A 247,951-nucleotide genomic window follows, 5' to 3' on the forward strand; every position below is an offset into this window, starting at 1 on the left:
ACTCCTCTGAACAGCCAAACAAATTAATAATAAATAATAAAATAATAATTCATTACATTTATATAGCGCTTTTCTCAGTACTCAAAGCGCTATCCACACAGGGAGGAACTGGGAAGCGAACCCACAATCTTCCACAGTCTCCTTACTGCAAAGCAGCAGCACTACCATTGCGCCACCTGTGAGGATTGCACATTCATGTCACGCAAATTTACACGTTGAAAACTCTGAGAAAGGTCTGGCTGTGGCCTGCAGCACTACATGACAGTGGTGCTACCCTTAATCTTAGATGATGAACGAAATGCAAAGTATATCTTGAAATGGGTGTGTTGAGAAAGACACAAATAATGGAGTCTATCATGTAACGACACTGACATAAAATGCAAGCGCATTGAAATGTCACTGAATGTGTGCAATTTGATTGATCCCGTAAAGGAGTGGAGCTCTGGAGGTCTGCAGCTACTCTCTACTTTGTAAAAGGAGCTTCAGTGATCCTTGTGCTGAAACAGTGTGCTTGGTGGCAGAGAGTTACGATGTGAAAAAGAGTAGAAAGAGGGACCATGATGCACTTGGAGTAGTTCAGAAACTAAATAACCGATTAGCAGCATGTAGATTCCAAACAAACGTAATTGATCATGGTAAGCAAGGGCCAGTCATGTTGAAATGAAGGAGATTTTCAGTTGTCCTAAGTAATCTGGGAGGAATGTCACTCAGATGAAGCACAACATTTGCTATAATCACCTATTGTGAGTTTTACTGTGCAAATTATAATCAGAGTATGTTGGAAAGCTACAGTGAATTACATGGTTATATATTGGTGAATAAAATATAATCTAATTATTCCACACTTTTCTCAGCCGGCATATGTTCAGGGAATTATACTTTTAAGTGATTTAAAGGTCATCAGCAAATACTGAGGAAATCAAAATCAATTATACAATCAACATCTTCCTCAGGATTGGTGCCCACCTTGTGCCCGTTGCTGCCATCATAACCATCGGCTCCTTATAGTGGGTAAGGAGGGGCTAGAAAATTGTTGGGCAGACAAATACTGTAACTGTTAATGATTATTTCACAGTATGATAACACTGGACACTTTTGTTTTGAATGTGCTGCTTCCTAAAAAATATTTGGTTATTATGATAGAAAACCTCAAACTAAACACAAATATTATTTCAGATCAGCCGTGTCATTAGCAACTTGGAAAAGCAAGAAATGAACTGTTATTGATATTAGTGTGTTTAGTCGCTTATTGATGTTGACACTACCATGTTTTTTTTCCTGACTTGTACTAATTTTCAACTTTATTGTTTTTGTTTATATTTGAGTTATTTTTTTGTCTGCACTGTGTTATTTCTGTTTGCTTTGTTAATTGTTATCAAATTACATACTGGTACTTTCCCTAGTGTTCGTTGGGTGGTACCCTAAGAGGCGGGGCCACCCTGAACTCACAACTCCTAACAGCACCCTCTGGCTCAGTCAGTGGTGCACTGAGTTTAGTGGGGTCTTCATAAGTATTGTGTTTTATTTCAGTTTGATCCTCTTTCGACTCTTTCTGCTTTAGTTATTGGATTATTCTATTGGATTCAGTTTTAGGATTTAGGATTGGCTTTGAGGCAATGCCTTTTGTGCTCCTTTTGTGATATTTTTTACCCTTTTTGAATATCTATTTATAAAATTTCCTTGTTTGAATGATCTTTATACAAGCTGAGGTTTTCATCATTTCTCCCACCTTTAAAGTTATTGGGGTATCATGAGACATTTTAAAAGGCAGTTTCCTCCTTTTTCAGCCTAGCTTAGGACGAAGCCTTAGCTACCAGTTGGGAAGGATGAGCTTCTTCTGGGCTGGCCACTGAAGGCCATGGCCTGCTTGTTGTGGCACTTTTGGAGGCTTTACACCCCTTTTGTCATGTTCCTGACCCCCAATTATAAAATCATTGCATTAGTTAAATTGAGGTAAAATAATTAACTGCTGATTTCGTTTTGTACTTGGTATCTGATGCTTCTTGTTTCAGTGTCCAACAATATCAGACCAGCATTGATGGATACCACTTTTTGTTCATTGCAGCACCCTGGTGATACCTTTCACCATGTTCGTCACCGACTGCAAAAAGATTAGCAGAGGAGAAGTCTAAGTGTGAATGTAGAAAATGAATCTTTAGTGACATGTTGCACCTCATGGTTTTGCATGTTTGAAGCATGTTGTTAAGCAGCTGGAGATAGCTTTGTGTGTTTTGTAATTGCCAAGAAAATTCTCAACAACATCCTTCAATGCTTTCCACACAATTTCCTCCGGCCTCACTAGCAGATCTTCAAACCGCTTCTCACTGATGACATATCTGATTTGTGGACCAACAAAAATGCCTTTCTTAATTTTGGTTTCAGTTATCCGGGGAAACATCTATCTCAAAATATTAAATATCAAAATTCTTTGTTGTTCATTGCATTCACAAATTTTTCATTAGTGAGGGTTTTATATGAAGAAGAGGCAAAAATGTCTTTGTTGGGTCGAAAACTGGTTTATGTATCACGGGGATGGAACCAAATGCTTATGGGGCAGCCAGTTCTTTTTAACATAATGAGACTCTTTAGCACAGCTGACCCATTTGCAGTACTTGGTATATCTGAGCAGCATTCATGGCAGCAGTGCTACTACTTCTACATCACCAGAGACGTTCCAGTTGTGGTTGTTGTGCTGTATATGTATTCTTATGAGAGAAAAAACAAACAATGAGTGATTGCAACGAAACAGTTCATGCTAGAAAAATGTAAAGCGTGTTTTTATGTGATCAAAACACCATCAAAAATCCATAAGATACACCCAAAAGTGTTCAGAAAGCAAAATTTTTGTTGTCCAGCGTAACTGCTAACTATTTAAGATAATTTATGTAATACTGGAGATGGACTAACCAGGTTGAGTATAGTTTGTAGTTGATTGTTCACATCTTGACAAAGAATTCTAGTAGTATTCCCTCATTTCTGGATGTCATATCTCAGGTTAGCCCTTTCAAATAATGATTTACATGTCAGCCAAGGACAGTGGCAACATTCAAGTGGCAGCTCTGAAGTGCTAGCTTTCAATGATAAAACATGTCCCTTTGTCTCCTGGGCCCCTCGTCTTTATATTTATAAAATTTGTGTGTGTTGTTTGTTCATTGAGATACTCTACAGTAGGCCTCAACTCCCATTTTATCGTTCAACTGAAACACCCTGTAAGCACTGATACCTTTAGACTAAAAAAAAACTAAAAAGGGGACAATATTAACTCTCATGATCCGTATCACAATAGAAGCTATTTTAACTGTGGGTTCTAACTGGAGATAAAGACGCAACATTCTGTGGACACCCAAATCAGGGAAGAGTAAGGCACAATTTGTCAAAGAGTCACAAATGGTTGCGTGTTGGTTTACATGTTTTGAAGGAAATGCTCCAAAGAAAAGAAGGCTGCATGCTATCTGTTATTTATACTAATAGTCCACATCCTTGCAGTTTTATCTTTGGAAGTGCTGATCTGCTTCTGTGTCACATAAGGTTTTGCAATATGCTCTTAATTTTCCTACGAGAGGCACTAATAGTCGACAGACAGATGTCAGATAACATATGCTTGAAACTCTTTTGAGTGTTATTAAGTAAAACTGTGGATACCACCAAGCAAAGATCCATCCTTATAAAAAAAACTCTTTAGAAAGATACAAAAAGGACTGGTAATTCCAGATACCTTCTTTGGTTTATTTGGAACTTTTCAGAAGTAATCAGGAGATAATTTGTATGTTTGCTATAGTGAAATATTTTAGATATATTCAGAAATTTTACACATTCCATAAACAAATAACTAACGATGTTTCAGGTTTTTAAACCTATTAACCAAATGAAGTGAACTTACTTCAGTCTTGAATGATACACCATTCATTATGGAGTGGCCTGACTTTGTTAGCAGAACACATTCAACCGGGGCAGAAGGCAAAGGTGAGGCGGGTAGCGAGTGTCATATAAAAGGTGCTGTCTATCTTCAGAGCTGCATTCTTCTCAAACAAGCCCACCTATTGAGATTCAGGTACAACACAAGGTCTGAAACACAACAAGAAGCCAAACAAAATCGAGAAATCTAGGAGTACTGACCCTAACAGCAAGTTGAACATCAAAATAACAAAAACTGCTTGAATATGGTAGTAAATCAATACACTGATGACATACATGTGTACTGACTAAGGAACTCCAAACAGTTTGCAGAGATATGACAGTACAAACCCTTCAAAGAAGGTACATCCATTTAAATAGGTAAAGAAACTCTGGCAGGTCAGAAACCAAGTATACAGGAGGGTAGAAATCCATCTTAGACAATCTTACTGTCACTGCAACAAGAGACAATGCAGATGAAACATGAATTGCCCATAAATGCATTTATAATTGCATAAAAAAGGTTATTTTAGATTTGTCCTTTTTAAGGAGATCCACTTATATAGCTCTTACTGAATGTTAAGCTAAAATGTCACTTTTTCAATAAGATACAGAAAGTATGGGTTCAGAAGAGGGAGGTTGTGTTTTACCAGCATGCTGTAATTCTATGAAGAAGCAAATAAAGGGTATGATCAAAATGGAGCTTATGATATTAGTTATTCTGATTTTCAGAAAGCATTTAATAAGGTGCCAAATGAGAGGTTGGGCATCAAACTAAAAGACGTTTGGGGTTTAAGGTGCTATCTGTAGATGGATGCAGAATTGGCTCAGAAGCAAGAAGCAGAGAGTTACTGTGCAAGGAATACATTGAACACACAATGGGAGGTCTGAAAATTAAAACTACAATTTCTGAGAAAGACTAAGGAGTCGTTGTGTATTCTACGCTATCAACTGCCAGGCAGGGTTCTGAAGCCATTAAGTAGGTTAACAGAATGTTAGACTATATAGCACCCTGATGTGTGCAGTACAAGTCCAAGGAGGTTATGCTCAAGCTGTGTGTAGTTTTGGTCTCCATGCTACAAAAAGGACATAGCAGAGTCCAGAGAAGAGCGACTAAGCTCATTCCAGGGCTGAAAGAATACTGGAGTTTGTATAGGGGAACCTCATAAACATGGGTAGATCATTCAAACTCCACAAAGATGAAGTGCCAGCTGAGAAATGAAAGTGTGGTACAAGCATGGCGAGGTAGCACAACCACATTCTGTTCCTTTATGCACTTTCTACTTCATTTGAAACATTTAGAACTTTTTTTTAAATATCCTGCTTATTCGCTCTGCTAAATTTCTCAGTGACATCTACTATGAAAGACACTTTTCAATTACTGGCAGCTCAGTGCAAGAGCTTCAATTTTCCTGTGTGTCAATCTACCTTAAAGTTATGCCTCAATGATGGAGAGGTGGTTATACCCACTTCTCTGTGCCGCATGGCAACTGCTCCCTGTGCCAAATGACATGTCCATAACAGTCTACGTACACCACACGTGGCTGTCATATCCATGATGCCCAAGTATTGCCAAAAATGGAAGTCAGCAACAAATCCTTTTTTTGTAAAAACAGCATTAGGTCTTTCATGTTTACAAAAGCTGGCCTGGGCCTGGGTTAATCAAACTGTAACTTTGCTTGGTCTAATCGATGGTGGTCCATCCAAAGAATAATTTCCTCCCTTTCACTGTCAACTAGCCAACTCTTCTGTTAACCTGACTGTGATTATAGTTTAACCAATGTAACTAGTGTGGTGGATGGCCGGGATGCCTCGACAGTGGAAGGACCAGGGGAGTGAGCTTATTTGGGGCATTACCTCCTTCGGAGTGCTAGGTGCAGGCCCCCTGGGTTGCAGCGGTGCCTTGGACTCCCGCAGGACTCCTTGGTTGTTGGAGTTTGGAGCAGCCCTGCTAGGTTCAATGGTCGCCGCCTCGAGGCACTGCAGGAACTGTGGAGCCCTGTGTAGCAGCCAGGCCTGGTCTTAGGTATTATGGGGCCCTGGGCGAAAGGGGGGTCCAGGGGCCCCCTGAGGGGGGCAGAGCCCCCCTGGAAGCTCTGTGAAATGCGTGAAAATTAGACCAAGGAGTCGATCCGGGGCCCCCCGGACGCCGGGGCCCTAGGCGGTCGCCTACTTCGCCTATGCCTAAGGCCGGGCCTGATTGGGACAAATAATGCTGTAGTATATTTAAGTATATATGACAATTGCTCACTCGGACAATTTGTTTTGGGGGCCCCCAAGAAGGCAGGGGCCCTAAGCTATAGCTTGTGTAGCTTATACGTAAATCCTGCACTGGAAGCAGCACATCCATCATACCCGGAAATGGTGCCAGAAGACAGTCATTGGACACCTGGAGCACTTCTGGGTGCCCTATAATGAGAGCCTGCCACCACTACTTGGGGAGCTAGAGTTTGAGGACAAAGTTTGCTGGAGGATGAGTGGTGGAGAACAGAAAGGAGAAAACAAAGAAAGAAACAAGTGTGTTTAGTGTTGTAACTGTGCTGTGCTAATGGACAATGGTGGAAAAAGGAAAAAAATAAAAATAAAGGATGTGTACTGAACTTGTGTTCAGCATCTGTTTGTGTCGGGTTTGGGCTGCAGGAGCGCCCTTTGCAGGTCACACTAGCAATAATGTTTCTACAGATAACCAGGTGAAATGTTCTGCTGTGAAATATCATATGGCAGCAGGAACAGAATATTCCTCCCAGCATGCAAAGGGCAGTTACTCCTATCTGATGGCACTGAATGTTCTGACATTTAAGATGAAGTTGAGTGGGAAGAATTATAACAGGATTACAGGTAGATAAGCCTGCTTCTAGTCACCAGTGGGTGTTACTTGATGAATATAAGGCCTTACAAGGCTCAGAACTGAATAGTAGCAGTTAGTCAAGAATTCCTATTTATATATCTGCAAATTCCTAGGTACTAGAGGGCAGTATGTTTGGGTTTTGCCCAGTAGTAGTGGCAGGTAACGTATCTGGGCTCCATGATTCTCCTAAATGTGGATGTTTTGGGAAACAGGAATTGATTCCTAGGATTTGTTTGGAAGTAGCTTCTGGATGAGGACCCTTCCAGTTACCAGACTAGTGATAATGTATTTGGGAGACATGCAGATGGAAGACAAGCCTGAGTTTGGCAAAGATGTTTGGTATGCTGGGTACAGGATGGTAAGTCGGGAGTGTTTAGAGGAGTATATGCGGGTACATGGACCAGCCACCCCATGAGGTAGTAAAGAATTGTCATCTGTGTAGTTAGGAACTGATGACACTGGATATTTTAATGTTTTCCTTTTATTGTTGGTTTTGTGTTCTTGCAGTTTTCTTAATCTACTGAAAAAATAACAGTTTCTATTTCACTGTTTTGGTCTCCTTGGTCATTATTTGCTAAAGGGATGTACAGTGTCCCCTTGCAATCTACACCAAAAATGATGGATTTTCCTGTTTTTTAACTAGATGTCTGTACTTATGTAGGGAAATGTTGTGTGGCTACGGGCTTTTGTTTTAGTCTGTTATATCTGTAAAAATGTGCAAGAACTGAGAGCTTGTCTCAGGGAAGAGCATTATACAAGAGTAAACTGAATTGATCGTCTGTCTTTTGTCACCTACACCTTTACTTCTAATGATTGTCACTAATATTTTAGTAATAAGTTTTTTTTCTGAGAGTGTCATAAGGACAGCTATCAGTTGGAAGATGAAACCAGATACAGCAGACACTTCAACAGCTGGGGTGTAACCCTCTTGTTAAGCTGCTTATCATTCTGGAGATGAGACAGTAGCAAATTCACTCCTGATACCCTTAGAGAATTGGGCAAGATGGAATTGCTTTTATTTAGGAATATCACAAGGGGGCACTAAATACAGAAAAAAAAAACCTGGTATGATCAATAGAAGGACTGTAGTAGCAGTCAATATCTTTATAACACAAATTCTTATCATTTAAAAATCAAATCCTTGACGAATGTGGATGCGTCAAAGCACAGTTAGGTAAACATTCTGTGCTCTTTAACTGAGAATTGAATTTAAGTTATCATGCATAGCACTTTTTACCAAGTATAGGCTTTCAAGTCTGGTCTAAACCATACATCATTTGCATACAGGAACACACACATTATTTTAAACGCTGCACTCTGACCTCCAAAGGTCGCGCAAAAAAACAATTTCTTCTTGGGGATTAATAAAGTGTACCACAAACACATGGTAAAACAGAGTAAAGTACTACCTGATTAACACAGAATTATGACAACAAAAGACAATTAATGTTATAAATGAGCTATTGCTAGTTGAGAAAGGTGCAGAGGAAAACACAAACTCCAGTCAATGGCATTCCTAAAGAAAATAAACCTCTGGGGAGCCACAGTTCATTTTAAGTCACAATTTTGGTGACCTAAGTCAAATGACTACCCACTTACTCTCACACTTTGTGCAATATAGATATGTCAATAACTTACAAAATGAGCTAGAGTGAGTGTATAAGAGCTAATAGTGATTTTGGATTGACTTTTTCAACATTTCTGAAGAAAAGTCTATAAAAAAGACAAGAATATAATTGTACAGAAAAGGCTCCTACATACTGTGTCACAAGGCTAACAATTCAATCTGAACTACCAAAAGTCAGAACTAACTACAGATATGGTGTAAGGAATAGGTGGGGGGCATGATGACTAATATCAAAAATACTCCGAAAAATTAAAAAAAAAAAATCAAAACAACATTATACAAGAACATCCATCCATCCATTATCCAACCTGCTGAATCCGAACACAGGGTCACAGGGGTCTGCTGGAGCCAATCCCAGCCAACACAGGGCACAAGGCAGGAACCAATCCCGGGCAGGGTGCCAACCCACCGCAGGACACAAACAAACAGCACACACTAGGGCCAATTTAGAATCACCAATCCACCTAACCTGCATGTCTTTGGACTGTGGGAGGAAACCGGAGCACCTGGAGGAAACCCACGCAGATACGGGGAGAACATGCAAACTCCATGCAGGGAGGACCCGGGAAGCGAACCCAGGTCCCCAGGTCTCCAAATTGCGAGGCAGCAGCGCTACCCACTGCGCCACCGTGCCGCCCAATACAAGAACATACAATAAGAATTTGAAGAAAAGCAAAATAGTAACAGAGAAGGCAGATGCACTCCCAGTATATCATATATGTGAAAGATATCTTCATAATGCAGAGAAACAGCCCACACTTTTAACTGTTTCTGCAGAGACACTGTGCTGAAGTATAGTTGAGGGTTCAATGTAGATGTACAGAACTTTTTACAGTTATTTCTTCAGAGACAAACTCTGTTCTGATCTTCTCCTTAGGCAAACCAATGGTCTGTGAAAAACGTTCATTAGCATAGACACACATTCTGACCAAATATCCCTTAAGTTAGACCCAATCTATCAAATAACCTTCCCTGCAGCTGTTCCACCATACATGTGCTTCAGATGATAAAAACTGGACACCCACAGAAAATCTCCATACTGGCTCTGTGCACCCTAAATTTTGCAAAGTCAGGACGACAATCATCTCCTTATATGGGGATCACAGCCATCCTACGCAAGCTTGATCCACACTGGCAGTACTGCCAATGAAAAAAAAAATCACAACGGCTTAGGTTCAGCGTGAAAAGAAGAAAAGACACCAAGACTGCCTCTTATCAGTCAAGACAGTCAGGAAGGAAAACATGTAACATCTGTAATGGTGGTAGGATCTGAGGTGTGTGGATCTGCTGGAATTACGATTGACTAGAAAAAAAGAAGAAAAGGCTCAACCTTTAATTCACTCACCAGCATGCATACTTTGTATAGATACTCTCCCAAGGTAGTTAGCAAGTCTGAAACAATTACCCATAGAGGACATTGAATTTGTCTGGATATTGACATAAACAAATATCTAGTTCCTTACAATTTCCATAAAATTGAAGGTAGGCATTCTTTCTAGGTTTAGTGCATATACTTCAAGGACAGATGTCAGCTGATAAACTTTAGTGGAGAAGTTTTTCGTAATAAAATACTACATGTAATCACTGTACAGATATAATATCAGGGCAGAACTTAACTTTATATGCTGATACACCTTAGACAGATACTGTTCTTGCCTTTACAAACATACTGTATATAGCATAACAGGTGGAATATCCATTCATCTGTCTATCCATTCATTTGAGAGATGCTGGTGTCCATGTCAGTAGCATTAGGCACCAACTGGGGACCAACCTTAGGTAAGGCACAAGCCCACTGCAGGGCACACATGCACACTTACAAAGTAACTTGCACATTTCTGGAATGTGGGAGGAAAATCAGAATACATAAGAAATACCCACGCAGTCACAGACGTGAGTAGAATATCAGCTTATTTGTGCCTGCTATCACAGTAGAATTTCCCTTTAATAATAAACAAAATGATGATTTGTGGTATGGTTACATATAAAGCAACCAGGTTAGTACTGACATGAGTGTACAGATGCCAGTTCAATGCAGACATACTGTTGCTTCAAATGTTTGCACTAGTCAGACATCAATCCAGCACAGTTTTTATTTTGTACAGGTAGCATACACACATATTACCTAAAATATAGGTCCAAAGATTATTAAAAATGTTAAAACAGACACCTGGATAAGTAAGCTTTTTATTTAATTCTATTTCATTTTCACATTTACGGAACTCATTTTCCATATCTTAAGAGTTTTTGTTAAAAAAATAAATGTTGCTTAGTTGTAACTGCAGCGAGTAAGGTATTTAGTGCAGACATAAAGTACAGCCATTGCTGTTTCACTGAGTTTTTTTAATGTATTTATCTAATGCAGATGATGACCATATTTCCTGAAATGTATACTTAAAATTATTCCTTGACTGTTCCATAGATTGTGCCATTCTTAAAGTGCCAAGAAACTAAACATGAACTTAATGTATTTATCTAATGCAGATGATGACCATATTTCCTGAAATGTATACTTAAAATTATTCCTTGACTGTTCCATAGATTGTGCCATTCTTAAAGTGCCAAGAAACTAAACATGAACTGAAGTAAGCCAAAGTGCTTTTCTTGTTCTGACATGATCTATCTGCATGTCTTCTTGTCAGAACTAGTTTAACATGAACACCAGGAGGTCCCTGAAGGTGTGAGTGTTCCCTCCAAGGTAAGCGTAAAGCTGAAATGTAGGCTGGTGGGGTGCTGTCTCTTTGCTGTGGCAACTGCTATGAATGTTATTAGTGTGGTTATATACCGAAGTATCTTGCATTCTTAGCTTTCCAAATGTTGTATTTAAAGCATTATTGTGGTTATTAAAAATGTGAGTACTGAGTAAAGTCAGACAGACTCTACTGTGTATTGTTAAACTAGCACCTTTATAATAAGTGGTTTAGCACAGGAGTGTTTTATATTGATTAGTTCCTAAGGACTCCAAGAGATCTGAAAGGCTGTGACCAGTAAGACCATCTGTTGCACTTCATTACAGACCCTTGTTGTAAACAACTGTTCTGCCAGTGGTTGCCATTGCAATCTCAGGTTCCAGTTTTGATACTTCAACCTGTTAAGACAAAAAAAAATTGTGTTAGCAAAGACAGATATAGATATATCCATCCGTTCATATCTGAACCCACTTTAAGCCATACTGTACAATTTTAAAGCTTGGGAAACAACACATAAACCGATCTAGGTGCTAGGTCATTACAAGCCACATTCACATACTGTATATACATAATCACTCACACCCGGACAATTAAACTTTTAATGAACTTAACAGTAAATTACTAGAAGGAACTTAGATACAGTAGATATAAAAAGGCTACACATTCCTGCCAAAATTGCAAATTTTGTGCAATAAAAAAATTAAGCTAAGTGTAATACGGCGCTGTATAGCGCCTGACCTGGCACAGACTTACGCAGAGGCACGTGTAAAATAAACAGTCTTTTTATTTTTTCTTCAGCTGGAGGGCACGTCTTCCCCATAATCCCACCAGCCACAACACAGTCCCACAAGCACTAATACAACACAAAACAACACTTCTTCTCTCCACCTTGGCACCACCACTCCTCCCAGGCAACCTCGTCCTCTTCCTCCCGATTCTGGCTCCCGAGTGGTGGATGCTGGCCCTTTTTATAGCCCACCCGGAAGTGCTCCAGGTGCTTGATCACCTGCGACTAATTGCACTTCCGGGTGGGGCTGCACAGATGTCCAGGTGGGTTCCTGGCTCCATGCAGCACCCCCTGGCGGCCACCCCAGCCGCCCACATGGTTGTGGAGAACTCCATCTCCCAGGAAACCCTGCGGGAAACTGAGGCACCATCGTCAGCCAGGGAGGCTGCCACCAAGCGTCCCGGGGGAGGTAGTGAGATGTCCATAGCTGCTCCCCTGGAACATATACAGAAGGGGCGTCCCGGCTGGGCATGGGACCCGGCCACCTGTCACATAAGATAAATCCTGTGAGAACTTATTCCACCTTTATTGCAAAATTACAATCTATACAAAGAAGGTAAAAACAAATAAGAAACTGTTTAGAGAAAAACGGGAAAAAATCCTGTGAAAACCTAGTTGCATTAGTGTATACATCCCTTAAACTAACACTTAGTTGAAGCATCTTTAGATTTTATTACAGCACTCAGTCTTTTTGGGTAAGAGTCTATCAGTTTGGCCTATCTAGACTTGGCAATTTTTGCTCACTCCTTCTTGCAAAAAATTTCCAGATCTGTCAAATTATGAGGTGATCTCCTGTGCACAGCTCTTTACAGATTTTCAGTTGGATTAAGGTTTGAACTCTGGCTAAGGCCATTCCAGAACACTGATCCTCCTTTGATGAAGCCATTGCTTCGTTGATTTTGATGTATGCTTTAGGTCGTTGTCATGATGAAATGTGAAGTTACTCTTCATCTTCAGCTTCACCTTCACCTAGCAGATGCTTGAAGGTTTTATGTTAAAATACCCTGATGTTTGGAGCTATTCGTGATTCCATCCACCTTGACTAAAGCCCCAGTTCCAGCTGAAGAAAAACAGCCCCAAAGCATGATGCTAGCTCTACCATGCTTCATTGTGGGAATGCAAGTTCTTTTAATGATATGCTGTGTTATGTTTGTGCCAAACATACCTTTTGGAATTATGGCCAAATAGTTCAACCTTGGTCTCACCAGACCATAATACATTTTACCACATGGTTGTGGGAGAGTAAGTAAACCTTTTTGTAAAGTTTAGCCGAGCTTGGATGTTTTTGTTTGTGAGAAAAGGCTTTCGTCTTGCTACCCTAGCCCACAACCCAGACATATGAGGAACACGACTGATTGTTGTCATATGCACAGAAAAAAACAGTACTTGCCAGGAAATACTGCAACTCCTTTAATGTTGCCATAGGCCTCTTGGTGGCATCTTTGACCAGTCTTCTTCTTGTCTTCTCATCAATCTTGGAACGAAGTCCTGATCTTGGTAGAGTCACTGTTGAGACATATTTTCTTCACTTGTTGAAGACTGTCTTCACCATGCTCCATGGGCTCTTTAATGCTTTGGATACTCTTTTGTATCCCTGTCCTGAGTGATATCTTTCAATGATGGGATCCTGTTCATGTTTTAAAAGCTCTTTGCAGACCAAAGCTTTAGGAGTATGTTGCCAACAAAAGTATATCAGAATAATCCTACAGAAACTGCCAAACTTTATATGAGCTCAATCAGAGCCACTTTAATTGATGTTATGTATATACTAACTACTATTTGAGATAAGACTTATTGTGATTGGTTGATTCTGAATGCAGCCACATCCTTGATTGTTAAAAGGTATGTACACTAATGCAACCAGGGTTTTGTATAATTTTTATTTTTCCCTTTTTCACCAAACAGTTTATGATTTTGTTTTCAATTTCTTTGTATAGATTGCAATTTTGCAATAAAGGTGAAAAAAGTTCTGACAGGATTTACCATAGTTTAATTTCTAATTACACAAAATCTGCACTTTTTTATATCCATTGTACCTTGTAGGAAAGCTACATGCAGCAGAAGAGAATATGAACACAAGACATAGAAAGCACACAAAATGAGAATCAAACCAGGGCCTAAGCGCTGTGAATCGTCAACACTTCTTATTCTGAAGAGCAACATTATGCCCATTATTCTCAGGAAACTGTGCTGCAAACCATGCATTTAATTTCTTGCCAACAGTATATTATAAATCTGTAGGATAAAGATTGATAGATACTTCTTTTTCCCAACATTATAATGACGAATCACAACTTAGGCCACAGTTAGACAGTGAGTGTTCAGGTATTACTGTTTACCATAATGATGAGAAAATCCCTGTCTTTTTCACCCCAAAATGTTTATGAAGGAGAGCCAATATATATACATAAAAAGAAACAAGAAATTAATTGATTGCTATTAATTGTGTTAATTTTTTCAGGAAGAGGAAAAGAAACATGCTCTTCTGATTTAATATGTGTATTCAATATAAGTTTAAAGTGAATGCTATTATTGGTGGAATAGATCAGAGGCTAATAAAAGCTGAAAAAGCAAAAGCAAACAAGAGTTTGCTAAATGGAACTTATCAGTGAGTAAATAGTCTGTGTTAAAATTTGAAATATACATTAGAACTCAAGGTTTAAGCTACTGACCAAAGCTGGAATTCAAAAGCATTAATTTCCATATTTAGAAACAGTTCATTAGAGAAACTCCAAGATGAAGTGACCTGTTATAAGTTAGACATTGATTTAAATAGCCTTATTCACACTGCTGATTTGCCTGGAAACCAGCTGGAACAGCGGCACGAGTAGTCAAAGGCACGGACCTTTAAAGGTAGATCACCTATTACATCTGCAGCTGCAGGTTAAAATAAGCAAATGAAGAAACAGGAAAAACACTTTAAAAATGACAAAAGGGTCTTATGAAAAAGTGGACATTGCAGAAGGTAGTATCCAAGCACAATTAAATGGAAAAACAATTTTGACAAAGAGAACTCTTTTGTCTCACATTGTGAATCTAGAATGGCTCATCAGAGCTGCACATAATTGGATGAAATATTACTTAAAGAGCAACTTTAAATGGCAGATGCAGAAAAGTGTTTGAAACTAATTGTGGTGTAACATAATGAGCAATGGTGAGTCAATAACAGTAGACACACTTGATAGGAAGTCCATTGTTTCATGTTTTCTTGAACGGTGTCACACACATGCACATGGGAGGCAGCAGGGGGTCTAGCTACTACTGACACACAGGCACAGGGGAGTAATCAGATGTACTAATGCCTCTTCTTCCTTCCCTACAGGAGCAGTAAGACCTAGTCTCCTCCCTCCTTCGATTTTAGACCATACCTTCGGATGACCATTTCCCACTAGATGACCTGCCTCTTCCTCTTCCACAGCAATAAAAAGCTAACAGCCTTGCTCTGCAGTCAGTCTACTTCAGGACTCAGTCGTTTATGACTACTTGTTTACTTACTTGCATACTTGCTTGCTTTCAGCGAACCCTATACTATATGGGGCAGATTACCAACCCTTTTTCTTGTGTTCTGTCTCTTTTTACAATGGCTAACAAATAAGGCTGAAAAATCTGCATGAAGAATTTTTAATTTTCTCACTGACATACTGTAATTTTAAATTTCCCCTCATTTTGAAAGTAAGGCCCTAAAATAAAATGGATTAAAGGGTTATATAGCTACAGCCACAGGGGATGCACAAACCAGTGTGTTTCTTCGTGCCAGTCCCAAGCCTGGATAAATGGGGAGGGTTACGTCAGAAAGGGCATCCGGTGTAAAATTTTGCCAAATCAATATGCGGACAACAATACAAATTTCCATACATCAGGGATCGGCTCTGAGCCCTTTCTTATTTGCAATGGTGATGGACAGGTTGACAGACGAGATTAGACAGGAGTCCCCGTGGACTATGATGTTTGCTGATGACATTCAGATCTGTAGCGAGAGTAGGGAGCAGGTTGAGGAGACTCTGGAGAGGTGGAGATATGCTCTAGAGAGGAGAGGAATGAAGGTCAGTAGTGTAAATGAGAGGGAGGTCAGTGGAATGGTGAGGATGCAGGGAGTACAGTTGGCGAAGGTGGATGAGTTTAAATACTTGGGATCAACAGTACAGAGTAATGGGGATTGTGGAAGAGAGGTGAAAAAGAGAGTGCAGGCAGGGTGGAATGGGTGGAGAAGAGTGTCAGGAGTAAATTGTGACAGACGAGTATCAGCAAGAGTGAAAGGGAAGGTCTACAGGATGGTAGTGAGACCAGCTCATATGGGATGGAGATGGTGGCACTGACCAGAAAACAGGAGACAGAGCTGGAGGTAACAGAGTTATTAAAGATGCTAAGATTTGCAATGGGTGTGACGAGGATGGATAGGATTAGACATGAGGACATTAGAAGGTCAGCTCAAGTTGGACGGTTGGGAGACAAAGTCAGAGAGGCGAGATTGCGTTGGTTTGGACATGTGCAGAGGAGAGATGCTGAGTATATTGGGAGAAGGATGCTGAGAATAGAGCTGCCAGGGAGGAGGAAAAGAGGAAGGCCTAAGCAAAGGTTTATGGATGTGGTGAGAGAGGGCATGCAGGTGATGGGTGTAACAGAACAAGATGCAGAGGACAGAAAGATATGGAAGAGGATGATCCGCTGTGGCAACCCCTAACGGGAGCAACCGAAAGAAGAAGAAGAAAGGGTTATATAGCTACAGGTGCTTACCATAAAAGGAAATTTTTATGAAAGGTCCAGTTTACCTCTATAGCAGTGCTCCGCAACCTTTTCTCACCTACGACACACCAAAGTTCTTCGTAGAATTCCGCGGCACGTCAAAAGCTAAAATATATAGCAGTGGCGTTGCTAGAGCGGTGGGGGGGTTGTCCGCTCCGAGCGCCAGCTATTTAGGGGCGTCCAAACTACGGTACTTTCTTTTTTTTTTGTTCCTTGAGGAGGCGCAAAAAAAAAATTTTCTTTCAGCTTTGGGGCGTCAAATTTTTCACCGCCCCGGGCAACATGATCTCCAGCTACGCCACTGATATATAGATATTAATTTAATACACAAATTTTACAATAAATTTTCATTTTTTATTATAAGTATACATACATAAAAACTATACTATATTAACTTTTATGCAATCTTAATAATTATTATAACATAATGACTGATTAATGTGATACCGGCGCTTGTTTCAATGAACACAAAAGTTTTATATTCGGCTCAATATTTGACAGCGCAACCCAAAGTTCTTGGTCAAGATCTTTTAAGCATGACCGCTTATCATTTTTAATTAACACAAGAGTTGTTTGTCTTTTTTGGCGTAACTGGGATGGTTTGAATTTAGATGGCGATTTAGTTTACTGGGTGCCATTGCCTCGTTTGATAGCTGATCGCCGCAAATGATGCATTGTGGCTTTGGAGCCGTTTCGTCACCACACCACGAGAATCCATATCGAATGTAGTCTTCATTGTACTTCCTTTTCACAATCTTCTTTGTTTTTTTTTTTTGCAACACTTGTGCTGGGTTCTTCAACATCTGTACGTGAAGACGAATCTTTTCCACGTAAAAATTTATCCATATTTAAAGGGGTATAAAACTAAATATGAATCACACGAAGAACGTAAACCATACACAATTCAGCAACACAACTACAGTAATAGTAATGAATGATAACTACTGTCACAAGACGAGTGAATGCGACGTAGCACGACTAATACGTCGGCTTGAATTGAATCTAGGTGAGGGCACGGAGCGATCTGCCTATCAAAGCATACTACGGAGTTGTCTGGCGACTACGTAGGGCCTAAGTCGTAGGCGACAGGCGATGGGATTTATTATTTCAGAGAAATGACACATAAAATTATGAAACCTTTTAAAAGGCTATTTACGCGAACATTTCATTGCACGTATTCTCGTTATTGTGTTTCTAAGGAGGACCGTTGAAATATTATTTAGTTAGAAAATTGTCTTATTTGACCGCGTCAGACCTGTATCGGCTCAAGGCACACCAGTGTGCCGCGGCACACCGGTTGCGGAGCACTGCTCTATAGTACATTAAATTTACCTATTAATTCCAGTATGATCCCCAGACAATAGTTTTGTGAACAAGACAACATGTTACAAGAACTGACCAATTTGATTACTGATTTCTTTTCTTTATCCTTTTAAAGGTTTTTCTTTCACTAAGCTCCAGCCATATAGAAGCCTTATGTTCTATACTAAAGTGGTATTTCTATACTTAAAGTACAAACCACAGATGTTAGTAAGAAAATAAAATTCTGAAAGCTTTTGTTTAGTGACAATAAAAAATACTAAAATAAATGTAATACCCTTAAAACATACTTTTTTAAAACTTCTAAAATATATACAAAAATATTTATCCATAATGTATATGCCATAAAAGTAAAAAAAAAATGGTCATAATTACAAGCTACAATTCTAATAAAATGTCCATGCTTATTAAGTAGACACACGGCTAACATGTTTAACAAGTAAACACATAAAATCGACACATTTGTCCCTTAAGCTAAAAAAAATGCCATATTTTTACTAAGCAGCGAGGCCAAATTTTTCTTTATCTGTTCTTTTTCTAATTAAAAATGTACTAAACACCGACCACACTCAGACAAAGAGTTTCTGTTTTATTTACAGGATAAAATGAAAAGGTCTCAAATCATTCTTTCCTAAATTTTGCAAAAAGCATGCCTCTTCTTTTCTGCATTCTGCTACTTCTCTACATGCACAGTACAACTTGTCAGATTCCCTTTTGTAGAACCCAATATTCCTGTGTTCACCCCTCCAAAAGCCTTACTGTTGCTCTCTGTTTACATGTAGTTCGGCAGCAAAATGACATGTGCAATTCCTTAACTGCTGTAACACTTCACATAAAGGAACACTGCAAGTAAATTATTGTAATAAAGCAGGTTCTGAAAAAAGTCATTTTTTTAAAAAATCAGCTAATTTAATGATCACCAATTGAGTCATTTGGAGTGGAAACTGGCTGATCCTGATCAATAGCTGCTGTATCAGAGCATCGATCATGAGAAAACACAAAGTACCCTTTACCTGTAATTATTCAATTTACAGAAAAAGAAAGTCCCCAATAATTATATGCAGTCTATTGGAATATGCAAATAACTCTACAAATACAGATGAAGTTCACATTGTCACTGAGTATTCTGAATACTCTGTTACTGAGCTATGGATCTGCTAATACTCTTGCTTTCATTAATTTATCAGCAAATTATCCAGGAATTTACTTTACTCATTTTTGATATTAATTTCTTTTTTAAAAGTACTTTATTTAATGAGGGAAAAAAAGAAAACTGTTTTGAGGGTGTTATTGAAGTGTAAAGAAAATGGGGTAAATGATGGATATATAACTCTAATGTAATTCTGTAATTCCTCAAGACAGGTTAGTTAAGGAAATGAGCAAAATAGAAGTAGCTCTGAACTGGCCAGTGTGGTCTTCTGGGAAAACAGGTTCAAGTTTTCACTGCAGTTTTTATTATGATTAACAGTTATGATATTGTCTGAAGTGTCCATATTTTGTCTATATAGTTTTTGGATTATTACTGACATTTTTGTCATTTCAGATTGTTATTCCTTTTCATGAATGCTGCTGTATTGTTGATAGCAACTGCACTATTGTTAAACCACCACACACTAACAATTGCATTTGGTGTTTGAAACCAAAAAAGGTTACATTCACACTGCAGTTCAAATCCCATTTTATGTGGTACAGATTAGATTAGATTAGATCAAATCAGATCTGAGTTTTTTGGAGAAATGTAATTAGCAGAAAAATTATGGAATCAAACCTTTTCAGAAAGGTTTTAAGCTGCTCTCATATCATCTGTTTTGTATTCAAGCCTATCCTTTCTTGCTCTCCCCAGTCCTTTGAGCTACTTGTTTCTATGTATAAAACACCATCTGTAAGAAATGCACACAAGCGCCTCTACTCTTTTGTTTCCCATTTCTCTTCATTGCTATCATGAGCTCACAAATTCACAGACATTCTGCATTGAAACAATGTGAAGCAGAGCAGCAACCTGCATCTGTCTGACAAAATTCTTTTATTAATTTTGTGCATGTGGGACATGTACAAAACAGATATCTATACTCATATCAGATGCAAAATTTATATGAGCATTCTAAAAAAAAAACAGATATAAGGCAAAAATCAATTAATGGTCACCTTTGGCTACAATGTGAACATAGCCTTAAATGACTATCTTCAAACAATGGATAATTAATGTTCAACATCAGCATCCGAAAAATGTTAAATGTGTGAAAACACTAAATATAGGAACATTAAATAGGGGTCTCATTATAAATGCTTTTCTTCAGGGAGAGGTTCCTACCTTTGCCATTGTTGGGGATAACATGAATTCTATGCTATGCCATTGCCTGAACTACTAGATACAGTCGGTCTAGGAGACCCTAACTTGCCATCATGTTCCTAAAAATAAGGCAGCACTCAACTTATTCTGCTTTGCGCCCTCCTCCACCATAACCTATTGTCTATGGAGGAGGAGCGAAAGCTTTAGATTCATCAAAAATTTCGATCTCCGGTTTTTGACAGATATCGATGTTTTTTGGGTCCCCTGATACCGAAAACATCGATATCTCGATGATGGGTGTGTGTGTGTCTGTGTGTCACAGCTCCTTCAGGACACTCTAGACCTACAGTAAAACGGCTGCATGGAAAAATACCAAACTAGAAACTCAAGTCTGTTATGAGATGACAATGTGCTGACTAGTCTTTGAACCAAATTGTGGAAGAGAAAGGGGCACTCTAGAGGAACCCTCAAATTCCGCAATTCTGCAATTAATTATGAATTCTTCTTGTCAATTGCTATCATAATGAGTTATTTTATGATCAGAAAGATCAGCATCAGAGAGGTAAATAATTACTGAAATGTTACAGAGGGCGCAAAGCCTATTGATGCTCATGTCCAAATTTTTTCTACTTCAAACTGTTCACAAAAACTTTTAAAAACATATAGTGTTGCTACTGGGTGCAGATCTTTGAACAATAAAATATATTTGAGCAGTTCATTGAATATCAGAGGCAGCTGTACATAAAGATTGACTTTCTGAAAGCCTTTGACAGCATCCACAGATGCAGCTTCTGACACATTCTAAGAGCATATGGCATACCACAAGAGATCAAACTATCCATCAAAAGCTTTTATACCAACTTCACTTGTAGAGTGGGAAGCAGTGACATTTGCTTTGAAATAAAGACCGGAGTCTTTTAGAGGCAGTGTGTAATGTCTGCCTTACTCTTCAGTCACGTCACTGACAGCATATGGATGAAGACCAACCAAGAGGCAAATGGACACTCTTCTCCAAACTTGAAGACCTTGATTTTGTTGATAACATTGCTTTGCACATGCAAGAGAAAACAAACCACCTCAACACATTTTCACAGAAGGTGGGATTACAGATCAGGTAGTCTAAGATGGAGGTTATGACACTCAAAGCAGACAGATCATATAAAACCTGTTACGATAAAAAGAGAAGACCTATCCATGACTAACACACCAGGACACACTATACTTCACTTATTTAGGTAGCATAGTGTCCCCAAATGGAAGAATAGGCAGTGAAATCTAGAGTAGACTATGCACAGCAAAGACTGCCTTCTGGACACTCAATAATGTGTGGAAACTCTAACAGTACAGTATCCACAAGAAGCTAAGGCTGTACAAGAGTTGTGTCCTATCAAACCTTTTATATGGATCCCAGTGTGTGAGGATGACAGAGAGCAACTTGAATAAGCTGGCTACATTAAACACAAAATTCTGCAACTAATTCTGGCCAGATTCTGATTATTCTGATCTCTAATAAAGATCTACTTGGCCAGTGCCTTCTAGAGAATATGGCCAATAGTGTCATAAAATGACAGTGGAGATAGACTGGCCATGTCATAAGAAGTGGAAAAAGTTCTATCATTAAAGTTGCCCTGTATTAGACTCCTGAAGAGAAATGCAAAAGAGGCCAGCTCAGGAACTCATGGCAAATTACGGTTGATAAAAAACTACAGTCACTGAACTATACAGTATCTGGGACACCATTGTGAAAGGTCATACAGCAGTGGAAGGCATTTGTTGCCAGAAGAAGGCATAACAGACAGTAAGTAAATAAATACTGGGTGCACTTTTTCCATTCTTTTCTTATATGTTGTAAACCCATTGATGGATGGATGGATGGATGGATTGATAGATTCTACTTTTAAATTTAAATGCTATGCTGGGATATTTAGTTTAAAATCAGTTTAATATTTGATTAAACAAAAAGTGGAAATTATGAGATCATAGATACTTGTTAATTACTGAAGAACAAAAACTATTGGCCTACAAAGCCAAAAAAAAAAAGTGTGTACATATTAGGATAATATCATGATGTTGTGTTGATACCTGCCTTTACTAGGGATTTTAAAATCATAGAAGAAAAATAATATTTGTAAACATTTTTTTAATATATATATGTACGGAAAATATAATGATAACTTTAAAATATCTACCGTTTATATTCTTCACTGATGCCTTTGGATTAAAAGTCAAGATAGAGGTAAAGAATTTGGGGGTAACTATTGACTCTGACCTGAATTTTAAATCACATATTAATCAGATAACTAGGACAGCATTTTTTCACTTAAGAAATATAGCAAAAGTTAGTTCACTCTTTTGTTTTCAGTCGGCTAGATTACTGTAACGCACTCCTCTCAGGACTACCAAAAGAAGACATCAATCGATTGCAGCTCTTGAAGAATGCAGCTGCTAGAATCTTAACTAGGAAAAGAAAATTAGAGCACATCTCTCCTGTTTTGATGTCACTACATTGGTTACCTGTGTCATTTAGAGCTGACTTTAAAATAATGCTTATGATTTACAAAGCCTTAAATAATCTCACTCCATCTTATATTTCAGAATGTCTTTCACCTTACACTTCAAATCGTAACCTTAGATCTTCAAATGAGTGTCTACTTAGAATTCCAAGAGCTAAACTTAAAAGAAGTGGTGAGGTGGCCTTCTGCTGTTATGCACCTAAAATCTGGAATAGCCTGGCAATAGGAATTCACCAGGCTAATACAGTGGAGCACTTTAAAAAACTGCTAAAAACTCTTCATTTTAAAATGGCTTTCTCATAGCTTCATTTTAGTTTGGTGGCTCTGTAATCCATACTAACCCCTACTTTCTCTTCTGTTCTTTTTCCGTTTTTCTGTAGTGGTGATTTGCACCACCACCTCCTGATCAAAAATCGTGATGTCCCTCCATTGATGGTTTGTGACCGTCGTCATCAAGTTCTTCCAAGTGAACCCTGAATACAATGAGGACTGATTGTGAGGTAATTTCTGTTAGGTTGAATGCCTAGAGGGGGCTGGGTGGTCTCGTGGCCTCAGAACCCCTGCAGATTTTATTTTTTTCTCCAGTTGTCTGGAGTTTTTTTTGTTTTTTCTGTCCTCCCTGGCCATCGGACCTTACTTTTACTCTATGTTAATTTGTGTTCCCTAATTCTATTTTCTTATTTATTTTGTCTTTTTTCTCTTTCTTCATCATGTAAAGCACTTTGAGCTACATCATTTGTATGAAAATGTGCTATATAAATAAATGTTGTTGTTGTTCACATTACCAAAATAAAAATAATAAAAAACAAACAAATAAATAAAAATACAATAAAACGTTCTGGGACAACTGCAAGAGAAGGCAACACAAAAACCCAAATCTATAGTACAAAATGTAATGTTCCTTTGTGTCTAGTGGTAAAAACAAATTGCTGATAACACATCAGTCCATGTGGGGATTCCCTGTCCACCCTGTCCCTACTATCCCCCCACCCGCTTAAATTTCACCAAATCACAGTGTGCATACTTTCACAGGGGACTGCTCTTTGATTGAATGTCACAGAATCAAGCAGCACCACGCCATGCTGCTGCTCACAGTTTCACATGGGGAACCACCTCTTCCTAAAAATTAATTTAATGTCATTGTTCCACTGCACTGCTTTTGAATGTGGCACTTTTTGACTTTAATGCTAAAAATTATTTCAGTTGATTACACATACTGTGAATGGTTTAGGTGTATTTTTGTGCCTTGTCCAATGCTGTTTCCTGCCTTGCGTCCAGGGCTGACAGGAAAGACATTGCCTCAGCACTGGAAGAACCTTGAATGAAAATGTATGTACAGTGGGTACGGAAAGTATTCAGACCCCCTTCAATTTTTCACTCTTTGTCATATTGCAGCCATTTGCTAAAATCATTTAAATTAATTTTTTCCCTCATTAATGTACACACAGCACCCCATATTGACAGACAAAAAAAAGAATTTTTGAAATTGTTGCAGATTTATTAAAAAAGAAAAACTGAAATATAACATGGTCCTAAGTATTCAGACCCTTTGCTCAGTATTTAGTAGAAGCACCCTTTTGAGCTAATACAGCCATGAGTCTTCTTCCACAAAGAACTACAAAGTACTAGTTCACTTCAAATACTTATCTACATTCACATGAGTAACTGTATGCATCTCACTTGTGCTAAGTTCTGCTGCCTCTTTTTATAGACAGTTTTTTGCTGATTTACATAACCAATATTAAGTAATTCACTCTTTTCTGTTTAGATGCAGATATATTATTCCTGAACAATGCTTAATTTTAGGAGTCATAAATGATCTTTTTCTGTCCATTCACTTCCATTCTTGTCCACACCTCGCGAGTGCTGCTGATCACACCTGCCCAACTGAGACGCACCCTTTTCAGCTCAACTAATGCTGGCTAGCTCTAAGCTTCCCTGACTAGACTGGTATCAGTCATTAAGGCCAACTCCCGCATGGAGTTTGCTAAAAGACACCTGAAGGACTCTGAGATGGTGAGAAATAATATTCTTTGGTCTGATGAGACCAAGATAGAACTTTTTGGCCTTAATTCTAAGTGGTATGTGTGGAGACAACCAGGCACTGCTCATCACTTGTCCAATACAGTCCCCACAGTGAAGCATGGCGGTGGCAGCATCATGCTGTGGGGGTGTTTTTCAGCTGCAGGGACAGGACGACTGGTTGCAATCGAGGGAAAGATGAATGCGGCCAAGTACAGGGATATCCTGGACAAAAACCTTCTCCAGAGTGCTAAGGACCTCAGACTGGGCCGAAGGTTTACCTTCCAACAAGACAATGACCCTAAGTACACAGCTAAAATAACGAAGGAGTGGCTTCACAACAACTCTGTGACTGTTCTTGAATGGCCCAGCCAGAGCCCTGACTTAAACCCAATTGAGCATCTCTGGAGAGACCTAAAAATGGCTGTCCACCAACATTTACCATCCAACCTGACAGAACTGGAGAGGATCTGCAAGGAGGAATGGCAGAGGATCCCCAAATCCAGGTGTGAAAAACTTGTTGCATCTTTCCCAAGAAGACTCATGGCTGTATTAGCTCAAAAGGGTGCTTCTACTAAATACGGAGCAAAGGGTCTAAATACTTAGGACCATGTGATATTTCAGTTTTTCTTTTTTAATAAATCTGCAACAATTTCAAAAATTCTTTTTTTTGTCTGTCAATATGGGGTGTTGTGTGTACATTAAATGAGGGAAAAAATTAATTTAAATGATTTTAGCAAATGGCAGCAATATGACAAAGAGTGAAAAATTGAAGGGGGTCTGAATACTTTCTGTACCCACTGAATGTACATAGTTTATTCCATATGTGAAATGCAAGGGAAAAATCAACAACAAGCGTATAGAACCAAACAAATAAATAAATAAATAAAAACACACAAAAAGTTTGTGGGGCAACTGCAAGAGAAGGTGGGAAAAGATGTATGAATTGCACCACAAAAACTTCAATCTACTACACAAAATTTTATATTTCTATGCGTTTCTCTTAGTGGTAAACATAAATAATTTATAACACATCAATCAATTAATTTTCGCAATTTTTCAGTACAGGGTGGCAAGCACTGAATTCAAAACATAAACCGACAGTGGGTGGGGATGCCACTCTACTACAGGGCACATGCAAAAAATGTGTGTCAAACACTGCAGCCCGCCTAACACATACTGTATTGAATTTACTATTGCAAGAGAAATTAAAACCAAGTCTAAAGTTATGTTAATAATGGTACCTATTATATAACAATATTTAATCCTTCCTAAAATAGTAACAAATTCAGACAGATACAACTGCTAATTTTCCTCATCAGTTAAGATTCTTCAGTCTAGAGAGTGGACAATATCTGTTTTAATTCTACAATGGATTCTCTTCTAGAGAAAATATCCCCACATCAGATGGGGGTTCAACAAAAAAAACCTCAAAGAGACCTTGTCATCAGTAGGCCCAGCTGTCTTGACTTGTTCCTACTCAGTGACACAGTTCTAACACTTTTCATCACAAAGGCTTGAGGTGACGAGATTTTGTGACGAGGATACCTGATGAGCAGTTGGCTGCAGCACAGGATATTAAATATTATGTAAGAATATCCTTAGAAGCTGAATCATATCTGAATGTTTTCAATAAACAAACACAGTATGCCACGTTTCATAGGCACTGATGTGGAGGCCAGTGAAGGAGGCCAAATTCCTACGCACTGATCTACTGCTGGATCCTTCCTCTGCCAGTAAACTACATTCTGACATTGTCAGATGAGAACTAACAATATGACTGATACCAGTCTAGTCAGGGAAGCTTAGAGCTAGCCAGCATTAGTTGAGCTGAAAAGGGTGCGTCTCAGTTGGGCAGGTGTGATCAGCAGCACTCGCGAGGTGTGGACAAGAATGGAAGTGAATGGACAGAAAAAGATCATTTATGACTCCTAAAATTAAGCATTGTTCAGGAATAATATATCTGCATCTAAACAGAAAAGAGTGAATTACTTAATATTGGTTATGTAAATCAGCAAAAAACTGTCTATAAAAAGAGGCAGCAGAACTTAGCACAAGTGAGATGCATACAGTTACTCATGTGAATGTAGATAAGTATTTGAAGTGAACTAGTACTTTGTAGTTCTTTGTGGAAGGGTGGGGAACAGAGTGGAGTAGTGGTTACTGGGGGAGGAGGAAATCTAAAAAGGTTCTACAGAGGATCTTAGCAGGAATGTTCAGGGTGACAGGCATGGATTTAACATGAAGTGGACTAGACAGTAGGGTGCTAAAGGATTTGGAAATTTGAGGGCTTGATTACAGGTATGTAGGGTAGTTAGATTTAAGGGAACATGAAGAGAGGAGCCTCATTATTTTCCAGCAAAAACATGGACAAATAGGGGGCCATTGCTTTGGGAACAATCTGGTTTCACAGTGTGAGAATTCGACCTGTGGTCAGTACCCAGCATTAAACAGCATTTGAAAATGTAGTAATGGTAAATGTGTGGAATCCAATTCAAAACTTACCTGAGTTCAAGTATTATCTGCAATGATCTTATACAATTTCAGTTGAATCAAAAACTGCAAATATTTTTGATTAAAAAATTGTGAAAATATATTTTCTGTAATCATGACTGGGATGTTTAAATCTATTAAATAAAATAGAGCTGTATTGTTTTGTCTTAATTAGACTCAAAATTAAAACAAAATGGTTAAACATTCCCATAATTACAAGAAAATCACAAGAATGGGAAACCTGGGATATTTTTTAAGCTTATAGGATAATTTTTGCATTCATTTTGATTTGATAAATCGTGTAAACTACGAATGACACCAGTGTAGGGGGGTTGAGTGTCTGATATTAAGAAACAAATATAACCCTAAAAGAACGTAGAGATAGATAGATAGATAGATAGATAGATAGATAGATAGATAGATACCCTCCCCCTCTGCCTTAAAACCGCAAAGCATGTTGGGTGATGTTACCCTGAATGGTTTTAAGCACCACATATGTCCTATTTTGTCACCATATGGCACCCAGAGTTATTTACAGTAATAATTAAATCTTAATCACCATCGCTTCTTTCTAAAAGCTATTCTAGCTCTGACAGCAATTTTGTAAACCTCTGTATCACAGAGACAAGCTGCATATAAAGCGCAAGGTGTTTTAGCCAGGCATATTGAAAAAAGGAAATGAACATGAACGGCTGCTGAAGTTAAGAAGCTGACGTGTAAGAACCTAATTTTATGGTGCTATCTTAAAACAGATGTGATACATATGCTCATCTATCATTTCAGGTTCTATTCTGTTCTTGGCTGAAGACTTTGGCATCCATTTGTTGGCATGAGTGATAGGTTTCAGATCCAGTGGCCCCTCATAGTATCATTGATCACACTATCATTTACATACAGTAGTTATTAGGTAGTTTTTACACTTTTCCAGATTGAAAACATGTAAATAATTACAGTACAAATATTACACCAAGCCCTGGGGGGGGGGGGGCAGGTCAGTTGCAGTGTGCCATATTAGCAGTGGATCAAGACCAGACGTATGTAGAATTGTATCAAGAGGCGATGATCCTAAGGTCTTAGTGCTGTTCCGCTGAACAGCAGAACAAGGGCAGTACAAAGTTTAACTAATCCACAGCTAGTCTTGTTCTGGCTTTGTTTTTCTCATGTGTTTGCTCAGCAGGCCATCTGATTGCCAGTAAACAGCAGCACAGCAAAAATTACTGTCTCACTTTTTTTTAATTAATGACGTGCAGCTATACATTCCTCTTGATTTAAAGGGATACAGCACTGGGAAAATATGTATATATTTAAGTAAACATGCTCTAAAATAACTGCAATCATTAAGCTGCATTAGATTGGCTGTCATTATTACAAACGTTATTCACTGCAAGCATATGAAATAGTCCAGAAATTCCTACACAGGTATTTGTAATGATGACGTGAGGTACATGTTTATCTGAAGCATAAATTGTCTCTTTGTAATACCTGGGTGGATCTACCATTAAGGTGATATGGTGCACACCTTCGGCATGGGTATTTTTCTTTTTCAGTGGTACCTTGCTCTCTTCCATGCAAAACATGTTACTCATACACTATATCCAGGGTTGCCAAGTATACTGCAATGACTGCTTAAAAATAGCAAATATGCCCAAAAAATAGCCTAATACTTGACGTAGACAAAATTACACACCAGAAAGAGGGGCGGTGGTCCCTTTTGAGATATTTCAGAGTGATAGAATGGGTATATACCATCACACAACAGGAGGAGGGGGGTTTTAGAATGGTAAAGTACATAATACAAGTGTGAATAGCAGGTGAAGGGGTGCCAGTTGGATGAAAAATATAGTAAAAATTTGTTCGAGACATGGTTGGAAAATAGCCTAAAATACTGCTTTGTTTTTTAAAAAGTAGCCCAAAAAACTGCAACCCTGTGGATGACAAGAAAAAACACCCCAACTGGGTGAGAAATCCGCGAACCTGGCAACACTGAGTCTATATCGCCACTCTCTCGATTTAATGTAGGCATGACTGTACACTCAAATCTCAATGGGGCACCACACTCTGTTTATTCATATACAGTAATGATTATAGAAAGTAAATACAGTATATGCGTGCAATACCCTGAAGCCTGAGGGGTCCTTAATCTTGTTGTAACTCAAAGTGGAAACTTATCATTCATTATGCACTGAGCTTTTTGTAATGTCCGAATTAACCAACAGTCACCAAAGTGTATAAACATATAGTCAAAGGCATGACAGTATTAATGAAGAGTGTCTCAAGACAGCACATACTTCATAGTACAGCACATGCACTACCTATATATTGTTAGGTACATAAGTATTTGGGCAGTGACACAATTTTCATAATTTTGGCTCTGTGCACCACAACAATGGATTAAAAAAAAAAACAATCATTATGTTACTGAACTGTAGACTTTCAGCTTTAATTTAAGGGGTTTACCAAAAATATCACATGACCCATTTAGAAATGACAGCCATTTTTATACACTGTCCCCCTATTTTTAGGGGCCCAAAAGTATTTGGATAACATAATTATAAATATAATGATCATTTTCAATATTTGGTTGAAAATCCTTTACAGTCAATGACTGCTTGAAGTCTGGAACCCATTGCCATCTCCAAGTGCTGGGTTTCCACTCTAGTGATGCTTTGCCAGGCCTTTATTGCAGCTCTCTTTGGTTGCTGCTTGTTTGTTAGACTTTCTGCCATCAGTTTTGTCTTCAGCGAGTGAAAGGCATGTCCAATTGGGTTGCAGTCAATTGATCGACTTGGCCATTGAAAAATATTCCACTTCCTTGCATTGAAAAGCACTTGGTTTGCTTTCACAGTATGTTTTGTCTCATTGTTCATCTGTATTGTGAAGCACCATCCTATTAGTATTGCAGCATTTAGATGAATCTGAGCAGCCAGTATCGCTTTATACACTTCAGAATTCAACCTGCTACTTCTGCCAGCAGCCATATCATTAATAAACACTAGTGAATGACTTTCATACGTAGCCATGCACGTTCATGTCATAGAACTGCCTCCACCATGTTTCAAAAATGATGTGGTATTCATCGGATCATGAGCCATTTTTTCTCTTCTCCATACTCATCTCTTTCTAACATTCTGGTATATATTGATCTTTGTTTCCTTTCTTCAAAAAACACTTCCAGAACTGGACAAATGTTTTCTGGCAATGTCTTTCCTACCTATGCTTGAGGTTTACCAGTGGTTTGCACAATGAAGTCTTGTTTTGATTGTAGATTTTGGCAATGATAGATCTACCTCCCGGAGAGTGTTCTTGCTTCAGCTACATGTTGTGAAGGGATTCTTCGTCACCAAGGACAGAATTCTGCAATCATCCAGCACAGCTGTTTTCTGTGGTTTTTCAGACCTTCTGGTGCTGCTGAGTTCACCAGTATGTTCCTTCTTTTTAAGAACATACTAAATGGTTGCTTTTCTACTCCTTGTATTTCTGCTATCTCTCCAAAGGGTTTGTTTTGTTTTCTCAGTTTAATGATGGACTGTTTTTACTTCCATGGACAGTTCTTTGGACCTGTGACGATGCGGGTTCTGCTCCATGCTCCCATCCGCTGTTCGGGAGCCCTTGAACCCTAAACCGTCGATAGTTATAACCGAGATGAGCTAAGCAGTGAGGCAACATAGCAAAGGGGATGGTGGAAAAGTGCTTTTATTTTAAACAAACAACAAAACAAAGTCCACAAAGTGCAGTGCATTCTCAAAAGTCTTCATTAAATAAATAAATAATCCATCATAAAACAAATGTTATTGTGGAGGTTAAAATTACAAAAACTATCCTTTAAAACCGAAGTTAAAACGTTGCTGGAAGCAGTCCTTTAAAACAATGAAAAGCCCAGTGCTTCATTTACACTAGCGTCTCACCTGCTTCTCCCGTTTGGGCCCTGCAGCAGGCGAGATGCTCTCTCTGCAGCTGACCTTCTTTCCTTTCTAAACACAGGTCTGGAGGCCTCCCGATCCTGGCTTCGGTTGCGCTCTCATCCCAGGCCTGAGACTTGGAGTCCTTGATGACCAGGACGCTCACACCAAGGACTTCACCACCAAGCCTCCCAACTCTCGCTGCCGCCCCGGCCTTATGTGGCCAGTCGCTCTGCTTCATTGGTCACTCCCGCTACATGCTCACTCAGCGGGAGCGACCATTATTACAACTCCCGGGTGTTGGCCTAACACCCAGGCTTCCCATACAGCTGCCTGCGAGCATTCACTCGCTCACTCGCACCGGTGCTCTCTCTCTCTCTCTCTCTCGCATCCTGCTTTCTCCAGCAACCTCCCTCTTTCGTTCTCTTTCTTCTCTATTTTTTTGTTCTTCTCTTAACCACCTCGGGCTTCTCTTTATAATGGACGTGGCAGCTGTGGCAATCAACAGTTCCTGGGAACAATTATGGAGTGGACCGTCCCTCACCTGTGCACTTAGGTGAGAAACGTCCGCAGCACGAATCCACCCAGGAACCACTTCAGCCACACTACCACGCCCTCTTGCTAAGCCGCGAGTGCGGTGATCATTTATTTAAAAGTGGCTTTTGCTAAGAGAGCTGTGGACCCACAACACCACAGGACCTCATATTAAGACTTCACTGTAACAGCTTCCAAATGCAAATTCTACACTTGGAATGAATTCCAGACCTTTTACCTGCTTAATAGTTAATGAAATAATGAGGGAACTGCTCCCACCTGGTTATGGATCAGCTTTTCAGTCAAATGTCTAAATACTTTTGAGCCCCTGGAAATGGGGGGCAGAAAAACGACTATCATTCCTAAACGGCTCATATTATAATTTTGGTAAACCCCTGTAACACACATGCTGATGGGGGACAGTTTACAGGCTCAAATTGTGTTATTCGTCAGCCAGACCTGTGGTTGGTGCTCTCACCTGATCCTCTCTCCTCTTGTTCCTCTGCAGTTCAGCCAAAGACCCTGCCTCTCAATGACATCACCACAGGTCTACCCACCCCTGATGACGTTATTTCCGACAACCAGAATCCATCTTACCACCATATCAGTTCCTGTTCTGGCCACCCTGACTCCACCTCTTCCTTTGTTCTACCATATTTTGCAACATTTCAATCAGAATGAATCAGTATTTAGCAAGAAATTAATATTCCCTACACACAGTAGGAATATGCTCTGATCACTTTTTTTTAGGGTCGGTAACAATTATCGATTCTGTGTTACCAGAACTGGTTGATTCCCAAACCAATTCCTTTTTTTTACCCTTTTAAAAAAGATTTATACTAAGCTCCTTCATAACCAGATGTGTATTCTACATTAGAGTATTAACCTTGATTTTTTTTTTTATTACGTTGCAGGTCACAGGTTTTACCCTTTTGATTTTTTTAATAATTAATGTAATTTTTGCAGTCTTATTGTCCACTGACCATAAAATATACTAAAATAAACAACCATGCTTTAAAACGTACTTTAAACTAATAAAACATAATACACAAAACAATACATATGGAATAAAATAAATTAAAATGCTTATTATAATTACAAGCCATAATTCTAATAACATTTTCATAATATGTTTATCAAGAAGATACAGGCTAAGATACATGTGGCTAATAATGTCCCCCTGCTTAATAAACTAACACATAAAAAACTAAATTGGCTCCTAAGCTAACTAGCCTATTATTTACTAAGTAACAAGGGCAAGTTCTTCTTTATGTATTCTTTTACTAATTAAAAATGTGACCTGCTGCACTAAATATGAGCTTGCTCGCTGTCTACACCCAGACAAGGAGTGTCCATTTTAATTAAAAGGCAAAATAAAAAATTCAGAACTTTTTAAAGCAGCTTCTTTTAACTTCTGCCAAAGACGTTTCTCTTGTTTTTTCCACTCAGCTGGAAGACATATACATCTTGTAATAGACAACAAGGGTTGGCTAGCATCCTAACCGGGGTGGATGATACCTTTCCGAATCTGGAAGCCATTATAATGGATGGACAAAAGGAGACTGCTGCCCAGGGCTATGTGCTTCCCCAGTATACTGACTGGTAACATCCCTCTGGCGAGTATCCTGTTTGGACACCCACAGGGATGCATGGGAGTTGTAGTTTTGGTGGATAACCCTGTTGGGGTCCTCGGGGGAGCTGCTGGACACAGCTTCTCCTGTCAGGGGAGGTTCGGCCTGACCCTAAAATGCTTCCTGGATGCAATGTGATAACACCGGAAGTACTCCCAGGTCCGGTATAAAGGAAGCTGCTCCACTTCATCCAGGGAGACAGTGTTAACAGAATTGTGGGACAAAGTTCACCTGGGTGTAATGGAGAAGGGGAGAGTCATATTGTTGGAGCTGCAGAGTGTCCTTGTTTTTCCTTGTCTTCTTAGAGAGTCAAGGCTGGGGAGCTGTCAAGAGGCAGGACCTGTTAAAGCCCATTTCGGCACTTCTTGTGTGATTTTGGGCTATACAAAAATAAATTGTATTGTATTGTATTAAGGTACTTGTGGCAATAAATCTATTTATTGGCATCTGGAACTGTCTCTGTGATGTTGTGTCTGGGATTTTGGAGTGTTGTAACACCCCTAGTATTTCCTAATCTGCTGTTTCTCTTCATGTACAGGATGACTCCACCATTCTTTTGTCTCAGTTTGTAACTCCACTTTCTTTGCAGTAAAAGCCAATATTCTGGTTTTCTCTCTCTTCTAAACCTGCCCGCTCTCTACTTGTAAAGGAGCACTACAACTATATTAATGAAAATGGACAATTTACCCATCACTGAACAAAATCAGTCTAAGCAAGGAAATGGCTCCTCTTGCTGGGCAGAAAACAAAAAAGCTTACAGCATTTTGACATTCCCCTGTGGTCTCCCATCCTAGTACTAAAATAACCTAATTCTGCATAGCCACTAATGCATGAGGTGTCAACATCATATTTCAAAGTTGTTTGTGTATGTTGCAATAAACACCTTAAGTCAATCAAAAGCAATACTGTAAAGGTAATTTTAGTGCAATTGTATCTTCTTTTCAAACAAATCATAAGTTTCAATGTTGTCTACTCTTTTTCTTTAGTAAAATATGAGATTTGCAAAGTATATGCTGAAGCAAGAAGCGCATCACAGCTGCCTGAATCTGCGTTTATCAAATATCTAACTTATGTCAAGCAGCATACAGTGAAAGGCTTATTATCATTGGATAGCTGAGTTTCAGACCTTTCCAATGATGAAAAGTTGTCTATGATTGGTCATCTGTACTACATGTCATAGATGTGAATAAAAGGCAAGCAATATATTGCATATAAAACAGTTAATCTTTTTCCACAAACTTCTGTGAGACTGCATGCGGATTGTTTGATTGATGTGCAATAAGACTTAAAGTTGCATCAGGGAAATGTCTTCTTATTAAAAAAGAAAGAGTCATATAGTTGAGGAACCCCTAAAAAAGTTGCAGAATGCTAGTAAGGTGGAATATGAAGACCATGAGTCATAGTTTTGACTGTATTGAGGAAGACGCATTTCCTGAATGACTTGATGCTATGCTTGATTTGTACTGCTTAGTATAACTTTGAAGCGTCAGGGGTTCAATTACCATTTCTGGATGCTGACTGCAGCATGCTTTCCTAATGTTAGTTTTCTGAGCAATGCTCTTGCAGTTTTAACTTCTTAGTGTAACAGTGAAGTACCATTATATTGTACCAACTCAAAACTTCATGTGAGGACCCCCACTTTGATCGATATAAAAAAAGTACCAAATAAGAGAAAAACTACTATATAAATAAAATTAAATAAGGACACTAATGGAGTATATAAACTAACATATCAGTATAAGTGAGGAAAAAACAATTAAACAAAATCAAAATACATAACAAAATCAAAGCTAGAAGCAATCCAAAGGCGAAACTATAATAATGTGTCTTATTAACATAACAAAACACCTTAAAATAGATAGTCAATCACAAATATTTGCACTATTCCAGAGATTCCTAAACTAAATATTACATAACTGAAGCTGCAGATACACAGAAAAACGAGCAAAATAAATTGTAACTTAATAAAAGCCAATATCACTCCCTGCCCCTTACTATCATGATCAAGTGACGGAGAATAAAATAAAAATAACGATATGTAGAACTGAAGTTACTGTTTCATATGGCCAACAAAAACATTTTTTACTATAAATATATTGCTTACATTTTCAAAGAGTTTCAAATATAAAGCAAGTTTATGACTTAACCTGAAAAGATAGATAGATACTTTATTAATCCCAAGGGGAAATTCACATGGAAAAGGACAGCAATGCTACTATATTTTTTTATTAAATCTATAGTAGAATGGGTTCAAGGAAAATTCCACACAAAAATGATATTTTTTATATGTTACTTACTACCCCTTCTGCTTTGCAGGGATGACTGAGATTTTTTTAAATCTCATGTTTTCACATACAGAATGGAGAGAAAAAAGTTTATGATATAATAGAAGCCATTTGTAAGCAATTCTGTACAATGGCAAACAATCTGAAAAATGTCCATGAAATAAGATAAAAACATGCAATTGTATACTCAAAATGTGCAAAATGAATGAGTTTTCACTAAAATATTGTTAACAAGATACTTATGGATTAATCAGAACACATTATACAAAGGAAACTAAAGCCTTACGGAACTGACTTTTTGAATTGAAAACAGAGCCCTTGACAAAAAAATGAAGGGGAGAGGGAGATCTTTGCCCCTTTTTAATCACATTTCTCACCAGATCATGCTGATGGCAGTACATGATTCCATGAATCCATCCTTCTAGTGTCATTACCGAATACTAGTGGTGCTAGGTGTATAATGGTGCGGAATGTATTTCCACGGTCTACTTGGGTCTGAAAAGGTTAATATTTAAATATCATATGATATCGAAATTGCATTTTTGAAATCATTTTGTGCTGAAAAAGGTATATATCTATAAAATTACCTTTTTTAGAAAGGTAATGCTCCAGAAGAGATATTATAACATTGGGAGGAATAGATCAAGAAACTGTACGGAGACCAACGCAAAGAGCCAGCAATAATGTGGAAAGTCATGGAAGGCCCAGACATAATGAAAGAAGAATTTAGACATGTTATGAAGAGAATGAAAAGAGGAATCAAGTTGCACTGGAAATGACAGAGGCTTTGTAAAAATATGACATTAGTAAGCTGACACAATTAGCAAATAACATATATAACACTGGGTATATCTCAGATGAGGTAAGGAGATACATTTTTGTGGCACTGGACTGGAGCAGTGAATGTGAAATGCACAAGGTGATTAACTTATTAAGCAATGTGACAAAAAAAGATTTTATGTGTGTTATCATTGAGAATAACAAAAAAACTGAGGGCAGAGTTGTCAGAGGAGCATTGTGGTCTTGTGGAAAGGTAGGGCATGCAAAATGCTATATTTGTATTGAGGGTGCTGAGTGAATGTTTTATTGAGGCACAGATGGACTTGCTTGTCTGCTTTTGACATTGTCAAACATAAGAAGCATTTTGAAATGCTAAATGACCTGGATGATGATAGAGAGGATTTGTGACTCTCTAGGCAATAAAATGGATGAACTGTTATTCCACAACACAACTCACAAGGACTTTTCATTTTCTTCTGCTATGTGTTTCACGGAAACCTGGTTAAATGAATCCATCTTGGACATGGCATTACACCTGCCCGGCTTTCAACTTTATAGAGCGGACCGCACTAGAGCAGAGACATCAGGGAAAAGAAAAGGAGGTGGAATCTGCTTTTCTATAAATGAAGGTTGGTGTACTGATGTCACGGTGTTAAGTAAACTTCACTTCACTGTCCTGACTTAGAAACGCTTTTTGTTAACTGCAGGCCTTTTTATTCACCGCAGGAGTTTTCCTCATTTATATTAGTTAGTGTCTACATTCCACCTCACACCTGTGTGTTACTGTCTCTGGTAGGGTGCTTTTTGTGCTGTATAATTTTGGGAAGTTCCTGGCTAAGATTTTCCTCATTAAAATCCCCTAGAATAATCAGAAGGGAGTTTGGATAATTTTGCTCCGTGCTCATTATCAGCCAGTTTTTGTAGTGCTGCACTCTTGAACATGATTATCTTACTATATGTGATCCTTTCTCTAATAGTTGTCATCAACAATATGCATGTTGCTCTAGACACCACATTACATGAGAAATCATCCAACTCCAAAGCCAGCTTTGACATGAAAATAATGTTATTTTGATATCATGCTTCCTTGGCTATGTATAGGTGTGTTTTGCTCACCTGGATGTTTTTGCTGAATTAACATGGAGCAAGTCATCTAAAAGACTGTCATAGCAACCGATGATGCTAATCTCTCAAAATACAGGCACCCAATAATAAACAAAATGACATCAGGTAAAATTATCAGGAATCCTTCTGGATGAAAACAAAGACATGAATTGAAATCTTCAGGTAATAAAACCCCAGAAATAGGTGAATACTTTGTACATAATACTGATATAATTACCTGGTATGTATGGAGAGTCTTTTTATTTTTTCTGCTTTCCTATTTTTTTAACATTTTTTCTAACGGTTTTTGTTGTGGTCTATTTCATGGGTTGTGTTGTTCATTTCCGTGAGAATTTACCATGAAGCACTGTATCCCCTGTCACATCATTGATGCACTGGTTTAAAAAAAATCACCCCAACATATTCACGATTGTCCATGACTAGACCAAACTTACAATACTACTTACTCTGAATATTGACTACTGATATTTTGAAACAAAGCATGCTCCCTAACTACAATTTCTGTTTTACAATTTGACTTTTGGTTTTGATGCTGTAATGCACCTGCCAAGCATTACAAGTTTAAAGAAATAAAGTTTTTAGAGTAGTGTAAAATGACTTACACTTGGCAAAGTAAAAGTGCTAACTTTGGAGAAAATTTTAATTTTGTGGCTGCAGGACTGTGCTATGTGATGCCGACAATGTGGATTTGGGAAAGGCCTACTAGACTTCACAGCCATGTTCACAACACAACCGCTGCACAGTAAGAAGTGTGGAGTGTTACTGCAATGTATGAATTATTTCAGAAAAAGGGATCCCAAGATAGAGTTACAAAAAAACAACTTACTATAGTAAGTCAGGAGAACAGATTGGCTTGACCAGATGAAACACGTCATGGGTGCGCTTGTGAAGCCACCATGTAATTTAATACAGGCCTTGAGGGGAGGGGTGTAGCATGCAAATGGAATGTTACAGTACCCTGTGGAAAGGGCACTTACTGCCTGCAGGGGTCATCTTTTGACTCAGTCGTGGTGGTGAGCAAGAGTGTGGTGTAGTTATTCCTAAAAGTACCAAGCATAGAGGCTTGTGCCTTATTTTGATGTATATTTTCTTTTTATACAGAGATATAAATATTTCCTAGTTATAGTATACAGTAGTCTTGGTGGAGGTATTTATATAAATTGGGTTTGTGGTGCACTTTTTGGTCTCTTTATATATACACTGATTTTTCTATTTTGTGAATGATTTTCTGGATTATATTATTGGAAGAACTGTGCGTTTTGTGTAGAATCTTCCTGACTAAAGAATACCAATATTTTTGTTTATATATAATTATTGTTTTTGTTTCTTTTTCACACGGGTGACTTGCTACTCATTGTAAATATCATACAGTTTCACTATTTTTAGGGTACATTGCTTCTGTGTTTTGTGTGTCAGTTGCTGGGAGGACTTTGTAAAAAAGCACACCTGATACTGCTTTCCATGTATCTGTAAATAAAACCCACTTTTTTGTTTTTACAATACCATTTTTTAGCATCTGAGTCTCCCTGTCTAACGCCACTCAGTTCTCATTCTGATCGGCCCTGACATACAAGATGCCCAGTGTGTAGCATGGTGCCATCCTTCCCACTATGGAATGTCACATTTGACCATTGCTTTGCCCTTTGACTTGGTTCTTTCTCCTGATTCTCTCACTTTAATTATTTGGACTGATTATTCTTTTTGCGGTCAGTACAAATACTCCATTTAATCTCATAAAGAATTCATGAAAAAATACCAATAAAATAAAACAAAATATATCATTTTACTAAAAGTAAAAAAAAAATGTAAAAATGTTAATTTTTCTTTACTGTTTAAAAAAAAAAGAACAAAAAGCATATAATATTGATCATTTGTTAAATTTTATTAGCTGGAATGTTAAAGGACTCAATTATAAGCTCAAGAAGAAAAAAGTGCCTTTACATCTTAGGTCTTTGAAGTCAAGAGACACTAGGAAAGGGATAGAGGGATGCTGATATTGACTGAAACTGATACAGAATTTATACAGAAAATGAAAGCATGTGACGCAGTATTGATTTAATTTTTGTTTGTCCAACGTCTCATTCTTTGTTATGTGATTCATAAAATAAGTTAAAACTCTAGTACAAACCTTGCACTATGTGCTTTATGTTTAGAGTCGTGCTGGCAATGTGATGAGGCAGTGTGAGGCTGAGGCATTGAGCCATAAAATACCAAAAGAATGCCAGTTCAATTACCACCTGCAAGTTACTATGTGACTTAACACTTTTATTGCAAAATACGAGATAACTTTCAGTAGGCAATTTACAGATGGATGTCACATAAAACCTATCTTGCAAACCTTTTTGGGGCTGTAGTGCTAAATCTGAACATTTTTGTGGGTAGCAGATATAAAAGGGATAGTGGGCATCTGAAATAAGAATGAAAAATAAGCATGGTTTCATAGAAAAGAATATTTCACTTTTAGTTTTTTCTTAGTAGCCATACTTTGGATAACATTTGATTTTCACAAATAAAATTTATATATGTAGACCCACAACCACCTGATAACCTCTGAACGATTAATGTTTCACCGCTTTGAAATTGAAATGGAAACTGTGATATCTGATTATAAAAAATTATGCAACTTCTAACTTTTTATTGTGCATCTGGCATGCACAAAGCTTTAATTGCATAGCTGCCATACACAAAGCGGTTATCTTGCTGTTAATGTGCACAAAGAATTTTCTATTCCATACGACAGGTAATTCAAATATATTTTTTTCAGAGAAAATAATTTTTTTACTGTGAGTTTTGCCAAATTAGAAAATGCATTTAATTAGTATATAAAAATAACAGCCTGATTTTACATCAGGAACAAAAATATATCAATTCTTTCACTGTGGTAGTCAACTTGTTAACCTGTCTGTGCTGCAACTGCAAAAAGGTACATAAATATTTTATGGTGTCTTGATCGCTTAAGTTATCATATATATAGGGTACAGTCAAATAAACCTGTAATAATCCATCCACCCATCCATTTTCCAACCCGCTGAATCCGAACACAGGGTCACGGGGGTCTGCTGGAGCCAATCCCAGCCAACACAGGGCACAAGGCAGGGAACCAATCCTGGGCAGGGTGCCAACCCACCGCAGAACCTGTAATAATAATAATCTAAAATAAAAATAATAACAATAAAATAGCAAAAGTAAATACAGAATGATATTTGTGGAAGTTTGGTCTCAAGGCTGAAATAAGGGAAGCCTTTAACGGCTGCATATGGGCATGGCTTTTGTGGCAGACAGCCAACACTCTTACCCAGCCTCTGTAGTGGAAGGACTGGGGAGAGAGTGTGCATAGTGCATTATCTCCCCTGGAGCGCTAGATGGCAACACCCCGGGTTGGAGCATTACCCCAGATTCCCACAGGGCACCATGGGACATGGAGTTCTGCAACACAGCCCTGTTGGGCTTGTGGAAGAAACTCCCCAAGGAAGACAAGAAAAGTTCAATCAATTAAATTTTTATTCATTCACAGATGAGTACCTGGATTCTATGTTGCAAGGCAGGACAGCAAAGTTCCATTTTTCAATTGGCTTTTTATAATTTCTTCTTCCTCCATCTTCCCCTTACTTAATCAAAAAGCATAATATTGTTTACTTAAGCATTTTATTTTATTACGCAAATGGGCCATCTGTTGTTTTTTCTTTTTTACTTGTCAGATAGTCCCTAAAGAAAGAAAGGTCATCTTTCCTGTGCCAAACAGAAGCATTCCTAAAGAAACTGGAAATTGTCCTAGGTCAGCTTACTGCACCCTGTCTTATGACAGACGCTTGTATGAATAACCTGCCTTTATAGCAAAACAGCTTGCAAGCAGTTAATTTTTCTTTCACAGGCTTCGTGGGTGCAACCAGGGGGTGCTGAGGGAATTATAGAGCCCTACTTTGTCGGGCTTCCGCCTCACCTGTAAGTGCTTCTGAACCATTTGGAGGCAGACAACGAGAGGGGAATAGAGAAGGAAAACAATGACAGAGAGTGCAGTGTGCTGTACTGTACTTGTGCTTAGGTACTGTGTTGTAATATGCTGTGGGAAACAATTTGGAAAGTGTTACCCACTGAATAAAATCTTATGTCTGTGCTGGACTTGTGCCTTGGGTTTGGGGAAGAAGCCACACTTTATATATCCCTTGAAAGGAGTGAAGCCAAACAACCTTGAATGTATGTTGCATGTTTTTCTGTTGAGGAAAATTTAACTGAGATGAACATTAACAACTGTTTTTTTTTCTTCACTATTGGGTGTAATTGGTAACATTTATTTTTATGTACCAATTAATTAAATAATGGTAGATGTTAATGATGGACAAAAGTATTAAAAATATAAATGACAACATCTGCAGGGCACAGTTCATATAAAATCAATGGATATATAAAGTCCACTGCATTATGAACTGTACCAGAATTAAGCACCTATGAAAATGGCTGGATGGGCCTTAAGATCAGGAAGCAAGAGTAAACAAAGCTCAGCCATTATAGGCTAACCATAAAAGTCCTCCTGCTATGCAAAAAAAATTGGCATCCTTTACAATACTCATTTACAAAATGGCTTTAAGTCTCTAAGGAGGGGATTTCATTAACATTCTCTAATAACAAAATTCATTTGAAAACCTGATGAAAACAAAAGTCACTTACTGACAGACTACTGATGGAAGGAAAGTTAATTAAGTTAGGTACAGATATAGCAACATTAAACCAAAACAATACTGCCCACTACCCAGAATGACAAAACAAAAACATAAAAGAGTTCTCGCATGGCGTCAAAAAATGATGAAACGCCGTGGGGAATGTTCTTTTTACTCACTATTCTTTCATTGCATTTCTGTTGTTTCTGTTGTCATTCTGGGTCTGGGGCACTGTGTTTACAGTGCTGGAGTTCAAAAATGTAAACTATCCCATGAGTCAGAGCTCTAATGGCTGCAGGTGCTGTTACTGATGACCCTTAGAAGAGGTAGAGAAAAGTAGCAACATCCCCCAAACAGCTGTATGATCTATCTCTCTCTCTCTCTTCCTCTCTCACACTGTCTCTTTTTTAACACTCTCACAATGATTGATCTTCCACCTTCTCATTTAGAGGAACGTGGACCTTGAGAGATGCATATGCTCATTTTATTTGTGTCATGCAATGTTGCATGTTGGTCCTCACCAACAGTAGATCAGTCTTCTAACTGTGGCACAGAACTTTCACTAAAAATATTTATATGCTGATATTCACACTGATAGTTAATTTGACATTTTGTTATTTTCTGGACCTAGGAAGAATTTTATTTTTGCTAAAAGTACAGTGTTTTTCTAAATTTTACATAAACTAAGACAAAAAAGTAAAATTTACCAGTATGTGGTAATCATTCATTATAGATTGATAGAATTATTTTATAAAAGCTGCACTATATGACCTTTTTACTTAAATGAGTGTTAAGGACAGTGCTTTTTTCTGCAGCCCTGAAATAAATCAAATTAATTTGTCTGAGGGAGGGTACAATTTAAGAAACACCATTTACAGATGTTAGATAGTTCTACCTTAAAATTACTTACCTAGGCAATTCTAGGTGAGGCTGCTTGTATAACAGAAGAAGCCAATCTCAGAGGACCACATGCAGAGCCTCTGATCTTCATATCTACCATCCCTTAGGCTTTCATCTCCACACTTTCCTCCACAAAGGTTCTCATCTGTTGGCTTTCTTGCCTCTAACTTCTCCATCCCATGGGCCCCATCTCCACACTCTCTTGACACAACACCTCCATATATCCTAGGATCTCATCTCCATACACTCTTTCCTCTACAACCGTCACAGACTAGGGCTCTCATCTCCAAACTATTTTGCTCCTCCATCCTACATGTCCTCATCTGTTTACCCTCTTGCCCCTACATCCTACACTCTCATGTTTACAGCCACTTTCCCCTTATCCTAGGCTGTCATCTCCACACTCTTTCCTTGCTAAACTATTTTGTCTTCTCACAACAACAACAACATTTATTTATATAGCACATTTTCATACAAATGATGTAGCTAAAAGTGCTTTACAAGATTTAGAAAGAAAAAAAAGAAAAAATCTAAAAATAAAATTAAGCAATACTAATTAACATAGAATAAAAGTAAGTTCTGATTGCCAGGGAGGACAGAAAAAACAAACAAACAAAAAAAAAAAACTCCAGACGGCTGGAGAAAAAAAAACAAAATCTGCAAGGCTTCCAGGCCATGAGACCACCCAGCTCCTTCTAGGCATTCTACACCACATAAATGATCTCAATCAGTCCTCATGGTTTTCAGGCTCAACATAGAGGAATTAGATGATGATGGCCATGTGTACCTTTGACCTTCAATCCATCAATGTACGGATTGCATGGTGCTTTGATTGGGTGATCAATAATAAAAAAAAAAAGTTAATGCCCTCCCTACTTAGCAGCTAGACTCAGAATGGCAGACAGTAGCACTGCTGAATCTGTGCCTGAGGTCCACACATGAACAAATTCTGCTTTTATGTAGATAAACATTTGGGAATCTTTTTAAGCTGTTATTTCTACTACAGTATATTTTGTAACAGTATCTACTCTGAAGTCCTTGTTCTGATGAAAGAGGCGGGATAGGTTTGAACTGTTTCCATAAAAGGCTGCAGGATCCATCTAGTTTAATTTCCATATAGTGTTCCTTTATACAGAATAGATAATGTGGGTTCTCTTCTCCTTTAACCACCACTTTTCTAACTTGAAAGAACTTTGGTGAAGCTGACTCCAGCACCAAGTGATATACACACACACAGAAGGGGAAGAATTTTACCACAGCCTGCTTCAGTCATGTTGCTTAAGTGGATAAAGTTTTGCCTTGTAGGAAATCACTTTAGTTATGAAGAGCTGAAATATGAAAAGCACATCATGACTCAATGGCAGCCCCTAAGGACATTTCTGCCATCTTATTTTTAGGTTTTGCAAACTATTTAAACAACATATATTTTCCAACTGTTCTTTTACCTGCAGCATTGTGCCGCTGGTGTAAATTAATCTTCATGTGATGTGTGAATTATTTTACCGTCTTTTGTTTCAGCGACTCCTGACAACTTGAGTGTGTGAAGGTGCCTTAAACAACACAATGCCATCTGAACAGCTATGCTGCCCTAGCAGTCCCCAGGTGTCAGGCTGTTTTGGGAATTTTCTGTTACTCAATGTTTTATTTTTAAAAAGTTGAAGTATTTGCTTCTACAAATTATATGTATTTTGAGAAACACGTAGGGTAGGTCAGAATATGCACGTTTGTCTTGAGTGTATTGTGTTTTTAACCTGAAGGAGTTATTACTGCATAAGAACTTTTATAAGTGGAACATGTGCATGCATTTCTGCAAACATTTATTATATGAGGCTAGATAATACCTTGAGCCATTTGTTGTTGCTATAGATTGTAGCTCTCAATGACTGTTTTGGAAAAGCAGACCACAAAATTGCTTGTTGAAAAAAGTATTTTTAAGCATACAACCTCACATAAATACATTACAACAACAACAACAACATTTATTTCTATAGCACATTTTCATACAAATAATGTAGCTCAAAGTGCTTTAAATGATGAAGAAAGAGAAAAAAGACAAAATATAAATTAAAATAAGAGAACACTAATTAACATAGAATAAAGGTAAGGTCCGATGGCCACGGACATTAATATTCATAAACAGCAATAGTGATTTTTCTAACATAGTGTAAATTGATATAATAGAAACATTTTGTCTGCAGGCAATGCTTTTCAAATTTAAAAGTTCAGTATACGGTCATTACGGATATTTATTCTATTTCTTACTCCACTATGGATATTTATACAGTGTTTTATTCCTATCTGATACAATAAATAAAATAAATATTTTAATTTAATTTGACTCTGTTGGTATTTTTTAATTACTATTATTATTTTTTTTTGGCAGGCATTGCTATGTGGGTGTTTTCAGAATGTTGTGACCATACTGTTGTCGACATCAACTTCTTAATGTTACTAAGTGACAGTTAGAAGCATGATATATGATATTGTATATTAGATGACAAAACACTTTTCCTTATTGTCCATGATTCTGGATTCAACATATAAAATTTGTGTGTGTTAATAAAGTTTATATGTTTTTAGAAAGATGAATTTTGATGTCACCTTATGGGGTTTTGGTATCTTTTGTTTATTATTTTCCCAGCTTAAGACCTTGCCTTAAATCCCTCAGTCCTTTTCTTTCTCAAATTGTCATTTTTGCTTGCCAATTTTCCACCTGCAAGATCACTAAAATGTCTCCCCACAAAAAAAAGAAAAAGATCATACACTGTTCTTTAAAGTGGCTGAAATATGTAACTCCATTGTCTTCTCAAAAAAGAAATGTGTCTAAGTATCCCAGTGCCAAATTCCAAATCTTCCTACCATAAAATGAATGCAAATATAATTTTATAATATAATTTATTGAAACATATTATTTTACTCTTATAAGCATCATGCATGCAGTAATTTTTGATCACATAATATCCCTGCAATGCAGAAACTGTTAGTGACACTCATAGAGAATGTCTATAATGGATGACATTTTTCAGATTTTAGAACAGTATAAGCTAATGGGTAAAACAATATGGATATATTAGTATATGTTTGTTTCAAATCATTATGGGGTCATACCCTTTAAACGAATATATAATATGCTTATCCATGATTTTACCCACAAGTCATTATTCACAACAATTTGTTTTAAGTTTTGCTTAATCATGTGCACACTACAGTGGTTCCAAAATGCAACTAAAAGAAGTGGCACACATTGCAAACACAGGACATGGGAGTGCTGCATTAGGGTCAATTCATACCTTTGGTGTACGCAGATCTACACTCATACACACAAACAAAATGATCTCAGTTTTACTTCAATCCATAAAAATGTACATTCAGTTTTCTGTGTCCATGATGACTTATCTGCATTGAAGGCCCATTTTCTTCAATTGATATAAACACACACCCAAACTAACATGGACATTTTAGAGGAGTTAGTAGTCAAATATTAGTAACTGTATTTTTTGCGATGACTTTTTTTTTAAGTCAATGTCAGTTGGGGATCATAACTTCAGTACCAACCATTATAATTTACATCACTATACTTGTATTTTTGTAATATACATGTGCATTTTCTGCTTTAAAGACAGAAGAAATGTAAGGTAATATTCTCTATCCAGGCAGAGTCATGTATGTATATTTGTAAGTCACTATTTTCTCATCATGTTGACGTCCCTTTAATCTTTTCATCATTTATAAAAGGTAAAGCTATGTAGTTCTAAAACTATTCAGACATTTCTAAAAAAATGACCTAAAAAGTGTGCCATTTTGCTAAATACTTCCTAAATTGTGTTCACACACATTTTGTTGCTAGAGAGAGACAGAAAATGGAGGATGAGGAATAGGAGGAGTTGTCTCTTTCTCTTACCAAGGTAATTCTTAATCACATTCTCTTCAGTGTGGGGTTTGCAACTTTCAAAAATATAATTCCAATTGGTGTATGACAGTTCATAGGATTTCAGGAATTGCTATAATTGAAAAATAATCAAAGGAAGAACTATAAATAAACAACAGCTTTCATTTTACTATTGGTGAATTACTTAGTTTTCACAAGACATCTGTGGGTTGCTTGAGCTCTCCACAAGTTGCTGGTTGCTGAAAAACCTTCTTCAAAAAATGCAGTCAATGTTGCCACTATCTCATTAGTTCGTCCCATAGTTCTCTGCAGGAAGTATACAGATTTGACTTTCTAACATGCATAAAGTTTCAAAACTTGCACTATATTTGTTCAGCATCTGACATCACTGGCATTACTTAACATCTGATGCCAAAAAAAATACAGAAAAACAAATAAGAAACTGTGGACCGTTATTTGCAAGTGGTGTATTTCTTATGTAACATGTTTCAGGAAAAACGATGATACCTATGAGTTCTATACAATAATAAAAATAATTTTTATGGAAGACACAGGTGAAGCCCTCTGTTTTACAGCGTAACTGCACACCTAAGATAGGCACAAAAACAGTCAAGACCAATATCCATATTAGTGGAGAAGATCATAAGATTTTGACAAAATAATTGACCTAATTGATACACATGGGCATTAAATTTAATTTGATTACATTTATTTATAAAGCACACCTTTGATTTTGGTTGTCCTACAGAGTTACATAAAAATTAAAAATACATTCATTCATTCATTCTAAAACCTGCTTAATCCAACTCAGAGTCGCAATGGGATTCAGAACACCAGGAACAAGGCAGGGAACAACCTTTGAGAGGGCACTAGTTCACTGCGGAGTCGACAAATGCACACTAATATACCTGATCTTAACATGGGGCCAATTTACAGTTTGCAGTTAACATAACCTGCAAACCTTTGGGGGGTATAAAGTGAAGATTGGAGTACCCAGTAGAAAACCCATACCGACTGCACTAACTGTCCAACTACAAATACAGAATAATCAAAATAACATTCAAACACATTGTCTGCAGACTTTTGTTTTGATCAATACTAACTCTTTAATCTTGATTCACCTAGAACCAATTAAAGCACCACAATACAGGTAAAAGCCAGTGTTTCTAGAGGAATGCCTGATACTGGGTCAGTCACTGCAATTGTATATCCACTCAAAGTCTCTTTGAATATTAATATGAATTAAATACACGTCACCCATTACAGTAATGTAATTTGCCACTAATGTGGTGTTTTTTATTTAATATGTAACTAGTTAAGATCCATGTTTTATTTAAATTGACATCATGGATAAGAGGCATACTGTTTGGTACAGCAATAAGTAGTCTTACAAGTTCAATAAATAATATAATACAATAACATTTACTATATATATTAATGAAAACCATTGAAAAAAGAAAAATCACATTGATGTGTTAGTGCTGTTAAATTTAAACAAAAAAATGCAAAGACTAGCTGGAACACCTGATGTTACTTTAGCACCTTTGAAACTGCATCTTTAATAATTTTTTAAATCATGGAAAGACATATACTTAAAAAATTAGAAAGCAAATTTTGTAATTCATTAAGAAAACATTTACTTATTGCATTAAATGGCACTTCTGTTGTAAAGTATAAATATAAAAGCTTGTTTGTTGTTTTTTTATATTTTCCACTATGTAGCAACCCAAATGTACTTTAGTTGAGATAGAATTGGGCACCTCTTCAATAATTGTGGGCTTTTAAAGTTAGTTATTCTGGGTTTTACTACAGCACATTACATTAGGCTTTTAACACTAGAATCCTTGAAGCTTACAAAAAAACTCGTAATCCCGAACCACCTTAAATCCCTTTGCACCTCTACCATCAGCGTATTTTGTTTTGTAAATATGTTGATCAGCACAAGCAGGAAGCAGCCTGCTGTCCTTTCCCCCGCCTTGACAGAGCTCAGCTCGGGCAAAAAGTTCTCCCAGCTCAAGCAAAGGCTCCTTATCTGTGTGTGAGACAAGGTAAATAATACAGTATATTGTTATTTGGAGCACATACATTTCATGTGTGTTCCGTGTCTAGAATGATCTGGGAAGTGTAGGATGAAAGGAAATGCGAGGCAAGAAATGCTGAACACATACCTAAAGAAGAAACGTTTTTCATGTTATACTAGTAATGACTTAAAGTGTATAATGTGTGAAGACTTTAGTCCTAATATCAAATAAACATGTGTGCTTTCATTCAAGAATATAACCAAAGAAAAAAATAACATTTGATTTAAATGTTGCTGGCAATGAGTTAAAACTCCAAGCTCAAATGTCAATCAACAGGGCTTTTATACATGTTCTTGAATGGTGTAGAGGTAAGAATCGCTGCCTTATAAACCATAGGTCCCAGGTTCGAGACTGGGCGAACCGTGTTTTGAGTAGTGAGCTGCAATTATTATTACTATAATATAATAAAAATATATATATGATTTGAGTCTGTAACACCCAATGTAAATTTTGGCTACTTGAAAAGTTAGCGCTTGTTTTTTATTATTCAGTTGTATTCTCTCAGTGACGTTCACATGGTACAACGAACTTGCCTCTCCCTCTCTGAGATGAGGGCATTTATCTGCATTCTTTTCACAAAAGCAGTGATGACCACAGTGGGTGCTCTGGTTGATACCTGCTCAGAACTATTTGTTGTACCGGCAATCAAATATATGACATCCTGTGACTGCTATCAGACTGGACAAAGGTAGGACAGTAGTAACAGACAGCTTCTTCACAGCGCTTTTGCTCGCTAATAGACTGCTACACCGCAATGCAGGCCATTTGAACATGAGTTGTCATTTGAACATGTTTTATTTTCGATCTTGCCTGTACTCCATGGCATAGCATTTTCAAATAGTGACATTTTCATGTATGAATGTGTATGTGCATGAGAGAGACAGAGATTGATTCGATCTAATTCAAGTGGTTACTGGAATATAAAATAAAGACTTTCGCAAAGGTATAATGAAACAAGTGTGCTTCTTATTCAAGAATAAAACTGAACAAAAAATTCAAGTGAATTCAAAATTCAGGGGAGAACACTCAAACTCCATGCAGGAAGGACCCAGGATATGTACCCTGGTATCCTTGTTGTGAAGCAGCTGCACTACTACTGCACCACCGTGCCACCCTCTTTTAAATATCAACACTGTAAACATGAAAACATCTAGGACAGAGACAAGCTGCTAAGATTTATACAGGATTGAACTAGTTAATGTTACATTTGAAAAAAATACTGCAGCAGGACCTTGCAGCTATATTTGAGATGACCTTCTAGTTAATCTTAAATCCAACATGGCAATTTTTCATGTCTGTGACCCATTTGTATTTCTCTGTGCTAAAGATTTGACAAAGCTAGTAAAGTGGATGAAGGACCCACTTTATTTGAAAACACCAATGCATTAATCTCTTCATGCTCATTGTTAGTCCTTGTTCAATGTGGCACATAAGAATCACTAGATGTTCTATGTGCTTCCTTAGACCATCCTAAGAATATACATCCATTTCTAAGTGAACATTTAAAAATAATCTATGACATCAACAAAATAACTAGATAGTTTTGACAAAAATCTTACTGTATTAAGGGGCTGCATCTTTAGGCCTGGCTATATAATAAAGGGTTTCCAAGGAAATACCGTTCATCAAGTCCAAGGTTATACAGGACAATGATATGATCTTACAATGACCAATGAGAGCAAAAAGAACACGAGTTGTCAGAGTGCATCTCAGTACACTATCATTAACAAACAACAACAGACAGGCGCAAAAGAGCCTGTAAGTGTTTTTACAGATCTGAAAGTCATTTCAACAATAGCACCAGTGGAGGAGAGAGAGATTCTAGTGAGTTGCCATGGTACACTACACTATAACTCCTCTCAGAAAATAGGAAAAAGAACATACTTTCAGAAGGGGTGAGTTGAGGCCATGCTAATATGATAACAAGGACAGACAATATTTATAGTTCTGGACAATTTGTGATGTGCAGTGGTATCTTGGTTATCAGGGTGCAACCTGGCATTGTTGCCCCAAGATGTTACTGACAGGCAACTACAATGATTTCTGCACAGGTCCCAAGAGTAATCCCACTGGCCGCCCTTTACCAGTGCACAAATTACTCTGTCTAGACTAAGGAGATAAGCTGGGTCTAAAGCATATTATGGGGAAAGAAAATTAAGTGGGAAATTTGAGAAGATTCAGGAGTCACCAGTACAACCACATATGAGCCAACATCCCCAGTAATGATTCTAGATTTCACTGTTAAACCTAACCTCATCTATGGGGTATGTATAATTCATATTTATCAGTATTCATTTATAGTAAAAATGGATAACTGAAAGAACAATGGTGTATCTAGTGTTGTACATTTAGAGAATGTTTAGAGGGAAAGGGTTTTTGATGCAGGAATGGGGACCAACTATCTCAAAAAATAGATAGGTACAGTGTGTATATATAACACTACAAAATATTCTCACATCTCTCTACTTCCTGCGTTACTGCATATGTTTCACAATAAAAATTTTCTGTTTATTTAAATAATACACTGAGTGAGAAAAAAGACATACTCTTGGGGCATTTTAACCCTGTTTGGCATGAAGGGAATTAAACATACAATCTTTGCAAGGTATAAGTTACACCAGAGAGCACAAATGAACTAATAGGATAATTTAGAACAGCCATTTAAAAGTTCTGGCTAATAACCAGGCTTGATAAGGATAGTTATGTCTAATTTAATCACTTGAAGTTCTAGAAGCACATCGTGCAAACACTTCTTCATGGCACAGCATGTACATCATGTTTATTATGATTATACCTTACATTTCATTGGGTAAAAATATGTGTTATTTTCTTAGATTTTTTTCAGGCATGTTTACTTCATTTGGCTACTCTGTTGGAGGTGGGTGTTTATTTTTGGTATTTGGTACACTGTATTAATAATCACCTGTATGTGAAAGTGTGTGCATGTATGTGTTCCATTACATATGTCATTCAGTAGTATGCAAATGTCTGTAATACTGCAACATATTTTTCTTGCTGCTAGTTTCTTTGCACTTAAACTTTCTTCTCAGCATTCAATAGCAATTTAACAAAAGTGACAGAAATTAAAAAAAAAGAACACAGGTTGAAAACTGATGATTTGAAAACACATATCTGAGTGTTTGCTCTTTACAGATTTTCACTGACCAACAATTTTACAATTAAAGAAGAAACAATATGCAAGGTTTAACTATAAGAAGCTGTGAATATCTGCCTCATTTATTCTCTCCATACTCTGACACTACCATTAAGCAACAATGAATCCTAAAAGAAAGAAATTATGATTTTCAACGGGTCAGGGAAGGGTTAAAAAAAGACGATGTGAAAGGAGTTTGCACATCAGGTGAAAAACAGCTGCGTGAAACTCTACTGATTGGCCTATTTAAAAATCACAGCTGCTCATTCGAAATTTGCAAAATGTTTATTTACATAGTAATGCAGCAAAAAAAAATTACAAATAACACTGCACAGGTCAGCTGTGTGACTGAGTCACAAAACTGAAGACGATGTGAAGATATTAATGATGACGAGTAATCTTATTATTTTATGACTTGCTCTCATTCATTCGTTTTGGTAATTACAGTGTATGATGGCTTACCTAACAACCACAAACAAGGAAAGAAAAAAATTAATAACAGAGAGAAGCAACTGAAAAGATACAGTCAGCCAAACTATTTCTATGCAAAATTTTATCCAGTCAGAAGAATTCCCTACAAACTCCAGTCAAAGTTTTAAGCATATTGGCCACCTTTCAATGCAGTGTTCACCAAATCACCTCATTATTAAATCTTGTAATACAAGAAAAGTTAGGAACATAACAATATATTTTCATAGGTATATGTTTAAAGGTATACATTATGACCAAGAATGATTACAAAAAAAATCTATTCATCAAGAAATTCATAGCTTTGTTTTATACATTTGAATTACCTTTTTCCCCATAGGTGCACAAAATACTTATACATCAGAAGAAATTTTCTTTCATTTACCTGTAACTGCACTCTTAAAAAAATAAAAAGTGCCAAAGTGGACCTTCAGAGTGACATCATAGGGGAACTATTTTTGGTTCCCAAAGAATCATCCATGTGAAGGTTGCAGAAAAAACATTTATAGTGCCTATTACAAATCTAATTAAGAAATTCACAATGACTAGATAACAAGAGATATGTGAAATAGCAATGAGCTCCTGATTTGTAAAAGGACTATCTTTGGTTCCCAAAACAACCATCCACATGAAGGTTCCTGGAAGAGCTTTTATTTATTTAGATCCTTAACAGGTTCCAGGAATAGATGATAACAGAATTGTAAAATACCAATGGGTTGATTTTAAAAGGCTGTATACAATAACTCAGCCTAAGATTAGGTTTTCATAATCAGTAATTATTTTGATATTTTGTAGGCTAGAGTACAGTACTACATTAAGGATTTCTGTTTTGTCCAGATATTAGGAAACGTTTCAAAGCACAAAGAACCAATTCATATGGAAAAAACCCTTACTGGAATTAAATAGTTCTTTCTCAAACAAAGTTCCATTATGTTTAATGATGTACTGCAAAAATATTTACAGATATTTTATGTTATAGTTGTACTGAAAAATATGAAATGACAAAAATATGCAGAAAAAAAGTATTGGTATCTAGTTTCACTTTCTCAAATCGATTTTAATAGGATATAACACAGTATTGCAATCTATACAAACATTAGAACTAGCAAAACTACTAACATATAAGGTGCATTGATTTTATTGGAACAATTGAGCTTACGTGGTTAATGGTCTTCTATAAAGTGACAATAATCTTTGCAACTGCAGCTAACATATTTTAGGAATAATTGAGATTAACTTGTAGATCATTTAATTAATTGTGATGAGGCTGACAGACACTGTTTTAACATAAACTGCTCATCTAAAAACAGATCATACACGTGGTGTTGTGCTTCACATCAGTCAAAATCACCTTCTATACCGCAAGTGTGTTATGAGTTACTACCATTGAAAACTAAAAGATACAGAAGGTTTTCCTTAAATTTTTTACATGGGAATATATATATATATATATATATATATATACATATGTATATATATATAAATATATTTTGTGTTTCACAGAACAGTTCTTACTGAATACATGTATTATTTTGTGCTCAAGTAAGAAGTATACATTTTATTTTTTGTTCCACTTATGTTCTTCATCTCCATTTTTATTCATTATTGGGTGCCAGTAGTTTGTGAGTTTTGTTGCAAGAATGTTGCTTCCAGTTTTTTTTTTCCATCTAAATACTGGTGCAGCACTCAGTTTACTATTTGTGACTGGGATAACGATCAACAAAATAACCTAAGTGCGTGTCTTTCTTAGTGTTTCTGATTATAAACCCTTGCCATCCTTTTTGACTTTGATACATCGTTAACACTCTGGTTTTGGTAAAAGTACTTTTTAGGTTTCAGGTAAGACTCTTTTTTTGAACCGTGTGTTCATATTTTTCTTGCTGTTCAGTTCACTGACAGTACAATATGGATGGAACATTCTTAGACTAAGATAATTGTTATTAAACTTTCTTCTGATATATTTGATGCATGCACTTCACTTGAAATGGACTGTGGTTAGTGATGGAGTGGTACCCCACTTGGAGAGTTCAGAAAGAGCTTGGGCATAATAGTTTCATTTTGCATTTAATCAAAAACTAAGAAGAGGTTCAAATACATACTTTACAGACAGCATAACATTTTTTTTATTTGAACGAATATCTCAAAACTATCCTCAAAACACAGGTCTAGATGTTCCACTTATTATTATAAACATGTCCAGACTTTTCATGGTCCAAACAAGCCATACGTTGCATACAGTATTCTGGCACAGAAGGCAATTAAGATAAGCATGTGTTTTGTGTTTAGACAATAAAAGAACAAGGAACAGTATTAGAATTAGTAAATTACACAGATCATTACATTTACACTCTGTAATAATGCTATGAAAAATTAACATAGCATGTAAAATACAGTATAAAGTGAATTAGAAAGAAAGAAAGAAAGAAAGAAAGAAAGAAAGAAAGAAAGAAAGAAAGAAAGAAAGAAAGAAAGAAAGAAAGAAAGAACAGGAGGTGTATTTTGGACGTGTTAAAAGCAGATGAGAGGTGCCTCATTTTCCAACAGCTGGCACAGGTACAAGCACTGTCAGAAGAGGAAGTGGGGTAACGCAGAGAGAGAGAAGCAGTTAATTGTCTGCTTGCTGAATTTGTTTTGCAGCTTTGTTTCCCCCAATCTGTTAGGCGCTGCGTGAGGTTGAATGTTGACAGTTAGAAACAGCAGTGTTCAAGACTACCTCTGCAGTTACAAAGACTGTGTTTGTCACATTAACCAGGAAATGTAGCGGCATGCTGAAAATGTATTTAAAGGCATGATCAAGACTTGGAAGTACGATAGAGCCTTCTGGAAAAAAAAGTATATAAAAAAAGAAATTACAATAGTCCTTTTTAGTCCCAGAGGCTGTCTTCAAGCTACTGATAACAACCAGGGGATTTTCTCTTAGTAAAGTCATATGGCCTACTGTTTCTTGTTGATCTGCTGTTCCACAGGCAAAGACACATAAGGAAACAGTACTTCTATTCTCTGAATATTTCTTATAAATTTACCTTTTCAAAATACTGAATACAATGCTTCAGTTTCCAATATTTCAAACTGAAATCTGTTATGTGGACAACTCTATAATGAGTTACCACCATGTTAGCACAGACATTTCTATAGTATTTTTTTAATTTTAAATGGACACAATTAATTATCAACCATTAAACTGAAATCCATCACTTATTATTATGTGCATCATAGCTGGCATATTATGAAATATACAAAAAAGTTAGGTGTAAACCATAAGAATCATTCACACACCTAGTGCCTTATTTACATACTATATTTAAAAATTGTGAGAAACGTTTTCATTTTAACAGTTTCAAATTTTGAATAAAGCAATTGGCAATGCCTTGCCATACAGGGAGCATCTAAGAATCAAAACAATATATGTGCATTTTGATGCCACATGTGAGTCCATGGTATTGGCATTCACTTTCCTGATTTTTACATATCTAAGTACAAGTAGGTGCCATTATTTCTGGGTAGGTGCCGTCATTTGGGAAATCCTGAGACAATGATAGAGAAAAGTCACAATAGTAATAATGACTTGAGAAACCCAAACTGGCTGTGTCTCACTTTAAATGTTGCTAGAGCACACTGAGGCTACATTCAGACTGCAGTTAAAAGTGTCTCGGTTCTGTTTATTGATTTATATGTGATTTTTTCTTTTGACTGTACTGTTTAAATTAATTTTACAAGTGAGTGTACTGATACCACTCCTGAATCTGCAAAATTAATTAAAATGCATTCATCAGACAGATGCAACCTAATTAATGAGCACCAATACCAGCTACATGCCAACTTAAAGCTGTTCCAAGTGCAGAACATCTGCAAATTGCTAGGTTCACAATGGCCAGTGGTCAAAGATGCTCTAAATGGAACCACCACTGCTGAATCTGTCTGCAAGACTCTATTCGGAAAAAACACATCTTTGAACATTTCGGCATGACATTGCAGAAAACATGTTGCAATTGGGCTATACTGGCCGGCCTACCTTTTATTTTTTTTTTTGTATTTTACACTGGCTTAATAAGATCAAATCTATGTCACATATACATTACACCTTTAAACAACAGAATAAACAAGTAGAAATTTATATGACTGTTTCTTTACCCCACTTATCTATTAGGTAGCTTACAGTGATGGTGACAGCATTTTTTTTTTAAACTATGCAGCCCAATAAACAATAACAATATAAATGACATTTAGGCCCTCCAAATAAACTGGCTAGCCTAACATAATCACAGAATGCAAAGAAATCCACATACTGTATACTGATGCCTCTTTGAGGGCTAAATATTTTTGTGGGCCGGTAGGAATGCACAGCAGAGCAGCTCCTGGCCACCAGAGCTATCTTCACGCAGTTTCCGGCTACTGGAGCTAAAGGTGGATCTGATAAGAGAGTGAAGCAAATGCGCAAAGCAAAATATTCCATAGACATTTTGTGCATTACTGCTGAATAGGACTTATTGCACTCCGATTTTCATGCAAGTGATTTGGAGATCGAAAACGAATATGATGTATCAGCATCAGCTGATCGGACCTCAGCTGATCGTAGTGCTGAATGCATTTGTGTAGCGGCTGGCAGAAACTACTATATGCTGTTATATGTCGACACCCACCTCAAAATTACGCATGATTCTGGGTTACTGTATTCTCACTAACATATGCAAAGAATATCAATGCACAGCGTTAGTTTTTCCAAAAAATCTCTGGCTATGGAGAAATTTGTTTAGTGTGCCAGGAGAGAATGTAAAGAGTATAATTATCAAACAATTAATTGTGGTGAACAACACAGGATAATTTTCACAGAGGTTAAATGCAAGTTTAATGTAAGCCCACTTGAGAGATGGTTGTATTGGAATATAATTTGCCTTTGGCTAGTAAAAATCTACAGTTGCAGTCCTGTTGCTGTGTTTATCATTTAATTTTTATTTGCCGCATGTATCTTATATTACTCCAGTTTGAGTATTATAATTATTTATTTTTACTGTTGTTGTTACTGGATTGTTATCTTTGTTGTAGCCAATATTTTTTTGGCCCCTTCTTGCAGTGTGTTTGATAAGTTATTGCCCACAGATATCGCATTGAAATGTGTATGTATTATGGCACTTCCTGAAATTTGTAAATTTCTGCAATCTGTTTGAGGTGTCAGTTACAATTTTTGTTAAAAGTCTCTTAATGTTTGCACCAAATATGTTTAGTTAAAAAGGGCAAGCGCCTTTTAGCTTGCAGAACAAGGTTTAAAACAGCCAGAATTTATAGAGGTATGCAGGAGGAGCGATACAGCTTAATTTCATTTCGCATTCAGTTTTCTATAATACATTTGTATTGTTTTTAAAGCCTATTTTGTGTTATATTGTTTAAGTTTCACATTTTTTCCTAAAATAATATATATTTATTTATTGCCCAATGTTCAGAGAATGTACTGTATCATGAAGCCTGTATAGAAACACATACAGTCATATGAAAAAGTTTGGGAACCCCTCTCAGCCTGCATAATAATTTACTCTACTTTCAACAAAAAAGATAACAGTGGTATGTCTTTCATTTCCTAGGAACATCTGAGTACTGGGGTGTTTTCCAAACAAAGATTTCACTGCAGAACAAAGTTTTTGCTTCTTGAACACTGTTGGGTGTTTCTTATAGATTTTTGGGTGCTGATCACGAATATCACATCAAAATTTACCCATCACATACCGTTCAGAAATCTTCAGTTTTGTCATGATTTTTTCTTATATTTGTATCCAAACATTTTCGCTCCCGTAAGTGACTTATCAACAACGATTTGTGCAGCCTGGGCATGTCCAGGCATGGAACCAGGCCAGGTTGGAAGCTGTTCTGTGGAAGTTGACATCCTGGGCAGGTTTGAACGAGCTTGACGCTGTCTCAGCATGCTATTAAGGTGGCTTGCATACACCGATCCTGCTCATTTGGTTAATATAGATAGTCAGTGTGTATGTATAGTATTAGTATAGTAAAGTATATTATCTGTAGCAATATAACAGTAAGTAAGCTTGATGCTATAGAAGTTTTGGTGTCGGGTGATATGTCTCATTAATGTCGTAACAGCTGTGATACATTCTGCTATATCTGTGGCGAATATACACTTGTGCCTCAGAGACGCTGGATGACTGCTCTTGTGAAGAAAGCTTATTTGTATTTCGGCTGCAAAATTGGTGGTCAAGACAAGGAATGGGCGCCTCATATTTGCTGTGCGACATGTTCTGTCAGTCTGAGAGCCTGGCTCAGAGGCACTCGAAAGACAATGCTGTTTGTTGTTCCGATGATATGGCGAGAACAGAATGACCATGTGACAGACTGTTACTTCTGTTTGACTAATGTGTCTGGTTTCTCTGCCAAAAACAACAAGTCAATTGAATACCCTAATGTGCCTTCAGCAATGAGACCCGTGCCACATGACGACAGTCTTCCAATTCCGAAACCACCAGAGGATTGGACCTTAGATGAACCAGATGAAGAAACTGCAATGCAAGGTACTGACAGTGACATTGACCTGGATTTTGAACCGTGCTCATCAGGCAATCCACATCTGATAACACAGTCTGAATTGAACGATTTGGTCAGAGATTTGGGTCTGTCAAAAGCAAAAGCTGAGGTGCTGGGTTTGAGACTGCAGAAATGGTGTTTGCTGTCACCAGGTACGAAAATTTCTGTGTTTCAAGGCTGACATCATGATATAACCAAATTTTTTGCACAAGTCGGCAGTCTCTGTTTCTGTTGTGACATTGAAGGATTGTTCTCAGCCTTGGGTTGAGATCACAACCCAGAAGAGTGGCGTCTCTTCATTGATTCGTCAATGTTAAGCCTGAAAGCTGTTCTGCTACACAATGGCAACGTTTATCCTTCAGTACCTGTTGGCTAAGCAGCACACATGAAAGAAACGTATGAGAATATGGAACTGTTGCTGAAGCACGTCCAGTTTAGCAGGTACAACTGGAATATCTGTGGAGATCTTAAAGTCGTTGCTCTGTTACTAGGACTACAGCTCGGCTATATAAAGTACTGTTGTTTCATCTGTGAATGGGACAGCCATGCCAAACAGTCGCACTATTCTCGTCAGAACTGACCACTCCGTAAAAAGTTAGTTCCAGGACTGAAAAATGTGGCACATGAATCGCTTGTCGACCCGGCAAAGATACAGTATTTTTGCCTCCTCTTCACATAAAACTTAGACTCATGAAGAATTTCGTGAAAGTACTTAAGAAGGAAGGTGAAGGTTTTCGTTATTTAAGACAGATGTTCCCAAGAATAACTGACGCCAAGATCCAAGAGGGCATTTTTGTTGGCCCCCAGATCAGACATGTTATGAGTGACAAGCGGTTTGAAGATCTGTTAGTTGGGCCGGAAAAAATTGCCTGGAAAGCCTTCAAAGACGTTGTTGACAATTTTCTGGGCAATTACAGAGCCCCAAACTACATTCAGCTGGTAGACAACCTTCTCAAAGCATAACAAGACAATGAAGTGCAACATGTCACTCAAGATTCATTTCCTCCACTCACACTTGGACTTCTTCCCAGCAAATCTTGGTGCCGTCAGTGACGAACACGGTGAAAGGTTTCACCAGGACATTGCTACGATGGAGAAACGATACCAGGGCAACAGGAATCCATCAATGCTTGCTGACTACTGTTGAACACTGCAATGTGATGCACCAGACATTGAATACAAAAGAAAATCAGGAGCAAAACACTTTTAATTCTGTTGAATTTAATAGCTTATGCGAAACATAAACATGACTAAATATGTTATTGTCAATAAACATATAAATGTCTACTTCTACGTGATGCAGTAAAACCAAAACTACCCAGTAGATACCTGTCACAATCAGCAAAAACTTTTCAGGAAGCAAGACTTTTCAAAAAAATTGTTGTGCAGTGTTTTTAGTGAAGCAGTATTTAGTTGTAGGATTAAGTAGTTAAGGATAACCTGTTGGGTGGCAGGGTTTGGTGAAATGGATATGGGTGGCAAAAATGTATCGGTACTTTTCTGTTATCGTGATGCTTTTATAGGAACATTGTGCCTTCCTCACTTCCGAGCTCAGTATTTGAAACAGGAAAAAGAAAAACAACAAAATAGTGAGGGGAATAGACTTTTATTTCAGCAAAAATACTAAAGACAGAAAACTTACTCCATTTCCCTTGTGACAATTGTGCGGCAAGTTTTCCTGGAGCACCTCCACTTTACCCGGTCAGAGAAATATAATTTCAAAGGGTGGTTTCAGGGACACTGCCATTCTATAGGAAGAATACCTGTGTCCTGAAGAAAGGACACGGATGTCTCCTTGCTGGTTGTTAGTTCCCAAATTTTCATTGTTCTGGGGTACACTGCACTATCAAAGAGATAATGTGAAAAGATCAGTGGCAAGGAATTAACTGTCAACATGGCGTGCTTCACATGCGTGACTCGCAGTGGAAGACAGTGGGGGTGGTGGCCCCACCGATTTGCGTCACAATAATATGAGTTGCATCACGATAATAGAAAAGTACCAATGTATCTTGCCTCAAGTGGTATTATTTATTGCACTGGCCCTGATGAATGTCGTTTTAATGCAATTGTTATATAAGAATTCCACTACAGCTTAACAGAACCATTTCAGTAATAATGAAATTATGAGAAGTTCCTTTTAGATACTGACTACTCTCTTGGCATAATGTGATGGGAACACAGAAAGAGCTATTAGTTGGGAGAATGAGAAATGTAGATGTCTCAGAACTTGTTCTTTTTAATATACAGGAATGGACAAGAAGCAATTCAGCCAGAAAGTACATACCCTAGAAGGAAGACCTGGATGGTACAGGAAGAAAGAATAGTCCAAGATGGTTATGAAAAAGACAAGAAACCTGTCTCCATTGGTCATAATGCCCCCCTGAAAATTCTAAAAGGATGCCTAAGAAAAATAACAGCAGCTTGAGAGGTTGTTCCACACAATATGATTTTAAAAAAGGACTCATTATCCAAGAATAGACTAATTATGAGAGACAACATAAAACAGTAATTATAAAAATTTCTATAGCATGGCTGGACTTAAACATCTATTCGATACTCTCATGTCCTGATCTGACATGTGTCCACTACTGATCACTGTATGACCACCACTCCACACATGAATAACAGTCATCTAGTTATTATTCTGAAGAACAACTTTCAAACAACAACAACTGATAGGTATTATTATTTGTGTTAATATTATCAAAAAACAGAGGATTCAGTTTCTCAAAGTGAGAACTATCACATTGACCTCAAAGTAGGCATGAACCTTTCAACAGTTCCAACTTAACTTTATTTTTTAGCATTTTAAATCTATTTAGCTATAACTTTTGGAACAGAATCTTTCTGGTGTACTCATTATGTAACTAAAAAATACAATTGTGAAAAATTTTCATCTTGACCCTGTAGGGAATTCATTAGAACAGAATTTAAATTAAAAAAAGCTACAGCAGATGGACATTCTATACCAAATATTCTTATTTTACTTAGTTTTGTAATTTTGAAAAATATGAAAATGAATGAGTAATGTTTTATAATCACTAAACATGAGACAATACTATTACTACTGCTACTAGTAACCTAATGTTCATGCTACATGCACACAAGTATGTGCTTAATTATGATAAAAATCCTTGACTTTGGAATACATAGTTAGATAAGCACCAACTGTTATTATTAATAGCTTAATACGGATATCCTACAAACTAATATGTATAATAGATAAAACATTCCAGTCTGTCACCTTGCTATAATCATACTATAACACTTCAATAGATTTAGTTCTATTTCAGAATGGCAAAGTATAAGGGGATACAATTTTCTGACCTAAAAGGGTAATATAATTGACACCTAGTAATGCAGCGCACAGTTAAAACTATGTAATATGCATGTAGACTCCAAAAACTGTGAAGTTATACACAGGTGAAACATGTTTTTATAAAAGTTTAATAAGAAGAAAGTTACTGTGATGGAATTTCTTGCGTTATGCATCACTTAATGCATACATTTTTGCCATTTTGTTTTTAAAATAATTTCTCTGATACCACATACAAGCCAGTGTCAACATTAAAGCAAGGATTCAGAGAAGAACTGCTAAAAGTGTCCAAAAAGCTAATTGATTAAAGTACTGAATGCTTCAGGTCACTTTCAAAGGCATGCCCAATATAAAAAAAGAGAAAAAGTACCAAGTTTAAAAAGAAACATCTCACCACAAATTTCCACCTCAGTATACTGAAGTACTTGGATTACTAGGATTCAGGAAATTGATTGACATAATGCGAAACTCAGAGCTACCTTTGTAGTTGATTTATAATTTTCTAAAACTCATTAACAAGCCATATCATCACTTTAGAGGGAGTTTAAATACATTCAAATACATAGAGAGAGGGCAGCTTATAGCAAATAAGCCTATTCTTATATAGTATATGGCCAAATACACACATTAAGCACTATATAAAACAATAAAATACAAAATGACATTAAAAAATGTATAAACAACATGCACATACAATATGTAAATAGAAATATAAGCAGAGATAGATTTTACAAATAGTTTATTTATGATTGTATATATTAATAAGTACCGGTAAATAGTAAAGTATTAATATATTAAATTCTGGACAGCTGGCACCTGGGATCAGAACAAAAGACTTTCATTCTACACAGATTCCAAAAATAAATAAATAAACCCATGGGCTTCACTGTTATTAGGAAAAAAGACAACAAAATCTATTTGTGTTTGAACCAGGGACGTTTCTGACCTATTTGATACCATAGGCAAGAAAATCTGTCTAACTCCATTCATGGACACACACACATAATATGTTACTAACACAGGTTAAACCCTTATTTAATTAAAATTAAGTAAATGAAAATAGTATAATAAAATAATAATAGTACCCTTTTGCATTTAAATTGTGTATGATTCAAAACATACAAAACTTATATAGAACAAAATAAAACAGAACCACTTTGTATGTAATAAACTTATTTAACAGACTTTACAAACTCTATATAGGAAAAGGAAGTACAACAAATAAACAATATTAAAAACATGTTGCTGGTAAATGGAGGGACTTAACACTGCAAATAAAAGTCTTTTTAAAACTGGACATGCCTTGACTTTCTTGCAGCAAAATAATTTAAAACATCATCACATGATATATTTCTAGAAACATCTCTGTTAATGCTCATCATTGCAAGATCATTAAGGTGGTGTTGTGATATTGTAAACCCCAAGTCATTTTTTATGAGGTTCACTTTTGAGAAGTTATGGGAGTAGTGGATGCAATTCTGAGGGCTATCCAAATATTTGGATGTATTTCATTTAAATTAGTTTTTTACATAAAAGATAACAGTTCCGGTGTGGTCGTGTTAGCTTTAGGAAAATCTTCAATTTTTTGTCCCATTTCTTTGTTATCAAGGTCTTATTGGTCACTACGGCGTCACCACCAGGGAAGCAGGATGGGTGTGATGTGCTCACTGTTGGTGGTTTGAGTAAGGACTCTTACTGCAGAGATCTGAATCAACTGGAGCTGTGATATGAGATTGGAAGGGGCACCTGCCAGCAGCGAGTTACAGTAATCGATGTGTGATGTGATAAAAGCATGGACAAGTTTTTCAGCATTAGAAAACGAGAGGAATGAGCGAACATGGGATATGTTACGGAGGTGAAAGTAAGAAAGCTTCTTAATGTGGTTTATGTGGGCAGAATAAGAAAGGGAGGAATCAAAAATGACACAAAAATTCCTTGCATCAGAAGAAGGTCTGATGAGATCACCGTCAAGAGTGACTGAAAAGGAGCTCATTTTCTTAAGTAGCGCTTTAGTGCCAATTTGCAGGAGTTCAGTTTTGTTGCAATTTAATTTCAAAGAGTTCTGCTCCATCCAGGTTTTAATTTCACTGAGGCAAGTTGTGAGCTGATGAAGTTCCACCTTTAACATTGAAATAGAGTTGAGTGTCATCTGCATAAAAATGATAGCCCAGTCCATAGCTACGAATAATATGACCAAGGGGAAGCATATAAATACAGAAGAGAAGAGGGCCGAGGACAGAGCTCTGAGGAACTCCTTGTGTGACTGGCGCTGAGCTGGATCTGCTGTTGCCAAGACTAAGAAACTCTTGCCTATCAGTCAGATAGGACTTGAACCACTGGAGGGCAGTGCCAGAGATATGCAGCATGTTTTCCATTCTGGACAGTAGAATGTCATGTCTGATAGTGTCAAATGCTGCACTGACGTCTAACAGAATTAATATGCTTGTTTGTCCAGAATCTGCTGCCATAAGCAAATCATTGGTTACCCGAAGAAGTTTCACAGCTGTGCTGTACCCTGAAACCAGACTGAAAGGGTTCCATTAAATTATTAGAGGTTAAGTAGTTGGTGAGCTAGGAGGCTACAACACGCTCAAGAACTTTTGACAGAAAAGGTAAGTGGGAAATAGGTCGAAAATTGTTAAGATCATCACCATCAAGACCAGACTTTTTTAACATGGGGGTTAAAGAAGCAATTTTAAAAGTGGCTGGCACAAACCCAGTATCGAGAGATGAGTTTATTATTGTTGTAATAGTCGGGATTATGGCATGAAGGCAGGATTAAGAAGTGTGGTGGAGATGGGGTCCAGTACACAAGTAGTTGGCCTCATCTTACAAAGCAGGTCATTAACAAATGCCGATGTGACTGGTGAAAATTTAGAAAAGGAGATAGATGGAGTGGGAAGACAGGGAAGTATATAAATGGATGATGGATTTATGTTAGTTGAAGTATTTAGATCTTTAACTTTATTGCGGAAAAAGTGGAGGAATTTTTCACAGACTTCAGTAGAGGAGGTAATTGGGCCAGATGGAGGTTGAAGTAATTTATTAACTACAGAGAACAAAACCCTTGGGTTATCATGGCCACTTTCTATTATTCTGCCATAATGGGTGTTCTTGGCTGCAGTTAGTGCATCCCTATAAGCCCTCTGATGGTCAGAGAAAGCCTGGATGTGAACAGTGTGGTCAGTCTTACGTGACATTCTCTCAAGGCGTCGGCCAGTTGCTTTCATAGATTGTAGCTCTGAATTATACCATGGAGCTGAATGCTTAAAGGAAACCTCCTTATGTTTTAAAGGAGCTGTTTTATTGAGTGCTGAATGAAGGGCTGAGTTATAGTGGTCAACAAGACTATCTAGTGTTGATGGAATAGGTGAAGACAGAAAAAGATAAGAAATGGATCCAGCAAGAACAGAGGGACAGATAATTTTAAGGTTAAGGAAAGAAATTTGACATTTACAGGTAAGAGGAGGGAGAAGTAATGAGACAGTGAAAAGCACTGCTTTATAGTCAGAGAGTCCCAAATCACTGCTATAAGTGTTACCGACAGATAATCCAGATGTGCAGATCAGGTCCAGTATATGACCACCAGAGTGAGTGGGAAAATCAACATGCTGCACCAAGTCAAAACAGTCCAGTAAGAATAGGAATTAATTTCTCAGTTTACATGTAGCAATGTTAATATGGATGTTGAAATTGCCAATGAACTTAATTATGTTAATAATTCAGTCAGATCAGATAAAAAAGACGCATTGTATTTCGGGTGACAATAGACAACAATAAGTAAGACAGGACCAGATTTTGTTATTAGCTTAAGAGCCAGACACTCGAAAGACAATGGACCGTCAATGGGGATTCTTTTGATGTTTAACTTCGATTTAGCAATTACTGCAACTCCTACGCCATGTCTTGAGCTGCGAGGCTCTGTGAAGTAAATGTATCCGGGTGGGGTCACTTTCGTGATAGATGTAAAATCATTTGGTTTTTGCCAAGTTTCTGTTAAGCATAGCAAGTCAAGATTTGAGTCTGTAATAAAATCTTCCATAAAAGTGCACAATATAAATACTGTAATAACCAATCTCAATGCACGTAGAAAATCTAGGCAATACGGCATAAACACCAATAATTTAATTAAAGTTATTACTTTAGATGAACAATGTATTAAAACTATAAAAACAGATTATAGATTAAACAAAAAATACACACAGAGCGGCACTAATAAAAATAACTTAGTTCCTGTTCCAAATATCAATAACGCACATAGTATTCATCTCTGCCCCTCCGAAACATTAAATATGGCACTATTAAATGTTAGAGCTTTAACAAACGACGTTTTTTATGAATGATCTTATTAGTGATAAAAAAATAGACTTTATTGCACTAAGTGAAACGTGGCTTAGCTCAGATGATGCAGCTGTTTTAATCGAATCTGTGCCTACACATTACAGATTTACTCGTGCAGATCGCCAAGGAAAGAGAGGTGGCGGACTAGCAAACATTTACTCAAGCTGGTTAAAATGTAAAGATGTCAGTTTTGGTAAATTCAAGTCCTTTGAGTATCTCGCCGTTGTTATTCATGGAGATTCTCACGTTCTAGTATTATCCGTGTACAGACCTCCTAAATTCAATGCGTCTTTCTTTGAGGAATTCTCTGAATAATGTCAATTTTAATTATGAACTATGACACACTCTTAATAGTCGGCGACTTTAATTTTCATATAGATAATCAATGTGACCAAAAAGTAAAAGAATTTATGAACCTCCTGGACTCTTTTGATTTGAGACAGCTCGTTAATCAGCCTACACATAAAGCAGGTCATACGCTAGACTTAGTAATTACTAAAGGACTAAAAGTTGATATAAAGCAGGTCATTGATACGGGTCTATCAGACCATTTTCTTCTACTTTTTAATATAGAAATAATGATAGAAAACACTCATGAGAAGCATATTGTTAAAAAACGCTTCTTTGACTCATCAGCAGCTTTAAAACTTATAAACATTCTAAGCAATCAGTCCGTTTATTGTGCCAACTATAATAGTGAGGATAATGTAAATAGTAAGGTGGAAAAATTTAATACTAAGGTGAGAGCTGCTGTTGACACAGTTGCACCTGAAAAGACAGTTAAAAAATTTTCTAGCATTGTTATACCATGGAAGAGTGTCTGATTTAAAGAGAACATGACGTAGAGCTGAGCATAAAATGGAGGAAGACTAAACTAACTGTCCACTATGAAATATTAAAAGTTAAAATAACAGAATACAATAACACAGTCCGTCTTGAGAGGCGCTGCTATTTCTCTAAGATTATAAATAACAATGCTAGTAATCCCAGAGTCTTATTTTCGACGATTAATCGTCTGTTAAACCCAGGTAACTCAAAGGAATGCCTCCTAAGTACTTCCAGTAAAACCTGTGAGGCTATCGCTGTATTTTTCAATCAAAAAATTAATGACATTAGAAATAACATAGTATATCTCCCCAACACTAAGGATCCTCCTAAACCTCAGTATTCCGTTATAAACAAACTAAACTCTTTCACTAGGATAGATTTACCTGATTTACATAAAATAATTTCTCAAATGAAACCCTCCACCTGCGTCCTTGACCCAATACCAACAAATTTTTTCAAGGAAGTATCGGACGTGCTAATTGATAATGTTCTTGACATAGTAAATTCGTCATTAGATACGGGGGTCTTCCCAGACTGTCTTAAGACTGCTGTAGTTAAACCCCTACTTAAGAAAAATAATCTCGACCCCTATGCTCTTGAAAATTATAGACACATCTCTAACCTGCCTTTCTTAAGTAAAATTCTAGAGAAGGCAGTCATTATGCAGCTAAATGTGCACCTCAATAAACATGCTATTCTTGATAAATTTCAGTCAGGTTTTAGAACAAATCACAGCACAGAAACTGCACTCGTTAAAGTAGTAAATGACTTGCGGGTAAATGCAGACAGAGGCCATTTATCTGTTCTCATCCTCTTAGATCTGAGTGCCGCATTTGACACCATTGATCATAATATTCTTAGAAATCACCTTACTCAATGGGTGGGCCTCTCTGGCAGCGTCTTAAATTGGTTTGAATCCTACCTGGCAGGGAGAAAATTCTTTGTTAGTTGTGGTAATTATAATTCAAAGACACATGATATCCTATATGGTGTTCCACAAGGCTCTATCCTGGGTCCGCTGCTCTTCTCAATCTACATGCTTCCATTAGGTCAGATTATCTCAGGACACAACGTGAGCTATCACAGCTATGCTGATGACACACAGCTGTATTTATCAATTGCACCTGATGACCCCGAATCTCTTGATTCACTAACACAATGTCTAACTTGTATCTCAGAATGGATGAATAGTAACTTTCTCAAATTAAATAAAGAGAAAACCGAAATCTTAGTGATTGGCAATAATGGATACAATGAGGCTATTAGAAATAAACTGGATGCATTAGGATTAAAAGTCAAGATGGAGATAAAAAGCTTAGGGGTAACTGTTGACTGTAATCAGATCACTAGGACAGCATTTTTTCACATAAGAAACATAGCAAAAGTTAGACCTCTTATATCATTGAAAGATGCGGAGAAATTAGTTCACGCGTTTGTTTTCAGTCGACTAGATTACTGTAACGCACTCCTCTCAGGACTACCCAAAAAAGACATAAATCGTTTGCAACTAGTGCAGAATGCAGCTGTTAGAATCCTTACCAGGAAAATAAAATCCGAGCACATTTCTCCAGTTTTAGATAGATAGATAGATAGATAGATACTTTATTAATCCCGATTTTGATGTCACTACACTGGTTACCTGTGTCATTCAGAATTGACTTTAAAATTCTGCTTATGGTTTATAAAGCCTTAAATAATCTCGCCCCATCTTATATATTGGAATGTCTGACACCTTATATTCCAAATCGCAACCTCAGATCCTCAACTGAGTGTCTCCTTAGAATTCCAAGAGCAAAACTTAAAAGAAATGGTGAGGCGGCCTTCTGCTGTTATGCACCTAAAATCTGGAATAGCCTGCCAATAGGAATTCGCCAGGCTAATACAGTGGAGCACTTCAAAAAAAACTGCTGAAAACACATTACTTTAACATGGCCCTCTCATAACTTCACTGTAATTTAAATCCTGATACTCTGTATATCCAATTCATTATAATAACTATTCATTCAAAATCTGTACTAACCCCTACTCTCTCTTCTGTTTCCTTTTCCGGTGTACTTTTGGTGGTGGCTTGCGCCACCATCATCTACCCAAAGCACCATGATGTTCCAACAATGATGGATGGATTAAAAGCCACAAGTCTGTATGACCATCAGCATCAAGTGACTCCATGAGAACTGTAACTACAAAGAGGACTATTTCATTTATGTTAGGTAGAATGCTCAGAGGGGACTGGGCGGTCTCGTGGCCTGGAGCCCCTACAGATTTTTTTTTTTTCTCCAGCTTTCTGGAGTTTTTTTTTTGTTTTTTCTGTCCACCCTGGCCATCGGACCTTACTCCTTTTCTATGTTAACTAATGTTGTCTTATTTTAATTTCTTATTTTGTCTTTTATTTTTCTTTTCTTCATTATGTAAAGCACATTGAGCTACTTTTTGTATGAAAATGTGCTATATAAATAAATGTTGTTGTTGTAATGAATTTTGATAGCACCAGTGCTTTGCCATTAAGAGATCTTGAGTTAAACAATGAAATATTAGCTGGTGTGGGTTCATTGTGCATAGATTCATGACCAGAGTTTACTTTAACATATTTCAGATTTGGCACACTGACACTCCTATTTCCAAAGCCATAAGTAGGATGGCATATTCCTGAGCAAATGCTGCCGGTGAACTTTTCATTCGCAGCCTCACTCTGGCGGCAACATGACCCGCGATGTAAATATTTTGGGCGCCACACAATACCATTGTCTTTTAGGACATTCCAGTCTGACCATTTGCTTTGGACAAACTGTTTAATTTGAAGGCATTTGTCACAAGAGTATTTTAGCATAGTAGAGAGCAATACTTATCTGATAGTAGCAGAGAAGGAGCACAGCACAGCGGAGAAGGTGAGATGGGAGGATGGGGAGGCGCAGATGAGCGGCAAGCAGCAGAAAAAGCATAGTAGGAAATATTACAAAATGCACATGAAGATACCAAAATTCGGAGGTTCCAACATACAGCCACATACATTCAGTGCATCCGGAAAGTATTCACAGCGCATCACTTTTTCCACATTTTGTTATGTTACAGCCTTATTCCAAAATGGATTAAATTCATTTTTTTCCTCAGAATTCTACACACAACACCCCATAATGACAACGTGAAAAAAGTTTACTTGAGGTTTTTGCAAATTTATTAAAAATAAAAAAACTGAGAAATCACATGTACATAAATATTTACAGCCTTTGCTCAATACTTTGTCGATGTACCTTTGGCAGCAATTACAGCCTCAAGTCTTTTAGAATATGATGCCACAAGCTTGGCACACATATCCTTGGCCAGTTTCGCCCATTCCTCTTTGCAGCACCTCTCAAGCTCCATCAGGTTGGATGGGAAGCGTCGGTGCAGAGCCATTTTAAGATCTCTCCAGAGATGTTCAATGGGATTCAAGTCTGGGCTCTGGCTGGGCCACTCAAGGACATTCACAGAGTTGTCCTGAAGCCACTCCTTTGATATCTTGACTGTGTGCTTAGGGTCGTTGTCCTGCTGAAAGATGAACCGTCGCCCCAGTCTGAGGTTAAGAGCGCTCTGGAGCAGGTTTTCATCCAGGATGTGTCTGTACATTGCTGCAGTCATCTTTCCCTTTATCCTGACTAGTCTCCCAGTCCCTGCCGCTGAAAAACATCCCCACAGCATGATGCTGCCACCACCATGCTTCACTGTAGGGATGGTATTGGCCTGGTGATGAGCGGTGCCTGGTTTCCTCCAAACATGACGCCTGGCATTCACACCAAAGAGTTCAATCTTTGTCTCATCAGACCAGAGAATTTTCTTTCTCATGGTCTGAGAGTCCTTCAGGTGCCTTTTGGCAAACTCAGGGCAGGCTGCCATTTGCCTTTTACTAAGGAGTGGCTTCCGTCTGGCCACTCTACCATACAGGCCTGATTGGTGGATTGCTGCAGAGATGGTTGTCCTTCTGGAAGGACCAGAGAATTTTCTTTCTCATGGTCTGAGAGTCCTTCAGGTGCCTTTTGGCAAACTCAGGGCAGGCTGCCATTTGCCTTTTACTAAGGAGTGGCTTCCGTCTGGCCACTCTACCATACAGGCCTGATTGGTGGATTGCTGCAGAGATGGTTGTCCTTCTGCAAGGTTCTCCTCTCTCCACAGAGGACCTCTGGAGCTCTGACAGAGTGACCATCAGGTTCTTGGTCACCTCCCTGACTAAGCACCTTCTCCCCCGATCGCTCAGTTTAGATGGCTGGCCAGCTCTAGGAAGAGTCCTGGTGGTTTCGAACTTCTTCCACTTACGGATGATGGAGGCCACTGTGCTCACTGGGACCTTCAAAGCAGCAGAAATTTTTCTGTAACCTTCCCCAGATTTGTGCCTTGAGACAATCCTGTCTCAGAGGTCTACAGACAATTCCTTTGACTTCATGATTGGTTTGTGCTCTGACATGAACTGTCAACTGTGGGACCTTATATAGACAGGTGTGTGCCTTTCCAAATCATGTCCAACCAACTGAATTTACCACAGGTGGACTCCAATTAAGCTGCAGAAACATCTCAAGGATGATCAGGGAAAACAGGATGCACCTGAGCTCAATTTTGAGCTTCATGGCAAAGGCTGTGAATACTTATGTACATGTGCTTTCTCAATTTTTTTATTTTTAATAAATTTGCAAAAATGTCAAGTAAACTTTTTTCATGTTGTCATTATGGGGTGTTGTGAGTAGAATTCTGAGGAAAAAAATGAATTTAATCCATTTTGGAATAAGACTGTAACATAACAAAACGTGGAAAAAGTGATTAGCTGTGAATACTTTCCGGATGCACTGTACAGGCAGTCCCTGGGTTACGTACGAGATAGGGAATGTAGGTTTGTACTTAAGTTGAATTTGTATGTAAGTCGGAACAGGTACATTATTTTAATAAATGCTATTGTTGACCGACTGTAACCAAGTGCTCTGCCAATGACTGATGGAGGTTTCACTTCTCTCTGACCTTTTTATTCTTTCTACTTTATTTTCAATGGTGATGGTTTTTCTCTTCTTTACTGTATCACCAGCACTTGCATCAGATTTGTGTTTCAGAGACATTCTTGAAGGGTGAATACAAAAGGTTAAGATGAGCTCTTCTGCACAGTACTGTACACGTTATCACAGCAGGAAGGCACCAGTCATCAACACGTCTGATGTACTGACAAGAGACAACTTCCTGCTATGTGCGTAACAGTACAAGCAGGCTTGCTATTGAGAATGAATCGAGGCGGCGAGGGGCGGTTCATCACCAGCCCACCTCATACTCACCTCCATTACAGTATGCTGTAGAACGAACACGGTGCGGCCAAAGGCGAGTAGTGAATCGCCCAACCCCAGTTCAACAGGCAGCCATCCGAGGCACACTACAATGCTACCCTCGCTGCCCCGTTCAGCCACAACCGAGTCACCACTTGCAGCATTACCAGCCGTGTGTGCTGGGCAGGCAGTGAAATGCCTCCTCCACTCCATCCAGCCTGCGTCTAGGCAGGAGCAGTAGGTGCGGCGGCATAGTGGGCGGGCAGCGAACCATCGTCCTACACACGAGCGATACCTGTGGCCTCGGTGACTATGGACCACGGGTCACTGCTTGCTGCCAGGAGCCGCCCGAGGGATACTACACTGTGCGAGCAGCAAAATCGCCCCCCTCCAGCCACCGCTTGCAGCATCCCCAGGCCAATGATGACGGGGCAGCAGTTACTGCGTCGCAGCTGCGTCCTCGTTCGTAAGTCATAGGTCGGATGTCTGTAACCTGGGGACTACCTGTATAATGCTGGGTATTACAGACGGGATCGCCCAGAGCCGTATCCAGCTGGGTGTAAACCTCAGATCATTTCTTAGTTATTAAGCACGTATAGAAGGAATCAAGAGCAATCCAGTGTATAAATTATAATGAAGAAGACAGACCATCCCCGGCTCATAGATCATCACGGTGCAAAGAAATGTCCATAGGGCACGTCCAGTGTGCCACAGAAAGATTTGGTTGTCCCCGAGGCTGCAAACCCAGTCAAGGCAAAGTCCATAAAAGTAAATCCAAATCAATACAGTTCGGGTCAATTGCATCCATGAACTATACATACAATAAAAGAAGGTGAACAATTGCAAAAGGTTTAAGTTTAACGTGAATTTTAACCAAAAGTGTTGATAACAGGGAGGAGCGGCAGCAACATGCGTGCGCCAGTGTCCCCTCCACTGTCCACATCTCATCTCTCATTAGAAATACAGAGTAACCAAAGGTCAACAACTTTGACTAAATATGACCATCAATGGCTACTGAGAATAAACAGAATCTGCAGCATACATTTTACTTATACAGCACCTTCCTTATACTAAAAAGCACTAAAAATATGCACCACAAATATAAATGTAATATAATTGTAGGCAGCAGTGAAGATTAATGACTTTCAGTAAGTTGCTGTGTTCTGTATTTAATAAGTTTTGCACTCATATAAATAGTCTGCTTATATATTTCTTGTTTCTGATTATCACTATTGTCACCATGTTACAGTAATCACCTTCATTTTTTATCATTATAGTGCTGCATTAATTCATGAGAAAACATATTTTGGGTTTTACCGGGAGAAAGATACAGAAAAATGTTTTTGTTTTACAGGCACTTCTAAAAAAAGAGACACAAAATTCCCAATTAGACCCTGATTGGATTATTATATCAAAACAATATTATCCTAAAGTTACAGAAAGTGTTACGATACCGTGGCATGTTGAGACCCCACAACTGCTAGACTCTGGGTACACTGGAATGCACTCCTGCATTTCTGCACAGTCCTACAACATCTGAAGAAGACAACAGAAGGAGCACCAAGAGCAGCTGAGCTGAATGCTGCTTTCATTTCTGTAGCCTTTTATCTCAGGTCTCCTAACAGAGACAGTTCAGAATTTGCCAAACTGCATTGCTTTTAAGTACAAGCTCAGTATAAACTTATTATTTGTGGTGGTGTTGTTGTGGTTTTTTTTTTTTTTACTATTATGGCTTTGACATGGCACTTTAAGTGAACAAGCTTTCTACAGCACAATTCCCAGCAATGAACCTGGTCCATTCGAGAACTTACTGCTCCCTGTTGGACAATAATTGAATCAAGTACAAAATATAATGTTAATAGTACACAACTCATTATCACATTAACAAAGACACACATTTTTTTTTTATTTTGTTGCAATTCTTTCGTGTGCTTGAGGGGGATTGTTATTTTTTGTTATATTTCTACATTTCTGATTTTGAAATCAGAATATAATCATATCTGATCTTCACCAAGTTCCAAATTTAACCCAAGGTTACTTTATTTACAAAACAGAAAAATATCCCAACATGACAGATAAAATCTAGATGAAATTTCATCATGCAACAGGACAATGATCCTAAGCACAATAGTAATAACTGACTGAATAAATTAAAACAAAGGGATCAATGTTTTCGAAAGGTATCACATCCTAGTGAGCTGAATGACTTCCAGCCTGTTGCTCTGACATCACATGTGATGAAGACCATGGAGAGGCTGCTGCTTCACCACCTGAGACCACAGGTTCAACACGCCCTCGACCCTCTGCAGTTTGCATATCAGGAGAAGGTGGGAGCGGAGGATGCCATCATCTATATGCTACACCGATCCCTCTCCCACTTGGACAGAGGCAGTGGTGCTGTAAGAATTATGTTTCTAGACTTCTCTAGCGCCTTCAACACAATCCAACTGCTCCTTAGGGACAAGCTGACAGAGATGGGAGTAGATTCATACCTAGTGGCATGGATCATGGACTATCTTAAAGACAGACCTCAGTATGTGCGCCTTGGGAACTGCACGTCTGACATTGTGGTCAGCAACACAGGAGCGCCACAAGGGACTGTACTTTCTCCGGTCCTGTTCAGCCTATATACATCGGACTTCCAATACAACTTGGAGTCCTGCCACGTGCAAAAGTTTGCTGATGACACTGCTATCGTGGGCTGCATCAGGAGTGGGCAGGAGGAGGAGTATAGGAACCTAATGAATGAGTTTGTTAAATGGTGCGACTCAAACCACCTATACCTGAACACCAGCAAAACCAAGGAACTGGTCGTGGATTTTAGGAGGCCCAGACCCCTCATGGACCCTGTGATCATCAGAGGTGACTGTGTACAGATGGCGCAGACCTATAAATACCTGGGAGTGCAGCTGGATGATAAATTAGAGTGGACTGCCAATACTGATGCTCTGTGTAAGAAAGGACAGAGCCGGTTATACTTCCTTAGAAGGCTGGCGTCCTTCAACATCTGCAATAAGATGCTGCAGATGTTCTATCAGACAGTTGTGGCGAGTGCCCTCTTCTACGAAGTGGTGTGCTGGGGAGGCAGCATCAAGAAGAAAGACGCCTCATGCCTGGACAAACTGGTGAGGAAGGCAGGCTCTATTGTAGGCATGGAGCTGGACAGTTTGACATCTGTGGCAGAGCGACGAGCGCTCAGCAGGCTCCTATCAATTATGGAAAATCCACTGCATCCACTAAACAGTATCATCTCCAGACAGAAGAGCAGCTTCAGCGACAGACTGCTGTCACTGTCCTGCTCCACTGATAGACTGAGAAGATTGTTTCTCCCCCAAACTATGTGACTCTTCAATTCCACCCGGGGGGGTAAACATTAACATACAAAGATATTGTCTGTTTTTTACCTGCATTATTATCAATCTTTAATATTGTTTTTTGTATCAGTAAGGTGCTGCTGGAGTATGTAACTTTCCCCTTGGGATTAATAAAGTATGTATGTATGTATGTATGTATGTATGTATGTATGTATGTATGTATGTATGTATGTATGTATGTATGTATCTATCTATCTATCTATCTATCTAATTTGCTAGTATGCTCCTAAAAGAGAGTACCGGCTAGCTTAAGGTAATGTCCAGGTACTGAGTGTGAGAGGCCAACAGTGCATGTAAGCTATGGAAATCACTGACTTCTGTCATTCACAAGATAATAGAGAGGGGTCTGTAAAGGCTAGTGAGAGTGGACAGCAGAAGGAAAAAAGTTAGAAGAAAGAAATGACATAAAATCACACTTATTTAACTGTTACATAGCTCTGAAGTTTACATCAGCAATAAAGAAGCATAATGAAGCTCTTGAACACTGTGCTATAAACAGCATGCCTTATTTAACTTATATACTGTATACTCTTAGTGTACCTAGGAGTGACTGCCAGTAGAATTATGAACACATTAAAGTGCAAAGTATGTATCCTCTTTTGCAGGTTACTTGAAGTTTTGTTTGAAGACTTAGTGTATACCACTAACAAAAATCCCTTACTAATAATAAAGTTCCTCACAAGAGGAAATGCTTGCATTTTATGAGAGCAGGTTATATGTGATATGTTAGGGAATGTAACATGAGGAGGAAGACAATGAAAAGCAGATTCTAATGCAAAAGTGACCATTACATAGTCTACTTCCATACCTCTGACATCTGAGGGAAGAGGCTGATGGCAAGAGGCAGAGCAAGTCCAAAGGCTGCAAGGCATACAAGGCTGTGGACAGGGAGGACCAGACTCCTTTGGGTCTGAAGCAGCGGCAGCCTAAAGAAAAAGTACAAGAATGTGAGAACCTTAAATTCCATTAGGCATTTTTCCATTTTCATCATCCATGTTAAAGTATCACACAAGCAAAAATCACGTATAGAACATACTGTGACCTGGGTTCAGTTTTTTTGTAATGCTGGGTGGTGATTTTAGAAATTTTAGCTTGCAGTTAATTAATCATGAATCAATTTCTTTGATATATGAAATGAATAATTTTTGCAGTCAGGAGATATAGAAAGCAATGGCCACCCTTTTACTGTACAAATACACTCAACTGAGCAAATTATCAGAAACACTAAACAAATGCTGGGCAGAACCTACTTTTGCTTTCAATACAGCCTCAATTCTTCATCACAGGAATGCCACAAGATGTTGGAAACATTCTTTTGAGATTCTAGTCCATGTTGACATTATTGCATCATGCCATTCCTGCAGATCTTTCAGTTGCACATTCATGATGCAAATGTCCCTTCGTACTACATCCCAAAGCTGTTCTGTTAGATTCAGAAACGTTGACTGGGAATGCCACTGAATAACACTTAACTCACTGTCATGTTCATTAAACCAGTTTGAGATGGCTTTTGCTTTGTGACATGGTGTAATATCATGCTGGAAGTAGCCATTAGAAAAAGGGTAAATTGTGGCCACGATGGAATGTACATAGTCAGCAACAATACCAAAATAGGATGTGGCATTCAAGTGATGATTGATTGGCATTAGCAGGCCCAAAGTGTGTCAAAAAATATACCCCACAAAATTACACCACCACTAGTCTGGACTGTTGACACAAGGCTCGATGGGTGCATGGATTCATGCTGTTGAAGCCAAATTCTGAACTTACAATGTATACACCTCAGCTAAAAATCAAGATTCAGCAGACCAGTCTATGTTTTCCCAGTCTTTAACTGTCCAGTTTTGATGAGACTGTGGCCATTAGAGCCTCAGTTTTCTGTTCTTGGCTGACTGACGTGGTCTTCTCCTGCTGTAACCCATCATACTCACTGTAACCCATCATACTCAAGGTTTCATGTGTTGAGCATTCTGATATGCAGTTATACAGAGTTATCTGAGTTACCGTAATCTTTCTGTCAGCTTGAACCAGTCTGGCTGTTCTACTCTGAACATTCTCATCAACAATGCATTTCCATCTGCAAAACTGTTGCCCGTTGGACACCTTTTGTTTTTCACACTATTCTGAGTAACCTCTAGAGACTGCTGTGTGTAAAAATCGCAGGAGATCACGTTTAACGTTTTTTTCCCTCTCACATTCTGGTGTTTGATTTTAATATCAACTGAAGATGTTAACCTATATTTGCATACTTCTATGCATTACGCTTGTGCCACAAGATTGACTGATTAGAGACCGTTATTGTACACATAAACCAGGGTACAGGTGCTTGTAATAACTTTGTCAGTGAGAGCATATGAATGAAGAAACTTTACCTTCTATTCTTTTTTGTAAAATCCAGCAGTTCTCAACCATTTTACAAAATGTTCACATTTCAGCCTCAGGAATAGCAGCAGCCCTTAAATTGTTCCCACTGACAAACATTACTGCAAGCCCCTGCTCTAGGTTATGGGATGGGATGAAGTAAAGCCTTAGAAAGGAGACTGATCTACAGTAAATTGTATGTACTTGATGATAATCATTTTGGTAAAATCCAGTATTTTGATTAATTAAAGCATGAAGAGAAGAATAAAAGCAAGAATGCATGATTCAAAACTAAAGAAAAAACAAACAAAAAAAAAGTACAAGTGCTTTTTAAATCCAAGGACAACAACAAACATTTTTGACTAGGCAATTTCTTTATTAGCATGCTCTTCAATATATACTGCAAACTCTTAACAAGGTTTTCTGAAAATGAAATACTGACAAATCTATACTAAACAGGAAAGAAAAACAAACACTAAAGAGCCTACTTAAACAGACATGGAAAACTGACAAAACTAGACAAATATCTGTAAAATGCTATTTACTATAGGAAAGTGCAAAGTGCTACATGAAAGAATAAGAAACGTTAATTATAAATATAAAATGGGTGATGCTGACCTAAAGGAAATAACTTGTTTGTGGAATCTTAAACCAGCTTTATGCAAATCTTAAAGCGAAAAGTGAAAATTGATCCAGTAAAATTCCTATGGGTGGAAAATAAGGGGAAGTACATTTAACATAGAGGCCAATAAGCACAAAAACTGCTGTGTGAATCTGCAACCAACTACTTGGTCATTTAGTGAATACAGAAACCTTGGCAGTATTTATAAATTATCTGGATGAAATATATAGCACTTTGCCTATGTTGCTTATAGGAGGGATGAGTGCTGCTGACCTCACCTGGGGATATACTATAGTCAGCAGTGGAAGGAACATTTCGAGGACCTCCAAAATCCTACTGAAATATATTCCTTTGACGAAGCAGAGTCAGGGGACTTGGAAGAGGACTCACCCATCACTGCAGCGGAGGTTGCTGAGTAGTTAAAAAATACTCCTCAGTAGAGGGGCTCCGGTGGCGGGTGATATTCACTCTCAGTTTGTTAAGGCTCTGGATGTTGTTGGGCTGTCTTGGCTTACATGCAATGACGCTTTGTGTGGAGGTTAGGAACAAAGTGCCTCTGGACTGGCCAACTGGGCTAGTGGTTCCCATCTTTAAGAAAGTGGACCAGAGGGTATGTTCCAACTTAACTGGATCAGATTCCTCAGCCTTACAAGGATTCTGAATAGTTCATGAAAGTATGCCTAACCCGTGTACATGTGTTTTGTGGACTTGGAACAGTCACATAACTGCACACGTCGCAGGTGTTTTATGGGGAGTGCTTCAGTAGTATTGGGTACTGGGTCTCGTGTTATGGGCTATTCGGTCTCTTTAGAACTAGAGTGAAAGCTTGATTCATATTGTTGGCAGTGAGTCAGACTTGTTCCTGGTGAATGTGGGACTCCACTAGGTCTGCACTTTTTCACCAATTCTGTTCATAATTTTTATGGACAGAACGTCTAGGCATTCAAGGAGTGAGGGTGTACAGTTCAGCATTGGGACAATCTAAGTATTAAGTAAGCAAACAAGTTTGGCAGAATAAATGATCTTTTATTAAATTATGCTTTAATAATCTCATTTTCAGAAAACCTGACATATAAAAGCATTATTTGATGTATATACAAAAATAAAGAACATACTTAATTTTGTAAAATATAGATTATATTAAAAGACACTGCTTCTACCTATGTAAGGAATTTAAGCAGTTAACATCCCATCATGCTTAAGGGCATGCATAAAAATCCTGGGCAGACACAGCTGATCATTATGTAGCGTTTCATAGCCTGAAAACAAGATCTCAGTGGTTGGCTGATAGCTAAGCTGACAAACGCTGCACAATTTACAAGTTTCACTATGAACAGAGGATAAGGTGATATTGTCATGGAAATTGTAGGGAAAGATATTGGCATTTCTAACTAACTGTAGATGAAAGTGCAAATTGTTTGACCATGATGTCTATAAACTGGAAAGAAGCTCCAAATCATCTGACTGCAAATGCCAATCTGAAGTAGGAGCAGGAAATTTCTCTAAGAACAATCCACCAAGACCTTCAAATCAAACACAATATGATCAAGTTGCAGATTATATGTCCTATCAAACAATTAAAAAAATTCCTTTGATCAGACAAAACATCTTTAACTCACTCTAAACAAGTGCATGAGTACGTGAAGTGTCTCCCATCAAAGTATACAGACTCAAATGCTTGCTTCCTAAAATAAAGTGTTCTGATTGTACTGCTATTCCCACATCAAGTAACAAATTCTAAGCTGTTGTCACTGATCAGGTTGATCCTATAACAATGGATACTAGAATGGACCGAAGAAGATAACAATGGTTTAATCAAAATACTATAGCTACAGTATCTCACTCAGTAGAATTCAACCCAACTAAATGCTAAAAGGATTTTTTCCAAAAAAAACCCGTGACAACTCTCTTCACCACCATTAAAAAACAACTGATGAAATATCCCATGGAAGAATGGTAACACATCTATCCAAAACTGTTAAAGTCTTTAGAATCTTTACCAAGATGTGGAGAAGCTATTTTGGTAGCTTGTAGAAGTCCAAAGCTCAATGAAGACAATTGATATAGGTGCCTATATAATTTTGCCCATAACCTCTATTTCTCTATAAATTTTGCTATATTTTCCTAAACTTATTTGTGCAAATTGAACTACTTCTTATAGATTAATTTAATATTCATAGAGGAACAAGCATGAATGTCCCATAATTTTCCCTGCATAAAAGGAGCCATTATTTGATCTGTCTTTTCTGCAGTGAACATCATTAGTGTATATCTTCTGCAATTATTATTTTTCACCTATATATTCACACTAAAAATAGGTAAAACCAGGAGAAGTGAGGACAGGCACCTAAAGCATTACCAAAGTGTATAAAATATATAGGCAGAGGAGCAACAGTATTAATGAAGAGTGTCTCAAGACAGCACAATCTTCACAGTACAGCACATGCACTACCTATATGCAGTTAAGTCCATTTTAAGTATTTGGACAGTGACACAATTTTCATAATTTTGGCTCTGTACACCACCACAATGAATTTGAAATAAAGCAATCATTATGTGATTCAAGTATAGACTTTCAGCTTTAAGGGGTTTACCAATAATATGGCATGAACCATTTAGGCCATTTTTCTGCAAAGCTCCACCCCCCTGTACTTTTGAGCACCTAATAATGGGAGGCTAGGCAGAAGAATGGCTGTCATTCCTAAACTACTCATATGATATTTTTGATAAATCAATTAAAGCTGAAAGTCTGTACTTCAACCACATAATCCACCCATCCATTATCCAACCCGCTATATCCAAACTACAGGGTCACGGGGGTCTGCTGGAGCCAATCCCAGCCAACACAGGGTGCAAGGCAGGACACAAACCCTGGGCAGGGCGCCAGCCCACCTTGGTCAATCACATAATAACTGCTGTATTTCAAATCCATTCTGGTGGCATACAGAGCCAAAATTGTGTCACCGTCCAAATGGACCTAACTTTAATAAGCAATCCACTATTATAATATATACTCATTTTTCACATCTGAGATATAATGTGGGTATTTTATACATATGCTGTTTATGACAACACAGGAATCTCCAAGGAGAACATGAATGCAATTGTCCAGTGAGTCATGATTGATTGTTGTTTTGCACTGATTTAACCATTTTTAATTAATATATATTTCCTTTTTGTTTTGTTGGGTAGCCACTTGCTACTATAGAGGTGGCAATGTGAGTTGGCAGGTGATGTCATGGTGGCCATTTTTACCACCTATAAAAATGCCTGAAACAAAAGAGTGTAACTTTATCTATAAACTTAACAGAAACACAGTCCTGCATGCAAAGTGAATTGATTTCTTTTTATTTTTCTGTGCAGCTGAGTGGTGACAACAATGCAATCATATTGTGGAATTTTTAAGAAAAAGTAATACAGTCATAGAAAAAGGGCTGTGATGCCTCTATTGTAAAAACCTCCACAAGTAGGCCCAGACCTTCAAAAACCTGCCCAGAAATGGCCTTACGTCAGGCTGCCATCACCCAACTACTACTTGCAGACTTTGGCCTGTCTGGGTCCAGAATGAGAAGCTGGCTATAGAAGTTCAAAAGGATTCTAAACATTCAAAACATAAACAAACAGAATATTCCTAAAAAGGCCACCCAAGGCAAACAAATCCAAATTTATAAAGCAAGAGCAAAACTGAAGAATAAATCAAAGCAATAATCAGAAACCACTCCTATAATTTTCAATGAAACTCCACTGAATCATTTTTGTTTACCTGAATATAACGGTGAAGGGTGGTCTCAGCAGAAGTGATGACAAGATGGCCTGATCTCCTGGGGTTTCACTCACATAACACAAGGAACATATTTTTAACATAGAGAAAATGCACAGTAGCACTATTCCAAGTCCAGAAAACATTTCATACAAACATCATATTACTTTTTGGAGTACATACTACATATGTTTATACATTGCTGAATGTTGTATTGCTAATCCACTGTTTGACTGGAACCTTGTGGGACTACAGTCTACCTTTAATTTTATATTGTAGAATTATTTCTTGTAATATTTTAAGAATGTTTAGAGAACATATTGAATTATTCAGAAATAACCAGTTTTGTTTTTTCTCTCCCCCATTCTTTATAGTGGCCATATCTTCTGGTAGCTGAATTTTTCCAATATTTAAAAATTTAATTTATGTTCATGAATTACACTTTTGGGAGAACACAGTACAAAATATACTGATATTATTTAGAATATATTCCTATACATTTAAATGATTTAATAGATATATGTTTCTTTATTTAAAAGCAGAAGGAGCTCCATGACTGTCTCACTGTGTAACCCTGAGCAAGTCACTTAACATTTCTGGGCATTATGTTAGCTGACCAATCTGACCATGTCCTAAATATGTAAAAGTCCATCTAGAACACTTTGTTTGTAAAGTCTAGTTAGATTGCTCTGATAGTACAGCTGTAATTATATAAAACACATTTAAAAAATTTTAAAATTATGTCTGAACTTGAAATGCATTTTGGATTGGATGTTTTGTGTAATCTATTTTAATATTGCATGCTGAATTTTGCAATTGAGACAAATACACTTACATTTTATTTTCAATAGTTACCTTAAAAATGGCAAAATGTGTCTTACTTGGAATTGCATCATTTTTCTCACCACACCTACAGTATCTATTTTTGCATTTTTAGCTTGTATAGCAACAATTATTAAGTAACTCATTTTAATTATTAACAACTCTAGCAGGTCAGGATTTATGTTCTAAGCCATCTACTAAGTACATCAGGTAACTGGATTTGCTGTTAAATGAAACACAGTTCTCTATTTTAATACATTTTTGTTTACCATGGTGTAGGAGAGTGGTGATGTGGTAGAATTTCACTTACTCTCCACACATGAAAATATTGCTTCTACTGATTTCAGCTTACTTTCAATACTTGGTAAAGCAAGAGTTTACAGAGTTCAGAATGATACTCATGAGTCCATGGTATGGGGCATATAGAAACACCGAAAGCCAGTCTGCTACTGAACAGTATCCCATTCAAAATGCAAAACCAACAGGGAGCACCAGGCTGGATTTCAGTGGCTTATAATACGCTAAATAAGAGAACAAAATGTGAAAATGACCCCCTCTCTTTCTTTGTTTTTATAATTGTATTCCCAAAATGGTGGCCTTCATGAGCTGACCAGGCAGCTGCCCAATTTAAGTTAAAAACTGGCACAGCTTGTAGGTGAGAGCACTCAGTGTGACTTGAACCAGACTTTGTTCTAAATGCCGCTGCTCTCACCACCTAATTAGAAGGACTTATGCCGTGATTAAGAAGCTAATTAACACTCTGGGTGTAACATGTTAATTGGAAGCCACTTTTGAAAAAACAAAAGTTAAGCTTAGCCTGGCTCATTATACTTATGAGAAGGGATATCATTGTCAATTTTAGGGGTTCTGTTGGATTTTAAAGCAGGCATTAAACTGTCTTTTTAGCTTTGCTGCAAAAAGGTTGGAATTGTGACCTTTCAAAAGGGACTCTGTGAGCTCAAGTTCCCTTTGTGTATCCCTATCCCCACAGCTAAAATGTCACACAGTTCAGAGTTATCATTCAGCTCTACAATATATTAGCACAATGAAGACAATACAGCCATGAACATCTTATTGTTCATGTATTATCAAACTCCATAAAACCATTTCCACCAGCTCTCATTTTTAAACTATTTGAAGGGGGATATCAAGATATACAACACCAATTCTGAAAAAGTTGGGACGCTGCATAAAATGCAAATAAGAACAGAATGTAATGATTAGCAAATCTCTTAAACCCATATTTTATTCACAATAGAACGAATATATCAATTGTTTAAACTGAGAAAACGTACCATTTTAAGAAAAGAACAAGGTAATTTTGAATTTGATGGCAGCAACACGTCTCAAAAAAGTTTCTGACGGTGTTTCTGGATCAAGTTTATATGTGGCTTCTTCTTTGCATGATAGATCTTTAACCTGCATTTGTAGATGGCACTGAGGACTGTGTTCACAGACAGTGATTCTGGGAGTGTTCTTGAGCCCATGCAGTGATTTCCATAATAGAATCTTGCCTGTTTGTAATGTTAGTGCCGACTTAGGGCCTGAAGATCACGATCACCCAATATTGATTTTCAGGCTTGTGCACAGCGATTTCTCCAGATTCTTGAATTTTTTTGATGATATTATGTCCTGTAGAAGATGACATATTGAAAGTCTTCACAATTTTTTGTTGAGGATCATTATTCTGAAATTGTTCCACAATTTGTAGATGCAGTATTTTGCAGATTGGTAAAACTCTACCCAACTTTACTTCTGAGAGACTCTGTGCTCATTTTATACCCAATCATGTTACTGACTTGTTGCAAATTCACCAAATTAGTTGTAAAATGTTCCTCCAGTGGTTTCTTTTTAGTACCACTTATTATTCCAGCCTTTTGTTGCCCCTGTCCCTGCTTATTGAGATGCGTTGCTACCATCAAATTCAAAATGGACTTGATATTTTTCATGAAAAAGTAAAATGTCTCACTGTTTTCTGTGTTCTACTATGAATAAAATATGGGTTTTTAAAAATTGCAAATCATTGCAGTCTGTTTTTATTTACAGTTTACACAGCATCCCAACATTTTTGGAATTGGGTTGTACATAAATCACAGAAATGACATAGTGTTGCTTTTAAAAACCTAGAGACCTGAGGTGGTGAAGACTCAAAACCTCAGAAAGATTCACAGAAATGGACTTTTCCAGTTCTGATTTTACTGTTTTGCTATGTGTTCAGGATGTTTTCCTGGTTTTACGTTACCAAAATGAACATGCAAGAGTTTCTATTTGATTTGAAATACCTTGTGATAGAAAGGGGCACTTGTGGCAGCCCTCTACATCCAAAACATAAGCCAGAAGTTAAAAGGTAAAAAAAAGAGAAAATCATTGAGTCTTTATTAACAATTTTTTCTTACCCATCCATTTAAAATTTAGAAAGCAGGTTAAATTACTTAAACTTTTGAATTCTTTGAACTTAAAGTACTTTTTTTCCTTTTCATTCAAAATCTAAATGTGAAACTGCATTTCTGCTCTTACTGCTATAAAAACAAAACATCGAATCAATTTGCAGGTAGAACCAACTTCTACAAAACCTAATATTGAAAGCACCAAGGCTCACATTGAATATTTTGCGATTCTAACCATTGAAATGTAGGAATATAAAGTATTTCACCAAACACCTTGTAATCATTATGCATATAACCAACAAACAGTGTGTATAATTTATTTTCATTACTATTGCCTTAGAATGTCCTTATCATCTGGCAACTAATTAACTTGTGTTATTGAATATAGGCTTATTAATCTATTAAATATAAACTATTCAGGGTTCATGACATTGCAATGTTACATAAAAGTTGGTGATCTGTAATTTATATGTAGTTGGAAAAGTGGTCCTTGGATGTAAAAAGGTTGGGAGCCACTGCTGTAGTCTCCTGGACCATACTATAGATGGCAGCCAAGAGAGGTTACCATCTTTACTCCTTCTTGGCTTCACTGTATTTAAAAGGAGATGTTCAGGAGCCTCCTAGTGTCCTGCCAAGGTGTTACCATCTAGGCTGCTTCTTTCTTTTACTACCTACAGTCTAAGCACATGTACATGCACACCTGCTCACATGCGCACACACATGACTTACTGCCCTCTAGTGGCACCTGTATTCCCACAGGTGCATACACAGGACCTTTCCTGAGTCCATTGTGGCTCGCTCTCTCTCTTGCTCTCTTTCAACTGGAAGCCATCTGTGCAACTTGACTCTACCCTGATGGTGCCCTTAGCAGCCTCTTGCCAGCCAGGCACCCTCTACAACTAACCTATATCTTTTTTCTTTATGACAGATTAATTTTCTTTCTAAATGTCTTAGAAATTTTATATTGCCTTTCATATGTGACAATATGACCTTAAATACTTTCTTTTTGTTCGTCATGCTCTATTAAAACAAAACATCCAACTGTATTTAAATATCATTTTCAAGTGCACTTACAAGCACAACCACCATTTTTTATTCATTTTTTAAAATGATGATGACTGAAATGAAAGATGTTAAGGAATAATTTGATTATGAGGTGAACTACTAATGGATGTCAAGCCAAGGTGTGACATTCATCCATAAAATCAGCCAGTTTTTAATCTGCTTATCCATTAACAAACGAGGCAAAAAAATTAGCAGACTGTTGACTGAGCCCATCCTTGAGAATGCAACATAATAGCTGTGTGTTTATATTTAGCAAGTGCAGGACAAAGCTTTGCCTTTCAATGAAGAAAAGCATAGAGGATCAGGGTGTCTAACAGATAGGTAGAAAGGCTCAGGTTAGAAGGTTGCAGGCCTACCTAATGGAGTAGACAGATAAAGACTTACCCATACGACAGCATCCACACAAACATACACACACATAAACACACTTTGTTGAAATTTAAGCTCACACAAGAGGCCCATTGCTCAGCATGGTTTAGAATTAACAGGCTTACTCAGTCAGGCCACAGAAGTGATAATGAGAATCACAAGCATGGGGCTCAGCATTGAACATGAATTTAAATTCCTCTAAACCTTGGGGTGTCATATTGTTTCTTTCTAATAGCCATCTCTGCTCTGCTGCCTTACTGTATATAGCTGTTATTGTGGATATGGGGTAATTAATTTATTCCCATTACTCATTTTTCATTTACTGTTACTATTAAAGCCATGAGAAATTACTTTTGTGAGAATATGTGTTCAGAATATGATTTGGAATGGCAAAGCATGACTTTGCTTGGCTGTTCTTATGAAAGTGAGGAAAGTAGATCTTATCTGGAGATAATGTCAAAAGATAGATGGATGAACCAAATGGCTTTAAAATGGTGAAAAAATAGGATATACTTGGTTCACAGTTGGTTGCTGTGGATAGGGTGGTCTGGTACTTCCAGCTCTGTTCATGTATTGCTACCTAAAACATCAGCAGAATAAGAAGATGGAAAGTGAAAGAAATTGTTCAGTAAGTTGTTCTACATACAAACCTTTCTGAGGAACTTCTAACTCTAGTTGATGTGCCATCCTCTTGACATGGCAGCACTGAAGGTATTGGTTGGGATTGGACCTGATTTTGTGACTGAGGACAATGTGCTGATTACATAGCTGTATAGTGGAAAAAGCCATAGATGTGGAAAAGACTTGGCTTGAAATGCTGAAATCACTGGATATCATAAGGATATCTTGTTAGCACAACTCTTCAATGCTGTAATGGAAGGTCAAGAAGGCATCTTGAGACTGGTAGGCTGGGTTAGTGAAAATGTAGTAACAGGGTGTTTTTCACTTACAGAAGGATCAAACTGCTCAGCATCTAATGAAAAACCTTTGACGCATTTGCAAAATGGAAACCTATTTTGCCAAATTCACACACTAAAATTCAGGAGGTATTGTAGATCATGTTTTGGACACTGACTAATGTACTGAACAGATATTTGTGTGGGATATAAGAGTTTGCCAATTCCATTTGCAAGTTACTATATGATTTGATAACAGTTTGTGGCAGCTTACACTTGATGTATCCTGTGGAAAGTGTTAAAAGTGCACTGTAGGGGATACTAAAGCCACTTATGCCTGCCTTGGCTACGGCTTATGAAAGACATGGCTTATGAAGTACCTCAAATGCAGGAATTTAAGTTCTATAGGGTCTTGATCTGTATGAGGGTAGATGTAATAATGAGATTGGACAATGAATACTGTATGTGTAGATACTACCATTCAAGTTTATGTTTAAATCCTTACCTGTAATCACAAGCTTTAAACAGTGACAAAAAAGCATATTTTAGAAGAATTCAAAATGTGTTCCTGCACAGGATTGCTCTCTATGTCAGGCTGTAGAGCTCAACTTAACAAGATGACCTTGGAGCAGAACATAAAAACTTAAGAAATTTGACAAATGAGAGGAGACCATTCATTCCTTCAAGCTCATTTGTTTAGCTAATAGCTAATCTGTCCCAGTATCTCATCCAGATTCTTCTTAAAGGTTGCCAAGGTATCTGCTTCAACAACATGTCTTGGTAGTTTTTTCTAAAGTCCCAAAATTCTTTGCGTAAAGAAGTGCTTCCTGGCTTCAGTTTTAAATGTACTTCCCCTTAATTTTGACTGATCTCTTGAACTGCTGTTTTTTAAGTTTGGAAGGAGCCAGTTGAACTGGTTTTAGCATTGGATGTCAGAAAGTGTAACAGGTGCCATCCACTATGAAAAGGCTTAGAGGCAGGCATAAAACACACAGGTGGGATTCACAGACTGTTGCTGTGGATAGGCTGGCCTGGTTTATCTAGCTTAGAGATAGATAGATAGATAGATAGATAGATAGATAGATAGATAGATAGATAGATAGATAGATAGATAGATAGATAGATAGATAGATAGATAGATAGATAGATAGATAGATAGATAGATAGATAGATAGATAGATAGATAGATAGATAGATAGATAGATAGATAGATAGATAGATAGATAGATAGATAGATAGATAGATAGATAGATAGATAGATAGATAGATAGATAGATAGATAGATAGATAGATAGATAGATAGATAGATAGATAGATAGATAGATAGATAGATACTTTATTAATCCCTAGGGGAAATTCACTTACTCCAGCAGCACCTTACTGATACAAAAAAACAATATTAAATTAAAGAATGATAATAATGCAGGTAAAAAACAGACAATAACTTTGTATAATGTTAAATGTTAACGTTTACACCCCCGGGTGGAATTGAAGAGTCGCATAGTTTGGGGGAGGAATGATCTCCTCAGTCTGTCAGTGGAGCAGGACAGTGACAGCAGTCTGTCGCTGCATCTGCTCCTCTGTCTAGAGATGACACTGTTTAGTGGATGCAGTGGATTTTCCATAATTGATAGGAGCCTGCTGAGCGCCCGTCGCTCTGCCACAGATGTTAAACTGTCCAGCTCCATGCCAACAATAGAGTCTGCCTTCCTCACCAGTTTGTCCAGGCTTGAGGCGTCTTTCTTCTTAATGCTGCCTCCCCAGCACACCACTGCGTAGAAGAGGGCGCTCGCCACAACTGTTTGATAGAACTTCTGCAGCATCTTATTGCAGATGTTGAAGGATGCCAGCCTTCTAAGGAAGTATAACTGGCTCTGTCCTTTCTTACACAGAGCATCAGTATTGGCAGTCCACTCTAATTTATCATCCAGCTGCACTCCCAGGTATGTATAGGTCTGCACCATCTGCACACAGTCACCTCTGATGATCACGGGGTCCATGAGGGGTCTGGGCCTCCTAAAATCCACAACCAGCTCCTTGGTTTTGCTGGTGTTCAGGTGTAGGTGGTTTGAGTCGCACCATTTAACAAACTCATTGATTAGGTCCCTATACTCCTCCTCCTGCCCACTCCTGATGCAGCCCACGATAGCAGTGTCACCAGCGAACTTTTGCATGTGGCAGGACTCCGAGTTGTGTTGGAAGTCCGATGTATATAGGCTGAACAGGACCGGAGAAAGTACAGTCCCTTGTGGCGCTCCTGTGTTGCTGACCACAATGTCAGACGTGCAGTTCCCAAGACGCACATACTGAGGTCTGTCTTTAAGATAGTCCACTATCCATGCCACCAGGTATGAACCTACTCCCATCTCTGTCAGCTTGTCCCTAAGGAGCAGAGGTTGGATTGTGTTGAAGGCGCTAGAGAAGTCTAGAAACATAATTCTTACAGCACCACTGCCTCTGTCCAAGTGAGAGAGGGATCGATGTAGCATATAGATGACGGCATCCTCCGCTCCCACCTTCTCCTGATATACAAACTGCAGAGGGTCGAGGGCGTGTTGAACCTGTGGCCTCAGGTGGTGAAGCAGCAGCCTCTCCATGGTCTTCATCACATGTGATGTCAGAGCAACAGGCCGGAAGTCATTCAGATGACTAGGACGTGATACCTTTGGGACTGGGGTGATGCAAGATGTTTTCCAAAGCCTCGGGACTCTCCCTTGTTCCAGGCTCAGGTTGAAGATTTGTAGATTTCAAGATGAGTAGATGGAAAGTGAATGGCTAAAGATTTAGTGATATATGGGGAAAGATATCATTAACCAGCTGTTATTTCTGCCATCATTTGGTCCTAATGAAGACTGTTTTATGGTAACAGTTTACATTCACCATTCTAATTCTAATTCCCCCCTATACATTTAAACACTTCAATCAGGTCTCTTCTTATCACCATTTTGAAAAATTTAATTAAACTAAACCTTTCCATGAACCTCATACCTGAAGTTCTGGAATACATTTAGTAGGTCTCATTTGGACTTGCATATTGTATTCCAGATGTAATCACACATTTTTCAATAAAATCCAGGACTATGTGAATCATTTTAAATTGTTTCTGTCCAATATATGGTAGCACATACACAGGAGTCCACTGGGAGTTCAAAGTCTTTCACATAAGCAGCACTTTCAAGATTCATATCCTTCACTGTGTAATTATACTAAATATTTTGACATTCTACATGTAAAACTATATATGCTATGCTTTGCTGTGAACACATTGAGGCAGAGTAATTACAAAGACCAAGAAATAAAAAGAGATAGAATTGAAATCTAAAGCAGGCTGAGGTCAAATTCAGGAAATCAATCAACCAAAACACCAAAGCCCAAAATACAATTCTAAAAGGTTCCATTAAAAATAGGAAGAATTCACAGCCCTAAATCGCAGAAAATAAAATTTTAGCATAAAAAAACTAAGTTTAGCATTATCTGGAAACAACTGATAGTATCATTGTGATGATCCAGTGATATCACAAAAATAATGCTATTAAATAACAACAATGTTAAAACTAAAGAAGTATGCAAATTCAAAAAAATGCACTCTGTATTACTCAAAATCCCAGAACGACAACAATACATTCATAATAAATATTAAATGTCACATAACCAATGGATAGTGATAACCATAGAATAAAAATCACTGTAACCCCTAACAGTTTGCTGTGTTCATAAATCATTTATGTATCTGAAAAAGTTTGGCCTTGCCTTACTGCCACCTACAACCTATTACTTGCAGAAGCAGCTATCAGTTATCCAAGCCAGGAGTTCATGTGTGCCTTTGGCTTTGTATAATATATACTGTATGTATATTATATAAATATATATATATACAGTACTGTGCAAAAGTTTAGGCAGGTGTGAAAAAATGCTGTAAACAAAGAATGCTTTCAAAAATGGAAGTGTTAATCATTTATTTTCATCAATCAACAAAATGCAGTGAATGAACAAAAGAGAAATCTAAATCAAATCAATATTTGGTGTGACCGCCCTTTGCTTTCAAAACAGCATCAATTCTTCTAGGTACACTTGCACACAGTTTTTGAAGGAACTCGGCTGGTGGGTTGTTCCAAACATCTTGGAGAACTCATCACAGATCTTCTGTGGATGTAGGCTTCCTCACATCCTTCTGTCTATTCATGTAATCCCAGACACACTCGATGATGTTGAGATCAGGGCTCTGTGGGGGCCACGCCATCACTTCCAGGACTTCTTGTTCTTCTTTACGCTGAAGATAGTTCTTAATGACTTTGGCTGTATGTTTGGGGTCATTGTCCTGCTGCAGAATAAATTTGGGGCCAATCATACGCCGTCCTGATGGTTTTGCATGATGGATAAGTTTCTGCCTGTATTTCTCAGCATTGAGAACACCATGAATCCTGACCAAATCTCCAACTCCATTTGCAGAAATGCTGCCCCAAACGTTCAAGGAACCTCCACCATGCTTCACTGTTGCCTGCAGACACTCATTACTATACCGCTCTCCAGCCCTTTGACAAACAAACTGTCTACTGCTACAGCCAAATATTTCAAATTTTGACTCATCAGTCCAGAGCACCTGCTGCCATTTTTCTGCACCCCAGTTCCTATGTTTTTGTGCATACTTGAGTCGCTTGGCCTTGTTTCCACATCAGAGGTATGGCTTTTTGGCTGCAACTCTTCCATGAAGACCACTTCTGGCCAGACGTCTCCGGACAGTAGATGGGTGTACCTAGGTCCCACTGGTTTCTGCCAGTTCTGAGCTGATGGCATTTCTGGACATCTTCCGATTTCGAAGGGTAATAAGCTTGATATGTCTTTCATCTGCTGCATTAAGTTTCCTTGGCTGACCACTGCGTCCACGATCCTCAACGTTGCCCGTTTCTTTGTGCTTCTTCAAAAGAGTTTGAACAGCACATCTTGAAACCCCAGTCTGCTTTGAAATCTTTGTCTGGGAGAGACCTTGCTGATGCAGTATAACTACCTTGTGTCATGTTGCTGTGCTCTTCCACAACCTCACCTTGGTAGCAGAGTTTGGCTGTTCCTCACCCAGTTTTAAGCCTCCTACACAGCTGTTTCTGTTTCAGTTAATGACTGTGTTTCAATCTATGTGCCCCGAATTCCAGCAGGGCCTCATGGACTATGTAGTTTTTATACACAGCCCTTCTGGATACCTTGTGGACCACTGGGTGTCGCTGTCGGGAGGCCCGTGGACTCATATGTGCCCTATAACCTGGAAGTACGTCCTGGTCACGTGAACAGGGGAGATAACGTACTTCCAGGTTGAAGAAAAGGACTTCAACCCTGACCCGGAAGGAATAAGGACTTGTGGGTAATGGAACAGGAACACCTCCGGGTCAGGGAGTATAAAGGACTCTGGGAAAGCCCAGGACACTGAGCTGAACTGGGAGGTAGGGTGGCTAAGTGTCTGGCAGTGGAGGATTTGTGATTATTGTAGTGATTAGTAGTTATATGAGTAGTGTGGAGTGGAGGGTGCTTGGTGCACTGTACTATAAGAAAATAAAGAAGTCTTGTACTTTTACCTGGGGTTTGGAGTGGTACCTGAGGGTTCAAGAGGTGGATCGATACCTCTACAATATATATATATATATATATATATATATATATATATATATATATATATATATATATATATACACACACACACATACATACACACACACACACACGAATATATATATATACACAGTATATATATATATATATATATATATATATATTATGAGCACGGGTCCGAACACCATCAGACAGACACCAACACTTTATAAAACACACGGATTTATTAAACCAAAAGTCCCACACAGCACACAGTGCTCCCGCACCAAACACCCTTAACACAGGGCCTTCCTCTCAGTCTCCATGGGCCGCCTTTCCTCTCCTCACGGGAGCTTCGTCCTGCTTCTGCTCCCGAGTGAGGCGGCCCCTTTTATTTCTACCCGGATGTGCTCCAGGTGCCTGATGACACTCTTCCGGCAGCACTTCCTGGAGAGGCGGAAGTGCTGCCCTTGGACACGGAAGCACTCCGGGCGTCCCTGGAAGGTCCTTCCTCCACCTTCCCAGGTGTGGCAAAAGTGTCGATCTCCCAGGCTCCACGACGCTCGGGGCGCCCCCTGGCAGTGGCCACGGGCCCCAGTGGGCTTGAGCCTCCTTGCTCCTTCCCCGTGGTCCCCTCAACATCCAGGGCGGTTGCCCCCTCGTGGCCCGGGGGACGTCCAGACCACCTCCCAGTTCTTCCAGGCGTCGCGGCTGGGTCTGACCCTCAGCCTTCTGTGACAATATATATTATATATATACGTATAATATATATATATATATATATATATATATATATATATAGTCTCAGATACAAGTTCTCCAATAAACGAAGGGCTTTTATTTTGTGAATTTATTTTGTGAAATTCTTTAAAGGAAGAGTTTCCCACACCACAGTCACAATTACTCTAATGCACAGCAACGCTTTGACTTCTCTTCCTTCAGTCCCCTCTCATGCTTTGTCCTCCTCGTCCTGCGGACTCTGGCTCCATGATTGAATCAGGGCTGCTCCTTTAATGTAATACCCAGAAGCACTTCAGGTGTCTTGATGCTATGGTGTGGAAGCACTTCCAGGTGAGGTTGGAGCACAACAAAGTAGGGATTGCTAGCCCCCTCAGCACCCCATGACAGCTCTCCCAGAACCCAACAGGGCTTTAGCCGATGAACTCCAATTCCCAACGTGCTCTGTAGTAATCCATGGTGATACTGTAACCTATGATGCAGCCATCTAGTGTTTCAGTGGAGACAATGTCCTGCACAAGCTGTCCTTAAACGCTGTGGGCATTACAGTCAGGCAAGGTTCTCAGTACAGATCTGGCCAGGTTGCCAGTCCCCGTGTTGCGTCCCTCACAATATGTATTTTTCTTTTCAGCTTCTGAAAAATTTAAACTTCCCCTTCAGGATATATAAAGTATAATCTAATCTAATCTCACCTATTCTCTAAAATTGTACTGTTACCTCTCTGTCATGCAAAAACACATGAAACAAAACCCATGATTTTGCAGAATAGGGGAAGCTGGTACAGATGCGGCAGAGTGGCCATTTATATCCTGTCAGGCCAGGTGCTACTTGCCAAATAGCTAACATGACAAGTGTGGCCAACTGATCACATTGCTGGTGTGACATGACCACAACTCATGACTTCAAGTGTGGCCCACAACAGCTGCAATTTAAGGCCTTGAAACAACATGCACGACCCTACACAGCACTCACAGACAAGGCCATTGGTGCGTACTGTGCTACATTGGTGCCACATCCACTGTGGCTGTGCAATCATGCTGCAGGTTTGACACAAAAAGATCTTTACCAACTGAAGACCCTTACAATTTCGGCAGTATGACCAGGCGTGCTTGTGTTTGTGAGAGGTGCATTTACCATCTGCTCTGATGTGTGTTCATGCAACATACTGGGTGGGATAAGAAATGCACCAACAGGTGCTGATGTTGACCTGTATTACATAGGCAGGCTGATCTTTTTCATTGCTCATGCAAGTGAGTCAATTCTAAAACAGTAGTGAACAGGCCTAGCAGATTAATGACTGGAGGAAGACCATTGCTATGTACTGACCATCAACTACACAACACTTCATCACAAAAGAAAGGCACATACCACACAATGCCATGAAGAAAACCAAGAGCAGTCAACAATGTGTGCCATCAAATCAAATGCAAGGAAATGTTTCACTGTTGCCCAATGACAGGCTATAAGAGAAAAAGTCACTGCTGCACATGCCAAAGAAAAAAGTAGATCAGACTATACAGCCATGGTCACATGTCTCTCTGAATACAAACAGATCTTCCACCAATGACCGCTTAAACCCACAAATTAATTTGCTTTTATAGCCCCATATTAATATCTGCACTACTTGAGAAAGTTGGATTGGTTATCTCCTCACTATGGGGCACTATTTTTCAGGGGGAAAACAAAAGACCATGTTGCCAAAATGGAAACATATTGTTTGCTATATGTGAGCCACCACATATACTGAAAGATAATATCACTTCCACAAAGAGTATAAGAAAAATCTATTTGAAATGCATAGCGCACTGGATCAAGCGTGCACTTCACTGTAGTATGTACACCACACATGACAAGTTTGAAATGAAAGTAAGAAGGAAACACTGTTGTCCACCTGCATATCACCATAAACTTCTCAATACAAATCAACAACCAATGTTGATCAGTTTTGAAGAGAACAAAAATACAGATTGAAATAAAAAAAAAAAAAAAAACGCAAATTAAGAGATGGACTGAAGCTTTGATGGAACAGGTAAAAGCTAAACAAAAAACTCAATGTAATTTCTAACATTTATTGGTAGACATTTACTCAAACCCAATACTAATAAATTAATGTTAATCAACTTATTTTTTGGAAGTAATCAGTGATTGTTTGTTAAAGCACTAACACGGGGTGAAGCCTGTCTGGATTTAGTATTTTGTAATAATCAAGATAGAATTGAGGGCATAGAAGTGATTGAACCACTAGGGTCAAGTGACCATAATATAATACAATTTTCAATATTTTGTATGAGTGCAGATGCAAAGACTAAAATTGTTAAGTTGAACTTTGGTAGGGCAAATTTTGTGCAGATGCAAAGTCTAAGGAGTACAGACTGGGATAAGCTGTTAAGTGTGGAGACAGTCGAGGAGCAGTGGAACAGGTTTAAAAATGTTTTACATGTAATGCGGGACAGACACATACTTAAAATTGTAATTATAGGAAATTAAAAAAACTCCACAGTGGATTAATAAAGATTTAAAAAACAAGCTGCAAAAGAAAAAACAGCTTTATAAGGCATATAAGGCTAATGACTGCAAAGTGAATCGTAGAGTGTATGAGAGCATGAGAGCAACCATTAAGAAGGATAACAGGGAGGCTAAAAGACAGTTGGAGAGGAATATAGCAGATAAGGCAAAATAAGACCCTAAGAGATTCTTTCAGTATTTTAGTAGTAAAATAACAGTCAAGGAGGAGGTGAAGTGCATCAGAAAAAGTAAAGGGGAATTAAAAGATACAGAGAATGAAATAGCGGATGCCCTAAACTTACATTTTTCTGAGATGTTTACAAGTGAGCAAGTGGATAACTTCCCAGAGGTAACTGGGACTACTAAGGTCGGTAATGAGGGTTATGGAAATTGTAGAGGGAGAAGTGCTGCTCAGATTAAAAAGGCTGAAATCAAACAAATCACCAGGACCGGATAACATTTACCCTCGAGTTCTTAAGGAGGCTAGAGAGTACATATATAAACCCTTGACACATATTTTTAGGAAGTTACTGCGCACTGGAGAGATTCTGAAAGACTGGAAAATGGCAAATATCATCCCATTATATAAAAAAGGGTGACAGGGCAGATCCAAGCAACTATAGGCCAGTAAACTTAACATGCATCACAGGAAAATTAATGGAAGGAATTATTAAGGATAAGACTGAGAAACACCTGGCAAGGACAGGAGTTATTCTGAACAGTCAGCATGGGTTCAGAAGAGGGAGGTCGTGTTTTACTAACATGCTGGAATTCTATGAGGAGGCAACAAAAGGATACAATCAAAGTGGAGCATATGATATTATTTATCTGGACTTTCAGAAAGCATTTGATAAGGTGCTACATGAGAGGTTGGGCATCAAACTAAAAGAAGTGGGAGTTCAGGGTGATGTTTTTAGATGGGTGCAGAATTGGCTCAGACACAGGAAGCAGAGGGTGATGGTGCAAGGAACCTTACCAGAATTGTCCAATTTTAAGAGTGGTGTTCCACAGGGTCAGTGCTAGTAGCCGCTGCTATTTTTAAAATATATTATATATATAAATGATTTAGAAAGGAATATAAGTAACAAGCTGGTTAAGTTTGCAGATGATAACAAGATAGGTGGATTAGCAGATAATTTGGAATCCATTATATCATTACAGAAGGACTTGGATAGCATACAGGCTTGGGCAGATTTGTGGCAGATGCTATTTAATGTCAGTAAATGTAAAATATTACACATAGGAAGTAAAAATGTTAGGTTTGAATACACAATGGGTGGTTGGAAAATCGAGAGTACACCTTATGAGAAGGATTTAGGAGTCATAGTGGACTCTAAGCTATCGACTTCCCGACAGTGCTCAGAAGTCATTAAGAAGGCTAACAGAATGTTAGGTTATATAGCACGGTGTGTGGCGTACAAGTCCAAGGAGGTTATGCTCAAGCTTTATACTGCACTGGTGTGGCCTCATCTGGAGTACTGTGTGCAGTTTTGGTCTCCAGGCTACAAAAAGGACAAAGCAGCACTAGAAAAGGTCCAGAGAAGAGCAACTAGGCTGATTCCAGGGCTATAGGGGTTTAATTATGAGGAAAGATTAAAAGAGCTGAGGCTATGCAGTTTAAGCAAAAGAAGATTAACAGTGGCATGATTGAAGTGTTTAAAATTATGAAGGGAATTAGTACAGTAGATCGAGACTGTTATTTTAAAATGAGTTCATCAAGAACACATGGAAATAGTTGGAAACTTGTTAAGGGTAAAAGAACGACAGACACTTGGAATAAGCTACCAAGTAGTGCGGTAGACAGTAGGACTTTACGGACTTTCAAAACTCTACTTGATGTTTTTTTGGAAGAAATAAGTGGATAGGACTGGTGAGCTTTGTTGGGCTGAATGACCTGTTCTCGTCTTGATTGTTCTAATGTTCTAATATAAGTTGCAAGGATGGACAGACGTAACACAGCTTCCACAAGTTCAAAAGTAATTCCTTACTTCTTTTACTCAAGACCAATACTCTTACAACACACAAATTTTTTGTTTAATGTTTCATCACATTTCTCCATTGCTTCACCTTTGTTTTTTCCATGATCTTTTGTTTTTTCAATGACACATTTGTTTTGATTGCAACTTTCACATTACAATGCCTAACTACATTTTTGATTCCCTTTAATTCTAGGACTGAATGCACACATACAGTATGTAGTATTCTCAATTTCTTATCTTTCACATCCATTGGAGCTTCTATTGATAATGCCCAAGGACATAGTGTCTAAATACTAACAATTCATATTCAAGTTTATCATTATATTGGTGGACGTCATCCCCCTTAATTCCTTTATATTTAAATGGAAGGCTCAAGGACCAATTAGGCCTCAAACAGGAATAAAGTTAAAAAAGAAAAAAAAGCAAATCTCTTGAAAATGTCTCATCAGGGGGAGAACTGTGTAACTACAACTGGAGCAGAGACAAGTCCTACAAGGAATCTCTACAAAACTAAAATTTATTACCAAAAAGTAAAAAAACAGTAAAATGCTTAAAACAGCAACAACAAAAGAGAATTGCCTCAAAAAGGCAATCCATGGTAACCAAGTCCCAAAACATAAATCACAAGTCAAAATCCTAAAACGGAACAAAAAATGTCAAAAAGCCAATGAACATAAAGAATAGCAATAACAAAACCTTTGGGGGCAGGATGCAGGGGTGTCTCTCCAAAAGCATATACTGTACACAATATACTGCAAAGGGACAGCAAATTCCATAAGCCTTTACAGGGATAGAAGTAGTGCATCAATAGTGATTGACACATAAATAATTTTAAACATAACAAAAACAATAATACATTAAACATACTGAATAAATGACAAATGAATAGAACAGCATTAATAGAAATAATAATAAATAATTAAAAAATAAAGGACAAGGATAAAGACCATAAACATAAGCCACGGAAGGAACCCTGGGCTAAAACATTCACATATGAAATCATTTATGAGAATATGCTACAGAACAGGATCAAGATTAACTAGCAAAAAATAAAACTTACTTTTCTAAAAAGGACATGATAAGTGGAGGTAATACAAGGATGGGCATTGGTAAAACGACACGGGTCAATGCTGTTTCCATCAATGCCTGCAGAAATCAGAGAAAAAGTTATAAGCTTATTGATATTCAGGTTAATTTATACTGTAAATTCAACTCAATATTGGTAACCCTTCATGAAAAACTGTAAAAATTAATATATAAAAGGGACTACACTACAATTAGTGATACTTTGTGCTTAAACAATTGGGTAAGCATTTTGCTTTTATTGTCAAACAGACTTTTGGAACAAAAAAAAGCCTTCCTTTAGTAACACAAATTTTCATAATAAGGCAGATTCCAAAAATATTGGCACACCAAATGTCAGTATTTGGTGGAACCTCCCCTGGCAAGAATGACAGAACTTGGCCTCTTTCTGTAGTGTTTAAGGAAGCTGGAGAACACTTGTGGTGGGATCTTGTACCATTCTTCCATGCAGGACATTTCCAACTCATGGAGATTTTGGGTTTTCTCTTGTGAACTGCCTGCGGTGGGTTGGCACCCTGCCCGGGATTGGTTCCTGCCTTGTACCCTGTGTTGGCTGGGATTGGCTCCAGCAGACCCCCGTGACCCTGTGTTCAGATTCAGCGGGTTGGACAATGGATGGATCTTGTGAACTGCTCTCTTCTTTTGAGTCCACAGATTTTCAATTGGGTTCAAATCTGCAGACTGAGAGGGCCATTGCATAACCTTGGTTCTGTGCTTCTGCAACAAATTGTTTGTTGATTTTGATGTGTGCTTCAGATCATTCTCTTACTGGAAGACCCAACCAAGGCCCTGTTTCAGCCTTCATGCATAGGCAACCAGATTTTCATTTAAAATGTTCTGGTATTTAAAGGAATTCATTATGCCACTGACCTTAGCAACACCCCCTGGACCACTGGAAGCAAAACAGCCCCAAAACCTCAAAGATATACCACCATATTTTAACGTGGGTATTAGGTGCCCTTTTTTTGTATGCAGTTCCATTTTTTCACCAAATATGCCAATGGTGTGCATTGCCCAATAGCTCAATTTTTGTCTCATCTACCCACAACACATGATTCCAGTTGAATCTCTAATGTTACTTGGAAAAGTATAGATGCTGGGATTTGTGTCTTGGACTCAGTAGAGGCTTCTTTCATGCCACTCATCCATTAAGTTTCTGGTCATGGAGGTGTTTTCTCACAGTTGACTTTGAAACTGTGAATCCCCAAGATTCAACTAACCTTTGCAGTTGTGAAACTGTGATCTTTGGCTCTCTTAGCATCATTCTCACTGTGCAATGGGGGCAATATGCAGATGTTTCCTCTTACTAGCAAATTTTCAACAGTCACATGCTTTTCAAACTTTTCAAACTCATGGATATATTATTAATTAAGAAAAAAAACAACATACTGCTAGACAAAGAGATCATTAGAGATCATTAATACTCTGACAACTGATCGATGAATTAAATATTACACAGATTAGGAATCCTCAGTAAAAGTTATTAGAGACCATTCCAAATCTGATGTTGTGAGGCATGTTCAAATGGAATGAAGTGTTTGAATTAAAGACCTGCTTCTCCCATTGATAACTTGCCTGAATGTGCTCTGATTCCCTAAGTATTTATTTAACGCTATTGTAGCAAAAACTCAACGTAGTCTGGACATTGTGATCATACAAATGTATAGCTAACATGTGGATCATAAGTAGCTAACATAAGTTAAGTATAAGTAACTTTGAGATTTTTTTCATAGATGTTTTAATAATGTTAACTGTTTTTCAGTATTGGCCCCCACAGAAGCCTGTTTTATTGTGATCTCCATTCCCTATGAAAACATAACATAACAGACAGAGATGAATAAAAGATAAAACAATACCCATTTTGAGTGCAGGATTCCTTTAAATGCAGCTTTTGACGTGATTGAAAACACTATGGTATTACACTATTTTAAAAATTATAATGGACAGTAAGGAACTTTCCAAAAGCAGTTTGTTTCTCAATCATTACAGTATTTGAATATGCTATATAAGTATAATTCATGCCTGAATATAAATACAGAGTCCTTCCAAGACTCAGTGTTGTTACTAATTTTTATCACACACAATATCGTAGTGTATTTCTCTCAGGATTCTTCTGTTTTTATTCTACAGTTACTTCAAATTTAAGCAGTGGATACTAATTAGAAAAGTAATAAGCATGAACACCAACTTTGTGAACATAGGTTCAGATGTCTTCTCATTGGTTTTCACATACATTAACAGCTGATATATTTATGACTTATAAAGAAGTGAAAGTTTTTTTCCCCTTAATCTTATAGTCTTAATGATTATAACACAAGAGCGCTCACTGCAGTCATAGGATACCTTATTATAATTTGTAAACTACAACAAAATGTACATAACATACTATAGTTATAGAGTTCACAATATTTGAAAAAATCCACTAACTAACGTAAAAGGTACCTCACTGGTTTCCTGCATTTCAGTCAAGATGAAATAGCCATTATTTTAACACAACAAAGTATTACTGTTATTTATTATTACGGTTTCATTTAATGTTAAGTATGATTGGGGTTATCATTTAAAACAACAACATTTATTTCAATAGCACATTTTCATAAACAGGTTGTAGCTCAAGGTGCTTTACAGGTTGTCAAAGAAATTTACTAATTACTAATTCAGTACCTTTTTGATTATGGTTTTAACTAAGTAACTTGCTAACTCCTCATTTTTTTGAGACACAATAGATGTCAGAAGTAGCACTACCAATGATGGATCCAAGAGCCATACCGTAGACATATTAGAATTCCTAGGACACTGCTAGATACCCCGGTCACCTACATACTGTATGAATTTTACCACATACCATTTTCTCCTAACAGGCTAATCAAAATTATACACTTGGCCAACTATAAAACACAAGCCACTTTTTCCTTCAAAAAAAAGTTTTTAATTAAGTCTGTAGTCTGAATTTAACAATTTCTCCTGCACTTTGAAACTGTCTATTGAAAAGGGTGTTATATAAAAAAAACTTGAATAATTACTATACTCAAAGAAAAGCTCAAAAAAACAGGTGAATGCAACATTCCAAGTGTAGGATAAACACTGGAATATGTCTTAACCTGCTTAAATTTAGACAGTTGACACCTATTTCAGAAACAATGACTAAATGGCAGAAATGACCCTAGGATGTTCTGTTCGTCTGTTGCGAGGATTGCTTGTGTATGAATTCACATTCACTCTTGTGGAGCCAATTTAAAATCACCAATGTGTAGCACACATTTTGAGGAAACTATCAGAAACCCAAATGCATTCAAATAAAACATGTCTGCTTCATTTAAATGGCACTACAGCCTGGAATTGAACCAGGTTATAATCTCCCTACTACACCAAAACATCATGGTTGCTCAGAATGCAAATATTTAAATACCTTACACCTACACGTTTGGCAGCAATCTTTGAGGACCCCACAGCATTTCCATTGACATCCAAAACATCAATTCCCTCTGCCAATTCGCTGTGCCGCATCAGAACCACATTGCAGATATTGGCGCTAGCTGTGAAGAAAAAGTAAAGCATATGGATTGGGTGCAACAAAAATAATACAAATGATATTACTGGTCAGAAGAACTGGAGGTGGAGGCAGATTCAAATTGGAGGCAAAGCATTGAATACAGAAATGAACAACATTCTGATTCTAAAAAAGAAGCAAATAGCAGACCTGAGCTCCATTTCAGATAATGAAATAAGACCACCTAATTTCATTCAAAATGCCCATGTAGCTTTTCTATTTAAGCTACTTCAATCTGTCACTTTCAAAACATGGGTTGGACAAAGTGTGACAGGATGCAAAAGAAACAACTCTGGTATTCTCATTGGTATTAAGATCATTCCAATAAAGCATATAAAAATGATGATAATTAAAATATGGTTAACCAGTCCTCCTATTTATGTACATTTCTGTTCCATTTTCTGAGATTTTACTGATTGAGCTCTAGCATGTAATTTTGACCCAGTTTTTCTTTACAGTTGTTTAACATGTATTTATTACAGCTGCTCCATTCATAGTTGCAAATATTTAATTAATAAAAGACAGATAATTTAGTGCAAATGTTATATGTACAGTACTTAAATCTATGATAAATGGCATAACATGGACAGAAATTGCTCAAGAAATTAAATGTGATTTGCAAAGTCTTATCAAAGTTTATATGATGTGAATAATTTAGATTTTCTACAGCCTTCACTTACAATATCTAATCATACTGTTTGAGAAAAAAAAAATAGACAATACTAAGATCTCCTCCATTGATATGTGTATTCTTGTGCACTCTGCAAGCCTGATGCATAGGCAGCTATTTCTGTTTCTAAACTTTGTATAAATAGGATTCAGGAAGATGTGTCTTTTAGATGAATGATTAAAAGGCTGGAAATTTTATCGAATCCCTGCACCAGTTTGTTGATAGCATGATTTCATTCCAAAGATCTGTCATTACCTCATAAAACAGGAAAGATCCAGGTGCTATAATGGTGACAGTCCCTGGTAAGCAGCAGAGTTCACAGTCTTTGATACACATTTTAATTTCCTTTGTATCTCGGAGAATATGAACAAAACAGTGCACATCATATTGGTTAAACTGGCCTCCTGCTGGATGATGTGGTCATGCACATTGACCGCAGCATCACACCCCCCTGATGACAACAATTAACGACTAATACCGACTGTGGTTCTTACGTCCGCAGGACTCATTTAAGCTGCACACTCAATTTCACCTTCCTGTGGCCCATCATTTGTAAGACACTCATGTGGAGGACTTGCACTATAATGACCCTTTCAAAACACCTAGTTTGACTAGATCACTTGTACTGTGAAGCTGTTCCTCACATTTCATTTTCATGTCTTTGTTTCCACTATAATTGCCAATTAAAATGGTTATTAACATCAGAGATCAACTCGAACAGATTAAAAAAAAATCAGGAACAGTTCAAAAGAGTGAATAATTTTCCAAAGATTAACATGTTCTGCATTCACAAAAAAGATTAAATCCTCGTTTATTTTGGAAATATTTTAGTTGTGGGATCTCCAAGAAAAATGTCCTTCCTCTTTCTCTGAAAATAACCACCCATTTATCCATTTTGTGAATTTTTTGGCCTACACGATGATTATGGAAATTCTGAATGTAATACAGAAAATAAGTATAGCTCTTGTCAGACAATATGTTAACACATCTACTTTAGAAAAAGCCATTTGTTTCTAAACATTTCTTTTTTAAGCACTGGGACATGAAAGATTCTACTTCTCCAAATACTGATCTCTTCTTAGAACAACACAAAAATAAGAAATGTCAACAACATCCTTCTGGCCTCCTAGATATGCTGAATACGAGTATTTAAAATTGAATTAGCTTGTCCCAGACTTTTTACAAACTTTACTTGACTTCATAGGTTATCTTTTCCACTAGATCAACTAACCAAGGTAAAATTTTCTGAAGTAATGAGTGAATCAGTATGTATGGTATTTTAGTAGGGCTTTCTCAAATTCCTCTTCTCCTGATGGTGAGAAAAACTCTCCCAATTATCGACTTGGACCAGGAAAATGCAGGGAAGCACACTGAATAAATTGGATTAATGGATCTACTTCTCAAACCTTTTTAAAGTTTAAGTTTAACGTTAGTAAATTCTGTTATAAATCATGGCATTTTTTACTTCACTGATTAATACTGTAAAATGAATGTTTGTCCATTATTAAATCCAAATAATTCAGTTTAGGCTGGCACAAGTCAAAGACTACCCTTGCAGCACTAGGCAAGACAGGAACGTACTCTGGACAGGGAGCTGTAAATTGTAGAGAATACTCAATTGCATTGGGACAACTAAAGACAACATTTAATACATACTTCTTCAGGATTCAATCAAGAGTACCAAGGAAGAAAAGTCCACATACACATTAAGAACATAAAAATTCTACACAAATGCTAAATTGTTGTCAAAGTCTTATTTTTTATTGCAAAAAGGGATAATGCTCTTCTTTAGGATCTTAAAAATGTACCTCTTCAGCATTCTTAACCAAAGTGCATGAACAAAATCTGTCATGTTACATGGTATCATTTTTACTATACAACAAGCGGTGTTTCTATAAGTGTTAAGCAGTATAAGCAGATGGTTTTGGAGATGGCCATTCAACATTTGCATGTGATATTCATAGAGATGTAAATTAAATGTATGGATATACAGTGGATTCAGAGAGTATTCAGACCCCTTGCTAAGACAATGCCAGAGTGGTTTCAGGATAAGTCCCAATGGCCCACTCAAAGCCTAGAATTAAACTCCATATCAGTGGTTCCCAAACTTAAGGGGACCCACTGTGGCTGTAGGTTTCTGTTCCAACCAACTTCTGTCTTTATTTGGAATCCGAGCATAAAAGAGCTGTTACTTCCCAGTTTCTGTGTTTGGGGGTCAATGTGGAAATTGCAAAACTGTTTGTTAACTTTTTAATAAAATGTGCTAACCAGTTAAAAGGAGGTAAAGTAGTTTTGTTTGAATATTTTTATCTAGTTATTCATTTTGCTTTTCTAGGTATTCTGGTTATTTAATCAATTATTTACAACTTTGTGAGTCTGACACTGCGGTAGTTGCAACTCTGCTATACTTGTTTTTAATTGTCATTATTAGGATACGATGAAGGAAGCAAACTACACAGAGAAAGAGCAAAATAAAACAAGTAAAGACATTTAAGCATTTGAAGCTATAGCAACAACATAACCATTTCTAAATGTCTTAAAAATATAAAACTCATACTGCTGTACTTTTCTGAAAGCAGAAAAACAGAAAAGAAAAAAAGAGCATTTGGGTCATTAGGACCAAGTCTGGGAGCTACTGCTCCATACAATATCTGTGGAAAGACCTGAAGATGGAAGTTTACAGGTGTTTCCAATCCAGTCTAATAGCTGGGGAAGATCTTCCACGAAGAATAACCATGTGTTTGTTTTTAATTTGATTCATGCATTTTTCTGTCCTTCAAAGTTATAAACCACCACAAAGCAATTGTGATTGAACTATAATAAATAAAGCATTAACCTTAAGACTAATGGGCAATTTAAAGCGCCAGGCAGAAATACACCACCACTTTAATATATGCTCGAAGGCTGGCTTTAGAGAGGGGATCCACTGGGGTGAAGGCAAACATCATAAACATGATCAGACCCACGCTTAAAATATTATCAGGTAAAATGCATTCAAATAGTATTTGAATTTACATCAAGCACATAAAAAAATATTGACAACATCATTTTGCAATAATAAAAATGAATTTATTCAATTAAGATAATTTATTTTATTAATATCTACTGACAGAAAGTTGGACTGATCATTGCCTTTTTTTAAATAATAACACATATGTAATGGTTGAATATAGTCTGCTGTCATGTTTTGAGGAAGACACTGCTTGGATTTACTGCAATAACGTGAATCAATGTTACAAAAAATATTTAATAAACAAAAGTGTCATAACTGACTCTTTTGTGAAGTAACAAAAAACATGCAAAATTAGGAATCCAGGGATACCTTAACATAATGCAAAGTGTGAAGAATTCAATAGCAAAATGAAAAAAATGATTCTACATATAGGGCAATATATTGGTAATAATATGAGAAATATATTCCATGAAACCCTTCCTAGAAGTCTCATTTTATATTTGAGTGGATCTTTTTTACCAACCAAATAAATGGTCTAAGCCAGAGCTATCAAAGTTTTCAGCCCATTTTGAACCAGCTATGGCTGAGATTTCAAATTGATTGTTTATTTGCACCAAGAATGAACTTCAAGCTACCGTTTTTTTCGCATCATAAGACACGCTTTTTTTTCCCCAAAAGAAGGTTGGAAATGTCTGTGCATCTTATGAAGCGAATATTGCGTCACAGACCATTATGTGTATTACCTGACAAAAGTCGACATCCTGGGGTAGAGGGCGGCAAAACTCACTGTTATGGTACAGGCATTCCCTCTGTGCTTGGAGGAATGTTAGACTCATTGACTCGGCATGTAATCCTTGCGTGTGCGTGAGTTGTGAGATAGATAGATAGATAGATAGATAGATAGATAGATAGATAGATAGATAGATAGATAGATAGATAGATAGATAGATAGATAGATAGATAGATAGATAGATAGATAGATAGATAGATAGATAGATAGATACTTTATTAATCCCAATGTAAACAATGGCAAGATGGCATCGACATCTCACGAGGGAGCGAAGCGAGTGCAGAAAACAAATGTTTTGCGCATTATCACTGAGTCGGACTTTTGTTGAGAGCGATCAGGAGATCGAACATGAGTGTGAGGAACTGGCATCAGAGTGCTTGAACCTTAAAGTCTCTCCTTATTTGTTAATGACAGTGATGATGTTTCTTAATACCGCTGTTGAATTTACATGGTTGAAATATTATTCTGCTATATTTTATTAAATATATTAGTACACCATTTGGTTCAGAATATTTTTTTTCTTGTTTTCCTCCTCTAAACCTAGGTGTGTCTAATGGTCAGGTGCGTCTTATGGAGCAAAAAATACGGTAAGTAGAAACTATACAGATCATTTCCACAAACCCCCGGTACGTATGCGCAGTCCTTTCATATCTCTGATTAAGTTAGACTAAATAAGTGCCCTGATTTCCCCCAAAGTAATGACCCCTGAAGTCTACTTCTCTCCTCTGAGGTTATCTTAGTGAAATCCTCATTAACAATTCAAGGCTTTTTTAGGGGCTTTCTGAACTTTCAAAGCCAATTCCATAATCCTCATACATTTACAGGAAGAATTTAGAATGCTACAAAACATGATTTTTCTTAAATTTAATTCTGAATTAACCTGAAATGTCTCAAGGCTAGACATTTTCAGGTACTGCCTGGCAGGAAAAAAATGGAAAGAAACTAGTGTTTAGAACCACGAGATGAGAGAGGTTGTAGCCAAAAAATCTTTTTATTTAATTAGTGTGAGTTTTTTTTTTTTTTACAGTACTCAGAAACTTCAACACAGTTAGTAGTCCGCTGCCATAACAAACAATGGTGGTACAATGGCATCACGTACATAAAGTTCAGGTCACCACGTGGTAGCAACAGTACACTGTAACAAACAATATTCCAGCTGTGGTTGCATTAAAAAAGACAAAGCAATAGTGTAATAATGTTATGCGTAATAAGTCCATCAAGCTTGTTTGTTTAACTAATAGCTATTCTTTCCCATTATCTCATCCAAATACTTCCTTAAGTTTGTCAAGGTTGTATGATAATTAGATATGCCAGCAAGAACTTGTGACAATACTACAGCAACTACTACTTCTAACCTTACATTTTTTGTTCACATGCTACGTAACACTTTATTGTTTGATCATTGACCAAGACGCTCTGCTTCAATTACATTTAATAATTTATTTCCTTGTAGTAAAAACCCATAAATGTTATGTCCCATCACTATTTTCAATATACAGGTAAAATTCCGTTACAATGAACTTCCAAGGACCTAAAAAATATTTAGTTGTAATGAAAATTTCATTGTAATGAGACTCTGTATTTGTCACTATAGTGCTTTCTTTAACCTGCGTCCAGGCGGCTGCAATCATTTCAATAGCTTCTTTCGTGTTAATTTTAATCTTCTCCTGTCTACATACAAGTTATGCTGACAAGAATTTTTCTCAGCATTTCCTTGCGATAATACACTTTCAGGGTGTGAATGATTCCCAAATCCAATGGCCGAAGCACTGCTGTGCAATTGGGTGGGAGGAATTCAACGCAAACATTATCTAAATGTGGAAGCATGTTGTGGGCAGCACAATTATCAATCAGAAGCCGAATCATCCTTTTCTTCTTCTTCATATTGTGAGGTTTCTGAACCATTTTGGGGTCCCCCCTACCCAAATGGAACATCACGCTGAAGTGCGTCCCGAAGCGTGATTGCCGCGTCTGTGTAAGATTGTTTGTCCGTTGCCAGAGCAGGGCGACAGCAGGCTCACAGCGCTGCAGTGAGGCGCTACAGAAGTGAATCTTAAAAGATCGGGGTCGCACTATAAGTCCCTGTCTTACACCCCAAAACATGAGGCTGAGTCTCAGTACTTTAGTAAAACCAGCTTTATTCAGCTTGAAACAGGAACAGCATGGTTATTTATTGTAGTGGAATCTGCCACTCTCCTATAAACAGACACAGCAGTCAGACTGGGTTGTGTCTAGGTTAGTGGCCAAGTAATGCTGTTCCCTGTATTTACATTGTTCCTTGCATCACCCATTGAGTTTGCTTTGGCAGAGAGACGCATGTAGATATGTCAGTTAGAAAACAAAAATGGGTCTAACAAGGTCACAGAATCCTCTTCTCCATTTATTTCAGGCGAGTAAGCAAAACGACCAAGTTCACCCAGTGTAATGAGTCAATGAGATATTAGAAAGATTTGGATAACCATCTTATGCAAAACTCAACATGAAAAAAGCACATTACTAAATACCCTTGAAAGAGACAACTGAGAAAAACTGTCCTTTTCACCTCTGACAGGTTATTCACTTTTACTCTCAGTACCCTAAGTTCTTGTCTATAAGCCGCGGCTTATCTAAGGAAAAAAGTTGTGAAAATGAAAAAATAGAATATCGGCTTATACATAAGTCCGGCTTATACATCCATCGCGGGGGTTGCGTTCCAGAGCCACCCGCGAAATAAGAAAATCCGCGAAGTAGAAACCATATGTTTATATGGTTATTTTTATATTGTCATGCTTGGGTCACAGATTTGCGCAGAAACACAGGAGGTTGTAGAGAGACAGGAACGTTATTCAAACACTGCAAACAAACATTTGTCTCTTTTTCAAAAGTTTAAACTGTGCTCCATGACAAGACAGAGATGACAGTTCCGTCTCACAATTAAAAGAATGCAAACATATCTTCCTCTTCAAAGGAGTGAAGCAAACAAATCAATATGTCTGTTTGGCTTTTAAGTATGCGAAGCACCGCGGCACAAAGCTGTTGAAGGCGGCAGCTCACACCCCCTCCGTCAGGAGTAGGAAGAGAGAGAGAGACAGAGTTTGTTTTTCAGTCAAAAATCAATACGTGCCCTTCGAGCTTTTAAGTATGCGAAGCACTGTGCAGCATGTCTTTTCAGGAATCAGCTTTACAAAAGATAGCAACGTGAAGATAATCTTTCAGCATTTTTAGACGAGCGTCCGTATCGTCTAGGTGTGCAAACAGCCCCCCTGCTCAATCCCCATACGTCAGGATCACAGATAGTCAGCGCAAGAGAGACAGAGAAAAGTAAGTTGGGTAGCTTCTCAGCCATCTGCCAATAGCGTCCCTTGTATGAAATCAACTGGGCAAACCAACTGAGGAAGCATGTGCCAGAAATTAAAAGACCCATTGTCCGCAGAAATCCGCGAACCAGCAAAAAATCCGCGATATATATTTAAATATGCTTACATATAAAATCACAATTTAAATGACCGCTACGCGTGCCTGTTGATTCGGCGACACCCAGAGCAGAAAGAACGCGCTCCGGCCGCTCCAACCGCGCCATGCGGGGAGTGAGAGAGACGCCAATATCTCACACTCTCTCCCCCCTTAAAGAAATTAAATGGGTGCGAGTGAGACCACTGACCTCCCTCCCTTATATTAGTTATAGGTTATAGTACGTTCGGCTTATCCATGAGTCCGGCTTATCTATGATACGATTTTATTTTAAAAATTCGTATGATTTTTGGTCTCCGGCTTATACATGAGTCCGGCTTATAGACAAGAACCTAGGGTAATATTTGTTTCACATCAACTCTCTATAACCTCCAAATAGTCCAGAATGACCTGAACATACCCTAAACCTACTGACATGTTAACTGAATAATTTACAAGAGTTTAAGAAAAATACAAAATTAAGCGTATCCACATTTTCCCTTTTAACTGCTGTGATTTTTCAAAAGACGTTAAAAAGCTATATACTCTTTGTTAATTTCCTTATTCATCAACTGTGAATATCAATTTTTTATTGGATCTATTTGTAGTTCTTAATATAAATTCTCTTGCACTATATGTAGTACTCTTAAATTCACCCAGAGTATCCTCAGTTATCCAGGTTAATTTGTTCAAAGCTCTACTGGATGAATTTAAAGTATGCATATTTTTAAATAAACTTTAATAGTTATAACTAATGCTGGGCAGTATTACCAAAATTCTACATCACGGTATTTTTCAAAGTTATACCGGTTTCACGGTATTGGACGGTATTTTTTTTCCACGCATGAGTGGATGTTAACCACATTTTCCACTGCAATTACTGGCTAAGAATAACCTATTCCACTGACATGAGAATTGTACATTGTACAAAAAAACATTTTAATGTGCACACAAGTATTAATACAGGTTTGCATGGCCCCATAAAGTGGTACTTTTCAAGGGGGTAGCACTAATGAAGAGAAGGAATTACATTGCATGACAGATGCTGTCAAAATATAGAGCCTTTTTATTGAACAATGTTTGCAAACAACTTAAACTAAAATTTTGACAACATATTTTCAACCATCCAAAGAGGAATTTAAACTTAGTAAAATATCCAGAGGTGCTTGTCAAACGTTGTATTGCACTGAACATGCCTTAGAAAAGGAATAAATAGTAAATATTTTTTGCAAACCAACTACACTTTGTCAATGTTAACAATCTCTGTCCACGGACATGTTAACGTGACTTTTTAAACAACTTTACCATCATTAAACTGCATAATATTTAAACTAATAAATAACAATAATAAAATAAATAATAGTGCAACTTCCAGTAATAATACTATTACTTCCAAGACTTCAAGCCCAGGTGCATTACACAGTATTCACCAAATTAAAATAAAATAAAACAAGTGCAACTTGGTGGTGACATCTTTACCAACTGAACCATCATTAACACTAGAATTATCAGAGCCTATGAAAAAACTCGTAGATCCGTCCCATCTTAAATCACTTCTTAAATCCGTTCGCACCTCTCCGCCATCGTCTTTTGTCTTCTAAATGTGCAGATAAAGACAAGCTGCAAACAGCCAACTATTCCATTCCCCCACCGACTTAGAACGTGCACGAACTTCTCCCAGCTCATGCCTTGATTGATTATCTGGGAGTGAAGTGGAGTTTTAGAGTGGAAATAATAGATCATTATTTGGAACACAAGCATTTCATGTGTGTTCCGTTTCTACAGTAATCTGTGTAAACACATTTTTAAAACAGAAACGTTTTTCATATTCTAGTAGTAAATGACAAAATGTAAGCATAAACTATATAATGTATGAAGCCTGAAGTCCAAATATCAAAGAAACACTTTCACGAAAGGTACAAATATAACAGAACAAGTGCACTTTTATTCAAAAATATAACTGCAGAAAGAAAAATCCGCCTTAGTGTGCAACATTGACACTCATTTACTATGACGGCCCCATGGCGCAACAGTATCAGTTGCTGATTGGGAATCAAAAGGTCACGAGTTCGATCCTGCACGACTCCCTTTTGAGAAGTGAACTGCTCTTATTTTTACTATTTTAGAATAAAAAGATACATTTGATTTCAGTCTGTAACAGCCGGTGTAATTTATGATATTTGTAAAGATTAGCTTTGTTTTTGTTTTTTTTTATTTACTTTCCATTCTCTCAGTCGTGTTCAGGATCCTTCCCTACCCCATCTGACACTGTTGTTTTCACATAAAGACGCGCTATAGCTCTGCAGTGTATCATGATACATACGAACGCGTGTTTTTTTTCCCCCAATCTTGCCAGTCCCCACATGTTGCTGTATGCTATTTCTTTTGTACTCGAGGACATGCAGAGGAAACATAGTAAAGAGCAGTAACTTCAGTGCTATATGCAATCATCAGACACACCCCATCTGACACTGCTGTTTTCACATAAAGACGCACTATAGCTCACCCAATTGTGTTGCAGTGTACACACCTCTCTGTGCTATGGTTCCTATTACACTGAACAAGCACCTGTAATTTGCAGCTCTATTCATTATCTCAAAACAAATATATGTGACGTTTTGAAGAAATCATTTTATGATGCGAATAGTACCAATCAGAAAACATCGTCGAAGTAATGCAATATTATTTGAAAACGAACAGCGTCAGAATGGGTGTGATTTATACTGGCGCTGTTACTTTGAGTCAGATCAGAAGCTGAATAAGCTCCTGTTCTGACTCTAAGTAAAAAAGCATGAATTAATCAACAGAAATAACTGCAATCGATATTTTAAACTTAATGATTTACAGTGCATAACCAATTTATAAATTTTATGTCCGTTTGAGGATAAAAAGAAAAAAAAAAAACACTTCCTCCCCAGCAGGTAATCGAACTCGAGTTTCTACGGCAAGGCAGGGCTGCCGTGCTCTGAGTCAGCAAATCTCAGCGTTACGCCACGGAAGGTGTTGTGACATCCTTGAACCTTTTGTGGAAGTGTTTATTTGATGTTTGGCTATCAGGCTTCACACATTCTATAGTTTATGCCTACATTTTGTAACACTTATTACTAAAATATGAAAAAGTTTCTGTTTTAAAAATGTGTTTACACAGATTACTGTAGAAACGGAACACACATGAAATGCATGTGTTCCAAATAACGATCTATTATTTCCACTCTAAAACTCCAGTTCAGTCACTCCCAGATAATCAAACAAGGCATGAGCTGGGAAAACTTAGTGAACATTTTGCGATGGTGGGAGATCGAATAGCCGGCTTTTTGCTGCTCGTCTTAATCGGCACATTTAGAAGACAAAAGAGAGGTGAGAACGGTTTTAAGGTGGGCCGGATCTACGAGTTATTTTGTAGACTCTGGTAATTCTAGTGTTAAGGCAAACTGCATTAATATGGACCTTACTTCAAGCTAAGCTATATACACAAATAATAAAACTGCAACTTGCATTTATAATGCTATTTGTGGTATAGCCCTACGGAAGCGTATTAGGGCCACGTTGAAGAAAAAAAAATACGGACACAGTGAAGAAAAAAAAAACTATATGTTGAGAGTAAAGTCAACATTTCCACTTTATTCTCGTAGTTTATTTTGTCATTAAAGTAGAATGTCGTAAACTAAACTTCATTCTAAAATCAATGTTTAATTCACTAGATTTTCTCAAACCCCGTCATAAGTTATGTAGCACATTAAATGCTTTGTGTTAACTGTTCCCCGACCCAGTTGTTAATCACTACGTGCTTCTTAAACTGACTTCCTCTTGCACTAAGAGGCAGCAATCGCCGCACAGAATACATTCACTTCATGATATTCCTGCTCTCTGAAAATGTAGAATGCTAAGATAATTTTTCATGATGAAATGCATTAAAGCAGGTATTAAACATGCACGGTAATGTGGCGGTAGTGCTGCTCCCTCACAGTAAGAGGTCCACAGGTGTACGTTCAGTGTAAACTTTATGGCAGATGTGACAAGGCTTCAAAAAACTGGATGTATGAATGGGTATCGCACAGGTTTAACTTAAATATTGTGTAAATGTTGGGTTCATGATCTGGTGGTCGAAGACACGAACACAGAATTCAATGGACATTCTTCTGAGTGGGCTTTCTTTATTGCATGCGTGCTGTCTCTTTCTGACGTACCAAACCCCCAGTTCCTATCCTTCCTTTTCCTTTCTCCACATAACCAATCGCCACATGATAAACGTCCCTGTGAAATTAAAACTAGTTATAAACTTAGACCACGGAGTGTTCAGAATTTAAAAAAAAATCTTCGTTATACATGTTTAATTATGCCATCCATTCAGCAAGCACTGCATGCAAGGCAGGAGGAAATCCTGAACATGGCGCCAGCACATTGCAGTGTGAATACGAGCAATACATACACTAGCAGGGTTAATATAGCATAACAAAACCCCACATCCTACATGACTTTGAAAGGAAACTGAAGTACACCGAGTAAATCCACCAGAAAAACATGCAAACTCAAAGCAGGGAACACCCGGGACCCCATTGCTGCGAGGCAGCAGTACAACCTCCACGCCACCGTGCCCCCACATGATTAATACATGCTTTAATGCATTTCATCATGAAAATTATATCAAGTATTTATCTTAGCATTCTAAATGTTCAGGGAGCAGGAATATCATGAAATTAATGTGTTCTGTGTGCTGCCTGCACCTCTCTTAGTGCAAGAGGAAGTCAGTTTAAGAAGCACGTAGCGATTAACATGGCTCTGGGAACACAACACAAAGCATTTAATGTGCTACATAACTTATGACGGGGTTTGAGAAAATCTAGTAAATTAAATATTCATTTAAAGATTAAGTTTAGTTTATGATGTTCTACTTTAATAGCAATTTACGAGAATAAAGTCAACATGTCGTCACACTATTACACAGTACCCAGGTACATTATTGAAAAAAATAAATAAAACAAGTACAACTTGGCTTGCAGTATTATCCAGTAGTATAGAAACAGTATTCACACATTTGAACATAATGGTCCACATCCGATCTTTTAAATCCAAAGTATCTCCAGACAACAGACGTGACTCCTTTTTCCAGCAAAAGTTCTCCTATGTCATCATGTTCAACTTTATCGTCTGGTACAGCTTCAGTTTCGGAATGTTCTTTGTCCATTTTCACCGCGCAACACCTCCACTAACGCATGTACTCCATTGCATGTGTTTAGTGGTGTAGCAGTGAAAAAGGTCCCCCTTAAACTGTTTCCCGCTGCACCACGTTCCGAACGTTGTTTAGGCAATTTAAACCGGTGTTGCGGTATAAGAAAAATCAATATCATAACAAAAATAAAAAACAGTTTTCGGTAGGAACCGGTATACCGCCCAGCACTAGTTATAACCTTTGCCAGAATGCAATAAAACACATTATGTCATAATAACCAGTTCTGCACACTTTAATAACCTGTTCATACTGAATTTTGTTTTGATTATTTTGTAACATCAGGTTAATAGAGAGTTCTTCTCTTGTTGGTACTTTGACATATTTAAAAATATAATAATCATATCTATCAATGTCTGTTATCATGCTCCACCATTTATTTGATTTTTATAGTTTTATAAACTGGTAACTAAACAAACCCTAGACACTAACTCCCATATCTAAACAAAAAGTTGTGCTCTTTATTTACTATCCGGGTTGTACGGTCTACAACACACTCCCAAAGTCTGATTCCTCTTATTTGGAGATTACCGATCTAACTCGAAATATTCTCACTAAAATGTGACTTATCTTTTGTTTGAAGTAACCTAATATTTAGTTATTGCCATATGTAAGAAGTTTAAATATAAATACCCCACAAATGTGGTGGGATATTCTACACATATAATTTCTTAATGGATAAGTGGTTAGAAAATGGATGCAGGGTTGAACTTCATAACAATGCTTAAGTAATTATAATGTATCATGCTAGCAAATCCCTGCTTCTCTCTTTTTTAACTGCTCTAAACATTAATTACATATCTTAAATATATATGTATGTTTATGTTTCTTAACAAATCCACTTTCCATATCAGTACAGTATATTTGATTTATATATGTTAATTTCATTCAATTTTCAATAAGACTATTGTGTACTTTACCTTGTTTGCTAATTAATGTCCTTTCTTAAATGTTATTTTTTATTTGATTTGGTGTATCAACTGTCTAAGAGATGTCAGTCAGTCAGTCATTTTCCAACCTGATTAATCCAGAACATTGTCAGAACATTGAGCCTATCCCAGTTAGCATAGGGCACAAGGCAGGAACAAACCCTGGACAGGGCACTAATCCATCGCAGGGCAAACACACACACACAATAGGGTTAGTTTAGAATCATCAATCTTTGGACTGTAGGAGGAAACGGGACCACCTGAAGGAAACTCACAAAGACACGGGGAGAACATGCAAACTCCATGAAGGGAGGACCCGGGACACGAGCCCTGGTCGTCCAACTGTAAGGCAGCAGCACTACCACTGTGCCACCATGCCACCCTCCAAGTGATGTAACTTGACCAAAAAAAAAAAAAAACACTGATAACTCTAATAAAGACTTGAGACCCCCTGTGATCCAATGAAGAGAACTTTAACTGCCCTTGTATAATTTTTTTTGCACAAACTAAGATACTCTAAAAAATAACCCAGCAAATACAGATTTTGGACCAATGTACCAAAACATACTTTATTAAGCCATGTTCCTAGCAAGTTATGTCACTAAAATCATCATAAAATATAAGTATCAGAGGCTCCCCATGCAATCCATCACTTGAAAATATGAGCACTCTATGAATAATTAAAATTTAAATAATATTTTTTCATTAGTATTGTCATGTTACTGTAACATTTGAATCTTTCAGTCAAGCTATAAAGTCAATATGGATGATTATCCAACAAAAAAATCTTAATTGAACATATTACAGACTCATTTTGCAATTAAAATCCATAAATGAAACTTACATTCCACAGTCTTACAAATGAAGATCACACCATTGTGGAGCACTGTTTGTGTAAAAACTAGAAAAGAAATGAATGGTTGTAGGGAACTGTACAGTAACTGACAGATAAAGTTGAGTTTTATTGATTTTAAGCCTTGTCTTTTGTAATTTTTCCCATTATTTTTACATGCGAGACAAGCTCTACCACATTAAAATTTCAGTTTCTGAGTAAAATAACCTCTCTAAAACCAAGTTGACTGTCACGGAGTGTGTAACACTGGATTTAATATTTTATAATTGCTTTCATTATCTTACATGTAATACAAGGTATCCTAAATTTCATGGTGCTTGGTTTTCTAGTCTCAATTAAAAAAAAATAATTAAGAAGAACCAAAAAATATACTATCATCCTTTTCTGTTGAATGAAAAGAATAAATAAGTTAACATGCTGTCAGGACAGCAGTAGTAAATTGATTAAATTTGTTCACTTAAAAGACTTTTTAACATCAGAGCTGGTGACAGTTTTGCCACTTCTTTCGATGAGGTTTGTTTTTTTTTTCAGCTGTTTAAGGATTATGAAGCTGGAAATATATACTTTCTTATCTAAGGAAATGTACACTTAAGCATAATTAAAAATGGGTGGGAGGAGACAGCAGTCTGTGAAATACCCACAGCCAAGAATGCAAAGATCCAAATGACCTTCATGTGTTATCAAGTCATGCAGTTCTGTTTACTTGCCAACAGGAGAAATGAAGGCAAGAAGATATGAAAAAAAATGATCTTTTAGCTGCCACTGTAAGACAATACTTAAGCAGGTGAAAGGGAATGAGGTTTCTGCTATGCAATCACTTGGTTGTAGTGACATAGGAATTTTTCTTAAGCACAGGATATAGGAAGCTGGAAATTTTTTTATTTTGTAGGTTAATGGGTTATATCTGGTGTTGGCCTCAATAAATGTCTGCATAAGGCAAGACAGTATGCTGTGATTTTTGTTTGTTTTTTTATGTCTCAGCGATTCTTGTTTTTTTTTTTTTTTTTTGCAGCACAGTCATAGTTATGCTGCCTTGAAGTGGCACCTAGTTTTAGTTTTATTCTTATTTGGTCTCCACTGCAGTTAAACTGAGCCAAACCAATTCTAATAAACTCACACGTAAGCAAGAAAAATCAAGCCTGGAATAGTTTGATGATGAGAAAAAAAGTCCCACATTCCTCCTCATCAATTCTTACTGCTGCCATTCTTCATGCCAATCCTCAACTAATTTTAATATATTGTACTTAAGAATCCTGGTATAAATACATTACCAAAGCAAACATATTAAAATAATCTGACAGCCTAAAGCTCTCTAAAAGAATGTGACAGCATTCATCTATATCAATGTCTGCAAAGTTAATCCTGGATGCCCATAGTGGCTGCAGGTTTTTTGTTTCAACCCAATTGCTTAATTTGAAACCAAACTGTAATTTTCTTAAAGATGAAGGAAAGACACAATCAGAAACACTGCTTATTCACCAACCTTATTCAGCTACCCACAAGTACTTTATTCAATGCTCACACTCTTCCCCTGAAGACCCAAAAGACGTCCTCAAAGATGCAGACTATGAACACACAGTGTGGTACTTGGAAACAAGTTAGTTTCTTTTGTTAAATTAAATTGCCAGCTTCACTGCATAGCTGTCCAACCCGCCCTGATTGTGCATTACTCTGTATATAAATAAGAGTCTTCTCAGAGCTCAACTATTCATCGTCAATTTTCTGAAGAATTTTGAAAGATTGAATAAGGCCATCATATATCAGTCTCATCTTTCTGAGCATAGATAGATAGATAGATAGATAGATAGATAGATAGATAGATAGATAGATAGATAGATAGATAGATAGATAGATAGATAGATAGATAGATAGATAGATCTTTATTTGTTTCCAAGGGGAAATTCACATTCTCCAGCAGCAGCATACTGATACAATAAATAATATTAAATTAAAGAATGATAATAATGCAGGTGAAAAACACACAATAACTTTGTATAATGTTAAATGTTAACGTTTACCCCCCCGGGTGGAATTGAAGAGTCGCATAGTTTGGGGGAGGAACGATCTCCTCAATCTGTCAGTGCAGCAGGACAGTGACAGCAGTCTGTCGCTGAAGCTGCTCTTCTGTCTGGAGATGACACTGTTTAGTGGATGCAGTGGATTCTCCATAATTGATAGGAGCCTGCTGAGCGCCCTTCGCTCTGCCACAGATGTTAAACTGTCCAGCTCCATGCCAACAATAGAGCCTGCCTTCCTCACTAGTTTGTCCAGGCGTGAGTCGTCTTTCCTCTTAATGCTGCCTCCCCAGCACACCACTGCGTAGAAGATTGGGATGTTCATTAAATTCCTCTTCGAGCCATTTAAAGACATACTACCTCTTTTTCCTGGTTTTGTTGCAAAGCAGGCATAACAATTGAAGATTCTCCAATACGTATTTCACTACTTTTGTTCTAGATCTCAAAAACTATGTTTTTTTAAGATCCCCCCCCTCAAATTTCTGGGAACAGAGATGGCTCCATTTACCAGTGTCAACACATAATAGCAGGTTAGAACTACCAACATGTTATCTGTCTTCATCCTGATAAATCTCTCCTCTACCTTTGGCACAGTCAACCACCAGATCCTTTTTGTCACCCTCTCTGACCTTGGCATTATAGGGAATGCCTTCAAATGGTTTGGGTCCTACTTCTTGGGCATATTCTACCAAGCATCCTGTTGTGGAGGGATGTTAAGGATGTATCAGGCAAGCATGGGGGTGTCCCAAGGATTGCTGCTGCACCCTCTCCTTTACTTTCTATACAATTCCTAATTACACCCAATCATCCAGTCTCATGGTTTCTCAGTATCATGTTGATGATGAGCAGCTGTACCAAGCATTCCTTTAGAGAACCATACAGTATTAACTAGAATCTCTGAATGTCGCAATGATATTGTAACCTGGATGAAGGAATCAGTTCACAATATCGGGGTGGTGATTGATGGTCAGCTGTTCTTCTGGGACCATGTAGCTATAGTTTTTTCGTCTTGTTCACTATATACAATATCCATAAAATCAGATGGAATCTAACAGAATATGTAGCTTGACTACTGGTCTAGGCCTTGCTCTTTGCTTGCCTACATAATAGTCAATGGCTCCTCCTAAACCAATCAGGTCTGCTGATGAATGGCATCTGGTGATGCCACCTCTGCATAGTATCAAATCTTAATCCAGATTCTTTTTATGTATAGCTCCTAGTTGGTGAATCTAGCTGCCCACCTCAATTCAGAATTATGCCTCCCTCAATGTGTTAAAGAAGTGTTTGAAGGCTATCTTGTTCAGTGAACTGTTATAGCCTTGGAATTGGCACTAGCTTGTATTTTGTTCTGAACTCTCCATTTGTTGTGATCAATTTTTGTATCCTGTCTTATAGCATTTGCTACTTAACAGTCCCCCAGACTGATGTTTACTTGGTTATGTTGACATCTTTTGTAAGTTGCTTTGAATAAAAGTGTCCACTAAGCAAATAAATTTAAATGTACATTAAATGCAGTTCCATCCACCCATTATTAAATCAGCTTTATCCAGTGAATAGTCATTGGGCCAGAGAAAGTCCTTCCAGCATTGTTCCTAAGGTAGGAACAAACCCAGACTTTTACAGGGCACACTCACACACCCTCCCTTGTCATGTTGGACTGATTTAAAGTGAACATTAACACAGTGTGCATGGCTTGGGTATTTGGGAAGAATATCAGAGTTTCCTAAGGAAAAAACAGTGCAATTCAAAAGTAAAAATACAAATTCTATACAGATATTGCCTGGACATGGATTCAGACCCAGGACTCTGGAGCTGTGAGTCAGCAGTTCCACCAACTGCACCATAGTTAGTACATAGTGTGCCAGACTAAATTAATTTGCAGTACTTCCTTGATACAGATGGAGACAACAACCAAAATGATAGGAAGACCCATACTGAATTCTCATCTCTAGTGTAACTCAAGCAAATCATCTAACTCATCAGCACACTAAATGTCTGAACACTAAGTATTCATCACCTATTTAATATGTATATTATTTGATTGACTCTATTCGAATTGAAAATCTGACAGCAAAACATTTGCAAGAACATTTAATTGTCAGCATTTTGAAGAAAAAGGCTCTTTATTTCAAAAATAAAATAAAAAATTGGAGGGCTTGAATAAAATATCTCATTTTAGCTTGATTTAAATCTTGATTAAACAAAGCAGGATCCTGATCCTACGGCTTGATCAATCAATGTTCTCATCATGCTTCACATAAAACCACTAAAGAGTAATTAGGCAGCAAAACTCTGGGCCACAAATCCAATCTTCCAGCAGTTAATGGTGTAAAAGTGCATGAATTGCAAACACTAGTGATTTAATTAGGAGCTGAACAAACAAATTAATTTCAGGAATCCAACTTGGCTCATCCCATCGGGAAGGCACGTCTGCTGGGTGAAGAGCTGCGGAGGCTGGTGACATCGCTGGGAATAGTTTACATGTGTTTACTTGTACTAATGGATGCGCACAGCTTAACAAAAAGGTGCAGACACAACAGATAAACACCTCACGTGAGTTGCCTGTCTTGGGCTAAAATCCAAAGGCATCACAACCCTGTTGTACTGTCAGCTTCAGCAATGTGCATGTCTTTTAGCCAGCTTCTTCTGCATTTCATTGGAAAAATACAAGAACAAAAATGACACACAAAAAAAATGTAATTAACTAAAGTAAGAAGTACTTAAGGAACCAGCATCCCGGGTGAATTTTAAGGTTAATACAGACAAGGTTTTTTGGTGATAATAAATGCAGGCTGGAGTGAAACATTAAACATACTCTTGATGTAATTAATAACAACATTTAGAAACATTGTGCTTTTTACAAGTCATTTCCCCTGTTGCCTGTCAATGTCTTTTCGCTGTGTGATGATGGTGCAAGTGCCTTTTGCTATTGTACAGCTTAGTTTAGGTTAAGGACTTTATTATGCCTGAAATTTGTCTGCAGCAGTAAAGTACGAGGGAAAAACACTTCCAGAGAAAGAATAAATGGCATCCACTTTGAGCACATATCTAAGATTCTTACAGGTAAGACCATAGAATTACAACCATACACTGTAATAAAATTAACTATACTACCACTATAATCTAAAATCTTACAGCACTGTAAATAAAACATTTCTTAAATCTGCTGACCTGAGCCTTGTGAGTCTAAATCTGAAAGCTGATGGCAATAACTCAGACCTTGGTAAGAGAAGATGGTCACTTTATAACAGAATGAAGCTGACCTTCTTTCTAACTTACTTTTGTGATAGACATCGGTAAGAGAGGACTGCTGCAGACCAATACTTTTACTGATAATTTTGACAATCTTTTTTCTTAATAACAAGATTTTCAAAACAATATATATAAAAGAAAATTTAACAACAGATTTAATGAAAGGCTTACAAAAGTCTCAATAATAATAAAAATAATAATAATTAATTTTATTTTAAGGGCGCCTTTCAAAACACTCAAAGACACCTTACAAAAAGTCAAAGAAATATGCCAAAACAAAGAATTAATTAAATTAATGAATACTAAAAGAAATAAAACAATACAAAGAACAATAAAAAGAAAACAATATACAATTAAAATAACATTATATATATTTTATATATATATATGATCGCAAAAGTACTAAATTGTACAATTAAGGGACAAAATCAAGGGAAGTAGGCAAGTTTAAAAAGATAAGTTCTAAGTCTGGATTTGAAGATGGGAAGGGAATCAATGCAGCACATATCTTGAGGAAGGGAGTTCCAAGGAACAACAGACCTAAATGATCTACATCTCATGGTAGATGGTAGGGATTTACATAAGAAGGTCTACAAACCCCATTTCCAAAAAAGTTGGGTCACTTTCTAAAAATGCAATAAAATGTAAAATCTGTAATTCGGTAATTCACTTGAACCTTTATTTAAACAGGCAAAATGACAAAGAAAAGATTTTCAGTGTTTTCACTGACAAAATTAATTCTATTTGTCAAACATAAATTTAGAAATTGATGCCTGCAACACACTCCGAAAAAGTTGGAGCAGAGGAAAGTTTATCACGGTGTCACATCCCCTTTTCTTTTAACAACACTTCTTAATCATTTTTGAACTGAAGAAAATAATTGTTGCAAGTCTTCAAGTGGAATTTTTGTCCATTCTTGCTGTAGAAGACTTGAGCTGCTCAACAGTCTGTGGTCGCTATTGTCTGAGTCTTCTCCTCCTGATGCGCCAGACATTTCCAATAGGAGACAGATCTGGACTGCAGGCAGGCCAGTCAAGCACACAGACTCTATGTATATAAAGCCAAGCTTGTAATTTGTGCAGAATGAGGCCTGGTATTGTCCTGCTGAAATATACATGGAGTTCCTAGGAACATCATCTTGACAGGAGCATATGTCTCTTTAAAATTCCAATGTAATCCTCCGCATCAATGGTGCCTTCACATACTGTATATACAGATTCTCCATGCCATGGGCACTGATGTACCCCCATACTATCACAGATGCTGGTTTTTGCACCTTTCGTTGATAACAGTCTGGATGGTCTTTTCTTCTATGGCACGTAAAACCCAACATTTGTTTTTCCTAAAAAGATGCTGAAACGTGGACTCATCTGACCACAGAACACATTTCCATTGTCTTTCGGTCCATCTCAGATGAGCTAGGGCCCAAAGAACTCACCGATGTTTCTGCACAAAACTGATGTATGACTTCCTCTTTGCATAATAGTGTTTCAGAGAACATTTCTTGATGCAGCAGTGGAATGTATTAAGTGACAGTGATTTCCCAAAGTACTCCTGAGCCCATGTGGCTACAGTATGTCCATTACGGTAGCATGACAGTTTCTAATGCAATACCGCCTAAGGGCTCAAAGGTCACGCACATTCAGTAGTGGTTTCCGTCCTTGGCCCTTTTGCACAGAGATTTCGCTTGACTCCCTGAATCTTTTCACAATGTTATTAACTGTAGATGGTGACAGACCTAAATTCTTTGCTATACTATGAGATAATTCTCTCACAAAGTTCAGCATAAAGTGGTGAGCCAACACCCATCTTTGCTTGTAAAGATTGAGCCTTTGGTGGATGCTCCTTTAACACCCAATCTTGATATCCGCACCTGTTATCAGTTAACCTGCTAATTGAGGAACCTTACAGAATGTTACTTGTATAACCTTTACAGTGTTACTTTGCATCTGTTCCAACTATTTTGGAGTAGATTGTAGGCATCAATTTCTAAATTTGTTTATGTTTAACAAATAGAATTAAGTTTGACAGTGAAAACTGAAAATCTTTTCTTTGTCCTGTTGCATGTTAAATAATGGTTCAAGTTTGAGAAAATTAGAAGAGAACCAGGTGTTTATTTCAGAGAGGTAGTTAGAAAGGATGAAGGGAGAAAGGGCAGAATTGGGCTTGATAGATAAAATACAGCTGTGTGTCATCAGCTTACAATTAAATTGAATACCAAATTTATTGCAAAGTGGTAGAAGATAGAGCATAAATAAAAGTGGGCCCAAAAGAGAGCCTTTGGGATCACCACTAGTGACTGGGGTAAGCTGAGATCTAAAATTCTTGAGTTGAACAGACAAGTCAAGTGTAAGGAATATCACAGATTCCAATGGAGACTAATCTGTCTAACAAAATACTATGGGCGACTGTATCAAAGGCTGCACTCAGGTCAAGCAACACCAAAATGGTCAGCACCTCAGTCAGTGACCATTAGCAAATCATTAGTTGTCTCTGAACTACGGAAAGGATGAAAACCACACTGAAACTGCTCAAATAGATCATTATCAGTATGATATGCTTGCATCTGTGCTGCAACTGTTTTTTCAAGTATTTTAAATAAAAATGGAAAATTTGAATTTGGTCGAAAATTGTTCAGATTATCAGGGTCAGCACCTTGTTTCTTTAAAATAGGAGTTATAGCAGCCATCTTAAGAGCTGAAGGAACAATATCAGTTATTAAGAAAACAATAGAAGGCACAAAAGCTTTTACCAAATAAGTGGGAATTTGATCTAACTGAGAAGTGGAAGATTTAGATCTTTTAATGAAGTAAGAGATTTCAAAGACAGAAAGGAGAGTAAAGGATGAAAGGGAATTGGAGCAGGTCCTAGCAGAAGCAAGGTTAAGAGTATTGTGTAGTGCACATACCGATTATGTCAGTTGCTGGTGAATATTGCTAATTTTTGAATTAAAGAATTTTAAAAAAATATCACATTGTGCAGTGGAGTAAAGGTGAGATTCAAGGGTGTTAGGTGTCTGTAGAACCCTATTAACTATAGAAAACAAAATTCTAGAATTCCCTTCACCTAACCTAAATTGTTCTGCATAGTAGGCAAATTTAGTAGCAGAAAAGGCAACCTTATAAAAAAGTAAATGATCATGATACATTTTTTTATGTTTCACAAACCCTGTCTTAGCAGACAAACATTCCAGTCTTTAAGCTTTAAGCTGACATAGCTCAGGGTTGTACCAAGGAGCAGAACAGGTACAAGAAATAGACCGAGATTTTACAGGAGCAAGATCGTCTAGTAAACTATGTAGTCCATCATTGAAATAGGAAACCAGTTCATCATTTGTGAAAAAATTGTATTCACATGAGAGGTTATCGATTCCACTGCAAAGAGTAGGTACGTGGATATTCTTAATGTTATGAAACGAGACTGAGCGATATTGTTTAGTTTTGGAGAGTATTACATTAACATTAAGGATATTAACTTATGGGCGGCACGGTGGTGCAGTGGGTAGCGCTGCTGCCTCGCAGTTGGGAGACCTGGGTTCGCTTCCCAGGTCCTCCCTGCGTGGAGTTTGCATGTTCTCCCCGTGTCTGCGTGGGTTTCCTCCGGGCGCTCCGGTTTCCTCCCACAGTCCAAAGGCATGCAGGTTAGGTGGATTGGCGATTCTAAACTGGGCCTAGTGTGTGCTTGGTGTGTTGGTGTGTGTCCTGAGGTGGGTTGGCACCATGCCCAGGATTGGTTCCTGCCTTGTGCCCTGTGTTGGCTGGGATTGGCTCCAGCAGACCCCCGTGACCCTGTGTTTGGATTCAGCGGGTTGGATAATGGATGGATGGATATTAACTTATGCTCAGATATGGGCAGATCTGGCACAATACAATTAAGAGCACTTACACCAGTGCAACAAATAAGATCAAGAATGTGAACTTTACAATATGTAGAAAAATCAATATACTGCTGTAAGCCAAAAATGTTAAGACAAGAAATAAAATCTATCACAAGAGAATTATTAACATTATCCACAAATATATTCAAATCAGCCACCAACATAACATTATGAGGCATAGCACAAAGAGAAGTTAGAAAGCTTGGAAGTTCGTCTAAAAAGTCCTTATTTAGTTTGGGTGGTCAATAAACAGTGGCTAGTAAAGTAGGAATGGGCATTTGATTTGTAGAACAATAGACTCAAACAAGGTGTATACAGGCAGAGCCACTCAAGAGAATTTTCAGTTATCGTTGCAAATTACCATAAGACCACCCTGTCTACCAGAGGCCCAAGGCTGACAGGTGTAGACCGGTTTTCTTTTTCCGGTTTTCTGGGGCGGCGACCTGCGCCACCACCACCTGATCAAAGCACCGTGATGTCCCTACATTGATGGATTAAAGGCCAGAAGTCCACATGACCGTCATCATCAAGTTCTTCCATGAGAACCCTGAATACAATGAGGACTGATTGAGGACATTTATGTTAGGTAGAATGCCTAGAGGGGGCTGGGCGGTCTCATGGCCTGGAACCCCTGCAGATTTTTTTTTCTCCAGCAATCTGGAGTTTTTTTTGTTTTTTCTGTCCTCCCTGGCCATCGGACCTTCTTTTACTGTATGTTAATTAGTGTTCCCTTATTTTAATTCTGATTAATTTTGTCTTTTTTCTCTTTCTTCATCATGTAAAGCACTTTGAGCTACATCATTTGTATAAAAATGTGCTATATAAATAAATATTGTTGTTGTTGTTGTAGACAAACCCTAGAGCCACAGCCTGATTCAGAGGTAAAAAGATGTGAAAGTTGCTGCCACGTTTCAACAAGACACATAAAATCATACTTATGATCGTCCAAAAGGTCACAAACTAATGGACCCTTATTTGTAAGCGATCAGATGTGATGCTGTTAACAGCGGGCCTATCATTAGCCGTCCTAGCTAGCTTAGTTAGCATGCTATAATTTGCAGTCTGGCCAGATTTCCTTGAGCATCGCTGGTTGGAAGACCAAAAAGGCAATATTGGGTTTGTGTCATTGAAACTAAAGTTCTGAAGTGACCCACAATGGATATATATCAGACAGACATAATGAATGATGTCCATATGCTGTACATTTGTGGGGGTGGCTCAGTGGAGTGGAAGTGCAGCTAGAAAGTTCAGCTGCCATGTACTGAAATAAGGGTGTAACAAACGTAGAAAGGATAATCAACGTAATAATAATCCAGAGAAACAAGATATTGAAGGGCATAGTTGCTGATGAAAAAGTACAGTCAACACGTAGGCAGCCAGATGAAGGAGCAAGTAATTCAGTGACCAAGTAAATCCACAGGCGATCCAGAACAAAATCATTTTAACCATATGAAAATTGTATTATTTTTACTGAAAAAGTGAGCTATGTTTTGTTATCAAGGAATGATAGCACAATAGCAATAAACAAGAATAAAAATAAAAACAAAAGTAAAATAAAAATTCTGGTGAGCAGCAGCAGCCAGTCATGTCAGCATTCACTTCCAGTTAGTTACATTATAGATTTAGTCTCGTTGGAAGGAGCAATTGTTTTTGCCCCTTCTTACTATTGTTTGTATTTACAGTGTATCAATAGTTAATATATAATCAATAGTTTGTATTTGTAGCTTTCAACTATCTCCAGAGCTCTTTTATCATTGATGAGAAAAGAGAAGGAGAGGAATGTGTAATCTATAGTGTGAGGGACACTGTCCAGGAGTCTTAGTCTTACCCGGACAGCATGCTCACAGCTTGAAAGGACCGGGGGAGATAACTTATGCAGGGCATTGACTCCCCTTGGATCACTAGATGGCAGCCTACCTGGGTTGCAGTATCAACCCAGATTTAGACCGCGAATCACAGGAACTGGAGTTCTTTGGTCGCATCCTATGGGCGCTGCCAGGGGATACAGAGAGAACTTGTGAGACCTGTTTCGTCAGGCTCCAGCCTAACGTGAAAGTGCTCCCAGGCCACGATTAGAAGTAGTCCTGGGTTTATCATAAAAGAAACTGCCTGCCTCAACTCTGAAAGCCAGAGTTGGAAAGAGGAGGACAAAGCTTGTAAAAGAAGCAGAGGAGAAGGAGATAAGGAGCAGAAGAAATAAAGTGTTGCTGAGTGCTTATTGTAACTTACTGTGGTGGGGGAAACACTTGATTGGCAAGAGTATCCCATAATAAAAACCTCTTGTGTGATAATGAACTTGTGTCAGAGCCTGTGTGTCAGGTGTTTGGGGAGCTGCAGAACCCCTGATCACAATTGCCAAATGGATTGTATTAAGATTTAAAAACTGATGATCACCTAATTTAACAAATTTTTTTAGAATGTCAAAATCAATTGTAAATTTTAAGATGTACCTGCCTAATTGTGAACTCTGGGAGGAATCTGTATACAGAATAAGCAGAATAGATGACAGACAGAGATGTTGAGATGACAGATGATAGCATCCTATAGATGAAAGCAGCTCATCAGTGCAAATAAATTCAGAGTCCAAGCATTTTTCAATAAGCTTTTCAGTAGCAGTAAAACCAGCTGACAAATCAATAAATACAGTAGGAGTTTGGCATTGATTTTAAAAACCTCCAATTGTTCATATAATAGCAGAAGTGTAGTGGTAGTGCCCTTAAACCACATCTTCACTGTATATATAAACTGGTCTAAGTCTTGCTTACTAGCTCCACTTAATCAGTTTCTCAAAGGATTTTAAGATATGCAAACTAAGGAATGCTGTATGAAGTCTTTGAAGGCTTTTGGATGTGCAGTTATGATAACTGGAATGACACTGGCTTATTCCAGGGCTTGAGCAATTGTTTGACATCTGCAACCATCTGAAATACCCAATGGAACATTGTGCATTGTCCTGTGCAGAACGGAATGCAAGCAAACACTTCTTCTGTACTGTCAACAACTTTTATTTTATTGTTAAAAGACTTTTTAACATCAATTACAGAGATGACCGTAGCCACTCACATGCCACATTCAGTAATTCATTCATCCATTTATAGATCTGCATATTCCAACTCATGGTCATAGAGACCTGGTGCTAGTCCCTGCAGTACTAGGCAGAAGGTGGTAACCAACCATGGACTGAACGCTAGTAAATTAGAAATGTATTTATCTAAATGAGAAACTAGGCTAATGTGGACCTGGTATCATTTATCTATGGCTACTCTGCCAATCTAGTAATCCTTTTTCCTAATCCAGGCCTTCAACTCTGCAAATCTCATCACATCCTGCAATGGGGGTGTTACCTACCAGAAACCATGCCAGGCACACAGTTTGTTGAGATCAGAGGGATCCTGTCACTCAGACACTGCAGTTATAACCACATGGGTAACAGAAAAATAACTATGTCTCATTCTTAAAGGGAGACCTACATCTCTGTAATTCACTTGGTTTACACTGTACATCTTCACACATCTGTCAATACCATCAACCAATAAATGAGTTTCTGATTAACCACCACTCCACTCAGATCTTTTTAAAGTTGGAATAGGTGAAAAATTGTTCAATATATATTAAAAGGAGCTTTAGTACTGTGGTAAAGAGTTTAAGCTGATAGCAGGATGTACATGTAGTAGTCAAAAAAGATGGAAACACTTGGGTAAATGAGGGACGCAACTTGCATCGAAAGCAGGTTCTCTAAATAACTATAATAATGCAATTAACAGTATATAATCAGTTATTTCTCAAGCAATAACAACTCATTTAATGGTTATTTTCAGAGTGGCCCCCTGCCACCAAAATTTGATTTATTTGGTTTCAGTGGTATGAACATTCACAGAAAAGAGACCTACGTCATGTCCATCCATCCATCCATTTTCCAACCCGCTGAATCCGAACACAGGGTCACGGGGGTCTGCTGGAGCCAATCCCAGCCAACACAGGGCACAAGGCAGGGACCAATCCCGGGCAGGGTGCCAACCCACCGCAGCCTACGTCATGTCATCCCATACAATTTAATCCAGGCTCACCTCCATTCCTGTGAACATCTATAGTTTAATTTTTTTATGATATATTTTTTCATGGAATACTGAGTAATAGCAGAAATGCAATACAGCAACAAAACAGTTATTTTCCGCAATAACTACCTCAGCCTTTTTTATCTCAAACCATGAATAATTACCTTAAAACTAACCCTTCATCTAAAGTCTGCAATTACTTCTTACACTCTGAGAAACTCCATACATCTACATTATTTCACATAATTCATCGTACAACAAACAGTACATATACTGTACATATCACGTCAATGTTCAGGAGGTTCCTCTAGATTTCAAGAAGGTCTTTTGTACAAACCTGGCCCCTTGTTACCACTGCCAAGTCTACACTTTTGTGTGCTTGTAACAATAGAACAATTTTGATGAGAACAGGCCATTTGACCCAACAAAGCTTGCCAATTCTTTCCATTTAACTTCTCCAACTCTCTTCATAACTTAGTAATATATTCCATGTGTCTATGGTGTTGGATAGATAGATAGATAGATAGATAGATAGATAGATAGATAGATAGATAGATAGATAGATAGATAGATAGATAGATAGATAGATAGATAGATAGATAGATAGATAGATACATACAGTGGGTACGGAAAGTATTCAGACCCCCTTCAATTTTTCACTCTTTGTCATATTGCAGCCATTTGCTAAAATCATTTAAATTCACTTTTTCCCTCATTAATGTACACATAGCACCCCATATTGACAGACAAAAAAAATAATTTTTGAAATTGTTGTAGATTTATTAAAAAAGAAAAACTGAAATATCACATGGTCCTAAGTATTCAGACCCTTTGCTCAGTATTTAGTAGAAGCACCCTTTTGAGCTAATACAGCCATGAGTCTTCTTGGCAAAGATGCAACAAGTTTTTCACACCTGGATTTGGGGATCCTCTGCCATTCCTCCTTGCAGATCCTCTCCAGTTCTGTCAGGTTGGATGGTAAACGTTGGTGGACAGCCATTTTTAGGTCTCTCCAGAGATGCTCAATTGGGTTTAAGTCAGGGCTCTGGCTGGGCCATTCAAGAACAGTCACAGAGTTGTTGTGAAGCCACTCCTTCGTTATTTTAGCTGTGTGCTTAGGGTCATTGTCTTGTTGGAAGGTAAACCTTCGGCCCAGTCTGAGGTCCTTAGCACTCTGGAGAAGGTTTTTGTCCAGGATATTCCTGTACTTGGCCGCATTCATCTTTCCCTCGATTGCAACCAGTCGTCCTGTCCCTGCAGCTGAAAAACACCCCCACAGCATGATGCTGCCACCACCATGCTTCACTGTGGGGACTGTATTGGACAAGTGATGAGCAGTGCCTGGTTGTCTCCACACATACCGCTTAGAATTAAGGCCAACTCCCGCAGGGAGTTTGCTAAAAGACACCTGAAAGACTCTGAGATGGTGAGAAATAAGATTCTCTGGTCTGATGAGACCAAGATAGAACTTTTTGGCCTTAATTCTAAGCGGTATGTGTGGAGACAACCAGTCACTGTTCATTACTTGTCCAATACAGTCCCCACAGTGAAGCATGGCGGTGGCAGCATCATGCTGTGGGGGGTGTTTTTCAGCTGCAGGGACAGGACGACTGGTTGCAATCGAGGGAAAGATGAATGCGGCCAAGTACAGGGATATCCTGGGCAAAAACCTTCTCCAGAGTGCTAAGGACCTCAGACTGGGCCGAAGGTTTACCTTCCAACAAGACAATGACCCTAAGCACACAGCTAAAATAACGAAGGAGTGGCTTCACAACAACTCTGTGACTGTTCCTGAATGGCCCAGCCAGAGCCCTGACTTAAACCCAATTGAGCATCTCTGGAGAGACCTAAAAATGGCTGTCCACCAACGTTTACCATCCAACCTGACAGAACTGGAGAGGATCTGAAAGGAGGAATGGCAGAGGATCCCCAAATCCAGGTATGAAAAACTTGTTGCATCTTTCCCAAGAAGACTCATGGCCGTATTAGCTCAAAAGGGTGCTTCTACTAAATACTGAGCAAAGGGTCTGAATACTTAGGACCATGTGATATTTCAGTTTTTCTTTTTTAATAAATCTGCAACAATTTCAAAAATTCTTTTTTTTGTCTGTCAATATGGGGTGCTGTGTGTACATTAATGAGGGAAAAAAATAATTTAAATGATTTTAGGAAATGGCTGCAATATGACAAAGAGTGAAAAATTGAAGGGGGTCTGAATACTTTCCGTACCCACTGTAGATAGATAGATAATTAATCCCAAGGGGAAATTCACATACTCCAGCAGCAGCGTACTGTTTATGAAGTAAAACCTTAACATTTCTGTCAAATTTACCTATAATAATATCCCAACTGTGTCCCTGTGTTCATGTTGAACTAATTTTAAAGTAGCACCCTGGATCCACTGTACTAATTCCTTTCATAATTTCAAAAAGTCTAATTATGTCACCTACTAATCACCATTTGCTTAAACTTTAAATGGTTTAACTACTTCAGTCTCTCCTCAAAACTCCCACTTCTCAATTCAGGAATCAGCCCAGTCACCCTTCTCTTGAATTTTCTATCGCTGCTATATCTTTTTTGTAGCCTAGAAAACAAAACAGCACACAGTTCTCCAGGTGAGGCCTAACCAGTGTGTTATAAAGCTTAAGTATAACATACTCTGACTTTTGCCATAGGGCCATAGCATTATATTACCTAAATAGCAGAAGTTCCTTGATTTCTCCAAAATAACTGTTTTGCCAACACTGAAGCAGACAATCATGATATCAAAATTTGGCACAACTCTCACACATTTAAAACAAAAGTAACTGTCATTCTCTGCAGGCTGTCCTCATACAACTATGACTTTTGACATAAAGATACTTCCTCCCGACATTTTTACTGTACGTTACTGCGCTCATTAATTCTACACCTTTTGTCCCTTTGACTGCAACCATTGTCTTGTCTGGTGTGAATAATTACAAAACAAAAAAAAAAAAAAGAAGAAAGACCTGAATACTCCTCAAAATTAGGTGAGCACTTGGTAAATGAAGTTAAACTTAGATAAGTGCCAATTGCTACACATAGGCAAATGTCAATTATAAATGCAGGAAGGAAGAAACTGACTTACAGGAGGCAATCTTTGAAAGGGATTTAAGTATTTATGTGGATGTAACAATATTATCATTGCAAAATAGGAGATGTTAATACATTACATTATATTCTAAAAACCGTTAAGTATAAATGAAGAATGTTATCAATTACGTTATTTAATGTGCTAGTTCATCAAACAAATTCAACTTGAGGCCAAATTTTCACTGGGCAAATGCTCTTTCAGTAGGGCCAGGCCAGGCACAACACCTCCTCCAACTACCTCCCAACCCCCCTTCTCAGAAAACTCAGACTGTTTAACAGGAACACAACCTTATTCAATCCTGGACATACCCATCTTATAATTAACTAATTCACATCTTAAATGTTAAGTCAGTTCAAACTAACAAATTTATATCTTTACAAATTAAGGAATTTTCAAGTATATGCTGTATTGAATTCATTTCGGTGTTATTATCACTCCAGATGAGCGAGCTCAATCATTTAAATTTATACAGTATTATTTCTCAAGAAAATCCACAGTGCAAGTAACTTTTACCAATTAGCCAGGAAGTAATACTCAAAGTTCTGAGGGATGTTTTGGTTAAAAGAGAGGCATAGAAACTACCCAAGTAAAATGTACCTTTTTCTTTCAGTCCCAACAAAGAATGCAGTGACAACTAATACTCTTGTAGTAAAATATGGAATTACAAATTAAGTCACATTATTTATTTGCATCAATTACTATTTCATTATTGTATTAATAACCTCTGCTCTAAAAAATATATGATTGTATCTTTAACTTCCTACAACATTCAGCTTCCTTAACAGATTCAGATGTACTGGAACAGTATAAGGTGTGCTAGAGAAAGCTCTGACACACAGGCACAAGGAATGTGTAATGGCACCTAGTGAGACATTCTTAGCAGTGGGGGGGGGGGGCACCTGATCAAAAAAACTCCTCAAGGGAATCATTGTCTTTGTGAGGTGAGCTCACATTAACCTTGCTACCCATGCTCTCATTCTTTTCCAGTCCAACCAACCCAGCATGGTTGCTTTTATGTGCTCCAGTCCACAAGACTCTGCCCCCTGAACATTGTTACCTGCATATTTCCTCACAGATCTGAGCCACTACAGTATTTATAAATGCTTAATCTTTTCCCACTTCTATGTCAGGTACAAATGCTAATGCAAAATAATTATACCATACACGGAATATTCACAACAACTGTGAACAGAAGTTCAATTCACTTAGTAAACAATACAGAATCAAACAAAAGTAAAATCACCAGTAAGCACTGTTACATGAACATTATGAAATCGCCACAAAAAGCTCCCCCAGGACTATGAAAACCGCTCTTTTACTTCCTTCCTACAGCAAGTTGTTGTGACTTTGATTGATGAACACTTTTGCTGTATGGAACTCACACAGTGTAAGTTAAGTAAGTGAAAGTGCTCAAACTTCTTTATTTCATACCTGAGGAGGCAGCACAGTTCATTTGAACTTCTTCTGCCAACAATCTGTTCCCCACCTACACCTCCCCATGTTGTTAGGCCGGACATGGAGCCAGAAAAACTTGCATGCCGGGTGGATCTGGCCTTTGTGCCAACAATTGAAAATATTTGGAGTATTTTACGCAGCCCCTCTTACCACCCTAAAAAAACAGCAACACTCTGAGCTATTGGTAAGCAAACAAATGAATCCCAGGATAAAAGTGTACAGTATAAGGTACTCCGACAGAATAAGACAATTCAATCTAGTAATGGCTAAGTGGGGACTTATTTGAGGTCATCAAATTTCCAAAAGGGATCATTAAAAGTGATCTATTAAAATTCTCACAATTAAAGAGTACATAATAGTCCTAGAGGACACCAGTGGAAATTATGGTGAAATGCATCTAAGACTGAAGCCAGGAAGCAATTCTTCATACTAAGGATTACAGGAATCTGGAGCAAACTACCGAGTCACGTAATTGAAGCAAAAACCTTGACAACATTTTGAAAAGTCCTAGTATAGCTTAGCTAGTATTTTTACCAAACAAGCTTGATGAATCTGTGGCAATGCCTTCAGTGGAAAACCTCTCATGCAGTAGTATGGTCGATCGAGACTGTTACTCTAAAATGAGTTCAACATGAACACAAGGACACAGTTGGAAACTTGTTAAGGGTAAATTCCGTACAAACATTAGGAAGTTTTTCTTCACACAGAGAACCATAGGCACATGAAATAAGTTGCCAAGTTATGTATAGACAGTAGGACTTTCAAAGACAGACTGATAGATGTTATTTTGGAAGAATTAAGTGGGTAGGACTGTCAAGATTTGTTGGACTGAATGGCCTATTCTTGACCAGATTGTTCTAATTTTCCAATGCTACACTGCCTTGCCATGTCCAAACATATTTAAAACTTTCGTCTTGCCAATTTTTTCCCTTTGAATAGCCCGCCTGCCTGAAAAAATATATATTACACATGTTAAAGGTCAACTTATTTTGTAATGAATTAAACGGCAAGTTTAGGTATTTGTAATAAAGTGCCCACTCTGTGTATGTCACTGTATATTAGTTTGTATTTAATTATTTCTATGTGGTACTTTTTGTTTAGTAAAAATTGCAGCACGCTAACCCCACTCACTGTTAAGATATCCATTAATACATTTTATTAGCTTGACTATGACATTACTAGATTGCAGCATGGGCCACATTTCTAGAAAAATCCCGGAATGGGGCTTCATTACAGGAAAGAGACCTACTGTACATATAAAAAAAAAACCTAAATCGAATACTGCTGGACTAAATACTGTCAGCGAAAGAGACTAGGCTCCAGTATACTTGCACCATACATTATCATGAAAGTTACATGAGGATATGGAGATTAAAGTCATTCCTGCTGGCCTGAAGTATAGTAAAGGATCAACTACCACAATAAAACAAGGAGTAAAACTCAGACCAGGTAAGTCCTCTACAACATTTAATGAAATACAATAGACTGCCGGTAGTATAATGGGGCACCAAAATCAATCAAAATCCTTTATGAAACATAATATAGGTGGGGATGGTTTGGGTAGGTGGGGTAAAGGATGCATACTGTGTATTCTTGAATCTTTCAATAGTTGTAGTTTTTAGGGCAAATTGCTATCATTTCTCCTTTAACAATCATTTTATAAGAGAGATGGCTTGGTAGATTGGTACAGGTGGACTTCTTTATGTGGGGAAAAGATACAGGTGTGTGTGGACGTGTAACAGACTCACTCTAAAGTCTTCTTGTACACCCTCTCTCTGGGTCTGTCACTCACAGTTTCTGTACTGTCTGTGCATGCACTGTGGTCACCTAGGATACCTGCTCCACCCATAGGTAACTACCTTGCTTCCTTACGGGCTCGCTTCCAAGACTGTCTAAATCCACCCCTCTTTCCAGACTATGGTCAACATGGCTGCCCCTTCTAGGACTATGGCTATGACTGCTCCTTCCATTTTGATGACATCCAAGATGGTCACTGTCTCTCAAACCCCCACACATCAGGTACAGGGTAGAGGGTGGAACTTCCATTAACTTGGGCATGCCATAGGTGTACAGATAATGCTTGGGAGTTGGGAGATGGTGGAACTTCTGCTAAATACTCTACGCTGATTGGATAGGACACCTGTCAAATAGTATGATTAATTTTGGTGCCCCATTATATTACTGGCAGTCTATTGTATTGTATTAAATGTGGGAAAATTACCCGGTCTGAGTTTGACTTCCGCTAAATCTAGGACATCAAGGATGTACAGGTAATGCTTTTTGGGAGGACTTACACCAAATACACTGATTGGCTAGGATGCCTGTCAAATTTTTGATCGATGATGGTGCCCTATTATATTAGTTAGTACTGCCTACAACAGGGTCTTCATTGATAAGTATAGTCTGGGAAACTGAAGGAAAAATTCTCCTTGTTCAAAGTCTGACACAGGCAAACTATCTGCAACTGCTTCCATTTTAAAAAAAGAGATCAATTGAGGAGTTTGGATCAAATATTTATATTCTGTAGAAAAAAATCATAGTGCAGAAATCTTAGCACGGACAAATAGCAGTTATCACACAGCATGACTGACAAACCTTCTCCAGATGGGCTTAACCCTCTGAAGGACTTCTTTGAGGACAGAATGTGATAATTGCTAGAGTCAGATTAGAGCAGATGTCCTGCAGAGTGTGTAAGCACAGCTGGGTCACTCTTCAGAGCAGCTAACTGGCTTCCTGAGATACTTTCGATGACTTTTAAGATACAATGTGCCTGCAAGGATGGGGCCACAGTGTGAACAGAGTTGAGGCTAGTGATAGAACAGATTGGGCTTAGTGCCATGGGATGCCACGTAATAAAGGCAGCTATTAAAAGGTCTACGATGGTTGGTATCACATGCTGGAGCACCAACATACTGCATGTTAAAATATTGCCAATAAAAACTTCTAAATAAGAAGATATTTAAAAGGACTAAGAAAAAAGCCTAACCAGGACTAGTGCTCCTTATTCAGATTTAAAAATGAAAAGAAATATAAAAATACATACAAGGAAACGGGCACAGCTGGACGTCACCCAAACCCACAATAGTGTCAGCATATGCATTACAGACTTAAAAAAAAGATCATTATTTTCAACATGATGAAATGTACAAAGGCAAAGTATGTCCAAAACTAAACAGATGGATCAAATATTCATGTGGTTTTAAACTGGCTGACTGGTGTGATGGCTTGTCTGCTTACCCTTCAGAAATACTGTTTCTTTCCTCCATTCCACATTTTCTACTTTCCTTTTTATTCGGACTTCCCTGTGAGTAAATTCTCACCTATACTAACACACCACACATTGCTAGATACTTCTGGCAACAGAAGGCCAGCCGTAACCCATCGGGAATCATTCCTAACTTCATTGGTTGCCCTTCACTAAGCACAGTAAGGATGAGTATCTCTACATCTTGTCTTGAATTGGTTTGGATCCTACCTGGCAGGTAGAAAATTCTTTGTTAGTTGTGGTAATTACAACTCAAAGACACATGATATTCTATATGGTGTTCCACAAGGCTCTATCCTGGGTCCGCTCCCTTTTCGATCTACATGCTTCCATTAGGTCAGATTATCTTGGGGCATAACGTGAGTTACCACAGCTATGCTGATGACACGCAGCTGTATTTATCAATAGCGCCTGACGACCCCGACTCTGTTGTTTCACTAACACAATGTCTTACTTGTGTTTCTAAATGGATGAATACTAATTTTCTCAAGCTAAAAAAAGAGAAAACAGAAATTTTAGTGATTGGCAATAATAGATATAATGAGGTTATTAGAAATAAACTTGATTCATTAGGATTAAAAGTCAAGACAGAGGTAAAGAATTCAGGGGTAACTGTTGACTGTGACCTGAATTTTAAATCGCATATTAATCAGATCACTAGAACAGCATTTTTTCACTTAAGAAACATAGCAAAAGTTAGACCTCTTATATCATTGAAAGATGCTGAGAAATTAGCTCATGCTTTTGTTTTCAGTCGACTAGATTACTGTAACGCACTCCTCTCAGGACTACCCAAAAAAGACATAAATCGTTTGCAACTAGTGCAGAATGCAGCTGCTAGCATCTTAACTAGGAAAAGAAAATCTGAGCACATTTCTCTAGTTTTGATGTCACTACACTGGTTGCCTATGTCATTCAGAATTGACTTTAAAATACTGCTTATTGTTTACAAAGCCTTAAATAATCTCGCTCCATCTTATATATCGGAATGTCTGCCACCTTATATTCCAAATCGTATCCTTAGATCCTCAAATGAGTGTCTGCTTAGAATTCCAAGAACTAAACTTAAAAGAAGTGGTGAGGTGGCCTTCTGCTGTTATGTACCTAAAATCTGGAATAGCCTGCCAGTAGGAATTCACCAGGCTAATACAGTGGAGCACTTTAAAAAACTGCTAAAAACACATTACTTTAACATGGCTTTCTCATAACTTGATTTTAGTTTAATCCTGATGCACTGTATATTCAATTAATTATCGTAACTATTCATGGTGGCTCTAAAATCTGTACTAACCCCTACTCTCTCTTCGGTTTCTTTTCCCATTTTTTTTTGTGGTGGCGACCTGCGCCACCACCACCTAATCAAAGCACCATGATGTTCCTACATTGATGGATTAAAAGCCAGAAGTCTACATGACCATCATCATCAAGTCCTTCCATGAGAACCCTAAATACAAAGAGGACTGTTAATTTATGTTAGGTAGAATGCCCAGAGGGGGCTGGGTGGTCTCGTGGCCTGGAACCCCTGCAGATTTTATTATTTTTCTCCAGCTGTCTGGAGTATTTTTTTTCTGTCCTCCCTTGCCATCGGACCTTACTCTTATTCTATGTTAATTAGTGTCTTATTTTAATTCTTATTTTGTCTTTTTTTTCTCTTTTCTTAATCATGTAAAGCACTTTGAGCTGCATTATTTGTATGAAAATGTGCTATATAAATAAATGTTGTTGTTGTACATAAACTAAATAAAATACACACTGTTTGAATACCCACTAAATACCCACTAATGCCTATAGCAAGTGTTTCCGAGAGGCTAGTTAAGAATTATATATGCTCTTCTCTGCCAAAAGAACTAGATCCATTACAGTTCACATTTCACTCTAGTAGCTCCATCTGTGTCTGAACACATTTAACAACAATGTGCAGGGTACCTACCAATCTACTCCTGAGTGTTAGCAAGGCAAAGGAGCTGATTGTGGACTTTGAGAGAAAACATCAGAAGCACTACCAACCCTTCTCATAAGTAACACTATTCCGGTGTAGGGCAATCACAGTTTCAGTTACCTACAGTGCATCCGGAAAGTATTCACAGCGCATCACTTTTTCCACATTTTGTTATGTTACAGCCTTATTCCAAAATGGATTAAATTCATTTTTTTCCTCAGAATTCTACACACAACATCCCATAATAACAACATGAAAAAAGTTTACTTGAGATTTTTGCAAATTTATTAAAAATAAAAAAATTGGGAAAGCACATGTACATAAGTATTCACAGCCTTTGCCATGAAGCTCAAAACTGACCTCAGGTGCATCCTGTTTCCCCTGATCATCCTTGAGATGTTTCTGCAGCTTAATTGGAGTCCACCTGTGGTAAATTCAGTTGATTGGACATGATTTGGAAAGGCACACACCTGTCTATATAAGGTCCCACAGTTGACAGTTCATGTCAGAGCACAAACCAAGCATGAAGACAAAGGAATTGTCTGTAAACCTCCGAGACTGTCTCGATGGCACAAATCTGGAGAAGGTTACAGAAAATTTTCTGCTGCTTTGAAGGTCCCAATGAGCACAGTGGCCTCCATCATCCGTAAGTGGAAGAAGTTCGAAACCACCAGGACTCTTCCTAGAGCTGGCCAGCCATCTAAACTGAGTGATTGGGGGAGGAGGGCCTTAGTCAGGGAGGTGAGCAAGAACCCGATGGTCACTCTGTCAGAGCTCCAGAGGTCCTCTGTGGAGAGAGGAGAACATTCCAGAAGGACAACCATCTCTGCAGAAGTCCACCAATCAGGCCTGTATGGTAGAGTGGCCAGACGGAAGCCACTCCTTAGTAAAAGGCACATGGCAGCCCGCCTGTAGTTTGCCAAAAGTCACCTGAAGGACTCTTAAACCATGAGAAAGAAAATTCTCTGGTCTGATGAGACAAAGATTGAACTCTTTGGTGTGAATGCCAGGCGTCACGTTTGGAGGAAACCAGGCACCGCTCATCACCAGGCCAATACCACCCCTACAGTGAAGCATGGTGGTGGCAGCATCATGCTGTGGGGATGTTTTTCAACGACAGGGACTGGGAGACTAGTCAGGATAAAGGGAAAGATGACTGCAGCAATGTACAGACACATCCTGGATGAAAACCTGCTCCAGAGCGCTCTTAACCTCAGACTGGGGTGACGGTTCATCTTTCAGCAGGACAATGACCCTAAGCACACAGCCAAGATATCAAAGGAGTGGCTTCAGGACAACTCTGTGAATGTCCTTGAGTGGCCCAGCCAGAGCCCAGACTTGAATCCGATTGAACATCTCTGGAGAGATCTTAAAATGGCTGTGCACCGACGCTTCCCATCTAACCTGATGTAGCTTGAGAGGTGCTGCAAAGAGGAATGGGCGAAACTGGCCAAGGATAGGTGTGCCAAGCTTGTGGCATCATATTCAAAAAGACTTGAGGCTATAATTGCTGCCAAAGGTGCATCGACAAAGTAATGAGCAAAGGCTGTGAATACTTATGTACATGTGATTTCTCAGTTTTTTTATTTTTAATAAATTTGCAAAAATCTCAAGTAAAGTTTTTTCATGTTGTCATTATGGGGTGTTGTGTGTAGAATTCTGGGGAAAAAAATGAATTTAATCCGTTTTGAAATAAGGCTGTAATATAACAAAATATGGAAAAAGTGATGCGCTGTGAATACTTTCCGGATGCACTGTAGGTGTCCACATCACAGACAGCCTGACAGTTTCAGTTACCTAGGTGTCCACATCACAGACAGCCTGACATAAGCACACTGCCTCCTTGGTGGAGAAAGCACAACAATGTCTAACCACCTCAGATGCCTCAGATATTTCAGGCTGCCCTCCCAATTACTAATGAAATTCTACTCCTCCACCACAGAAAGTTTGCTAACAGGAAGTATTACTGCGGGAACAGCACACAGCAGGACAGCTCTGCAGAGAGTGATATGGTCAGCTGAACGCATTTTGGATGTGCACTCTCTAACTTCCAAAACATCTACAGTTGACAATGTCAGACCAGGGCAAAGAAAATCATCAAGGATACCAGCCATCTCTACAACACCCTCTCCTACATTTAAATTTATTTGCTTAGCAGACACTTTCATCCAGAACGACTTACAAAAGGGGTCAACATAATTGAGTAAGACCAGTCTGGGGACTGTTTGGGAACAAGTGTTACAGAACAAGGATAAACAAAATTGATTTCCACAAGAGAAAAACTCTAAACAAAATATAACCTAATTATAATTTCCAGATTTACAAAATCACTTAGAAATTCATTAGAGTCTTCAAATGCTTCTTGAACACATTGAAGGATTCGGAGTTTCAAATGGAGGTGGGCAGATCATTCCACCAGCCAGGGGCTACACATGAAGACTGAGACTTCATACCACACAGAGGCAGCATTACCAGATGCCATATATCAGTTGATCTGAGTGGCCGAGAAGGAGAACAGGACCTCACAAGAGGTCTCCACTGTGATGGCGGACACTCATGGGTGGACGTCCTGGCCAGAATGGAGCATGGTTCCTTAAGTGGATGGGAGGCCAGCCCTATGCCACCACAAGAAACAGGTCAAAGAGGTCAATGATGCCAGAGTGGGTACACTGGCATCGCCTGCTGGATTGGACCCTGGCACAATGCCCACCCGGGAGGACAGCATAACGGAATTATTGCGGGAGACAACCCGGCAGGATTATGGGTTCCCCTGACATAATAGGAGGCAGCTTCCTTGGGTGCTTGTACCGGGCAAATAACCACAAGGCACACTGGATGTTGTAGTTCTCAAGAACAGCGTCATCGTATTCAGTGGGGGCCACCAGGGGGTGCTGCAGGGATTCCTCATCTCTGTTTTATGGGAATTCCATTTGACCCTATGCCCTAGCACTGAAAGTACTACTGGGTCCTAGATAAAAGAAGCTGCTTGACCTCATGCAGGCCGAGTCATAGTCAGGTGGAAGTGGACAAAGCCTGACTCGCCTGGAAGAAAAGGAAGAAAGAGCACAAAAAGATTTGTGTTTATTGTACTTTTGGAGCCTTTGTAGAAGGTAGTGTAGAAATAAACAATCTTTATTTTAATGGGACTTGTGTCTGGGGTTTGGCGATCTCTGGTGCCTTCTACTGTTCACACCATATATATAGTTACAGACACAGACTACTCCGTAAGCAAGCATCAAAAATTAGAACTTAATATGTGCCATTACAGGAAGCCAGTGTAGTGATCTGAAGAGAGGACTGACATGTGCCCGTCTTTGCTGGCTGAGCTTCAGGTGTGCTGCTATATTATGAATCATCTACAGCGGCTTGGTGACACATGCTGGCGCTCCTGCCAGCAGAGAGTTGCAGTAGTCCAGCCGTAAACAAGACCAGGAATTGCGCTGCATACTCCGTCAGATATGGTCTGATCCTGTGAATATTGTACAGAGTGAATTTGCAAGACTGAGAAACCACACAACATAGTTCTTGATGGACACCTGGGGCCTCATGTTTAAACGGTGTGTGTTGGCACAAAAATGTTGCGTATGCCCGTTTCCACGCTCATATCGCGATGTATAAAAACTAAACTTGGCGTAAAGCCACGCACATTTTCACACCAACTAAATCCTTGCCGTATGCATGTTCTCCGCTCGGTTTTGCAAACTGGCGGCACCCAACGTCAAAGCAGTGCTTTTGTTCCAGTGTGGTTTCCCTTTCTTTTTTAGATGCACATCCCTGACAGCTTTATCAAATACACTGAAATTAACCACATATTGTTTATTAGTTTAAGGAATCTGATTGTAATTAACCCGTAACAATATATGGAATGGCCAAACTATTTCAAATACCATAGCTGCTTTAGCATTGTTACTCTCAAGTATTTATCCCACTGTATCGGAGTGTGGAATCACTGCTCTAAAGCAGCTGATTGGAAAGAGAATTATCGGGATACAGCATCAAGCACATGCTGCCTCAGCCATGTGCTATTTGAACTGTTCCCATATGGCAAATGCTTCAAAGCCTTTCCTGTAGGGACCTCGCAGTTTAGAAACAGTTTCATCCCAAGAACTATAAATGCAATCAATCAGTCCATCAAGTGCTCCTTGTAGAACTGTTTGTACTTATAAGTACAATTACCTCACTGTAAACTTGTGATAGTTATAATATTGCACAACCTGAGCCACTTTATAAAGCACGTATTTACATATGATGACGATATCATGTTTAAGATGAAATGCAGCAAAATATGTTTTTTACATTATACAGATAAAATTTTAACATCATTTAAATGATCTATATTGTTAATAATTAAACATGTGAGGACACTGTGGACAGCGGTAGCGACGAGCTGGCGCTCCATTCAGGGATTGTTCCTGCCTCGCGCTCTATTCTTGCTGGGACTGGCGTGACACTGGAAGGAAAGATGGATAGAATAATTAAACATGTACTACGAAGATATTTCAATGTTCCTTAAAAGTTTTGAAGAATCAGAGTTCTAAGCTTACAGGTGGCTTGACATCTATTACAGAGCTGATTGTGTGGCGATTGGGTACTTGGAGAAAGAAAAGAAAGGACAGGAATTGGGGAGTTAGTATGTTTGAAAGAGACAATACTGCTGCAATAAATTATTTCATCAGAGGTTGCACACGGCGCAGCAAGCATCTTGCGTGAGGCAGGAGCAATCTCTGGATGGGGCGCCAGCTCGTAACTATCACTACATCACTGTGTTCCCATGTTTAATAACATGTTTTAATTGCAATCATCATGAAAATGATATCAAGTATAGATTATAGATCTCAGTATTTAATTTATTCAGAGAGCTGTAATATCATGAATGTAATGGATTCTGTGTCCTGTTGGAGGAAGAGAAAGCCTGTTTAAGAAGCACGTAGTGATTCACACACATTGAGCACATAGAAGAACACATGCAAAACAAAGCATTGAACGTGCTACATTAGTTACGATGGTATTTGAGAAACTAGTAAATTAAACGATTTTAAGATGAAGTTTATGATGTTCTACTTTAATGACAAACTAAACTACGTGATTAAAGTGGAAAGTTCGAGATTACAGTTGACATTTCAAGCTTTTTTTGCCACTGTGTGCCTATTTTTTTATTTTCTCTGTACCCTAATAAGCTTCCATATGACTCTCAGATGGTGGGTTACGACTCGCCTTTTCACAGCGACTTTGATATCTGACAACTTCTTTTTTATTTTGGGAACTGTGTGACTTATGTGAACTTGAACTTTCCAGTTTCTCTGACACTCTATGTCACTCGATCAACTTCCTTTTGTTGATTATACCACTGTTTAAACCAACAAATAGTAAGTTTTTCCTTGCCTCCACTTGGTATTCACTGAAATTCTTCTATTTTCCCCCATGCTTTTGCTATTGTCTTTTCACAGAACGCTAAGCTTAAGGGCTATTTATATTGATTTGCATATTCAAAGAGGTGTAATTCTGGGCGGTGTTGGGGAGTGGCAGCAGGCGCGTGTACGTGCATTACTTTTCACGCTGACCGGGATTTATGTAGCGTAAGAACGTGGAAGTTGGCGTACGCATAGATTCATGCATGTGGATTTTTTTGTGCGTACGCACATTTCCGCTTTTGTTCGTATGCCATGTTTTAGTGTGAAATCAACACACGGCGTTATGCATGAGGCCCCTGGTCATCAATCACCATTCCAAGGTTGTGTACCGACTTGGCAAGGTGCTGAATAGAAGGATAAGCTGGGATAACAAGAAGGTCCATCTTTGCCAGGTTGAGCTGGAGATGGTGTTCCTTCATCCATGTTGCAATATCAGTGGGACATACAGAGATTCTAATTGACAACTGTGTGGTCTTCTGGAGGGAATGATAGGAAGTGTTGCGTATCATCAGCACAGCACTGATAAAAGAAACCATGGGACTGGATGATAGGGTACAATGACGAGATATCTCAGGAGAAGAGGAAAAAGCCAGCACCAATCCTTGGTGCATCCTGTGCTCGCCTGGTGAGCCCTTGACAGCTCTCCATAGCAGAATACATGGTAGGATATGCCAAAGAGGCAGGAATCAAACCACCGGAAGGGTAGTAGCTGTGATGCCAAGATCAGAGAGGTTGGCAAGGAGGATCTAGTGGTTGACCATGTCAAAGGAAGAGGACAGATCTAGCAGGATGAGAACAGATGACATGTTATGGTCACCCTTTCAGAAATTAAATAAAAATGAGTTTGTAATTCAACATAAAGAATACACTCACTGTTTGTTGTTTTGTTCTTTTTAATTTTAAAGTTGAAGGGCTATATCTTTCCTTACCTATCATGATTGTACTGGAAGTCAACTACCAGTCGCAATTGTACATGCTCCCATTCTTAACAGACAGAGATGATTACATGAATAAAAACAGCAGTATTAGGTATTACTCTTTTTTTTCATTTTACTCACACTTTTATCCCAAAGAAATCATATTCTTATTTCACATTTATAAGACCTTTAATTGGACATACAATACGTACCAACTGCTGGGAAAGGGACGAATCTCTGAATCAGTAAGCGGGTTGAGGGACTGAACGTATTAGCTTTCTGGATGAGAACATTCAATCCCACCTGTGAGGGAAAGATAAAAGAGAACAATTTTATTGCAGAGGTGCAAAGAATGCAAAATACATATTAACAAAATTTCAAGCTAAAATGTTTAATAAAAGAACACTTAAAAAAAAAATCATCATTTGCAAACCTTATTTACTTAAATATATTTTTAGGACTGTATATGTTTGGTTAAACCGATTCTTGAACCTAAAAGATGTAAAAACGAAAATAATTGTCTCAAATGTCATTGAAATGCTTGCACTCAGATCCTTACTTTTAATCCAAGTATACAGTAAACAAGAAAAAACGCACAAAACAACTAAGATACAAGTTATTTGCTGTCACACCTAGTAATTTCATTTTTCCAATTATGAATAAGATTTGGAGAAGGCATTCGACCGTGTATCTCGAAGCATCCTGTGGGGTGTGCTCCAAGAGTATGGAGTACAAGGCTCGTTGTTACGAGCCATTCAGTCCCTGTACAGGAGGAGCAAGAGCTTGGTCCGCATTGCCGGTAATTAGTCAAACTCATTTCCTGTTGAGGTTGGACTCCGCCAGAGCTGCCCTTTGTCACCGATTCTGTTCATAAGTTTTATGGACAGAATTTCTAGGTGCAGCCAAGGAGCGGAGGGGGTCTGGTTCGGTGACCTCAGAATCTTGTCTCTGCTATTTGCGGATGACTTGGTTCTGTTGGCTTCATTGGACAGTGACCTCCAGCTCTCACTGGAGTGGTTTGCAGCCAAGTGTGAAGTGGCGGGGATGAGAGTCAGCACCTCTAAACCCGAGGCCATGGTTCTCTGCCGGAAAAGGGTGGAATGCTCTCTCCGGGTTGGGAATACATTACTGCCTCAAGTGGAGGAGTTCAAGTATCTTGGGGTCTTGTTCACAAGTGAGGGAAGAATGGAGCGGGAGGTTGACAGACGGATCGGTGCAGCATCCGCAGTAATGCAGGCTCTGCAACAGTCCGTCGTGGTGAAGAGAGAGCTGAGCCAAAATGCAAGGCTGTCGATTTACCAGTCAATCTACGTTCCTACCCTCACCTATGGCCACGAGCTTTGGGTAGTGACCAAAAGAGCAAGATCGCGGATACAAGCGGCCAAAATGAGTTTTCTCTGCAGGGCGGCTGGACTTTCTGGCCCTTAGAGATAGGGTGAGGAGTTCAGTTATCTGGGAGAGACTCGGAGTAGAGTCACTGCTCCTCCCCATTGAGAGAAGTCAGTTGAGATGGTTCGGGCATCTGGTCAGGATGCCCCCTGGACACCTCCCTAGGTGGGTGTTCCGGGCATGTCCCACTGGAAGAAGGCCACGGGGTAGACCCAGGACACGCTGGAGGGATTATATCTCCCGGCTGGCCTGGAAACGCCTCAGGGTTCCCCTAGAGGAGCTGGGGGAGGTGGCCGGGGAGAGGGAGGTCTGGGCTTCCTGCTTAGGCTGCTGCCCCCGTGACCCTACTTCAGATAAGCGGTGGAGAATGGATGGATGGATGGATGGATGGACAATTATGAATAAAGTCTAATTTATTGAGAAGATGGACTGCATTTACAAGTGAAAAGAACAAATATTATAGAAGAGAGAATCTTGAGAGAAGGATACATTTAAACTTGACTCTGTTGTGGAAAACCAATGAATATATTGTTGGACCAGCCAACCCACTTAAATGAAAATATAGCCAAATAATACAATTTGTAACATTTCTCTTTTAAAAAGCCAACTTCATTACATAAGAAACATAAGAACAAAATACACGATGGACTAGATACTAGTCTAATCTTGTTAATAGAAATGGGAGAGCATTCTCAGTTGTCAGATGTACCACAATTGTTTTTCCTTGTTGTTTCATTCATTCTTCTTCATCATTTTTTCTCACATCTGTGTGGGGCTAATGTTGCTTCATTCCCAGTATGTGTAAAAAGTTAAAAAATCTTCCAGGTCATGCAGTGTTGGCTTTGAATATTGCTGCTTTTAAAATCAAAGCTTAATAGGTATTGTTTAAGTAGATTTTTTTGAGTTTATTTTCACTTTTCATGTGTTGTTTATACCCTACTATTCTTACTGACACCTTCTTCCTTAGATGGACTGTTTAAGCCCTTGTATGGGCACTACTAACAATTTTGAGAGAATTTTATTATGTGTTCTTTCTGATTGGGCTTTGTTTTTCTCTAAAAACCTTGCAGTCTTATGGTTTTTCCCTTCATTTGTGAAACCCACCCTGTTTTGATTATATAAATAAAAAAAAAAACAAACATGATACTGTTGGAGTGACGGAATCATGGCTTAATGAGAGTGATGGAGAGTAATATAATATTAGTAGCTTAGATAGATAGATAGATACTTTATTAATCCCAATGGGAAATATGTCTTTTAAGAAAGACAGAAGAAAGAAAATGAGGTGGTGCACTACATGTGAAAATGATATTCAAGTTCAAAAGATCAAAACAAATTAAGGACCTCAAAAAACACATTCAAAAAACTGCAGGCTTCTCGGCAAGGTAAGAATGACTGTGGGGAAAAATTGGTTTCATTGGAGAGTAATAAAGCCAAAGAACATAAATGGGTATCACGTAGGCCCCAAAAGACTTTTTTGAGAAAGTACACAGACAGATGATATAAAGATGGACCATTTTGGAAAACATGGGGCCCTTTATGTTTGTCATAAAGTATTCCGCAGAAAGAACATCACACCAACACGGTAGTACTAGCATGACAGAGTGGAAATACTTTGTTGCCCATGGACCTAAATAACTTTCCATAACTGAAGGGTTCATGAATTCTTTTTCTAATCAAGAAGTGACTGCAGAAATTAAACACACAGCTCAAGCTCAATAACCTATCAATATGTCTGTGTTAAAGCACCTTTGTAAGGAAGAGTGGTCTAAAATTTCTCTATGGCAATATGGAAAACCAATATTGAATAACAGGAAGCACTTTGCTGTAGTCATTACAGCTAAAGATATTAAGTCTAAGTGGGCAATTACTTGTTCACACATTGATAGATGGTATTGGATAACTTTGTTAGTCCAATAAATGACACAATCAAAAACATTATTCACACAGGGGCCCTTTATCTAATATTAGATTTTAGTTGAAGTCCTTAAAACGTTCAGTACCATAGATTTGGAATAATAGGGGAAATCAGGAAGAAGGCAGATGTTTATTCATGGCACAACATATCAGAGAGAACAAGCAGAAATAAAGGAAGAAAACTGAATCATATGGCCTCTCCAGTTAATGCTCCATAAAAGAACAGATAATTATGCACACAAATAAAAAAAACATATTGTAAGCAAGTGTTTATCTATTCTGCTCCAGGACAATTCAGGCAAGTATTTTGCTCTAGGCAAAAGTCAAGGCATCCATCTACCATCCATTCACTTTATGAACTTGTTTATTCATGAAGCACTGGGTGAAAGCCACAATCATTAAGCTGAATTACAGTTCATCTCATCGAATGCTTGTACACACACCTATATCAGATGAATATGGAGTCATATTGTAACATGCATATAATTTTATTTGGGACATAATTGGAGGACTCAGGAAAAAAAAAACAACTCATGTGGACATGGACAGTACATGAAAACGCCTCACTGGTACTAACTGGGTTGTGATTTCAAAGTAGGCGGCTCAATTTGTGAGGCCACAGCTGAAAACCACTGCATCACAAATACACCAGAATAATAATAAATTCATTAATGACCCAGAATACTTTAGTTTGCACTATGGCATGTGACACATATAGTACAAATGAGCTGGACCTCAAGAAAACCAATTTTTCATGGATGCAGATCTAAAACTGATGTGATCATCGTTTTTCTCAACTAAAATACTCTTCCAAGCACTGGGAGGTTTATTTTTCCTTATCTTAAGATGTTTCCTATGTACTTACTTACCTGACTCTTTAATCCAAATAAAATAAATAATCACAAGTGTATTAGTTTTATAGTTTCTATCATATGGGGACATATAAGGTTAACAGCATTTTTTTTAATGATTAACTAGCAAAGACTGAAACTTGCCAATTTGGTTTTTGCAGTTTAAAGCCTTAACTACAAAACTATGCTGCTGCCTGTAGTTTACTTATAATGTGAAAAATGATGCCACCTAATTCAACAATTGTAATAAGTGATTGCAGTTGAAGACATCAGGGATCCCAAATAGCCTTCTTCTATCATATTGCTCTTAATGCACTAGAACTACCAGGTCAACAATGCTGGGTGAGCCAGTGTGGGCCAGATGGTTTCCATCAGCTTATATTTACTATGGCCCCAAGGCAGGTGTGCATCTCATGAAAGAGATGCAGTCTTGCAAATGGTGTCCAGGGTTCAGAAAAGTGGAATAAATGGAGACACCTCATACTTTGCTTTCCAATGGTGACTGAGGATTCTAATTAAGTGGTGTATTCATAATTGGCAAAAGTTGAAAAGCATCTGCAGGCGCTCTCCTGGGATCTCACACATTTCTCTTGCAAAGACTCTCTGAAACGTATTTATTTATAGCGGTTTCCAGAGACTGTCTCACTGACGGGGCTTTTGTTTTTATAGGCTTTGGGGATTGTTTTTTTTTTTTAATTTCCCTTCCACCACCCCCAAAAAGAGTACTTGAATTTTCCAAACGCTTCTGTCATCTCAGACCAGGAAATAATGAAATGTACTAGGAGACATTTCAAAGATGCTATTGTACATGTCAAGCTCTGGAAATTTATTTACTTTCTTTTTCTTTTTTCTTTAAAGCAAAACATTTTGAAATCGTACAGATCTTTATTTCTGCAAACACATTAAGCCTGAAGAGTGTATTACTTTCCACGCTGTCTATTTCTGTAAACACTGCCAGGAACGGATGGCTGCCTTTTGGTGTTTTGACAACACGCTATGTGAGAGATAAAGTCTAATTTAGCTTCAATTAGGGAGTCGAGGAGGAGCTGCTTGCTGCGAGCCATCCTTCCCAGAGAACAACATGTTGGCTGGCTCACCCTTGCCTGCATCACAAGCTGCTTTAGTGGCACACCAGCGCTCCCACTGTGAGTGATCAGGGCTAAGCATTTGCAGCTGCGTTGTGCGATGGAGGATAGCAGACTTTAGAAAAGTTGCAGTCTTGGAGTTCTGCTTATTTATAAAAGGAGTGACTTAGATAAAAATCAAAAAGTAATCTCAAAAAAGTCAGTGACTTAAAAAGACTTTTACAGATACAAATTTGGGCAATTTTAATACAATAGGCAGTGTGGCCACAGCTGCTAGCACTTGTTCACTGCATTATCCAGAACAAGCCCTTGCACCTGTCATTGCTGTAACTGTACTGTACAAAGTATATGCTTGTAAAATATATTACATAAATATGAATACAAATGTTTATCCAGATTTTGCAAGCAATTTAAAAGTTTTTTTTATCTTTTTGGAAAAATCAGGTCTCCCCAGGCAGTTCTGCTGTAAGAGATTTCTAACTAACTTCAGCCTGGTGAAAAGACTCACCATGTTCTGGAGTGTCACTGGGAAACCCAAACATGTGTGCTACACTGTTCTGGTGTGCTATAACACCCTGACTTTCAAAATTATCCATCTATTTTCTGAAGGCACTTTTTTTGGAGTACGGTGTCACTGGGAGTTGAAACTTGTCCCAAAAGCAACAGGAAACAGTGCTAGTCAGGCCAATTTAGGATTGCTAAGCTGAATCAAGATGTGTCTTGTGGGCTGTTGCAGAAAACCCAAGAGTAGAAAATACAAATTTCACACTTGCATGGTCTAAAAAACGTGAGGTTGTTTGCCTATTATTTTATCAGTGCTATCATTTTAACTGCGACCATTTAAGCTAGCTCATCAATGTAAGCTTATATACGTATAACAACAAGAACATTTTTATATAGTGACACGTTTTTATTACACAGGAGAGCAAATCAAAAAAGTTAATGGTCAATTTATAAGGAGAAATTCAGATAAAAGTAGAAAGTTACAAATCTCAAGGTTTAATGGCAACAAAAAACATAAAATAAACACTGAAGTGGTGATTCAGTTACTGCTTATGGAGCAAGAAAAAGGTTTAAAACAAAGAACATGATAGGGCATAAACAGAGGTGTATCTGCTCCAAAGCAACACAAGTCAACCATCAGATGCTCTCTGGTTTAGTTAAATCTTAGGGGCCTGGACTAATTCTGTTACATACTGACAGCCTGAAGGTTGGCCTCTGTTTTTTGTAGCACTCAGTTTTGCTCCTTGGTTTAAGGCAGGTACAAATGACAATTAAACTACAAAGATCAGTGTTAATTTGTTGACAAAATGGTATTTCACCAGAGTCTATACCAGAAATTTAAAGGAATTAGGTCATTGTAGCCACAGCAAGCACTCATAGGTAAACACACAATATAGGTAGTGTACCACAGATACATCACACCAGAGTTCCATCATAAGAAAACTCACTCATCACAGGAACAGATTTGGACCTTTGACTTCTGCTCAGTGTCCGAACAAGTTCCTGGCCACAACTAGGGGTGACTACATCTCTTAACAGAAACCTCTGCATCACTCTCTAACCATGTATGCATACAGTACAGATCAAGGATGACATATTTTGCTTTAAACAAGTCAGCATTATTTGTGACAAAAAAGTAATCCTTAATAGTTATATAACATAACAATCTCAAACAAATTTTATCCAATGTATGGTTGCAGGAAACCTTGTTAGTCAAACAAAAAAAATATTAGACTTACAAAGACACACATTATGTACTTATTTTATATTTCCTGCAGAAATGCTTTATTAGTTAAGACATATTATTACACAGTTCAGTGTATAATTTGAACTCTACCTACTTTAATATGCAAAGAGTATTTCACTGTGTAATGAAAGTGAGGCACTCCATCAAAAGTAACCACACTTTTCTTATTCAATCTAATTCCAAGTGACAACTGTAATCCAACTTGTTACCCCTGGCGCCATGAGTTTGACAATCAAAACTTCTGTGTGACATCCACTACAAATGCCAATCATTAGGCTTCAGTTTCATGAAGGTGCATCCACAGGAATCTTAAGAGTCTGCACCTTCTGATCCTGTCTGATCTGAGCCTGGTCAGGTTTCAGAGACTAGGAGCTGTGCACTCTATGGAATTTATTTATTTCAAAACTTGGAGGCATGCTACTTTACCAGGAAGACCAGAACTCACATCTCAGTAGTCTGCTTTTTTTATAATGTCCTTAAGATGTTTGATCCTATTAAAGCTCATAAGAACAAAAGCTTTGCCCTCTTGAAGTCTGATCCTATCATTCCCTAGAGGCCCAGGGCTTTGGTACCCAGAAGTTTGATTTTCTCAGTTCTCAATCATTGTGAATTTGTAAAATGTTATATGATCCTGTCATATCCAAAAGGATTACAGTTTAGCCTACGTTTAGCTTGATCCTATCAGGCCTTAGTAGTCTGGAGCTTTAGCTTCTTCAAATCTGTGTTTGTTAGATTTCATGAAACTAGTAGCATTAATATTATGTAAAGTATAAAACATATTAAATACATATGTAGGTCACTTTTGTCCAACAACTGATGATGTAAGATTTCTGAAACCAAGCTTTGTCTCCATTTAATTGGCTATAGCCATATTGTGCATGGATAAACACCCTTCCAAAAAGAGACAAATGGATGTCTCACAGGATAATTTCATAAGCAGATCTGCAGAAACAAGTCTTATAGAGTGTTGTTTCCCCAATGGCAAAAGACCTCTAACACTTTGTGGAAAAGCCCCTAATCCAACAGGTATCATCAAAAGCCAGAAGAGCTGGTAATATATATGATAAGGTGATTAAACAGCAGTGCAGAAATACTGTATGTCTAAAATTTCCATGTTAAGAAAAAAGTACTCGGGAGACCTTTGTAATATAATTAAAAATAAAACAGGGAGGTAGAGAACTAAATGCTCTATGACGTTAAGGAGACAATAATTTTGCATTAGAAGGTTGCAAAATTATGATATAATTTGTGCGTAATAATGTTACACATTAGAAAGACAGATGGGACCATTGCCATGGTGTATTTTGTACCAGAAACTCATAAGGTATGTGACATTTAACACTCAATCAGCGCAAGACCATTAGGTAAGCAGTTACATGTTTTTAAGATTGTGTGCAAGTTAATATTCAAGCACAAGAGTTACTAACATGCTGCAATCTGCTTATTACTCTGCTAAAAGCACCAAAACGATCAAGTCTAATTTGTATAATTTTCCTCAGCTGAAAGAAGGCAGATCTGCTTACATTTTTCACAACACTCACAAGATACATTAGAATGTAGAAACCAAGACTTTAACTTTATATACAGTGTGCAATGGATTCATTTCTGTACACATTATTCTGTTGTAGATTTAATTTTAAACGGATACATCTTTTATTTTTCTCCATCAATCTACACCCAATAACCAATAATTACAAAGTGAAAGCATGTTTTCAGAAAGGTTTGCAAATTTATTAAAAATCCAAAACTGAAATCTCTCATTCATATAAGTACTCAGAACCTTAGTGCAATACATTTGTAGAAGTAACTTTTGTGCAACAATTATAGCTTCAGTTGTTCTTGGGTAAACCACCATAAACTTTACATACCATGGGCAGTTTATCCCATTCTTTCTGGCAGATTTTCTCAAGCTATGTTAGATTGGATAGAAGGTGACCATAAACTGCCTTCTTCTGGTCTCTGCACACATGTTACATGGGGTTTAATTCTGGGCTTTGGCTGGGCCATTTAATGACAGTCTGAGACTTGCTCCAAAGCCATTTCAGAGTTGTCTTGGCTATATGTTTTATGTTGAAAAGGTGAACTGCCACTTCAGACTGATGTCGCACTCGGATGCTCATTTTCTTAAAGGACTTCTCTGTATTTGTCTATCTTCATCATTAACTCAGTTCTGGCCAGTCTTTCTGTTCCTACTGCTTAGAAGCACCTCCATAGCATAATACTGCCACCATCATGCTACATTGTAGGGATGGTATTAGGCAGGTGATGAGCAGTGTCTGATCTTTACCAGACATTATTCTTCAAGGTCTGCCCATCAGGCAAGAGAAAATTCCAAGTGGCCTGTCATATGCCTTTAACTCAAGAGTGGCTTCCATCTAGCTACTCTACCATAAATGCCTGATTGATAGAGTGCTCCAGAGATGGTTGTCATCCTTCCAACAGGTTCTTTTATCTCAGCAAAGCACATGTAAAGCTCTGTTACAGTAACAATTGGACTCTTGGTCATCTCCCAGACCAAGGCCCTTCTTCCTCAGTTACTCAGTTGGGCTGGATGGACTACTCCAGGAACAGCCCTGTTGGTTCCAAATTTTTTTCTGTTTCACAATTATTGAGGCCATTGTGTTCCTGGGAATACACAAAGCTTGAGAAATGGTTTTATACACTTGCCTTAGTCTGTGCCTCACCACAACTTATATTATATGGAAGTTATACAAACACACACAAACACACATGCACACACACATATACAAACATACATACATACATACATTCAGTGGTTTGGACTGAATCTGAAATATAAAAAGAGAAATACATTCATCTATCCATCCATTTTCCAAATCTGATTATCGAGGGTCACTGGGATCCAGATTGAATATCAAAAATAAGGCAAGATCCAACTTTACTTACACTCCACACCAGGGCAATTTAAATCACTAATCAAACTATCTCATATTCCTTTGGGAAACAATTGGGTTATGTACAAATTTTGCATTGGCAGTGACCAATCAGTCAGAGACAAATTATTAAATTATTTGGAGCCTGAACTCTTGTCCATTCTGCAGTTTAAACAGATGAATACAGACCGTAATTGGAAGAGGTCAGTGGTGGGATAACAAGGATCTGAACAGAATTACAATATTTGCAAAAGAGAATATTCCATTTTAACAGTTATGAACTTTCACAAGCTCAAATTTAAATATGATATATAATTAAAGAATCAGAATTTGGGAGTAGATAGCACATCCCAAAAAGTAACTTAAGAGTTTTACCTCGCTCTTTAAAAAGTCAATTCAGATAATGGAGTATGTAAAATGTTCTGTAGAGTGTAAGGCAAGAGAGGTTCAAGTTGAACTAAATAATACACCAGTAAAGCATTATAGGAATTCCACACAGCTTTTGCCTTCGTGCTGTGAATAACAATTGAAGGAGGCCAATTGTTTCAGGTTAAATATAGCACAATTTTTTGGTATATTCAACATCTTTAACAAAAGTAACAAAAATCAATCAAACCGATAACATTTTTTAAAATTTTATATTATGTTTTTTACTTCAGAGATTGCTTTACAAAACAAACAATATTTTAAAATGTAACAAACAATAATCATTGAAAAATTCTTAAAAAATTAATTCTTAATAAATGACAAGCACAAAGCCAAAGCAAGAGCCTCAGATGCTGTAGAGTACAGTGTGCCATTGTGAACAGGTGGTTCTTCTAGTTAAATACGAACATGGAAGGCAGAGAACCATAAAACATGGAGTACAGAAAGAATTCTAGCTGGCAACTATCATCCTATGCTTTGACCAGATTACTTTTTGTATCATGCTTTATGTCTTTCCTTCTGTGCCCTAGTGGTGGGTTTCATTTCCCTTAAAAAAAAAGAGTGGGCTACACTTGGCTGCCATTGCTATTTTGCGTTCTATTTTCACCTCTTTTGTGTCCTTCTGTTCCACTTCCCTTGCAGTCTCCAAATGCTGTTCAACAAAAGCTAATCGATATATATGCTGTGATACATAAAAAATGATAATAATTGTGCAAAGCTACTGGGAAGCAAAGACAACCCAATCATCTTGATCTGGCCTGAGGTCAGAGGAACAGACCAGTGGGGAATCTTGTCCCCAATTAGAGAGGTCTAATTTTTAAGCACTCCAAACATGACCTGAGACCCCCACGACACCTTGGCCTCACTTGGCAGTGTTTCGCTTGTTATCTCTCCTCTCACTGCGTTGTGGAAAAGCCTTGCATTTAATTAGGCCCCTGAACCCTGACCAGGCGGCTGTTTTCAGGTCGCTCTGCTGTAACAGGCCCTCAGTGGGGAGGCTAATTGACTATAATTGACCTCTGCGATCAGTCAGCAAGGTGGATAGATTTATGAGGCTGGCGGGAGGAACAGCACTGCATAAACTTCTTCGATCAAACTAAGAGTACCTCCACAGAGTCTTATATTAAAAAAAAAAAAAAAAAAAAGAGTCTGCTGTGTTTGCTTCAGTCCTGGATTTCAGTCCAGAGTACAGAAATGCTTATAGCTTGCTTAGTTTTAGTTTTGAGGGTAGGAGAATTGAGGTATACTGACACCAAAGAACTAAATCTCATCACTTGTTATTATTATATATTAATATGAATAAGTGGCCAAAAATCAGCAACAAGCAAAATGTACTCTTTCTATAAGAATGTACAAAAATCAGTTCTTTAGAGAAATGCAGTTAATCATAGTATATAGCACTACTGAATATACACATTGTGTCAATGAGAATACAGTAATTCATGTACACTAACTGCTAGAACTCAGTAGAAAACTCAACAGCCATATCAAGACCTAAAAAAGAAAATTTAATTTCCTGAATTTTTCGAAGAATTTTTGTATCTCTTCCTGGAAATACAGAGAAAATGCAATTATTTGTTACACTTTGTACCTATATGTCTTCGCAGCTTCCTTCACTCAGTCTGTTTTATGGACATGATTGGGATTAAAGTGAGACAGAGTCCATGTCAGCAGTAACAAATGCAGAACAGAGTACACTGAATGAGCCACCATTTAATTGTAAAAATCATTACATTTTAAAACGACGCTTTCAAATTTAAAGTTTCAGGTACTCTAACTTCTTCCAAGAGGAGGTAATAAGGAATGCAAAAATTAACAATTATTATAAATTATATCTGTTTATTTTGTAATTAGTGTGCCATATCAGCATTCTGTCTTAGATTGATTCTGTGGCCCTGCACTTTTTGTTAAAGAAACCCTTTGAAATTGGTTTACAACTGTGTGTCTACTTACAGCTATGGACACAGCACTGGTAACTGCTCCTAGGTATCCTTGTATGAATTTGGAGACCGGAGTAGGCTGTAGAAGATAAACATAGAAAAAGGCAATATTGGTACGGTCAAACAACCAACCAAGAGAAAAGTAAAAACATGAAGCATAATGTCCACAATAATGGTTATTTTCAGTACTGACAGCTTTATTTCTGAATGGGCACACCAGATACAAGATGTCCAGATACCTTTCGCCAGTATATAGACTTCAGAGTATCCATTAATAACTGCATACTAATCATATTTATCCCCAAGTACCCAGGTCACACTATACAGGTGCTGGTCATAAAATTAGAATATCATGACAAAGTTGATTTATTTCAGTAATTCCATTCAAAAAGTGAAACTTGTATATTAGATTCATTCATTACACACAGACTGATGTATTTCAAATGTTTATTTCTTTTAATGTTGATGATTATAACTGACAACTAATGAAAGTCCCAAATTCAGTATCTCGGAAAATTAGAATATTGTGAAAAGGTTCAATATTGAAGACACCTGGTGCCACACTCTAATCAGCTAATTAACTCAAAACACCTGCAAAAGCCTTTAAATGGTCTCTCAGTCTAGTTCTGTAGGCTACACAATCATGGGGAAGACTGCTGACTTGACAGTTGTCCAAAAGACGATCATTGACACCTTGCACAAGGAGGGCAAGACACAAAATGTCATTGCTAAAGAGGCTGGCTGTTCACAGAGCTCTGTGTCCAAGCACATTAATAGAGAGGCGAAGAGAAGGACAAGATGTGGTAGGAAAAAGTGTACAAACAATAGGGATAACCACACCCTGGAGAGGATTGTGAAACAAAACCCATTCAAAAATGTGGGGGAGATTCACAAAGAGTGGACTGCAGCTGGAGTCAGTGCTTCAAGAACCACCACGCACAGACGTATGCAAGACATGGGTTTCAGCTGTCGCATTCCTTGTGTCAAGCCACTCTTGAACAAGAGACAGTGTCAGAAGTGTCTCGCCTTTGGACTGCTGCTGAGTGGTCCAAAGTTATGTTCTCTGATGAAAGTAAATTTTGCATTTCCTTTGGAAATCAAGGTCCTAGAGTCTGGAGGAAGAGAGGAGAGGCACAGAATCCACGTTGCTTGAGGTCCAGTGTAAAGTTTCCACAGTCAGTGATGGTTTGGGGTGCCATGTCATCTGCTGGTGTTGGTCCATTGTGTTTTCTGAGGTCCAAGGTCAATGCAGCCGTTTACCAGGAAGTTTTAGAGAACTTCATGCTTCTTGCTGCTGATGAACTTTATGGAGATGCAGATTTCATTTTCCAACAGGACCTGGCACCTGCACACAGTGCCAAAGCTACCAGTACCTGGTTTAAGGACCATGGTATCCCTGTTCTTGATTGGCCAGCAAACTCGCTTGACCTTAACCCCATAGAAAATCTATGGGGTATTGTGAAGAGGAAGATGCAATATGCCAGACCCAACAATTCAGAAGAGCTGAAGGCCACTATCAGAGCAACATAGGCTCTCATAACACCTGAGCAGTGCCATAGACTGATCGACTCCATGCCACGCCGCATTGCTGCAGTAATCCAGGCCAAAGGAGCCCCAACTAAATACTGAGTGTTGTACATGCTCATACTTTTCATGTTCATACCTTTCAGTTGGCCAACATTTCTAAAAATCCTTTTTTTGCATTGGTCTTAATTGATATTCTAATTTTCCGAGATACTGAATTTGGGACTTTCATTAGTTGTCAGTTATAATCATCAACATTAAAAGAAATAAACATTTGAAATACATCAGTCTGTGTGTAATGAATGAATCTAATATACAAGTTTCACTTTTTGAATGAAATTACTGAAATAAATCAAATTTGTCATGATATTCTAATTTTATGACCAGCACCTGTATGCTGATCATGCACATTCAGAAGTATCTAATTATCACAATGTGCTGAACACATAAACCCCCACGCCAGTCCCATGACATATACATCCCACTATTACAAAACCTGCTTAATCTAATTCAGGGTCTTGTAGATTCTCAACATTTCAGTTTACAAAACACACAGGACTGCACATGGTCAGTATCTGGAGAAGAAAAACTGTGCAGATACATGAATAATATGCAAAACTGCACACTGCTTGGATTTAAATCCATTCTCCTGAAGCTGTGAGAAAATAGCACCCACCACTGCACTTCCTGTTTAGACCTTCTTAACCCATTACAATGCTAAGTCTAAAGAGTCTAGGTAGCTGTATTCTGCTTTAGTATACCTTGGTGGCATTCCTGTTTGCATAGTTGACACAGGCATTATGACTCTGGTTCAGCCACTGTTGGAAAGAAGAGGGTAATGTGTTACATTAGGAAATTTAAATGAATTATAAAGAAGACAAAATAAGTAATTACCAAAGAGTGCTTGGGGAAAAAAGAAAAAGGTCAGTTTAATTTTTCAATCTTTTTCATAAATCTCTCAAATAACTTTACATTGATAAAATAAACCCAACTACCTTGCACTGCAATAAGGACGCTTAAAAGATTAAGTATCATTGTTGAGGAAACATTCCAGTCAGGGGTAGCGTTGTTCAACCTTATGAATACAAGCTGAACTCTAAATAAGACTACTATAATTAGCTATGTTAGCTAAATTCATGATCTATCTACTTATCCCAGTGAAGGTGATATCAGGTTGAGTGGAGAAGACTAAATAAAAGAAATAAACAGGTTACTTGAAAGATACAACCTCTAGTGTGTATCCTTGGTCTGAAAATGGGCATCCACCCAGTTAGCTGCTCACTATATTACTAAATCAGCTCTTCTCCTTGTCACAGAGTCAAAAAGGCAATTCATTGTGAGGGAGAGCAACTTTTCAGCCACCACTATCCTCAGATAAGTCAGATGTAGCCCACTCTTCATGACCACAGACAAGTATGCAGTCTGACTAGTAAACTGAGAACTTTGCTGGGGAGACTCATCTCCTGCTTTCCATTTAGCCAATCCTCTGAATCTCTTCTACTCCCGCTCATAAACAAAAACTCCAAAGTAGTTAAACTCCTTCAAATTTATACTTCCATTATTCTCCCATTCAGAGATTAAGCAGCTCTTCTCTGGCACCAAGACATGAGGTGAAATTTGGATGTGTCAATTATCATCTAAACCATTTCATATATGACTGCGGACCTCTACAGATTGTGCTGGTGAGTGGTCAGTATTAGGCATAAAGTATATCATGATACATAAATAGCAGTTTAATAGCTTCAAAAAGCCTTGCATTTAGTACAATTTCTTTGTTAAAATGTACACTTTTGACTGTTTTAATAAAAACCTTTTTCAAATTAAACTGGCACCTTCTGAGCAGGTAAAGCTATTCAATGAATGCAGTAATCCATATTACTAACCGAGAATGGTAAACCGGATATGGACGCAGGTACATGGCATGCCAATGGACGCAGGAGACATAGTGAGCAGGCGCCGATACATGGCATGCCCATGGACGCAGGAGACATAGTGCGCAGGTGCCGACAGCGAGCGAAGTCTGATCCACCGAGAACAAAGGAGTCACAGCTCAAAAACAAAGGAGCTCAACTAACGTAAATAAGAAATGAGGCAACGCGCCCATAGATAATGACACAGCCACACAAAAAAGAGGATTCCGCGCTGCACCCCAGAGTCAAACGGAAGAGGCTACGGAGGCCCCACAGGTCCACAAAGATAGTACGGAGGGCGCGTGAAAGTACGAAAGTCGCATGCGCCTACAACGCGCTTCTGAACTAAATGGCCACACTACACAGCATGGCCCACGCGCTTCTAACACACCTACGGAGGCCCCACAGGTCCACAAAGATGCGAGCCTGCATGGATAAAAACAACAGACGTGGGCGCCTACAACGCGCATCTGAAACCGCGGAAGCAAAACTGTCTCAGCTCCAAAACCAAACAGCTCGACTAACGGAGCTACAACAATGAGCCCGCATGGACAAATACAATGTACATAGATGCCTACAACACGCGTCTGAAGCAAAGCAGGCACGGGTTCAAAACGAACGACCACAACTGACGGAGATACATACAGAAGCGAGCCCGCCTGAATACAATTAATGAACGTAGGCGCCTACAACGCACCTCTCAAACAGCAGAGTGAATAGATAAACGGCAAAGAAAGGAACGACAGACGGCCGATAAACAATTCCGCCAATTAGCTGACAACGCATTCTGTAATGAGTCCACTGTTAGTGGACATTCATTAGGATTAATGAATATACTTCCTTTGTTACACTCCAACATATCTCATACATTCATCAATGTATTTCGGGTTACCCAACACACCGGGGGTAGGCGAGCGAAGCCCCCTTGTACCATAGAAATAAAGAATCTCTCTCTTGCAAAGGATCTTCCTAGTTTGCTTGATAAAACACTTGTCTTATCTGTGCTGATTCTCACACACGTGACTTGCTGATCCCACTAGTAAGAAACTAATTCAAAGTGGCGTACAGCTCTTCAGCTGTGTCATGTATCAAAGAGCATTAGAAAACCAGATCTTTCATAATGTTGTAGCATAACTCAGTAAATGATACTGGTTTTCAAAGTCAATACTTTCATACACCACTTCGCTATAATTCTGAATTTTATAGATGATGGGATTGGCTCCAGCAGACCCCCGTGACCCTGTGTTCGGATTCAGCGGGTTGGAAAATGGATGGATGGAAGGATTTCAACAAACTATGCTGCCATTTTGTTTGCAATTTTATCAATTTGTTTTTAGTCATGTCATTTTATACTATAGTGGCACTAAATTTTAAAATTTTACTGCTCTATCTCTGACCACTGCACTAATAATGGGTTTAGAAGTAATATAAATTCTTTTGGGATTGAACACCGTATTTCATGTTGTGCAATGAGAATGTGTTTTTGATACACATTCAAAAATTTGTAAAATATGTATCAGTGGTCACTGAAAGCTATTATGGCTCATGATGGCCCACAGTCATATTAAGACAAATTACATAGTAATGCCAAAAAGCTGTTTTAATATACAATCTGAATATGGATTACATTGTCAAGTCTGCAGTCTTACAGTGTGGTACAGTGACTACTGGCTAAATCATAACATTTGGTAGATCAATGCCCCATACAACTCCCTGTGTGACTCCACACAAGTCACCTAAGCTATATGTGTTTCAGCTGAAAAAAAGAATGGAAAAAAAATCCTGATCTTGTTGAAACATAGTATTTTATAATCCACACTGGATTAGGGCATTGGGTTAAATAGTTGTAGTATTGTCATGTGTATGGAGTACAGTGAAATTCAACAAGAATGAATTAAAACTTTATTTAATAGAATAAACAATAATAAAAAGCAGCCATTAGCACTGCTTAGTATACCTACTCATAATATAAAAATCATAATGCACACTTTCTACAGCACAGAAACACACCATTTAGTATGAGAAATGGCTTGTTAAGCATGACTGTCACTCTGCATGACTTCACTGCAAGCATGAATATTCTTTGAGATGATTGACCTCATTGATGCTAATTTTGGACTTAAACAGGACAGATATAGAACTGCTTGCGAATATCAAAATAGTGGTGTAATAAAGCTGAATACTGATGGTAAATGCTGTTTTTATCCAGATATCACCATGTCTCCCAGAACATATATAAAAATCTCAAATGTAAGGTGCGTTATAATGTACTCAAGAACACAATGTTTTATTCTATTTAAAAGAAGGGGCTGACAAATAAAGTGCACCGCATTTCTTCTTCTTTATGGTATAGGTTAGGTAGTCCTCTTCCATCTTTAATAATGCTGCTTTATAGAGGAATTGATACCTCCAATTGTCACTCTACCAATGTTGTTTACTTTCAGCTTCTGTCATAATTTTCACATCAAGCAGAGATTCTATTCAGAGCGTTATTACATTTATGTTTGCTTTCCTCAACAAGCAAAGCTATTTTTTTCTTTAATTTGCATCTACTCAACATAATACTACTACTACTGCTAGAAAATTAAACCAAGAATTATTTAACTGCATAAAATGGTTTATACGAGTATTCACAGTTACAGAGTATACTGCATGGATTTATGTTTGCACATTTCTTAAATTAAGTGATAATACAATAAGGAGGTTATTAAAAAATAAATTACTGGCTCACTCTTTTACAGTTGCTGATATCAAGGAAAAAATACTAAACAGTAAGTACTTTTGAATTTACTGTATTTACCAAAAATGTTGCACTTAATTGTATGAGGGCAATCCCAAAAGTAAGGTCTCCAAAGCGGTGGGGACGTAGAGAAACTGTTCGTATGGCTGTTGGCCACACTGTTGTGATTGGTGCTTCCTCCACTCCCAAACAAGCATGCGCGGCTTCGCTGGGATGCTCAATCTTGGCTTGGCAGCCCTTGAAAATGGAGCTCCCGTTGAACGCTACCACCAAGTGTGAAGTTCGCGCAGGAGATCGTCAATTTCCAACGAGACAGTCGCGAAGGTTGAGGAAAACATGCGTAAAGATAGGCGGTTGGAACTTCATCACCCACCCACCCTATAGTCCAGACTTGGCACCCAGTGACTATCATCTGTTCCCTAAGTTTAAAGAACATTTGTCAAGGAAGCCGATTCTGCTCCGATGAAGAGGTGAAAGATGAGGTTCAACACTTCCTGAAGGACATGGCGGCGAGCTGGTATGACATGAGCATTCTAAAACTACCATAGCGTCTACAAAAATGCATTGACCGAAATGTTATGTAGAAAAATAAATAAGTCTTTAACCTTTAAAGTGATGTAAACATTATAGAAAATAAACGGTTGTTTGTATTTCTAAAAAAATAGGAGACTTTACTTTTGGGATTGCCCTCGTATGTTATTATTCATTAACCCATCCATTTTTTATCCCATTTTATCTAGTACAGCATTGCAGGGTGCAAAAATTATGCACACTTCAGGAACCATTTATGTAAAGGACAATACTCCACAGCAAGGCACATAGACACAATGGTTAATCAGCCTAACATAAATGCCCTTGGGATGTAGAAGGAAAATAAAAGAATGTTCTAGAAAAATCCACACAGAAACAGACATATTGTGAAAATCCAGCACATACGAGGGTTGTCTGGGTTCCGCGCGGAATCACTCGAAATAAGTAGCCAAGGATTTTTTTTTCTATTTTTCTCATGTACTTCGATCCTTTTTAAACTTTTTCCAAGTATTCACTGCCAACATCAATGCACTTTTGGGCTCTTCTGACCCACGCCGCAAAACACTCGCGAAAGGCTGTCTTTGGGAGGTTGTCCAGCTGTTCTTTGACAGCTGCAATCAGTTCCTCTCGAGTTTCGAAGTTGTGGCCTCGCAGGGATTCTGTCATCTTCGGGAACAGCCAAAAGTCACATGGTGCAAGATCAGGCGAGTAGGGTGGCGGGTTCAAAACGTTGACACCACTGTCTTCAATGAAATGCTTCGTCGCATTAGCCGTGTGGGCTGGCACATTGTCATGATGCAAAAAGTGCCTTCGCAAGTTCTTGGATCGGCCTCTAGCCATCACAGAAAAAACGTCAGGCAGGCACTGAGTTGTGTACCACTCAGAGGTCACAGTTTTCCTCTCCATCAGCGGAATTGACGCGACAATGCCATCGATGTTGAAAAAGATGGCAAACATGGTGCGTTCCACCGAGCGGATTAAACCATCAGAAAAGTCGTAAAAAATCATCACTCGAAAGTCACGCACGCACGGAGTCGGGAGCTTCGCCACTAGCGCCGGCTGCGCACTCTCAGTTTGTTTGCTTCTTGTGTTCATTCTGAAGGAAGAGAGGGAGCAAAACATCTGAACAAAAACTCAGTTTGTTTGCTTCTCGTGTTCATTCTGAAGGAAGAGAGGGTGCAAAACATCTGAACAAAAACATGCAACCACTTGAATAATCCCTCTACACAGCAGAACAGGTTTCGACAGGCTGACACTCAACTAACGATAAAATTCCGCGCGGAACCCAGACAACCCTCGTAGACAGTGCCCTGTGACAAGACTGGAACTTATAACTCTAGATTCCTGCACTCAATTACAGATCCTGCTTATTTTAATTATAGGTCAGACGGAGCTAAAACCTATAACAGGTTCAATCTGTGTAAAAGACCATCAATATTTCTTGCCCTTTTTTCACAAAGTGATCTGGTCTAAAAAAGACATATTACATTCCATAATTTGGCTGCATCAGGCACAAGTCAAGAATCAACCCTGAAGGAAGTGCCAGTTAATGGCAGGGCACACACGCGTGCATGCTATAATGATTCACATCAGGACAATTTAAAGATACTAATTACCATAACATTCAGCTTGTCTTTTTACTTTGAGTATATTTTAGATTCAGTAATTTCCTTGCCTCCTTTAATATTTGTATAAACTTATATCTGATTTTTAAAGTTTACACAGGCAGACTTCATTAACAGGAATCTACACATGACACATCGTGTTTAATCTACAGTAAATGAGATTAGCAATGATCTATATAAACAAAGGTATCATAGAAGTTGATAAGCTGCTAGTTATTTTGGTTGTTTTTGCTTTGGAATTTAAGTTACGAGCTCTCTTAGTCCAGTCCATCATGATCCTGAAATATAATTATATTTCTGCAAAACTCATCTAGTTTTGCCTCCACAGAGACATCTCCCCTATAGTAAAGTGGTTTGTGTGTGTCAAGCACTCTTCTTCAGCACTTTAAAAAACTGCTGAAAACACATTATTTTAACATGGCCTTCTCATAACTTCACTGTAATTTAATCCTGATACTCTGTATATCCAATTCATTATAATAACTATTCATTCAAAATCTGTACTAACCCCTACTCTCTCTTCTGTTTCCTTTTCCGGTGTCCTTTTGGTGGTGTCTTGCGCCACCACCATCTACCCAAAGCTCCATGATGTTCCAACAATGATGGATGGATTAAAAGCCAGAAGTCTGTATGACCATCAGCATCAAGTGACTCCGTGAGAACCCTAACTACAAAGAGGACTATTTCATTTATGTTAGGTAGAATGCCCAGGGGGTACTGGGCGGTCTCGTGGCCTGGAACCCCTACAGATTTTATTTTTTTCTCCAGCCATCTGGAGTTTTTTTTTGTTTTTTCTGTCCACCCTGGCCATTCGGACCTTACTCCTTTTCTGTGTTAACTAATGTTATCTTATTTTAATTTTGTCTTTTATTTTTCTTTTCTTCATTATGTAAAGCACTTTGAGCTACTTTTTGTATGAAAATGTGCTATATAAATAAATGTTGTTGTTGTTGTTGTTGTTGTTCTTCCTTGGTGCCAGGTTTACAATATTAATCAGCTGCTACACAGGGAATAATACGATAAACAATGTTTTTTTTCCCCCATTTCAGCATTCTTACACAGATATCTCCATTATATGCTTAATAAAGCTGTTCATTTTCAGATTGACCTCAATTAAAAGCCCACCATGGTCACAGACATAAAAGCATGGTGAGCTAGTTTCCATCAACTAACCAAGAATTAAAAGTAATATAATGATCAAAAATATAAAAATACCGTTTTATCAGTAACTAGTAACTGGCTTAACTATCGCCTTCCTACATTTTGCAAATAAGAGAAATGGAAGAAATAGATCAAATCTTCATACCTTATTGACTTTTTCAGATTAGGGTTATTCTTGAATGCTTTATATATTACATTGTAATTGAGCTATTAAATCTGAGGGTAATAATTTCTGTATGCATATGTTGTGCTCTTTGAGATGAATTAAATCTAAATAATTGTCTAAAGAATATCAAAACATTCTTGTTTAAAAGGTCAGCCTCATCCCCAGTTAGACCCTGCCAGGTAGCTCAAACTCTATCTTTCTTTCCTACCATACATACCTGCCAGAAGACTGTAGAGGCCAAGGTCTGGTTGGGCAGGAGGAGTCCAACAACCTGTCAAGGAAAGAATGGGCATCAATCAAACAATGTGCAAACAACATTCTTTACATACAAAATGATATGAGCAAAATATTTAGGGTTTGTAGTTCATACAGGGTGCCATTCCACCACTATGTATTTGATGTGTATTTATTTTTATTGTCTGAAATTGTAGTTAATGAGTGTGTTGGATTAATTGTCTGTTAGTAATGTACTACCTTTAGTAGACCATGGAAGCCTTACAAGTAAGAATCTCATTGCAGAATGAATACATGACAAATTCACTTTAAACTTTATAATTTCACCTAAGCAAGAATGTATATTTTATTGAATGTCTATATAAAACAAACAATGCTTTGTGGCACCCTTGACCATGACAGGCCCTATAAATAAAGAACTGAGTAAATGGAGATCATGTATCAACTACTACTGAATAAGAGTTCATTGTGTCCATAGATGCTGTAATTTATTACAGTATGAATTATATGTCTCTTAAAAGTAATTTAAAAGGCTTCCAAATAGTATAAATGTGCCACTTACTAAATGAGTTCAAAATAGGAAATGATCATGATATACCTGCTGAATTCTTTTGATGAAACTGGTCATTAGATCAGATGTTGTAAACTCTCAATAATATTTTAGATGAGAGTAATTTTTCAAGGTTGTAATTTGTGAAGTCACAGTATTGTCCACAATGTTGCACACATCGCCTTATTAGCTGTACATCTGTGCTTTATATTTAACCACCAGTCACATTAGTTCTAGTCAAAACAAGCAAAATCTGAAGAGTCAGGCATCCTGTAATTAAGAAGCTCACAAGCATGTGAAAGTATTGGTTGATCTATCTAGATTGGTTGATTTTTCATGTATGTACTCTGTGAAAGATCACTTCAGTTGATAAATACAGCTCCCAGACCTAGGACAAGCAGACAAACATCTTCATTTAATAATTACAAAAAATCTTAAAATCTGTTTTTATATACTGTAGTAGTCAGTCATGTAGTCAGCAACATTACTGACTAGTGTTTATTTTGTAGTTAGTGGATGTGTTGTTTAAGGAGCTCTTTTTGACTATTATAAGCTTAACATATGTAACTACAGCCTTGAAGATCTGAGTGGCTGTTGATGGAGCTATTGTACATTCAGGTACTATTTACGTGAGTGACTGTTCCAACATTGACACTATAGCAAACACTTTTAAAAAATGGAAAAAAAAATTACTAATATTCACATACAAATCATTATACTTGTAAGATAAGTAACCATCTACCACTCCTCATCCCCATTCCATACTGGTTCTGGTAATATTATGGTAACTACATGTTCAACTCTATTATTATAACCTGTAAGAGCTGAATGTTTGCTCTGGTTTCTCCTATGCTGCAAGTGCAAGCTAATAAAATGCTAAAGCCACAGCAGACTATGTAAGGATGCACAGGAATAGTGCCATGTTAACAGACTAACATATCCCTAGAGAGGAAAGAAGAGGTACTCACTATTGGGGTTCCAAAAGGAATGTAGCCTGTAAAAATATACAAGGAACACATAGTGGTTAAGGAAAAAAAAAACTACAGACTGGAAGGAAATATAGAGCACCAGACTGGAAAACTGGTGAAAAAACAAATAAATAAATAAATAAAAATCAGTGTAGCATGTGAGATGCGTCATATCTCACCATTTAACTTACCCTGAATATTCTTTCAAATATTGAAACCAACCATTTTTAACAGGTTAGACAACTTTAGGAAATGTCTTTATATAGTATTTTGTAAGTCATCAAATGAGTCAGAATAATGCCATGAAGGCCTAAGTTATGAAAAATAGTGCATTTATTCATGAAAAAAAACACAAGAGATCCATAAAAGCAAAAGTACAATGTAGAAATTTAGCAATAACTATTCTGCTACAGTGGTTACCTAGTAAGGTGGCTCACCCATTTTCCACCTCAAATTGTACTCCCAGAGTGGTGGCTCTGAGGCTAGGAATCAGAAAGTTGCCAGTTCAAATCCTGTAAACATCAGAAGTGACTCTACTCCATTGGGAACTTGAGCAAGGCCCTTACCCTGCAATTGCTTTGCCCTGGGTATGACATTAATCTGCATCCAGCCCTGCAAGCAGGTCCTCCAACTTGCAGGGAAAACTTGAGGGTTGGTGGCAGGATTGGCACTCAATCCACCGTAAAAAACCTCACACTGTTCCAGTGTGGTGCTGAGGTGTCACCCATTGCACGGCTGCACTCAGGTCCTAATCTGGGTGATTTGTTGTGTGGTGGGTGCTGCACCGTGCTGTATCAGCACATGCTCCCAAACTCTCCTCTCTCTCCACCAGGTCTCTGTCTCTACTTCTCTCACACATAACTCTTGGTTCTTCCCATAAACAGATAGCATTTTCTAGATCCTTCTTTCATTCCCAAATGTTAAAATACACTCTGCTTTAAGGCAGCTTTAAACCCCCTAGTTGCTTAACTCTAAAATCACTTCAGGTTCATGGGCTGCCCTCCCTTGCTACAACAACATCAGGCTTGAACTTTCTCTAGTGAGTCATGTATCCACACACTTTGGATATCTTTAAATGGCTAGGTTTCCAAGGGCAGATTCCTGCCTTAAAAAGGCAAAACACTCCCACTTATTTTCATTCTTGTAGTATGTGCTTCCACTAAATAGGCATGCGATTTCTACCTGGCATGCAATTATTCTGAAATTTAAAAGAGCACCATAGTCCTACTTCTCCTCATTTAGGATCATGTTCTGTCCCTTTCACATTCGAGTTGCTAATCTTCCATAGCCCCAATTAAGGAAATTTAGGAAAAACAATGTTTTGCCTTAACGCAGCTGCTATTTTTTCACAATCACGGCAGAAGAAGCTGATTGCAATTCTCAGGCAGATGACAAGGTGCTGATCTATCATAGTGGATCTGTGCTATGACTTTATTAGAGAGAAAGCACACACTCACAAATAGCTGCCCTAACAAGTAAAGGGTTAATTTTCTTATCTTAAGAGAGACAGACACTTTCACGTTCCACAAGATAGACAAGTCATGTCATACTTACAACCTTTGGAAGCAAGTCCCGTGATACACATGCAGAGCAGGTTAGATAAATTGGAAGTAGGAAAATTCGAAAGTCTCAAAAAATGAGAGTAAAGATCGCATTAGCGCAAACAAACGGAAAATAGTACTTGGTGAAATAACGGAATAGCGAAAAGAGATCGAATAGTGTTTGAGGATGTCTGGGAGAGAAAAGAGACAAGGCAGTGAGACAAAAGGACAGGTGCTGTACAGGCTTTTAAACGTTCGAAGCGCCACACGAAATGTAGATCACAAGGCACGGCGGCAGCAGCAGCAAGCCAGCAGCTGATCGAGCAAAGAGGAGGTAAAAAAAAACCAAAACAAATTGTAGTTGTTTCCCATTGTATCACCATTTAATAAGGGTTTTGGAGGAGTGGTCACGTCTCCTTGGGATTCGTTCAGCGGGGAGGAGAAGGGGTTGGCGAGTGAAGTAAGCAGGGGGCGAAGCCCCCTATTGTTGGATAAAAACAGTTGCTTCTAAAACTCCCTTTTCAAACTTCTAAAACTCCCTTTCACCTGAATTTTATCTTTCATAGTAAGAACTTCATTCTGCATTGCTGCTTTGTCAAAGTAAAAGATGGATGCCATCTTTCAACCTACATCTTCCACAACAAAATGTGGGCAAAAATGGGAGGAACATATAAGAGGCAAAAGACTCCAGCAACATCAATGAAACTTACTGATCTCATATGACAGGTTCAAAACTTGTTCAGTCTAATGGACACAGCTGAACTGTGCCGTGTCACTTCCCAGGCACTCAAGCACGGAATGCATGCATATGATTAAAATAGAGTAGGTCTTAGTATCGAAGCTTACTTGATAGCACTTGTAATTTTCTTTTGATGATGTTGAAACTGATGAGCATGTTGATAACATTTTTATTTTGTCCCTGCAGCTCAACAATTAGCTCATTCAACAGTTCAAGCAGATCTGAGATTAATGCTAAATGAACCAGACACTGTTTATTATCTATAATTGGTCAAATTGAAAATGCTCAGATGAATTTAAAAAATCTTTGATTGCAGTGATCAGCTTTTTGAAACAAACAAAAATGTAATTGCGCACTATGATGTATGTTATTGGGGTATGTGTGGTCTGTTCCCACCAGGTGCAAACCAAACAATCTTCACTCTAACCTTCTTATTCAAGTAGAGTATATGTCCATGAATTTCATATTTTAAATATTTGTAGAATGCTTACTGGTGAATACAGTGATAATCCACAGAAGTTTCACTTTGACTGCATAGTGTAAAGACTCCATTAGTATCACCCCAATGAAACAAGTTTAAAAAACCCAGTGTGGTCTTTTTCTTCAACTCTATAAAAACTTGAGAAATAGCACCACCCTGTGCGTGGCTTTCAGGGGCAAAATGTTTTTTGTACTTATGTCCTCAGACGCCATTCTAATAAAAATACACAGCTATGCAATATCAACAATATTGGTCAACAATACTGCGGATTTGCAAGGAAAAGCAATCACATGCAATCATCTCATTTTTAAATGATCCCCAAGGTCACATTGCCTTTTGCCAATATTCATTGACAAATTAATATTACAGATGGTAGCTACAATTTTATTTTCATTTTTTAAATCTCCAAATTTAGTGTCAGCATATTTAGCAAATGCTTAACTTATGATCACTTTATCACATGGGATAATAACACAATTTGCCACATTCCATGTAGTATTAGGTCTCCTAATTTCAGTTTTCAATAATTTAATTTTTAATGATATAGTCCATACTATAAAATGTTATGTGTAGTTCTGAAATATTCTATGTTTGCATTTTTTTACATAGACACAAGCTTTGCAGATTAGAAGCACACGACTTGAATGGGAAAACTTAAAAAATAATCATGATCCCATTCCTTGTGGTGGTTCCTTTGGTTGCTTTGCTTCTTTAAATAGGGAATCAAATGTTTCAGACTCTTGCCAAATATTTCCTGGCCAGTCTGTATCTATATACACAACTTGCGAATGTAATGTTAATGCAGGAATAACTGAGACAACGTTCTTAGGAAGCAGAGAGCAACCAGGCAACAAAAGGTTAAACACATACAAAGGCAGCAAAATGTATGAAATTAAATGCATCAAATATATTAAAAGGATGATTAGGCTATCAAAAAAATGAAATAGTCAAACAATTTAATCAAGGGTTGACACACATTATCTGAAAATATAACTAAAAGATCCCATTCTCAAAGTGGTCTCATATATAGGCTTACCTTCTGTTGAAAGTACTGCAGATACTATAAATATTATCAACATAACTAGAAAATATAGTGAGAGAAATTTAGGAAAGTTGATCAGCTTAAGTTGAATATTTTGAAAAAAACCTTTACATCAACTCAAGTGCTCATCTTGCTCAAATGCCCTGCAATTGGGGTTTATGCTATTGTGGATTAACAGTGGCACTGTTGCTATTGACATGGTGGCCTTCATGAAAAGAAATAACAATCTGAATGAACAAAAAAAAAAGGCAATAATAGTACTACAAAATAAACAGAACAAAGCAGGGCATGTTCATAACTAATAAAAAAGCCTACCCCAGTGGCTGCTTTGGAAAGTCCAGTAGTCAAAGTAGGACTCCAGGCATACTGTACATCATCAGCCCCAATTACTTTGTTAGAAGTTGATGTTTTAATTCTGGCACTTTGGTGTTTGACATAAACAAATGAACTTGAAAGCTGCTTATGTCAAATTTACATGAAGAACTAAAGTTTGAAAAAAGATGAGCAGAGCAAGATACAACTAAATTACAAAAACAATAGACAGCCTCTTCACATCTCATCATCTGAAACCACTTCCCCTTGGTGAGGGTCGGGGAGGTAGCTGGCCAAGAAGGTCAGCCCAAGACTTCCTTTTCAAGAGCTACAAATTCCAGTTTCTTCAGAGGGAATTCCCATGTTTTCACAAACCAGCAGGGAAATTTAATCCCTCCAGCATGTACTGGATTTGCCACAGTGTCTCCAATCACTGGGACATGCCCAGGGAGCTACAGGGGGAGCATCCTTATGATATGTCCAAACCACAATAGACAATGTAAAATGTTTAATTTTTTGGCTTACTTTCTAGCATCCACCAGAGTGGTACAGTGGTTACCACTTCTGCCCACAGCTCCAGGAGACCAGGTTAGAATATTAGCTTAGACACTGAGTAGAGCTTACATGCACATAATGAGTCTACACTGGTTTTCTCCACACATTGCAAAGATATGTGTGTCACTTTACATCTGCTGACCCTAAATTAATATTATAGGAAAACTGATGGATTAACAGATGTTCTTCCAATTTACAACTGGAGACATTTTAAAGCCTGTAAACAGATGAAAGGTACAGTCTGTTAAAGGAAGCGTTAGTGTATTCTGTCAGAAAAGGTGACAAAGCAGAAATCAGTCCTGAAAAGATAAAAGAACCCTACATTTTGCAATCTATTAGTTTTTTTTAGGCTAGATTCACAAGGGGCATATTTTGGCAGATATGAGTATAAGACTGGAATCAGAATGAGGTGGAATATTGATGAACCTCAGATCATACACAATGTGCCAATATTAAGTTAACATTCAAAATAAAATCCAGGACTAGCAAGGACTGACCAATAAGACATAATTCTGTGATAGACAAAACAAAAACTGTAATCAAGAGTGTGACATAATCTGTAACTTGAAATTTGTAATCAAAGAAAACCTTTGAAAGTAAACAACTGTTAAAAACTGTAAGATTCAGTTTTGTTTGACTAATTTGTTGAATGTACAAAGGGCCATAAATGTATTAGTTTTAATATTGTTTATATATGCAATTTGAAACAATTCTAATAATTAATTTTTAAAAACAAAAAAACATTTACTGGTAATACATTCTAATATAAATTTATTGTTACTTTTATGATGCATGAGTGAAACATCAGTGTCAAGAATTTTTGCTTACTGATATTGGTACAATTTGAACTCAAAAGAAAGAATCATAAGTGATGTGAGTCAAGACCCATGATTTAGACAGTTCCTGTGGATGTTCTTTAAACCTCTACCGTTGTCAGTGAAATGAAAGACACTGATGACATCATGATGGACATGCATGTGCTTTAGCAATCCCATTGAGCTCCTATGAATTGTTTCATTCATGCTCATGAATTAATTTGTATGACTCATGAAACAGAATTGTTCAAAAGAAACAAATCAATCAGCTATGAGGTGACACCACACAATGCAAGACCAAACATTGTGCTTTACTTATGGTTGGCTCCATTCAGAAGGTGTCTTGAAAACAGAAAAGAAGGTATCACTAAAATTTACATTACAGTAATTTCTATATTTTCCATTGGGTTTTGTGTTATGTTCCATTAAGGGCATGAAAACATGCACACTTCTTAAAAAAACATAGTTAAGTGTTAAGATCCAGTTGAAAAGTACGCTCCTTTTTGAGATGGTCCAACATGAACTGGTCAGTTAAATCGTCTGCACTGTGTAAACTGTTAAGTGAAAATACTACGATCAGTCCTCTCATCTTAAGGGACATACTGAAGAGTTTAAATATCATAAGTAACACTCTGATAAAAAACAAAAAAATTGAACGAGCAACACATACTATAAAAATACACAGAGCAAAAAATGAACAAAATTTATTAAATCATGCCTCTATGAGGGCAACTCTATCTAATGTGGCAAGGGCACCCAGCCGGGATGCCCAGAAGGACCAGAGGAGGGCTTACACCTCCTCCGGACCACGAGGGGGCGACCGCCCTGGTGGCTTTGGGGACCACGAGCTTAGAAACTCAACCCTATAGGGGCCTGTGGTCACCGCCAGGGGGCGCCCCAATGCCTGAGGAGCCCTGGCCCTCAGCACTTCCGCCACACCCGGAAGTGCTGGGGGGAAGAAGACCATGGACACGCGGAGTGCTTCCGGGTGCGCAGCCGGTACTTCTGCCACACTTGGGAGTGCCGGCGGGAAGTTAATTGGGAGGCACCTGGAGCACGTCCGGGTGTGTATAAAAGGAGCCACCTCCTTCCATTCAATGGCTTGAGTCAGGAGGAAGCAAGACGGAGCTCAGGAGGAGAGGAAAGGAGGCGGCCTGAAGAGAGAGGCAAGGCATTGTGAAGCCTGGACTTTGGGGGAGTTTTGGGGTTGTGTGGCACTTTTGTAAATGGAGTTTGTGAATAAACGTGTGTTAGGTGAACCATCGATGTCTGCCTGTCTGTGTCCGGGCTACTTTCCACACTAAGGAATATGCTACGGATTCCTTTTATTTGGCAAATCAAGCCATCTCATAAGAACCATGTATGGGTGTGATATGGAAATTTTGACTGGAAAAATTGCAATAGCTTACACTTTCATTTTCAATTGCTAGTCTTCCCAATTCACAAATGGTTCAGTCTGCTGGGGGCTGGGTGAAATAATGCAAATCATAGACAATGGTTTTATATATCAACGTAATGCTAGTCGGTGCCACTTTACGTAATTGCTGAACTGTACACAATATGCCTGGTTGGGTTCAACTTCACTGTCATTAATAATACAGAGGTGTGTTTATATTGGAATTTTTTTTTTACTTAGCCCCCAGGAGGTATAAGCATACCTAAAAACAATTATTTTGACTGTAAAGCCAGTCAACCCCAACCCACTACTTTAATTCCTATGCACCCCACTACTTCCATTCCTATACAGCTGGTCAGACAACTCAAGAAAATTAGACAAATGTTTCATAATCTAAAGCTTCATTTAGTAAGGTCACTGACATTCCATGCCCTGTGATACCCTGCGTCTCTGTACTTTGTCTTGTGAATATCAGAGTGGTCCGGATTTGATTTTACTTAATTTTATGGTTCTCTATGCCATAAAATAAGTAAATTTGCTGAAAATAATTAAACACGCTGTGTCATAAAAAGTATAAGTGTTTCTGGTAAAACTGAGTCACAATTGTTTAAAAAAAAATCTAACAATGCATCCATCAAAGAATTACTACAAGCCTGGTGAATTATTTAAAAGGTGCCCATACTGTCTGCTGTTTTTCTTATACCCATGATAGCGATTTAGTGTTAATTGTTTCATGTACAGTGCTGCTGTCCGAGAGTCTGAAAGTCATGGATTCCAATGCAAGGTTGAACAAAGCCTCTGTGGAGGTTACACTTTCTCACCATGTCTGTGTAGGCTTTTCTCCAGTATTCTTCCCACATATGAAAGACATGTGGTCTTGGTTGTCTTACAACTTAGTTGCCCAGTGTGGATGTACTTGTGTGAGTGAACTCTGTATCAAGAACAAGCAGCAGCTCCAAGTCAGTCTGAAATGGATAAGTGGGTTAGAAACTGGATGGATAGAGAGGTAGTATACAGGTCACAACAGGACACAGAGCTACAAACAATACAAAGCAACACACAATACGTTAAACTCCTTCCAGTTCCTTGTGAGCCATGCTACATAAAAACAGCATTCTACCAATCTGACAGGTTACTTGTTTTCTTTCTTTGTTTATATCAAATATGTATAGATTCATTATTAAGCCTGCTTAAGCCAGTTCAGGGTCATAGCTAAGTTTATCCACAGATCATTAGTCACAGAAATCCTGGATGGGCCTTCATACAAAATATTAATAACAAATATTTTTTATTCTTATTGACCATCTAGACTCTAACTGTTCTGCCTTCCTTCTGGTTAGTTCCTTCTATGCTCCTTTACTAAATTTTTAGAAGGGAGTGACTTGCACTGCTCATTATGGGTCTACCTCCACTTACAGTTTTGGGATAAAAGGCTTTCATAAAATGGCCAAAAGACTAAAAGTCCAAGGCCAAGGCATTTCCGATCCCTGGCCAAGTAATAGAGGAGCTGCCACCCAAAATGTGCCTATACTATTACTAATAAGGACCCACAATTTACATACTTCCCCATCAAGAGTGTGGTCTACCATTATGAACAGACCCTCTTATAATTACCCATTTTTTAGAGCAGGTATGAGTGTGTCCTAGTGGCTACAAGGTTACTAGTTTACCATCCTTCCTACACTACCATGTGTGGTTGGCACTATCCATCCATCCATTGTCTCCCGCTTATCCGAGGTCGGGTCGCGGGGGCAGCAGCTTGAGCAGAGATGCCCAGACTTCCCTCTCCCCGGCCACTTCTTCTAGCTCTTCCGGGAGAATCCCAAGGCGTTCCCAGGCCAGTCGAGAGACATAGTCCCTCCAGCGTGTCCTGGGTCTTCCCCGGGGCCTCCTCCCGGTTGGACGTGCCTGGAACACCTCACCAGGGAGGCGTCCAGGAGGCATCCTGATCAGATGCCCGAGCCACCTCATCTGACTCCTCTCGATGCGGAGGAGCAGCGGCTCTACTCTGAGCCCCTCCCGGATGACTGAGCTTCTCACCCTATCTTTAAGGGAAAGCCCAGACACCCTGCGGAGGAAACTCATTTCAGCCGCTTGTATTCGCGATCTCGTTCTTTCGGTCACTACCCATAGCTCATGACCATAGGTGAGGGTAGGAACATAGATCGACTGGTAAATTGAGAGCTTTGCCTTGCGGCTCAGCTCCTTTTTCACCACGACAGACCGATGCAACGCCCGCATTACTGCGGATGCCGCACCGATCCGCCTGTCGATCTCACGCTCCATTCTTCCCTCACTCGTGAACAAGATCCCAAGATACTTGAACTCCTCCACTTGGGGCAGGATCTCGCTACCAACCCTGAGAGGGCACTCCACCCTTTTCCGGTTGAGGACCATGGTCTCGGATTTGGAGGTGCTGATTCTCATCCCAGCCGCTTCACACTCGGCTGCGAACCGATCCAGAGAGAGCTGAAGATCACGGCCTGATGAAGCAAACAGGACAACATCATCTGCAAAAAGCAGTGACCCAATCCTGAGCCCACCAAACCGGACCCCCTCAACACCCTGGCTGCGCCTAGAAATTCTGTCCATAAAAGTTATGAACAGAATCGGTGACAAAGGGCAGCCCTGGCGGAGTCCAACTCTCACTGGAAACGGGTTCGACTTACTGCCGGCAATGTGGACCAAGTTCTGGCACTGATCGTACAGGGACTGAACAGCCCTTATCAGGGGGGCCGGTACCCCATACTCTCGGAGTACCCCCCACAGGATTCCCCGAGGGACACGGTCGAATGCCTTTTCTAAGTCCACAAAACACATGTAGACTGGTTGGGCAAACTCCCATGCACCCTCCAGGACCCTGTTAAGGGTATAGAGCTGGTCCACTGTTCCGCGACCAGGACGAAAACCACACTGTTCCTCCTGAATCCGAGGCTCGACTATCCGACGGACCCTCCTCTCCAGGACCCCTGAATAGACTTTTCCAGGGAGGCTGAGGAGTGTGATCCCTCTGTAGTTGGAACACACCCTCCGATCCCCCTTCTTAAAGAGGGGGACCACCACCCCGGTCTGCCAATCCAGAGGCACTGTCCCTGATGTCCATGCGATGTTGCAGAGGCGTGTCAGCCAAGACAGTCCTACAACATCCAGAGCCTTGAGGAACTCCGGGCGTATCTCATCCACCCCCGGGCCCCTGCCACCAAGGAGTTTTTTGACCACCTCGGTGACCTCAGTCCCAGAGATGGGGGAGCCCACCTCTGAGTCCCCAGGCTCTGCTTCCTCATTGGAAGGCATGTTAATGGGATTGAGGAGGTCTTCGAAGTATTCCCCCCACCGACTCACAACGTCCCGAGTCGAGGTCAGCAGCGCACCATCCCCACCATATACAGTGTTGACACTGCACTGCTTCCCCTTCCTGAGACGGCGGATGGTGGACCAGAATCTCCTCGAAGCCGTCCGAAAGTCATTCTCCATGGCCTCCCCAAACTCCTCCCACGCCCGAGTTTTTGCCTCAGCAACCACCAAAGCCGCATTCCGCTTGGCCTGCCGGTACCTATCAGCTGCCTCCGGGGTCCCATCAGCTTGGTTGGCACTAAAGTTTGTAAAAGTTCCCCTGACAGAAGTTTTACAAAGTATTTCTTATAGTGTGCCAATTGGATTAAAGTACCTGGGATTTTCTGCTCTTTGATATTGGGGGTGGTACCCACCCTACAATAACAGTAAAATGCTGAATCAGAAACCAGCCTCTGTCACATAAGCTTTGGTGGACTTAAAACTATTTACCTTAAAAGTGGAAGAAAAGAACAAGATTTAGAGGCTAAGAACAGTGTTGGCATTGCAGATTGGACAAAACCGATAAACGCAACACAGCTACTCTCAGACATCAGGGAGATCAGTAAAAACTATGCTGAATAAACCAGCAAATAGAAAAGGAAATTCTTTTTGTTACTCACAAAGGAAATGCTCCTATCTAATTAAATTATTGATTATTGAAAATACTGAGCTATTTCAGAATGAGCGAGGGTACATGATGGGATTGTGTAACACTTCCAACAAGTCCTTTGTGTTCTGATGATTACCAACAGTCACCTTATAAAAAGGCTCATTTATTTATTATGGCAGGAAGCAAGCAAGTGCAGGAACTAAATGACTAAAATTGATAAGAGTCTTTGCATTATGGGGTGAGTCAGTAAATGGCGCTTAAAATGTTGATTGAAAAACAGACTTTTATTTAGGAGACAGAAGTCCTGTTTTAATGTACACAGGCAGTTTGATATGCAGAGCGCCGCTGGGCAAACCTCACTGTTTAGAGACAATTCAGTAAATTAAAAAAAATGTCTCCAATTGGCTGCCACCTCAGCATCATACTATCACTTCCTTAGTGTTTATATTTCAGAACTGTTTACTATTTTGAGTTGCTGTATAATTGTGATGATTACCTCTATTAAAATTTCAGTTAATACATCTTGTTTTTGTGCACTGCTTATGGTGAAATTCTTTTTGGTGGGTGGGAATTTATCAGAACACTGAAAATACTTCAGTGAGAAAAAAAAAATCTGCTTTACCTTCAATTTGGCTCTTTTCAGAATTAATTCTCATATTTTGTTAAATCTGCCAACAAATGTGTTCATTATCAAGATTCTTTGAAAGGTTATTCTAACAAGAATTCTTACCTGACATGCGAAAGGGCATCAAAATTTTCTCCTGGGTGTCTGGGTGGATGATCGCCTGCAATTAAAGTTTATATTAGGTACATAATGAAGGCAAATAAAGGGCACAGATGCTTAAAACTCATTAAAGTGACAGTAAGAGACAATGCCGAGAGCTTCAACACCACTGCAAGCTGCAGCACTAGGAAAATTATTTCCAATAATGAGTTCAATATTCATTACCTCAAGGTGAATGTATGCTAGAAACTAGCTTCAGAGTATAGCTGCTGGTCCTACACAATCCCCCACAATACTGTCAAATTACTTCATACACCACATACACTCTCACACTGTAACTAAAAAAAGTGAGGCAGTGGTTCAGACTAGAAAATTAAATAACCAATCACTGAGTATTCCAAGAGTGAATAGAAGAAAAGGATAAATGTGGAAATTACAGAAAGATGCCCCGTGAACTTTAAAAATAGAAAATTGTTTCAATGTTGCTTAAGCACATAAAAGTTAGAGAGGGACCTCTAGTGGCTAGGTGCTAAACTGTAACCCTGTAACCCACTGGAGCTGCAAGTCACCTAACCTGCTAGCGTTCCACTTGTAGAAGTAATTTTATTGTACCTGTAAAGACTCATGTAATGATGTGGTCTAACATGGGGGGATACAAAAATATACCCATCTTTTTAAATAACATACAGAAACCTTTTACTAAATGTTCCAGATGGCCTTGGTTGGTATTATATACAGCAATAAGAATAATTTGCTAGACAGTTTAGTAACTAGCCTTTATTTTATACAGTACTTTTGTCTTGTGTCCTTTAAAATTACAGACCCATAATACCACAGCTTCAGTTTTAAGGAGCAGCTGTTCTGGAAGCCTTTAAATTCCTAACCACTCTAAATTTCTAATTGTTCTGGACATTACCAAAGGGCAAAAGTGGTGCAAAATCTAGTCTCATCTAGGCTTAATTTAGACTGTTGGTCTGCATTTTGGAAACAGCTATTTGAAACTCTCTTTGGACTATCCTTGACCTAAATATGAAAATATGAACATACTATAAAACTGAGCCACAAAATTAAAAACAGATTAAAAAAAAAGTCAATACAAAAGTACTTGCTATGGCTGGCTGTGCCATAACACCTATTTTGGGGTTTGTTTGGTTAGAATGTTAAAATGCACTGATTCTGAAACAATAATTAAATTTGTCATGGGAGGGGCTCCACTGGAAATGAAAATGACTCAGTTTGTGGATATTTCAGAAGAGATTTTGTCTGCTTTAAATCTGAAGAGAAGGCTGTTACCAGCCAAGGACAACTTTGGCTGGAAACACAAAGTTATGCAATTACTCCTAATTTGGTATATTTTGCAAGCTATAATGTGCTGCTGCTGCCCGTGTGAGATAACTCTTTGAAAAAGGGGCTGGGCTGGTTCTGAAACATGTAGATGGAAGAAGCGGAGTCGTGTTTCAGCTGTACTAGGACAGTTGTTGCTGGCCTTTAGAAGAACAACATAAAGACCCGAGTTCTCAATCGGAGGTACAATTTTATGTCTGAATAAACCTCTTTCTTGTTCTAAGCATGCTATGGATTTCTTAATAATCTTATCCTAATGATATTAAGAGTATTTTCCATTTACTGTATGTAAAAGCAATATGAATGAATTTCTCACAGAACAGTACTGCCTAAATCTGTCTACTGTATAATGCTGCTGAAGCAAGACAACAGTTTTTCTGGGCATATTTTCAGAGGAAGGTGCAATACTAAACAAAGCGTAACTCAATCATTAATTACTTCTAATGTACAGTATTTAATGTACATTTGCATTCTTGACATGGCAGTTCCTATTATCTGAAGTCGTGTACCTGCAGAAAGATAGTATTTTTATTCATTTACATCACAGAGAATTTCTTCCAATATGTTCACATTCTGTACTGTGTACAAATGAACCATTGCTTACATTAATCATCTGCTCATCCTGAGCTAAAGAATTTGACATAACTGTTTTATATTTAAAAACATAAGAGAATATGAAAAACTCACTAAATTGATATCAACATTGGCACATTCTTGTTTTCCAAAAATTTGAATAAGGTTTGGATGGAACACCAATTCAAATACTAAACTTGCACTGATACTTTGTTTTCAAATCGGGCATATTGAACGTTTAGCATCTTCTTACTGGAAGCTGCTGCATTCAAAGCTGGAGCTTTATTGGTGGCTCATCTACTGCCGAGCATACAGTATGTCCTATTTACTGTAGTATATTCAGATTGTCAGATAGTGCAGTGTTTCCCAACCTTTGTGGCCTCATGAACCAGTTTTCCCATATACCAGTGTGTACACGACTCACCAGGTTAGTCATTCTCCGTGAATATAGCACAATCACCTGAGCTGGTGAATGGAGTGCGATCTCCCACGTGAGTTGGGTGTGGTCATAGGATTGGTGGGTGGGTCTTCATCTGGGGTCAGTGGCGTCCCACCTGATGAAGATATTGGGTCTCACAGAGTTTAAGGAGACTTTTGAAACCCTGAATGAGTCAATTAATCTCCCAGGTATTAGCAGCATTTGAGCAGTCCAATCCTTGGGAGATATGGCAAGGTCTATGGACAATAATGAACTATTAAGAAACTGCCCCATCATGGTGAGTGCTGAAATGTCTCTGGCACATGATCGCAATAATTTCTATGTGTGTTTCAATGTAAATGTTGCTAACACCAGTCAATGGTACAACACATCCGAGTCGGGAGGTCTGCCCATCGAGGAAACAGCACTCAGATGGAACATGATGTAAGGACAGCTTTCAAAAAGGTGAATGCCAGGAATGTAGAAGGTCCAGATGGCATTCTAGGATGTGTTTTTAAGATTTGTCCTGATAAGTGTTTATGGAAATATTTAATCTCTCCTTAAATCAGTCTGTCATGCTAACATGATTTAAAAGATCCACCATTGTCCCGGTATCTAAGAAATCAAATCCAGCTTGCTTGAATGACTTCCATTCCACTGCTCTAACACCCATAGCCTTGAAGTGTTTTGAGAGGCTAGTCAAGAATTACACATGCTCTCACTGCCAAAGGAGAACTGGATCAATTAAAAAGTTTGCATACTGCTCCAGTAGATCATAGGTCACCTAAACAACAGGAGAGGGAATAATGTGTGAAAGCTTTTTATAGACAATAGTTCAGCATTTTACATGTTAAGTCCCTCGTGGCTCACCACCAAGCTCAGGGAACTGCGTCTGAGGACTTCATAGTGCAGCCGGGTTTTTAACTTCCTGACGGGCAGACAACCTCAACCCCCAACCCCCAAAAGTAGTCTGAGTGGGTGTCCACACTTCATCCTCCTTAACTCTCAATCCAGGGGCCCCAGAGGGCTGTGTGCTGAGTCCTCTACTGTACTCTACTGAATGCACATGGCCGCATGGCTGAACATGTCTCTAATAACATAAATGTGAAATTTACTGATGACACAGGTGTGGTAGGCCTGACCTCTAACAACAATGAGCAGGCTTACCTCAATGTTACACAGGTGTTACGATAACAGTCTTCTCCTGAATGTCAGCAAAACAAAGGAGTTGATTGTGGACTTTGGGAGAAAACAGCAGAGGCATTACCATCCCCTTAGAATTCATCATACTCAGGTAGAGAGGGTGGATAGATTTAGATTCTTCACTTTTCACATCATAGAGAAATTGACTTGGTCTAAGCACATTGACACCTTAGTGAAGAAGGCACAACATCTTTATCGCCTCAGATAACTCAGGCATTTTTACGCTGTCCTCCCAGACAGTAAAAGAACTTCTAAACATCCACAGTTGAAAGTATCCTGACAGGAAGTATTACCACCTGATTTGGAAATAGCATGCAACAGGACTGCAAGGCTCAGTGGAGGGTGATCCAATCAACTGAACGCATAAATGGGTATGTACCCTCAAACTTCCAGGATGTCTATACCAAGTAATGTCAAACCAGGGAACAGAAAATGATCAAAGATACCAGCCATCCCAACAACAGCCTCTTCTCTGTGCTGCCATCAGGGAAACACTACCTCTGCCTGAAGACCAGTTCAGAGATACTGAGGAGCTTCTTTCCACCTTCTATCCGCATCCTAAATATGGACAACGTATAGTTCTACATGAGGCCCTAATTTTAAATTCTCTTATATTAAGTTATTTAAGTCATAAAGTTATGTATCACATAACTTAATGAAACAGAAAAACTAAACACACCAAAATTTCAAAAATGCTTTGACAGACTTGATTGAAATTTGGTTATGTTGTATCAGAAGATAGAAAATTAACCAACATGTTTTTCTATTTGTTGACATTTGTCTTTAATGATGCTCTAGTGAGGGGGGGCATTCTAATGCACAACTGCCCCAGTTTTGCCACAGCGCGGACAGCAATCACACAGAAAAATGGGGTGTGTCAGTTTATGCAAACGAAGACCATTTGCAGAAGTGAAGTGAAATGAGCAAAGATGAGCAAAACTGAAAGAGCACAAGTTTAGCAAATGCTTGCCAGGTGCGGCTGTTGTAAGCGTGGTCAATTTTGTGGAACTGATCCAAAACGAAAGGCATTTAACATATATTACCCTATGAGCACCTTCATCTATCTGTAGCAACTGCCGTGTTTTTGCCCTCAACAACTTTGGGATAATAATTTCATTATCTCTGTATTACAGCATTTTTCTTAGAGCATGGTTTCTCAACCTTTATGGCCTTTGGACTCAGTTCTACCACTTTATGTTCCTTGATGACACACAGGCATCATTTGTTCTGTGTATTGTATTGTATTGACCCCCTTCTTTTAGACACCCACTTCACGCCCAACCTACCTAGAAAGGGGTCTCTTTTTGAACTGCCTTTCCCAAGGTTTCTTCCATTTTTTTCCCTACAAGGGTTTTTGTGGAAGTTTTTCCTTGTCTTCTTAGAGAGTCAAGGCTGGGGGGCTGTCAAGAGGCAGGGCCTGTTAAAGCCCGTTGTGGCACTTCTTGTGTGATTTTGGGCTATACTAAAATAAATTGTAAATTGTATTTGAAGAACGAGGAGGTTTTTCCTCTTTGAGAATCGACCGTGATTAGAAGAGCGGAAGTAATGGGGTCCCCTTGGTGAAACAAGCGCAGTTAAAAAAGGGGAAAAATATTGTCCAGCATTGTTGATCACTTCACGGGATCTGAGGTAGTTCACATGTGATCATAAATTTGAGATAAACTGATTACACCTCCTGTGGTGGGCTGGTGCCCTGCCTGGGGATTTGTTCCTGCCTTGCACCCTGTGTTGGCTGGGATTGGCTCCAGCAGACCCCCGTGACCCTGTGTTGGGATATAGCGGGGTGGATGATGACTGACTGACTGATTACACTTCATTTTTTTTTTTTTTTTTTTACCAGTGAATAGCCTTGCATTTTTAAAAAAAGCCAAAACTGTGTTCCACCTGCATATCATCATTAACTTCACAATACCAATCAACAATCAGTGTCAAGCACTTTCTGAAGTTAAAAAAAAATGTAAACAGGAAATAAAAGAACCAAAAAAAAAAACTCACATTTTAACTGATGGAGCCAAAATGTGATTGAACAGAATGAATTGCATTTTTTCAAAATTATTTTGCTGTTTTTCATGTGGGATGTGATAAGAAACTAACAAGATTGTGCTTTTGAGTGAGTAAAATTAATTAGTAAGTTTCGTCATTTTTTTTTTTCTTGGTAGAAGTGTATTCAAAATTCATTGAAAAATGAGGTAGTACTAATTTTAGGCTTTGATGCTAAAGAAAAGTTGAGAATTTTAGCAGTTATTAGCTTTGAATGAGTCAACTTGAAATCACCTTTGTAACATTACCGAATACCGCAATTAGTGATGTCTGATATTGCTGATTAACCAATGGTGATATAACTGCCGAGGCCCATTGTCTTGGAAAATTTCCCAGGCAAAGTCAGGTAACACAGCTTGATTTAATATAAAGCATACTTCCATCATTTAGCATAACTGTTTTTTTATTGATATTTATAAAGTTGTATATTATTATTTATTGTCATTTTACATTCTACTTAAATGGACAGGCTCAAACTTTAACAATTCAGTATTCCACTAACATATTGTACTCTGTGGATAATTGCATGTAACAAATAATGTTTTATTTGATTTTGTTTTTGCAAAAACCACTGACATCACGTACTGTGATGAAAAAGACTGAGAGAGGAGTGAACAAAAGTGGAGCAAAGCTGTTTTCATGCTTAGCAGGCAGTAGTTGCCAAAGTGGCTTTGCAGATACCAGGCTATATAGGACCTGAGAAAAATGGGCTAAAAAAAAAAAAATCTGCAAGACCACAGACAAGGTCAAATCAGTAATAATTAAAATACAGGCAGGAAAAAGAATTCCACAAATACTAGACAAAAAGCAAAATTTTGAAGGAATGTACAAGAACAAATGACTAATCACTAGACTTGAATACATCAACTAAAGGCCTTTTGTTCTTGCATGACACACAATGCTAGACTGAAGAGCTCTCCCTTGATTCCTTTTCATATGTCTGAAGTACAATTACAAGTGACCAACAACCAATACATATAGTTGGAGCCAGAGAAAACTTTATATTAAAGGGCTGCACTGATAACATATACAACTGTGCACTTGTAATTTGGTATTTTCTTTTGGGTAAAAGCGTAATTTAAATAATTCTTAAAATTGATACATATTAGTCAGGCATTTTTCATAATGAATTAAACTTTCTATGAACCTGTGTTGTTTACAATGTTAATAACTACTTGATGTGCTAGGTAGTTATACATTAATAAAGCAAAGGTTCTCACTGAATAAAAAATTTAAGTAAAATGGCACTTTTACCTAAAATAGATAAGAGAGTGACCTGCACTCAGAACTTTCAAAGATTTCTTTTTTCCTAAATGGATCTTTATTTTGACCACAAGTGTATTAGTATGACCATTGCCACACAGAGACATGGCTTTATGGAACAATGTGGCCGAAAACATTCAATTATTAAGAAATTTAAGAGGAAAAAAGGCAGCACATCACTTTAGTCTTTCTTTACTATAAGGTGTGAATAACCTTTGGCAGAAAGAAAAAAAATATAACTCTAGCACTGTGAATACTGTGTGTCACAGTCAGAGACTGGCATACTGCACTCTTGAAGAAAAACTGTCTACGTGCACAACAAGTATGAAGTGTTTATTTTTTTCCGAAGACAAGGATGTCATTTAAAAAACAAAGTACAGAGAAGGTGAGAATGCTAGAGGTGTATGAAAGATCAAATGGTTATAATGGTGTAAAAAACTAAGTTTACCTGACTGCCATAAATAAACATACTTCTCAAAGACTTGAAAGACAAAGGGCAAGTTTCTTGGATATTTTTTTCCAAAGTGACTTTTTAATCACATGAACGGGGCAAGTACAAATGGGTACCTGAACAGACAAAGAATTTTATATGATTTAAGGTTTTCTTGCACTGAATGGAATTTTAAGGAACTCTACAAGAAAAAAAATAGAATACTGTATTACAAATATTCATTTTCAAAAAAAAAAAAATGTAATGACATACTGTAATGAACTGAAAGGACCAAACTGATTAACAGAAAACAAGATGGGTATACAAAGAATTCAAACTCGATGAACAACAGAAAGATGAAGTTGTAGCACATGGGGTAATTTAACCTTTAAGAAATTATTCAGAATTGAACATTGCAAGAAGACACAAGGTGGTCATCCAGCATCAGCAAGGGCACTCCCCGGCAGAGAGTGGGTTTATGATGTGCAATCCACACTTCTCCAAAGAAGCACACAGAAACAGGAAAAGTGGAGGACCACAAGCACAGCCGTCATTCATGGAAAATGAGTGCAGCTGACAAGAGCACCAAAACCACTCTTGTATAGTCTGGAAACGCCTGGACAGAAGTGGTCTTTGTGGAGATGATGCCAAAATGGAAACAATGCAAAGAAACTCAGCTATTCACAAAAACTCAAGGACTGGAGTGCAGCATATATATTAAAATTGTAATGATATAGAGAAGATCATATTGGCTAAACAAAGACAAGTGCTCTGGACTAACAAGTCAAAATTTGGAAATTTTGGCTCACACAAGAGGCCCCATAGAACAGCCGAAGAGTGCAACATGGATGACTGCCTGCAGCTAACAATGAACCATGGTGTAGGATTCCCTGTAGGTGTGAGGCTGCATTTCTTTTAACTGTAGTTGGTAACATGCTAAGAACGAATGGAATCTTTAATGCCAAGTATAAGCTGTTTTCCATCCACCACACAACACTATTAGGGGGACCTCTGATAATCCCAGCTTCCTTACATAGCAGAATAATGACACATGGCCAAGTTCATTACTGACTATTTTCAGCAAAAAGAAGAACAAGGAGTTCCGAAACAGATGGTATGGCTTCCACAGCGCCCTGATCTCAGTATCACTGAGTCTTTCTATGAGGACCTGGATTAAGAGAAGCAAGCAAAACATCCAAAGTTTATAGAAGACCTGGAGCAAGTGAAACAAGAAACTTGGACTAAACTAGCAACTGACTTCATTAAAAAATTGAATAATGGAGAGAGAACTGAAGCAGTTTAAAAGGGAAAAGTGGTTACACCAAATATTGACTTGTTTAGTTTTTTTACTGTTTACATTGTAGTGCATTTCATTATATTTAGAAACTTCTATTTCATTATTTTATATATACAGCATAATATAGATACATATTGTAAAGGTGACTGTGATCAGTGCCTGTATCAATAGCTGCGGGAAAACATCCTAGACACAGGGCCATCCGTAACCTACCCAGGAATTATGTATCACTTCAATTATTGAGGGGATGTAAATATAGCAGATGGACAGTAGGGACAACAACAACATTTATTTATATAGCACATTTTCATACAAATAATGTATCTCAAAGTGATTGACATGATGAAGAAAGAGAAAAAAGACATAAGAATTAAAATTAGGGAACACTAATTAACATAGAATAAAAGTAAGGTCCAATGGCCAGGGAGGACAGAAAAAACAAAAAAAACACTCCAGACGGCTGGAGAAAAAAAATAAAATCTGCAGGGGTTCCAGGCCATAAGACCACCTAGCTCCCTCTGGGCATTCTACCTAACATAAATGACCTCAATCAGTCCTCAAGGACTAGGGAGTACATAATAAAAAAAAAAAAAGAGTGCACATGCTCTAGCGCTGTAACTGTTGGCAGTGGTAGGCAGCTATCGAGGGCCATCAGAATAGTCTGGGCAAGGGCAAGCAGTCTGAAGGGATACCTGGGGCTGCCAGAAGGAGCCCCCTTGCAGACTACCCAGGGGTTTTGTAGGGCTGTGCCTGACCTAGAGGTATTTCAAGTAAGACCAGTAGTGACCTCAGAAGTAGTCCAAAGGTCAGATATAAAACAGTCCAGTGACCATTGCTTCGGGGTTCCGGGAACTTAGCATTGGATGAAAAGTGGAGAAGAATTCACTTGGCAGAAGGAAGGAGAAAACAATAGCTGCAAGAAGAAAGAAAGGTAGACAGGGGAGTTATGAAGGATCTTTTCATTTGCTTTACTGTCTCAATTGTTGTGTTTTGCCTCCAGCATCCTGTAAATTTCTTTATTCAGTTGTAATAAAATCATCCTGTGAGATTTCCTAGCCCGCAGACCACTTTAACTAGCCATGCTGCCTCACATCTTGAAGACAATGGGGCTGAATCCCAACCCAGTCACTTTCCAAGGTATTATAGGTATTCTCCAAGTATTTTACCTTTCCACTCTAAATGTTCTACATCATGCTATAAAGATACTGCCCAAATTTGCCGTTGAAGATTCCAATCTCAATATAGTACCAAAATTATTGGGTTAAAGTTGCAGTTAAGCATACTACTATGTTAAGTGAATTTAGATTAACAGCATTTGTGAAATAAAAATAATACCCATGACATCATGGCTTAAAAATAATTTAACAGTAGAGGTATTTTGTGCAATCTGTTTGCCTAACCATTATCCATTCATTAATTTTCAAGCCAGTTACACCTGACTCTGGGTATCATGATGGCACAGCCTATTATGACAGAACTGGGCACATGCCAGGAACCAAACTTAAATGTGAATATTTCTCACAAGGCACATTCACATGCATACACATATTCACATTTTGGCAATTTAGAATCATCAGTTGACTTGGTATGAATGGCTGTGGAGTATGGCTGGAAACCAGAGTACCTGAGGATAATCTCAATGATAACACAGTTAAGTTCTTGGCCTGAGGATTCAAAAAATTGTGCCTCCCACTATAGTTAAAGTTAACAGTTCTATGTCAGATAAAACCGTAAATAAATGGAAAGAAGAAAGGGTTTTGAGCTCAACACTGTCCCTTTTACATAATGTTTCCAAATTATGGTAGACTTGAAATATGAAGGGCTCCTAGATCACTTGACCATTGTTTATACATCTCCAAGTATAAAGAAATATGCTGAAAAACATAAGCTATTTACTCTTAACCATCTTCCACTTGTATTCTTGCTACTAAAATGAATGGTACCACCCCAATGTAAATCAGGTCCTTGGAATAAAAAAGAGCAAACGCATTCCACTTGTTCTTATGAAGTGGTAGTAATGGGGGACATAATGTGACCTAAACTGACCTGACTTCAGATCCTAAGAAGAAAGCAGTGTTGTCTGGGTAAAAACAAACCCCACACGAGAATGGGCAAAGAGTACAAACTCCACAAAGGATGTAACCAGATTGGGCAGTGTTAACCATCCCATCAGTGGCTCACCTCATGATGAACAGTTTGACATATGCCTTATTAAAGGGAACACAAAAATTCTTAAATTCAGCATAAAATGACTACGTGTTATAGTGCATAGTTCATTACAAAATCACAGAAATGGCCATACCTGTTTTATCTTCTGTGCCTCCCAAAGCTGAGAGAGAAAAAAAGAAAAGTTAGTTATCAGAAATATACATTGTCATGCAATATTTCAACAGAGGAACAAAAAATAAATAGTGTTGTAACCCTGAGCTGAGATGAATGAGGAAGCAATGTCAGATCTTAAAGGGATATTGACAGACTGGGCTAAAAACAAAAGCAAAAGCAAGAAGGAAAAATTCAAATAGTCATTCTTGATTATCAACAAAAACATGAACACATCAACCCAGAACAAATTATCATGCCTGATCCATTATGGCCTTGAGTCTATGAAAAGACTACAAAAAGAAGAGAAGACACAATTTTCTAATTAGAAAAAGCAAATTATTTTGTAGACATAATTGACCATAAAAAATGAATACACAAACAACGATTACAAAAAAAAGTTAAAATGGGTAAAAAGCAAAAAGTAAGCCACAAACCACAAAATGTAAAGTTTGAAGGCAACAAGAAAATGGACTTTAAAAGGACTATATAGCAAAGTGCAAGGTGGTAGGCAGAGGAATTCAGATGGATTTAAGCAACTTAGCAGAAACCATAAAATAAGTTACCAAAAATAACAAAAACAAGTTAAGAAAAAAAAACAATAGATGTAGGAAACAGAGGCAGAAAAACCCAAACCAACAGAAGAACAAATAACTAAAATTAAAAAAGCACAAGCACAAAAAAGAAACGTAAGCAGACATAAAGTGATAATAAAGCAAAAAAAACAATGTACAGTGGAACCTCGGTTTGTGAGTAACTTGGTTTATGAGTGTTTTGCAAGACGAGCTAAAATTTTTAATAAATTTTGGCTTGATAAACGAGTGAGGTCTTGCAATACGAGTAGTATGTATACGCTTTGTCTGCTGAGCATCATGTGATCACAACTGAGCTGATGGTTCTTCTCTCTCTCGCTGTGGGATTGTGGGCAATCGTCTCCTATTCTCCGTCTGAGTCGGCGTGCCTCATTCATATAGTCAACATCCGTATGAGCGTATACTGTTTACTACAGCATTGTGACTGTGACTGTGTGTGTGTGTGTGTGTGTGCGAGTCCCCGTCTTGTACCCCAAAACACAAAGCTGAGTCTCAGTACTTTAGCAACACCAGCTTTATTCAGCTTGAAACAGCAACAGCGCGATTATTTATTGTAGTGGGATCTGCCACTCTCCTATACACAGGCACAGCAGCCAGGCAGGGTCGTGGCCAAGTAGTAATAATAATAATAATAATAATTCATTACATTTATATAGCGCTTTTCTCAGTACTCAAAGCGCTATCCACACAGGGAGGTACTGTGCCCTGTGCATTTATAATGTTCGTTGTATCGCCCATCGACAGTAGGCGCTTACAGCATGTCCGCGATCTTTTCAGATTCGCTTTTACGACGAACTGCTACAGCGCTGGGAGATTGCAATTGCTTTGGGACGCTCTTCCGCGTGTCGTCCTGTTGGGTGGAATCCCACAAGAGTTTACAAACTCACGCACACCAACCATGATTCTTATCAAAGGTAAAGTGCAGGTTAATTTGTTTTATGTATTTTTACTTTATATTTTGTATTAATCATTTTTATATGAATAGTTTGGGTTGTGGAACGAATCATCTGAGTTTCCATTATTTCTTATGGGGAAATTCACTTTGATATACGAGTGCTTTGGACTGCGAGCATGTTTCCCGAACGAGGTTCCACTGTATTTGTTAAGCTGATCAGCACACAGATTCCTCACTCTCAGTGTGAGAAGGTGAGTCAATTTGTTTCTCCGCTTGTTGAGAGTGAAACAGCATCTTCCTCATGAAGGCCTTGACTAGGCTGTGCATATAATGTGCAAAAAAACCTTTGCCTTGCAATTGTGTATCAGTTCATTCATAAGTACAATCACATCAACAGCAGTCTGATAACTACTCAGCGCTGCTTAGTTCAGGGATGGGTTTTCCCTTCATTTGACAAAACTCTTGAATCTCTCCGATTTCAGATCCCAGACCTGTTAGAGCACTTTGCCCATGTTTAGGCATCTGACAGCTGTGTGGTAGCCCAGATCAGTCTCATGTTCCTCCAACAGTGTAACAAACTGTCTGTGATTTAAAGCATTAACTCTGATGAAATTTACAGTATTTATTACAACATCAATTTCATGATGTCAGCACTGATTTACATAGCACTTCTTGGTGAATAATACAATGTAAAAATATGCGTTTTTGGGCTGGGTTAATCTCAGCCACTTTTTCCTGCATCCTTTTTAAAAGTCCAGTATTTTTACCTGTCAAATTAGGAGAACCATCAGTTGTTGCACCAACTAACTTTTCCCAATACAGTCCTAACTTTTGAATGCATACACCTATTACCGGTTTCATGGATTCATAGAAGCCAGTTCCTTTGTCATTTCAATGTCTTTCGTTATTCCTTTTACAAAAAATCAGCAGCTGCACTATGTCATGAACATCACAGCTCAAACACAAGGTGAAGAAGTCAACATTTTCCTCCGTGTGTTTCAGCTGTAGTACCAGATTCTCTGCAATTTCCTCAACCTGTTTTGTAACATTTGCCATGAGAGGGACAGATGTTCAAACCCATCCATCTTCTCTGGGCAGAGGATTGCTGCCAACTTCAATAATCACTCTTTAACAAATTCTCTATCAGAAAATGGTTTGCTTCTTTTTGTAAGACTATACAAAGACTTTGCTGGTTTTGCTGTTTAACTAACAATTCCTCTGCAGTCTTCACTTTCTCCTCTTCAGATAAATTTCTTTATTATTCAGCATGCTTGGCCTTGAAGTGATGGCTCAAGTTGTAGGCTTGAAATGCAGTGATGTGCTCTTTGCATACCAAACAGATCCCTTTACCGCTAAACTCCATGTAAAAATACTTAGGAGTCCAAGATTTGTTGAATGATGTTACATCTTTGCACAAAATGCAGACGGGATAGCGATTAACTACAGGTGCCTTCTTCCTTTCTCTGATGCAAAAATCTCCCACAGTGTGCATCAGAAAACATGGGATATAAAAGAAGGGAATCTCCCACAACTTCCCATACATATCAGTTTTGATCTGCATCTGCATGGTCACGTCTAGCTGTGATGTCAACTAACACACCTATTCAAGTTTTTGCTGTCCACACCTTCCATGGGCCAGACAGAACCAGCCCACTGGCTGCACAGTGCCCAGATCTGTCCTACAGAATTCCCAGGCCAGCTGAGAGATGCAATCCCTCAGATGTGTCCTGTTCATTGACATCACATTGAGTAGTTTTGTGACAAACCGATTTTAGACTGGTGTACAATGTAGTTCACCTGGATAAGCCACTGGATTTTAAACTGCAGGTATAGCTTCTACCATGGACTGTAACGAAGAGCTCCACATCTAGCAGTTTATCAGCTATTGTACCATTCCTGTATATGCTTTTGATTTGTTAGGGAAGTACATTACATCTTGCCTGAAGAAGGGGCCTGAGTTGCCTTGAAAGCTTGCATATTGTAATCTTTTTAGTTAGCCAATAAAAGGTGTCATTTTGCTTGACTTTTCACTACATGTGTTAGGGAAAAAAGGCAATTCTTACACTTTTTGATGTGGTCTTTCTAGTTAAGATAAAACAAATAAAGGTGAACCACTCAGGTCGCAAAGCTTGTGGACTCCCAAACAATGCCTGCCCAGATCATGAGAAAAGCTTACTCTTTTAATAAAATCTTATGTCTCCCCAGTTGGCTGGACAGCTTCTAACACTCCAGGTGTGAGGCCTTGGTTATCCTACCCTCCCCATCTGTTATTGTTAGCACTGTTGCCATGACAATCAATCCCTTCCCACAAACCAATCTGAGTGGCAATGTTCTCACCCCTCACAAGGCTGACCTTTCACCTTACTCAGTACTAAAATCACACCTTAAGAGTCTGGAATGTAATCCCAGTCACCAAAGCTCCCCGACTACATCATGCAGCATTCCTAACTCAAGGCCTCTCATTACAAGGCCTCTCACTCAGAAACAACAGTTTACCAGTATATGGCATGGAGAAAGAGAGACAGAGTGTGAGAAAGAAAACTGTTCTTAACTGCAGACTAATTTGCAAGTTAACACGACAGGTCATTAACAAATAAGTTACAGGTTGAAGGAACCACTGTTTTACTTCTCACTGTTGCATTACTATTATACACATCCAGGAAGTGTCTCCATTTTTTGTTGGGAGACTGTGTGAAGACAAAAAAGCAGGTCACTGACTGGCCTTATACTTTTTTGAAACGCTTTAAAGGAGGCCTCATGTCCACAGAGTATGATACACACACCCTGGTAAGCAAGGTTGAGTATCTGCCTTAAATATATCATACATACAGTACATATATACTTAAGTAAATACTGTATACACACGTGCGCACACTCACATAAAATACACATACGTGTGTGTGTGTGTGTGTGTGGGGAAGTGAAGGTCTATGATACAGTTCGCATATTTGTACCTGAAAATCCAGAAGGGGAGAAATAGCTTGTTCTTAAGCTTTCGACTACTATCAGGAATCCTCATCAGAGGAAAATGGTTAGACTTACAGGTATCCAAATCAATATATAGCAAATAAGAAAGGGAGGGTAGATGGATGTGTTTGGGATTGATGAAATAGGGTTTGGAGGATGCTGGTCATAAAGACTTATTTATTATGTGCATGTTGCTCTTTTCAAGCCTGCAGATGCTGGGTTCATGTCCAAATGTCTGTTAATGGTATTTTCATTGCCTGGCTAAGTTTTGGCCAGTTCTCTGGCACTTTTAGTATTAGCTTTGAATTTTACTTGCACCGAGTCCCATTTAAATAGGTGTCCAATCGAACTTGTATGTGTGTAAATCAGAGACCATGGGACCTTTCTTCTGACCGAATCACGATGTTCTTGTATTTGTTTGGTGTGTTTGTAGGAAGGTGCACTATTTTGATGTCTAATCTGGACAGGATGTGCTGTACCTTCTGAGACCACATGATGATAAGGACATGTGTGCCAGGTGGGATGGGGGGTCAGGTTGGAATTGACTGTTTCCTGGGGTCTCTGGCATCTCCTATGTAAGCACTGTCTGATGAATGTCTTTGGGTAACCATTTGTTGTGAACAGTTGGAAAAGATAGTGCCTTGCTTTCTTTTACGTCTCTTTGGTATTATAATGGGTGTGAACTCTTCTGAAAAGAGTCTTAACGCAGCTCTGTTTATGTGATGATGGGTGATTGCTAGCAAAGTGTAATATTTTGTCTGCATAACATTCTTTACGATAAACACCTGTAATCAGGGTGGTGTTGTTACCTCTTCCAACAGATATGTCCAGGAAATTGACCACAGGGAATATTGCGCTGAAGTGGTTATGCAAATCATTTAGCTGGTCACTTTTGAATACGACAAATGTGTCGTGAACATAGCATATCCAAAGTTTCGGTGTGTAATGAATTAGGGCCATGCTTTCAAATCGTTGCATTACCAGTCCGCTAAGAGTCCTGATAATGGAGATCCTATTGGTATGCCTTCTTTATGTCTGTAGTATTTCCCATTAAAATGAAATTACCCTCACTTGCTATAAAGATGTATTATTTATTTATCATATATATATATATATATAAATAATATATATATAGTATATAGTCAATAAATGGACGTTTGAGGGCGCTGTTGCCCCGTGAAACCCAACAAACAGATGCAGACATATCACCAAGAAGTATTTACATTTTCTTCTTTAAAGTGCCCCAAAGCACCTCCACCACAATAAACAGGTAATAACTATAATAATCACGCAATACTGAAACACAACAATTCTCCTCCTCTCCTCCCAGAAGCTCTGTCACACTCCCTCCCAACTCTGGCTTGCTTGCTGGGTTCCCATCAGTCCTTTATATAGTCCTTGGCCCGGAAGTGCTTCTGCTCTTCTGTTCACATGACTAATCATGGAGGATCACATTTTTCTTCAGCCAGGAAGTACTGTCCTTCCATCCCTATGACTTGGGAGTTCTTCCGGGTTATATTGGAAATGGAAATCCCTGTGTCTCCCTGCAGCGTCTCCTGGCAGCACCCATGGTACCCAACAGGGCTGTGAAGCCAAACTCCATCCCCCATGGTGCCCTGTGGGAATCTGGGGCACCGCTAAACTGCAGGGAAGTCGCCATCTACTGGCCATCCATCACAATATATTTTATATTATATATATATATATATATATATATATATATATATATATATATATATATATATATATACATACTAGTCATTTAGCCCGTTACAATAACGGGCGCTACAACAGTAGTGCATAAACATTAGTAGGAACAGTCTATATTAAATGGCAAGGGACTTTGACCTCATTCTTTTTGTTGGTCGTATTTTTCTTTCTTTCAGCCTTTCTTTTGTTGATGTTTACTTGCTGAGCTCACCGTTCTTCGTGGGCTGCCGCCGTGTATTGTGTGTCTTTAATTTTCTGTGACAGTAATACTGTCTTGTACGGCTCTCTTCAATAAGGGCGCGCACAAAAAGGCGAGTTTCAAAAGGGCGACCTCAATTGAGCGCCGCGAATAAAGGCGTTCGTAGATAATTTAGTTCAAATGGCTCTGGAATATGTGAAGAGCAACAAAGGTGCAGATCTTTATTTAGGCGCACCTTTATTCACTGCGCCCAATTGAGGTCGCCCTTTTGAGGCTCGCCTTTTTGTGCGTGCCCTTATTGAAGGATGCCTGTGCGCGCCCTTATTGAAGGATACTGTCTTGTACGTCCGCTGGCTTGTACGTCCGTAATATACCTTTAATTTTCTCTGGTGGTAATACAGGCGTGTGCGTCGGTAATATGCCTTTAATCTCCTCTGACAGTAATACTGGCTTGTATGTGGCTGTAATATGCATCACTGTATTGTGTACCTTTAATTTCCTCTCGCAGTAATACTGGTTTGTATTTCCGTAAAACGCCTCTAACTTTCTCTGACAGTAATATCGCGCATCGCACCGTGCCCCGCGCGTGCGCACTTCATCAGAAGACACCCACACATGGACACCTGGACGCACATAGGGATTTTATATATATATAGATATATATATATTCATGGCATTCGTAGTCTGAATCACAATCTGATTGTATGGGTGGTTACCTACCAGGTAACGCTTGTTGTTGGTCAGCAAGTCAGCTAACATCCGCCACGGTGCCCTCCTTCAGTTGCGAGAAGCAGATCATAGAATGGTTGAAATATTTTACTGTCAAATAATGCAAAGAGTACGCGACACGTGTTTCGCCCTAATTCTGGGCTCATCAGGCGTACTCGAATGCCATGAGTATAATTACCCCGATCTACATGCTGTCAAATGAACGAACCACATGCTGTGGCGCAACGTTAGAGGCTTCGCCTGTAGCACTGACGTCCGAGGTTCGATTTCCCGAGAGGGGGGTGCAGTGAGTGTGTACACCTGATGAGCCCAGAATTAGGGCGAAACACGTGTCGCGTACTCTTTGCATTATTTGACAGTAAAATATTTCAACCATATATATATATATATATATATATATATATATATATATATATATATATATATATACATATACACACACACACACACACATAACACAACAGTGCTAACAAAAAATATATATATATACATGCACTCTTACACTTTTACTCAGACCTACCTCATTTAATTCAGGATTAATTTAATTTACTTAATTTAATTCAGGGTTGTGGTAGCAGAAGTCTATCAAGGCTGCACTAGACTAGGCATCAGTTCGCCACAAATGCCTCCACACCTACAGGAGCAAATTTAGAGTCACTAGTCAACCACTGCTGCAGACATTTGGGAGAAAAAACAGACAAAGATGACATGCAAAATCCACATAAGCCGGATTTGTGAGGGAAAGGAGGTAACAATGTGCCACCATTCTGCCCAATAAATAAATGACAGAAAAGTTTAACCATTGCCATAAGAATCATTTACTGCTAAATGATATCAATGTTCCATGTTCAGTTGGATGAACAGAGATGCAGTGTGATTTATACAGAGAATAAAAAAACAAATTGAGCATTCCTCTAAGAACCCTCTAAAATCAGCTAATTGACAAATGCAAAAGCTGCATAGGATGAACAAGATGACAACATACTTGTGTGTTAGAAACTCCTGGGGGCAATGTTCCATGTTTGTAGTCTTCCAGAAGTTTTACAGACTCCTTCAGACGAACCTAATAGCATAAAAAGAAACAATGTCATAAAACTTGTATCTACCTGTTACAAAACAAAGGGACATCCTTTCCCCAGTTTTTGGTAGTCTTTTTTTAGTATCACCATAAAAAACACTGAATATTGAGAAGGGTTTTCTTTAGTTTCAGCTACATTTTATACAGTTTCCAGGGAGCACTTGGCCTCTTCTGAATACAATGATCCCTTGGTGCCCAAAACACTGTTGGAGAGACTGTCCCTCATCCATAAAACCAAAAAGTAGTAGTATGCATCGATCAATAGATAGATAGATAGATAGATAGATAGATAGATAGATAGATAGATAGATAGATAGATAGATAGATAGATAGATAGATAGAGATTTGGCACCCCTTTAACCACCAAAATGAAGTACAATGTAAGCAAAACTGCCAGCACACCACCAACTTATTCAAATCAATCACACAATCTCAACCGCTGCTTGTAAACAAGACCCAGTGCTTGAATTCCTCAACTTGGGCAAACTGTTCACCCTTAACCTGTTGATAACAACCCACACTTTTTCAAGACTACAAGTCTGAAAGTATCAGTTTTTCAGTTTCTCACAGCATCACACTCAGCTACAAACAGCTCCAGTTCCAAACAGGAGGCTACAGGTCAGATTTAAGGGGAATCAAAAAATTCTGAACCTGAACTTTTAAGAAAAACATCAGTAAAACCAAATATGTTTTGATTTTACATACAAAATCAGTGTGCACTAATCCATTTATTATAATATTAACAAATTATCATATTTATCACATATATCATTATATATAATATTGTTCTATGCATCTAAAATAAAATATTTTGTTTTTCTTGTGCAAAGACTTGTCTTCACCAATATCATAACACATCTTATGGAGGTAGCTATTCAGTTAGGAACAGGTGGTAGTATACAGGACCTGGTCTGGGGAATAGGCTGGGTGTGGCATCCTTTCTAATTAAATTTTGCAGAACAGTCTATTCAACCCATGCTGTGAGAGATATTTTCATGGAGCAGATGGTGGATGGTTGATAGCCTTCCTTATTGCTTTTCCCTAACTGAGTGCCGCAAACAACAAAGCCCATAGAGTAATATTGACTGGTTATGTGGGTTTTTTTGACACACATAATCAACATGGGGTAACCTGTCAACAAGGCCTGGTTTAGAGCCTTAGAATTGTTGGTTTTGAAGAATCACCATGGCCCCAATGTTTCTAAAGTTCCAAAGTGCTGTTTGGACTCAGTAGTATATCCAACTTTCATTGCCACTTACAAATGAATTCATAAATTACTCCCTAGGAAAATTCATTAGCTGGAGATCTCCATTAAAAGTCGAATAAAGTGGAGCTTCTTTTCCTGAATCAACATTCTGGGCACAAACCTTGCCTTATGCTCAACTGTTCATGAAGAATGGATTCAAATGACCAAAATCAAATTCCCCTTGTCTACTATCTCATACATCATCACTCTTTGATTCGAATTAGGGGGGAAAAACCATTACGATTTAGCCCAGGGATTGTCACTTTCTTATACTGTTGATGTTGAAGGTTGACTAGGCATTGGGTTATCTGCAAGAGGTATCTTTCCACAACAGAATTTGCAGCCCACCACTGTCTGTTGCATATGAAGAGGAAAGATCCTAATACAGAGTGAAGAGGCTTGAACAAATCTCCAATGTCATATTATTTTCTAATGATGGAAATTAAATGATAGCATGATGCCTGATTTTGCAGTCTTTGACGTCTCAGTGGGCTTTATTGTGAAAAAGGAAACATACACAGTAAACCTACACCATTTACTAGAAACTTCAAATACACAAATTATAATATCAGCACCACCAATTATCCCTTTCAGTTTCACAATCAACACTTTTTTGATCAATCGAACAGCAGCCACTACGTAATGATAACAGTGTGGACTGTTGTTATATCTGATAAATAAATTCCAGCCCTGTCTTACTATACATTTGCTCAGAGCATCAAACAGTACAAAGAAGCTCCCTTCAAGGTTAACTCTTACTATACTCCAAATTAGTACATGAACATTTTAAGAATCCTCAGGTTTTGCTAAGAAAAATGTAATATGACATTCAAATGATATTTAAAATCCTTATTTTTAAATGTAAATGTGTGAACTACTTCATCCGCTTTAGCTTACTGAACTTCTTAAGGCCTACATCTTAGAACTGTAAGGCACCAAAAAAAAAAAAAAGAAGGATTGATTGATCTTATGAAACACACCAACCACAGACTCTTTAAAACAATTTTCTTCTTGACAGGGGAGTGCAAGAAAAACAAATTGTGTGGGTCGAATAGCTGTATATGTAGCTTAACCTTCATCCACACCCCTAATGGCATCATCCTTTTGCTTAAATGCTGTGCTAGCCAGAGAAAACTTTAAACGGTAGACAAATGTTCAAAGTCCATCTTCCAGGACTCCAAAGGGAAATTTTTCCAGGTGTTCATAAGCCCTTAGGCTTCAGAAGGAAGCTTCGGGGGAGGGAAACATTTTTTTTTTTTTTTTAACTACCACTAAGATTCCAAGTGAAGGAAATGCAGCTTTTAATTGAGCTTTAATTAGCCTTGCACCAAGGAGCCGCATGAATCTAAGCGCGGCACCGAGTGGTCTCATTTGTTTCACGCGACACCTTGGAAAACAGACTGCCAGCGCTCGGCAGGGGTCTCGTCATTAGAACAATTTGGCAGCCTCTCTCAGCGCTCTTTCTGTTTAAATCACAGACGACAAGAAGCCTGAGTGTCCTGCTGAATGTGGAAAAGTGTGTGTGACACAAAATTTGGATACGAAGAAGAAAAAAAGAAGGCAATTAACAGGCCAACCAACTGCTTGGTCACAGCTTTCAACATAGGCTGCCTTCTTCAGGCTACTTCTTACTCTAAAGACAGAGCTTTCTTTCACCAACAAGGCCAGACTGTGAGTCCAGCCAATTGTAGTGAAGAAGACTGGTGTCCACCCTTGATTACTACTACACAACAGGGAGCCAATTAAATCAGGAGCTCGTCTTACCAAAAATAAATAAATAAATAAATATATAAATAAAATAATACAATATAGTAGATCTAATATTGTTAGATATCGAAACCAGCAATGGTACTATTGATTTATTGACTTAAAGATGGTCAAAATGATAAGCTTACAGAAGAGTTTCTCACCTCTAATGCAAAAGGATGATTAAAGAAACAATGAGGAAAAAGAGAATTTATTAGAACAATGTGAACTAGCATATTTGTTTTTAAAGTGTATTTTACATGTCATAGCTATCACATAATCCAACAAACCTCTTGTGAGAAGTAGAACTCTCTGCTCATATTTAAGATTCTTGGCCACATAATACTTTTATGCAAAATTCTAATTTCTTTTAAAGAATTAGAGCATATGTCAACAGATACAGACATGAAAACACAATACAAGACAGATAAACAAGAGAGTACAATGCGGTACGTAGCAATTATATGAGCATTCCAGAATGTATTAACAAATTATCTTTGTACAGCCTATGTTACATTTTTTTAAAACTCTAAATACAGTCCATTTGAAAAGAAATCATAAAGGCACATTTATAAAGAGTAACAGGGTTAGGTAAATACTAATACAGGGTGGTGCAGGGAAACAGGACATTTTGGAAATAGGTGTTGGGGACCATGGGGCGTCGGCAGTTGTTTGGGACCAATGCAACCTTGTTTAGAACCCCTTGACATTCTTTAAAATGGAGGAGTGGAGTGGAGTGATGAGCAACAAGCATTTGCTGTGAAAGCCTTTTATAAGAATGGTGATAGTGTGACTGCTGCGCAAAGGGAATTTCGGCCTCATTACGCACATGGGTGCGTAATTTGAAGAAACGAGTTCAGCCTTAAAAAAGAAGTCCTCAAGTGGAGTCACTTTGCATACTGCCCGACAGTCGATGGCAGCTATCCGACGATTTTTGGAAAGCGTGTCATTTCACACAATGGTGACATTCTGTGGACTCCAAGATCCACAGTTCTCACAGTTTGTGACTGTCTCATGTGGGAACGTCTTAAAAGCCAAGTATACTGCACACGTCCTACAACCATTGCTGAACTAAAAAGCAGGACTGAAGAGGAAATCACTGGCATTCCTCTTAACATGTTATGTCGAGCAATGCAGAATTTTCACAACAGGTTGTCAGAATGTGTACGGAGAAATGGACAACACCTTCATGATGTTTTCTTCAAAACATAAAATGAATATTGAATGAACATTGATTACCATCATTAACTGCATATCTTGTACAATATATTTCATCATTAAATGTATTTTGTAATGTGTTTATTTGTGCATTGAACATCAATTGAAAATCTCCCATTTCCCTGCACCATCCTATACTAGAACAAAATTAAATAGTTTTAGGCTTCAGTTTTATTAAGAGTAGTTTGGCTGTATGATTTAATATTTTTAGCATATGTCTTTATTCCTTTACATGACAGTTTTACAGAGTATGAATTTAAGTGTGTACATCCTGCACCGTCGTATCAATCGGATACTACATACGCCACTTGTGGCATCAAAAAGGTGCAATGGAGTCAAATCCAAATGTTGCCTGTGAGATAAAAATAAATAAAAAGAATATCATACTCCTTTAAGTGACAGTTCTACTGGGTAAGTATCTATTTCCAGTACCTCCTTATTAATGAGAAACTACTACTGCTTAGTGTGTAGTTTTCATGTTGTATCTTCTATCATGTCTCAACAGACCTCAACAGATGTATACATGTACAGCACTGATATGAACATCAATGCAGAAAAATTCATTTATAATGTCAACTTGGCTGCTGCCAGGAATTTGCACAGCTCAGAACAGTAATTCAGTAGTCAGCTGTAATCACACCACAACAATAAATTCAGGAAGAAGCAATAGTTTTTCCAAAATAACATCTCCACTACCTCAGGTTCATGTTCCTTGCCCTGGGTAGCTCTTTAGAATTAGCTGATGTCTCTGCAACATATGACTCTAGAATCAGCAGGCTTTATGTGTGCTAGGGCCTCGACTAATATTGACTACATATAACCCAATCGCCTGACAAATACAAGAAATGCCTAAATATACTACTGGCAACAGTGGTGCAGTAATTAGAGATACAGTTAGGTCCATAAATATTTGGACAGAGACAACTTTTTTCTAATTTTGGTTCTGTACATTACCACAATGAATTTTAAATGAAACAACTCAGATGCAGTTGAAGTGAAGACTTTCAGCTTTAATTCAGTGGGGTGAACAAAACGATTGCATAAAAATGTGAGGCAACTAAAGCATTTTTTTAACACAATCCCTTCATTTCAGGTGCTCAAAAGTAATTGGACAATTGACTCAAAGGCTATTTCATGGGCAGGTGTGGGCAAGTCCGTTGTTATGTCATTATCAATTAAGCAGATAAAAGGCCTGGAGTTGATTTGAGGTGTGGTGCTTGCATATGGAAGATTTTGCTGTGAACAGACAACATGCGGTCAAAGGAGCTCTCCGTGCAGGTGAAAGAAGCCATCCTTAAGCTGCGAAAACAGAAAAAACCCATCTGAGAAATTGCTACAATATTACGAGTGGCAAAATCTACAGTTTGGTACATCCTGAGAAAGAAAGCAAGCACTGGTGAACTCAGCAACGCAAAAAGACCTGGATGTCCACAGAAGACAACAGTGGTGGATGATCACAGAATCATTTCCATGGTGAAGAGAAACCCCTTCACAACAGCCAACCAAGTGAACAACACTCTCCAGGAGGTAGGCGTATCGATATCCAAGTTTACCATAAAGAGAAGACTGCATGAAAGTAAATACAGAGGGTGCACTGCAAGGTGCAAGCTACTCATAAGCCTCAAGAATAGAAAGGCTAGATTGGACTTTGCTAAAGAACATCTAAAAAAGCCAGCACAGTTCTGGAAAAACATTCTTTGGACAGATGAAACCAAGATCAACCTCTATCAGAATGATGGAAAGAAAAAAGTATGGAGAAGGTGTGGAACAACTCATTATCCAAAGTATACCACATCATCTGTAAAACACAGTGGAGGCAGTGTGATGGCTTGGGCGTGCATGGCTACCAGTGGCACTGGGACACTAGTGTTTATTGATGATGTGACACAGGACAGAAGCAGCCGAATGAATTCTGAGGTGTTCAGAGACATACTGTCTACTCAAATCCAGCTAAATGCAGTCAAACTGATTGGGCGGTGTTTCATGATACACATGGACAATGACCCAAAACATACAGCCAAAGCAACCCAGGAGTTTATTAAAGCAAAGAAGTGGAAGATTCTTGAATGGCCAAGTCAGTCACCTGATCTTAACCCAATTGAGCATGCATTTCACTTGTTGAAGACTAAACTTCAGACAGAAAGGCCCACAAACAAACAGCAACTGAAAGCCGCTGCAGTAAAGGCCTGGCAGAGCATTAAAAAGGAGGAAACCCAGCATCTGGTGATGTCCATGAGTTCAAGACTTCAGGCTGTCATTGCCAGCAAAGGGTTTTCAACCAAGTATTAGAAACAAACATTTTATTTCCAGTTATTTAATTTGTCCAATTACTTTTGAGCCCCTGAAATGAAGGGATTGTGTTAAAAAAATGCTTTAGTTGCCTCACATTTTTATGCAATCGTTTTGTTCACCCCACTGAATTAAAGCTGAAAGTCTGCACTTCAACTGCATCTGAGTTGTTTCATTTTAAATTCATTGTGGTAATGTACGGAACCAAAATTAGAAAAAAGTTGTCTCTGTCCACAAATATTTATGGACCTAACTGTAGTGCCTCAAAGTTCCACAGTTCTGACTTTGAATTCTGGCCAAGACACTGCCTTTGTAGAGTTTGCACATTCTCCCCAAGTCTGTGTAAGGTTTTCTTCCAATCACTTAAAACACAAATTTTAGGGAAACTGGTGACTCTAAATTGGTTGTGTATGAACAACTGTTGCATGCAAAAGACTGGCCTCCCATCCAGGATTAGTTCCTACTCTATGCACAGTCTTGCCTGGAAAGACTGCTGTCTAAAAATCTCTCAAATGAATCAAGTGATTTAGAAAACATATTATCCATTAATATATTTATAAAAGTTTTTTTTTTTTACTTTGCCTATAAAGGACTATGTATTTTGACTTTAAAGAACAATTCTAATAAAGATGGAAAACTGTAAAGCAAGTCAAAAATTCCGTTTCATTTATAATAATTGAATGTTTACTTTGCTTTTATCATGTACTTCTGAAAGAAATGCAGCTTGTTGTGAACTTCTGAAAGAAATGCAGCTTGTTGTGAGGAGCGTGTGTGTATGTGTTTAAACTTATGTTTGCACATATGTAAAAAGGATACAATTAATGGATATGCACAGAGTATTGCTTTTAGCACTGAAAAATGCATGTTATTGGTTACACTGAATATTCAGTTATAATAAAAAAAATAGAACATATACCATGATCTGTACCTTGTTAGGATACTGTACAAACTGTAAATAAAATTATGCAGTAAACATTTTCTGTAGTAGTCTGAATAAATATTTGACAAAGTATATAGTGATAAACTGTACGTAATATCGGAAATGCCCTTTTAATATTCCATATGGGAACAATATGGTTGGTTGTTTTTACAGTTCTCGTCCAAATACTGCTGGCAAAGGATATGTGGCAGGATGGCAGAGGACAAGAGACAATCCCAACAGGGACCTCCCAGAGTGAGAAACTCACACTGGCAGATGGAGAGTTCCTCTGCTGAGGGAAGACAAAGGCCGCTAGTGGGCAGTAATGCTGTATGTGCTGTGAGTGCTTTGAAAAACAAACTCTCTGAGGGCACCAGAAAAAGAGAAAAATCAGAGAGAAGTTCCATGTAGGGCTGGCTAGAGGCCAATAAAATACCAACATTTTTGAAAGGTAGTAGTGGAGATATCCTATCACGCAAAGGTAAAACGTGGTTTCTCAACAGAGGTAGCAGGTTCTCTGAAGACTGCTTAGAACTCAGTAACACAAGGAGACCATTGGCAGCTCTGACATGGTGACCCTGGAAGTAACTCTAGAGAGAATATTTAAAAGCTGTACACAAGCTGTATACTGGCAGTCACAAGAGAGTATAAGGTCAAAGGGCATGTTAGGTGAAAGGTCACTTGCAAGAAGAAAGAGAATAGGATCTAGAGAGAGTGCTTGTGCAGTATTTGAAGTTAGGAATGTGGGGAAGCCACCCCACCAGACAGTCACAGTAAACATATTATTTCAGCAAAATTAAACATTACTGTTCACTTCTGGGACTTTCATTTTTATGAGGTCAGAGAGATTTAACCTCCTTAGCGTTACATTTTTTCACAAAAAAACTTAAACAGCATAGTATTTTTTGGCTTGAAAAAATGTCATATTAATTAAATCTCATTTTACTACTGTAAAATGTGCAAAACACTAAAAGTACAAAGGCAGAAGTGTAGAAAGTGTAATAGTGATACAAATAATAATGAATAAAAATAATGATAATACTGTATACTGTGAAAATGTGTCATTTGTGTGGTATATCTTGAAGCACAGTGAAATACACAATTCAGTGTCACAGTCAGGACAATAGTCGCGGGATTCCTTGCATATTTTCTTTCTAGATTGATCAGCTTTTGACAAGCACACTGCACAAGTGCAATCGACACAAGTGTCGCTTTCTGATTCATCAGGATCACTTTTCAACTCCGCTTAGTTATTTTGTTAAGGGCACTGATGAGTGGAAATTTGCCAGCCTTCTGTAAAGCACCACCTGTAATGCATAAAAAAAAAATCTGTATTTTTCTCCACTAAACTTTCCTTATACCCATTCAGGTAAAGTAGATACCACTTCCGCTTCTCCGATTTTAATGGAACTTCATATCTGTGTGTTTCTTACAAAATTTCAATCACTTATCTTTGTTTATAAAGCAAGTTTATATGGCAAGGAACTACTTCTAGTAATCCGATCAAACTGAAATTTCCAATCCGATTATTTTTTTGTGGTCAGTAATGTACCACTTCCAGTCACCTGACCAAGGTCAAATTTTATATCTAACAATAAGTAATGATCATACAAAATTTTAATTATTTATCTCTAGTTATGTAATGGTAGCAATGCATATGTAATAGTCCTGATACCTGTTAAGAGATCATTTCCGGTTTTCCGATTTAGGTTAAACTAGGGGGCTCTGCCCCCTGCTCGCTTCGCTCGCCAACCCCTGGCGTTGAGGCATGACAAAGAGTGAGATGTATGAATTAGATATAGAATAGTGTGCAGGTTTGGATGATGCCTATCTAAATACAAAATAGAGTGTTTGGCATAGAGTAATGTTTTACTGGAATATTTCTTTGTATACAACATTAGTAGTAAAGATGGTGTCTTGTCTTTGAATGATTCTTCCTTGGCATGGATCATTTATAACTTTAACGTCAGATGAACGTTGAACACGTGAGAAGGCAACATAAAGTTGTCCATGTCCAAAAACGGGCTCAGAGAGGTAGATGCCAACCTTGTCCATGGCTTGTCCTTTTGATTTGTTGATGGTCATGGCAAATGCAGGTTTAATGGGGAACTGTCGGCGTTTCAATGTAAAAGGTAAATCCAGGTCAGAACTCTTAAGGTCAATTCTAGGAATGAGAACAGTATTGTTAGCATGTGGTTCTGTAAGAACTGTTGCTTGAATAACACCGTTTTTAAGGGTAAGGTTGTGTTTTGGTCATCCGTCTGGGTTAATAGTGTTCAAATATTCTAAGGGTAAATTCAGATGTTCATTGTCGTCATCAGAGTCAAATTTGTCAGAGCTTAGAAAGAGCCGTGTCTCTCCAGGAAGTAATGAAATGACCTGGTTATTAATGTGATTAACATTAAGATTTTTTGGACATAATATAGTGCGTTTTGTTAACCACATATGCGAAAGCAGTATGGGCCATTGCCTTTTGGTGGCCTGAGATGTACTCCGGTAGATGCAAAAGCAAATGAACTATTGTAGGATCTAATGCAGTTCATAAAGTTTTTACTTTCAGGCACATCGTTAGTTAGAAGCTTCTGTAGATATTCAGGATATGAATGTAAAGGAGTCAGTCTAATCTGCCTCTTTTGACAACAACGTGTAAATTCATTATTTGTATTGCCAGTTGTTTCTTCTGGGAAGTTAAGTGATTGACAATGATTGCAAATGACATTCATTATTCCCAATGAACTTTCCTCAATAGTGGACTCATTATTGAAGGCGTTGTCAGCCAACTGGCGTAAGCGTTTAGCAGGTGTCTGGCGTTGATGTCTGTGACGGGCATGTTTTGCTTGTGGCGTTTGAGTGCCGCGTTGTTGCATGTCCATTATTTGTGACGCGCTATTTTTGATTTTTAATTGATTCGCCTCTGATTTGCCAAAAGTCCGTTTCAGTCTACGTCGTGCATTGTTTGTATCGAGCCTTGTCCGTTTTTGTATGTCGGTCAGTTGAGCTTTCTGCTTTTGGAGTCTTGCTTGCTTGTTTTCTGGCAGGTCATATGCGCGTTTTACACGTCTGCGTTTATTTATTCTGTCTCTTCGCTCCCTTTTTTGTATGTCTGACACGCGAGCTCTTTCTTTTGAAATCGTGCTTGTTTCGATGCAGCACTTTGAGACACGCGCTGTATGCGTCTACGTTCATTGTGTCTGTCCATTTGGGCACGTCTCTGTAACGGGGTTACTTGAGCTTTGTGTTTTTTGATCCGAGACATTTTTTCTCCCGGAGTTTCCTTAGCGCCTTGTTCCCCCCCCCCCCCCCCCCCGTTTATTTTGTTGTTTCATTCGTGTTCGTGTGTTTGCTCCCGTTATCCGATCCGAATCGTTTTGTACCCGTGAGCGTGTATTCATGACTTGTTTGTTCCTCAGCGTGCGAAATATGGATAAGTAATAAGGAGGATCGCACTCACTGTTAATATGGAGCCTTTTCTGCAGTTGAACGGTTAATAGTGCTTTATTGTAAGGAGATCCACCTATGCTGCCTAGTGTGACGGTGTTGAGATGACGTATGTGTAATATGGATGTTTCCTTTAGATATGTGGCTTTGGGTGTCACTTCTTATTGATTTTGGGGGGGGGGGGGGGGTGAGGATTGTTGTTGTGCGAGCGTCTTCTTTCTTTTTGTGTTCCAGGGGCTTGTTGAATCCCCCTCTTTGTGTGTGTCCCGTCCGTTGCTTGTAGGGTGTGTGGGGTGGTTTTGTGTTCTTTTTTTTGTGTTCCATTGCCTTTTTAAATCCCCCTCTTGGTGTGTATCCCGTCTGTTGCCTGTAGGGGGGGGGGTGCCTTGCTGTTGTGCGCGAGCGTCTTCTTTTTTTTTGTGTGCTAGTTTCGTTTGAAATCGGTTTCGTGCTGCGCCTGATTTTGACTTCTTTTTTCTCTGCCTTTTCCTTTTTTCTGTGCTCACCCCTTTTTTCTGTGGTCTTGTCCGCCTTTCGTGGCCCCTCATCCGCTTCTCGCGGCCCCTCTTTTCTTGGGGCGCCTGCGCAGTATGCTCGCCAACCCCTGGTGTTGGGAATGACAAAGAGCGTGATGTATGAATGAGATATAGAATAGTGTGACGGTGTAGATGATGCAAATAGAAAGCAAACAATAAAGTGTGTGGCACAGTGTAAAGGTTTATTTGAAAATTTCTTTGTACATGCCGTTTAAGTGTAAAAGGTAATTCCAGCTCAGAACTTGTAAGGTCATTTAAGATGGTTATTGTTGTGATCAGAGTCAAGTTTGTCAGAGCTTAGAAAGAGTTGTGTCTTTCCAGGAAGTAATGGAATGACTTGGGTATTTATGTTTTCCACATTAATATTTTTTGGACATAATATAGTGCGTTGTGTTAAAAGGGGCATTTGGTGTAATGAGATTGCTGTTCCAAATCTCTCTGTAACTAAGTTGTCGCAGATAAATGCTTGAGGAATTGTAATAATATGTGGCTGAAGTCCATCTGTATTGGTGAGTGTACCATCTCTCAGTTGTAATAAGCAATTGTTATGATCTGGTTCTGGACATCGTATCTTTTTTACTAACTGTATCTTTTGAAAGCAATGCCAATTGTCTGCATATTTTAAAGGTGCACTGAACAATAGCTGAGTGAATGGCATCTGGAAGAATAGCTAATCACTGTCTAAAATCTCCTCCTCATAAAAGTACCTTTCCTCCAAATCGAATATTATTATTCATAAACGTTTGTTCATGCCATTGAACATTCATCAATAAACAACATTTTTTCAAGATGGATGTCACGTGCAGTGCCACCGTTAATGTTCATAGTGGATTCCGATTTGTAGGATCTAATGTAGTTGATAAAGATTTCACTTTCAGGTACATCGTCAGTTATAAGCTTCTGTAGATATTCAGTATATGAATGTAAAGAAGGCAGTCTAATTTGACCCTTTTGACAACAACGTGTAAATGTATAAATTGTATTGCCAGTTGTTTCTTCAGGGAAGTGAACTGAATGACAATGATTGCAAATGACATTCATTAATCCGAATGAATTTTCCTGGTGTATGTTTTGCTTGTGCCGTTTGAGAGGCGCGTTGTTGCATGTGTAGTATTTGGGACGTGTTGTTTTGGAGCTGTAATCGATTTGCCTGTGCTGTGTGAGAAGCCCGTTGTAGCCTTCGCTGCCATTAACGTATGTCTGAGACGGGAGGTGTTTCGTTTTGAATCCGTGCCTGTTGCGATGCAGCACTTTGATTGATAGTTTGCGTCATGTGGATCTAGGATGTAGATTTGTGCATATTAAATGAACTATTGTAGGATCTAATGTAGTTCATAAAGTTTTTACTTTTAGGTACATCGTTAGTTAGAAGCTTTAGTTGAGCTTTGCGTTTTTGGAGTCGAGTCATTTTTTCTTTTAGAAATATGGATAAGTAATAAGGAGTATTGCACTTACTGTTAATATGGAGCCTTTTCTGCGGTTGAACGGTTAATAGTGCCTTATTGTAATGAGATCCACCTATGCTGCATAGCCGTCTATTTTGTTGTTTCTTTCGTGTTTGTGTGTTTGTTCCTGTTATCCTTTCCTTTTCGTTTTGTACCCGTGACCGTGTATTCATGACTTGTTTCTTTCTCAGCATGCGAAATATGGATAAGTAATAAGGAGGATCGTAGTCACTGTTAATATGTTTCCTTTTCTGCAGTTGAACGGTTAATAGTGCTTTATTGTAAGGAGATACACCAATGCTGACACCTATGCTGCCTAGTGTGAAGGTGTTGACGTTCACTTTAGAATATGTGGCTTTGGGTGTCACTTCTTATGGATGTGTGTGTGTGTGTGGGGTTGGGATGGGGGGGGTTGAGGATTGTTGTTGCGCGAGCGTCTTCTTTCTTTTTGTGTTCCTGTGTCTTGTTGAATCCCCCTGTTTGTGTGTGTCCCGTCCCTTGCTTGTAGGGTCTGTGGGGTGGTTTTGTGTTCTTTTTTTTGTGTTCCATGGGCTTGTTGAATCCCCCTCTTGGTGTGTGTCCCGTCCGGTGCCTGTAGGGGGGGGGGGGTGCCTTGCTGTTGTGCGCGAGCCTCTTTTTTTTTTTTTTTTTTTGGGTCTAGTTTCGTGTGCAATGTGTTTCGTGCTTTGCCTGTGTTTCCTCATTTCTCCATTTTTCCTGTGCTCACTCCTTTTTTCTGTGGTCTTGTCCGCCTCTCGCGGCCCCTCATCCGCCTCTCTCGCCCTCTTTTGTCCACCTTTCTCGGCTCCTCAGCCGACTCTCGCGGACTCTTTTTGCGCCTGCGCAGTACGTCTTTTTGCAGCTACGGCCCATTGCCGGATGTGCCTGCGTCCATCATCCGGTTTAGCATTCTCGGTTAGTAATATGGATTAGATATCTATGTGTTTCTTACCCTAACAAACAACAACAATATAAAATTTCAGTTATTTTTCTCTTCTTATAATGCAATTTCACATGAAAGACTACTATGCAAAATTTCAAATAACTGTTTATTTAAACTATGTACCTGTTTATTTGAAAAATTTTGAAATGTGTTCAGGTAAAGTACCACTTCCGCTTCACGGTCCGTCTTGAGAGGCGGTGTTATTTCTCTAGAATTATAAATAACAATGCTAGTAATCCCAGAGTCTTATTCTCTATGATTGATCGTCTGCTAGATAAAGGTCACTCAATGGAATGCCTCCAAAATACTTCCAGTGAAACTGGTGAGGCTATTGCTGTATTTTTCAAACAAAAAATTAATGATCTTAATAAGCCCCAGTACTCCATTATAAACAAATAAAATTTTTTCACCAGGATAGATTTACCTGATTTATATAAAATAATTTCTCAACTGAGACCCTCCACCTGCGTCCTTGACCCAATACCAACAAGTTTTTTCAAAGAAGTATCTGGTGTGCTAATTGATAGTATTCTTGACATAGTAAACTTGTCATTAGATAATGCTGTAGTTAAACCCCTGCTGAAGAAAAATAATCTGGACTCCTCTGCTTTTGAAAATTTTAGACCTCTCTCTAACTTGCCTTTCTTAAGAAAAAATTCTAGAGAAGACAGCCATTATGCAGCTTAATGACCACCTCAATAAATATGCTATTCTTGATAAGTTTCAGAACAAATCACAGTACAGAAACTGCACTCATTAAAGCAGTAAATGACTTGTGGGTAAATGCAGACAGAGGCCATTTATCTGTTCTCATCCTCTTAAATCTGCGTGCCACATTTGATGCCATTGATCACAATATTCTTAGAAATCGCCTTAGTCAGTTGGTGGGCCTCTCTAGCAGTGTCTTAAATTGGTTTGAATCCTACCTGGCAGGTAGAAAATTCTTTGTTAGTTGTGGTAATTATACTTCAATGACACATGATATTCTATATGGTGTTCCACAAGGATCTATCCTGGGTCCGCTGCTCTTTAATAATAATAATTCATTACATTTATATAGCGCTTTTCTCAGTACTCAAAGCGCTATCCACACAGGGAGGAACCGGGAAGCGAACCCACAATCTTCCACAGTCTCCTTACTGCAAAGCAGCAGCACTACCACTGCGCCACCTGTGAGGACTTTCGATCTACATGCTTCCGTTAGGTCAGATTATCTCGGGGCATAACGTGAGCTACCACAGCTATGCTGACGACACACAGCTATACTTATCAATAGCACCTGACGACCCCGACTCTGTTCATTCACTGACACAACAATGTCTTACTTATGTTTCTGAATGGATGAGTAGTAATTTTCTAAAAATAAATAAAGAGAAAACTGAAATTTTAGTGATTGGCAATAATGGATATAATGAGGTTATTAGAAATAAACTTGATACATTAGGATTAAAAGTCAAGAAGGAGGTAAAGAATTTAGGGGTAACTGTTGACTGTGACCTGAATTTTAAATCACATATTAATCAGATCACTAGGACAGCATTTTTTCACTTAAGAAATATAGCAAAATTTAGACCTCTTATATCATTGAAAGATGCTGAGAAATTAGTTCACGCTTTTGTTTTCAGTCGACTAGATTACTGTAATGCACTCCTCTCAGGAATACCCAAAAAAGACATAAATCGATGTAACTAGTGCAGAATGCAGCTGCTAGAATCTTTACTAGGAAAAAAAAATCAGAGCACATTTCTCCAGTTTTGATGCCACTACATTGGTTACCTGTGTCATTCAAAATTGACTTTAAAATACTGCTTATGGTTTATAAAGCCTTAAATAATCTCGCTCCATCTTATATTTCGGAATGTCTTACACCTTACACTCCAAATTATAACCTTAGATCTTCAAATGAGTGGCTGCTTAGAATTCCAAGAGCTAAACTTAAAAGAAATGGTAAGGTGGCCTTCTGCTGTTATGCACCTAAAAGCTGGAATAGCTTGCCAATAGGAATTTGCGAGGCTAATACGGTGAAGCACTTTAAAACACTGCTGAAAACACATTACTTTAACATGACTTTCTCATAACTTCATTTTAGTTTAATCCTGACGCTCTGTATATTCAATTAATTATTATTATTATTCATGGTGGCTCCAAAATCCGTACTAACCCCTGCTCTCTCTTCTGTTCTTTTCCGGTTTTCTGTGGTGGCGATCTGCGCCACCACTACCTGATCAAAGCACCGTGATGACCCTCCATTGATGGATTAAACACCAGAAGTCCACATGACCGTCATCATCAAGTCCTTCCATGAGAACCCTGAATACAGTGAAGACTGATTGAGGCCATTCATGTTAGGTAGAATGCCTAGAGGGGGCTGGGCGGTCTCATGGCCTGGAACCCCTGCAGATTTTATTTTTTCTCCAGCCGTCTGGAGTTTTTTTTTGTTTTTTCTGTCCTCCCTGGCCATCGGACCTTACTTTTAATCTATGTTAATTAGTGTTCTCTTATTTTAATTCTTATTTTGTCTTTTTTTTTCATCATGTAAAGTACTTTGATATTTATTTATACAGCTACATTATTTTTATGAAAATGTGCTATATAAATAAATGTTGTTTTGTTGACGTATGTTGCCCAAAAGTTGATACAAAACTAACATTTTGATATAACACCCATATGCGAAATTTAATTTATCTAGCTCAAGTTATCCTGTTTCCGTACATACTGTATATGCAGACACACACAAACATAGCTGCAAAAATGGTCAAAACATGTTCAGGAACGCATGAAATGTGGAGATTCATCAAAATCTCATGCTCAAATTTTTTCATGATTACTATACTCTACACTACGTTTACGAAAAAGTTAATAAAAAAAGAATGCATTTTCTCCAACTAACACATAGAAACTGCTCGTTTCATCCAGTAATCATTTAGCATAACTAGTTTGTAATTTCTGAAGTAATACAATAAAATTTGCTTAATTAATGAATGGAGCCCAATTAAAAGAAGAAATGATTTGAGATGAAAATCTGTAGTCTTGGTGAGGGTGTGAAGCTGCCCAGGAGCACACTTGAAAACTGTAGTCCTGGAATTAGCCTAGTCACTCTTCTCTTTTTTTCTCTCTCTAGTAGGGATGGGAATTGATAAGATTTTCACGATTCTGATTCCATTTTCGATTCTGTTTAACAATTCGATTCTTTATCAATTCTCCTATCGATTCTTATTTTTAAAAAAGCAGAACACACAGGTTGATTAACTTAGAACTTTGTTTTATATCTTATCTTTGAACAAGATAGAAATTTAGGAGCAGCATGACCTTACAAACCCAACAGTGAGATCTTAAGAGATCCACAGCCTACGTCTCCTCGATGGGGTGCCACGGGGTCCCCAGAAAAAAATGTGTAAATGTAAAATAATAATAAAATAAATATTCTTCTGTAGCAATAACAAAGTATAACATAAATTATTCTGTGGCAATTACACAAGAATGTCCAGTAACATTTACACTCTCCTTTTTAAAAGTATATATGAGCTGAGCACTCAAAAATAAAACTACATCAGCCAGCAACAAATACAATCAACTCAAGTCCAATGGAACTGTGCACAGTGCAATTCTGCAACCATCAACTATTTTGACAGCTACATCCATGTTGGCCGCATTATCAACAGTGGCTGCCACAACCTTGTCTTTGATACCATACTCCTCCAAGATCTCATCAGTCTCCTCTGCTACAGCTGTCCCTGTCTGTGCCTGGTACACTGGTTTGGTTTTGAGGACTTTTTCTTGAGCCTGGCCATTCCTGACATAATGCAGCGTTACTGTGAGGTAATGATCTTGACTAAAACTTGCCCATCCATCTGCAGTGACGGCTGCCTTCAACACATGTTTCAGCTCAGAAATGGAAACGGATGAAACATCTGGTAAGAGGAGAACACGCAAATTTGACATTCCCTGACTTAGCCTACAATTAAACACATTCACTTACCGAAAATCGGGGGCATCTACTGTGGCAAATGGGTGCAAGCCTTTTACCACAAACTTAGTCACTGCTCAGTGACATTCGTCTATCCTGGCCTGTGTCATTTTACTTTTCCCCGCCTCTGTGAAAGGAGAAGCTACCGGTAGACTGCAGCGAGAACTGCCAGCATCTGAGACAGCCAGACTCTGTCTGTCTCTCTCGTCATGGTCATCTAAATGCAATGCACAGTAATAGCAGGTTTTGCAATAAGGCAAATCGCGCTAACATAATATGCAATGTTAGTTGATTAGTTACCTGCCGTATTAACAGGAGAGGACCTGCAAATGTTACCGCTGCTGCTGGGTTGAGATTCACTAGTCCGGAGCGGATCAAAAACACAACATTCATTTAAGGTTATCACGTGTTTTGTGTGCAAATGCTTTTGCATATTCGTAGTGTTTCTTCCCTTTGATGAAATATCTACTTTGCAAGTATTGCAAGTTGCCCTGTTGTCATCCTTTCTCGTAAAGTATAACCAAACTTTTGAGTATTTGTGCCGCTTAGGCGCCATGTTTCCTGCTGGGTAAATGACGCTACGCAACGCGGTGACGTCATTCGAGGAGACTGGAATCGATAGGGGAATCGTTTGCAAAAATGGCAAACAATTCCAAGGAATTGAAACAGTGGGATCCGGTTCTCAACAAGAACCGGTTTTCGATTCCCATCCCTACTCTCTAGTCACTCTCTCTGTGTCTAACGCTGTTATACCCTCTACTAGTCATTTAGCCCGTTACAATAACAGGCGCTAGAACAGTAGTGCATAAACATTAGTAGGAACAGTCTATATTAAATGGCAAGGGACTTTGACCTCATTCTTTTTGTTGGTCGTATTTTTCTTTCTTTCAGCCTTTCTTTTGTTGATGTTTACTTGCTGAGCTGACCGTTCTTTGTGAGCTGCCGCCGTGTATTGTGTGTCTTTAATTTTCTGTGACAGTAATACTGTCTTGTACGTCCGCTGGCTTGTACGTCTGTAATATACCTTTAATTTTCTCTGGCGGTAATACAGGCGTGCGTGTCGGTAATATGCCTTTAATCTCCTCTGACAGTAATACTGGCTTGTATGTGGCTGTAATATGCGTCACTGTATTGTGTACCTTTAATTTCCTCTCGCAGTAATACTGGTTTGTATTTCCGTAAAACGCCCTCTAACTTTCTCTGACAGTAATATCGCGCATCGCACTGTGCCCCGCGCATGCGCACTTCACCAGAAGACACACACACACGGACACCTGGACGCACAAAGGGATTTTATTAAAGAGGATTCAGCGGATTCCGAAAGTATTCAGACCCCTTCACTTTCTGCACTCTTTATTTTGGTATTTGGTACCCTGTATTAATCCCCGAGGGGAAATAGTGTTATAGATTTAATTTTAAATGGATAATTTCCAATTTTGCCCATCACTCTTCACTCAATAACTCATAATAACAAAGTGAAAAAATTTTCAGAAAGGTTTATGAATCCATTTTACAGTGCATTGGGGAGTTGGAGATGTGGTTACACCATGTATAATAACAATTTCCATTCCTGTTCCCATTCCTAGGACACAGAAAGTCTCACAAAAAAATCCCGGATGTCACGTTCACTTCATAAACAATAAAAGACAACTGCAAGAATTCATTGTTATTCTCCAACAACAGCCATGAAGGACACGGTTTGGATGAGACAGCACCATTTTTTTTCATTGCAAGACCTTTGTGTCTCCATATTCTAAATGATTCATGGGACTAGAACACCTTTTGTCTTCCTTTTCACAATATCCTAACATCTTATTAACCGTCTTAATAATTTCTGTGCTACCTGGATGTGGACAATGACAGTCCACCACAAAAAAAACTTACCACTTCTTGTAAAATGTTTCAAGTATCCCTCTGTGTATTTAAATCTAACATTTTTACTTTACATCTATTTAAATTAAATTTCATCTGCCACATATCTACCCAAGTCTGAATTGTGTCTATACTAAATAAGGTTAACAGCTAAATTTTTAACAATATTATTTATTTAAATTAAAAAGAGCAGTGGCCCTAGTACTGATGCCTCAGGGATAGTACTTTTAACATCTCTTAAAACATCACAATTTTGTTGACATTCCCTAACCATAACTTTGATTCCCGCGTTTATGCCAATGTTGCATCCATTTACACACTGTGGTTTGAACTCCCACTTCTTTTAGTGTGATCACTAGTCTTTCATGAGGAATATAGTTAAGTGTATATTCAACCAGCAAAAGAGAGAAAACAGGAAACTAGGCCTGCTAAATCACAGACACACACACTCTCAGACTTTCGTTGAGCCAGATTAAACAAACAAATCTGGATGTCTTTGGGGATGTTGTAGGAAAACTACAGAGCCCAGAGGAAAAGTCATGCAAATATGGGGAGAATGTGCAAACTTCATTTGGACCATGATTTGGCACAGGATTCAAACTCTAACTAACAATTGTATCACCCTTTAAAATGGACAGCTACCATACTCTGCTGCTTATAGCTGTCTGACTTTGGATCTTTCCTGAACCAATCCACCAGGACAAAGTTGAAAAGCCAAGAAATTAGCAACAGTCTAGGAACTCACCAATGACCCTGTACTGGAGACTCTCGTGAAGATGTACTGCCTTTACTAAGTCAGAGAGAAGCAGTTTGCCTTAATTCTCACGCATTTTGCCATTATGTCACCTATTCTGAGGCGTGTGTGAGTGTTTGGTGAAAAGGTGCAAGCAATCAGTGAAGGATACAATGCAAACAACACTATTTTTCAGCAAGGATGACCTGCTTCCAAAAATATACCATGCCAAGCTTCCAACAGGACTCCCTGGAGTTATAATTTGCCTGAACAGTTTAAAAGAAACAAAATTTGCAACACAGAATAACAGATACTACTTCTGCTATTCAGTCATATGTCATATGAAATATTCATCCATTAACAAATCTTTTAAATTCATTGCAGGCTGTGGGGGCGAGAACCTCAAACCAAAATGTTACTGATACAAGGTCAATTTAGAGTTACCAATTAACCTAACAATCGTGTTAGGAATGTTGGATTAAAAACAGTATACCTGGAAGGACCTCCATGCAGACATGTGGAAAATGAGCAAACTCCACATGGCCAACAGCAGTGCTGGGATTCAAACCTACATTTCTGGAATTGTTAGATGACAGCACTATTTATTGCATCACACTTACTAAAACACTAAGGCAGATTTCTGAGGGTCATAATCAAGTTCTATGTACACTAAAGACTGAGCATGACCCCTTTTCACTGGTTTGCTAACACCAAAGATACATCCAATGGCCACCTCTGCTAAATGTAACCACATTGCCAAGCCAGCAGACATCTGAATGTGGATGTTATAGAAAGAATCCTTCGAAATCTCTGAGGCCTAATGGTCTCATTAACAGTTAAAAGAGACATACACATCACAGATTTTTCACACAGATTACATTTGAGTCCTAATTTATTTAGAAAAACACACACATATAGTCTCCCACAGTTAACTCACACAAATCAGATCTGCCTGGTTGCACTCAAAAGGAGGACTGCAGAGACATAAAATGACTAAAGTACATTTACAAGTGTAGGATGAGCAGACACTCCTTTCACCTTTGAACTACAAGCCAGTTCCCACAGAAACAGCAGACAGAGATGAGAGAAAGGTCCCAGGATGCGTTATACAATAATGGACTTTTAATATATAACTTGGTAATAGACTGAATTAGTAAAAACAAATCAGACTTTTTAAGCTTTAATTATTATCACCAGAAAGCTCATTATTCACAGGTCATGTGTTCTTACTGTACCTCAGTCACAAAGAGTGTCCTTGGGTCAATAATATCCAAGTAATGTCTTAATCTTCCAGAAAATGTACCCTAAAAATGAGAAAAAAAACATTGTTATCAATGAGTTTTTATTATTCAATGAGCATTATTTCATTTTAACAATGTTAATGTTTAATTAAAAAGAAAAGAAAGTTGAAAACACACTTAATTTTTTTTTCTTTCTTCCTTGCATAGGCATCTGAAGATCAGCCTTCTGATGTATGCAGTTAATAAAACAAAGACTGAGTGACTGATCGGCACCCACAACGTTTTAACATTTGCACTGATATTTTAATTTTTTGATATTATGTCCTGTCATTATTGAGTCTACTTAATCCAGAACTAAATCAAGGAAGGCTGAAGCCTAATCTGACAACAGAGAATACAAAGCCCATCATAAGTGGCAGACTTTTCATACTCTCATTCACACTCACATAGAGCCTATTCGGTGTCATCAATTAACATTAACTAAACTACTTTAAGATAGGTGCGTGGGATATTGGCAAAAAATTGTATCTAGATATTTTATGAGACTTTGATGATAACAACAAGTAGACAATATTTTGCATCCTTTAAAAATGTGTTTGTAAAAGTCTTATTGATCTAGTTTGGTCTTGTTAATAGGATATAAATTACAGCTTACTAATGAGATTAATGGAAACAGGACTTATTTATTTACTTAAAACTAAAGTAAAATAACACAAAAACATTAAAATCACCAGTCAAAGAATTACTGAGATCAAACATACAAGTATGAGTAAACCATTTTAAAGTGACCTACAGGATTTACACAAAAAATTGCACTAAGACCTACAAAACTATTATAATGAGGGCATTTTAAACAGACACTTACCTTTAATGTAGTCAAGATACGAATCCAAAGGGAATAAAATACTAATCGTAATTAAAATACAGGGCATGAACATTATAGTCTGGATAAACATAAACTAATCTGCTTTAAGGTGAATTGTGCAGCAAACAAGCAAGAACAAAAACCTAACATACTATATACTACAGTGTAAAAAATTCAAAGTTCTGTCAAATACTGCACGGAAAAAAAAATCTATAGTATTTGGTAACAAGTTCTGTCATATATTGCCCAAAGATACAAAAATCCCCAAACCTGTAACATTGTTATACAAATTTCTAACTACAAATTCTGTTCAATATTGCACAAATATATCAGAAAATATAAAAAAAATGTAAAATTCTACTGAGTAAACTTTAAGTCTTCAGAGTCCTGTCTTGCTATATGGTTGTGAGACATGGACGCTATCCAGTGACCTGAGACGAAGACTGGACTCCTTCTGTACTGTGTCTCTTCTGAGAATCCTTGGGGACCGCTGGTTTGACTTTGTGTCAAATGAGTGGTTGCTCATGGAGTCCAGAATGAGGCGCATTACCTGCATTGTGAGGGAGCGTCAATTAGGGCTCTACGGCCTAGTGGCGCGAATCTCTGAGGGTGATCTGGCTCGCAGGATTCTCACTGTTGTGGACCCAAATGATTGGACCAGGCCAAGGAGACGCCCACGTAACACCTGGCATCGGCAAATAGAAGGTCATTTCCGGAGGGTGGGACTGGATCGTGTGTTTTCCTGGGGGGGTTGTCAACCAGGATCCCGGCCTGTTTTTTTGAATAATTGCTAAAAGATTTTCTTTTTTTGCTTCCTCCTTTATGTCTTCATGTGCTCCAACTTCTGCAGCCATTGGGATGGATGGAGTGCGGCGAGGAGGTGGAGTTCTGTGCAAGTGTTTCAAATAATGAAAGAAAAAAAAATGTAGTTTGGAACTAAGGACCCCCAACCAAGATGGCTGGTGAAATAAAAACACATCCTATAAGCATATGCTTCTTATGGAAATAAAAATAATACGTTTGAACAAATTATGTACTTTGTTCAAACAGATTTTTTTTTTTTGCCCGACACCTATAGGGCTCCATACTAGATCACTTTCTCGATTTCACTTCACAAATGGTGTAACAAGGTAGTTGAGTTATCTTTAACGGAAAACATTTCCCAACATAGTTTGCAGATTGCCGTCTTTTAAGTCACATCAGTTTTTTCAAAGCCAAACCACCTCCACGTGAGTGAGGATGATCCATGTTTTGTAAATTTAATGACACAGATTGCAAGGCTGTTTATCCCCTAGCGCTGTTTGCTCACTCAGTTTTAGGCAGCTATGCTAGCTTAGCTTGTGCTGCGCCAACCGTGTACCCACACACAGTAGTTATCCTGTTAGGTTACATGAGACAGTGTACATGTGGACTCTCGAGGCATGTTTTTGATTATTTTTTGCAAATTGAGTGACATCTCGATAATTTCAACTTGCATATTATTAAAACCACAATTAAAATATTACTGTAGATGAAACATATCGCACACCCCTAGAAAAATGCAGAAGACCCTGCAAATTACTGAACGGGGAGCCATCATGTTAGACTCCAGAAACACTGCGGCATGGCATGAAAATAATTAGTTAAAATTTCAGTCAAATTAATGATTTTATTATTATAAAAAGATTTCCTTTATTGATTTTTCTTGTGGCAGCTCCGTGATATTTCTCAGTGGGCAGTTTTCAGTACTGCTTTTCAGTAGGTGACACTGCAGTTACTCCATACATTGTGCGCATGGTTTCCTTTTTTTCCTTCCTTTCATTCGCCTGCTCCAAAGGGCACAAGTTGCATTCCTTTCTAAAAATTCACCTGCTCAGTTCCTCTCATAGCTCCTTGATATATACATATTTTTTTGGTCAGTCCTTTTCCAACTTGTTCAACATTTCACATGAAGAAAAGATGTAGGGGAGCCAGGAGGTAAAAGCAGGTGAAATATTCCAGCTGAAGTCTATAATGTCCTAATAGTGGGAGTTAAGAGTCGTTCATGGCCTGAAAGCACCTTCCTCAGTTTTACTTCAGCATCTTTCTTACTGTTGAACACTGTTTACTGGCAAATTAAGATTTTCCTGAAATACTGTATACCGACTGGTCTGTGTTTACTGAGGCTACTCATGAGGGCTGCATGAACATGGAGGAGTATACAACAGTTGTGACTGGCTATATTAGCAAATGTACTGAGGATGTTACTGTCTTCATAACAGTAACTGTAAGAGCCAACCAGAAGCCTGGATGTCTGCAGAGGTCTGGAGGATGCTGAATGCCTGGGATGTTACCTTCAGATCTGGAGACAAGGCTACCCTTGAAATGCACAAGCTAACCTGACGAGGGCAATCAAGAAACCAAAGTATGTATATGCTCAAAAAAAAAATCCAAGGGCAACTCTCAAACATCAGTGATGTCCGTAGCATGTGTACGGACATACAGATCATCACAAACTACAAACTGGCTCCCTCCCCGACACTTTGAATGCCTTCTGTTCATGCTTTGATGCACTCAACAGAGAACCCACAGGGAAATCCACATCTTTCCCAAATGTTTTATGTATGAAGACCACCACAATCATCCCAGTTCCAAATAAATCACCTGTAACCTTTGCTTGAATGACTACGGCCCTGTGGCACTTACTTCAGTCATCACAAAGTGCTTCAAAAGACTAATCATGAGTCATATCAAAGCTGCCTTCTGCAGCTCATTGGACCCCCTTCAGTTTGCTTACCACCCCAACTGGTCTATTGATGATGCCATAACCACTGTACTTCATCTGTCAGTGACTCGCCTGGACAAGAGGGACTGTCCTGTAAGGATGGTGTTCGTTGACTTCAGCTCAGCATTCAACACTATCATTCCACAGAAACTATTCACTAAGTTGAATGGGCTGGGCCTCAACACCTCCAACCACTGTAAACTGGATTTTAGACTTCCTGATGGTAAGGAAATCAGTCAGTCTGCATCGGCACCAACACCTCCAGAACCATCAAACTGAGCAAAGAAGCACCACAGGGCTGTATCTTTAGTTCTTACACAGCTGACACATGACTGCTCAGCAGAGTTCAGTTTGAACCAGATAATCAAATTGGCAAATGACATGATGGTGGTAGGCCTCAATAAGAATGATGATGTCTCGGCATACATGGAGGAGGTGGTGAGAGTGGCTGCCTGGTATAAGTGAAACAATCTCTCTCTTACTGTTGAAGAGACAAAAGAGATGATAACAGACTTCAGAAAATTCAGCACTGCTCACCCACTTCCCACCATCAACTGCACTGTTATTGAGAGAGTCAAAAAACACCAAGTTCCTGGGAGTCCACATCATAGATGGTCTTTCTTGGTCCCTCAACTCTACCTCCATAGCCAACAGGGCGCAGCAGTGTCTATGTTTTGCGAAGACTGACAAAGAGCGAGCCTCCCTCCGACAATCCTCACCACATTTTATGGGAGTACCATTGAAAGCCCACCGTCTAGTACAGGAATTGTAATGTTTCAGACTGTAACACCTTCCAGTGGATAGTGAAAGTAACTGAGAAGGTTATTGGTGTGCCTCTACCACCCTTAAAAGACATTTACCAAACCTGCTGCTATAACAGAGCCAGTAACATTGTGAAATACCATTCCCACTCATTACACAGGTTCTTCTTTCTTTCACTGCCTAGCAAACGGTATCAATGTTTCCACTCTGATTCTGCAAGACTACGTAACAGTTTCATACCAAAGGATTCTGAATGCACAAAAGTGTCTAGTTCCTGTTTAACCAGTGTCATTCTAGTGTACTACCTCATTTTATGCTTTATATACTTATCGTATTACACTTTGAACTTTTTTCAAAAGCACCTGCACTTTATCTATTGTTTACTCTAACAACATGCACACTTACTGAATGTCCTGTTATGTACTTTGACAACCTTATACTTAGCACTCACTCAGTGTAGTTCAATGCTGCAAATTGCCTCTATAGAATATCTTACTTATACTGCAATATTACTTTATTCTGGAAGTTTTAAATCCCTTTCATACTATACTGTTATATGTTTGCATTGTCTATTTATGGTATTGTTTCTGTCGTACCTTGAACCTAGATGAATGTTGCAATATGTTGCTCTGGGGCTTATGGAGAATCGTTGTCTCATCTCACTATGTACATGTACACAGCTGCAGGTGACAAAAAAAGTAACCTTGACTTTGATTAATGTGACTTAAATAAGAACAAATTATCATATCCACTCAATTAATCTTTAAACCTACTTAACTATTTTAGGGTTGCAGGGAGCTGCTGCCTGAGCCAGCAGCAATGACAGCAAAATGCACAAACCCAGAGCCATCCACAGTTATAGATGCCAATGAACCTAATGTGCTAATGTCTATTTCCTTGGAATGTGGATGGAAGCCTTATTCATACACAAAAACATTGTGAAAAAATCAAGACAGACAGTGAGCAGAGTCCAACCTACTTTGATATGCCACTGAGTCACCCAAGAGCCATCAAGAAAGTTTTATTTTTCTCAGTCTGACAAAGGTCAGCCTATCAGAAGCCATTCCATCATGCCATGGTTACAATCCCATGGGGGTTCTGGGTACGCAATTTGGAACATGGGCACCTATCTGTGGATATTGGGCATATGGTATATTCCTCTGTCCTCCTTCCTCCCCTTTGTATAGGCTTCCCTCCTTCTGACCTTGCCTCAACTTAAAGTGGGACAGGCATATGGGATCATGAAGTATTTCAGCTAAGCTGACAAAGAAAGACAGTAAGTGTTGCAAACAGCCCCCTCACCTTTTTCATTTACACCCAAATTATTTTTAGGCAGCTACAATCAAAAATTACCATTTTTATTAATTTAAGAATAAAAATTTACCCTTGTTCTTACAAATGTATGGAGGAAATCAGAAGTATAAAGCAGATCATTTCTTGCCTGTAAGCAATTTTAAAGGGCACAGCATTTTTTTTTTCCTTTTCGTACTCTGAAACAGTGCAGCTCTGACACAGTGCTGTAGCTGGCACTGCTTTCCTAAATTAGATGCACTCCAGTAATATGCAGACTACTGTTGTGTAACCTGTCAAGGGCTACATGACTGAATTTAGATACGGTTACAATTACTGGGGACTTCTAGGGAAGTGCTCTTTTACCTGCCCTCAGTGAAGCTATTTATTGTTAAAAAGAAATTGTGCTTAAAATACATTATTGAGGGCAATCCTGTGTCTGGGCATGAAAAGTAGAGAGTCGTGGCAGAGTGTTTCACAAATCAACATGGGAGCTCAGCCTTGGTAGAAACCAGATCACAAATTCTTTTCTGTGGCATCTTTATGAATTTCTATTTAAGCATATCCCAGTTTTTAAAAAAAAAAAAAAAAATCAGGCCACATACTAGGCTTAGCTCCTTGGTTCGTTTCTGTCTTATAGAGCCTTGAGGGCCCACAGCTGATCAGCATCCCAATCCGAAGGGCATTAGTGTTATCCCAGCCTTCCCCAGAATGCTTGCTTCACTGTCCACAGGGAATACTGCCATCTGCTGGACAAGAAACTCGAGCAGTAAACATATAGTCTCATAGCACCTGAAGGTAACACAAGTCACCCCTGAAAACACGGCAAAGTGATAGGAGGGGAAAGTCCACGCGATCATCCATTGCTGCGGCAGCATCCAGTGGGGAAATTTAGAGAAAAACAGTGCGACCCAAATAAGGCAAGTTGTGACGCAATGTAAATCTTTCACTGCATTCAATAATAAAAAAAATAATAATAACCAGGTCAGTCAGATATGGTTTTTGCATCTCTCATTATATTCAGACAATGTGATAAAGACAAAACATGTTTAGATTGCTTTTCATAATCACAGAAAAAAAAGACTTATCTATAATTGGTTTTTCTGTAGACCAAGCAGAAAAATCAAGAGTGCCCACACATTTCTCCTAACAACCCAGACAGAAATTTACATGAGCACAACAAAATAGGAAGGTGAGATGTCTCAAGGTATATCTCCAAAAATAACAATAAAACATGCAGGAGATGTCACAAGCCATAAGTCTTAAAAAAAAAAAAAAAAAGTCCCATGGTACATGAATTGATCATGCTTTGCACATATGTGGCCTGAAAACTAATAACTTACAGGTTGAATTCTGGCTATCAGTATGATCAAAAGCAAGTAATAATAACAATACATTTTATTTATATTGCACCTTTCACATGCTCTGACTCGTTTGATTTGCTGCTCTTTAGATTGTACGTATATATAAGATTTAATGACAATTGTATTCAAAGGCAGTTTGTGTAATCTCATAGGCAACTGTGAATCACTAAATAGAGTGTGCAAAGTGTGTTATAATAGACCTTACGCAAAAAAAAGGCAAAACTAGACTTATAATATATAATCAATACCTGCACAATTGGCGCACTTTCCATATAGCACCTTTCACAGTGAACACAAACTCATGTGGAGAAAACTACATTGCCAGAATGACTTATAAAGCTGTGATGCATAGTGATTGTGGAGCTGGGGAAGCAGCAACCAAAGTTCCAGCCTTGTCACGCACATTTCCTGTTGGTAGATTTAACTACAGAATGCGGATTTTGTCCATTTCATTCTTAAGTGATTAGTGCTTCCACCTCAAACTTCCACAATCATGGGTTCAAATGCCAGATTGGTCATTGCTTGGGTGGAATGTGCCCATTGTCGCTAAGGTGTTATCTCCCATTTCAAAAAGGCATGTCTTTTGGTTTACCTGTTAACTCTAAAATATACCAGTGTCCCATCAATGGTTAGAACCCAATGTGCATCCAAGGCTACCAGCAGGGGTTATACCCTCCTGCAAACCAGCAGGGCTGATGATGCCCCGTCATCAGCCAGAAACTAATTTTTGCACATTTCCACGTGATATCATAATGTAACCACTCTTATTTCGAAAACGTCAAATTTACTTTTACAATCATGTAAGAATAAGAGCCCTAATAAAAAATGCACTGCAAGCAAAAATGCTGACTTTCAATAGAAAATGCTAACTTATTAACATGACACACCCAATTCAACTGCTGTTATAGTGGTCATTGATAATTTGTCTAAACTAGTGCAACACACAAACCTATGGCCCTAATATAAAATTTGCATTTTATTATGTAGAATGTTTTGATTCTCCAGAACCTACGTTTTCAATCTATACCAAGATGAAAGTTCTAGTCAAATTAGTTTACATGTAACCATGCGACAGACAGACAGACATTAGTACATTATTTCTGAGACAGAGAGAGAGAGAAATAAAGTGAGTGTGTGGACATGTGTGCGAGTAATCCAGAAGATAAAATGGTGTCCTATCTAGGGCTAACTCTTGACTTGCACCCACTGCTGTCAAAATAGGCTACAGTCCCTGCAACCCTGAATTGGTTTAAACAGGTCTGAAAATAGTTTATAAACTAATTGGCAACAGAAATTACTACCAGCTCAATTAAATTCCTGACTATACATTCTATCCTCTTTGGACAGTAGGATCTTGCCATAGTGCTATCAGGTTGACATTATATTGTCTTAGTGTAAGCAGGTGTGGTCTGTAATGGACATGCAACTGCCCAGGAAATTATCTTTTTCTTTTACCAAGTGTGACAAGGATAGGCACCAGCTCCCTGCAATCCCACCAAGAAAATTGCTAGTTAAAAAACGGTCTGGCAGAAGTGAAAAGGCCAGGCAGACAGAAACAACAATCTATATATATAATTCACTAAGTCCATGGCAAGCAAGATGCATGCAAGACAGAGCCACGCCCGCCAACCAACAATCCACTAAGTAGCCAACCATGGCACGCAAGACAGAGACCAGACCATGGCAAGCAAGACGCATGCACGACAGAGCCACACCCACCAACTCACAGAGCCCCGCCCACCAACTCTAAGACCATGGGATACGCACGACAGAGCCCCGCCCACCAACTCTAACCCTCCTCCCGAGTCCACCCTCGCTCTCGAGGCACGCAGCACCTCACCAAACACAGCCTCAGTCGCTTTCGTCTCTGCTACAGTCCACAAGCACCTCTGAGCCACGTTGACTTTTCATTGTTCTTTTCGGTTCCGGCTGCTTTTCTATATATAATCCACCAAGTCGCCCGACCATGGGATACGCACGCACGCAAGACAGAGCCCTGCCTGCCAACTCTAACCCTCCTCCCACATCATGGGGTACGCACAACAAAGCCCCGCCTGCCAACTCTAGCACTTACTGTCGCCAGTTGCATTAACAAGCAACCTTTGTGGCGTCACATGCATGTACTTACACTGACGACAAATATGACAGCTCTTCCTCACGAACAAGATTTCGCAAGACGGGAAAAACAGAACACCTGCAACATTATCTTCACATTGTTTTTCTTTTATTTCTGATCCCGTTCAACAACTATGTGGCGACATCGACTTCTCAACCGTGACTCCGGAACAACTTAGTACGCGAGCTATATTAAGTGTCACCAATGAAGACTCGCTACACCTTAATGAACAAGTACTGAAACTTATCCCTACCGACGAAGTAACTTTCACCAGCGTTGACTCCATCGTCACAGACGATCCCGCACATCAACTTTCATTCCCTGAAGAATTTCTTAGCAGTCTTACTCCCACTCGCATGCCTCCACATAAACTCAAACTTAAAATTGGTTCAGTCGTCATGCTTCTCAGAAACCTCATGCCAGCAAGAAGTCTCTGTAAAGGCACTAGACAGACTGTTACCAGCATTCACCGCAATGTACTGGAGTGTAAAACAATCGCAGCTGCTACCTCACAATCTGTCCATATTCCCCGGATTTCCCTGACCCCATCAGATTCAAATTTGCCTTTTACTTTTACACGCAGACAATTTCCTGTTAGAAAAACAGTTTTCATCCATCCATCCATCCATTTTCCAACCCACTGAATCCGAACACAGGGTCACGGGGGTCTGCTGGAGCCAATCCCAGCCAACACAGGGCACAAGGCAGGGAACCAATCCTGGGCAGGGTGCCAACCCACCGCAGGACACACACAAACACACCCACACACCAAGCACACACTAGGGCCAATTTAGAATCGCCAATCCACCTAACCTGCATGTCTTTGGACTGTGGGAGGAAACCGGAGCGCCCGGAGGAAACCCACGCAGACACGGGGAGAACATGCAAACTCCACGCAGGGAGGACCTGGGAAGCGAACCCAGGTCCCTAGGTCACCCAACTGCGAGGCAGCAGCACTACACACTGCGCCACCGTGCCGCCCAACCAGTTTTCAGTCACGGACAATTGTATGTTGGTCTCTCCAGAGTTCCATCTTTTCATTCACTCACAGTCGTATCCTCAAACCCACCCCATGTGGACAACCATGTCTTTCAGGAAGTGTTCACCCATCAATAAATAATTATGCGGTGTATACTATGCCGCGGTCGGCTAGTTTATCTTATTAGAACATTAGAACAGTCTAGATAAGAACAGACCATTCAGCCTAACAAAGCTCACCAGCCCTATCCACTTACAGTAATTCTTGAAAAAAAATCAAGTTGAGTTTTGAAAGTTCCTAAAGCCCTACCGTCTACCACACTACTTGGTAGCTTATCCCAATAATCTATGGTTCTCTCTGTAAAGAAAAACTTCCAAATGTTTGTGCGTAATTTATCCTTAACAAGTTTCCAACTGTGTCCCCGTGTACTTGCTGAACTCGTTTTAAAATAACAGTCTCATCCACTGTACAAATTCCCTTCACAATTTTAAACACTTCAGTCATGTCACTTTTAATCTCCTTTTGCTTAAACTGAAAAGGCTTTTAATCTTTCTTCATAATGCATCCCCTGTAGCCCTGGAATCAGCCTAGTTGCTCTTCTCTGGACCTTTTCTAGTGCTGCTATGTCCTTTTTGTAGCCTGGAGACCAAAACTGCACACAGTACTCCAGATGAGGCCTCACCAGTGAGTTATAAAGGTTGAACATAACCTCCTTGGACTTGTACTCCACACATCGCGCTATATAACCTGACATTCTGTTAGCCTTCTTAATGGCCTCTGAATACTGCTGGGAACTTGATAACATAGAGTCCACTATGGCTCCTAAATTCTTCTCATAAGGTGTACTCTTGATTTTTCAGACCTCCCATTGTGTATTCCAACTTAAGATTTTTACTTTCTATGTGTATTACTTTACATCTGCCACAAATCTGCCCAACCCTGTATGCCTTCCAAGTCCTTCTTGTAATGATTTAATTGATTCCAAATTATTTGACAATCCACCTATCTTGGTATCATCTGCAAACTTAATCAGCTTGTTATTTGTTCCTATCCAAATAATGTATATAAATTAAAAATAGCTGCAGCCCTAGCACTGAATCCTAAGGAACACCACTCTTAACACCAGCCAGTTCTCAAAAAGTTCATTGCACCATCACCCTCTGCTTCCTGTATCTGAGTCAATTCTGCACCCTTCTACAAACATTACACTGAATTTACAATTCTTTTAGTTTGATGCCCAACCTCTCATGTGGCACCTTATCAAATGCTTTCTGAAAGTCCAGATAAATAATAAGTAATATCAGACGTTCTGCTCTGATCATATCCTTTCAGACTATTACTGTATAAGGTGCTCTATTAAAAATGCAATAATATCAGTCAAAGAATGGACAAGAATGCATAAAACAAGATCCATAAAAAGCAGCAAGCAAATAAAGTGGCAAAGTCTGCAAAACTTAGGCATGATTGACAAATAGAAAAAAAGGCATCACGTGGCCAGAACTAGCATCCCGCTTATTACTAGTTGCTGCTCTGCACTAAGTGTTGCTGAGATTCACATCGCCTCCCCCAGACCCTGAACTGGATATAGGAAGTATAACACAAATGACGAGTGGTTGGATGGTGTCACCAAATAGGTGTACTGCTCATCAAAAATGCTACTCAAACCTTTTAAGACTACACGCGGGTAGGCTGCAACGTTTCCCCTCTTGCCAGACAAGATTCATATGAACCTCACAGTCAGCTCAAAATCAACCCTGTGGCTTATTTCTTAAGAATGCTTTGAAAGAGTGATAGTTCTCCAATTTAAACAGAGACGTCAGAAATGTGATAAGGGAGCACCAGCAGCGCAGGCAGGGGCTGACAACTCGGCTGGCACTCCGTGCACTTGTTCACCGCGACTTGAAATACTCTGATCTTGTTGTCATAGTGTACCGTTACACGTTTTGTTCACGTCGAAGCCTTGTAGACACTTTCTTACCATTTTGTGAGTTAGCATTTCTACGTCTTATTTGTTTGTGTGAACCCCCAGTAACTAGGACACAGAATTTCTCGCAGAGCTACTGCCATTGCCCAATCAGAATGCAGGCTTCTACTTAAGACCATCCTCTACCAATGACCTGACATCCGTTGTAGCCAATTACCGCGTCTGAATGTAGGTTACAGCCCAAAAGAGTAAAGTCCGCTTGCCTCTTGTTTTGGTCTGAAAATAAAGGTTTTCACTTAAGTCAAGCGTATCGTTATACAAAATAAATAAAACAAGAAAATGTAACTTTTTACAAATGTTGCAAAATATTTCAATGCTAAAATTACAATCTGCATATTCAACGAATACCAACCCACAAAGTGAATCTTTACTTTACCTGGTCGTATCGGGATTTTCCCAGCTGGAAGGGCGGGTAGTTTACATCCTCTGCCATTATGCACGCCAAGCATTAATCCTTATCAAACTACTGCTCGGTACCAGTTTTTTTATGGTGCAAATTGCGTCTATTTTTTCCTCGTAAAACCTCTAGCCCGCCCTTAAATATGTGTTGGGAACTGTAGTTTTCTTACTCAACCCCTTACAGTGTAGTTGTTGCGTTAAAGACAGCAAATCCCATCATGCATCGAAAGACGGAAGCACGTAACGATGGGACGTGGTAAATGTAGTCCAACTAGTACACGAAGCGCTCGCTATCGCTCTTTGAACGAAAGGTAAACGATAAAGGCACACGTTAAGAAAAAGTGCTGGTTCGAATTTATATCTAATTAATACTTTATATGTAGATCTAAATTAAAAAACGCTCCCTGAAATTTCACCAATTTCTTATTAGAATATACTCTTCCTTGCCACTGATTGCAATTCTTGAAATCTTCAAAAATTGCTGTGTTCCTGACTCTCCAGCACTGTTTATGTATTTTATTTTTGCATACTATAATTACTAAAATGCTTAATTATTGTATAATAATTAGTATAAATACAGTATATTTATATCTGCATGTTGTAGTGTGTAAATATGCATACATTGTGTTTGTAATAGTGTATAGCTTGAGGGTGTTATGAATAAATGTATTTGAATAGGATGCAATTTCTATGAAGTAACACGTTTAAAACTATTCTAGCAAAGACATCTGGAGCTGGATTAATGTGCAATGCTGAAGCAAAGGATTACATGTTGTTCACACTAACAGTTTTGTGAAAAAGTAAGTACACTCCCTGAAAATTGTTGACATTTTCAACATATTTGTACAGGTAAACAGTAGATCATCAAGCAGTGCTTACAGATAAAGGTGATATACTTGAATAAAAACACAAGGAAAACTTGCCTTTTCAATCATTTATTCAACAAAAATATCAATAGATGTAATGGGATACTGGGGAAAAAGCAAGTGTACCCTTGGCCTCAGAAGCTGGTAGTGCCCCTTTAGCAGAAATTACTTCTTGTAGGCATTTTGCATAGCTGCTCAAAAATCTCTGAAATCGACTTGGTGAAATTTTTGGCCGCTCCTCCATGCAAGATTCCTACAGTTGTAACATATTTGTAGGTCTTCTTACATGTGCAAATCCCTTCACAGCATTTCAGTGGGATTCAAATCAGGGCTTTGACCATAACCCTTCATTTCTTCTTTTTGAGCCATTCTTTGGTAAAGTTGCTAGGGTGCTTTGGACCATTATTGTGTAAAAAGGTTAATTTCTTGTTCAAGTTCAATTGTCAGACTGATGGCTTTACATTTTCCTCAAGCACACTTTTATATCATGTAGAATTCATAGTTGGCTCAGTGACTTCAAGCTGCCTAGTCCTTGAGGCATCAAAACAACTCCAAATCATAACTATTCCATCATCATGCTTCACAATGTTTTATGAGGTTCTTCTCCAGAAATGCTGTCTTCAGTTTGTGCCGCACATGTCTACTGTTACTGTGAACAAATAACTCTATCTTTGATCCACCAGTCCTGATCACATTATTCCAGAAGGTCAGGTCTTTGCCTAAATGTTCAGTGTCAAACTGTAATCTTGCTCTAATGTTCATTTTGGAAAGCAAAGGCGTTTTCCTAGCACACCTTGCATGCAAGTCAAATTTGTGTAATTGCTTTCTGATTGTAAATTAATGCACTTTCACACCAACTATTGCAACAGTTACCTGCAGATTAAATTGTGGGGTTTTTGGAGAGTACTTTTAGCATCAGCTGTTTGGACTGAATTTGCTTGGCTGGCTTGTCCAGGATGGTTTAGCAGTCATATTTATGCCACATGCAGATGATTTTCCTTACAGTGGAATTTAAATAATCTGGCAATTTTTTAAAATCTCTTATATGACTCGTAGGCATCCCCAACCTTTCCCCACAATTTGAAGTGGTGGTCCTTTTTCCATGTGACAAAACTCTATTTTTGTTCATTTTAGATAACGAGAATGAATACACCATGTCAATCAAATGTGTCACTTGTTAAAATATATTGCCTTTATCTGTAGGAAGGTGGTGACTGTGAGGCTAGAGGATCTGTGCTGGCTATTGGAAGGTTGCTGGTTTGAATCCCATAAACACCAGAAGTGACTACTCTGTTGGGCCCCTGAGCAAGGCCCTTAACTTGCAATTGCTCCATCCTGGGTATGACTTTAATCTGTATCCAGCCCAGCAAGCAGGTCCTTCAACTTGCAGGGAAAACACTCTCTCTATGTGTAGGCACTGCTTGCATGAAGATTCAATGTTTGCTTTTTCAAATATGCCAGAAATTTCCTTGGGGTGTACCTAATTTTTTCATATAACTGTATGTTACTAAATCATTCTTGCAGATTTACTAAGGAAGCTAATAGCTATAAATAAAAATAAACATTATTTCACATGGTGTTTTTCAGGGAGCATGGCACCACAGTGGGCAGTGTTGCTGCACCACAGTCCTTGGGCGGTTATTTTAATTGGTGACTCTAAAAGTGTGGGTGTGTGCACGAGTTTGCCCTACAAGGGTCTTGTACCCAGTGCTGCTGGGGTAGACTCCATTCCTCTGACACCTTGAAGTGAATTATGGAGACTTCAGAGTAAGATGACATGATGTTTACTTTAATAACAACACTATCCCATTATGATTTACAATTGTTCACATAGAGGCTTATTAAAAGATGTCCAAGGTATGTCAGAAGTGGCAGAGCTGGCTGGAGATGCCAGCCACAAAAAGAGCCCATGCAGAGCACAGAACAGAAAGAGGACACTTATATGTTAAGACAGATACATTTATGAAGTTCATCTCCACTTTGGCAAATGGTTCTCACACAGTCTCAGGAAGGATCCTGGCTTGGATCGGCTCATAGAGTTAGAGTGAGAGAGACCCCATGTGAGCAGAGGCAGACTTAAAATTGACATAGATGGTGACTTGACAAGTTAAGTGACTTGCAACAGATTGCATCAGTGCAGCATTGGCAGCATTGTGGTTTTTCAATTTAGCATCTGAGCCACTATGCTACCATTAACACTAAATCAGTGTCATCTAATTCCAAAAACTGGCTGATCTACAATAAATGCTGAACAAAAATATGAGGAAAATTACATCAAGTATGAAAGTCACATGTACATCTTTGCTGAATGAAACACAGTTCCTGTCTTAATGTTAGCTTTTTTTTGTGTACACTGGAAGAGAACCACCCACCCCTCTCCAATAAGGGACCAAACAATAAACAAGTATGGAAATAGAGACTCTCTCCCTTGACAAACTGCCAACAATGACCGACGCAGCAACACTCCGCTTGTACAAATACTGCAGGTCAGGACACAGCTGCAGCTGCCTCCCATAGAAACATCTGGAGTGGGCGGTGACAGACACCACCATCTGTTACTCATGTTAATTATCTTGAGCCCTTCCATTCAACATCTTCAAGAAATCTGTTGTGTGATTTGGTACTGTTATGTGGCAGCTTACCTGGAAAAATAATACAGAATTTTAAATCGGGTAATTCTATAATTCTGAGAGGGGTCCTTTCATCGGATTAGCACTATTTCAGCTGTGAAATGGCCAAATAGGGGAGGCAGCTTGATGAATGAGGTCTCCAGGACTCTAAACAAATCCAAATCATATTATGTGATATCATCTACTGTTAAATTCTACTCCGTACTTCTAAAATTTTTATTTTTATACTGTATTGAGGATTTGTTCTGTGTATTGTATTGTATTGTATTGTATTGACCCCCTTCTTTTTGACATCCACTGCACACCCAACCTACCTGGAAAGGGGTCTTGGGTCTCTCTTTGAACTGCCTTTCCCAAGGTTTCTTCCATTTTTTCCCTACAAGAGTTTTTTTGGGAGTTTTTCCTTGTCTTCTTAAACAGTCAAGGCTGGGGGGCTGTCAAGAGGCAGGGCCTGTTAAAGCCTATTGTGACACTTCTTGTGATTTTGGGCTATACAAAAATAAACTGTATTGTATTGTATAAAATGTACAGTGCATCCAGAAAGTATTCACAGCGCATCACTTTTTCCACATTTTGTTATGTTACAGCCTTATTCCAAAATGGATTAAATTCATTTTTTTCCTCAGAATTCTGCACACAACACCCCATAATGACAATGTGAAAAAAGTTTACTTGAGGTTTTTGCAAATTTATTAAAAATAAAAAAAACTGAGAAATCACATGTACATAAGTATTCACAGCCTTTGCTCAATACTTTGTCGATGCACCTTTGGCAGCAATTACAGCCTCAAGTCTTTTTGAATATGATGCCACAAGCTTGGCACACCTATCCTGGGCCAGTTTCGCCCATTCCTCTTTGCAGCACCTCTCAAGCTCCATCAGGTTGGATGGGAAGCGTCGGTGCACAGCCATTTTAAGATCTCTCCAGAGATGTTCAATGGGATTCAAGTCTGGGCTCTGGCTGGGCCAGTCAAGGACATTCACAGAGTTGTCCTGAAGCCACTCCTTTGATATCTTGGCTGTGTGCTTAGGGTCGTTGTCCTGCTGAAAGATAAACCGACGCCCCAGTCTGAGGTCAAGAGCGCTCTGGAGCAGGTTTTCATCCAGGATGACTCTGTATATTGCTGCAGTCATCTTTCCCTTTATCCTGACTAGTCTCCCAGTTCCTCCCGCTGAAAAACATCCCCACAGCATGATGCTGCCACCACCATGCTTCACTGTAGGGATGGTATTTGCCTGGTGATGAGCGGTGCCAGGTTTCTTCCAAACGTGACGCCTGGCATTCACACCAAAGAGTTCAATCTTTGTCTCATCAGACCAGAGAATTTTCTTTCTCTGGTCTGAGAGTCCTTCAGGTGCCTTTTGGCAAATTCCAGGCGGGCTGCCATGTGCCTTTTACTAAGGAGTGGCTTCCGTCTGGCCACTCTACCATACAGGCCTGATTGGTGGATTGCTGCAGAGATGGTTGTCCTTCTGGAAGGTTCTCCTCTCTCTACAGAAGACCTCTGGAGCTCTGACAGAGTGACCATCGGGTTCTTGGTCACCTCCCTGACTAAGGCCCTTCTCCCCTGATCGCTCAGTTTAGGTGGCCGGACAGCTCTAGGAAGAGTCCTGTTGGTTTCGAACTTCTTCCACTTTCGGATGATGGAGGCCACTGTGCTCATTGGGACCTACAAAGCAGCAGAAATTTTTCTGTAACCTTCCCCAGATTTGTGCCTTGAGACAGTCTCAGAGGTCTACAGACAATTCCTTTGACTTAATGCTTGATTTGTGCTCTGACATGAACTTTCAACTGTAGGATCTTATATAGACAGGTGTGTGCCTTTCCAAATCATGTCCAATCAACTGAATTTACCACAGGTGAACTCCAATTAAGCTGCAGAAACATCTCAAGAATGATCAGGGGAAACAGGATGCACCTGAGCTCAATTTCGAGCTTCACGGCAAAGGCTGTGAATACTTATGTGCTTTCTCAATTTTTTCTATTTTTAATAAATTTGCAAAAACCTCGTAAACCTTTTTCACGTTGTCATTATGGGGTGTTGTGTGTAGAATTCTGAGGAAAAAAATGAATTTAATCCATTTTGGAATAAGGCTGTAACATAACAAAATGTGGAAAAAGTGATGTGCTGTGAATACTTTCCGGATGCTGTATGTGTGTAGTTGACAGAAGTGATCGGGTTACTAAATTTGTAACTCACATGTCCAATACAAAATGGAGAGGTTCCTTCTTCCATTTCTCAGCAATGGGAAGAGTTCTCTTGTCTGCATCGCCATATAACTGAACTAGCTCGTCTGGATTTAATGAACTTCTTTTCTCCTTGTAGGAGAGCTGAACTTGGAAAAGGAACTTGAGTAGATTTAACCAAAGGTGTTTGCTTACTTCCTAAATATACAGTGGGTGTTAAAAGTATCTACTTATTCAAGAGTCAAGAGAAATCAGGTAAGAGCAAGTTTTTGCCTTCAATAAGATTCTGTAAAATCAATAGCTAAAGGAAAAACGAATAAGTCATTTTTAGGAAAAACAACTGTAAATGAAAAACTTTCAATGCCTTAGTTACATGAACATGCTCAGTCTTTATAATGCATTTAGATGAAACTAACATCGTTCAAAATAATCTCCTAAAGTAATCTGCTCTCACTTGACAGCATGCAAGGTGATTCTGGTTAATCTGTAATAACAATCAGCTCATCCTGTAGGATTTCTAGGGTTTCTTAGTTGCATGGTGCATAGATCACCAAAGCCCACAAGTAGCTGCAGTGAATCTACTGGATCTTATTGTTGAAAGACACAGGAGAGGGATGAAAAATTTCAAAGTTGTTTCAAATAAAAGAGAATACAATGAGGGCCACCTTTGAGAAATGGAGGAAATGTGGCAATACCAGTACATTGTAAAGATGAGGATGCTCCATCCAAAATCGATGACATCAAGGAAGGCTTCCATGAGGCCAATGGAAATCTTAAAGTAGATAGATAGATAGATAGATAGATAGATAGATAGATAGATAGATAGATAGATAGATAGATAGATAGATAGATAGATACTTTATTAATCCCAAGGGGAAATTCACATACTCCAGCAGCAGCATGCTGATAAAGAAAATATTAAAGAGTGATAACAATGCAGGTATACAGACAGACAATAACTTTGAATATTGTTAACGTTTACCCCCCCAGGTGGAATTGAAGAGTTGCATAGTGTGGGGGAGGAACGATCTCCTCAGTCTCTCAGTGGAGCAGGAAAGTGACAGCAGTCTGTCGCTGAAGCTGCTCCTCTGCCTGGAGATGACACTGTTTAGTGGATGCAGTGGATTCTCCATGATTGACAGGAGCCTGCTCAGTGCCCGTCACTCTGCCACAGATGTCAAACTGTCCAGCTCCGTGCCTACAATAGAGCCTGCCTTCCTCACCAGTTTGTCCAGGCGTGAGGTGTCCCTCTTCTTTATGCTGCCTCCCCAGCACACCACCACGTAGAAGAGGGCACTCGCCACAGCTGTCTGATAGAACATCTGCAGCATCTTATTGCAGATGTTGAAGGACGCCAGCCTTCTAATGAAGTATAGTCGGCTCTGTCCTTTCTTACACACGAGCATCAGTATTGGCAGTCAAGTCCAATTTATCATCCAGCTGCACTCCCAGGTATTTATAAGTCTGTACCCTCTGCACACAGTCACCTCTGATGATCACGGGGTCCATGAGGGGTCTGGGCCTCCTAAAATCCACAACCAGCTCCTTGGTTTTGCTGGTGTTCAGGTGTAGGTGGTTTGAGTCGCACCATTTAACAAAGTCCTTGATTAGGTTCCTATACTCCTCCTCCTGCCCACTCCTGATGCAGCCCACGATAGCAGTGTCGTCAGCGAACGTTTGCACGTGGCAGGACTCCGAGTTGTATTGGAAGTCCGATGTATATAGGCTGAACAGGACCGGAGAAAGTACAGTCCCCTACGCTGTCCTGTGTTGCTGACCACAATGTCAGACCTGCAGTTCCCGAGACGCACATACTGAGGTCTGTCTTTAAGATAGTCCACGATCCATGCTACCAGGTATGAATCTACTCCCATCTCTGTGAGCTTGTCCCTAAGGAGCAAAGGTTGGATGGTGTTGAAGGCGCTAGAGAAGTCCAGAAACATAATTCCTACTGCACTACTGCCCCTGTCCAAGTGGGAGAGAGATTGGTGTAGCATGTAGATGATGGCATCCTCCGCTTCCACCTTCTCCTGGTATGTAAATTGCAGAGGGTCAAGGGCGTGACGGACCTGTGGCCTCAGGTGGTGAAGCAGCATTTACTGGAAGTTACGGCAATCACTGGCTACTATTTGAATATTGCCACCGTTTCCTGTATTCTCCCCATATCTTTTCAAAGAGAACAAACAAACACCTACAAATTTTGCAGGAAGACATAATCAGTCTCTCAAATCCATGTGACAAAATGTTTTATGAGTTGGTTGGACCAAACTAGAATGCAGTGATGTGTGCAGAATTTTTGGAGGACAATTTCTCAAAGAAAGAGAAAAGGAACTATATGAGACAGCATTTATTTAATTTTGGACAAAAAATTAGTGCTCACTTTTATTTCTGTGTTTTTAATCTCTTGGGAGATTTGAATGTAACCTCAGGGGCCTCATAATGGTCACAAAGTATGTATAAGATTTAGAATTTTGTTAGATTAATCATAAATTGCACTACACCCCCTCTACAGCACAAATACTTTACGTTCCTAATATAATACTGGGGGGCTTTGTCCCCTGCTTGCTTCGCTTGCCAACCCCTGTGTTTGGTTAATCCATAAATCCATCCATTATCCAACCCGCTATATCCTAACTACAGGGTCACAGGGGTCTGCTGGAGCCAATCCCAGCCAACACAGGGCGCAAGGCAGGAAACAAACCCCGGGCTGGGCGCCAGCCCACCGCAGGGCACACACACACCAAGCACACACTAGGGACAATTTAGAATCACCAATCCACACAACCTGCATGTCTTTGGACTGTGGGAAGAAGCACCTGGAGGAAAGCCACGCAGACACGGGGAGAACATGCACACTCCACGCAGGGAGGACCCAGGAAGCAAACCCAGATCTCCTAACTGTGAGGCAGCAGCGCTACCCACTGCGCCACCGTGCCGCTGTTTGGTTAATCGGATATACAATTTTAAAAGCTTTTTTCTTTGGAATTGTTTCAATTCCATTAGTTGCACTTTTACTTTAAAGGTTTATTAAAAACAATATTTGGAATTACCTTTTCTTCAAGATCGCATAGAATTTTTAATCTGTTTTTGGAGACACATTGTGACAACACAACGTATAATCGCCGTGTTGAATATTGTTTCTGTTTCTCTAATAAATAATCCAACTTCTTCTAATGGTTGTCCCTATGATTTGTTAATTATCATAGCAAAAGCTATTCTCACAGTAAACTGTAAACATTTTAATACGAATGGCATATCACGATCTCCTTTGGTGTCTAATGTTATTCGCGGAATATATACATCACCTTTCTTGTCGCCTGTTAAACTTTTCATCACTTCTCCGTCATCATAAATATACACCTGACCGAATTGTGTATTCTTTGAAATTAAACTTGTCTTTGCTTTAACTGTTCCGGGACCACAGATTCTCATAGCGTATGGTCCATTATTGTGTAAATCCACATTTTGTGCATTGAATGATGCGAAGGCGAAAAGACTTTGTTTTCTACTCTTCGCCTTTTATTTCTGACCTTGCTTTATCCTGCTATTTTTTCAATTACACCTGGCTCTGATGATTAATTACCTTTTGTTTGCGCTAATGCGATCTTTACTATCTTTTTTTTGATACTGTAGCGACTGACGTAATAAAGTGTCACAAAAGTTTTACTTGAACAATTGCTGACTTCGTAACCCCAAACACAACTGTCTAGCACCCTCTCCAACCCCTCCTCCTCTGGGACTTGCCTCCCCCTTACCGCATCAATCAATACCCCGCTATCAGTCTTCCGTGCTTCAACCTGGCTGGGATACTACAATACTGTACTTTCAAATTGTACTGCTTTCATATTCTGTACCTTTCTCTACATGTGTATCGCACCATCGTTTGTTAGAGCTTTTCGAATTCCACCGCTTTCATAATTTCTTATGTTCCTTTTTTTCTCTCCAACACTTTTGGGTCTCTTTTCTCCGCACTGCTTTTTCTTCTTTGCGTTGTTTCATCTAGAGTATATTGTCCTTATACGCTTTATATGTGCTAAGAGCACATGATCTGTGCGTGCTGCGGATTTACAATTTAAAGAGATTGTTATTTTCATGGGAATTGTTATATATGCATTATTTTCACTGTTACATTAAAAACTTTTGTAAAAACAATACTTGTCCTTTATTTCCGGCCCCGTGCATGATTACTGTACATCTCTTTCTCGCAAGACGTATAACGCTGCTCGCGTTGGGGGTTGGTGTCTTCTGAACGCACGCTAAGGATATGCCATTGGATCATCAGCTGTCTTTCTGCTGCTGGTGAGCTGCCTGTTCTGCTTGTTGCGTGTCATTGTTTTAAGAGCTAGGAGCACATGATGCATGTCTGCCAAAAGCAATCCAACAACTGCTTGGTTAGATGTCTGTGGACTTGTTTTAAATGATGGCTCACTGCCTTATCTCACAAGACATTGTAAAAACAATAATTGTCCTTTATTTCCGGCCCCAGGCATGGTTAAATCTCTTTCTTGCAGGACATATAATGCTGCTCCCGTTGTGAATGGGGGGGCAGCTGCTGTCGTGTCGTGTCTTGCAAGAATCTCATGTTCTATATCCTCGCGAGACGCTCCGTGGCCATTCTCTTTCGTCTAGCGGGTCTTTTATTTGTCTTCCGTGATGATCACGTATCGTCCCCTAGTCATTCCATGCCACAGGATTTTCTTTTATAATAGAGAGCTATCTTTCAACAAAAACATAATTCAGAACACTTAAGCACAATCTAAAATGATTTTACATACAGTACTATGCAAAAGTTTTAGGCAGGTGTGAAAAAATGCTGTAAACAAAGAATGCTTTCAAAAATGGAAGTGTTAATCATTTATTTTCATCAATCAACAAAATGCAGTGAATGAACTAAAGAGAAATCTAAATCAAATCAATATTTGGTGTGACCACCCTTTGCCTTCAAAACAGCATCAATTCTTCTAGGTACACTTGCACACAGTTTTTGAAGGAACTCGGCTAGTAGGTTGTTCCAAACATCTTGGAGAGCTAACCATAGATCGTCTGTGGATGTAGGCTTCCTCACATCCTTCTGTCTCTTCATGTAATCCCAGATACACTCGATGATGTTGAGATCAGGGCTCTGTGGGGGCCATACCATCACTTCCAGGACTTCTTGTTCTTCTTTATGCTGAAGATAATTCTTAATGACTTTGGCTGTATGTTTGGGGTTGTTGTCCTGCTGCAGAATAAATTTGGGGCCAATCATACGCCTCCCTGATGGTATTGCATGATGGATAATGCTGTATTTCTCAGCATTGAGAACACCATTAATCCTGACCAAATCTCCAACTCCATTTGCAGAAATGTAGCCCCAAACTTTCAAGGAACCTCCACCATGCTTCACTGTTGCCTGCAGACACTCATTATTGTACCGTTCTCCAGCCCTTCGATGAACAAACTGCCTTCTGCTACAGCCAGATATTTCAAATTTTGACTCATCAGTCCAGAGCACCTGCTACCATTTTTCTGCACCCCAGTTCCTATGTTTTCATGCATATTTGAGTCGATTGGCCTTGTTTCCACGTCGGAGGTATGGCTTTTTGGCTGCAACTCTTCCATGAAGACCACTTCTGGCCAGACTTCTCCGGACAGTAGATGGGTGTACCTAGGTCCCACTGGTTTCTGCCAGTTCTGAGCTGATGGCACTGCTGGACATCTTCCGATTTCGAAGGGTAATAAGCTTGATGTGTCTTTCATCTGCTGCACTAA

General features: G+C 38.6%; 1 protein-coding gene across 1 annotated transcript; it reads right to left on the reverse strand.

Moving 5' to 3' along the window:
- Window positions 1–10,538: 10,538 nt before the first annotated feature.
- Window positions 10,539–236,653, reverse strand: LOC114651644 (sideroflexin-5-like). The gene is made up of 14 exons (XM_028801474.2): window positions 236,494–236,653; window positions 224,009–224,077; window positions 202,329–202,406; window positions 194,234–194,260; window positions 183,370–183,424; window positions 171,816–171,841; window positions 170,281–170,334; window positions 162,692–162,748; window positions 160,420–160,485; window positions 148,367–148,457; window positions 103,873–103,988; window positions 100,430–100,515; window positions 77,097–77,214; window positions 10,539–11,457 (listed from the first exon to the last, which is right to left on the reverse strand). Exons 1-14 carry the CDS (start codon window positions 236,548–236,550, stop codon window positions 11,380–11,382), a joined length of 978 nt encoding a protein of 325 aa, XP_028657307.2. The 5' UTR covers window positions 236,551–236,653; the 3' UTR covers window positions 10,539–11,379.
- Between the last annotated feature and the right edge of the window lie 11,298 nt (window positions 236,654–247,951).

This window comes from Erpetoichthys calabaricus, chromosome 5 (genome assembly GCF_900747795.2).
Source record: "Erpetoichthys calabaricus chromosome 5, fErpCal1.3, whole genome shotgun sequence".
In the NCBI taxonomy this organism is placed as follows: Eukaryota; Metazoa; Chordata; class Cladistia; order Polypteriformes; family Polypteridae; genus Erpetoichthys; species Erpetoichthys calabaricus.

Coding starts and splice junctions, on each gene's coding strand:
- LOC114651644 (XM_028801474.2), bottom strand. CDS start 236,550: ATGGCAGAGGATGTAAACTACCCGCCCTTCCAGCTGGGAAAATCCCGA. Junction 171,842..183,369: donor GATGCCCTTTCGCATGTCAG/GTAAGAATTCTT, acceptor ATATTTTTACAG/GCTACATTCCTTTTGGAACC. Junction 100,516..103,872: donor CAAAGATTGCTGCCAAACGT/GTAGGTGTAAGG, acceptor TGATTTCTGCAG/GCATTGATGGAAACAGCATT.